The sequence below is a fragment of the Mercenaria mercenaria genome, chromosome 10 (genome assembly GCF_021730395.1).
Source record: "Mercenaria mercenaria strain notata chromosome 10, MADL_Memer_1, whole genome shotgun sequence".
NCBI classification, from domain to species: domain Eukaryota; kingdom Metazoa; phylum Mollusca; class Bivalvia; order Venerida; family Veneridae; genus Mercenaria; species Mercenaria mercenaria.
In genome coordinates, this window is record NC_069370.1 from 8,877,375 (window position 1) to 9,134,955 (window position 257,581).

The 257,581-nt window shown below is 35.3% G+C and overlaps 7 protein-coding genes across 19 annotated transcripts; 2 read left to right on the forward strand and 5 right to left on the reverse strand.

Annotated features, from left to right (window-relative positions):
- Positions 1-19,112: 19,112 nt before the first annotated feature.
- LOC123559800 (kinesin-like protein KIF28P) lies at positions 19,113-63,130 on the forward strand. Of its 4 annotated transcripts, none has more exons than XR_006688010.2 (24): positions 19,113-19,306; positions 26,311-26,517; positions 27,050-27,182; positions 27,418-27,497; positions 30,026-30,137; positions 31,127-31,238; positions 38,923-39,030; positions 39,401-39,602; positions 40,052-40,112; positions 40,729-40,899; positions 41,851-41,972; positions 44,083-44,261; positions 44,608-44,891; positions 45,974-46,122; positions 46,529-46,663; positions 47,820-47,903; positions 48,598-48,660; positions 49,298-49,444; positions 50,281-50,403; positions 50,639-50,779; positions 51,625-51,705; positions 52,446-52,584; positions 55,141-62,001; positions 62,211-63,130. XR_006688010.2 is itself a non-coding variant. In XM_045351909.2 (23 exons), the coding sequence occupies exons 1-23, from the start codon at positions 19,262-19,264 to the stop codon at positions 55,674-55,676; spliced, it is 3,414 nt and encodes a 1,137-aa protein (XP_045207844.2). In that variant the 5' UTR covers positions 19,113-19,261; the 3' UTR covers positions 55,677-63,130. The 4 variants fall into 4 exon arrangements, 2 of the variants coding, with proteins under 2 accessions (XP_045207844.2, XP_045207845.2); XR_008372609.1 differs by having other exon boundaries at positions 55,141-57,431; positions 57,516-63,130; XM_045351909.2 differs by having other exon boundaries at positions 55,141-63,130.
- Positions 63,131-78,254: 15,124 nt separating this feature from the next.
- Positions 78,255-99,595, reverse strand: LOC123559799 (cyclin-dependent kinase 4-like). The gene is made up of 8 exons (XM_045351908.2): positions 99,459-99,595; positions 97,346-97,633; positions 91,427-91,562; positions 88,215-88,382; positions 86,606-86,715; positions 81,984-82,034; positions 80,279-80,414; positions 78,255-79,108 (listed from the first exon to the last, which is right to left on the reverse strand). The coding sequence occupies exons 2-8, from the start codon at positions 97,585-97,587 to the stop codon at positions 78,935-78,937; spliced, it is 1,017 nt and encodes a 338-aa protein (XP_045207843.1). The 5' UTR covers positions 97,588-97,633; positions 99,459-99,595; the 3' UTR covers positions 78,255-78,934.
- Positions 99,596-102,235: 2,640 nt separating this feature from the next.
- On the forward strand, positions 102,236-144,868 carry LOC123559798 (programmed cell death 6-interacting protein-like). 6 transcript variants are annotated; one of them, XM_045351902.2, is made up of 20 exons: positions 102,236-102,461; positions 105,702-105,756; positions 108,012-108,081; positions 110,099-110,226; positions 110,931-111,084; positions 112,401-112,507; positions 113,362-113,478; positions 114,413-114,635; positions 116,745-116,868; positions 117,747-117,924; positions 118,872-119,093; positions 119,495-119,654; positions 121,775-121,923; positions 122,256-122,390; positions 123,031-123,202; positions 126,052-126,147; positions 127,380-127,436; positions 130,132-130,191; positions 135,272-135,388; positions 138,044-144,868. In XM_045351902.2, exons 1-20 carry the CDS (start codon positions 102,259-102,261, stop codon positions 138,232-138,234), a joined length of 2,718 nt encoding a protein of 905 aa, XP_045207837.2. In that variant the 5' UTR covers positions 102,236-102,258; the 3' UTR covers positions 138,235-144,868. The 6 variants fall into 6 exon arrangements, with proteins under 6 accessions (XP_045207837.2, XP_053408217.1, XP_053408219.1 ...); XM_053552242.1 differs by having other exon boundaries at positions 130,135-130,191; XM_053552244.1 differs by lacking the exon at positions 126,052-126,147.
- A 7,112-nt stretch (positions 144,869-151,980) lies between these two features.
- Positions 151,981-161,243, reverse strand: LOC123559796 (protein HEXIM1-like). The gene is made up of 2 exons (XM_045351899.2): positions 160,949-161,243; positions 151,981-159,432 (listed from the first exon to the last, which is right to left on the reverse strand). Exons 1-2 carry the CDS (start codon positions 161,130-161,132, stop codon positions 158,765-158,767), a joined length of 852 nt encoding a protein of 283 aa, XP_045207834.1. The 5' UTR covers positions 161,133-161,243; the 3' UTR covers positions 151,981-158,764.
- Positions 161,244-165,500: 4,257 nt separating this feature from the next.
- LOC123559795 (uncharacterized) lies at positions 165,501-233,232 on the reverse strand. 4 transcript variants are annotated; one of them, XM_045351896.2, is made up of 12 exons: positions 233,045-233,232; positions 232,568-232,598; positions 231,695-231,943; positions 230,450-230,557; positions 229,937-230,115; positions 228,734-229,669; positions 227,269-228,404; positions 226,806-226,980; positions 226,284-226,421; positions 225,878-226,023; positions 225,162-225,292; positions 223,440-224,381 (listed from the first exon to the last, which is right to left on the reverse strand). In XM_045351896.2, exons 3-12 carry the CDS (start codon positions 231,933-231,935, stop codon positions 223,948-223,950), a joined length of 3,624 nt encoding a protein of 1,207 aa, XP_045207831.2. In that variant the 5' UTR covers positions 231,936-231,943; positions 232,568-232,598; positions 233,045-233,232; the 3' UTR covers positions 223,440-223,947. The 4 variants fall into 4 exon arrangements, with proteins under 4 accessions (XP_053408222.1, XP_053408223.1, XP_053408224.1 ...); XM_053552247.1 differs by lacking the exons at positions 223,440-224,381; positions 225,162-225,292; positions 225,878-226,023; ... (7 more) ...; positions 232,568-232,598; positions 233,045-233,232 and adding exons at positions 165,501-166,782; positions 167,421-167,551; positions 169,778-169,923; ... (6 more) ...; positions 179,363-179,688; positions 180,962-181,145; XM_053552248.1 differs by lacking the exons at positions 223,440-224,381; positions 225,162-225,292; positions 225,878-226,023; ... (7 more) ...; positions 232,568-232,598; positions 233,045-233,232 and adding exons at positions 165,501-166,782; positions 167,421-167,551; positions 169,778-169,923; ... (6 more) ...; positions 179,363-179,688; positions 180,189-180,363.
- LOC128559766 (uncharacterized) lies at positions 194,414-204,860 on the reverse strand. 2 transcript variants are annotated; one of them, XM_053552252.1, is made up of 4 exons: positions 202,573-204,860; positions 200,586-202,211; positions 197,311-197,456; positions 194,415-194,584 (listed from the first exon to the last, which is right to left on the reverse strand). In XM_053552252.1, the coding sequence occupies exon 1, from the start codon at positions 204,411-204,413 to the stop codon at positions 203,118-203,120; it is 1,296 nt and encodes a 431-aa protein (XP_053408227.1). In that variant the 5' UTR covers positions 204,414-204,860; the 3' UTR covers positions 194,415-194,584; positions 197,311-197,456; positions 200,586-202,211; positions 202,573-203,117. The 2 variants fall into 2 exon arrangements, with proteins under 2 accessions (XP_053408226.1, XP_053408227.1); XM_053552251.1 differs by having other exon boundaries at positions 194,414-194,584; positions 200,586-204,860.
- Positions 233,233-245,185: 11,953 nt separating the features above from the next.
- On the reverse strand, positions 245,186-249,425 carry LOC123560501 (toll-like receptor 2). Its single transcript, XM_045352686.2, has one exon. It carries the CDS (start codon positions 249,381-249,383, stop codon positions 247,284-247,286), a length of 2,100 nt encoding a protein of 699 aa, XP_045208621.2. The 5' UTR covers positions 249,384-249,425; the 3' UTR covers positions 245,186-247,283.
- Between the last annotated feature and the right edge of the window lie 8,156 nt (positions 249,426-257,581).

Below are 257,581 nucleotides of genomic sequence, written 5' to 3' on the forward strand. Positions count from 1 at the left end.
CTATTCTTTGAAGTCCGTTTGATGAAACACTTGATACATGAAACACTAAAAAACCCTGAGGGTACAAAAAAGGGTCATTTCGCAACATGTTAAAGCCTTAGAAACTCTGGCTACTCTGGCAGAAGTCCGTTTTATGAATCACTTGATACATAAAACACAAAAAACCAACCCTGAGAGAACCCAAATAGTCAACAATCTTCTCACACCTTTCCAATATAGCTTCCGTTCCAAACATAGCTGTGAGGCTCACCTATTATCCTTTAAAGAAGGAACTTTTGACAATATCCAATCTGGAAACAAACAGGTCTCATTGTAATGGATTTCTAGAAAACTTTCGACAAGATTCTCTATAAAATCGTGAAACTTTGTGTCGATAGAATCTCTCTATCCTGGATTCAATTTCCTTAGTAACCGTTCTCAATCTGTAGTAATTGAAGGCTCACACACTTTACCAGTTCTTTCAGGGGATTCCTCAAGGTTCAGTGTTGGGTCCTTGTCTCTTTCTTTATTTTATCAATGACCTTCCTGACTCTGTTAAAGGCAGAATACGCTTATTTGCTGATGACACTATCATATACCTCAACATAGACTCGTTAATAGGCTCTTACAAAGTTCAAGATGATTTGACAAAATTAGAATAATGGGAACGTAACTGGTCTATGGAATTCAATCCTGATAAATGCGAAGTAATAGGAATCTCAAAAAAAAATATCATCTTACCATATATACTACTTAATCAAGACCTAAAAACTACAGAAAATGCTTCATATCTTAGTGATGTCTTAACTTTGAAACACTTACTGAAATATATATCTTCAAAAGCTAGTAACACTCTCAGATTTATACAAAAATGTGTACAATTTTATAACAATAATATTAAAGAAACTGCCTAAAAACATACGTTCGCCCACAATTAGAATACTGTAACACCATATTGCATCCATTGCAGAAAAAACTTAGTATATGAGATTATTATCATTATTATTATTATTATTATTACTAATCCAAATTTGTTGAGCGCCCATTTAATATAAAATATACGTTCAAGGGCGCTTAACAATTAAACATGTGACATATCGCAGATATGTAGGTAAATCATAAAAACATGGCATATGCAATATTAAAACTGAAAGTGAATGATTTGATTAATGGTTATTTGTATAACATTAATCGGGATGCATGTATTCTTCTATATTCTAGTGTCTGCCATTAAGTTTCAAACATTGATGTTACGCTGCTTTGGTATGAGTAGCCAGAACATGTTAAAATCCTAATAAAGTCGTGTTACTCTGGCTGAACTCTGGTTACTCTGGCCAGCCAGAGTAATCAGACTTCTGGCTACTCTGGCTGAACTCTGCCTACTCTTGCCAGCCAGAGTAACCAGAGTTCTGGCTTCTCTGGCTACTATAAATAGCTAACTGAAAATAGTTATTAACCTGAAATTCAGTTTTAAACATGCTATTTAGAAAGAAATAACATACTAAGTTTCAAGATCGAATTCAGCTAAGACTGAAAATGTTTTGGGAACACGGGACCTGATTACTCTGGCTACTCTTGCTGACCAGAGTAGCCAGAACATGTTAAAACCCTAGAAACTCTGGCTAGCCAGAGTAACCAGAGCTACTTTAATTAACCACTTGAAAATAGTTATTAACTTGAAATTCAGTTTTAAATACGCTATTTAGATAGAAATGACATATTAAGTTTCATAATTAAACTTAGCTAAGACTGAAAATACATGGTACCTGGTTACTCTGGCTACACTGGCTAGTCTGGCTGATCAGAGTAGCCAAAACATGTTAAAATCCTAGAAACTCTAGCTTCTCTGGCTGAACTCTGGCTACTCTGTTAGAAACAGCCAGAGTGACCAGAGCAAATGATATCCTGGTGACTCGGGCTACTGTTGCTACTTTGGCTGAACAGAGTAGCCAGAACATGTTAAAAATCTAGAAACTCTGCCTACTCTGGTTGAATTATGGCTACTCTGGCCAGCCAGAGTAAACAGAGTTCTGGATACTGGATGAACTCTTGCTTAACTCTGGCTACTCTGGCCAGCCAGGGTAACTAACCAGAGTTCTGGCTACTCTGACTGAACTCTGACTACTCTGGCCAGCCAGAGTAACCTGAGTTATGACTTCTCTGGCTGAACTCTGGCTGAACTCTGGCTACTCTGGCCAGCCAGAGTAACCAGAGTTCTGGCTTCTCTGGCTACTATAAATAGCTAACTGAAAATAGTTATTAACTTGAAATTCAGTTTTAAACATGCTATTTAGAAAGAAATAACATACTAAGTTTCAAGATCGAATTCAGCTAAGACTGAAAATGTTTTGCGAACACGGGACCTGATTACTCTGGCTACTCTTGCTGACCAGAGTAGCCAGAACATGTTAAAACCCTAGAAACTCTGGCTAGCCAGAGTAACCAGAGCTACTTTAATTAACCACTTGAAAATAGTTATTAACTTGAAATTCAGTTTTAAATACGCTATTTAGATAGAAATGACATGTTAAGTTTCATAATTAAACTTAGCTAAGACTGAAAATACATGGTACCTGGTTACTCTGGCTACACTGGCTAGTCTGGCTGATCAGAGTAGCCAGAACATGTTAAAATCCTAGAAACTCTAGCTTCTCTGGCTGAACTCTGGCTACTCTGTTAGAAACAGCCAGAGTGACCAGAGCAAATGATATCCTGGTGACTCGGGCTACTGTTGCTACTTTGGCTGAACAGAGTAGCCAGAACATGTTAAAAATCTAGAAACTCTGCCTACTCTGGTTGAATTATGGCTACTCTGGACAGCCAGAGTAACCAGAGTTCTGGATACTGGATGAACTCTTGCTTAACTCTGGCTACTCTGGCCAGCCAGAGTAACTAACCAGAGTTCTGGCTACTCCAGCTGACATCTGGCTACTCTGGCTAGCCAGAGTAACCAGAATTATGGCTACTCTGACTGAACTCTGACTACTCTGGCCAGCCAGAGTAACCTGAGTTATGACTTCTCTGGCTACTCTGGCCAGCCAGAGTAACCAGAGTTATGACTTCTCTGGCTGAACTCTGGCTACTCTGGCCAGCCAGAGTAACCAGAGTTTTGACTTCTCTGGCTGAACTCTTGCTACTCTGGCTAGCCAGAGTAACCAGAGTTTTGACTTCTCTGGCTACTCTGGCTAAACTCTGGCTGAACTCTGGCCGAACTCTGGCTGAACTCTGGCTACTCTGGCTGCTCTGGCTAATTTCACGCACATCAGTATCGCGATGTTATAACACGAAATGAATATGCGCTAATGTTCTTTTAGCATAAAACGTGTAAAAAGTAATAAATGAATATATTGTATCTCATCGTCATTAAAATTTCATGAAATGCGCGTGAATGTCTGCGTTGTTTTATCACGTTCACGCTTTGCCACGAACGTGCATTTATAAAACGGCGTTGCGCAAGAATTTCTATTTACACACATTTGCTTTCTTGTAAAAACACCCCCGAAAAATGACAAGAGAAACAGTTTTATGCTAGAATAAAGCATTTCACTGAACCAGGAGTCAGAAGTTGTTGTACTGTTTGGTTTTGATCCTACTGTCGTCATTTCAAGCAAAGCAATAAATGAAAAGCAATATTATAGACAACCAGAATATCAGTTGTAACTCGTTCAAGACGACTGTTCAATGACTTTTCCGATGTTCCGACTCTTTTTTTTTTACTATTACTAACTTTAAACAATAATTTGTTAACGTAGCAAAAAAGTCGATATAACAATAAGAAGAGGGTCAAGATGGCCCTAGGTCGCTCACCTGAGAAACACACCATAATACACCATAACAGTGTAAACATAGACCTAGTGATTGCATGGAAAAAATATTCTGACTAAGTATCATTAAAACTGGAGCAAACACAAGTATTTTTTTATTTGACCTAGTGACCTAGTTTTTAACCCCAGACGACCCATATTCTAACTTGACCTAGATTTTATCAAGGCAATCATTCTGACCAAATTCCATGAAGATCAATTGAAAAATACAGCCTCTATCACATACACAAGGTTTTCCTTTGATTTGACCTAGTGACCTAGTTTTTGACCCCAGATGACCCATATTCAAACTTGACCTAGATTTCATCAAGGCAATCATTCTGACCAAATTTCATGAAGATCAATTGAAAAATACAGCCTCTGTTGCATACACAAGGTTTTTCTTTTATTTGACCTAGTGACCTAGTTTTTGACCACAGATGACCAATAACCAAACGCAACTAGATTTTATCAAGGCAATAATTCTGACCAAATTTCATGAAGATCTATTGAAAAATATAGCCTCTATCGCATACACAAGGTTTTTCTTTGATTTGACCTAGTGACCTAGTTTTTGACCCCAGATGACCCTTTTCGAACTCGGCCTAGATTTCATCAAGGTTATCATTCTGACCAAAATTCATGGAGATTAATTGAAAAATACAGACTCTATCGCATACACAAGGTTTTTCTTTGATGTGACCTAGTTTTTGACCGAAGATGAGCCATTTTCAAACTCGGCCTAGATTTCATCAAGGTAATCATTCTGACCAAAATTCATGAAGATTAATTGAAAAATACAGACTCTATCGCATACACAAGGTTTTTCTTTGATTTGACCTAGTGACCTAGTTTTTGACCCCAGATGATCCATTTTCGAACTCGGCCTAGATTTCATCAAGGTAATCATTCTGATCAAATTCATGAAGATTAATTGAAAAATACAGCCTCTATCGCATACACAAGGTTTTTCTTTGATTTGACCTAGTGACCTAGTTTTTGACCCAAGATAACCCATTTTCGAACTCGGCCTAGATTTCGTCAAGGTCATCATTCTGACCAAATTTCATGAAGATCAGTTGAAAAATACAGCCTCTATCGCATACACAATCTAAATGTTGACGGACAGACAGACGACAGACAGACGCCGGACATCGAGTGATCAGAAAACTCAGGTGTGCTAAAAAGGAGACAATATGAGTATATTTTTATTGAATGGAAATGAATTTTATCATGTAGTTCTAAAAATTACAATTTCACATCCCATGGACGACTATGTGAACATGTTGCAAACAATTAATCATAGGAGCGGCATAAAATGAAAATAAACTTCATGACTGAGGGACACAGAAACGCCCTCTTGAAGCATATAACATCTTCGAAAGGTTTCGATATATTAGAATGTGGTTCTGCTATATATTATTTATATAAATGTGGTATTGTATTATAAATAATAATAATAATAATAATAACAGAAATGGAATACTATTTATAGCTACATTATATGTAAAAAGAGCAGTACAAAATGTGAATGTCAGAAATATATATTTGATAATTCGCCATAGATCTGGTAAAAATTAAATTTGGTTTATATGATAAAATTTGCAGAATTATATAAAAATGCTTCCGAGTCGCCCTTTCTACGATATGCCACTCTGCTAAGACCCGGGATGACCTTGACCTCATAAGAGTCGTCTCTGGCAAAGTACTTTTTCGAAGTTCGCAGGGGACCAGTCTATAAGTGAAGAAAGGAATTCAATAGCCATAAATTTTCCGGCCCATCTGAAACCCTGCTCCCTCCTTTCCCATCCCCACTCTTGATACCACAAACACACAAAACTGTGATATAACATTAAAATGGGGACTTTTCTCGTGAAATATTTATTACACTGATCCAACATCTTATAAACCAAAAGTTTAAAGAACCGGATATGAAAATGATATTACAATGTAAACACTGAAAGATTTCAGTATCATTATTATACGTTTTCTTAAAATTGAAACTGTAAATAATTCATGAATCCGCAAATCTTTCTACTCACACATTTAGCACAAAACGTCAGCTCCAAAGTCCGTCTGTTTGCAGATGACACGGCAATATACCTAACTCTGACATCTGCAGACCAATCTGTCACTCTCCAAAATGACCTCAAACTTCTAGAAAAGTGTGAGTTGAAGTGGGATATGGAGTTCAACCCCTCCAAGTGTCAAGTTATCCACACCACTAGAAGGAAACATCCTATCCCTACACAGTATTACCAACATGGAGTCCAGCTTGAATCGGTCAGCTCAGGTAAATACCTTGGCGTGGATATCTCAGATGATCTATCATGTTACAATCACATAAACAGGTCAACCAAGACAGCTAACCAAACCCTAGGGTTTCTACGAAGAAACATTAAGGTCAAATCCGAACCCATTAAAACCATTGCTTACCAGACTCTAGTCCGACCCCAGCTTGAATATGCCTCCGAGGTATGGTCGCTCCACAAACTCATTGACCAAATTGAAAGCGTCCAAAGGAGAGCCGCCCGTTGGATCAAGACCGACTACGGCCGTACTTCCAGTGTAACAGATATGCTATATTCCCTATTTAACCTTCGTCGACTGGATTTAAGGTGTATAGATTCTAGGTTACCACTCTTCTGTAAGATTCATCATTATCTGGTTGCCATCCCAATCGAAGATTATCTGACCCCAATGACCTATGTTCGCTATGGCCGTTCCCTAAGTTATAGGTTAATTACTGCCGCTACTAACTATTACAAGTTTTCTTATTTTCCGAGAACAGTGTACCATTGGAACTAACTTCACCCCCCCCCCCCCCCCCCCCCCCCACCACCCCCGGTGTCGCCCACCCCCTATCCTAGAGCAGTTCAATGCTGTAGTTTGCAGCATGGAGCATGTCTCGCTCTAGTTATCCTGCAAACTCAAGTTTTAATCTTTTTTTACTAAATTTATTTTTAGTTCCTTCTACTCTGAATTTTTTTTATCACTATATTCTTTCTCTTCTTGATTTTGACGCGCAAAACGTCTACGTTCCCGCAAGGGGTTTGACGTCAACGGCAGATAGATAGATAGCAATTCCAATTTCTCTTTAAAAAAAAAACCTGTAGCACGACTGTGTTTATAAATCTCCGGTTACTATCACATTTTACAATTATCCTTAAGATACTTTCTGAAGGGAGACTCGTGTGCGGACAGAAGAACGCGAGAAACTTGACTCTGAATCACATGTTCGAATCCCCTTTTTGAGATTGAATTCCACCGCGATATTCGCCATTCTTTATCGATTGCAAAACTACTAGGTCCGAGACCAGACTCAAAACTCTAGCATCTGACTGGTTGATTTTGAACCCTAAGACCTTTGTCAAAGTTTAGCCGGTACTCATCGAGCTGAATCAGCGTAATTTCATTTGTTCGAAATTTGTCCAAAAATGTTAAATCAAATCAGTCATTCAGTGGTCTGTCTAAATTTCTATAAAACACAGCAGTGCGGTGCAATGACCCATAACTTCAATGAACTCGTACAAAACGTGCTTTATGCAATCTCACCTTTTGTGAATTTAGTCAAGGCGAAAGCCCAGGGGCATTGTTAATGCTCAGTTTTATAGGCACGTGATTTCCGTGACTACAGGTCAGTGTTAGCGTGGGATTTCAGAAGGAATGGTCACGTCTAAATGGTATGCATATAATTTCTTTATTTTTCCTTCTTTCGTTTATACTTTTTTCCATTACACACAGACGACACAGACCTGTCTTTATCTGACACAGAAAACGCCACAGGATGTTAACGTAAAATATAGCTGTGAACGTAGTAATTGTGCACGCATACTTTTATGTCCCCAATGTCAAAGCGTCCGTCCGTCACACTTGAGTGACTTGCTTGTGTACTCCTCTCTTCCTACAGCTTTTCGGCATGTGGCGTGGTGCGCCTTTGGTTTTACTTGGGATTTCACTCCTACCTACCCCTCCCCCACACACCCTGTCCCCGAAAAATACATACTCTTTCATTTTATTATCTTGTTTCTTGATGATGTTTTGTAGTATCCCACCCACCCCATTGATGACTCATACCCCCATCCACGGTAATATAAAGTTCACTTAGTCTTGCATTGTCGACAAGTGACATGTGATGGTACAGCGGCCGGAACTACGGGGGTGAGACAGAGGCACCAATGTCATGTGGACATACATCTAGTTAAAAGCTGCACGCCTATATATTTATGTCTATGTTTTCTTTTTAAATTCAGAAAATACTTTCCGTAGTTCGTAATTGCAATAGAAAGATGAAGTATTCTGTACGTTTTAGAAATCCGTTATCTTCTATAATATCGTTTTAGGCAATAAAATGTACAGAAAAATCTTAGAAGTGTTATAGTCAAGCTATTGAAATCTTATAAAAAAAATAAAACAATAGACGAAATTTAGCTCTATTTGTTTTAATATTAATTTCGATATCGAGATATCTTTGTAAATAAGATTTTAGTGTCTCGGCTCCAAATTGGTCACGTATGTTTCTTTTGATCGCCAACTGACCTATACATGACGGAATTATCGCCTATACATGTTGCCACTGTAAAGTTATATATTGAGCAATAGAGTGTTTTTCATAATCTCGACGTTTTTTATCTTAATCAGATGACGATGTCATATATTCCGGTACCATTGAAATGTGTTTTGAGCTTGGTATGCCTTTAAAGCGGTCGCCGGTGAAACATTAAATATTGAGACCGTTGAAAATTGACCCCATGGGTCCTTTTTCAACGGATGACTGATCAATTTTCAACGTAGATATTTGCCCGTTATTTAATGGTCTATCCACGCATGAAAATTTGAACCTCGTTAAAAACTGATCAACTATAGTTAGGTCATATTTCAACGTTGAAAATTGATCCCAATAATCTTACGCAATTTGCATGCCTATTACCAAACAGATCAAAGATTAACATTTCTGTATTTTTTCAGGACTGTAAGTAATAAACGTTTAGTTATACATTCGAGCGCGCCACAAGCTAATAATACGTCTAATTATTTGCCAATTCATCGGCCATAACTCTGCAGATACTGGTCAGATACAGAAATTAAAACCCAGCTTCACATCTTTTGATATACTATATCACCCCCTATAAACGACTGTACTCACCCTCTTCCTGTTGCGACCGCTAAATTTTAAAGTTGTTAATGTTCTTTTTTGATGTGTACATGTATATTTATATTTTATTGGAAGCTGAACATGATTTGTTTCTTTATGTAATGTTTTAGTCTGGTTACAGGTAAAGTTACTAGTATAGCAACAAGAAAAAACTCGACTGATCAGAAATTACACATTGTCGGCGTCAAAAGTACATATTTACTTGTCTGAAGAATGATATACATATAAATTCCACTGTTTTATGGATAAAAGAACAATACCAGATTGGTAAAATTAAATAAAATCATTGCTAAAACCTCCAATTTATTTATAACCGTCAATGAAAGAGGATTCGGTGTGATGTTTTGACTATGCTTGCAGTTCTGTACAAATGTTTGCGACTTTCGTAAAAAAGACTGTAGACCCTAGGCAAACACACATTCTGATGGGTTTTCATGAATGTTGGCTGGAGAATGTTGGAGAGAAAAAAACATTGCCTTTGTAGTGTGAGCAGATTGTTGTATTTAGTGACCTAATTATTGACTGATCACGACCCATATGCGGAATTGACCTCTAAGTTTCGGTATATGGAATGAAATGTATTGCATACACAAGGTTGTATTTAAATTCAGACTTACGTAGTTGTTCATCAGAAATGACTGCGTTTCAAACTTAGCTCAGATGTTATCAAGACCATTATTCTGATAAATGTCTAATTCAGGAATGTGGGCTCTATATGATACTTTCAAGTCAAACGATGAGGAAGGACTAAGATGTACAATGAATGAAACACAACAAACATCATTTTATCCCGCCTAGGGGCGTGAACAATAAAAGTATAACCCCAGTGTTATATGTTGACGATTACGTTGGTGTATGTACATAGAGGGTATTGTTGTTGTTGTAATGTTTTCTTCACCTCCTTCCAAGGAGAACAGCTTATGAATACGCAGCAATGAATATTGACTAAACAGTCGATCACTACTATAAACACCTTTACCATTATATACAGTCATATACTGATCAACTGGTACAATTTTGTAAGGATAAACAGTCGATGTTGTGCAATCAACCACCTATCAAGAAAGACCATTGTTCTGATATTGCTAAATGTCAGCCTATAAGAAACCTACATTGAGATAATAGAGCAGGGATACTTTAAAATGCAAATCACCTTGCTTCAAAGGGCGGTTTTTGCCTGATAGTTAGGTGACATTTGTAAAAAGTTTTACTATAATTATGCATATCAAACATTAAACACATAAATACTAAACTTAAGAAAACGAGTGAATGAAGTATTGCCATGCAATACAAAGTCCCCTACTGGAAGGCACCTAATTTTCTCTACTGCAGGATATCTGTCAATGATGTATAAACAATATTGTACCATATATACAGTATGTTATAAACAAGACTTGGATTAAAATTTGTTTATATAAAACCCTATAATTGTTTTCATATAGCATTTTTGGCCGATTATCAAAAGGTAACGTTATTTATAGTAAAAAGAAATCCATATGTCCACACAAAACTCTTTACCAGGTAGAGATAGGTCAAAATACACCTAAAAATCGGATGTTACATGCATGTTGTACCACAGAAAACTGATCTCGATTTTTCCCTACGGCCTGTAATAAGTAAGTTACAATATAAGCTATTTATAGTAAAACAAAGGGACATAATTCTAAAAAACAAGAGTGCCTCATGGTGGTGAACATTTGTGCCAAGTTACATCAAAATCCCTCCATGCATAAAGAAGAAATGCTCCAGACAAAGTCATTCTTGAATTTGGCATTTGACCTCTAAGCGTGACCTTGACCTAAGACCTAGGGACCTGGTTCTTGCGCACAACAATCTGTCTCATGATAGTGAACATTTATACCAAGTTACATCAAAATCCTTCCATGCATGAAGAAGAAGTGTTCGAGACAAAGTCATTCTTGTATCTGACCTTTGGCATCTGTGTGTGACCTTGACCTTCGACCTAGGGACCAGGTTCTTGTGCATGATACTCCCTCTAATAGTGGTGAACATTTATGCCAAGTAATATTCAAATCCTGTTTTGCATGACAAAGTTATACACCGGACAGGAAAAATGTCCCATTAACCTTTGATCTCCAAGTGTGACCTTGACCTTTAAGCTAGGGTTCTGGGTTTTACGTATGACACGTCGTTTCATCATGGGGAACATTTATGCCAAGTAATATTAAAATACCTTCATGGATGGCAGAGTTATGGACCGGACACGAAACAGACCCTGTTCATGCAATGTTAACATTTGACTGCCAAGTGTGACCTTGACCTTTGAGTTAGGGGTCTGAAAGCTGTGCACGACACGTTGACATTTGTGCCAAGTAATATTAAAATCCCTTCGTGGATGACAGAGTTATGGACCGAACAGGAATAAAGCTCTGTTGACCTTTGACCTCAAATTGTGACCTTGACCTTTCAGCTAGGGGTCTGGGTTTTGCGCATGACACGTCGTCTCATCATGGGGAACATTTATGCCAAGTAATATTAAAATCCCTTCATGGATGACAGAGTTATGGACCGGACACGAAATTGCGGACGGACGGAATGACGGACGGACGGAAAAGCGCATTCCTATAGTCCCCGAAACTGGTTTTCAACCAGTAGAGGACTAAAAAAGTATAAAACTAAAAATATAAGACACTGTTTATGGATGTTTGTTCCAGTCGTACGTTTACACATGAGTAAGTTTGGTATTGATTACCGAAAGAGGAATGGACCATGCCTACATTAAGATGACTGAGCATTGTACCTTTAAGGAGTTGCAGAGTGAGTTACAATCTTAATACATAGAAACAACGCCATATTAACAACGTGGTAAACAACATACAACAATCCTTAACAAATGTTTATACAGAAGTAGTAGTATAAATCTTACTTATAGACATACCAACAAAAGTAACGCAATCAAGTGGGTTTAAAAATTAACATAAATTAACTTTACATGCATGTACAATTTAAAGCAGTATCCGGTATTTCGATTGGAATAAAAGGCCTATACCCAGCTATCATATTAAATAAATGTGGTAAATAACGATGCCTGCAAAATAATAAATCAATATCTAAAATAAAATAAAAAAATAAAATTATTACACACGAAAAAGGTAAGCTTTCTGGCGCATTCATCAAACTGAAATTGAAAGGAATTTTCCACGTGATGTCCGACACAAATTGCTTTCTTTTCTGCTCTTTGATTTCTTATTGCTTCTTTTTTTTCTAGTGAAACTTATTTTTCTCGTTTGTTTTGTTAGATCTGATGCCATTATTATGGACCAGATCAGACATTAAAAATAAAAGTTTGAAATTTTGCAAATCGAAAGGAAAAAAATCGTCATTTACGACATACACTGCACTCACAAAAACCCATCACAAATACTCCGCGCCTTAGGGCATGAAGAATCACCGCTGAAAGGAATGTATGATTATTGCATTCGAAACGCACAGGGATTAAAGGTGCCCTATCTCATAATTTCTTCAAATCTGAAGAAGTCATTTTATGTTTCATTTGACTTAACTATGATGAACTAGTCAGCCTTCCCAGTGATCAACCCTATTAAAATAATCAAGTAAAACAACTCTTGCTTGAATATAATTCAAATTATGGCCCTTGTTCGACTTAAAAAAGTCTGGTTGAGGTTTTGCGTGCAAGAACCATCAAGGCCATACCTCAGTAATCACTTGACGTGTTCGATTGAAACATCACACAGGTCTTCCCAGTGATCAAACATATTAAAATAATAAAGTTAGACAACTCGTGCTTGAATATAATACAAATAATGGCCGTTGTTTTATTATAATAGTTAATTCCATTGTGTCAAAGATTCGAATAGTCGAGCGCGCTGTCTTACAGACAGCTCTTGTTTTAAAACAAATTCACAAAATGGTAGTGAAAAACAAGTACTTTCTTCAAGTTTTTCGCGGCAACTGTTACTTGCCACTCTTAAAAAGCAAGATGTTTACAGAAATGCTCAAAACTGTGTTTATGCCATGGATTCTTTCAACAACACTATTAAAGGTCCAATACTAAGGAAAGTGAACATTTTAATTTCTTTTAAAAAGCACAGAAACTATTTCATTTTATTGGAAAATGAAAGTTGGTATGTAGAAATTCGAAATAAATTGCAGCACATGAACAATTATTTTTCTATGAAGTATGAAGAAAGTTAAAAAGACCTGGGGGGTCATTCTGTCGATTCACTGAAATTTCAACATAATACACATACATTTCTTTGAGTTCCATAGACCTTCTGTAAATTTTGACCTGCCAATCTTCATTATTTAGTGTCTTGCAGAAGTCTATCCACTGGTTATAAAAAAAATTGCCAACTCACTTTCCCTTAGTAATGGACCTTTAACATGTATCAAAACAAAAGAATTTGGACAATGCGTGACTATGCTTACACTATTGGCCAGTTGCAGGACAACTATAAGCTAAAGTTAAGTGAGGGTTGCATGAAACGCCTTCTTAGGTAACCGTTACAATTCTTGCCCAAGATATGGCTGGGTTGCACGACGAAATTTTCACGGTAATGATTTCTCAGTGGACTTCTCTTGTACAAACCTGGTTGTTAGTAGGTTTATCGCCAAAGCATATTTCATTTATATACATGGTTTGCTTTCAATTGTACATGAGGTAAATTAAAGTACATGTATACATATCTGTGTTTGATTACCTGGATATGTTTGAGGAACTTGATAGAAATTTAAGGAGAGAGCGCATTGTACGAGATGGAACTCATCCACTCACCTACTTTGATGATGTTGAGGCACTTCTATGATCTTATATATATATGGTTTTCTATAAGCTCTATTAAAACTTCTTTTTTCATAAGGAGAAAATAACCCGCCCTTTTGCCTGGGCATGTTCAATCTGATAATGCTATACCACCTGCTATTCATGTAAATGCTTCAATAAATATGATTCGCCGATCATCCATTACTCAACTGAGACTTTAAATTTTCATGCGCAACCCGTTTGACTCCGGGATAATCTCGAGATTATAGGTAGATAACTCAACCCGCCGCTCAACGTTGGTCCGCGAGCTATCGGTCGATCTGTCCTGCATCCGGCCATCTTGAAATTATACACTGGAATGAGAATATGGCTTACAAAAAGTCATCCAGCAAAAGGACAATAAGCCACTTATTGAGTGACCAGGCATGGAGACCTTTAAAGGTATGAAAATAGCTATTTTAATTGCATGTAAATTGCCTAAGCATTGCAAAAATACAGACGGGCCTCATATTCATTTAGAGTTTCTAACACTCAGTTGTACAGTTATAAGTACACTTGAACAGGTAAAACATTATCACCACTGTGTTTTATGAATAGGCCTTTCCTTTCGCTTTCATCCAGACCCTCCATATCGTGCTTTTAAACCAAAGTGCTAATGAACGTGAAACGTTTCCCCTTTGGCGCTCGTTTTGGTTTCATACGCGGCGTCGGCGTCTCTGATCTTTCCTTGCGGCATCTTTTATGTAGTTCAAACTTGACTTAGCTCTGTCAGTGAAACACAACATCAAAGCCGCCGGTGTATTTTCAAACGCGCCATTTTTACACGCCAAAAATTATTTTGCTGTTTACAAACACTGATCAGGCGTCTTTCCTTTCGTCACGTGTCCCCTATAAGTTCCTCGAGTATAAGTTTACTACTTCTGCCAGGTACACATTTTTCTATGGCAAACCGTCTAAAATAGATACATTATTTATTTATTTATTTATTTATTTATTTATTTCAGTCTCCTCCATTTACAAACATCAAATATATACAAATAAATAAACATCACAGCATTAAAAACACATGTAAATGGCCATTCAATTTTAGAATTATAAGAGACATACCCGTATAAAATAGTAAAAATAACGATACATACATTAAAAGTAACCAGATTACTAAACAAGTACAGATTTATGTGTATAAGCAAGTGTGTGCTTGTGTGTTATGAGTGCTTGAGTGTGTGTCTGTGTGCAGGTGTCTGTGTGTATGTGTTACCATTTGACTTAAAACATACTGGTGTGTGTATGTGTGTAACCAGATTACTTAGAAACGTACAGATATGTGTATATGTATGTATGTATGTGTGTCTGCATTTGTCTGTGTGGTTTGTGTGTGTCTCTGTGTGTGTGTGTGTGTGTGTGTGTGATTGAAACTGGTGAGGGAAAGTTACTAAGTTTTTTTTTAATTCAGTCAGTGTGTGTCTGTGTGCAGGTGTCTGTGTGTATGTGTTACCATTTGACTTAAAACATACTGACCAGTGTGTATGTGTGTAACCAGATTACTTAGAAAAGTACAGACATGTGTATATGTATGTTGTCTGTGTGGTTTGTGTGTGTGTGTGTGTGTGTGTGTGTGTGTGTGTGTGTGTGATTGAAACTGGTTAGGGAAAGTTACCTCAGAGTGTACTGATATGTTAAGTGGAAGTCAAATTCATATTTCAATGAACATATGACTAAGTTATTTAATTCAGTCAGTCACAATCCATTAACAATTATTAAGCATACTAAGTAAAATGAGGAATATGTATGCACTTGTATGAGAAATTTGTAGACATAACTTAAATTTACAATAACTACAAAAATCTACCAGTTTAATGGTGGATTTCATAAGAAAACAAACTATTGTTGATCACAGACACCCAGTGGGGTCTATATTAAAGCAACTGTTTTGTCTTGTCAAGTAATAAAGCCCCTTGTTATCCATTCATGTTCGAATAAGGCAAATCATTCTTATTCTGAAAATGACTCCAACCTATTAAGTTGTTTTTCTAACAATATCGTGTCATAGAAACACTATATGTAAGAAAAGTTAATAATAGTAATAATTGATAAAAAGATTATTTTTACAGTAGTTAACTTTGTACAAATATCACACTACTATGTACATACCCATGGATAAAACTGAGCAACAACTGCCAATCAGACACAGCTTTACTTTTTCAAATGTAACTATAATACTCTGCTTTAAAATGTTGTCGAGGCTGATTTTGTTAGCAGTTGTCCCTCAATACCATCAAAAGGTAATCACTTATAATAGATAGATATTATTTACACAGATAAAACTGTCTTCTTTGTAATATTAAAAAGCAGGTTTTGGCTAATACTCTAGTTAAAACATCTGAAGCAAAAAGAATTTTCATTTTATCAGCATTACTCTTGTCCATAAAATTTGGTGCAGAAACTATGGCCTTACTAAAAAGTGTATCTCTGATATCATTGTACATACTACACTCAAGCAAAACATGGCTCTCATTTTCAATTACACTAACGTTATTGACATTACAAAACGGACATATCCTTCTTTCTATAGGTAAACCTTCGTATCTCCCTGTCTCAATTCGGAGCGGAGCAACTCCACATCTAAATTTACACAGTGCTGATCTATGTGAATTTGGTAGTATCAAAGTGCAATACCTCTCAACACAAAACATGTACCTGTTACACAAGAGAGGTATCGCTTTAATATGGAAGCGTCCTAGTACATGTGCTAGTGCCAGTTTACCACTTCTGCCAGTTACACATTTTTCTATGGCAAACCGTCTAAAATAGATAATTGTTACACTAGAGAGGTATCGCTTTAATATGGAAGCGTCCTAGTGCCAGTGGATTTATAGTTTATTAAAGTCTCATCCACATTTACAATTTATACACACCATATAAAACCGTTAAAACATGTGGTCATTCAAACTTTGTTGTGACAGAATTATAAGTGACTGTATCTAAAAGCCATATCTGTACATTCTATAAACAAATTTAAAAAAGTAGATTATACACATTCGTAAAATGACATATAATAAGTATTTACAAGAATAGTTGGTGCATTTACTTTGATATACAAAAAATAAAACTGATCAAAGGTTAGAAAAATGGTGATATTGTAATATTTTATCTCGTAATTAGATTAGATATTAAGTCCTAATTATTTAAGTCATAATTAGGACATAGTAACTCCTAATTATGAGATAAAAATACTTCAAACATGGCACTAGGACGCTTCCATAATTTAACATAAAGAGATATCTTTATAACGTAAAAATACATCCCTTTGTGTCAAAGAGATATCACTATAGTTGACAGAGATATCCCTTATAAATATCTTGATACTTCCTGTGTGGAGGTCAAGATGTGCCTGTCGAAGTCCGACCCCACCCCATCCACCTGTCGAAAATCATTATGGTAAACTTTCGTTAACTGTTCCCTGTCCAACATATAGATGATCTCGCTACCTCGGGGAAGTTGTCAGTTTGTGCCGTTGTCAGTTTGAGCCCGAGCCTGGCCTTGTGAAATTATTTTTAAAGAAGCTATCCAGCAAGCTTGCGATAGTTTCTGGTTCTTTCCAGTGCGTATTTAATGTTGAAATGTTGGCGGGGTCAATTCTCAACGTTGAAAAAGGACCTATGGGGCAATTTTCAACGGGGCCAATAATTAATGTTACACCTGCCGCCTGCCGCCTGATAAAGTGATAAACTGTTAAATGAGTTTTCAATCACAGCCGCTAGCTTATACTTAACTTAGCTAGTAGGGGCCTACTCAGGTTTGCAGGACAGTATAACAGTGACAAATAGGACACTATTGGCTGCACAGAAATTTCTTCATATCTTCCTGTTTCTAAATGAATCCGGGTAATGCAACATCTGAAGTTTGCCAAAGTCGCTCTATACTTTTTCAGTCTCAAAATTCGGTTTAGAACTGCGAAAACGTGATCAATGTTTGACGTAAGGTTGTTATTTTTTGCAATTACAATTACACTTTTCTACAGTAGAATACTTGAAAATCCAGAAGAACGGTTAAAGTTTGTCCAACCTAGTTTTTTGTTATTTCAAACGTAAAAATATCAAAAACAATATTGATAACATAGGAATGTCAATACCTCTAGACACGTTTATTCATTGTTCTTATTTGAAAAGATAATGTTAAAAATAAAAAAGTGTAAGTCCCCCCCCCCCCCCTCCCCTAGCTTTACGTTGTCAACTTACAAAATTTGTCCAGTATGTATATTTATATTATCTAAAAGTATTATAGATCTATTACATTGAGTGATTTAAAGTTGTTCTTTTAGATTTTAGCCAATACAAATTTGGCACAGTTTCTATAAATTGTGGGAGTGTGACGTCACATTGACGATATTCAGAACCGGTGTGAGGTTCAAGAGGTATCGCGTGAGATGTTTCTCTCACATGTACAGTGTGTAACCATAACTGATCAAAATATATCCAAAGTAGCACAGTCTACGTGCTGTAAGGTGACCGTGTATCCGACCTTAATCTTCTTGTCTTTATATGAGGCTAGATTATTTTTGCTGAGAAATAGAAATCTACATATTCATAGTAATAATGCTGTCCCCTAAACACGCGTTCGTAGAAATCTTTGCATAGGTGGCCTGCTGGTGATCGAAATGTGAAAAATTGAGACTTCTTAAATAAATTTAAAAAAAACGTTCGTCATCGATAATCTGAGCATCTCATTATTTATTATTAAACTTTTATCTTTTATCTTTTATCTTTTTTGACTTTCTAAATATCGAATCTTATAAATAATTGCAGTTCTGGGAATGGGTTATCTTTACATTCAACTTGGGGAGGATTAACATAAATATAATTAATATGGTCTGTCGCATACTGCAGACGTATAGATCTACTCTACGTCTCTGTAATAAATTATATCAGCCACATATTTTACCCTTACAGAAACTATTTAATTTACCTTAAAGTGTTACACTACATTATTTTTTTATTAAAAGTTAAGAAGGGTGACTATTTCGTTCCGCCGTCCCGGAAAGCTCACTAAAATAACAGTCTTTCTATAACAGAAGTGCAGTCAAAACTCTGGAGCATTTAGAGTAAGTGAGGCTTACATAAATTCATTTCTCGTACAAACTGAACATTGCGGCTCGGAAGAACCATCTATATTATGATGCAGGCACAGACAGCCCTTTGACACTCACTTCCAGTAGTGATTGATACCTTGGCCAGCTGACATAATTTTATTATATCAAAACAATGCCTTTTTAATAGCCCTTTATATGACTTATTACTTTCTTTTATATAGATCTACCTTTTACCAGCTTATCGGAGAGCTGTTATATCCGACGTAAACCGTATCAATTAACAGCTATGGTTCATTTACCCGGAGTGATCAAAGCGCGCCTAGCAACCAATCACACTTCGCCAAACAGTTATGTACATGTCTGAAAATATGGCCGCTCCTGAATAGCGGTGTATGTCAGATCGTGGATAAAATTCAGTATTAATCTTCATATTTAGATAAAATAAAGTGAAAAATTTCGGATAAGAGTGCCAAACAGATTCATTTCTCGATATGTCGGAGGAAAATGTAAAAGTAGCGGTCAGAGTGCGACCATTTATATCCTTTTTATTTGTAAATTGATAAAACGGGCACCGGCTAAACTAATTAACGGAAAGAGAGTTCGATTTTTGTAGAATTCCATACTAGCAGACATGTACTGGAATTTATTAAGGATCTGTTATGTTTGTCTGATCAGATTGCAGCTAATTTAAGGCGAAGGATTGGAAAGTAATTGCATTTTCACGATTATTTTTCAAGAGGTAACGCTGGCATGAACCAGCATGTTTTTACTGAGTATAATTGACTTATTGTATGAACTTGGTACATAATTCTTTGAGATTTTCTCTGAGGTATTTTTTTACTCCATTTCATTGTTGTAACTTAACCTCAACTGGATTATGATGGATGTGGTATCTTATTCCAATTAAGGTATATATACTATTAGATAAAAAATCGGAAGGGGCATAAGAGGTCTGGAAACCGAACCTCTAGACCCTGAATTTAGAGGTCAAGTAATCAATATATGCTTTTACTATCTTACCAGTCTGTATGATAATTGATAAGGATAAGCAATAATTAGTGGCCATAGAGTTTCCTTTAATTATTATGTACATTGTTGTTTAAACATTTTTTTTATAAACTTATAAATAGCTCTCATTTCGGTTGGAGAGAAATATTAACAATATTTTCCATCTGTAATCAGTATGTACTTAAAAAGTAAATGAATTCAACTAATTGTGAGAACAATCGCGTTGTAAAATACTAAAGAAAATCATAACTATTCACTCCCTGGACAAAAACATATAATAAGAATATTTCAAATAAGGCGTAAAAAAAAAAAAATGTTCGTTTCTGGTATCCCGACCTACCCTAAATTTTTGGCCTGACCCTAAATGTTTTTATTGCCTTCGAGAAAATTTTTTCAACTTTTTGACAAAAAGTTGCAAAACTGCATTTTTTCTGCTTTAACATGGTCAGTGATGTTAGAAATCAACTTACTGGTGCTCTAAAGGTATAACCCCCTTATTTGTATTCATTTTTTGACACAAAAATAATTTCCGAAAAGTCCCACTTAATTAAAAAAAATTCCAAAAAAAAAAAAAATTTCCGACCTACCTACCCTAATTTTTTTGAGCATGTTACCGGAAACAAAGAATTTTTTTTTAGGCCTAATGTTAAATCACTGTTAATGATTTATCGATTTCGTGATCATGTTTTTCTTCGGATGAAATGATTCTATCTATCTATGGTTACTGCCTCACGCCTCTGGCGAGTATTATGGGCAGGGTGCACGCTGGGTATTAGCGAAAATAAAAGTAAAACTGGAAGAAGTCTTCCAGACATAGTGAGACTATGAGACATAGCATGATTGTTAAAATGTTAAAAACAGTTATAGGGTAAAAGTAGGTTAAAAAAGCTGCTATATTTAATACTGGAACAGGGCCACTGCCTGCTTGAAGGATTCAAGATCAGGCGGAGTCAAAATATGCGGGGGTAACCTATTCCACAGGACTGTGGGGTGATAGAAGAAGGAGAATTTAAAGAAGTCTGAGTTGACATGAATTTAGCAGAGACTGAGGGGGTGCATCTGTCTGGTTAACCTGGTTAGGACTTCTAAGTAAGTTGGAAGCGGGATGGCTACAAGATGGTGATAAATCTTGTAGAACAAGACCAGTTTGGAGACTAGGCGTCTCTTCGCAAGTGTGCTCCAGCCTAAGTTGTTCTGTAGGTCCGTTACGCTAGTGTATCCTGAATAATTGTTTTTAACCCATCTGACTGTGCGTTGCTGGACCATTTCCAGCTTATGTATGTTAACCTGTGTGTGGGGGGACCATACAGGTGAGGCGTATTCTAATTGTTGTCTGACCAGTGTTTTGTATGATAGTGCTTTGACGTTTTCTTGTTTTGTTAGCTCGATTTTTCGAAGAAAATGTAGAGCTATTGCACTTGCTCCGGCGTCGGCGTCTGCGTTGGTTAAAGTTTTTGATAATGTCAAATATCTCTGTTACTATCAAAGCTATTGACTTGAAACTTAAAATAGGTATTTACTATCAAAGTCTACACCAGGAGAAACAATCTCCATAACTCTGGTTTGAATTTTGACAGAATTACGCCCCTTTTTAACTTAGAATTTTTGGTTAAAGTTTTTGATAAAGTCAAATACTCTGTTACTGTCAATGCTATTGACTTGAAACTTAAAATACTTATTTACCATCAAAATCTACACCAGAAGAAACAATTCTCATAACTCTGATTGAATTTTGACAGAATTATGCCCCTTTTTAACTTAGAATTTTTTGTTAAAATTTTTGATAAAGTCAAATATCTCTGTTACTATCAAAGCTTTTGACTTAAAACTTAAAATACTTATTTACCATCAAAGTTTACACCAGGAAAAACAATCCACATAACTCTGATTTGAATTTTGACAGAATTATGCCCCTTTTTAACTTAGAATTTTTTGTTAAAAATTTTGATAAAGTCAAATATCTCTGTTACTATTAAAGATTTTGACTTGAAACTCAAAATAGTTATTTACTATCAAAGTCTACACCAGGGGACACAATTCCCATAACTCTGATTTGAATTTTGACAGAATTACGCCCCTTTTTAACTTAGAATTTTTTTTAAAAAAATTGATAAAGTCAAATATCTCTGTTACTATTAAAGTTTTTGACTTGAAACTCAAAATAGTTATTTTCTATCAAAGTCTACACAAGGAGACACAATTCCCATAACTCTGATTTGAATTTTGACAGACAGAATTACGTCCCTTTTTAACTTTGAATTTTTTTTACTGGCAATGCTCTAATTCAGAGTCAAGCAGTGAGAAAAGTCGAGCGCGCTGTCTTACGGACACCTCTTGTTTTGATGTTGCGTTTAAGGAAACCTGTAGTGTTCTGTTTGCATTTGTTGTTATTCTGTTGATATGTGTGTTCCAGTTGTGTTCTAAATACTTATTTTTCTATTGCTTACAATATATTTAAAACAAAAGCTTATTTTTGAAAAAATCTCCTATTTTTTGAAATCTAACTATATTAATTTTATTATCCTCTCTGCGACTAACATTTTCAGCACCGAACCTCTGGACAAACCATGTATGGGTTGTTTAGAGGCCCAGTGACTATAGACTCCTATAGCTACCGCCTAAAAGATTTCAGCTTCAGAACTGTTTATGTTATACTTCTATGGATTTTGAAATTGAAGTGATTAGTAATGTGGATCTATCGATTAGTAATGTGGATCTATCAGTCAGTAGTGTGGATGTGTCAGCAGTACTGTAGCTCTGTCAATTAGTACTGTGGATCTATCAATCAGTAATGTGGATGTGTCAACAGTACTGTAGCTCTGTCAATCAGTACTGTGGATCTATCAGTCAATACTATGTATCTGTCAATCAGTATTGTACATCTGTTGATCAGTACTTTGGATCTATCTGAATCAGTACTGTAGATCTGTTGATCAGTACTGTAGATCTGTTGATCAGTACCTTGGATCTATCAATCAGTACTTTGGATCTATCAATTAGTACCTTTGATCTATTAATCAGTACTGTAGATCTGTTGATCAATACCTTGGATCTATCAATCAGTACTTTGGATCTATCAATCAGTACTGTAGATCTGTTGATCAATACCTTGGATCTATCAATCAGTACTTTGGATCTATCAATCAGAACCTTTGATCTATAAATCAGTACTGTAGATATGTTGATCAATACCTTGGATCTATCAATCAGTACTTTGAATCTATTAATCAGTACTGTAGATCTGTTGATCAATACCTTGGATCTATCAATCAGTACTTTGGATCTATTAATCAGTACTGTAGATCTGTTGATCAATACCTTGGATCTATCAATCAGTACTTTGGATCAATCAATCAGTACTTTGGATCTATTAATCAGTACTGTAGATCTGTTGATCAATCCCTTGGATCTATCAATCAGTACTTTGGATCTATCAATCAGTACCTTTGATCTATTAATCAGTACTGTAGATCTGTTGATCAATACCTTGGATCTATCAATCAGTACTTTGGATCTATCAATCAGTACTACAGATCTATCAATCAGTACTTTGGATCTATCAGTCAGTACTTTGGATCTATCAATCAATTCTGTATTGCAGTTTTATGTAGCTCAGATTAATTTTTAGAAGACATGATCGATATTTACAAATTTCTGCACGCTAGCTCAGACTCAGTGATCTAGTTATATATTTCTCAATTTTGCACAAGGTGGCTCCCCATTTTGGTATCATTATGTAACACATAGGGAATAACGCTTGATTCAGGTGACATTTATTCTTATAATTTCTTTATAACTTGACAGTTTTGAATAGAATAAAAAGTGCTGAAGGCATGCAGGAAAAATGGGTGCCAGAAATTTTTGATACTTTTCTCAATGCTTTTTCATACATGCCAAATATGTAGGTGTTGATAAACACTGGACATTGGGTGAAGTGTTTGAAGACAGTATTGATTAAGCGTAGCAGACGTAACAGCAGCCGAGAAAAGCATAGTAGCCGAGAAAGGCACTCGTTTTTCTGTCTTAGACGCTTTTTATTCTAATTTGTAAAATCCATCAAGAAACTAGGAAATTACAAACAAAGATGTGTTACATGAATCAAACAATTTTCGCTACAGGTGTGTATGATATCAAAAAGTCACATGGGTGCCGCCACCCTGTAATATATGCAAAATAACTTAATAAAAAATGATATTCTGATTCAACCATGTTCGTGTTACACATTTTACATAAATAATTATACCTTCATGTCTTTGAGTTCTGAGCAATTTTTGAAAATAATTAATTCAGTTTCTGGATTATTAATACAAATAGCTGAACATTTGTTTCTGGGTTCAAATATTTTTCAAGTAAAAAAAAAAGCAATTTACATTTTCTGTAAGCTGATTTTGACATATTCGAAATTGATTAAAGCCACAATTGCAAAAATTGATCATGTACATGTATGCCCTGTTTTGTTATACAGGAAAATAATTAACATCTATCATCCTAAACTGGACTGGTCCGTGTAGGAAGCTTTTCACAATAATACTAAGGTTGGGTATATATTTCATCTTCTGAGGTAATATGATATTGTTTCAGAGCTTTCAGTTTATGATTAAAGGCCTCTAGAAAAAAACATGCTGAGGACAGAATTAGTTTTCTGCTTATAACTTAAACTAATTGCTCACCATAGGGAAACTCTATATACTGGGTTAACTAACTGAAGGTACATAGCTTCTGTCATGAAATACAAGATATAGATACAATACATTTTAACGCTCTAGTGGTCTTTGATTCATTGTACTTCAAGAAGAGGCCTGGCCTCCTTGGCAGAGTGGTTATGGTCGCTGACTTTGAATCCCCTGCCTTTTACCAATGTGGGTTTGGACATGACAATCGGTGTGTTGAATTCTTCATGTGAGAAAGCCATCAAGCTGGCTTACGGAAGATTGGTTGTTTTACACAGCTGCGTGCCCGTGATGAAATAATGCGCTGTCGGGGGCACCTAGGGTCTTTCTCCCACATCAAAGCAGGAAAAGTCGCCATATGACCTCTAATTGTGTCAGTGTGACATACGTTAAACCCAACAAAAACAAGAAAATGAAGTGACATCAGAGCTTTCACAGACTTGTATTTTTGTAAGGTTTAGCCATGATAAAAAGCAATCTGACTAAAGTACATCTCCTATTACGCTACGCATAGGATCTGAAAACGACCTATTCATTGCCTCGTTCTGACGGCCCTTTCACTAGCCAATCAGAGCCTAGCTTACAACATCTTGCAAATCTACCTGTAGCATTGACTTTTGATATTTACAATTCTTATGTCGTGATGTATCAGATAGCCGGTTAGCTCAGTCGGTAGGCCACTTGCTTTGTAAGCGAGGGGTCCCGGGTTCGAGTCCTGGAATAATTGCATATTTTTCTTACTCTTTGGCAATCGAACAAGTCATCTGATTGGATAACATAAAAATAGCAATAATGGAAATCCAAAATATACAGAAGACGAATGTGAGTGGGTCGTTCTCAGATCTTCGTTTAGAAGATCAAATACTTTAGTCAGATTGGATAAAAAGTAAAGTTAGAGAGCTAGGGAGCCAGAAGGTGAAGCAAATACAAACATTTGCCATTCATACGGTCTGACTGAAAATCAACCCAAAACATATAGCTTATACTGGGTGGAGTTGAAAACAGACGCTGATTTAAAACCTATTTGAAAGAATTATATATATATAACAGACTGGTTGAAAAACATGAAGAATCCAACACTTGCAAAATATATTTGAGAGAAGACCAAATATGACTGGAGACTGTCAAGTTGTCAGTTCAAACTAAAAAAAAAAAACAGAACATGAAGAATATTTTTTTTATTAACCAAAACATAAAAAAGAAACAAAACCTTCTATCGGATGACCACCCTTTTGTTGATATTAGCAGAATAGTCCCAGAATATAAAGTTTCATCATTAACCCTTATATCATGCTGGACACGATTGATTCAGCCTTTGCGACCAGTGTAGATCATTATTAGCCGGCACATCCGTGCAGTCTGATCGTGATCTACACTGTTTGCCATTCAGTCAGTATCTTTTTTGGTATTTTAGCACCCCATTTAACAGTTAATTGTACTGTCCAAATTGAAGGATGGAAATTTAGCAGGGTAAGGGTTACAATGTAATTTGACAATGGTATAATATTAAGTGTCATTTTTCATTCATGATGAACCTTACAATTGTCAATTACTGTAGGGCTGAGCCAAAACTATTTTAACTATATATATATATATATATGTATATATATATATATATATATATATATATATTATATATATATATATATATGTAATAAAAGAATAAGATAATAGCTTTGTGCACAGCCCTTGTAAATTGATATCAATTGATTGAATTCTTGTTTATTTACTATAATCTGAAAATGTTCCCATTTTTTATTTAAACTGAAAGATTATGGTTATGTTATTTTTTATTTGTTGTTTCTTTCAAAATGTTTCCTAGCTTCCAATTAGAAGCTGTATATTCCTTAACAGCTGTTTACAATGGTCGTGAGAGAGATCGCAATGCCGTACTTATCATTGAGATGTCTGGGGCTACAACCAAAATAATAGACCCATCTGGAAGTAACGAGGAGAAAAAATTCACATTTGACTACAGTTACTGGTCGCATGATGGTTGCAAGGATAACGGCACAGGATATTTCGCCCCGGACACTTCTAGCCCGAACGGAAAGAAATTTGCTGATCAGGTACAGCCTGATTTTTACGTTATGCTTATGTATTTTTCAAGTTGTTTTTCTTAGGATTGCAGATGAGGTAATTTTTAGTGACGTTTTAATGACACAACACCCTTTTTGCTAGATTAAGATTAGAAGAATTTCCACTTCATAGTTATTTCAACTATAGGAGATATTGTCTGAGGTTTGAATTATGGTATTACATATTGATCTTGAAAATTACTGCATAAATGGAAATATACGTGGGTCAAAAAGTTTGTGGATTGCAAATACCATACATTACTCGAGCGTAAATATTTGCAAATAGCTGAAAACTGAAGTGCAAAAACTAAGTTTGCTTATTTTACTTGACAATAATGATGTGTATTGGTGAACATGGCTGGCTGATATTTTAGTGAAATTATTTATATATTTCTCCTGTTGAGGTTTTCAGTGAGATTGTAAAAAAAGATTAATATAAGGAGAACAAAACTGTGATCTGTCTTCGAAAATTCATTTTTACAATCTTGTTACTATATTGATAATTTGTCACATCATCTTCCAGCAAAAAGTGTTTGACGAATTGGGTGTTGGTGTACTGAATAATGCATGGGAAGGCTATAACTCTACATTGTTTGCATATGGACAGACTGGGTCAGGAAAAAGTTGGTCCATGGTCGGCTATGATGTCAACAAAGGTATTACTTTTTGATACATTTATAGTATTAACAACTTTTATTATGTATCTGAAATGAAATTTGCCTCAGTAACAGCCCTTATTGTATGTTTGAAATGAAATTTGTCCCAGTATTAACAGCCCATGTTTTTTATTTGAAATGAGAAACATGCTAATTTTTTCTAGAACATTACCAAAATGTCAGTTGAGTCTTTTAACCAGTTATTTAGCATAATTATAATCTTGTTTCCTTTCAGGAATTGTGCCACTGTATTGTGAACAGCTTTTCAAAGGCATTGAAAAGAAAGTAGCCGAAGGAGCAAAATCTCAGTATGAGGTAAGGGTAATTTCATCAGGGAAAATTCATGCTTATATTGGAATCAGGGAAATTTCTTGCTTATATTAGCATCAGGGCAATTTCATGCTTATATTGGAATCCGTGCCATTTCATGCTTATATTAGCATCGGGGCAATTTCATGCTTATATTGGAATCAGGGAAATATCATGTTTATATTGAAATAAGGGAAATTTCATGTTTATATTGAAATCAGGGCAATTTCATGTTTGTATTGGAATCAGTGCCATTTCATGCTTATATTAGCATCAGGGCAATTTCATGCTTATATTGGAATCAGGGCAATTTCATGTTTGTATTGGAATCAGGGAAATATCATCTTTATATTGAAATCAGGGCAATTTCTTGTCTATGCTGGGATCAGGACAATTTCATGTTTATATTGGAATCGGGGCAATTTCATCAGGGAAATTTCATGTTTATATTGGAATTGGGGAAATATCATGTTTATATTGGAATCAGGGCAATTTCATGTTTATATTGGAATCCGGGCAATTTAATGCTTATGCTGGGATCAGGGCAATTTCAATTTTATATTGGAATCAAGAAAATTTTATGTTTTTATTGGAATCAGAGCAATTTCATATTTATATTGGAATTGGGGCATTTTCATGTTTATATTGGAATTGGGGCAGTTTTATGTATTTATTGGAATCAGGGCAATTTAGTGTAACGGGATAAGTTTACGCTAATTGATTATGTAATGTTTTTACAAGCTGATTAGAAGCTATTTTCATTACACATAACATTGGAAAATATTCAAATCGGGTTTTTGAAATGCTGATCGAGTGATCGGGTTTTGGCTTGCTAATCGGGATAATCCCGATTGAATCGGGAGGGTTGGGAAGCATGACAATGACCCGGAACAGTTAAACGGTTTCCAGATGATAACTTGAGAACGCTTGGGCCTAGGGTCATGAAAATTGGTAGAGAGGTTGCCATGGTCATGACCAGCAGATGACCCCTATTGATTTTGAGGTTAGTAGGTCAAAGGTCGAGGTCACAGTGACCCAGAACAGTTCAATGGTTTCTGGATGATAACTTGAGAAAGCTTGGGCCAAGGATCATAAATTTAGGTACACAGGTGTAACATATAAAATACAGGTCAAGTTTGACTTTGAGGTCAGTAGGTCAGAGGTCAAGGTCACAATGACCCAGAACAGTTAAACGGTTTCCAGATGATATCTTGAGAATGCTTGGACCTAGGATCATAAATTTTGGTACATAGGTTTAACATCATCAAATATATAGGTCAAATTCGACATTGCCTACAAACCACCATTTTTATGCCCCCGAAGGGAGGCATATAGTTTTTGAACCGTCTGTCGGTCTGTCAGTCTATCGGTGTGTCCACAATTTTCGTGTCCGGTCCATATCTTTGTCATCGATGGATGGATTTTCAAATAACTTGGCATGAATGTGTACCACAGTAAGACGACGTGTCGCGCGAAAGACTCAGGTCCGTAGCTCAAAGGTCAAGGTCACACTTAGACGTTAAAGGTCATTTTTCATGATGTGCATTCGTGTCCGGTCCACATCTTTGTCATCGATGGATGGATTTTCAGATAACTTGGCATGAATGTGTACCACAGTAAGACGACGTGTCACGCGAAAGACCCAGGTCCGTAGCTCAAAGGTCAAGGTCACACTTAGACGTTAAAGGTCATTTTTCATGATGTGCATTCGTGTCCGGTCCATATCTTGTCATCCATGGATGGATTTTCAAATAACTTGGCATGAATGTGTACCACAGTAAGACGACGTGTCGCATGCAAGACCCAGGTCCGTAGCTCAAAGGTCAAGATCACACTTAGACGTTAAACGTCATATTTCATGATAGTGCATTGATGGGCATGTCCGCTCCATATCTTTGTCATTCATGCATGGATTTTAAAATTATTGGGCATGAATGTGTACCACAGTAAGACGACGTGTCGCGCGCAAGACCCAGGTCCGTAGGTCAAAGGTCCTAAACTCTAACATCGGCCATAACTGTTCATTCAAAGTGCCATCGGGGGCATGTGTCATCCTATGGAGACAGCTCTTGTTTTTACGTAGTTAGGCTCTTTCCAACTTAAGATTTGCCAAACTCATGGTTTCCGCACTCATGAAAGGGTTGACAGATTTAAATAATCATCATCAAATATAGGACAAGTTTGACTTTGACATTTGCTTACTTCTGTGACAGGGCTGTATTGTGGGGGTATAATTCGTCTCCTGTAACAGCTCTAGTTGGTGATGTTGTTTCTTTGCATAATTTTTTTGCTTTTGGTGATGCTGTTGCTTCACATGATTTTGTTACCTTGCATGATGTTGTTGCTTTTGGTGATGTTGTTGTTTTTTGGTGATGTTGTTGCTTCACATGATATTGTTGCTTCCTACGATGTTATTGCTTTTGGTGATGGTGTTGCTTGGCATGATATTGTTGGCGTAGCATCATTTGATAAAGAGAAGTTAAATCTGTGTTTTTTTTAGGGAAAAATATATATAGATGTTTATCATATTGCAGGTAACATTCACTATGTTGGAGATTTACAATGAAAATTGTCGAGATCTCCTAGACTCCAGTGGGTCAAAATCAGCGCTCCGGGTGAGACAGCATCCTAAATCAGGATTTTACGGTAAGTAAACTTTTTAATCTTTAGCCTGCTAAATTTCTAAAATGGACTGGTGCATCATTCAATTTAGGCAATACCATTTATTATTTGAAGGGATGTTTACTGAAAATTTACTGACTGAATTTGCGAACAGGGCAGACCATGATCAGCGTGCAGGGATGTGCAGGCTGATCTTGGTCTGCACTGATCGCAAAGGCAAAATCACTTGGCGCAGCCTGCTAAAGGTTAAGACGTGTAATTTGATAGGGCATAGATATAATTAAAAAGGAATACAAATGGAAATAGCTTGTGACTTACATAAACTGTAGCTTTACATATGAGCCGCACCATGAGAAAACCAACATAGTGCATTTGCGACCAGCTGTTCGCTTTCAAAGCCTGTTGCAATTAGAGAAATCGTTAGCGAACAGCATGGATCTTGACCAGACTGCGTGGATGCACAGGCTGGTCTGGATCCATGCTGTTCGCAAATGCACTATGTTGGTTTTCTCATGGCGTGGCTCATATATAAACTGTGAATGAAACATGTCCAGAAAGTCTGTTTAATTGATTTTGATCTTGATTCATGTATTTTGAACAACAATTTAGTATCACTTTTTTTACAGAAATTGTATACATTTGTACACTGTGTAACTGGCATGGAGTAATTGAAAATGTAATGTGTGTAATACACCGTAATGCATTACTTCTTACCAAAAAATTGAGAGTAATTTGTAATGCAGTAAAATGCACTACAGTCATGTATTGGTAATTTAATAGATTACAGAAGTAAATTTATGGGCATGATACAACCAAATAAACTTTTTGTCTGACATACATAGTAATACATTACTTTTTATCAGATAATAAAGAGTAATTTGTAATGCAATAATGGTAATTTAATGGATTACAGAATTAAAAATATGGGTACGAAACAGTTATATTATCATTATATTACCTGTAATATTAGTTTTTATAAACAAAATATTTGAATTATGTGTTTATGTTTACAGCTGATGGCTTAAATGAGACTGCGGTGGGCAGTTACCAGGATATTGAGCAGAAAATGGCTGAAGGAACAAGGAACAGAACTGTCGCTTCTACAAAAATGAACGCTACCAGCAGGTATGCAAAAACATACATGAACCTTTGTTGCTTGAACGTACAAAATTTAATGCTTAGACCTGTGGTTTTCCAGAATTTCTGTTTTATTATCACAGCTCAGCGTTCTTGGTGTCCTGTGGCAACAGTAAAAGGTCATGTCATACTTTAAATCAGAGCTGTTATACTTCTGTCACTTCAGATTGTTCAGCACATTTATATTGTATTACCATAATAATATTTTCAGCCATAAGTCTACTTTGGTCATAAGAGGACCTACTTTGGATAAAAAATCTTAAGATTTTCAGTGTGCTGTTTAATTTTTCAGCTGAACATTTTTGCTAGGGTGGTTCCAATACTCCTGCTTGTAACATGTATAAATGTTGAGTTCTGCTCAACTCAGGGCTAGATGGTATACTGTAAAATCATTTAATTTCATGGGCATAAAATTTCGTGGTTTTGGTCAAAATGGCAATTTCGTGGGGATATGAATTTGTGGATTTCAACTTTTTAACATAAAATGAATGGGAATTTTACTTGTTCGTTGGGATTAAATTTCGTGGATTAACTCAACCACGAAATCCACGAAAATTAATCCCCCACGAATATTAATGATTTCACAGTAGACTGTTGCATGCATTTCCATTACAGTCCATTACAGTCTTTATTTAACGGAGTCTGCAACATTTTGCGGGGTTGTGGCCAGCTAAAAAATATATATAATACATGCGCTTTAAAATTAGCTTTTTCCTTTATTTCTAAGAAAAAAGTTTTTAGGGTCAAAACTTGGCGTGTAGGGAGGGGTCAATTATGCTGGCCAAAGCATGCCTTGACCCCTGCTCCTATGCCTATGCAACATGTACTAATCAAAAGAACAAACCTGCTGGTTATTAATTTGACTGTTGGTGGCAAGTGATTTTGCATTTGCAACCAGTGCAGACAAAGATCAGTCTGCATATCCTGCACTGTTCACTATTCAGTCAGTAAATTTTCAGTGAACTCCCCTTGGAATAATAAATGGTATTGCCCAAATTGACAGAAGGACAAGTTCATTATAGAAAATTAGCAGGGTAAGGGTTAATTTGTATGATCTCATTTATTGTGGAATTACACCTTTTATAAATTTGTTAAAAGTTTTTTTTATAAAATATATTGTTGGTGCTATTGTAAATGTACTTTCTCCATTCAAACTAAATTTCATGAATAAAGGTTTGCTGCTTTTAGGGCAATTAGGCAAAACAATAAATTCTTTTTTTCTGTTGAAAATGATACAAATATTAGAATTTTGGGTCAGCTGTTCAGATCAGTAAGTTTTTATATAAACAGTTAAAAACTGTTTGTGACTTCTGCCTCAGATATGAAATTTGCATAAATTTTGGTACCTAATGTATATACTATGAAACCATTTTTTTTTCATGTGCATAAAAGTTTATAGTTTCAGCCTAAGTGGCTATCTAAATTGTGGATTCATCAGTTTGTGGATTCCTAAAAGATAGAACAAAAAAAGTTTTATCTATAAGTTGGAAATTAATATCTTGGATTGATACAGTCACAGAAAGTAGTCCCTCAGGCAAATAACACTGAATTTGTAATAGTAATAATTACAGAAAAGGGGCGTGTTTATATTTCTAACATGTTTCTGACCTTTGGACAAAACTACTTCATTTGTGTCTGTTAACTGTGCTAGGAATTAACCCTTACCCTGCTAAATTTCTATAATGAACCTGCCCATCTTTCAATTTGGACAGTACCATTAACTGTTCAATGGGGTGCTTGCCAAAAAAGATAATGACTGTATGGCGTATAGTGTAGACCATGATCAGATTGCACGGATGTGCAGGCTGATCATGATCTACACTGGTCGCAAAGTCAGAATCAGTCATTTTTAGCATGATAAGGGTTAATTAAGAGCTAAATGAACCTAGCTAAAAGAATGTGATAATGTCATAAGCACGTTTCATGAAGCCTTTCCACAGGTCATACAGAAACTTTAACATCAAGTTAGTTAAGAACAGGTTCTCAGTTCAAAGACCTTAAAAAACTAGGATGCTAATTCACCAAGGCATCAACAGATCATAAATAAATGGCCAGTAAGGAAACATGATGTTGTTGACAAACTCTGACATCTTAACATTGCCCCTGAAATAAGCCAAGTCTAGTGTTATATTTTTTTTTTGATTGACAGAATTAAGTGCAGTTCTTTTTAAATGTGACTGTAAAGTGACCATTTGAATGTATTAGAGAGAATTTTAGAAAACCCTGCAGTCTGAGACACTGTGTTCAAATTTAGTAAAATATTTTTACTATTTCATTGCCCAGCATAATTTACTTCAGCACCTTTGATTGACGTTAAGGCTTAATAGCAAAAAAAAAAAAAAAAAAAGAAAAATTGCAGGTACTATTCATGATATATATATAGAGTGGTATTTTCACTGTCATCAGTGCCGGCACATTCTTGCAAAATTTTCAGATAACCTGAGCTTACTTCAACATTGACAAAGTGAAAATTTTGTTGCATTCAGAATCTTTTCACGACTACAGACCCAGGGCACCTATTAAACCAATTCTGAAATTTTCCCTTAGATTTCAAACTTCTAATAATTAAAATTACCCTATCTTCTTTTGTAAGAAATTATGACTATATTGCAGAAAGCTTGCTTACTAGCTTTTTATCGCAGTGTTTGCCATATTCAAGCCAAGTTTCATTAACATTCATTCAAGTCTTACACCTTTAGGCAAAAAAGTATTTCAAAGTCAAAACTTAGCTATACATTGAGACAGGTTGGCTGCTTAATAAGAGGTGACTGCTTAAACAGGTTTTACTGTAAACTTTTCTTTTATTGGGATATCTACCATATTTTATCTGTCATTTAATGCTTTTGCAGGTCGTTTTTGGAATATTTGTATACTTATTGTAGACTTTTTGGAATATATGTATACTTATTGTAGACTTTTTGGAATATATGTATTCTTACTGTATTTTTTTTTTGTCAATAATTTTACGTTTCGTATTGTATTGCAACCTAACGGAATTTTTTTATAACTTTTTTTTTTAATCTAGTGTATGATGACGTGTTAACTTGTTAAGGACAGATTATTCTATAATCTTTTTATAATAGATCTTTTGTTTGCGTACAGCCTTTATTGTTCAAATATGCACTTAACGGTAGACAGCACGCAATAAAGTATTATATACCTGCCAGGTGAATGTATTTATAGATTATTTTAACAGCAAAGCATTCGTTTGTAATTCTATAAGGCTGTAGTCCCATGGTGCTAGTAAATATTTTGCCCACACAGTTATACTGTTTTGTGGATACGGTCACGGCTCTATATACATATAGGGTCAAATTATATTGCGAATAGCTTAATATGGCCTCAATGTAAAAGCTTTACGTACTTGAATATTGGCAGGTTTTCTCTTACGTAAAAAAAATTATCTTCATTATGTATAGATAAGTCATGAAAAGATGATTAAGCAAGGCTGCGAAAGGAAAATTCCTTTTATGTATTGTTTGGTCAAAGTGATTTAATTCATATTTATGTCCCACATTTTTATAGTAACCTTTAAAAATCACTGATTACATTTTTATCACTGAATGTTTTTTAAGTGTCTGAAATTAAACATTTCAAAATGTTTCCGAAGTAGATAAAGGGTATGTGTAACAGTTTAGTTTTGACAACATACAAAATGTGTTTTGACAACAGGAAAGAGATATTCACATTGAGCTAATTAATGCCAAACATATAAGACATTTTTACCCGCTGAGACTGACAGGTTTAATAATTATGTCTCCCCCAGGAGACATATTGTTTTTGCCCTGTTCGTCCGTCCGTACGTCACACTTCATTTCCGAGCAATAACTGGAGAACCATTTGACCTAGAACCTTCAAACTTCATAGGGTTGTAGGGCTGCTGGAGTAGACGACCCCTATTGTTTTTGGGGTCACTCCGTCAAAGGTCAAGGTCACAGGGGCCTGAACATTGAAAACCATTTCCGATCAATAACTAGAGAACCACTTGACCCAGAATGTTGAAACTTCATAGGATGATTGGTCATGAAGAGTAGACAACCCCTATAGATTTTGGGGTCACTCCGTCAAAGGTCAAGGTCACAGGGGCCTGAACATTGAAAACCATTTCCGATCAATAACTTGAGAACCACTTGACGGAGAATGTTGAAACTTCATAGGATGATTGGTCATGAAGAGTAGACGACCCCTATTGATTTTGGGGACACTCTGTCAAAGGTCAAGGTCACAGGGGCCTGAACATTGAAAACCATTTCCGATCAATAACTAGAGAACCACTTGACCCAGAATGTTGAAACTTCATAGGATGATTGTACATGCAAAGTAGATGACCTCTGTCGATTTTGGGGTCACTCTGAAAGGTCAAGGTCACAGGGGCCTGAAGATTGAAAACCATTTCCGGTCAGTAACTTGAGAACCACTTGACCCAGAATGATGAAACTTCATAGGATGATTGGTCATGCAGAGTAGATGACCCCTAACGATTTTAGGGTCACTCTGTTAAAGGTCAAGGACACAGGGGCCTGAACATGGAAAACCATTTCCAATCAATAACTTGAGAACCTCTCGACCCAGAATGTTGAAACTTCATAGGATGATTGTTCATGCAGAGTAAATGACCCCTATTGTTTTTGGGGTCAGTCTATTAAAGGTCAAGGTCACAGGAGCCTGAACAGTGACTTGAGAACCACTAGGCCAAGAGTGTTGAAATTTAGCGGGATGACTGGACATGCCAAGTAGATGATCCCTATTGCAGCTAACCATCAGTGTCTCTTTGACTTTCGCTCCTGACCCCTATTGACTTCTTGCCTATAGAACTTTGCATTGGGGGAGACATGCGCTTTTTTACAAAAGCATTTTCTAGTTTATCTGTTACTTTTACTGGGTTATCCCTTGCTTTCAAAGTCATTTTAATAATGCAAACTGTATAATGTTAAACTGTTCTGATTCTTAACAAAAGATGAAATATTGATAAAGTAAGATTGTAAAGAGAATGCATTGATTTTATCCTGAAGAGTATAACAAAAAGTGCACTTAAACTGCATTTTATTGTCGTTGGGTTAATTGCTGAACTTGTGGCTATCTGCTGCAAGAATAGCTCAATAGATACTCTTAGCACAAGACTTGATTAAGGAATAAACTTCGGAAGCATAGAAGCAACATAATACTAAACTCGGTTTGATTGAGTCTGTTCATGAGAGGTAATGAAATGTGCAGCATCCCTCACGCCCCCTAGCACCGCGGTTGAAGCGAAATTCTATGATAGTTAAAATGAATGTACTCCATGGTCCCAGAGGGCCAAGAAATATAACAGCACTGATTAATAGGTTTGTATCATGGATGACACATATGTTCTCTATGGCAACTGACTTAAAACAGTGGGTCAAAGGTCAATAGTCTGGTGCTGGTTCTTGTGGGGAAGTTGTCATTTACTCTAGAGAACAGGTCATACCATCATACTGGTGAGGAATCTATGAACACTGGCTGATTAGGTAAGGTCAGTAGTCCAAATAATAAAACGTTTGAATGATATCATGGAAATGTCCATTTAACAAATTATACTTAAATTAATTTCTACACACATACACACAAAATACCTTTCTTTATATTGAAATTCATGTAAATTCATGTATTTAAAAAAAAAAACAAGTTTATAATCTGTCGGCATTTAAATGTCAAACATGTAAAAGGCTTTAATGGTATTTTAAATATATTTCTAAAGTGGTTTATGTACTTATCTCAAAATTGAAAAGAAATAAAAATCTATATACTAGACAGTAAGCTCATTCAATGCTTTTTATGTTATATAGACAAGTAGCCCTGTAGCAGAAAGAGTTAAATGTAAATTAATGCCGATTTAACATTTCAAATAACTTTCCTAAATCAATATATTGATATATACTATGTATACAATGAATACCATGAAATTTAGTATCAACACCATGTTTTTGTATACATTTGTGATTTGTGAAATAGGGGCATTGAATTGCTAAATATTATTTGGCCAGTGATGACAGACCAAAATAGAAAGCCGTTTTTTTTATATTGATGAATAAAATCATGTACAGTATATCTGTATAAAGCAAAACTTGTTCAAATAGAAAAAATTCTCTGATCCATTGGCACTCTCTTAACGAACCGCAGCACCATGCAATATTGCTATGACCGCTTATGAGAAGAAGAAGAATAAGATAAAATTCTGTATTTTTGAAAGGCGTACGCTAGAATTCCCTGTATATGAGATGGGCGAAAATTTTCCGAATGACAGAATTTCTTTAAACTTTGGATATTGAAGGACAATCATCTAAGAAACAAAAATAGGCAATAAAAATCATAGGTCACTGGTATCGAAAAAGAGTTATCTGCCCTTGAAAACGTCATTTTTGGGGGAAATGCGGTTTTCAAGGGCAGATAACTCTTTTTCGATACCAGTGACCTATGATTTTTATTGTATTTTTTTGTTTCTTAGGTGATTGTCCTTCAATATCCAAAGTTTGAAGAAATTCTGTTATTGGGAAAATTTTCGCACCAAATTCTAGCAAACGTCCTTAATATTATGTCGATTATTGTCAATGTTCATGTTGCCATACTTCTAACTTTTCACAATTCTGTTTGTATATTAAACAACACTTGACATGCAAATTTATGAATCAAAAATGATCCTGTTACTGTAATTGACACAGAAAGCTTGTTTCCAAAAAAAAAAAAAAGTTTGTTTTTTTTTAACTTTGCCTGTAATCTGGTATGTACTGGCTCCACCACTCTAGTCAGACTTTGCCCTGTAATATGGTTGGTAATGGTTCCACCACTCTAGTCAGATCAGACTTTCCCCTGTAGTATGGTTGATACTGGTCCCACCACTGTAGTCAGTTCAGACTTTCCCCTGTAATATGGTTGGTACTGGTTCCACTGCTCCAGTCAGATCAGACTTTCCCCTGTAATCTGGTTGGTACTAGTTCCACCACTCCAGTCAGTTCAGACTTTCCCCTGTAATCTGGTTGGTACTGGTTCCACCACTCCAGTCAGTTCAGACTTTCCCCTGTAATCTGGTTGGTACTGGTTCCACCACTCCAGTCAGTTCAGACTTTCCCCTGTAATATGTTTGGTACTGGTTCCACAACTCTAGTCAGTTCAGACTTTCCCCTGTAATATGGTTGGTACTGGTTCCACCACTCTAGTCAGTTCAGACTTTCCCCTGTAATATGGTTGGTACTGGTTCCACCACTCTAGTCAGTTCAGACTTTCCCCTGTAATATGGTTGGTACTGGTTCCACCACTCTAGTCAGATCAGACTTTCCCCTGTAATATGGTTGGTACTGGTTCCACCACTCTAGTCAGATCAGACTTTCCCCTGTAATATGGTTGGTACTGGTTCCACCACTCTAGTCAGATCAGACTTTCCCCTGTAATATGGTTGGTACTGGTTCCACCACTCTAGTCATCAGACTTTCCCGAATGGTTACGTTTCCACCACTTGTCATCAACTCCCGTAATATGGTTGGTACTTGTTCCACCACTCTAGTCAGTTCAGACTTTCCCCTGTAATATGGTTGGTACTAGTTCCACCACTCTAGTCAGTTCAGACTTTCCCCTGTAATCTGACATGTACCTGTTCCACCACTGTAGTCAGTTCATTCTATGTGTTTTTAGATATTCCTGTATTTATATATTTCAGTCGTGCTCACACCATTGTATGTATAAAGTTTGTCCAGAAATCTGTCAACGATGCAGGAGAAGAAATGGCAAAAACATCAGAGGTCAATTTGGTCGATCTTGCTGGAAGGTAATGCAGTTTGTCAAGTGAAAAGTAACTGAAAAGTAACTGAAACTAAAAAGGACGCACTATTATAATGTTAGAAGATATTATAATTCTATGCTGAATGGTGTATAGTATTATACAAGCTAAAATGAAACTATTACTCAACCAGTATAAAACCTCCCAGTTCTTAGGGGAAATTGTTAAAAATTAGATTTTACAAGAAATGTAAAATTTACAAAAATGTGTCTTTTAAATGAACCTAGTTTATTGTTGTTTTTCTTGGGGGTGGGGGAGGGTGGGGGGGGGGCGATAAACTAGTTTCCTTATGTCTGAAGTCAGTTTTAAGCTGTTTTTCCTTTGAAATGGAATTATGAGATTTTTATTTATATGTTAGTGAGAGAGCTGACAGTACTGGTGCCACGGGAGACCGTCTCAAGGAGGGAGCAGCCATTAACCAGTCATTGTCAAGTCTGGGTAACTGTATCGCTGCCCTCGCTGACCAGGCCAGTGGCAAAAAGACCAGAGTGCCTTACAGAAACTCTGTACTCACCAAGCTATTGAAGAATGCCCTTGGTGGAAACAGCAAAACAATTATGGTGAGACATTGATAATAGCTTGTGCGTAGAAAATTATACAGTCAAACTTTGTTCACTCAAACTTGACAGGACCGGCTGAATTTGTTGTAGTTATTACTGCTTTGCGACATTTTGGTGTTCGAATTAACCAGGTTCAAACAATGTTTGACTGTATTACCGGTACAACCAAAAAGCTTCACTGACAAACATTCTGTTCAAGAATGTATTAAAATTTCATAACTTGCAATACAAATAATTATAGTAAAAGAATGATTCAATTTTCTTGCCGACTACTTGTATATTAACAACTGTTACTAAAAGCATAAGTTCTGTTGTATGTAAATAATGGAAGTCACATTGTTACAGTAAAAAGCCCATTTGAAAAAAAAAACAGTCAGAGTTATAATCAAGCCATATGTTAATTAAATTATTCTGCATTGTTGTGTCAATATGTTTGTACTTTCATTCAGATTGCTGCCCTGAGTCCTGCAGACATCAACTATGACGAAACACTATCTACACTCAGATATGGTATGTCTATCTCTTACTGTTTCAGGGAACATTTCTTTAACCTTTACCCTGCTAAATTTCTAAAATGGACTGGTCTACTAGTATCATTCAGTGTGGGCAGTGCCACTTATGATTAGAAGGGGTTTTCACTGAAAATTTACTGACTGAATAGGGAACAGTGCACACCATGATCAGCCTGCACAGATCTTGGTCTGCACTGGTCGCCAAGGCAAAATCATTTGCCATGAGCAGACTAAAGGTAAATGCTTCATTTTATCATCGAAAATAATGTGAAACATGGCAGGATCGCGAGCTATCTAAAATTTAGCTTTTATTTCTTTAGATTGGTTTGAAATGAATTTGAAAAAAAATATTTACAATTTTAATATGAGAAAACCATGCACTTTTCCATTTAAACAAGGCAATGTCATATATATGTCACGTCGACAATATTTGACGCCATATAGGCACCTAGAAAGAATGCTACCATATTTGATCTATCAATCTTACATAGAAAATGTTTCAGAATCAAAACAATATAACAAATCAGTGTTACACCCTAATTACACACATTGTTTTGATGCGTTATCCTGCTTTTGGATATATGTTCAGTAATTTACACATGTATTGTTTACAGCTGATCGTGCTAAGCAGATTAAATGTTCTGCCAAGGTGAATGAGGATCCAACAGCAGCCTTGATCCGAGAACTTCAGGAGGAGAATGAGAAACTTAAGGCAATGTTGTCCTCCGGGAAAGTTGACATGTCCATCATGGAAGGGGAAGATACCGCTGATATGACTGATGAAGGTAAGCTTTATTTCAAATGAGTGCAGGACGAAATCCTATCTATTGTGCTACAGAATTGTAATCTTTTTTAGTTTTTTCCCCTAACTATTAGGGGTTTTTCCTTCTTAGAATTATAAGCAGGAGGGGTATTTTCCGTCTTTAATTTGAACTGAGAGGCACTTTGTCTTCATCAAAAATCAGTGGAAGGGCTGATCACTCTCAAGAGTGTGGTGCATATAAATTTGTCTCTGTAAATCTATTTGTCTGTACAGTCGTATGTCCCAAAAATCGTGAGTATTTAACTGCTCATTCATTGGTTAAAAGTATGATGTGTAGAAATATTTAAAAATTGAAGTTTTGAAAGAGTAGTAATTTCTGTGTTTTTGCCCTATTTTATTTTTGACAGTCTGTAAGGAGATCCTTTGAATGAAATAAAAACAACCAAACAAAGTAATAGTACACACTGCTAAATTTAGTCTACCGGTATTCTTTATTAGAAATGAAAATTACAAAAATTATTATGCCCCCAGCGTATAACATCCCGTTTATGCACTGCATGCTGTTTAAGGAGGTAGCTGCATTGTAAACTGTTACCTGAGTAACCTGGAAATATATTGAAACTTCATACACTTATTGACTGTGGTGGTCTGACTTGCTGTGTGCGAGTTTCATAGCTCTGTTTTACATTTTTACAAAGTTATGCCCAATTTTTACTCAAGGGTCACATGTACTTACGAGGGTCACATGTACTTACGAGGGTCACATGTGCATATGAGGGTCACATGTACTTACGAGGGTCACATGTGTTTATTAGTATCACAGGTGCATATGAGGGTCACATGTACTAATTGGGTTCACATGTACTTAATAGGGTCACATGTGTTTTATAAGAGTCACATATATTAATGAAACACATGTACCGGTACTTAGAAAGGTCACATGTACTTATTAGACATGATTTGATTTATCTAGAGAGGGCAGAAATGAAGAAGGAACTTGAAGATGAATACAAGAGTATGTTGGAGAAGAACAAGAAAGATATGGAGAATATGGAAGCTGAATTCCAGAAACGTCTGGAAGAAGCAAAGGCCAATGTAAGTTGTGTGATAGTACCTTTTCAATTATTTCTCTAAACAACTGCTTACTCTAATAAATAGGGACTAAGAGTCCCTTTCCAAGTTTGAGAGTAGGTTGCCAACATATGCTTTGGCCCCCCTCACAAAATTGTTATTCTAAAATTTACCTAATGTTTTTGTGGACAGTAGAAGCTGTTATACTAGAATGGTATAAACCCATAATTGATCAGGTATTGCCATTATACTAGAACGATATAAACCCATAATTGATCAGTATGCCATATTATCGATGCCATACTAGAACAATATAAACCCATAATTGATCAGGTATTGCCATTATACTAACAATATAACCATATGATCAGATTGCCATTAACTAGACCTATAAACCCATAATTGATCAGGTATTGCCATTATACTAGAACGACATAAACCCATAATTGATCAGGTATTGCCATTATACTAGAACGATATAAACCCATAATTGATCAGGTATTGCCATAATTGATCAGGTATTGCCATTATACTAGAACAATATAAACCCATAATTGATCAGGTATTGCCATTATACTAGAACAATATAAACCCATAATTGATCAGGTATTGCCATTATACTAGAACGCTATAAACCCATAATTGATCAGGTATTGCCATTATACTAGAACGACATAAACCCATAATTGATCAGGTATTGCCATTATACTAGAACGATATAAACCCATAATTGATCAGGTATTGCCATAATTGATCAGGTATTGCCATTATACTAGAACAATATAAACCCATAATTGATCAGGTATTGCCATTATACTAGAACAATATAAACCCATAATTGATCAGGTATTGCCATTATACTAGAACAATATAAACCCATAATTGATCAGGTATTGCCATTATACTAGAACGCTATAAACCCATAATTGATCAGGTATTGCCATTATACTAGAACGACATAAACCCATAATTGATCAGGTATTGCCATTATACTAGAACGATATAAACCCATAATTGATCAGTATTGCCATAATTATCAGTATTGCCATATGAACATATAAACCCATAATTGATCAGGTATTGCCATTATACTAGAACGACATAAACCCATAATTGATCAGTATTGCCATTATACTAGAACGCATAAACCCAATTGATCAATATTTGCATATACTAGAACGACATAAACCCATAATTGATCAGGTATTGCCATTGTACTAGAACGACATAAACCCATAATTGATCAGGTATTGCCATTGTACTAGAAGGACATAAACCCATAATTGATCAGGTATTGCCATTATACTAGAATGACATAAACCCATAATTGATCAGGTATTGCCATTATACTAGAACGACATAAACCCATAATTGATCAGGTATTGCCATTATACTAGAACGACATAAACCCATAATTGATCAGTTATTGCCATTATACTAGAATGATATAAACCCATAATTGATCAGGTATTGCCATTGTACTAGAATGACATAAACCCGCAATTGATCATGTGTTGCAATTATATTGTAGTGATGTAAACCCACAGTTGATCATAATTATTATATTGAAATTGCATGTTTATCATGAATATAGTGATATCAGTCCACATGTTTATCATGAATATAGTGATATCAGTCCACATGTTTATCATGAATATAGTGATATCAGTCCACATATTTATCATGTATTGTCATACTTTTTAATTGGCGCCAACTTTTCGTATCGAATATTTCACAGTTTTATAAAGTTTTGCAAATTAGGGGTCGTATAATTATTGATAACACGGTCATTAATTGGCACATGATCACTCGCTAATCTCCCGCGGCTTAGATTGCAAATTCGGTAACCATGGTATCGCTGTTTGACACGTGTAGGTTTCACGTGTAAGAATTAAAGTACAAGTAGATCTGTAGACCTGTTGAAATTATGATATTTTTTTTTTTTCAAGAATTGAAAATCCACAAATTTACGTCCCCACAAAACAGCGGTTTTTGACAAAACCACGAAATTTCATGCCATCGAAATTAAATGATTTCACAGTATATGTCACAAAGATATAAAACCACATGTTTTCTCATGTATTGTTATATATGGTACAGTAAAATACATCCACATATATTTTTAATATTTCAGAGTGACTACCAGTCTATCGCCGAAATAAATGAGAGAAAGAAGACGGACCCCCATCTGTACAATTTGAACATGGATCCGATGATGACCGGCAGAATTATACATTTCATGAACGACGATAAAGAAGTCATCATTGGTAACGGAAAGGCTGAAGGAACTGACCTTGTACTGAGAGGTGGCAGGTGAGTATCACTTTCCCCCCAATGTTGTGTTATGTAATATGAATTTATTTCGTGAGCACGAAATTTTATGATTTTGCTCTTGAATGATGGGGATAGGAAATCTTGGATTTCAAATTTTGAACAAAAAAATGGATTGGAATTTTACTTGTTTGCTGAGGTTAGATCCCTTGGATTGACTTAACCACGCAAATTCACAAAAAAAATATTCCCCCTTGAATACTAATGATTTTACATTATTTGACTTTTATAATTTAAGCTTGTATAATTATTCTTGATTTGTTAGTAAATTGGAATGAGAAACTAGGATTTTAGACTTGTCCCTTATGAAAACAAATTTGTATTTCAGTATCATAGATGTTCATTGCAAAATCATGGAAAACAATGGAGTGTACACTCTGGAGACGTTCCCAAATGCAAAAACATTACGCAACGGTAAATCTGTTACAGCTGAGACTAAAACATTGAAGCATCATGATCGTCTTGTGTTCGGTACGACCCAGTTTTTCGTGTTCTGTAATCCCAAAGACAAATCAGGATGTAAAGTAGAGAATCCAGACTTTGAGATGGCACAAGCAGAGATTGCCACAAAATCTGGAGGGTTTGACATGTCAGGACAGAACAAAAGTAGAGGTGAGTCGCAACACAATCATCATGGCTTGGAACATAATACTTAGAATATTAATGTAGCGGACCAGTAATGACACTTGGAAATTTCCAAATGATTACATATTCTAGTTTTGCAATTCGGCATTATCCAGACATAAAGGCAGTGGAACAAGCATATGGCTCTCAGTGAAAAAAAAAATGATAAAAATTACATACGGAAAATACATAATTTGTCATAATGGATACACTACCTTAATGATGTCGCGAATATAAAAACGAACATACTCTCTATTCCAAATTTGACCCAATGAAAGTATGTGCTTAAACAGTAAGCTATAAAGTGTTTTAGCAAAAGTATTCAAACTTTACCTCATGACTTAGCACTACTTGAGGAGGATCTGAGTTGTTTCTGGGTTCTGTAGATCAAAGTTCAAGGTCAATGTAATGTGGAGACTGAAAATGGTTTCTGGACTGTAAGTCGTTAGGCTTTCAAACTTTAGTTAATGACTTAAGAACCCCTAGAGAAAGATCCCTGTTCTATTCAGCTTACGAACGGGCGTATTATGTCCCGGCACATGGAGCTGTTGCTAACATAGCATGCAGTACTGTTTGTTTTGGTTTACACAGACATTGTGTAGCAATTGTTCAACAGTCAAACTTTGCTTTTTTCGAACTCTAATGATTTGGACAGCATGCACCCTTAGCTCGAACTCAACTTCAGATCCCGACAGTAGTCATATGTAATGTATTTTGTTCAATGACTGAAACTGCAAATAACAAATTTTGCTTGCTTGTCAAGTTTAAGCAAATGAAGTTCAGCTGTTTCAGATATGGGATTTGGGCACTGTAAAAGCACATATTTTTGCTGGGTCAAAATTTCGCGAATATAAAATTTTGTGTATGTTTGCGAGGATTAATATTCGCGAAATTGTAAAAAATGATATTCTACTGAAATTATACTAATGGTGAATATTTACGCGAGGATTTACTTTCGCGAGATGAAGAGAGACTCGCTAATATAGGGAAAATTAAACTGTCGCAAAAATATCTGCTTTTACAGTATAAGATCCTTCTAACAAATATCTTATACATGTGTATTATATTAGATGAGGCGATCCTTCAGCAAGACTTACTTGAGATCATGCCGGGCGTAGAGGAGGCTAACAGCATCTCTGAGGCTCTAGAGAAGAGGAAACGTTTTGATCTCGTCATTGTATCCCCCGAGGCACGGGGAGAGTTGACTGGCAGGACTGAGGTCAGTATGGCAGCCCCTGTCCCTCGAGCACGAAAATTAAAATCTGTAGATGAATAATTACATGTGTTTACTCACTAACTTGTAAAAATGTGTTTACACACTTTTTTATCGTGACATAGTGAATGATATTGTTATTTTGCCCTCTTTGGGTCCATCTATTTTTATTTTGTTATCGATGATTCTGTTTTAAATCCATGAGGCTTTAACCTCATAGAAATTAAAGTGAATTAGGACCCATTCTATTGAAATTATTGCAATATGAAAGTTTTGGTATGTTCTGGTTGCTATGGTGAAATCATACTTTTATATCATATAATTTGTAAGGGTAAATTTGGATTCATTCTATTGGAAATGTAACATTCGAAATAGTCTGAATTTTATTATATTTTGGTTGCTATGGTTACAGGTAATGGTGAAGATGACTGATATAGACACCAAACATGAATGGATGTGGAACAGGCAGATATTCCTTGATCGTAAATGTATCATGTCAGAAATGTTTGACAAATATGAGGACGGACTTGAATGGCAGCGTCCACAGGTAAGTGACCCTTGTTAAGTTGAGAGCAAAACATTACTATTTCTGCCTTTCTTGCAGTTAAGTGGTTAAAAATTTCTTTGTATGTTATTTCTTTTCCTTCCAGTTGGTCTAAAATGAGTTTGTATTAATTAAGAGGAGTCCCTGTTGCCAAGTGGTAAACTTTGCTGACATCAAATCACTTGCACCTAACTGGGGATGTAAATTTGTGACATTTGACAAAGCCATCTACATGGCTTTTGGACGGGCTGTAGTACTTTCTGGGTACATGCTTGTATCAAAAATGATGCTTTTTGCAAGGGCGATCAAAATTATCACATGTGAAGGGGTGTTGGTGTGGGAGGGGTGATCCCCTTTTTCCAGTGGTGGTATGGGGAACCTCCCCCAGAAAATGTTTGAAAAATATTGACTTCATTTGGTACAGCCTGGCTGCTTGTTAGAGTTGTAATTTGACAAAAAATTATACGCATGTGCGTATTTTGCGTAACGATAGTTACGCCCTTGCTTTGTGAGTATACCTGGCTTCTTCATCCACCTTAAAGGCTTGAAAGTTGCCATAGGACTTAAAGTGTATTGGTATAAATTAAAGCCAAAAAAAAAAAAAAGGCCTTATCATGCTTGACACAATTGATTGGCCTTTGTGACCAGGTAGATCTTGATCAGCCTGCACATCCATTTGGTCAGTATCTTTTTGTTTAACACCCCTTTTATCAGTAAATGGTATTGTCCAGATTAAAAGACAGACAAGTTCATAATAGAAATTAAGAAGGGTAAGCCTTAAAGGGCCAGCTAAGTCTATAACTGGCAAATATTTCAAAGTATGGAAAAAAACTTCTTCGAAGTCTTTGGTATTTTTGAAATCTTCCATTAACATTTTCCACCTACATAAAGCATTGTGAATTGATTACTTCAATGTTCATACAATATACTGTAAAAGTACATATTTTCAATTGGTCATTATTTCATAGATTTGAAATTTTGAGTATGGTTGCGAGATTTAATATTTGTGAAATTGTAAAAATCGTATCGTGCTTGAATTTTATGAATATTTAGGTGAGAATTAATTTTCGGGATATGTAGAGCCCTGCGAATATAGTGAAACTTAAACCTTCACGAAAATTTTTGTTTTTACAGCATTTCAATGTTTGCTGTATTTCAGGACAAAGATCCATTTTGGGAAGATCCCAAGGCCGATTTCCACATTGGAAGTGTCAAAATGTGGCTCCAGTCTATCTCTTACATGGTAAGCTTAATCGGTTTATAAAGTCACTCATCCTCCACTTCTGATTCATGTGAGGAAGTTGGCAGTTACTTGTAGAGAACAGGTTTGTACTGGTACAGAATCCAGGAACACTGGTTAGGTTAACTGCCCACTGTTATATAACTGAAATACTGTTGAAACCCCAAACAAACCAACAGATTAGTAAATCATAAAGTCACTTGTAAAAACACACAAGAAAAGTCCCAGTCTGAAAAAAAAAACAAATACATGTCCTGTTTCTATAGTGTGATGTGCCCAGAATGTGTAAATTTATTCATTATAATTTGCCACACAGATTATGATAATCATGGTCCCCTTGGCAAAAATAATAGGATGGACAAAATCCCTGACAACAAAAAACGCAAGAATGTTTTGTAACAAGTAGGAAGCATGTATTGAAAAAATAATCAGAATTTGTTATCACATACAACATTGTAAGTTCCTATAAAAACAGCAATAAAAAAAATCTGGTGAAACAAGTTTTGGCTTGCACCATTTTGTTGATTTGAAGGATTTGTGCTTTGATTCAAAAATTAGATGGATGGCATTTTATGTGTATACAGTTTTATTACTATGATAACAAGACGATTTTACAGGTGCGCTTTGTAAAACAAATAAGCATAGAAACCTGGAATAATAGGACAAAATAATACATGTAATACTATGTACATTGCAGATTGAATCCAGTGAGACACTGGACATTACTGACTTCAAAGGATCTCCTGTCGGTAAAATGACTGTAAGTATCTCACCTGTTTATTTGGGACTATATGGGAGTCCGACATTTTGTAGGACATGATTACTCAGGCATTGATCCACTAAAAAAAAGGGCATGCCCTGTCAGATTAGTGGATTATAGTATTATCTTGTCTGCCAGATTGGTGTACATAATGTAATGTTATCATCTCCCCTGTCACATCGGAGGATTATGTTATCTCTTCAGCCAGATTGGTGTACATAATGTAATATTATCATCTCCCCTGTCACATCGGAGGATTATGTTATCTCTTCAGCCAGATTGGTGTACATAATGTTATGTTATCATCTCCCCTGTCACATCGGAGGATTATGTTATCTCTTCAGCCAGATTGGTGTAAATGTAGTATTATTATCTCCCCTTCCAGTTATTACCTCTTCCAGATAAGTAGATTATGTTATTATCTCCTCTTCCAGTGTAATGTTATTACCTCCCCTGTCAGGTCAGTGCGTATTGCTATGTTATTATCTCCCCTGCCAGATTGGTGTATATAATGTAATGTTATTATCTCCCCTGCCAGATCGGTGGATTCTGTTATTATCTCCTCTGCCAGTGTAATGTTATTACCTCCCCTGTCAGATCGGTGTGTATTATGTTCTGTTATTATCTCCCCTGCCAGATTGGAGTATTCCCATGTGACCCTAAAGGAAAAGAATTCACCGACAAGGATGACAAGTTTGTTGAGGACCCAAATACTCTGGTTGGCAAGAATATTGACTTCAAGGTGAAGATTACCAATGCAAGAGGGTTACCCAACAAATATACTGTAAGTTTGAGTTATCTGTTTATAAAATATATATGTAAAGCAGACAAAAGTCATGTATATGTAACTATAGGATTAAAAAATATTTTGGCTTTCACGCTTGTGTAAACTCTGCCAAACGACACACACATTGAGTATTGATATTAGTCCTTACCATGCTTGACAGGATTGATTCTGCTTTTGTGACCAGTGTAGACCAAGATCAGGCTACACATCCATGCAGTCTGATCATGGTGTGCTCTGTTCGCTATTCAGTCCGTAAATTTTCAGTAAACATCCCTTCAAATGATGAATGGTACTGCCCAATTTGGAAGGTGAACCAGTCCATTATAGAAATTTAGCATGGTAAGGGTTAAGACAGAGTTTACACACACATGAACATAAAAAAAACATGATCGTCACATAGAAGATGATCTAAGTAATGAAAGAAGTACTCACACTTATATGTTTCATTTATAAATACGCAAGTTACCGGTAATTTTGTTTTTGTTTTCTGTAATTAACCATAGACACATTCTTCGTAGAAACTGTATGTAACTGTTCGAAAACTGCATAAGCTTGTCCTGATCAGAAACCAGGAATACTTAGTAATCATAATACTGTGAAATCATTAATATTTGTGGGGGACTAATTTTCGTGGATTTCATGGTTGAGTCAAACCCATGAAATTAAATAATCCCAATGAAGAAGTAAAATTCCCATTAATTTTTTGTTCAAAATTTGAAATCCACAAATTCATATACCCACAATTTGCATTACCATGAAATCAAATGACTTTACAGTAATTTTTTTTCAAAACAACAAATCTGACTTATCAACGTTTTATTATTTTTTTTCAGGATGTATACTGTAAGTACAAAGTGTATCTGGAGGATAAATACACACAGACAAAAGCTGTAAAGGACACAACTAACCCTGACTACAATCATGAGAGAGTTATCTCCCTGCCAGGAACTCAGGAGGTACCCAATGGCTGACTTTCCATTTGAAATATCATTTAAAGTAGAGGCGTTAGTAACTTCTTATGATAAACATAGCAATACTGAGCTAAAAAATAAATTAATAAATTCTCTAATTGCTTAAAATATATATAATGGTGTTCCAATATATGCTCCAACAAAGACACAAACTTTATTTTTGTAATGCAGAAGATATATATATATATATAGTATAAAAATAATTATACTTGTATTTCAGACTGTGGACTTTTTGAAGACTGGGGCATTTATTGTACAAATCTGGGGTAAGCAAAAGGATCATAAACCGAAAGGTGGGGCCAAGGTCAAGGCTGGTGGTACTGGAGGAGCTGGCGTCCATGCCGTCAACACTAACCAGCAGGTTTGTCAATGTTTTTAGAATCAGTAAAATTCAAAAGAAACTATGAAGTCAAAGTAAATGGTATTGATTTGGTCATTTTGAATCCTAAACTAATATGATTAGGAAAGTGGTGGGGTAGTGGTTAATGTGTTGGCTGCCGAGTCACAACCATCCCTCATGTGACACCATTACTGGTTTTTCTAGGAAGCGGGCATGAAAGTGGTGCAGGTAAGCTTGAAGCCTTCATCATAGTAAGCTATGAAATTGTTTTTAGTTCATGCAAAATGAACAACAGAATAGGATTGGCAAATCCATAAATCGTGCTAGCTATGAAATGTTTAATTTGCGAACCCTATTATATCATGCATTTTGCATGAACTCAGAAAACATAAATTCTTATCTTATATTAACATTATATTTCCTTTCCATTTGTAATCAAGGTTTTATTATAAATTGCACATATTTTGTTGTATTTAACATTGTAATCAGCTTCCTGGTCATTCTGTTCACTTAACAGAACAACAATGAGGTCATCTAAGGAATGTTCTCCACGACTACTTGCGGATGTCATCAAAACAGCTGCCATTCTCTCTAAGCAGCAGTATCGTAATTTTGGCACCTTTCTTTTTTGTGGTTCATTAAATATGAACATGATAATTTTCAATAGAACAAATGGGGCAAAATGTAAATATATTATTATAAACTAAAATGATGTAATAAAGGAAGAACACCAAGTTCTTCCCTCTGGTTCTTGATTTCTAGTCTTCCTAATTATTCAAAAGTAAGATTCGTTATTCATTATTGTTGACATTTATTTATTCATGACAAAGTGTGGCAACTTGTGTACATAAATTTTCATTCTTCAGAGATTCGATCCAGAAAAAGTGAAATATATGATGGAAGTTGGTGCATTGAAAAAGAGGCAAGAAAAAATGGAGCTAAAACTTGTAAGCAAACATACAGTATTGAATATTAACATTTAACTAGTGGTGTTTTTAACTTGTCATGGAAAGCAGTCTTTTTTTGTAAGATGTGTAATTTATTTTTCATTGTTTGTATAAACTATGATGCTTCGTGTAAACGTGTTGACAACCCTTGTATCTGTCAACACTGTATTAATTCAGGCTCTTTAAGGTAGTTCTGCACGTTCAGATCAATTTTTTTTCTAATATGAATCCAGACTTTATTCTACATTTCCTGGATAAATGACATTATGCCATTACTTCCGGATTATTAAACGTGCACAACTACTTTAACACAGTATAAATTCAGCTTCTGTTCACTTAATGTAAGTTCAGGCTGTCTGTAAGTCTTAACACTGTACAAGTTCCAACTTTGTTCACACTTTGAAAGTTCTGGCCCTACTTACATTGCATGAATTCAGGCTTTGTTCACATGATATATATCCAGGCTGTGTTAACAATGTATAAACTCAGGCTCTGTTCACAGTAGATAAATTCAGGCTGAGATAATGCTGTATAAACTTTTTCACACTATATAAATTCATGCTCTGTTTACACTGTGTAAACTCAGGCTTTTTTCGCACTATATAAATTCAGGCTGTGTTCACACTATATTAATTCAGGCTTTGTTCACTTTGAATAAATTCAGGCTGTGTTAAAACTGTATAAATTCAAGCTCTGTTCACACTTTACAAATTCATGCTCTTTTCACACTATCAATTCAGGTTCACATGAGGAGAATGATAGAAGTTGCTGAAGAGCATCATAAACGTAAAGTATCGACAAAACTGATCAAGGATATCTACCACGCCCCTACCAATGACCAAGCTGAGAAATGCATTGCTCTCATACCCTTGGAGAAAGGTAGGAAACAGTGGTAGGTGTCATACCAGCCCAGTCAGGCTACAACACTAGAATTCCATACATAGAGGATATTTTGTTTCTTTCAGTGTAATATTTAAATATCTTTCACATGTGAACACCAGTTGCAATATTTTCACAAGTGGCATAGCCAAAGTGAAAATGTAAAGCGTGGTGTTCATGAATGAAAAATATTTTGATGCTACATGTAAAACAAACATATTATTTTTATGCCCCCAGCATCTACTGATGCGGGAGGCATATAGTGATTGTCCTGTCCGACCGTCCGTTCGTTCGTTAGTTCGTCCGTCCGTACGAGGTTAACCAAATGGGACTGTTTCGTCTAGCATCAATACCCCTTACTAGAATGACTTGATACTAATGCAGATGTAACCTGTGACCATTCCTCATCTTCAAACATCACCTGACCTCAGTTTGACCTTGACCATGACCTCATTTTGGACTTAGGTTGCTTTATATGGGCCATCTCTTGGTTAACCAAATGGAACTGTTTCGTCTAGCATCAATACCCCTTACAAAAATGAATTGATACTAATACAGATGTAAACTGTGACCATTCCTCATCTTCAAACATCACCTGACCTCAGTTTGACCTTGACCTCGTTTTGGACTTAGGTGCAAAATCTGTCGACAAGGATGCCACTGGGAGCATCAAGCGTTTATTGAACGCAGCTCCTTGTTTGTTTCATGGTTTTACTTAACTTGCCCATTTTATAGTTTCTTACCAGTGAAAAATATAATTGATATTCAAACACATGTAATAAAATTTATTGTCACATGTTTCATGTTATGGGAGAGAAATAAAGCATTTTCGAAATCTTAGTATTACATTGGTGTAATAAAGCTTTCTATTTTATGCTCTTCTGTGAAATACTGAAATTTAGCAGTGAGATAAAATTGATATTTTCACTGTTTGAAACAGTGAAAATATCATATTTATTTTTCACTGGTACAGAACTACATTTGAATGTGAAATGATATGAAATGATAGGAAATTTCTTGCAAAATATTCTTCAATAAAGGTAATGATGTATAGGAATTATAAAAGGATCATAAATATTATATTGTATCATAATAAAATGTAATAGAAATCAGGAAACTTAATAGAACTATTTATAGTTTTTCTACAAAGACATCCTAATGTCACGACATTATGACGTTATGATGCGATGCACGTGACGTTGCACAGACAAACTGAATATAATTTGGTTAAAACCATTTAAAATGCATAAAATAAAAAGAAAATTTGTTTGTTTCAGTGTAAGATCGAAATACATTCATTTGTGAACACTATAATTTACATTTTCACTTGTGGCTGCGACACTCGTGAAAATATTGCATTATAGTGTTCACTCGGTGAAATATATTTCGATTTTACACTGAAGCAAACAAATATCCCCTATAACTTTGACGCCATTTTAAGTGTAGGAGGCATTGGTCAAATTGACTTGGTCTATCATAGGTAAAGAAAGAATAAATTTTGATACTTCAGCAGGAAAACCTAATATATGATAAAATGAATATTACATTTGTGTCTTTCCACATTGAGTTCATTTAACTTGTTGAATAAAATTAATAAAATACTCGGCATAGCCTCGCATGTTATTGTTTTATTCAATTCATCTAATAAATTCAGTATGAAAAAGGCACTTCTGTAAAATCCCCTGTTTTCAATTATTTCTATTTCAAAGGATAACTGAAGTAACTTTAAAATGTAGAATTAAACCCTAACCCTGCTAAATTTCTATAATGAACTTGTCCATCTGACAATTTGGACTGTACCATTAATTGTTAAAAGGGGTGCTTACCAAAAATATACTGACTTAATGGCTAACAGTGCATGGATGTGCAGGCTGATCATGATCTACACTGGTTGCAAAGGCAGAGTCAGTCATGTCTAGCATAAGGGTTAACATGATACAGTTTTTCTCATAGACAGTTTTACCCTTAATTGAAGAAGTTAATCTATATTTAAAGTAATAAACAGTAAAGAGTGTGGGCATGTAAAATCATTCAAAATCTGCAGAAAAATTGTAGAGTCATTATATGTCGATATTAGTACCGTAGATACCCATGTATAATGTGCACCCATGTATAATACACCCCCCCACCACCACCTGATTTTCACCCCAAATCATGGTATCTGCAGTATACAAAAAAGAATTCTGGTTTTGTAGCCTGAATATTTTCCCAGCATGTCCATGGTGAGTTACATGTATGGGAAATTTTTCCTTTCTAAATTTCAATGAAAAACTTCAGCAAGCTTGTAGGCCTTCCTCAAGTCTTCCCAATTTTTAGACTAATTGTTCCTAATTCTCAAGAACTTACTTGTTTCTGTTAAAAATTAGCAATGGATGATGTCAGCAAAATAATGCGTTTTTTTTTAGTTTAAAATGCTAGATTCTGTTCAGAAACATCAATTAGACTTAGTGCCATTAAAGAGTTAATATGATGGCAAATGAAAAAAAAAACTGCTGAAAGCTGTTAGTAGTTTATATTTGACTTTAAGTGGTTGATACTGATTTATTTCTGATGCAGATTCGGATGACGAGGATGGTGGTGGAGATGGAGGCGGAGACGGAGGTAAACCTATTGCTCTCGTTCCTCCACATAGTAAACAAGACACAAAAGGACCTGGTGGCAATGACAGTCAAAAAGATAAAAAAGGTGGTGGCGGCGGTGGTGGTGGTGGCGAAAGTGTTACTATAATTCTAGCAGGAGGAAATAACGGAACAGACAAAGATGGAAAATCTGGCGGCAAGGGTCATGGTGGCGATGGCGGTGGTGGCCGTGGCGGTGGTGGTGGCGATACTACAGTTTTAGTTGGAGGAGACAAAAAAGACAAAGACGGGAAATCTGGCGGTAAGGGTCATCATGGCGGCAAGGGTCATGGCGGCAGCAAGGGAAAACACAAGAGATCAGGGTCAAAGTCGTCAAGGTCGTCACATAGCTCCTCTTCAAGCTCATCATCCGACTCCTCAGATGATGAGAAGAAGAGTAAAGCGAAAGCTAAAGCCAAACCAAACAAGCGTGCAAGCTCTGCGAAGAAGTCAAGTGCTTGTGTCCTTCTATAAGTTAAAAACCCAGATGAGCTTATCCCCTTTGTTTTCTCTTCCCCTAGAAATATAATTTCTGGCAAAAATAAAATAAGTATAGCAAGGTTTTTTTCTGATGTTTTTTGTTTTTTTTTAAGGTACAAAACATTTATAATTTGCCTGTGAAACATATAAGAATTTATATCGCATTACATCGCTACTCAGAGGTGAATACCCTCGTCCCTCGCCAACCTCCAGAGGTTTAAATAGCTACCCTACACAGACACTGCTGCAAATGAAGACTTTATTTTTATACGCCACTCAGTAATTAACAGGTTCTTGTTTATGTCTTGTTGACTATGTTGTTCATTTTGTGTACATATTATTTCTTTTGACAATATACTCTGTACATCAAAGGTTTGCAGTGCCCTTAAAATGAATTTGATTGTTCAATACTGAATAATTCTGTACGTTAAATTTGAAAAACAATAATTTTGTTGTATATGTAAACATTGTATATTTTGTCTTGTACAATGATTTTTTACCATTAGCTGTTTTAGTATAGTTGATTTTTCTGCAGTTGTTTTGTCTGTTAACTTATTTGCTCTTGGAAGTATTCCGTCCAGTGAAAGTATGTGTCAGTATTTTGTTCCTATACAAGGTCTTGATTGTTACGTTGTTACATAATATTATCTTGTGTATTAAATGTGTCATAAATTATCTATGTGTGTGCACAACATTATGTATTATGTATCATTTCATTAGATTTCAGGAATCAATTATTGTGAACTTATTGGTCAAATCCACGTTTTATAGTCCAATAATTGTAATTAAGTAAAATGTTGTGTTTTAAGAAAGTATCATCGGTTCCATTTATTTTTGTTGGCTAGTGTGACAGTTGCTCATATGAAGTACTTGTATTTTTTTCTCAGTACTTCTTTTAACTAATATTATGAGTTATATATCAAGTTTATTTATCTTTTCGACAAATCAGCTCGCTAGTCTACAAAAATATTCAACATTTTGACTTTCATTCATACTAGTAATATAATATCCTCAGAATAAATGTCCTATCATTATGTAATCTCAGTTTAGCTAGATTTTTTTAAAGCTCAAGTTTTTTACAGCATACATTTATGATCCTTGTGTTATATATATATACACAACATACATGATACTTTGTGTAATATGTATACATGGCATACATGGTCTTTGTATTATATGTCCACAACACACATGTTCCACGAGTTATATGTACATCGCATGCGTGATCCTTGTGCATATGTACACAGCATACATGGTCCTTGTGTTGTATATATAATCTTTGTGTTATGTGTACACAGCATAAATGACCCTTTTGTTAATATGTACTCAGAACTTCTGCAATACACCTATGATCTTCACAGATTTATACACGTGTGTGTACTCAAAATGGTAATATACACGTTGCAGTATTGGAACTATTTTATATGAAATGATATATATATACAAGCATAATACTACATGTGCACTTATAGATGTTTAGTATTGACTATTTGTCAAACATTAACTGCTGTGTTATTTTGGAAAGACGGGAACTATTTGTTTCACAGTATTCAGTGTCATCTACGAAATGATACATGTACCTCAAAATAGTTGGCGCGGAGGTGACAGATTGTTAAGAAATGATGTTAGAAAGTGATTTACACTTCACCTTCAGGTAGTTAGTGATCAGATTGTCTACTTAATGTAGTCATGACACTAATTCTAGCTAACAGTCACAGGACTTACTGAATAAGTAACAGTACTTTAGTAGTAATTAAATGACTAAATGAAGTAGTCACATGATTATCTGAGGTAATCACGTGACTAAATGAAGAAGTCACATGATTGTCTGAGGTAATCATGTGACTAAATGAAGTAGTCACATGATTAGCTGATCATGAAGTGATTACCGGTACCTGCATGACCAGTTGCTGGATTCAGGATGGTTTGCATACAAGGCAAGATTTCATAAGTGTTGAAAATACATTATATGAATAGATTTGACAGGAATTGATTTAAGAATTTTTTTTTATGTTGAAAATTAAATACCTTTGTAAACATAAAAACTTTCATAACCACAAATAATTGAAGCTTAATATATGTATCAGGTCATATTATATGTAACTGGTGGATTCCAGCCTCTAAAAGCAAAGTCTGTGATACTAGTAATGTGTAAACTTCTCTAGATTAAATTGCATTCTAATTGGATTAATCAAATCTTTTAAATAATTAGTATAAACCTGTAGCAGGAATCGATATATCCGAGTAGTGTAAGTGATTCAAAATTAATTTATTATTTTATTAACTTATTTATGTTGCTTGGAAGCAAATACTGTGATATTTAGAAAAAAATAATATATTATAATAAAATATTTACCCTTATAGTGCTAGTAAAATAATTTAGCTCTAATTTAAGTTGAAACTTAGGTATTGAAAATTGCTAATTTTGAGTTAGCATTTTCAAGCTCATGAGCGGATTCTGTGATAAAACTTAATATATCAGTTTCTTTTGTTGAAGCACTTGTTAAGACTTTTACTTGTACCCCATAGATTTTTCTCTTGTAGTTGTAACTCAGTTATAGTCTGTTTTGAAAACTGTTATCCTTAGCTAGGTTGAATCAGTTATAGTCTGTTTTGAAAACTGTTAATCTTTGCTACAGGTTGACGTTTTCAAGCTCTTGAGCCGAATCTGTGATATTAAGGTTCTGTGATATGTTGTGGCGGGTAGTTTTCTAAATTTCTATCATTTTACACTTGATTGTTGAACATGCTTTAGATATGGGGGAGTTCCCCGCAGCAGGCAGACGTACAAGAAATTTATGCAATTTGGCAGAACTCTAGAAAACTCCACTGCTTCAACGTCATGTTGTGTATATGTTCTGGCATTCATGTGCTCATAGTTGTAGGAAGTGCTTGGGGGCATTATGGAGAAAAAATGGAATTGTTGTAGGAAGTGGTTGTCAAATTGGGAAATATTTTGGGTGGGTGGGGGAATTCTTGACTAATGGGGTAAAAAGTCTTAAGTGGGAATAGTATAGAGGATAGGATTGTTTGAATGATTGTTTGAATGAGATGAAAGGTGACATTTTTCTCTTTTTTTTTTTTTCATTCTTTTGCTTTTTGTTTCTTCATTTCCATCCCAGATCCTTTTAAGTGTTTGTAAATATTTTATGTTAGTAAGTCATTTATTTGATTTCCCAGATTTCTCACCCATTTAAATACGAACATTTTTTGTTGTAAACGTTCAAGTTTTATTTCATAAAAATGCATGACTTTGTAAATAGTGTGCTTTGTTTAACACAGAAGTAGGTTGCAGTGAGTTTTCATTAACTTTAAACACAGTATAGTGCTATTTTACATAATAAGTTGCTACTATTTTATCCATTATAAGTTCTAAAATGTAACTTTTACCTAAATGAATTGAATGTCATTTTGCAATGTTTTGGATATGTTGAACTTCAGGTCTTGAAGGCATGAAGGAAGAAAAATAAAAAATTGTCTTGCAAGAATTATATAAATACATTGTAGGATTAAAATCATATAAAAATTGTTAGACTTTTTTTTTTTTTAAATAATTTAGATTTAATTTAATTACAGTAAAGTTGTTTTCAGTTTGATTATGAAGCAAGTATGAATTCAGTAATGAAAATTGGGCATATTTTCAATAATTGTCTAAAATAAAATGTTTTAAAAACCCATATGGTTAAAATAGTGTGACAAGTAAAATTATTTTGTAGTGGAATTATAACTATTGTAGAGGACTGTCCTTAATTTTCAACCTTTTTTTTGTAAATTACCTTTTCAAACAAATTCTCTTTTTCTTTATTTTATGAGCAAGGGATAGTAGTAAAGTAAAATTATTTGAGATCAAAATCAGAAGAGAAATCAGGAAGTCAGAATTGCATCACATATGAATTTCTTGGCAAATTTTATTCTTTGACTTTCAGTAGTTATTTAAAATGATTAGAAAAATAATTTCTTTGGAAATTTGCGTTTTTGAACATACTTTTAAACATACATAAGGTTGTAAATTAAGGTCGCTAGACTTGGTTAGGGAGCCGTTTGGAACACTGCCAAAATTTAAATTTTGAAAATTACCCAGAATTCTCTGGGTATAAAGCTTATCAAAGCAAACCTGTGATACTTGTATATAAATTGATTGATTATCATTCCATCAAAGAGATGTTGAAATGACTTACTGCATGCACATCTGTTAAGTATATTATTACTTTAATACCAAGTCCAAATGCAAGGCATTTCTTTGAAATCCAAGGCAATTTTACACATCTGTTTGATTTTTAGTTGGTTAATTACTCGATTATAACTAAGAACTGGTTTGGTTTGAACAGGGTCTGGGTGACAGACTGAAATTTGAGTAACAAAATGTAAAATTATGTTTTTAGAAGAAAATTTTTAAAAAAAGAATATCATTTGAACATTTTGTATGATATAAAAAGAAGAAGAATTTATAAGCCATTCAAATATTGAAAAAAAAAACTGTCGAATTTTGTACTTTCAGTGTAAAATGCAGTATATATTTGTCATTCACATCTCTAAATTCCATGGACATTTTTGTTTCGCCCAATTTTCATTTCATATCATTTCCATAGAGACAAAAAAAAAAGGAAAAAAATAGGGTAAAAAAATGATATTTTTACCTCACCCACTGTGCAATAACTGTAGCCACTTATTAAAGATAAGCACTTATTAGTATGTTTATTACTGTATGAAAGTTTTCATTTCTGTTGAATAAATAAGTTATGTAATAGAAACAGTAGCTCAGGATATATTAGAAAAAAAGATTTAAAGTGAATACAAATCGAATACAGTAACAAAGACTAATGTGATACTCTTGAGTATATATAATAACAGAACATTGTATTCTTGTATGCAAACCATCCTGGAGGGAAGTCATCATGTTGACTGGTTAAACAAAAGCAACTTCCTAATTTGATAAAAAAATAAACAAATCTTGTATTTCAGCAATAAAAGTAATGTTCAATGATTAAAAAAAAAATAGTATCCCTTGTAAAGGTTATGGTTTTACGAATATATACAACAAAATCCTCAGTTCAATGGAGTCCTGTCTCTTGTATTTATAATACAAGGATTTATCAGTATATGAAACAACACAATCCTCATTCCTATCCCTTGTATATATAATATGAGACGTTATGAATATATTATTCAGCAATATTACATTGTGTAAGTACTGTGAATTGAATAGGAACGTTATTCCAAAGTAACACATGTCGGGTTGTACATCACTCATATTTATTTAGCTGCTTTGAAGCGTACTGTTATATCAGACCTATAATGTATATTGGTATTAAATTATAGGGTAATACTACTGTCTGTTCATTAAGGCAGAGATGTTCAGGATTGTGCCTACATAATAACATTATTGTTAAAAAATTTGACTACAGTTAGTCAACATTTGAAAAATGCACACATACTGTTATGTCAATACCATAGTATATGTTATGGGTCTGATAACTACATGTATAAATTATATATACACACAGTCATTGCAGGCAATGATGGATGATATTTTACTGTATAAATTTGAGACATGACAATGAAACTTTACATCTGCTACTTTATTACACTTACATATCAGTACTTGTGTATTTATATCTTGCATGGAATTCTCATGGTTATCTTTAAGGTATTTTACATCTGAATAGTCTGGGCTACAAAATTTGTAAAGAATATGACCTGGAGGCATCCAAAATTGTGTCACAGTCTAAGATTATAACTCTGTTTCTATTTTTAGCAGTTTAAAACTGTTTCTATTTTTAGCAGTTTTAAACTGTTTATAGATAGGTGATGTTGTTTTATCTTGAGTATGTTTCTAATCAGCAGAACACATTCCGTCCATTTTCATTATGTATATACCTTTTCAATTTTACTAAAAATATATATTTTTACTGTTTAACCGTCCACTGTTAGATTATGTTAAATTTCTTTTGAATTTTTTATGATTCTCAATATGTATCTCCTTTCTGTACATTCATAGCATTATAATGCCTGACTAATGTTGAAGTGGTCAAAATGCACAAGGGGTCTGGGATATTTGCCTGACTTTTTAAGCAAATTTATCACAGCTCAACACTTACAGACCTGGCTGAGTTGAAAATGCATCTTTCATGTTTTGTTCTTCTCCTGTCTAAGAGAAACCTTTGCAGTTAGAACTGTTTTGGCTATACAACTTATTTTCAGCCAGGTCTATTAAGTGAGACTGCTTATAAATTATAAGTTAATTATTGCACATTCCTATCTCCATAGTTTTCCTGTAAATGAGGTTGTGAAAGCTAACGACCACGTTAATTTCAACTGTGTTTAACCCTTACCCTGCTAAATATCTAAAATGGACCAGTCCATCATCCAATTTGGGCCATACCACTTATTATTCAAAGGGGTGTTCACTGAAAAATTACTGACTGAATAGCGAACAGTGCAGACCATGATCAGACTGCACGGATGTGCAGGCTGATCTTGGTCTGCACTGGTCGCAAAGGCAGAATCACTTGCCGCCAGCAGGCTAAGGGTTAATAAATATATTCTGGGACTACAGCCATTTTTACAGGAAAAAATATGGAAATGTTTGTCTATTTAATGTATTTATTGGCATCTGAGACACTCACTTCCAATTAATTTATGTGGAGTTTTTGTTGTAGATAGATTTAAGCGGATAATTGGTTTGATAGTGGAGTCCAGGTGCTGGATCTAGAGAAGGACCAGGACCGAATTCATCAATATTCTCAGTCTAAATCTTTGAAATGCTTGAATTATTTTGTCTTAAATTTGTAAATCTAGTACAGACTTTAATGAAACTTGGCTTGAAAATGATATATATTACAACAAAAAGCTGTGTGAAGTTTCAGCAGTATAAATTTATTACAAAGGAAGTTATGACAGTTTGAATTTTCAGAGACTTCAGGCTTCGAATTTTGATGAATTCCAGCCCTCATAGAACTTAATTGGTAATGTACCGGTGGCAAAATCTTAACTGGTGTTAGTATTATACACGAAGGCTTGAAGGAAAAGGTGTTGTTGAAAAGATGTATTATTATCTGGGAGTTTTTTTTTTTCATTTTTGGATCATTACTTTAAAAAATAAGATTGGTTGAAGTTTGTAGGCATTTTTATTTTATATCACTGCATGCAATTTGCACTTTATTTGATGTAAAAAAAGTACAAAGAACATTTTTATTTTTGTAATATATGTTAATTCATTTCTAGTAAAGGCTATTTCAGTATTATAGCAATGTACACACTGATTAATTACCATGGTTTCAGTTTCCATAGTTTCAGTTTCCATGGTTTCAGTGAACATGATCTCTATATGCGAAATCCATAAAATTAAAGCATTATGGGTAAATTGACCGTTGTAGAACAAAGGAAGTGTGAAAAAAGCTCAAAAATCTGTAACAGTAATATGGAATAAACCTTTCTTTTGTAATAAATTGAGTTCCTTTCTCTTTCCGCCCCGACGGTCAGGTGTGAGAGCATCATGTGATAGCAGTTTACCTGGGAAGGCATCACAGTGAATAGTGTGTGAAGTGTCAGCCAGTTCTCATATTTAGTCACTGAGATACCAGCAATACTAAGATACTAAAATATACTAACATACAATGATAACGCAGCCTCCCCAAATGTCCAAGCACACGGACGTGCACACGACTAACATACACAAAGCAAACACACGAACACACACTCTCACACAATATCACTAGGACAAAACAAACAAATAAGAAACACAGTGGGGCACCGCCTTTGAACAGTCAGCGGCAAAACCACCACTGGGGAGTTTAAACTGGTTTATGGTGCACCTAACCTCACTCTTACCCCCACCGTGTTCCAAAGTCAGAGGACAGTGTAAACAAGAGGACCATGATGGTCCTGAATCGCTCACCTCTTCCCACATGATCCAGTTTTGAGTATGACATCGTTTTTTCTATTATTTGACATAGTGACCTAGTTTTTGAGCTCATGTGACCCAGTTTTGAACTTGACCTAGATATTATCAAGATAAAAATTCTGACCAATTTTCATGAAGATCCATTGAAAAATATGGTCTCTAGAGAGGTCACAAGGTTTTTCTATTATTTGACCTATTGACCTAGTTTTTTAAGGCATGTGACCAAGTTTCAAACTTGACCTAGATATCATCAAGGTGAACATTCTGACCAATTTTCATGAAGATCCATTCAAGGGTATGGCCTCTAGAGAGGTCACAAGGTTTTTCTATTTCAAGACCTACTGACCTAGTTTTTGATCGCAGTTGACCCAGTTTCAAACTTGACCTAGATATCACCAAGATAAACATTCAGACCAACTTTCATACAGATCCCATGAAAAATATAGCCTCTAGAGAGGTCACAACGTTTTTTCATTATTTGACCTACTGACCTATTTTTTGAAGGCACGTGACCCAGTTTCGAACCTGACCTAGATATCATCAAGATGAACATTCTGACCAATTTTTATGGAGATCCATTCACAAGTATGGCCTCTAGAGAGGTCACAAGGTTTTTCTATTTTTAGACCTACTGACCTAGTTTTTGACCGCACATGACCCTGTTTCGAACCTGACCTAGATATCATCAAGATGAACATTCAGACCAACTTTCATGAAGATCCATTGAAAAATATGGCCCTTAGAGTGGTCACAAGGTTTTTCTATTATTTGACCTACTGACCTAGTTTTTGACCGCATGTGGCTACTTTCGAACTTGACCTAGATATCATCAAGATGAACATTCAGACCAACTTTCATACAGATCCCATGGAAAATATGGCCTCTAGAGAGGTCACAAGGTTTTTCTATTATTTGACCTACTGACCTAGTTTTTGAAGGCACGTGACCCACTTTCGAACTTGACTTAGATATCATCAAGGTGAACATTCTGACCAATTTTCATGAAGATTTCATGAAATATATGGCCTCTAGAGAGGTCACAAGGTTTTTCTATTTTTAGACCTACTGACCTAGTTTTTGACAGCACATGACCTAGTTTCGAACTTGACCTAGATATCATCAAGATGAACATTCAGACCAACTTTCATACAGTTCCCATGAAAAATATGGCCCTTAGAGAGGTCACAAGGTTTTTCTATTATTTGACCTACTGATCTAGTTTTTGACCACATGTGGCCACTTTCGAACTTGACCTAGATATCATCAAGATGAACATTCAGACCAACTTTCATACAGATCCCATGAAAAATATGGCCTTTAGAGAAGTCACAAGGTTTTTCTATTATTTGACCTACTGACCTAGTTTTTGAAGGCACGTGACCTAGTTTCAAACTTGACCTAGATATCATCAAGGTGAACGTTCTCACCAATTTTCATGAAGATCTTGTGAAATATATGGCCTCTAGAGAGGTCACAAGGTTTTTCTATTTTTAGACCTACTGACCTAGTTTTTGAAGGCACGTGACCCAGTTTCGAACTTGACCTAGATATCATCAAGATGAACATTCTGACCAATTTTCATGAAGATCCATTGAAAACTATGGCCTCTAGAGAGGTCACAAGGTTTTTCTATTTTTAGACCTACTGACCTAGTTTTTGATGGCACGTGACCCAGTTTCGAACTTGACCTAGATATCATCAAGGTGAACATTCTGACCAACTTTCATAAAGATCCCATGAAAAATGTGACCTCTAGAGTGGTCACAAGCAAAAGTTTACGGACGCACACACGGACGGACACCGCGGGATCACAAAAGCTCACCTTGTCACTTTGTGACAGGCGAGCTAATAAAAAGTTATCCCCGCTAGGTGAAACCCTAACATAAATCTTAATCAAATCGGGATGCAAATGCCAACTAATGATGGAGTGTCATAGCTCTACCTGTTCTTTGAATAGTCCAGCTAATAACATGAATGATTACATTTCAAGCATAAGTTCTTATAGTAGATTATGAATCAACATACTCACAAACAAGATATTCAATTATTATTGACGTCAATTTATAGCAGAATCAGGTCAAATACAGTCTTCAGTAAGTTTTCGGTAGCCTGGGTTCCAGTGTGTCAATTTTTCATGTGCTTCTGTTCGGCAAATCTACATTCATAATTTGATACTATCACCTAAACTGATCAGTAACAGCAACGACATGTTCATATATGAGCCGTGCCATGAGAAAACCAACATAGTGGCTTTGCGACCAGCATGGATCCAGACCAGCCTGCGCATCCGCGCAGTCTGGTCAGGCTCCATGCTGTTCGCTTTGAAAGCCTATTGGAATTGGAGAAACTGTTAGCGAACAGCATGGATCCTGACCAGACTGCGCGGATGCGCAGGCTGGTCTGGATCCATGCTGGTCGCATACCCACTATGTTGGTTTTCCCATGGCACGGCTCATATATAAATAAAGCGTATTCATGAAAAAGCAAAAAATATCAACGCCTGAATCCCAGGCTACGTTTTCTGTTAATGAATAATGAATTACCATCATTGATTTTCGTGATAACTGCATTCTCTCTTTGCACTGTCAAAGCATAATATTGAAAGCAGAAGGAAACACAAAAACAATTTCTGGTCTTGAAAAATCATTTAATCGTGAGAAGCATCATTTCATTATGACAAGTGTTCAACAATCAAAGAATTATGTACAAAAATTTCATTATCAAAGGTATTTTGTTAAGCAGTGTCATGTAATAATATTAAACAGAAAAAGCAGGCCGGAATAGATTTTAAAAAAAGAGGCAATAATACACGATTCAGGACAGAAGATGTTTGTCAAAACACCGGTATATAAACAAAGAGACAAAAAGAAACATAATTTTACTTAATGGTCAGTTTTAGGTAAACCTTATGCCAGAGGTAGAAGCTATACATTCTCATTATTCAAATCTGTTACTTTAACCCTTACCCTGCTAAATTTCTATAATGACCTTGTCCATCGTTCAATTTGGACAGTACCATTAACTGTTAAAAGTTATTGACTGAATGGCGAACAGTGCAGACCATGATCAGACTGCATGGATGTCATGCAGGCTGATCTTGGTCTGCACTGGTCACAAAGGCAGAATCACTTGCCGCCAGTAGGCTAAGGGTTAAACATTGTTTCTTCTGGAAAATAGTTAAGCTCAGACATGTGTAGCTCAGAATACACAGTTTAAATGCATTTTTTTTAAAAAGCTAAATGTGTGCCCCTGTCCTGTCACTGCACAGTTTTATGACTCAAAGTGAAATGTCTTTAACACAAACTTTTAAGAACTTTGTGTATTTTTCACTTAGTGAAGGATCATAACTCTGGCCCCCAAAGAGGACACCGGGTGTAAAAACTTCACTGGCTATAAAAATCCTCTGTTTTATGACTCTAGGTCAAGTGCATTTTGACATACAAGCGGCACATAACTCTGGTATTGCAAAGTGAGAAAAAAAAACAAAAAAAAACCTCTGGTGCACAAATTCACATGCTGGATAATATTCCTAAATGGTTTCATGACTGTAGGTGAAACTTTTTTTAGACATATGCAACACAAGCACTTTATTTATTTTTTTTTTTTCACTAAGTCAAGGCTAAGTGAAATCCCAAACAGAACACCAGGTGCGAACTTCACATACTATATAACAATACCCTAATGTTTTATGATTGCAAGTCAAATACCTTTTGAGATATATGTGACACAAACTTGTATCCCATTTATGCATATTTTTGAGAATCAAGGGCCATAACTCGGGTCTGACTGATAAAAATCTAGAACAAAATTCCAGGAGCACAACTTCACATGCTTAATAATTCCTATGATGTTTCATGACCCTAGGTCATAAGATTATACTTTTTATGATATGAGCGACACAACTTTTATGCCTTTTTATGGATATTTTTTTACTAAGTCAAGGGCCAAAACTCTAGTCTGACTGAGTGATATCTCTAACAAAACCCCAGATGCACAACTTCACATGCTGAATAATATTCCTGTAATGTTTAATAACGCTGGGTAAAATACTTTTTGAGATACATGCAATACAAACTTAGGCCCGTTTTATGCATATTTTTGACTAAGTCAAGGGCCATAACTCTGGTCTGACTGTGTAAGATCCAAATTAAAACCCCTGGTGCACTGCTTCTCCTGCTGAATAACAATCCTGCAAGGTTTGATGACTCGGTCAAGTCCTTTTCAAGATACAAATGACACAAATTCTGACGGAAAGACAGACATAAGGATGGACAAAGGCAACTCTCAAAGACCCCCCCCCCCCCCCCCCATAAATTTTGGGGGGCACAAAAAACATCTAGCAGTTGCTGCTGAAAAATATTTATGCTGAGGTAAATACATTTTCATTTATTATATACCTAATAAATTCTGTCAAAAATACGGCTTGAAAGGAACAATCAGAAAAAAATCCATATTGTACCTTTTGTATTGCATGTTGCCTAACTACTTTCATTCAATATGCATGACCTGACACAGTTCTACAAATAGCACACACAACAAGAGGGCCAAGATGGCCCTAGGTCGCTCACCTAAGAAACACTCCGTAACAGTGTAAAACATGTTTGACCTAGTGATTTCATGGAAACAAATATTCTGACCAAATTTCATTAAGATTGGACAAAAAAATTGGTCTCTTGCGATACAACAAGCATTTTCTTAGATATGACCTAGTTTTTGACCCTAGATGACCCATGTTCAATCTCGACCTAGATTTTATCAAGGCAATCATTCTGACCAAAATTCATGAAGATCAACTGAAAAATACAGCCTCTATCACATACATAAGTTTTTTCTTTGATTTGACCAAGTGACCTAGTTTTTGACCTCAGATGACCCATATTCAAATTCGACCTAGATTTCATTAAGGCAATCAACCTGACCGAATTTCATAAAAATCAATTGAAAAAAACAGTCTCTATCGCATACACAAGATTTTTCTTTAATTTGACCTAGTGACCTAGTTTTTGACCTCAGATAACCCATATTCAAAATCGACCTAGATTTCATCAACGCAATCACTCTGACCAAATTTCATGAAGATCAATTGAAAAATACATCCTCTATTGCATACACAATGTTTTTCTTCGATTTGACCTAGTGACCTAGTTTTTGACCCCAGATGACCCATTTTCGAACTAGGACTAGATTTTATCAAGGTAATCATTCTGGCTAAATTTATTGAAGATCAGTTGAAAAATACCGCCTCTATTGCATACACAAGTTTTTCTTTGATTTGACCTAGTGACCTAGTTTTTGACCCCAGATGACCCATTTTCGAACTTGCTCTAAATTTCATCAAGGGTATCATTCTGACCAAAATTCATGAAGATCAATTGAAAAATACAGCCTCTATCGCATACACAAGGTTTTTACGTGATATGACCTAGTGACCTAGTTTTTGAACCCAGATGACCCATTTTCAAACTTGGCCTAGATTTCATCAAGGTTATCATTCTGACCAATATTCATGAAGATAAATTGAAAAATACCGCCTCTATCGCATACACAAGGTTTTTCTTTGATTTGACCTAGTGATCTAGTTTTTGACCCCAGATTACCCATTTTCGAACTCGGCCTAGATTTCATCAAGGCAATCATTCTGACCAAAATTCATGAAGATCAATTGAAAAATACAGCCTCTATCGCATACACAAGGTTTTTCTTTGATTTGACCTAGTGACCTAGTTTTTGACCCGAGATGACCCATTTTCGAACTCGGCCTAGATTTCATCAAGGTTATCATTCTGACCAATATTCATGAAGAAGAATTGAAAAATACAGCCTCTATCGCATACACAAGGTTTTTCTTTGATTTGACCTAGTGACCTAGTTTTTTGACCCGAGATGACCCATTTTCGAACTCGGCTTAGATTTCATCAAGGTTATCATTCTGACCAATATTCATGAAGATTAATTGAAAAATACCGCATCTATCGCATACACAAGGTTTTTCTTTGATTTGACCTAGTGACCTAGTTTTTGACCCGAGATGACCCATTTTCGAACTCTGCCTAGAATCCATCAAAGTTATCATTCTGACCAATATTCATGAAGATTAAATGAAAAATACAGCCTCTATCGCATACACAAGGTTTTTCTTTGATTTGACCTAGTGACCTAGTTTTTGACCCGAGATGACCCATTTTCGAACTCGGCCTAGATTTCATCAAGGTTATCATTCTGACCAATATTCATGAAGATTAATTGAAAAATACAGCCTCTATCGCATACACAAGCTAAATGTTGACAGACGACGGACGACAGACGCCAGACGACTGACGACGGACGCCGGTTATAGAGCGATCAGAAAAACTCACCTGAGCATTGCTCAGGTGAGCTAAAAACTACACTCAGTTCTATTTTAACATCAACAAACTGTTAAAACACTGAAGATTTCGTTCAATAACAAAATGACAAACAGAAAGGTTGAGGTATATAATAAAAGGGTCATTACAATTGTAGCTAGATCTGGACTTCTGTATTCTGCACTTGTGGATTTTTCCAGGTCGGATCACTAACGGTGCTTGCATGCCCCGTGTCATCCGACCTTGTGCTGAATACAGCACTTGAGGTCAATCTACTGTTATAGTAACTCTACTGTATCACTCTCTTGTATGAAACAGGAGTAGCAACTAGTTTATGTGACATTGTCTGCATCAGACATTTAAGAAACATCAGAATGTCACATTTTAATTATCAGTTTATTCCTTTTTTGAGAGACATGGGGGGGGGCTGAGAATCACTTGCCCCTCACTGAAGTGGGTTCGAGCCTGACTCGAGGCACTGAATTCTTCATGTAAAGGAGCCATTCAGGTGGCTTACCGAAGGTTGGTGCCCGCCCCTGATGAAATAATGGACAAAGGGGCAATGGGGTCCATCATCAAAGCTGTGTTAGTGCGATGTTAAACCCAACAAGAACAAAAACTACTGAGAAATGTAACTTCAAAAATTCATCATAATTGTAGGCAAAAATTAGAAATAAGAAATGAAAAGTAAATACTTAAATTGTAAATATATAAGCAGAAAAAAGCCTGCGTACAATTTGCATATACTGATGACAGTAATATATATATTTTTATGAGATAATCTGTTAACAGAGACAAAATCTAAAATGAACACAATCCTGTATCAAATATGGCATATCAAAACAATTTTCTTATATAACAATAAACTTAATGTCTTAAATGAATCTTTTATATAAAATGTGAGGAAAAAAGCCCATATGTGGAATTATGATGAAAAACAACAACTGAAACTTTCTCTGGCAACTGCAATAAATGTAGAAATATTGATGCTGGCGATATATCTTATTTATTCACGTTATTTAATTGATCTAAGGTGATTCATGGAAAAACAAGGTGCAAAATGTGAGATTCTACATTGTACATAGTATATCTTGAGAAAAAATAAGAGATCTGTAATAATAAAATCACTTCATTTCTGCATTTATATAATAATTGATTAAAAGTAAAGCGTAAAAATCCTGTTTGACTTAAACCAATTCAGTCCTGACCTTGGTTGACATGTTATTCATCTAAGTTTACCTTGTACAGTTAGCAGTCAAGTACATGTTATAACTAATAAATGTGATTTTTTTTCTAAATTGACCATGCAAAAATATTGCTATGTACTGTACCAGGCAAGACTTATAGTGAGATAAACAGAAAATTAGTATAGTTTGACAACATGCCCTTCTCACTAGTAAAGCAATAAAGACTTACAAATATACCCCTTTGATTACAGTTAGTCATAAACATAATTCTTAAATAACAGACTTACAAAAATAGCCTTAAATAAGTAGAATATAAAGATATTCATACTTAAGATATAACAACGAATATTAACAAAATGCAGTGAGACCTACAATAACTGGTAAAATCAAACTTAGATATAAAGCATACCAAAATAAAAAGACTTCATCACAATGGTAGTGTGTTCATGCTGCTGCATTCAGTGATATTAAAAACCAAGAGGCTCATGGGCCTAAGTCACTCACCTGATGAGTGACCTTACTTGTGAGTACTTGTAAGTTTGGTGAACATCCATTAAGCAAGTCATTAAAGTTTTTTTAAAAGTTTTTCTATTTTCTGTTGAGGTAGCCCCTAAAAGCAGACAAGAAGAACCATTTGAATAAAAAGTTTTGAGTGAGGACAATACAAGGATGCTACAGATAGTTTGGTGAAGATCCATCAATTGGTTCATAAGCAGAAGTCATTTAATGTTTTTTCTAATTTTTGATTCTAGCATCCCCTTAAAGGGACTAAGCACCGCCTACCTCATCCCCCATCTGAACAGATATAGGAGAGGACCAGAAAATGATGCTACAGACTATGTTCGATGAAGATCCATCAAAAAGTTCTGGAGAAGAAATTGTTTAAAGGTATTACTGTTTTTAAGCTCTAGTGGCCCCTAAAAGAGGCCAAGTACCCCCCATTTGAGATGCTACAGATCAAGTCTAATGAAGTTCCAACAAGTGGGAAAAAACGTTGTTCAACTGTTTTTTCTGTTTTTAGCTCCAGACATTCAGGGGTCAAGTGCCCCCATTTGAACATATTTGGGAGAGGACCTTACAATCGTGTTATAATCAAAATTTGGTGAAGATCCACCAAGTGCTTCATGAGATGAAGTTGCTTAAAAGTATTTTTTTTATTTCTAGCTCTAGCGGCCCCTAACGTGGCTGAATACCCCCATCTGAAAAATTTTGGAGAGGGCCATAGATCAATCAAACAGTTCATGAGAAGAAGTTGCTTCAAAGTATTTCTTCTATTTTAGCCTTGGTGGCCCCTTCAAGTGGCAAAGCAAAAAAACCATTTGAACAAACTTGATTGAGGTCCATGCCAGGATGCTACTTACTAAAATATGTGTAATTCTGGCAGGTAGTTTCAGAGAAGATGTTTCAGTAAAAATGTTACTGCAGGGCTAGATGACGCTAGAACGGACAATTCACCTACCCTACTAGCTCGTTCTGAACGAAGTTCAGGTGATGAGATAAAAGTGCAGAAGAAATATACAGTGTACTAACTAACACATTACACTGCTGTGTATGAAAGATGCATTATTATAGACTATGAAAAATTCAATATATGTACATGTACTTTCAAACAAAATTTGTTGTGCGCAAAGAATTCGAATCTGAGTTCTTCATTTAAAAGTAGCTTAACAGTTATTGGAAGCTCCAACGAATCACAATTAAAATACACCTGAGAACTAAGACTGTCTGTGAACAGAGACCACTGGAGAACAGTGAAGACCTGAGAACAGTTTGTTTGTTTGTTTTGGGTTTAATGCCATTTTTTCAACAGTATTTCAATTTTGTAACGGCCTGGAATTAACCTAACCAGTGTTCTTGGATTCTGTACCAGTACAAACCTGTTCTCTGCAAGTAACTGCCAACTTCCCCACATGAATCAGAGGTGGAAGACGAATGATTTCAGACACATTTTTTTATGAAATCATCACGGGGGACATACGCCCCGCCGGGGATCGAACTGGCGACCCCCCAATCTTTAGATCTGTGCTCTCCCTATTAAGCTAAGCTGGCGAGTTCCTGAGAACAGAGTTCATCTGTAAACAGAGGCCACCTCAGAACACAGGCAGTCTGAGAATGAGACCGTCTTTAAACAAACAGAGACTGTCTGAGAATGGAGACAGTCAGTGAACAGAGACCTTCAGAAAAGAGACTACCTGTTAACAGAGACAGTCTGTGAACTAAGACTGTCTGTGGACAGGAGAAAGTCTGTGCAATGTGACCATCTGTGAACAGAAACAGTCTGTGAAAAGAGACCCATTTGTGAATAGAGATCACCTGGCTCTCCAGACTGCAAATTTCATTTCAAAACTGAAAACTCAACAACATCAAACTATAAATAAATATCAACTGCACTTTATGGCTTTAGCGAGCATGGACTGTGTACCCACAGACACCATACTGCTGCATTGACTGTGTACCCACAGACACCACTGTGTACCCACAGACACAATACTGCTGCATGGACTGTGTACCCACAGACACCATACTGCTGCAGAGTACACATTCAAGCTAATAAAGCCCCAGTACACAACATTTAAGCCTACAAACTTCTAAGCTGACAAATGCAGCAAGCCACATACCTGGTTTATTTACAAGTAAATCAAAGTTTTCTCAAATTACCTGACCAATCACACTATTTAGACAACATGATAAATATAAAGGCAAAGTACAAAAGTGGAAAAAAAATGTTTACATCAGATAATGTACAGATACAAGTATATATAAAAATTGCATAGAAAAATCACTTAAATGCTTACCATCCTGAAGAACAGAATGACATTAAAAATTAAAATAAAACTTTTTGCCCAACTCTATCTTAAACATTGCCAAATACAACATAAACGTCTAACAAAAATGACAGTCAGATCCTCTAGAATTCATAAGTGTACATATGCTATAAATTATTATGTAAAACAGGTCCAAGATGTCCCTCTCCCCAATGTAACACATAAACGGATTTGAACCATAGTCAATTACCATTATTTGCATTAGTTGTTCCCTGAAAAGCCATGTGCACAGGTTAACATCCTCATAATGCTTATGACTTGAAAAATCATAACTCATCCATTCATGCCCCACAATTGCTCATTACAAGCTACAACAAGAGCTGTCCGTAAGACAGCCAAGCTCGACTATTTGAAATACTGTCACAGAAGCAGGAAAATATTACCCAAAATGTTAAATATCAAAAGAGTTTCAAGTTCAAAAGGGGACATAATTTGACCAAAATGCATATCAGAGTTACGGGACTTGATGCTATCAACTAGTTTTATAATCCCGAAGAAACATGTTAAGTTTAAATTCCATATCTGCATTAGTTTTGGAGATAGTAACTTGCATGTAAAACTTTAACCAGAATTTTTAAGTCCAAAAGGGGGAATAATTTGCCAAAAATACATGTTACAGTTATGGGACTCGACCTAGTGAGCTTGGTTATTGATCTAGAAAATGAAAAAATAAGTTTCAAATCTATATGCCTTTAAGTAATACCTGTATGTACTTGCACGCAAAACTTTAACCAGAATTTTCTAAGTCCAAAGGGGGCATAATTTGGCTAAAATGCATGTTGGAGTTATGGAACTTGATGCTATCAACTAGTTTTATAACCCAGAAGAAACATGTTAAGTTTCAATTCAATATCTGCATTAGTTTTGGAGATAGTAACTTGCATGTAAAACTTTAACCAGAATTTTCTAAGTCCAAAAGGGGGCATAATTTGCCCAAAATACATGTCAGAGTTATTGGACTTCTAGAAAAAGAAAAAAGAAGTTTCAAATCTAAATGCCTTTTAATAATAGCTGTATGTACTTGCACGCAAAACTTTAACCAGAATTTTCTAAGTCCAAAAGGGGGCATAATTTGGCTAAAATGAAGGTCAGAGTTATGGGACTTGGTGCTATCAACTAGCTTTATAACCCCGAAGACACATGTGAAGTTTCAATTCAATATCTGCATTAGTTTTGGAGATAGTAACTTGCATGTAAAACTTTAACCAGAATTTTCCAAAAGGGGGCATAATTTGCTCAAAATACATGTCAGAGTTATGGAACTTGACCCAGTGAGGTTGGTAATTGACCTAGAAAAAGAATAAATAAGTTTCAAAGCTATATGCCTTTAAATGATAGCTGTATGTACTTGCATGCAAAAACTTAACCAAGGTGTGACGCCGACGCCAACACCGACACCGACGCCGACACCAGGGTGAGTAGAATACCTAGACTATTCTTCGAATAGTCAAACTAAAAATGTACAGGTTTACATCCCGTAACTCTTGTTACCTGAACTGAATGCATACCTATTTACACCCCAATAACTGTTTATTACCAAAAACCAAAATGTACCAGTTTACATATTCATAACTGCTTTTTACCCAAAACCAAAATGTACCCGTTTACATCCCCAACACTTCTTTTTACCCAAAACCAATGTGTACCAGTTTACATCCCCATCACTGCTTTTTACCCAAAACCAAAGTGTACCTGTTTACATACCCATCACTGGTTTTTATCCAAAACTTTTTACCCAAAAACAAAGTGTACCAGTTTACATCCCCATCACTGCTTTTTACCCAAAACCAAAGTGTACCAGTTTACATCCCCATCACTGCTTTTTACCCAAAACCAAAGTGTACCAGTTTACATCCCCATCACTGGTTTTTATCCAAGACTTTTTACCCAAAAACAAAGTGTACCAGTTTACATCCCTGTCACTGCTTTTTACCCAAAAACAAAGTGTACCAGTTCCCATATTCATAACTGCTTCTTACCTAAAACCAACTTGAACCTTATTACATGAACTGTATAATTGTACAAGTTCCTACCCCAATAACTAGGCCATTACTTAAAACAACTGTGTACCCATTTACATCAACACAATGCATATTATCTAAAATGTATCATCAATGTCCCATAACTGCTTATTTCCTCAAACATGTGACAGTTTTAATACCCCATACCTATGACCTAAGATATATCATTGTACAAGTTTAAATCCCCACAAATGTTATCACCTAAACAATAACAATGTACTGGTGTGTATATCTAAACCCATACAACAACCCTGAAGTCTATCCATTTACCTTCTATATACATCACAGAAAACTTTTACCTTATATGGTAAAAGTATGACAATCACATTTCAATGGAAACACTGTACATACTAAACATGTCTCGTCTGCTGATGACACGTCTGCATTAAGGCTTAACTATGTACACCTGTATTTTATCACAATGAGTATTCTGGTCCCTGAGCAGAACTGCCCTTTCATTTTGAAAATAGCTTAATAATTCAACAATATAGTCCATTTCATTTTCACACTAATTCATTCATCTTTAAAAAAATAACAAAATTGTATATCACAGAAAACAGTTGAGATTAGGAATAAGTTGGTAACTGCCTGTTTTACAGTATGCAATGGTAGAATATATTTTAAAATTTACAAAACAGCTGAGCTAAAATGTACACCTGCCCATCGTTCCCTGGTCCAGTCCATGTACCAAACTAAAGTTCTGGTTAATGAAACATAAGAAAATAATCAATTACATAAAAGTACTAGTAAACAGGTTCATAAACACTGTTCTGAAAAACATGGAGATCTATTAGGACAAGTGCTCAACAATTGACAGAACAGAAAAACATGATTTCATCAATATAACATTTAGATCAAGGTGGTTGTAACATTTATAATATGAAGGTATACAAGAAGAATAGTGTTTAAAGATTTTACTGACAATTAATTTCACTATTATTAGTCAAACACTTTGAATTTTGCATTAACACGGGAAAATACTATGCAAAATGCAAAAAGTACAGTCAAATATGGCAATTATATATTTTTCTCAGTATCAAAACTGATACAGAAATATACTGTATGGTGATGTGTTGCAAACACGTTTTGAATGTTGGGTTAACATGGAAAAACATTAATAAAGTCCAACAGTTACAGTCCAATATGGCAATAATATACAACTGAAACTCGGTATCTCAAATTCCAAGGGATCGAGCGTTGTATTTCGAAATAACTGAAATTTGACTCGAAACTGTATTTTGTGCACGTGTTTTTGAAACAGGACTTGAAAATATTTTCAAGATGAGTGGAATTTTGAGATGAGTTCAAAATATCATATTTCAAAACTGTATTTTCCTACCATCCAAACTGCAACAGAAATACACTGAACAGTAAAGTGTTGCAAACAGCGAATCAATGATTGGAAAGAAATATCAATAATCTGTATTTTACCTTGATCAAGGTGACTGAAATGTTTATAATACAAATGGGAACAGAAAGAAAAACATGCAATAGGCTTATTGGCAATGAATTTCACTTCTATTGACGAAATACTTTTAGCATAGAGTTAACACAGCTAAAATCATACCCAAATTGATCTGTCAAATACGGAAAAAAAAAAAAAATTCAACTTTTCAATTTGATACAGAAATATACTGTGTGTTCAATGCTTCAAATATGAATAATTACTAGTAATTGGTATATACTAAAACATGCCAGTCATTCAGCAAATTTTATAAATTTATTGGCACACTGTTCTTTTCTTATTCAGATTAAAAAAAATCAAAATTCATAAGATCTTCCACAGTTTTGGTTTTTAATTTGAGACCCAGTCAAACCAAATCTGGTATTAGTTTGCTTGGCTGTTTCTATGCTTCCAAAGGATCTATTTATAGATTAGATTCACAAACATTTTCCCAAAAATATACCTATGGTATTTCAAATAACTAGAGAGACAAGAAAAGATAATGCTATGTTATATTTTACATATCCTGATGTTTCTACAGAGATAAAAACTGTTTCTTTTGTGTTATTTTCTTGAATTTTTATATTCCTATTGAGCTAACTCATAACTTCATGAAAGTGAAGTCTTTACACCAATCCTGTTCAGACAGCATATATTTGATGCTCCTTCTAGCACCAACTCTATTGAAGCAGCATTTTTATGCTTCTTACACCAATTGTTTCAAGTCCTTACATCAATTTGTTCAAGCAGCATATATTTGATGTTTATTCTTACACCAATCCTGTTCAAGCAGCATTTCTTCCAAACTCCTTGCACCAATTTTGTTCAAGCAGCATCTCTTAATCTTTTAATGTTTTTTACACCAATTTGTTCAAGTCCTTCTTACACCAATTTGTTCAAGCAGCATTTATTTGATTCTCATCCTTACACTTAATTGTTCAAGTACCTCAACTGGCTTGATGAAGTGAGTGCTTCTTACACCGCCCTGTCGCATTAGCCTTCTTGCAGCATGCTGGTCACATGAGCTCTTCTTCCACCATTTTGCAGCCCCTGCTTCCAACAAATCATACAATTTTCCAGCTTACCCCACATTATTCCAGTGTTCTTTCCTCAATACATCTTACACAATAATCATGAAATAATTTTTTTTGCTATTCCCATCTTACACCATTGTTCCAGAACCTCTTTCAGGATATTCTGGATGTTCCAACCTCAATACTTCTTACACCAAAATAAACATTCTGGATGTTAGTGAGCAACATACAAGGGAATACACACCTTCTTACACTAGGTTTTTTATACCTCTTATCTTCTACCGTTATATTTACATCTTACACTTTCAAAAATGAATCCTCCCGATTTTTAGAATATCTCTAATCTTCATATAAGATTTATAGAGAATAAAGTACAAGTTCAATCTTATAATATAAGAAAATTCTTTCTTATTCGCTCTTATCACATTGTCAAGTAAATGGCATTGTCTTGTAATGTGTAATCCAATCAACTTAACTGCTCAAATTCTGTCCATTCATTTACTAACTGGTGTATCTGACCGTCCGTCTGTGCTATCACTTTCTGAGGTTGAGGTTGGCGATAACGAACTGGTAGTTCGGACACTGTCAATATCACAGTCTTTGAAGTACTTATGCCGTAAAGCATCACTTGCACTTATTCTTCGATGTGGGTTAAACGTGAGCAATTTCTGTAAACAAAAGAAAATGTTTTACAAATAAAATAACTTTTTCTTTAAGATGTTTAATAAATAATTATTCATGTAAAAATGCATCATTAGACAAAAAAATTAATGCAACTAGCTCAACTATTTGTGTCCACTCAAAATTTGTTAACAATTATGACGTGTAAATTTGACCTTTAACGGCTGTAAGCTCACCAGCTCAAAGATTCTTCAGCTATTGATCAGAAACGTTTCTTACCCTTACGCTCACTATGACCACCACCTTTGGCCTACTGCTCCCTAAAACAGGGTCACCTTCATACCACAAGCAATAATCCTAAGCAGTTTGACAGTCCCACACCCAAACAGTCTCTAGCTATTGACCTGAAATCACTTCAAGTCTCAAGGTCAGTCTCTCAAGATCAGTCTCTCAAGGTCACTCTGACCTTGACGTCCATAATACAATATAATACAATATGCCATTTTGGGTCTTTTTCTGACCACAAGCAATCATCCAATTAAGGCCGACAACCCTAAACAAAGGCAATAGCCACTTATCAATAGGAAACTATTTCTAGTATTGAGGTGTGACCTTTGACCTACTGACCCCCCAAAACAAAAAGTGTCATCTGGTAACACACACTGAAGAATTTTTCATCAGGTATTATTAAGAAACCACACTGTGACCTTAACTTTAGACCTACTGACCCTTCCAACAATACTGGCCATACACAATCATCCTATGAAGTTTGGTTACTGTAGGCCAAAGTTTTCTTAAGGTAATTGATCAGATATTAAAGGCTCTAATGACAGAGGGAAAGACTGCCAGATTGATCATCTGTCATAAGCAGTACCATAAATCAAATTTTCTGCTATTAACCCTAACCTTGCTAAATTTCTAAAATGGACTGGTCCATCATTCAATCTGGGCAATACCATTTATTAATCAAAGGGGGGTTCACTGAAAATTTAATAACTGAACAGCGAACAGTACAGGCTGATCTTGGTCTGCACTGATCCCAAAGGCAGGATCACTTGCAGCCAGCAGGCTAAAGGTTAAGGGAGGCATAATAAAAGAATATCTGTAACAGTTAAGTAAATTTTAAAGACCAAATCCAAATTGTAGACTTGGAAATGTTAATAAAAGATTTAGATAAAGTTTTATTTTAAGTTGGCAGTCCCAGGTGTTGTACTTACTTCAAATAAGTCCATACCAACTGGATCCATTTCTGGTATGTAACTGGAGACAGAACGTGGGGGAAATGCTTGAAAAGAGTTCCATGGTAACGAGACATTTTGTGGCCAGTCAGACTCAATAGGTCGCCCTCTCACTCTGTAAACATGACAATGTACATTTCACTACAATTTATAAACATTCATGTAAAGTAGTTTCACAAATAAATCACCAGCTTGGAGATAGAATCAGAAATTTTACCAGCATTATTACTATTCTCTGTGAGACAATTCCATTACAGCAAGTACACAATCCTGTGCCAACTAACTGTAGAAATTCCAGTGTTAACTATTTTAGCTTTAATGGGAAAACTTTATAAAGGTTACATTCTTGAAAAGATCTTTTGTATATTACAAATACAGTCAAATACTGTTACCTAGATATTCAAGGGACTGCAAAGATTGCATTGACGTATCCGAAGTTTGGCGTAATGATATCGCCTATCTGGGACTACATTTTGTTTCTGTGTAGGAGGTCTATATTGTCATTACATCCAATCCTTCTTTTAGAGGGTTAGAAAGGGGAAAGAAATAATATAAAACGTAAATACGTCATTTTGAATGTGTTTCGATAGCGAAAATTTACCAGTTAAATACGCATATTGTTACTCAATCAAAAATGGCAGATTTTTACTCCGTCAAACAGAAAAATATTTTTTCCTTATTAAGTGTTATTGCCTGCTTGCATGCTGTTTTAGACTAATTATTGAGAATTAAATCATAAATGCAAACTTGTTAATATTTAAATTGGATTAAAGATTAAATAACAAACAAAACACAAAAACCAACCTGATTATAATTAATACATCGCCGGACAACCATTGGTTAATTTTCACACCTTACATTATAACACTGACATTTTTTGACAAACTTTGATATCGATGAAACTAGGTGTAAAACAGTACAGGGAAGTTGACGGGACTGAAAAATTCCATCGAGCTAAACAAAATATCGAGGTAACAATATTCAACTGTACTGAATATTAAAAGCTGATTTTGAAGATGATTCAAGGTTTTATGATGTATAAATATACAACATGTAAAAAAAATTTGAATAACAGTCAGTTTGCATTCAATTTTAACCCTTACCATGCTGGACACGATTGGTTCTGCCTTTGCGACCAGTGCAGATCATAATCAGCCCGCACATCCATGCAGTCTGATCATAATCTGCACTGTTTGCTATTCAGCCAGTATCTTTTAGGTAAGCACCCAGATAATGGTACTATCCAAATTGGAAGATGGACAGTCAAGTTCATTATAGAAATTTAGCAGGGTAAGGGTTAAAATGAATGTACTTCTTTCCTTTCATTTCGTCTCTCTAAGATTTTAATCCTTGAATCATGCAAAAGTCTGGAACAGTTTCATACACCAATCAACAGCTATATAATTTATAGCACTCCTTTTCTCTACAGCTCTTTCATACAATTTTGGTATCTTAATGTGTCTATATAGTATATTTTTCAAGTACAAATTGAACGAGACCATCGCTTGGTGGCTATTACAGTAGCAAACTGTGGTGTTGCACATCTTAGATTTGTAAACAAGCACTGCCTTTATAAACTCCAGTAGGTAGTTTATTGCAGGCGCAGTAACACCCCAAATACTGGGGGTGTTCTCAAATAGGTGAACTTTACCTTTATCATCTATTAATAGTACTGTAAACTTACTCAAATATTTTAATCAGCTGGTCAATGTCCGATTCTCCACAAAACAGTGGTCTGAAATAGTTAATACAAATTCTGAAATATCATTACCTACATACTGTAAGGGAAGCAACTGTGTTTGTCACTGATATCTCTTCTACTCAAAATTATGTCCCTCTAGTCAATTATATTGTACTAGAATAACAGTCGAGTTCTGGGGCAGAACACAAAACAAATGTTATCACTTAATTTGATATAAGTAAATGCACAAGATTAATTAATTAGCCAACCATGATCTCAGCCTGGCAACATGGTTTTACAAGCCATATATATTCTGATAAAGTAGAATATTGTGCAAAGTTATCTTGAAATCTCAACACATTATCTTATTCTGAAATCCTACCAGAAAGGACAAGGCTTTATGCATGACATGATTTTTCAGACAGACGTAAGATGCAGTGGATCCCTAATGACAATCGGTAACTTCCATTCAAGTAAGTTCCATTTTCTCTTAAGGAGGTAGGATACCTTGTTACAAGGGTAAATTCAAATTAGTTGAACCGCAGCATGTTTTTGTATTTCGTGTAATATGAAGTTTTAACTGCTACAATCTCAATTTCGTTTGTCTCTCTCCCTTCAAGTTCAATTTTTATCCAGGTTTGAAGAACATGACCCTCCAAAGGTATTTCATATTGAAAGAAGAAGGAAAATACGGATATTTAACACTTTTCAGTGTATTTTAGTTTCATTGATATCCGTAGAAGTCTGCATAATTGATAATTTTACTAGTATGCACGTTATCTTTCTAATATAAGCTTAAAATGTATATGTCGCGGGGCTCGTGTTTCCATGGTAACGCATTTTCTCTCATTTTTTAAACAATTATGTATAAAAAAGGGGTTTTCGACGGCTTCAGTGCCATTCTGTTAATGACCAACATGAAATATTTGGGTAATATTATTAGCAAAATACCAAACTCTTTACATGGTACCCTATTTTTCTTAAATTTTAAAGTAACCATGGCAACAGAGATGTTTAAAATAGCCTATATCTTGCTGTTTGTCGTAATTTCTTTAAAAAATATTGAATAAGATTATCTTTCTAGTTGATGTAGCTTTAAAACATATTATTTCTAACGTAGGTTACATTTTCGTGTTATTTGCATTTATTCAAACAAATTTCACAGCTTAGAATACGTACAGCAGTACCCCTCGTCTGCCATTTTTCATGGAAAAATCGTTCAGCGAACCCTTACAGAAAGCCTCTGTGGCGTACATGCTGCGTATTTGCTGTGTATATGCTGCGAACACAGTAGTACGCCAGAGAAGTACATTTTACATACACCGCATGCTGCGTACATGCCGCGTACTATTTCGACGAGTACACAGCATGTACGCAGGAGGTCACTAGTACACTTCAAGTACGCAGCACAGACTCTGAAAATTTAAGGAGTACACTGCATGTACGCAGGAGGGACTTGTACAAGAAAATAGTACACTGCATGTACACCGCAGATACTTTGAAATTTGTGCAGTACACTTCATATACGCGGGAAAGACTTGAACAATTTCTTTTGGCATTTATACTCAGTTTTTTTTTTATAAGTTAAAGTCTGAAGTAAACTTCATATACGCGGGAGGGACTTGTTCATTTTCTTTTGGTGTTTATACTTTGAATTTTTTTAGGTAAAAGTCTGAAGTACACTTCATGCAGGAAGGATTTGTACATTTTTTTTTTTTTTTTTGGAAGCAAGAACTTGATTTCCGAGTAACTTTTATCTTAATAGCATAGAATAGTTCAGATTACCGGTATTCTGAACAATGAAAATTTGCCATTTACATTTTTTTTTGGTGCGCTACTTTTTACGGATGTAAAAGTGTATAAATGCTTATATAATTCCAGTCCTAGATTGTTCTCAGATGGATTTTAATCAAAATAAATACATACTACGCACACATCGTCTATAATAAATCATAACACTTATATTTAGTTGCATTAAAGTTGTTTCCCCTTGATGCAGTTACGCCATTTTCTTCAAATGTTTACCAAATTACATGCTACAAAAATTGATTTATTTCATTGAAAAGTGGATGAAGAACAGCATAGTAATTTATTTGATAACATCAATCTACATTATTTTAGTAAGGGTAAATACTTATTGATGCATGTCACTTATCTTTTTTCTGTTTTTTTCTGTCCAAATGATCAGCATTTGCATACAAAAGTTGGTGGGGTAAGGAATTTACATTATCACAGCAGTTTCGCACAAGAGTACACAGCATGTATGCAGCAGGAGTACACAGCATGTACGCCGCAGGACTCGGGCCAGGAGTACACAGCATGTACGCCACAGGAGTACACAGCATGTACGCCGCAGGGGTAGTACACCGCAGGCTCATTTGCATGTGAAAAGTGTATGTGCCGCGTATATGCTGCGTACTATTTCCCGCATACTAAATTCCTCCAGCGTACATCCTGTGTACTATGTAGTCCACAGCATGTACGCAGCAAGTAGTACGCGGCAGAGCTCATTTGCATGTCAAAAGTGTACTACAAACGTACTATCGGTGTATGTGCGGTGTATATCCTGCGTACTATTTAAAGCCCTTGATTTCAGTACACATCATGTACGCATCATATACGCTGTATGTACACAGCAAGAGTACGCAGCAGGCCTTTTTCTTCTGTAAGGGAACTGCTATTATTCTCATGGATATTGTTGAAATGAAAATAAAAAGCCGAAGCTGTGTTTCTTAAATAGACCAGTGTCAACGCTTTTGAATTTTACATTTAGATACATAGGTCACGGGCATCGTTTCCATGGTAACATCAATTCAATTCAAGAAACCACAATTTTCTACTGAAATTTGAACAATTTTAGATCTTAGTTTTAGTATGTAAGTAACAAATTATCAATGGAACCTGAAAAATAGGTATTACAAATCAAACTGCTTGACTTTTTATTTGAAAATGGCCGTAACAAGTAACCTTTTACCCAACTATATTCCAAAAAACATTGGTTGCCATCATCCATTTTCTTATATTCCGCATAACATTTCAATATAACTACATAAAAGAAGCAAAATATTGATTATTATTCAGAGCAAAAGACTCATAAAAAATATTTCAGCAAATAATGGTTATTTAAAAATAGTTAAAATAAAGAAAATGTACAGAATAACGTACTTTCGAGATAAAAGCTATTAATTTTGCGCGGTAACTGACACGTAACGTCATGACGTCTATGACGTCATTTTAAGGCAACATTGTTTTGAAGCGTTTCTGCGGCAATGTATTCATTATTTCTGCATTATTAAACCATAAAGCATCAGATCGAAGACAAATTCATGATTTGTTTTCAGAAGAATGAATATACAAACACATTTAGTTTGTCGTAAACGTCGTCGTAAATCGTCACATTAGCTTCCGGTTGGGCATGCGCACATACAAATATGAAGGTAACCTACCTCCTTAATGTGATTTCGCTATTTTCCAGTTGTCATTGAAACCATTAATCATATGAGCTATATTAACAACCAATGAATGCTGAAATAACTGATGAGAATTGGAAATAGCAGGGAAATTGCCAAATACCAATGAGTCCACTATCTTAACCTTTACCCTGCTAAATTTCTAAAACAGATTGGTCTGTCATCCAATTCGGGCAGTACTGCTTACTATTCAAAGGTGCTTTCACTGAAGGCCCAAGCATTCTAGAGTTATCATCCGGAAACCGTTAAACTGTTCCTGGTCACTGTTGACATAACCTTTGACCTACTGACCTCAAAATTGATAGGGGTCATTTGGTGGTAACGAGCAACCTTTCTATCAACTTTCATGATTCTAGGCCCAAGCATGCTTGAGTTATCATCAGGAAACCGTTTAACTGTTCTGGGTCACTGTGACCTTGACCTTTGACCTACTAATCTCAAAATCAATAGGGGTCATCTGCTGGTCATGACCAACAAAACTATTAACTTTCACCATCCTAGGCCCAAGCATTCTTGAGTTACCATCTGGAAACAGTTAAATTGTTCTAAGTCACTGTGATCTTGACCATAGACCTACTAATCTCAAAATCAATAGCAGTCATCTGCTGGTTATGACCAACCATCCTATCAACTTTCATGATCCTAGGCCCAAGCATTCTTGAGTTCTCATCAAGAAACAGATTGGTCTACATACCGACCGACAGACCTTCCAACATCTGCAAAACAATATACCCCTTTTCTTCGAAGGGGGTCATAATAACTGTTCAAGTGTCACAACTGAAAACTACACATATCAACAACAGCAATTTTTTAAATAACATAATGGTTTCAACAACTTCTCCACAACAAGAAACACAGGTAATTAAATTACCAAGACAGCTGTCACAGCAGATTTAACCTTACTGGGAAGTAAATTTATAAACTTCTCCTAAATTGAGAATTCATATTCCTTTAATAATCACCGTCATATTATCTGACTGTTAAAGTTAAACGTCATACATTAGCAAATTTGCAGTTATTTCAGTAATATTATTCAGGTAGAGTTAAACTTTGAAAGATATTATATATTACAATATCTCACTAAGAGGAAGTGGTCTTTCTAGGAATTTTATGTAAAATTAACAAAAAAATTACCATAAACTTGCAACAACTCACCTTCTGTTGAACAGCTCGGCAAATATACACCCACAGCTCCACATGTCTACCGGGGTGGCATACTGGGCTTGCAATATAACTTCTGGTGCCCTGTACCACAGTGTTACAACCTGGAAAATAATGTTTTAAATTCCTCATGGTTACAAAAAAAAGTATGGGTACCAGTCTCACATTGCAGTGCTGCGATTGGTTGATTTCAAAACAATGTTCAGAATGCAGTGCTGTGATTAGTTGATTTCAAAATTATGTTCTGAAACCACCAATCAGATTCTTGAGATTTTAGACTGGTCTCAATACTCAGCTTTACACTTCTTAGTGCATGACCTTTCAAATATTGTGTACAGATCATGTTTTATAAACATTTTACAGAATACTACAAATCATTCTGATTTACTTTTAATATGTAAAAAACACTTTTTTTTCAACTTTAGAAGTTTGACCTTGACCCCTTTAACATATCTAATGCGGAGTATGACATCTGAACTGCACTTTAAGCTGTTTTTGAATCTGTCTTTTTCTAGGGATGAAGCGTGTCTATGTGTATAACTTGAGTAATACATTAGTCAGATCATCTTGACAGTGTTTCACCCTGAATATAACAATCTTTCACTCAGCGGTTATATGCGTGACTTCACGGCAGCTCTTTAACTTTTAGCCTGCTGACGGCAAGTGATTCTGCCTTTGCGACCAGTGCAGACCAAGGCTGATCATGATCTACACTGGCCACAAAGGCAGAATCAATCGTACCCAGCATGATTTATAAGGGTTAACAATTATTTTCACTCACTGTATAATTTTTCAATGTCATATATTTACTCTATGCTACTGGAAATGAACATGTTGAAAATATTCACCTCAACTGTTGGTAAGTAGCTTTAATTCCAACCTAACCTATTATGACTAAACATGCATGTTTCTGAGGAGACTGAACTTTGTAATCTTTTACTACTTAATTGACAGATTAGACTAATCCACAAAATAAGTATATTAAACAACCTACAATAATATAGTCTATTTACCTCACCTGATAACCAGTCCGCTGCCAACAAAAACTAGAGCTATCACTAAAGTTGATTAATACCCCAGTCGCAAATTTGATACAGGGAATGTCAAATATTGTGAATAACTGATCATCACCCTTGACCTTCAAGTGTGACCTTGACCTTTGCCTAAATGACCTCAGTTGTGCACTCTAAATGTTGTCTTGATCAGGTTAAGAATTGATACCAGTTTTATGAAAATCCTTCAAGTGGTTCAGAAGATATGGACACAAATTTAAGCTACCGGTATTTGATCTTGGACCTCAAAGAGAGATTTTGGCCTTTGACCTAGTCACTCATATTTTAAAGTCTTCATGCTATCTGAATGTAGCCTACAGTTATATGAAATTCACCCCAACAGTTCAGAAGATATGCAACGCGCATAACACAAATTACAGATGAACAAGAGACTGACCAACATGCGTAATTCCAATATAACGACCATTATACTTTGTATCATTGGGTATAATAAAATGAATCAGCCCACATAATAAGTGCATTACAAAATTAACAATAGGATGTCTAAATCAGGTATACCATGAAAATGTTTGATTACTTAAAATAATTACCACTTGTGTGAGTGCCATCTGGAACCCATACACTCTAGCCAGACCAAAGTCTGCCAGCTTCAGCTGTCCATCAAACGATATAAGAACATTTTGCGGCTTAAGGTCCCGATGAACTATTCGATTAGAATGCAGGAAATCAACACCACTTAACAACTGGAACATCAAATCCTGCAGAAAGAATAAAATTGCATTTAATCCTGACCCTGCTAAATTTCTATAATGAACTTGTCTATCTCTCATTTTGGACAGTACCATTATCTGTTAAAAGGGGTGCTTACCAAAAAGATGCTGACTGAATGGCAAACAGTGCAGCACTGCGCTGCTGCAGATCATCCGTGCAGTCTGATCATGATCTACACTGGTCGCAAAAGCAGAATCAATCGTGTCCAGCATGGTAAGAGTTAATAGTGTCATTTTTTATAATCATTTTGAATTATGACTTCAACAAGCACACAGAATGTTAAACATTGAAAAAAAAACAGATTGAAGTTCATGCCTATTCTAATGATTGCTTCTAATTTATTGAAAGATATAGCTAAATTCTACATCTCAGAGCACTCCGTCAACTATTTATATACAGAATACTCCCAAACAGAAGATCTCAGGTATAGGAACTGGGCGGGAATTTAATTCTTGCAGCTCATGTGACCGGCATGTCCCGGGCTGAGTGAAACAAATTGGCCCACTATTTTAATTTTGTTTGTATGTTGTTCTTTTTTGGTATTAGCCTAAACAGCTATTTCATGTGGGCATACAAATAATCATTGCTTCCATATTTTCAATAAAATGTCAATTAGGGATTTATTTTCATAGACTTAACACACAACCATAAAATCCACAAAAAAAAAAATGAATTTCCAATGAATACTGATTTTGCAGCATTTCATTCTGGCCATATTAAATGGTTTGAAAACAAACTCATCCAATTTCAACAAACATTTCAAAAAAGAGAGCAAGATATTTAAAGCATTTGAAATGTAAGCAAAACCTTATCATGCGTTACATTGAATTTGAATTAATTACGCTATATCGTCAATTATTGGTAATTCACACTTAAGATATTTCAATTTAAAAGAAATCTATACAAGAATCAATGGGGCACATTATCATCCTATCTCTCGGTGAAGCTATTCAAATGAGCCGTGCCATGGGAAAACCAACATAGTGGGTATGCGACCAGCATGGGTCCAGACCAGCCTGCGCATCCGCGCAGTCTGGTCAGGCTCCATGCTGTTCGCTTTTAAAGTCTATTGGAATTGGAGAAACTGTTAGCGAACAGCATGGATTCTGACCAGACTGCGCGGATGCGCAGGCTGGTCTGGATCCATGCTGGTCGCAAAGCCACTATGTTGGTTTTCTCATGGCACGGCTCATTAATGTTTTCCAAACTATACCCTGTCTACTACAAGGTTGCCTTCAGGTCAGTCAATTCAATACACTCTGAATGCAATCTTTTAACTATGACGTCAAATCTGTACTTACTATCTTAATAAGTCAAACACTTTAATTAATCACACCACAATACCATTATTTGTTGACATACAAAATTCAATCATTACAAATGTATTACTACAAAATCTGTTTGCCTATATATAATTCCTTATTCAGTTGTGTAAAAGAAAAGTACAATTCACTTCTTCTTTGCCTTAGTAATTAGGTACAGTTCTTTCTACGGTACCTGAGAATACAGTTATCAGGTTTGCATCCTGTCAAAGTAAATCAAGTATTCTTCAGATTCCGATTGGTTCAGTTTGCTTATAAATAATAATTCTCATTCATCTTTGAAAGTCCAAACACAATTGAGCCATGCCATGAGAAAACCAACATAGTGGGTGTGCAACCAGCATGGATCCAGACCAGCCTGCGCATCCGCGCAGTCTGGTCAGGATCCATGCTGTTCGCTTTTAAAGCTTACTGCAATTAGAGAAACCATTAGCGAACAGCATGGATCCTGACCAGACTGCGCGGATGCGCAGGCTGGTCTGGATCCATGCTGGTTGCACACCCACTATGTTGGTTTTCTCATGGCACGGCTCAATTAGCGATAAATCTTAAAGTCACTCTTACATTCAGGTTTCACTTAATTTGATTAGGCACAAAGTATGACTTTATGAGCCTTTTGACCCCTACAGATTAGGCAAAAAGTATGACCCTTATGACCCCTAATATTTAAAAATAAAATTGACAGTCATAAAAAAGGTCAAACCGACTTAATCAACATTATCACCATATTTGCACCAAGAAGCTTTTAGAGTTGCCAAGCTTCTATATATCTGGACTTCTTTGCTTATAAGTGGTATTTCAAAGTAGGACATTTAACTTGCCCTAAGACCTGGTCCCAATGTTATAAATCTAAGTTTGAAGGTCAGTCATGGTCAGCTACTTTGCCATTGGTCATTCAAGAATATGCATTAAAATAACAGTTTTCAGACCGGTCCTGCATCTTAGGCCTAAAAAAAAATTCGTTGTTTCTGATAACATGCTCAAAAAAGATAGGTTAGGTAGGTCGGAATTTTTTTTTTTTTTTGGAATTTCTTTTTATTAGGACCTTTAACTTGCCCTAAGACCTGGTCCCAATGTTATAAATCTAAGTTTGAAGGTCAGTCATGGTCAGCTACTTTGCCATTGGTCATTCAAGAATACGCATTCAAATAACAGTTTTCAGACCGGTCCTGCATCTTAGGCCTAAAAAAAAATTCTTTGTTTCTGATAACATGCTCAAAAAAGTTAGGTTAGGTAGGTCGGAATTTTTTTTTTTTTTTTGGAATCTTTTTTTATTAAGGGAGACTTTTCGGAAATTATTTTTGTGTCAAAAAATGAACACAAATAAGGGGGTTATGCCTTTAGAGCATCAGTAAGTTGATTTCTAACATCACTGGCCATGTTTAAAGCATAAAAAGTGCAGTTTTGCAACTTTTTGTTAAAAAGTTGAAAAAAATATTCTCCAAGGCCATAAAAACATTTAGGGTTGGGCCAAACAGTTAGGGTGGGTCGGGATACTGGAAACAAACAATTTTTTTTTTTACGACTTATGATCTAACCATTCTTCTGTGATGGTGCAGGAACATTTCTTAATTAATTCCAAATTCCAATCAAGAAAACTCAACAAGAAAAAATCAATATGTTTCTCCTACTACATGGGGAGACATAATGAAGATAAACCAAATCAGGTGTTTTTACAATATTCTTGCTAGTCACTAAAATATACTCACCTTAATTTTGTCAGGTCCAAGACCTGGGGACGGACATTTCTCGAGATAAGTTGTAAGATCTTGATCAATGAATTCAAATACCAACTTCAGTTGTATCTCGCCTCCCAAAGACTGGGTGTGACGGACATCTAACAGCCTGGAAATATCATACAGACATTTTTTAATAAGCTAAGCTTTAAAAAAGACATAAAACTAGAAGCTGCTTTTGTAGAAAAGCGCATGTCTCCCCCAAATGCATAGTAGTAATCAACAAGAAGTCAATAGGGGACAGGAGCAAAACTCGAAGAGACACTGATGGTTGGCTGCAATTGGGATCATCTACTAGGCATGTCCAATCATCCCAAAAAGTTTCAACATTCTGGGCCTAGTGGTTCTGAAGTTATGTATTGGAAATGGTTTTCCATGTGAACTTGACCTTTGATCAAGTGACCCCAAAATCAATGAATGTTTCTCATTGTAGAGTTGGTGCAGCCATTCTGCGCAAGCGCGGAATTATTATCCATTGGAGCGCACAGCAAAATTACTCATTCTTTTGCATGTCCGCACGCATTTAGTGTATCAAATGCATAATATACTGACTAGAGGTTAGGGTTAGTATCACCATGGTTACAAAATATATACATTTAAGATATTTTCTTTCAAATTAAGTTAATCCGGTATATACCGGAGTCTGTAATATATCACAGGTGCACCAACTCTGTATTTAGTCACAGCCAAAATCAATAGGGGTCATCTGCATGGCCAATCATCCTATGAAGTTTCAACATTCTGGGGTGAGTGGTTCTCAAGTTATTGATCGCAAAGAGTTTTCCATGTTCAGACACCTGTGACCCTGACCTTTGCTCAAGTGACCCCAAAATCAATAGAGGTCATCCGCTCTGTAAGTCCTATCACCCTTAGTATGAAGTTTGAAGGTTCTAGGTCAAATGGTTCTCAAGTTATTGATCAGAAACGGTTTTCCAATTTCTGGCCCCTGTGACCTTGAACTCTGGTCAAGTGACCCCAAAATCAATAGCTGTCATCTACACTACATTTCCAATCATCCTATGAAGTTTCAACATTCTTGGTCAAGTGGTTCTCAAGTTATTCAAAAAGTTATTGATCAGAAACACTTTTCCATGTTCAGGCCCCTGTGACCTTGAACTTTGCTCAAGTGACCCAATAATCAGTAGGGGTCATACATGTACACTCTGTAAGTCCTATCACCCTTAGTATGAAGTTTGAAGGTTCTAGCTCAAATGGTTCTCAAATTACTGGTCAGAAATGGTTTTCCAATTTCTGGCCCCTGTGACCTTGAACTTTGATCAAGTGATCTAAAAATCAATAGGGGCCATCTACTCTACATTTCCAATTCCTATGAAGTTTCAGTATTCTGGGTCATGTGGTTCTCAAGTTATTGATCAGAAACAGTTTTCCATGTTCAGGCCCCTGTGACCTTGACCTTTAATCAAGTAACCCCCAAAATAACAAAGGTCATTTACTTTGTAAGCCCTATCATCCAATGAAGTTTGAAGGTTCTGGGTCAAATGGTTCTCTCAAGTTATTGATCGGAAATGGATTTCCATGTTCTGGTCCCTGTGACCTTGACCTTTAATCGAGTGACCCCAAAATCAATAGGGGTCATCTACCCTGTAAGTCCTATCACCCTATTATTGATCGAAAATGAAGTGTGACAGGCAGATGGCCCCTGTGATCTTGACCTTTGATGGAGTGACCCCAAAATTAATAGGTGTCATCTACTCTGTAAGTCCTATCATCTTATTAAGCTTGAAGGTTCTGGGTCAAATGGTTCTCAAGGAAACAGATTTCCATGTTCTGGTCCCTGTGACCTTGATCTTTATCAAATGACCCCCAAAATCAATACGGGTCATCTACTCCGCAAGTTCAATCATCCCATGATTTTTCAACATTCTGAGTCAAGTGGTTCTCAAGTTAATGATCGAAAATGGGTTTCCATGTTCAGGCTCCTGGGCCGTCTACCCCATAAGCCCTAACATCCTATGAAGTTTGAAGGTTCTAGGTAAAATGGTTCTCAGGTTATTGATCGGAAATGAAGTGTGACAGACGGACAGGGCAAAAACAATATGTCTTCCCCTGCGGGAGAGGGGAGACATAAATCCATGATATTTTTTTTTAGCTCTAGTGGCCCATGAAATGGGTCAACCAAAACAATTTGAGAGGACCTTGCCAGGATGCTTCATTTGTTCATTTAAGATGTAAATTTAAATTGTGGATGATGGACAACAGGCGACTGATGCCGGACCATTACTATTAACTCACCTTAAACCTTCAGTTAAGCTAAGAGTGATGTTCAATGTCAAATGATGGTCGAATCCCAACTCTGGATATCAGGTCTGAATTCAGTTATTAGCAGAATGTGGCGAAAGCTACACTATTTCAGTACTTTTATATTTCATTTCTAGTTCATTCAAAGAAGCACAACAAAAAAGTTCCAGTTTAGTTTTACCATTTTGCAGTGTAATGTTTTTTTCCCCAATAAAATAACTTTTTTTTGTTAAGTCCAGAAATATACTACTAACAAATACTACTAAGGTACCATACCAAGAAAATATAACAAAAATCATCTAAAAATAAATACATGCTTCTTTGAAACAAGAGGACCAAATGGTCCTAGGTCGCTCACCTGAGAACAGCTTGATCAAATTTAATGAATATCCTGCTTAAAATGCGACCCCTTTTGCATAGGCAATGTATTTCTTTGATTTGACCAGGTGATATAGTTTTTGACCCAACATGACCTATATTTGAACTCAACCTAGCTTTCATCAAGACAAACATTCTGATCAAATTTCATGAACATCCACTGAAAAATGCAACCCCTATTGCATACACAAGGTTATTCTTTGATTTGCCCTGGTGACCTAGTTTTTGACCCAACATGACCCATATTTAAACTTGACCTAGATTTCATCAAAGCTTACATTTTCATCAAATTTCATGGACATCCTGCCAAAAATGTAGCCCCTGTTGAATTCACAAGGCTTGTCTTTGCTTTTACTGGGTGTCCTAGTTTTTGACCCCAGATGACCCATATTTGAACTTGACCTAGACTTAATCAAGACAAACATTCTGATCAAATTTCATGAATATCCAGTGTAAAATGCAGCCACTGTTGCATACACAAGGTTTTTCTTTGATTTGGCCGGGTGACTTAGTTTTTGACCCTAGATGACCCATATTCGAATTTGACCTAGATTTCATCCAGACAAACATTGTGATCAAATTTAATGAAGATCCAGTGTAAAATGCAGTCCCTATTGCATACACAAGGTTTTTCTTTGATTTGACCTAGCGACCAAGTTTTTGACCCCAGATAACCCATATCCAAACTTGACCTAGATTTCAGACAAACATTGTGATCAAATTTCATGAAGATCCAGTGTGAAATGCAGTCCCTATTGCATACACAAGGTTTTTCTTTGATTTGACCTGGCAACCTAGTTTTTGATCCCAGTTTACCCATATTCGAATCTGACCTAGATTTCATCCAGATAAACATTCTGATTAAATTTCATGAAGATCTGGTGTAAATGCAGTCCCTATTGCATACACAAGGTTTTTCTTTGATTTGACCTGGCAACCTAGTTTTTGATCCCAGTTTACCCATATTCGAATCTGACCTAGATTTCATCCAGATAAACATTCTGATTAAATTTCATGAAGATCTGGTGTAAACTGCAGTCCCTACTGCATACACAAGGTTTTTCTTTGATTTGACCTAATGACTTAGTTTTTGACCCCAGATGACCCATTTTTGAACTGTGCCTAAATTTCATCAAGTCAATCATTCTGACCAAATTTTATGAAGATCATTTGAAAAATACAGCCTCTATCGCATACACAAACTAAATGTTGACAGATGACAGATGACAGACATCGAGGGATCACAATAACTCACCTGAGCATTCTAAAAACAAGTGCCAGTTGCTTTTGATTGCTTTTAAAATTTAAAAGGAAATAAAAATGTATTTTCAAATTGTTATCTTGTGAGAGACTTTGAAGAGAATTTAAACAGAATGGTGTCAATCAATAAAACCTCTGAATTGTAGGAGCCAATTCTAATGACAATACAATCAATGGTCTATCATATTACATTAAGAAAATCAATACCTGACTCTTGTTAAATTGTGCATTAAGTCTGTATAATTAATTTACTACTTATGTAGTATTTAATCCCAGGTCAATAATTCCTTCTGGCATTGCTCTGATAAACAAAGGTTTTAATTTATGTTTGCGTTATTAAAACAGTTCTTACCACATTGGTTTTGCGTTTAAATGAGTGCCCCTTAACATCTGTGTCAAATTTCTTTCAAATTTAGAGGTAATTTTATTTTTTAGCTGTATTATTAAATAATGATATAGTAAGTTCAGGGCAGTATTATTTTTTAAAAACACTCAAATGTTTTTCTGTCAAGCATTAACGAGGGACCATCTTACTCTTAAATTCTAAATTGCCAACAGAGATGTCCAAAGTTTGGGCTGTATCTAACATACTGTAAACTGGGCTAATAAGTAAAACAAAAGGAAAACTTTGAAAATTCCTTTCTGAAGTCATGTAATAAAACAATTACTGAATGGATTGCCTGTTCTAAATTAATGGCCTCCAGTCCTTCTGACATGTGATCAGGAAATAGTTTTGGCCAGATTGACCAGGAAGCCATTCATTAAGTGTATCCTGCTGACACTAGCATTTGACTAATGACATTCAGTAACTGTTACTGTATAATTTTATATTAAATATTAGAAGTAAAATTGAGAGAGTTATATACCACAAAAGTACACAGACCTTCACTTATCATTTTGTGAAAGTCATCAGCATGGATGGTATACATCAGGAAAACAACTCCATAAATTGTTTAAATTAGGGAAAATTGAAAATTCAAATAATTCAAGTAGCAAAATTTCAGCTGATAACCTTTGATAATAGTTGAAGTTGTTATGTAGATACCCAAAAAAGATAAAAATAAAGAAGCATAACTATTGAAAAGCAATATACAGAACAATTATTTGGGAGTTTTAGGTTTGGTATTGGGATAAAGTCTTTAAGACATACTGTACTTCTTCACACTGCGACTGCCCCTGATCTTTAGAATACCTGATCCTAAACTAAAAGATGTTATCAGACCAGTTGTCCTGTCAGTACTGATGCTATTAGCTGAAGTTTAGAAGATATAGTGAAATTCATCATGTTTCTCCTAAATCTTTCTCCTTATAGCAATGCGAGTTCCAGGGTGTGTATATAACACATTTTTAGACCTACTTATAAATTCTTGCACACCACTCTGCAGTTACGGGTTATGTTACCCATGCCTGCAAAACCGATCTAGCACCCTCCAATGCCAGATAACTCTTACGCTGTTATAATGACATCTAATGATTTATACACTGACTATATAATTATATTTGTTTATTTAAATTCAATAAAAATCTGTTGAAATTCCTTATTGTATATTTCTCGATTCAAAAAAGTATTATTTCATGGGAAAAACATATAATATATCATTACACAACATGATCAAACGTAACTGAATTTTCTTGTTGTGCATGGGAATATCCTGTTCTCAAGCCACTGTTTTAGCTAGAGCCTCCTTACCACCAAAACAGTTGCCCTCATACAAGATTATCAGGCCCCTACATGCCTGTCTGTGCAAGACAGGGTTTTCCCAGACCAGAGGGGAGCATGGTATATGGAAAAGTTTAAACTGGGTGCTAACTACAGATACTGTAAATTAAAAAGATAAGGTGTTCTTCTATCAAGATAACCTTGTCTTTCCCTGCTAGGTAGGCAAGAAATTCCTAACGGAATCTTCGGCCAACCAATGACAGATTATTATATTCTCCTTATAGGTGAGCATAAAAAAATCATTAAAAAAAAGACAAACGAGAATGCGATCACACCTGACTATATTTGGATGTTCATACGCTTCTAGTTGCTTCAATAATGATATTTCTCGGATAGCGCTCATCGGCATTCCTTCCTCCGTGTTCTGTATCCGAATCATCTTCATTGCCACAAACTGACCTTCATTCTTCAGGTCACGACCTTTGTACACTACCCCATATGCTCCTTTCCCAATCAAAGACACTTCCTCATACTGATGTTCCCCAGAATCTTGGCGGCCTCTGTTAGACTGAGCCATAGTTGACTGTGCAGGGTGTCACATTACGACAATGTCATCTTAAAAGCTGTAAAATAAAATAACCTTGAAATTGTTCCAATTTTACTTTATAATCTTTACTATAAAAAGAACCCAGTGGCTAGAGAACCGGAATCGGTTCCCTAGACAGCGGACTTATTCGTCCGGAACCGGTTCTCTAGCCAAAGTACCGTGTATAGGCTAGAGAACCGGATTTTTATTTCTATCCATAAAGCTGCCGAAATTCACTTCGTTTCTTTTGGTAAGTATCATGCATATTATAATCTTAATTAATTTTACCATACCCTTGTATTTACCTGCATTAACTGTGTCTTCAGAAGTTTCTCGCAGCATACCGTGTCCACCATATTGGAATGATATATAACTAAAACAAATGAATGCGTGAAAACTACTTTGCCATTTTTAAATGTTATTTGCTTTAAACATGTATTATATTTAAATTATTTAAATGTAAAATTGTATTGTTTTGTATATGTGTCATTAGAAGTAAAACTAACGGATGTACAAAATAATTAAATTGCCGTGATAGCTTCCAGCGGATTCTTTGCTCGCTTTAAATACTGGTTTATAACACCTTGGTATTTCACATGCATCAGTCTTTATTGGATTAAAGTTTGCAAGTGATTAGCAAATTGGAAAAAACAAAAACATGTAATAAATACTTATTAACAGTAATGACATAATTTGTTTAGCGGCTGGCCACTGTACATCTGCAGTAACTTCCTTCACTATGTTTTTAACTTAGCACTTGTAGTAATTTTTATTCTTTGCACCTAATGAGTTTTCTCATTTTTAACACCGCCCAGACAAGCGCCTTCCAGTCATAATCGTTAATGATTGTTGGAAGTATCATGTAGATGTAGATGTAGATTATTTCTTTTACTCTGTTGTACCTTTGAGTTTAAATTTCAAGTTTAGTTCGGCTTGCTCCATGCCAAAAGATTTCCGCATTTTATATCATTCCAATATGGCGGACAGTATGCGGCAAATAGACACAGTAAACGCAGGTAAATGCAAGGGCTTGGCTTGCTGAAATGGTAAAAATAATTAAGATAATAACATGCATGATACTTACCAAAAGAAACAAAGTGAATTTCGGCAGATTTATTCATAAAAATGAAATTCCAGTTCTTCAGCCTATGCACGGTACTTTGGCTAAAGAACCGGTTCCGGACGAATAAGTCTTCTGTCTAGGGAACCAATTCCGGTTCTCTAGCCTCTGCCTAAAAAGAAAGGACTATTCTTTTTTATAACTTCCTGTTTAAAATTACTGTGAAAGCCTAAACAAGTTAAATATTTAATCATTAAAAATATGTAATCATTAAATAACTGAATGCATAACAGTTTTACCTACTGACCAACTCTATTTCTTTTTGAAAACTGTTACCCAGTTGTTGTTTGTTGTTTTTTTTTGCCTTAATATAATTATACAGTGCTGTCCATGATTTGTCCATTAGCACAAGAGTAATTAAAATTTCAAAGTAAATTGAAGAAATAAATTGTAGGTCTATGGCAGCTAAAATATTGACATCCATTTCCTTTTATATTCATGCAACAGTCATCATGCAATTACTTACTTAATTAAGTTAATTAATTTTATAAAAATAGAGCAATTGCCATGCAGGCATGGCTAACGAAATTTTATAGGTACCAAAGTCACTTCTACTTTAACCTAATACTCTAATTAGACAATCCAGTTCTGCAATAATAGTCTGCAACGGACATTTTAATGAAACGTGGTGCTTTTATGAATGAATGCTATTGTAGTAGGTTGCATTGACAACAAAGGCAGACTGCATGCCCATGTATTTAACGTGATTGCAGCAAAAAGACAGGTTCAATCTTGTACATACCTTCCATATTTATAGAATAATCCACATAGATATATTTGGTAACACTGTCCCCGCTGATTAAATTGTCTTCCTATTTTTAATTATTTTTCTTTATTTTTCTATCATTCGCAAATACCTCCTCGTGAACTTGCCAATATCACATGTACACACAAAACCGGAAAACCCCGCATCTGATTGGCTAAAATTTGCAGATGGCATACCATAGAAGGTCAAAGTTCAAATAGAATAATCCAAATAGATCAAAAGGTAATGTAGCATATTCGAAACTTCAAGAAGGGGTCATACTTCGGTAACTGCACTTGCAGATGCAACTTTAAAATGCATGCTATGTACACTAACAGAACATGTAAACATTAATTAATTAATAATTTATTTACACCTGTCAGCCTTGACCTGCCAATAATCAAAATCACACCATAATGCATTTCCAGGATTTCGCGCGTGCCATGGTAATGGCTTACCCGCCAATATTATTTTAAAAATGTGTGTTGTTTTTTTTGTATGCTTTTTTTTTTTTTTTTTTTTTTTTGTTATTTTAAATTTAGGGTACTGCCACTTTTGCAAATATCAACCTTTAAACAAAAGGGCCAGGTAAGCACTGTATCGCTCACCTGCATTAATACAAGACGAACTTGTTTCGATTCGACGAACTATACACAGATACCATTCTGGCAAACAGTCTCACTATATTTTTCATGTAGATAGGTACAAAGAATGTTAACAAGGTTTCATGACTGCGTTGTCTTCTAATTCATTTTCGCTGAAATATGCAAATATTTTACTTAGATCTAGATACAAACCAAAGTGTGACGCCGTTAAGGTAGTTCTGCACGTTTGAATCGAATTTTTTTTTTCTACAATCAGGAAGGTCTACGTATCAGTTGTTCCAGCTACAATGTAGAATTTGATTAAACTCTGATTTTTCAAAACTTCAGAATATACATAGAAAATTCAGCAAATAAAAAAGATAGGGTCGTGTGTTTGATTTTTTGCTAGACTGATTTGAAAAATTTGGACCTCACGCTATATTTCATAATGTTAGTCTACCGGAAAATCATAACTTAATACCATTTTCGCAGATAGAAATTTTTCTACGATGTAGATTTTCACAGTTGTAAATAAACAGATGGCCTATAATTTGGTGAAATAAAATGTATAGGTCCTTGTGCTTATTTTTGAGACCCAGACATTTCACACTAATTTTAAGACATTAATTTGATTTTTTAAAGTGTCATATGTTTTAATATCGTATTTTGACTTTAGAAATATAGCAACAGTGCCATTGTAATAAATTAACTCGCAGGTTTCGATTAATTCATAAAATGATTTTCATTTCCGTACGCCGAATCCAGGCTTTATTCTACGTTTTCTGGATAAATGACGTTACGCCATCATTTCCGGTTTATCAAACGTGCAGAACTTCCTTAAGTGCATTTCAATAATTTGGTAAAAATTAGAGCTACCGTTTCCAAATTCTGCTTTTGCATTAGACTTACAACGTCTGTTGAGATCAAGTAATCTGTAATAAAGTTTATTTCTTTTTTCATAAGGTGTCCCCCAAACACACACACACACCCAGTGTCGCCCACCTCCTTACCCTAGAGCAGTTCAGTGCTGTAGTTTGCAGCCTTGAACATGTCTCGCCCTAGTTATCGTGCAAGCTCAAGTTTTAACATTTTTATATCACCAAAGTTATTTTTAGTTTTTTCCACTCTAAATTTTTATCACTGTATTCTTTCTCTTTTTGATTTTGACGCGCAAAACGTCTACGTTCCCGCAAGGGGTTTGACGTCAACGGCAGACAGATAGACATGCTCAAAAAAGTTAGGGTAGGTAGGTCGGAAAAATGTTTTGGGGGGATTTTTTTTTTATTAAGGGAGACTTTTCGGAAATTATTTTTGTTTAAAAAAAATGAATACAAATATAGGGTGACATGCCTTTAGAGCATCGGGAAGTTGATTTCTAACATCACTGACCATGTTTAAAGCATAAAAAGTGCAGTTTGGCAACTTTTTGTCAAACAATTGAAAAAAGTATTCTCCAAGGCCATAAAAACATTTAGGGTCGGACTAAAAATTTAGGGTAGGTCGGCATACCGGAAACAATTTTTTTACGCCTAATGACAATGCTAGATCTAATTTCTAAGAAAACCCATTTCTCTCTAGGCTCATCTCAACAGAGCAGCGGTCCTATGTTCAAATGGTAAGACACCGGGGTGCCCGCTACAAAATCTATAATTGCTAAACTTCTTTCAGACACAAGCTGCGTGTATGGATACTATACTGACTTGGCACACTAAGCTACATACATATTTTGATGAACACATACATTTGTGTTGGAGAACTTGGAACCGCCACATCTATGATTACTGAGTATGACATTTTGACCGAAAACGAGATAAAATAGAAAAAGTGGAAACTCCACAGATCGCTCAACACGACAAAAACGAAAATGTTGCAGGCTCGGTTTGACTGAGCCTGTTCATGGACGGTAGTGGAAATGCATGCTACCGTCCACGCCCATTTTTTCAGTAGATCTAGAGCTAGACCAGATTCTACAGATTCTATTTGTGGAAAAGTCTTTTTGTAACTGTATAATTTAAATGGGTAAAAACGAATAAATTAATAGTCTAATGGCAGTTTGGTTATGTCGAAAACAATTTTAGCAATATCATTTTTGACACATAGCTACCCACTCTCAAGTTCACGTGCATGTCAAAATTTCACGCGCGTCTGAATCAGATATGACGTCACCATTATATTAATATCTATGTTGTACCATGTGATCAAATATTTTCAAGATGGCGACGTTCTTAGCAGTTCCGCTAAAACAAACTTACGAAGTTGATGTTGTAAAACCATTCCGTAACTTTATACAGAATACTTTTTCTACTGCTAATCCTGATGACTATAACACAGCGATCAGTGAATTTCATAAACTGAGAAATTTAACCATCACGAAATCAGTTGACAAACACGAATCGGCTCTTGAGGTGTTGTACAGGTAAGAAAAGAAGTGGGTGGGGTATGCAAAATATTTGATTAGTTTCATTTTGGTAGATAAATTACAGGTGACAAGAGATTTAGCTTACTGGAATACCTTTTAAAAACATTATAATATGAATTTAGGCACTGCCAGTTTGTGTCCGCCAGTTTGATAGGAAAACCCTGTCATTTGACCAGGCTGGTAACATTGCCCGATCGGGCTTATGACACAAAAAGTAATATTTCTTGAAAAATAATGAAGATATTTCTTTCAAACTTGGTCCATTTGTTAAGCATAACAAATGATACAAATTAGAATAAAAATAACTTGGTTGCCTTCAGTTTTGGTAGAATTATTTCCCCTTTTCAGATTTTTAAGACGCATAATTTTTGAAGTCCAAGAAAACAATGTTCTAATGCTAAGTTTAAAACAAAAAAGGGTTAAATGGCTTTCTAATGCTCTAAATTATTGCGCTAGTACATGAATGTAAGCATTTTACTCTGCTTTCACCTACAACATTATAGAGAAATGTTAGTCCTAAAAAAATTGCTCATACATCTGCACTAGAAACAAAGTATTTACCCTAAATATATAGAATAAAGGTATTGGCGCACAAGTTTGGAGCACTGGAAAGCCATTGAACCCTTTTCTGTTTTAAACATTGCATTAAAACATAATACTTTTGGACTTCAAAAATTATGCATCATAAAAATCTGAAAAAGGGAAGTAATTCTAACTAAACTGAAGGCAACAAAGTTATTTCTATCTTGATAATCATTATATGTAATGCTTAATAAATGGACCAAGTTTGAAAGAAATATCTTCATTATTTGTCAAGAAATATTACTTTTTGTGTCATAAGCCCGATCGGGCAATGTTACCAGCCTGTTGACGATTTGTAGCAAACTATAGCAACTTTCAAGGAAGTGTTTACGGGTACTGATTCATGCCTCTGGACATTTAGCCAATTAGGGATTGTCTATCAATCTGCCGTTGATGTCAAACCCCTTGCGAGAACGTAGACATTATTGTCTAGGAATAAGGAACTCCTTTATCCAGGATGTCGATTATTTATTTTTATTACATCAAAATTAATGAAATATCAAATGAGAATTAAATTAATCAATATTAACCTGAAGTTTGAATCTAATTGGTACACATATACAGCTTTCATCTGATTGTTTAGTGTCTTAAAAAATGAAGATAACATTCTCAGGAAAAATATGCAGCCTTGATTAGGACTCGAACGTCTGACCTTCGGCTTACTGTGTCAGCGCTCTACCAATTGAGCTACCAAGGCCACCTGATACGAGAACCGCTACACACCTTCCCTCTTATTGCGAGACATTGGCACTCCTGGCAAATGTCTGCCACAGACTGTTAACTGAATTCAGATGCACACAGCATCCAAACTGCTTCACCCTGCATGAGCTCCAAGGGTGAACATCTCGGTAGAACCTCCAAATGTAACAGTCTCAGGAAAAATGTGCAGCTAATTGAGCTAAGGAGGCCACCTGATACGGAACCGCTACAGAGGAATATCAAATAAATCACCTTGATTTCATGAACAGTGAAAGGTGGAAAGTCATGATGTGACCTGAATTTTGTTTTTAATTTGGCTCAAACCTAACAGCACGAACGTGCCAATTTTTATGTACATCAAATGCATATTTTCAGAAAATTTATGCACAGGGTACAAATTTAATATACTGATGATCAAGACCTTTAGAAACAAACTTTGCAACAAGGGACAAATCTACAGAACTAAAGTTTAGCTTTGGCTAAATTTATGAATCTGCATGGAATATATTGGTTAATTGATCTGTAGACACAGGTCTCATACTATACACATACGTCAATAGTCAGAACTATTTGCCAAGGTCCAAAAGAATCGAAAGAACCCGGGGCTAATCAGAGCTGATAGTTCTGACTTTTAAAGTAAGTGCTCTATTACATGTGAAGTGTGTTTTCAGTCATATCTGATTTCTTGTTATAAATTCTGGGGGAACTTATGACAAGGCAATATACCGGTATATAGATATGTATTTTTTGCATTGTGTATGCATTGAATGTTGGCCAAGTAATGCGCGTGTGGAAAGGCCGTACAGCTTACAAGGCCGGCATCTTAATGTTCTATACATGCTGCATCCTTTCCAGCATAAATACTTACCGATAGCTTTATGCCAGTCCAGGTGTACATAGAGACACTTTTACTCCGGGCCAAGTCAGTCCTGCCTGCTACGCATGTGTACAAAGTTTTAACCAAATTGCGAGTATGCTCTTGTAAAGTGAGGCAATTACTTAAGATGATGATGATGATGTATTAGCAGCTAGGCTAAGTGATCAATGTTTATAGCAACAGTACTGGTACTGATGATAAACCCGAACAGAAAATGAGGTTTTTTACCTGTATCTTTTTTATTTCTGCAAATTGAAATCAGTGGTCGGTATCAAAATAAAGCTTAATCTTTGCTGAAAACTTATACATAATTCAAATTTATATTTAGTAAGCAAACTCACACGAAGTGAGGGCCTGAAAGGGATATGTAAAAAGGGGACTTTATGAACATTGACTGATGATAAATTCGAACCCTTTGTCATTTACAAAATTTTCTTGGTATTATTATATTGAAACTTTCCCCAAAAAGCTGCAACAGTCATTCCTGATCAAGTAATGAAAAGTTAACAAATGTCAGGCCTTCATGTTTCGACAGTGAGCATGTGCAAAAAAACACCCTCTTCCCCAGTAATTTTGGATAAATATTTTTTATACAAATTTATGTAAGTCATTTATTTATACAGAATATTTACCAATTTTGTTTTTGTTTACACCCGTTGGTGTTGTAAATGGAAACTATTGCATGGTGTGTTCAATTTTATAAATAACCGATTGCAATCGAATATTTCCAAGGTGTTCGACTTTATCATCTGTCCGGGTTTATCATCAGTACCAGTAATGGTCAGTGTACCCAGAAAAAGTAACGGCATCATTGCAAAAATGAAATTATTTGAAATGTAGACAAGTCTTGGTATTTACTTAACTTAGTGACATGGGTGTCATATTTATAAGAATTTTAGATCCCTATTATTACCTTGTTTGGTATGAAACAAAGTACAAAAAAAACGCTAAATCAAGGGACTGGTGCCTTTATATTAGCAGGGAGTGAATTATTATTTACTTGAGCACTGCTAAGAAACAGTATGATAATTAAAGGTACTTTTATCAACCAGATTCTTTGATTTAGTTTTATTTTACAGGTACTATGACCAGCTTACAGCAATTGAAAACAAGCTTCCCGTTGCAGAGAATCAGGTAGAGTTTCTTCATTGGGTGCACTTATAGTTCCTTACTATTGAGCTAGCTTTTATAGCGATGTGGTAGTGTCCGCCTTAGTTGTGAGAGATCCCGGGTTCGATTCCCAGTCAGGTCTGAAGTATTTTCAGCCTGTTACATATAATGAAGTAACATTATCAGCAGAATTTAATGTTATATTAAATGGTCATGAGGTCTACCAGTATGAAAATTGTCTATTACTGTCAAAAAATAGTTAACTGGACTCCAGTGGCAACTGCTGTGGAAAAAACAGGCTTAGTTTAATATTATATAAAAATTTGTAATGGTACTCCTTAAAATCCATTTAAGTATCTCCTTATTACCAAAAAAACACCCAAACACGCAAGTTTTAATATGACAAGTTGTTCACCAGCGCTATTCTAGCTTTAAATGTTGGCACTTTCATGCATATTCACTGACAAAATTGCTTGATAAATGTTTGACAAGGAATGTCTTGAAAAGCCATCATATTTAAGAGTGTTGTTTTTTAGCTCACCTGTCACGAAGTGACAAGGTGAGCTTTTGTGATCGCGCAGTGTCCGTCGTCCGTGCGTAAACTTTTCCTTGTGACATCTCTAGAGGTCACATTTTTCATGGGATCTTTATGAAAATGGGTCAGAATGTTCATCTTGGTAAATTCTAGGTCAAGTTTGAAACTGGGTCACATGCCTTCAAAAACTAGGTCAGTAGGTCTAAAAATAGGAAAACCTTGTGACCTCTCTAGAGGCCATAATTTTCAATGGATCTTCATGAAAATTGGTCAGAATGTTCACCTTGATGATATCTAGGTCAAGTTCGAAACTGGGTCACATGCCTTCAAAAACTAGGTCAGTAGGTCTAAAAATAGAAAAACCTTGTGACCTTTCTAGAGGCCATATATTTCACAAGATCTTCATGAAAGTTGGTCAGAACGTTCACCTTGATGATATCTAGGACAAGTTCGAAACTGGGTCACGTGCCATCAAAAACTAGGTCAGTAGGTCAAATAATAGAAAAACCTTGTGACCTCTCTAAAGGCCATATTTTTCATGGGATCTGTATGAAAGTTGGTCTGAGTGTTCATCTTGATGTTATCTAGGTCAAGTTCGAAACTGGGTCACGTGTGGTCAAAAACTAGGTCGGTATATCTAAAAATAGAAAAACCTTGTGACCTTTCTAGAGGCCATATATTTCATAAGATCTTCATGAAAATTGGTCAGAATGTTCACCTTGATGATATCTAGGTCAAGTTCGAAACTGGGTCACGTGCCACAAAAACTAGGTCAGTAGGTCAAATAAAAGAAAAACCTTGTGACCTCTCTAGAGGCCATATTTTCCATGGGATCTGTATGGAAGTTGGTCTGAATGTTCATCTTGATGATATCTAGGTCAAGTTTGAAAGTGGGTCACATGCCTTCAAAAACTAAGCCAGTAGGTCAAATAATAGAAAAACCTTGTGACCTCTCTAAAGGCCATATTTTTCAATGGATCTTCATGAAAGTTGGTGTGAATGTTCATCTTGATGATATCTAGGTCAAGTTCGAAACAGGGTCATGTGCGGTCAAAAACTAGGTCAGTAGGTTTAAAAATAGAAAAACCTTGTGACCTCTCTAGAGGCCATACTTGTGAATGGATCTCCATAAAAATTGGTCAAAATGTTCATCTTGATGATATCTAGGTCAAGTTCGAAAGTGGGTCACGTGCCGTCAAAAAGTAGGTCAGTAGGTCAAATAATGAAAAAATGTTGTGACCTCTCTAAAGGCCATATTTTTCATGGGATCTGTATGAAAGTTGGTCTGAATGTTTATCTTGATGATATCTAGGTCAAGTTTGAAACTGGGTCAACTGCGATCAAAAACTAGGTCAGTAGGTCTTGAAATAGAAAAACCTTGTGACTTCTCTAGAGGCCATACCCTTGAATGGATCTTCATGAAAATTGGTCAGAATGTTCACCTTGATGATATCTAGGTCAAGTTTGAAACTGGGTCACGTGCCTTAAAAAACTAGGTCAATAGGTCAAATAGTAGAAAAACCTTGTGACCTCTCTAGAGACCATATTTTTCAATGGATCTTCATGAAAATTGGTCAGAATTTTTATCTTGATAATATCTAGGTCAAGTTCAAAACTGGGTCACATGAGCTCAAAAACTAGGTCACTATGTCAAATAATAGAAAAAACAACGTCATACTCAAAACTGGATCATGTGGGAAGAGGTGAGCGATTCAGGACCATCATGGTCCTCTTGTTGTTTTAGATACGTGTACAGTTCAAGTGGAGAGATGCTTTTGACAAAGACTCACTGTTCTCGGGCAAGAACACACTAGGTATGTACTGCTTGATTCAAAGTCTATTAGATAATAATACATCCTTTTTCTCTGTGTTACCTGTAAGAGTTGTAATTCAACTTGACACAGTCTCATTATATGCATAATTATGATGAGAAAACAGACCTTGTCTAATATAGACACATATTCATACAACTTGCTAAATACTGGGCACTGATAGTTGCTCTAGCTACATGTATACTAAAATGAATTTTATTTATATTCTACTTGATATTTACAGTTACAATTTTGTTATGACTAGTTGTCAGTGGCAGTCACAACATATACCTGCTCTGTTTGGAATTTAACTTTGTTATTGCATTGTTTTACAGATCACTATTTACTAAATGCATGTTTTTCATCTGCGTAATAGTCCCATAATTAGTTTTGCATGTTTCATAATGATTGTTAAATAGGGTAAAGTTCACCTGGGGTTATTTGTCCAAAAGTGATGATCAAGGTGCCCTCACTTAAAGGTCCATAATACTTTAAACTTTTATCTTAAAAACAGATGAAACAGCTTTCCAATTTGATTTTATGCATAATTACATGGTAGAAAAGCACTCCTTTTAATATTGCACGTGCACTGTTATAGTTAGATCCATAAAGGGAGGTAATATAAAACAATAGATTTAATAAATCATTCCAGTATACTCAGCAATATTCAAACCTTTGACAATTATTAAAGTAATTATCAGAAATAGCATTTAACAAGAAATTAATGTATTTTATGTTCATAACGGAAAATGTGGTGTTTTAAACAAAGGCATTATGAGCCTTTAACACTTACATGCATTAACCTTTTGTTATTACCTGTAGGCTAGGCACCTTTATTATAATCCTTAACATTGATGAGTGGGTGTTTTCTTAGAATGTAGCCCTTCCGCTTAACCCGTTATGGAGGGGGCAGATGTACAGATCACAGGGTTGTGAGTTCAGTCCCAGGGAACTATGTTCTCATTGATGATTTGACAAAAGACATTGTATCTGAAGTAATTTTTTCGCACTCTGATTTTTGTGGAGAAGCTGGCGTTTACTTGCCGAGAACAAGTTGGTACTGGTACAGAATCCAGGAACACTGGTAAGGTTAACTGCCTGTCATAACATAACTAAATACTGTTGAAAAATGGTGCCAAACCCAAGAGACAAGCAAATTCTTATACCTTAAGTTTATACTAGTAATTGCCAGTATTTGCGGGTAAATGCCACAGGTATGGCAAATATCAGTGCCAGCTTCATAAAAAGCCCCATAGACCACACAAAGCCTGATGTTGTTAACTGTTCTCCACCCACTGTCTCGGCAGGTAAAATTGAAAGTGAGTCAGCTGACTGCTTAAAATCTGTCGGCCATTCCACACTGTCTCCAAAACTGAAAGTATGTCATAAAATCTAACCACAAAGGGTGCAGAAAATTCTGATGAAGCCAAAAAAAAAAAAAAGTGACTATATTTCAGGAGAGTTGATTTAAAGAGTACCAGTGGTTGGACTACAATAAAGACTTCAATTGTAGTAATGTTACTGATTTATTACAATGACATATGGTCAAAAGTTGTTGTCCCCAAGATTTTAAAATTGTCCCCACATTTTTCATACCAAGGGGTCATGTGTCCCCACCATTTTTGATCCTCGGCAGAACACTGCATTACCATGTTTGAACTCTCAAAGGTTATAGAGCTCATTTCAAGTCTAAGATAAAAAAAAACTATCATCAAAATGGCTATAAAGCAACAGGTATCAGATAAACTGTTTCATGCTGGTCATTTAGAGAAACGTGAGTTTTATTTTGGCTATTTATGTTTGGAGGATCGTCTTTTGCAGGAAATACTGTAACAAAGTTTGGAAGAGAAGAAATACTTAATTCAGCCTTCATTTTGGTTGAGGCAGTCTCTAGATATTGATTGTGTGACTGATGGAATACTGGCTCATTTTTAAGTATTTAAGAATCAGACTGCTGAATAATATAGCCAGCTTTGTGGTGCATAATAATTGATCATATCATATCTGATAATATTTTCAGCGATAGCATCTGGGGCATATGAGAAAGTATGTGTGTTGTTCAACATCGGAGCTTTGATGTCACAGGTAGCAGAAGTTCAGAATCATGAAAGTGACGAGGGCCTCAAAACTTCCGCTAAATATTTACAGGTTAGTTTATAAATGATGAATATTACAGGGCATCATAGTTGTATGATGATATTTTAGTGTTCAATACTGATTGGTTATAAAAGCTTCCCTTTTGTGGATAGAATGAAAAAAGCCCTTAAAATCTGTATTTGTAACGTTGTGTTGTTTCTTAGTCTGTTGCTGGCTGAAGACCAGTTTTGGAGATTGTATTACTTCTGTCAGTTTGACCCATTTTTTTTGTCAATATCTTTGAATTGAAAGGATGGATTTTTTAATAGCCTCTGTTTTTTCGGTTGCTGAGGTGTCGTTGATTAAGCACTCTTTTTACTTGTATTAGAATTGGCTGAAAGTTTTTGCTACATTATGCTTAATATCGTATATTGATGATGTCCAATCTTTGTTAGAAGATGGTGTACGAACACACAGTTTCCATCTACATTGTAAGTTGATTTGAGATCAAAGGTTATTTAGAGCTTGAAAGACCAGTTGTCAATAATTTGTGTCGCTCATAATATGTATATTCTCACCAGGAAATTTCAAGTAACTAGGCAGATTGGAATATCATATGGAGAGGAAGAAATAACTTCTGGAAGAATATTTTTTGCAGTCAATTCTGTTTTACGTCTACAAATTTAAATAGCAGTTGTAAGTACATGTTGGACATACTGGTAGTCCTTACTTAGTGATTGAGTATTAATTATTGAAAATGTGCTCTTTACTTTCAGCAAGCTGCTGGTATATTTGGGCATTTAAAGGACACCTCACTGTCTGTGTGTAGCCAGGATCCAACTCCTGACCTTGCACCAGACACACTGAATGCCCTCACATCTCTCATGCTAGCCCAGGGTCAGGAGGCTGTGTACAGGAAGGCGGCTACAAGTAAGTCCCTTGATTTAACCCTTAGCCTGCTGGCGGCAGATGATTCTGCCTTTGCGACCAGTGCAGACCAAGATCAGCCTGCACATCCGTGCAGTCTGATCATGGTCTGCACTGTTCGCTATTCAGTCAGTAAATTTTCAGTGAAAACCCCTTTGAATAATAAGTGGTACTGTCCCAATTGAAAGATGGACCAGTCCATTATAGAAATTTAGCAGGATAAGGGTTAAAAAGCGACATGCATCTAGCTGAACATCAAAATTTCAAGTTTTTTAAAGCAATTTGTTTTATATATTATTGATTTAATATGATAAACCAGTATTGTATATGAAGATTATTTGAGCTGCACCATAAGAAAACCAACATTATGCATTTGCGGCCAGCATTGATCCAGACCAACCTGCACATCCGCTGTTGGCTTTCAAACCCTATTGCATTTAGAGAAACTGTTAGCGAACAGTATAGATCCTGACCAGACTGCACAGATGCACAGGCTGGTCTTGATCCATGCTAGTCACAAATGCACTATGTTGGTTTTCTCGTGTTGCGGCTCATTTTATTTTATATAAAATTTCAGTAGGTTGTGTAACACTTTTGAGAGATCTGCATATTTTATTGACGTAAAAAGTGTTATTATTTAAAAAGACTTCCTAAAACACACTCTGAAAATTAACTTTTGTTGTAATCACTAATTAATGAAAAGGTTTTGTTAAATTCCGAAAATTTTGACCTAAATCTAGAGATGTGCAGCTTTAAACTATAAATATCGCTTTTTTAACTTCTACAAATAAACTGTATGCATAGTATTACCTAAGAGTTGCAGTGGTTTCTTATTGAAAAATAATGAAAGTAGATAAAACTGAGAAGCTCTTAGCTGATTAATGTTGCATTGATATTGATAACGGGGCAGTGATCTGCTGTGCTAAGTTGAAAAACAATAGTGATGTCACTGGATATGTTCTATTATTGTTCATATAATGTTAGCAAATGTCCATGACCATGCAAGTCACTACAGTGCTGGTTCTGGCATAAATTTTTAAAGAGCCTCAATGTCAGGTCAGCAAAAGTAACAGCTTCGAGTGCTGAAATGCTATGGGTTTTCAACTTGGCTGTGTTGAATATTGGGCTTCTTTTGCACTTGTAGTTGAATTGTGGCACTACTTTCACTGCAAAAAGGTGCCGAAAGTTCTGTTTAAATTGCGTAATAACAAAACTTCAGAACTAATCTATAGTGCTCTTAAGATAAGATCATTTCTCATTAGATCTCTGATTTCTATACTGATACTATAAACCCTATAAAATAAACATTTATTTTACAGGCATGAAGGAGGCAAGTGTTGTGAAGATAGCCTATCAATGTTCTGATCTTTATGCTGATGCGATGAAACTGATGCAGCTTCCCTCCCTGAAAGAACTGTGGCCACGGGTATGATTGTCTAAAAAGTTATTGAAGAGTATATTATATTTCATTTTACAGTCTGCATTATAATTAACTCTATGACCCCCACCCACTTCTAAAATAGTTTTATACTGTCTGTCTGGAGAGAAAGACATGGTGGTCTGTCTCAGGAAGCATACTTCAGACAAAATATGAACAAAGGTGATAATGGACTGTGTTTCCTCATATACGTAAATTAGTTTTCACTTTCAGACAGTTTAGTACCAAAAGAATTTGTCCCCAGATCAGATATAAACTCAAATTCCAAAGACATAACTTGTTAAATTTTGTCAAAATTGAAACTTTAGAATTCTGTAGAACTTGACATAAATAGCTTTGCTGTTTTTCTTTGAACTCCATGAATTTACATCCCGAAGAAGTTAGTTTAGCCAAAATCATGAAATTTTATGTTAACAAAATTAAAGAAATGTACAGTATTAACTTTAAATTGTCAATATCCAGGTTTTAAAGCTGTATTGAAAAGGGATGTTCAATCTTAAAATAATTTAGATTATTGGGATATTTCATTGATACTTTGTGTGCTATTGCATGTTTGATGTCACAGCACTCTTCAGATATTTTAGCAGCAAAAATTTAATGCAAAGAAATTACATGTGATTCATACCTTCATGGTTATTGACAACCTTTTTCCAAACGCCCAATTTAAAAGAATGTAAACAGCGAGTCAAGAATTAACATTCAGCCAAAAACATTAAAAAATTAAAAATCATGCTTTAACAGCATTTATATTGCCTTGTTAATACACGATTTTTCCTCTTTGGTACATGCTGGAATCTAGGGAAAAAAGTAGTTTTAATCAAGAATGTGTAATTATACTTCAGGAGTGGTTACCAACGGTCGCTATGAAACAGGCAGCATTCCATTCCATGGCAGAGTTCTATCAGTCTGTCGTGGCCCAGAAATCCAAAAGTTACGGAGAACAGATTGCAAGATTGAGGGTAAGACTGTAAAGGACAATTTTGTAGAAGAATCATCAGGCATTTAATGAAAATTGAGCCGCGCCATGAGAAAACCAACATAGTGCATTTTCGACCAGCATGGATCCAGACCAGCCTGCACATCCACGCAGTCTGGTCAGGATCAGTGCTGTTCGCAAACAGTTTCTCTAATTGCAATAGGCTTTGAAAGTGAACAGCATGAATCCTGAAATGACTGCGCGGATGCGCAGGCTGGTCTGGATCCATGTGGGTCACAGATGCTATGTTGGTTTTCTCATGGTTCGACTGAAATGGTTATTTAAATTCTAAGACTTTTCACATAATGAACTGGATCTTCATAATATTGAAGATTTATGTAAAAGAGTATTTCAAAGTTAGCTGTTCTTCGAACTTTAACATACTTTTATAAAAACTTATACAAATACATTTCAAAGGTGAATAATATATGAGCCATGCCATGGGAAAACCAACATAGTGGCTTTGCGACCAGCATGGATCCAGACCAGCCTGCGCATCCGCGCAGTCTGATCAGGATCCATGCTGTTCACTAACAGTTTCTCCAATTCCAATAGGCTTTAAAAGCGAACAGCATGGAGCCTGACCAGATTGCGCGGATGCGCAGGCTGGTCTGGATCCATGCTGGTCGCAAACCCACTATGTTGGTTTTCTCATGGCACGGCTCATATAAGCAGAAGTTTTGATGCATAGTAATCAGATTTTAAGTTTATAACCTGTTGTTGTCCTAAATGTATACATGTGTCAAATCATTTTAGAATTGTCTTTTGAATTAAAAAAGTTAATTCCATCCTGTAGAAAAATAGTCCAAATATCCGAATGCCATTAAACTTAGTTTACAGAGCTTCAGCTCCGCTGTCATATATATAATACTGGTCTGATACCTGCAGTAGAAGAAATAAAAATTGTATCGTTTCAGCATGCCAAAGAATTGATGGCGGCCGCAGCAACTAGAGGGGGCTTGTCCTTCAATTTTAAGAATGAGCAGGGTAAAATCCAGCGGGAACTCGATGCTGCCCAGAAAGATAATGATTTTATATATCATGATAAAGTACCTGATGTTAAAACGCTACCTGCTCTAGGGAAGCTAGCAGTGGCCAAGCCTCTGCCAATACAAGAGAAATATTCAACCAGTTTTGTTGGTAAGAAAACTTCTTTGATTGTTGTATGTCAATATGCATACATAAAATTGATAAATGAGCTGCACCATAAGAAAACCAATATAGTGCATTTGCAACCAGCATGGATCAAGACCAGCTGCGCATCCGCACAGTCTGGTCAGGATCCATACTGTTCGCTAACAGTTTCTGTAATTGCAATAGGGTTTGAAAGCAAATAGCATGGATCCTGACCAGACTGTGCAGATGCGCAGGCTGGTCTGGATCCATGCTGGTCGCAGATGCACAATGTTGGTTTTCTCATGGTGCGGCTCAAATACGTTTGAAAGAAATTCAATACTCAATGATATCTGCAGCATACACGTCTGATGTTGACTGTTATGTAAAGAAAATAAAATCTCCGTACTTTTTGTGCTCCCCCCCCCCCCCCCATGAGTGGTGGGGGCATATAAATTTGCTCTTGTCCATCCGTTCCGTGCATCCTTCTGTCCGTGTGTCCGTACGTCCGTCCGAAGTTCGTGACGCATCTAGCTCAAAAAGTATTTGATATAAATTGATGAAACCTTGCCTGAGTCTTTATCATGATATTAACTTATGCATTTTCTATTTTTCGTCTGGCTCTGCCCCCTAGAGTTATGGCCCCTGAAATAGTCAAAAATGCCCATTTTCACCTTGTGACATGCCTAGCTCAAAAAGTATTTGATATAGATTCTTGAAACCTTGCATGAGTCTTAATCATGATATGAACTTGCGCACCTCCTATTATTCATCTGGGTCTGCCCACTATTTCTAGAGTTATGGCCCCTGAAATAGTCAAAAATGCACATTTTCACCTTGCGACATGCCTAGCTCAAAAAGTATTTGATATAGATTCTTGAAACCTTGCATGAGTCTTAATCATGGTATTAACTTATGCACTTTCTATTATTCGTCTGGCTTCGCCCCCTATTTTTAGAGTTATGGCCCCTGAAATAGTCAAAAATGCACATTTTCACCTTGTGACACGCCTAGCTCAAAAAGTATTTGATATAAATTGATGAAACCTTGCATGAGTCTTTATCATGATATGAACTTGCGCACCTACTATTTTTCATCTATTTCCAGAGTTATGGCCCCTGAAATAGTCAAAAACTGCACATTTTCACCTAATTATGTGCCTCACTCAGAAAGTAATTAATTTAATTCACGAAACCTTGCTTGAGTCTTTATCATAATGTGACCTTGCACACTTGGCATTCTTCTTGAGAATTTTAGTGTTTATTACAGAGTTATGGCCCTTGAAATAGCCAAAATAGTGGATTTTTTTGTTTCTCAGGCTCATAGCTCAAAATGTATATGGTATAGAATAATGAATCCTTTTCATAATTTTTTTTTGAGGCTATAAGACTGCAAACATTTGAATTATTTCCACTTATTTTTGACAAAGTACCAGTGGGGGGCACACCCTGTGTCCTACAGACACATTCTAGTTGTAATATCTTTAAAGGTATACTAGACCCAAATCTAATATTTGAAAATATGAACAATTATTACAAATACCGGTACTTTTTCTGTAAACATCAAGTTAACAAGTTTGTGTGTAATAGCAGTAATGCATTATGTTTAAATATTACACACTTAATACATGTGTAATTGTTCTATATAACTATGGAAGAGGGAGATTTCAGGCTTTTGACTGTCAGAATTCTTCTATATATCTGTATGGGATTTCAGCATTTAGAATGCAGATATTCAGGCTTTTTGTTTTTGACTGAATCCCAAGTCTGTATGATTGGTGTAATGCTGACTTGTACACATTATACTCGGCTATCTATGGTAGTTACACATTAACAAGCTATCAATGAGTTGAGTAAAGTTAATCCTTACCTTGCGAAATTTTTATAATGAACTTGTCCATCTTTCAATTTGGATAGTACCATTAACTGTTAAAAGGTGTGCTTACCAAAAAGATATTGGCTGAATAGCGAACAGTGCAGATCATGATCAGACTGCACGGGTGTGCAGGTTGATCATGATCTACACTGGTCGCAAAGGCAGAATCAGTCGTATCCAGCATGGTAAGGGTTAAACTTGCTTTTACTCGCTTTAACATACTGCCAGAGTTATGTGATTTAATTTTATCTCCATTTTCAGACTTGTTTGAGAAGATAGTGCCAATACCAGTGTATGATTCATTGAACATGTTTGAAGGTAGAAAATCACAGATCACCAACATGGAGATCGGGAGGTTACGAGAACAGACCACACTTATGAATGGGTAACTAAGAGTCAATATCCATACATGTTGCTCTTTCCTGTACTGTGTTCTTATAAACCGAAATATACCTGTAATGTAAGACTTATACATGGCAAGATATTAGAGCCAGAATTGCTACTGGTAAGTCATTTTCATTGATGACAGGAAAAATGACATGTGTTCATGAAGAATATGTTTGTTTATTCTTAGACTATACCTTATATTTCGCTTTAGTGATTCGCAGTTGTACCACATGACAATCCATTATATTTCCATTCTGTACACATTATACTGGTAGTCCATATTCAATGTTGCAAAAACCTTGATTCCAATTTCTATATTAACCCAGATCATGCGGGACACGATTGATTCTGCCTTTGCGACCAGTGTAGATCTTGATCAGCCTGCACATCCATGCAGTCTGGTCAAGATCTGCACTGCTCGCCATTCAGTCAGTATCTTTTTGACAGTTAATGGTAGTGTCCAAATTGAAAGATGGACAAGTTCATTATAGAAATTTAGCAGGGTATGGGTTAACGTAATAATGAAAGCATTTGGCTGATAGAAGTATCATCATGCATATCAACATCAATAAAGGCTTGGTGTGATGTTTCCATACACATTTAAAGGATGGAATAATTTCCGTCTTATTGTTTGTCCAGTTTTTACTGAGAAATATAAGCGTAGAATAAAAAAGATTCTTGTACAGCATAATTATATTTAGACTTGTACCAATCTGAGAAACATATTTGACTTGCCTATTGGCTCGTCCAGTGTGTTTCTCTGAATAGGTAATCATCAAAATATATCATGGTTGTGTACAGAACAGTGTTAAGTTACCAAATATTATAGTGATAATGATTGATTTTACGGAAAGTATTCTATTTCCACATTAACAGTGTGTTAGCATCGCTCAATCTGCCGGCGGCTCTGGAAGATGTTGGAGGAGACAAAGTACCTCAGTCATTGCTTGACAAGGGACAGCAGATTAAGGATATGGGAGGACTCCAGTACCTAGATAGATTGACTGCAGACTTGCCAGAACTCCTTGTCAGAAATAGAGAAATTCTTGACGAGGTATGGTTACCTTGATATGAAATTATGTGTTTTATACTTTCATTTTTATGCCCCCGGCATCTACTGATGCTGGAGGCATATAGTGATTGTCCTGTCCGTCTTGACTTGATACTAATGCAGGTGTAACCTGGACCATCTCATCTCAGACATCACCTGACCTCAGTTTGACTTCACTTGACTCTTGGACTTGGTTGATTTATATGGCCATCTCTTGTTAACCAAAAGGACCGTTTCATCTAGATCATACCGCTTACAGAATGAATTGATACTAATACAGATGAACCTTGACCATTCATCTTCAGACATCACCTGACCTCAGTTTGACCTTGACCTCATTTTGGACTTAGGTTGTTTTATATGGGCCATCTCTTGGTTAACCAAATGGGACTGTTTCGTCAAGCATCAATACCGCTTACAAGAATGAATTGATACTTATACAGATGTAACCTGTGACCATTCTTCATCTTCAAACATCACCTGACCTCAGTTTGACCTTGACCTTGTTTTGGACTTAGGTTGCTTTGTATCAACAAGGATGCCACAAGGGGCATCAAGCTTTTATTGAACGCAGCTCCTTGTTCTGTACTGAATAAGTGTGGTGAATCTGTGTTACAGTGTGTCTTTATCTGTATTACAGTGTATCTTTGTCTGTGTTACTATATGTATCTTTATCTGTGTTACAGTGTATCTTTATCAGTGTTACAGTGTATCTTTATCTGTATTATATTGTATCTTTATCTGTGTTACAGTGTGTCTTTATCTGTGTTACAGTGTGTCTTTATCTGTGTTACAGTGTATCTTTATCTGCATTACAATGTATCTTTATCTGAGTTACAATGTATCTTTATATGTGTTACAGTGTATCTTTATCTGTGTTACAATGTATTTTTATCTGTATTATGATGTATCTTTATCTGTGTTACGATGTATCTTTATCTGTGTTACAGTGTATCCGGATGTTGGATGAGGAAGAGAAGTCAGACTCCCAGTTGAAAGAACAATTCAAGGAACGATGGACAAGAACACCGTCAGCTAATCTAACAAAACCTATGCGAGAAGAAAGTGCAAAATATAAAAATATTCTTGACACAGCCATTGGAGCTGATAAAATTGTACAGGAGAAATATAATGCACATAAAAATGCAATGGCATTGCTTTCAAAACCTACAGTATGTATTACTGCTCTTTTACTCTTGTATTGTTTCAGAGGTTATGAAATATTCACAGTTACTTAGTAGTCGAGCGTTTAGATTCAATGAAAGTTGGAGATAAGCCCTTGGTGGTGTACAGTTGGTAGGGTACAGTGACATAGTTCTACAGCAGCAAGTTGCAAGTTAAACTTTAACTGTCTGACAGCAATGACATAAAAGATTTTACCAAAAGGTGTCGTTTTGCTTTATTTGTTAGACAATTCACTGCATTATGGAAATGTATCTTCCTTTACTCATTTTGTGAAGATTTTCTTTAAACTTCCAACAAAAGGATTTCACAATGCCAATTTTTGGCAGCTTTAAGAGGAATTTGAATGTTTTAGTTGCTTTTAATTTCAAAGAGCTGTTCATAATTTCAGCATGAAATAGAGAAAGCATTGCCAAGTGCTGGGAAAAGTGGATCATTGTCTGGAAATCCAGTTGTACAAGATCTAAAGAAAATGATGGAAGAAGTCGAGGCAATCAAAGCTGAACGGGAAGTCATTGAAAATGAGCTGAAAGAATCCAAGTTTGATATGGGTTAGTGTTGTTTTAAAGTTGTCATTGACGTAAAACTTGTTGGTAAAACATGAAGGCTATAAGCGGTGGGTTTCATTAATTATTGAAGTAGAGGGTGGAAGTTGCAATGTAGAAGGGGGTCAGGGGGTCCTCCCATTAATAACTTTTTTTATGCCCCCTGCATCTACTGATGCGGGAGGCATATAGTATTTGTCCTGTCCGTTCGTCCGTCCGCCCGTAAGAGGTTAACCAGATGGGACCGTTTCGTCTAGCATCAATACCCCTTACTAGAATGACTTGATACTAATGCAGTTATAACCTGTGACCATTCCTCATCTTCAGACATCACCTGACCTCAGTTTGACCTTGACCTTGACCTCATTTTGGACTTAGGTTGCTTTATATGGGCCATCTCTTGGTTAACCAAATGGGACCGTTTGGTCTAGCATCAATACCCCTTACAAGAATGAATTGATACTAATGCAGATGTAACTTGTGACCATTCCTCATCTTCAGACATCACAAGACCTCAGTTTGACCTTGACCTTGAACTTGACCTCCTTTTGGACTTATGTTGCTTTGTATCGACACGGATGCCACCGGGGGCATCAGGCGTTTATTGAAAGCAGCTTCTTGTTTGCTTCTGGAAAAGGGGCTGGGTCTTCAGACCACTATAGCAGGGTAAAGTCTCTGGCCTTTGCTCTTAAATGAAACCCCTGATCAGGATCAAATATCTGGTTGTATAGTACAATATTGAGGGGTAAATACGGAATACTAAACTGACCTTTAACATGCCTCTCAGCCGAGTGGTTAAGATAGTCATCTTTGAATCATTTGTTGCCCACTGTTGTTGAGGTAAATCTTACTTGGAGAGAAGAATTCTTTCATGGTATGAAGCAATTCAGTTGCTTATGTAAGGTTGGTGGTTCTGCCAAGGTTCCCATCATGCCTTAGATACAGTTGGAAGGATTACCAGGACTCGTTCTGCACCTGCTATAGCTGGAAACTGGCCATTTGATCTAAATTGTGTCACTGTGACTTTAACACTTATAAATAAAATGAACCCCTGTTCACAGGCTGCAAATGTGTTATGATTTCAATTTTATTAAGATTTCGAGACTTATCCTTGTAAACTTACCCATTTTACATAAGATGCATTGTTTGTTTGTCTCAACAAAGAATGTAACATCAAGATGCCAAATCTTTTGATGTAAATACCAAACATAAATGAAAGGAGAGCATGCTAATTGTTAACTGCTTTTCTGTAGCATAAAAAGGGGATTTTATTTTTTAATTTATACAAATTTATTTCTGAAAAGAAACAACAACAGAATTTATCATATTTTAGCTGCATTGAGACAGAATGTTGGTGAGTTATATACCACTGCTTAAAAACCTTGAACCTGCAACTTTGGAAGAAGGCATTTTAAATATTCTTTCCAGGGCCACTTTAAAAACCTTGTTTAACTTTTTTCATTCAATGGTTGCAATAACTCATCTGTATCATGGGCATTTGTGCCTCTGCAATACACATAAGGACACATGACACCCTATTCCAAGATGGCTTTCCACTGCCAGCAAATTTCATGTGAAATATATAAAAAATAACTGCCAGGAACAACACCTGCTTTACCTGTAATCCACCTTGATCCATGCTTGAAAACCTACCTCTTAGCAAAATTATTGTTTTCATACCTGTTTAAAAACAAAACGAAACAAAAAAAAACATGTTCTACATTTTGAAATGATTTGAACAAAAAGCATGTTACCATTGTATGTTAATTAAGGATTTCTCTTGGTCCTGACTTTATGTAAAACACTCTTCTTTGAATGTACTGGGTGATTTAACTTAGAATGCCAGTTTTTGGTAAAGTTTGGAAACATTTGTTGAAGTCTTTACAAACAGTGTAATAGGTGGAGTATTATGCTTCCTAACAGGTGCCACAGATTCAAATACTGAATGAAATGTATATCATCTTGGGTTTTTTGCCCTCCACCTCTGATTCCTGTGGGAAAATTGTGAGTTACTTGCAGGAAACTGGTCAGTACTGCTAAAAAATCAAGAAATATTGGTTTGTATATTAATGAAATATTGTTGAAAAAGACACAGTGTTAAAGTGCTAAACATATATATATTGTAGCTGGAAAGTTTATGGCAGCACTGGCTGCTGATGGTGTGGTGAACGAGGAGGCAATATCTGGCCAGGAGCTGGATGCGGTGTTTGGTCCACTGAGACAGCAAGTTGTGGACAGTTGTCAGAGACAGGACATGCTTCTTGCTCGAATACAGGTGGTATATTGTAATAACAGTTTTCTTTACATGTTAGTTTTGCTCTCTAACAACTATATGGACTTTTTATCTTCCTGAAAGCTGTTTTTCATGGAGAAAAATCCTTTTTGAGTTATAAACCAACCATATCATGGTCATTCCTACCTCTGCATTTCACATGACAATTTACTAATTTTTGTTTTACAGTTTCCGAAAAAAATGTGTAATTGAATTTTCACTGAGTATGTTCTAAGAAATGATGCCTGTTTTAATGCAATTTTAATAAGTAAAATTTAATTTACTGATCACAACTTGTGTGTCCTTGTATAGAGATGAGCTTATCTTCATTTCAGAATACAAATACACAGTTCTGTCAAAGTAAAGCATCCAATCAGAGTGGAGCACAGAGGGAAACTATGTTAAAGGACCTGGCAGCAGGGTATGATGGTTTTATGGAACTGAAAGGAAATCTAGAAGAGGGAACAAAGGTGAGCCTTGTTTACTAAATTGAAAGCTCAGATTTCAGTGTAAGTTATATAGAGATAACTTTATAAAACCTGTATTTATGTGAAAAATAGCATTGGAAAACTGCTATTAAAGTATGGATTGATTTCACTATTCCTTCATGAAGAAGGATTTAAATTTTTGCAAGTAGAATTTTTTATGCTTTCAGTGTCAATATTTTATGAAAAATTTATATACTGAAATCAATATGGGTGTTAACTTTTAGAAATGTCTTGTAATTAGGAGACAGACAGAGAGACTGTTTGTGTTTCATCACTAGAGGGGACTTGGGGTTGAGTGTAGGGTCGGGGATGGGGATTCCCCCCTTGTATGTCGGCCCATCTGTCACAAAAATAGTTCAAGACATATCTTTACAAGTACAATATGTGTGTTCAAGAAACCTGGTAAATAGTTAACAGTTTGTGTAGAGGAATATACGTGTACATCATTATTTTTTCGGCTAGTCAGAAAAGGATTGACCTGCCGTAACTTTACAGAACAAGACTTTTTCTCTTGAACCTGGGTTTAAATTCTCTGGTTGAAGATGTTTAGTGTTTGGCAGTTGTCTTTACAGAACGTGCACGCTATCCTGTAAAATAATTTTCTTTGCATATTTTATTTCAGTTTTACAATGATTTGACGCCGCTATTGGTGCGGCTACAGAACAAGATATCAGATTTCTGTTTTGCACGTAAGACAGAGAAAGATGAGCTAATGGCTGACCTGCAGAAGTCAATAGCACGACAACCTACTGGTCCCCCACCTACCCAACCCCAGTATCAGCAACCACAAACTAGTAAGTGCACCAGGACCTTGGCTTACAGCTTTGCTCAAACTTGACTTGTATACTGTCTTTGGTTCACTTATACTTTTCTTTTGATATATTCTAGATAGCAAGTTTACATATACGCACACTAAGTTGAGATCAGTTAATGCAAGTTAACTTGGTAATTTAATTACATCTAGTCTTGCTCAACATGAAAATAATAAGGAATGAAGGTACTGAGCCCCAGATATTGAGCATTTAGTTTGAAGAGGAAAACTGCCATATGAAAAATTCTCTTTTTCTTTTAAAACACTTGGCTGTGCAAGGCTTTGTCTTCTCAAAGCCACCATATGATCTTAATTATGTCAGTGTGACTCTCATCCCAACAAGTTTGTTTTCTGCTTTAACCTTTACCCTGCTAAATTTCTAAAATGGACTGGTCCATCGTTCAGTATGGGCAATACCATTTATTTATTTATTTATTGAAGGGGTGTTTGTTGAAAAAATTACTGACTGAATAGCGAGCAGTGCAGACCATGATGAGATGTGCAGGCTGATCTTGGTCTGCACTGGTCGCAAATGCAGAATTATTCGCCGCCAGCAGGCTAAAGGTTAAGTACACATATTCTGTTATAATGTTGCCTTAAACGCAGCAGAAACAGGCTGTCAATATCTGGATGATTTATGTGTATGCTTTAATCTAATTATTTGAGAAAGCATTTTCAGATACTAGTATTTCATTGAGTGGTCTCCCCTGCATTATAAATCTGACTTGCTTAATATAACAACTATCCGGGGGTTTTTCTGCACATTTTGTGTTGATTTGTTGTTGAAGATTTTTCAATATATGTTTAATATGCATTTGTTTTGTTTTGGTATGACATGTTGTGGTGTATGTAACATGACCTGCTTGTATATCATTGTTGCTTCTTCATTGTTTGTTATTTCACTGATCATTTTTGCAACCACAGTAAAACTGCACATGTTTTGCTTTGCTAAGTTATTTTATTTTGTCTGTTAACACAGGGGTGATCCAATGGGGAAGAACTGAAGTGCATCCTAAAGAAAATCTGTCATATATACTTTGACCTTAAAATGAAAATTAAGTCATTTTAGAATATTTTTCAGTTTGTTTCAATTACAAACCATTAATTCTTTCACCAGTAATATTGTTACAGAGCGCAGCATGTCCATTTTTACTGAAATTTTTCCAAATAAAAAAAAATTAGTCTACAGTTGGACAGCTTAGGCACCAAATATTCTTGCTCAGAAATGAGTATATCTGTTTAAAATTTAGAAAAGCGTACCTTGTACCTCTCCAGAAAACGCTTCCCGCTTATCAGAATCCGTGAGCTGGAAATGTGCATTATATATTCTAACAGCAGTGCAGAAAATATAGATTAGTAATTTATTGTCTGCATGAACTGTTGACTTAAAGTGGTTCTAGAATTTTTAGCTCACTGGTCTTTATTTAGGGTGGGCTAAAAGTATTGGTGGATAGTGTGTCGTCCGTTGGCCTGCATCAGCATTATTTCTTAAACATCTCCTCTGAAACCATTTTGTTGGAGTTGATGAATCTTGCCTGGGATGTTACTTGGATGGTCCTCTACCAAATAATTAAAAAAAATTCCTGTCTAAAACCTGAAGGGTTAAAACTAAGATATTTGGCATGTACCATTGTGTTTTGTAGCATTTTCGAGTGGTCCTCAAGTTTGTTCAGATCTTGCTCCTGGGATCAAAATTTGCCTCACCCAGGCATTCACTTGTTTTATGAAGACTTATATAGGATGGAACTACCAAAATTTTCCTGTCTGAAACATCAAGTATTTGGCCAGTAGCATTGGGTAAAGGGTTCTACCAAGAAATCTTGTACCCATTTTGAGTCAGATGAGTGATATAGGGCAATCATGGCCCTCTTGTTTGGATTAACTATCTTCTGGTATTTTGGAATGATAAAAACAATTAATATGCACTTCTGAACATGATAATAAATGAAGAAAAAATGGAAAGAACTACCATCAATCATTTATGTTTTTACTCCCAGTGTTTGCTGCAAAATAACCTGAGTGTTTATTTGAATATTCTGTGCCATTGCTCTTATAATAGATTAATATGTCATATGGTCTGTAATTTGTATTTTGAGTATCATGCATGTTGTAGGTTTGTCTGTATAACAAACTAGAAAATCATTTTCTTTTCTTTTCCTGCGTTTATCTTTCCTGGCATTTCTTTGCCTTACCCTGTGCTTCGAGGATCATCAAGACATACCGGTATGTGATAGTAATTTGAAGAGCCAGAGAGGTTTTCTCTAGTGCTATAAGACATAGGGTCTGAGTGACATAGGGTCTTAGTGACATTGTCAGAATGACATGGTATCTGAATGACATAGAGCCTGAACAACATTGTATCTGAATGATGTAGAGTCTGATTGACTTAAGAGTCTGAATGACATAGGATCTGAATGACATAGTTTCTGAATGACTGAAGGTCTGAACTACATAGGGTCTGAATGACATTGGATCTGAATGACATAGTTTCTGAATGACTGAAGGTCTGAACTACATAGGGTCTGAATGACATTGGATCTGAATGACATAGTTTCTGAAGGTCTGAACTACATAGGGTCTGAATGACATTGGATCTGAATGACATAGTTTCTGAATGACTGAAGGTCTGAACTACATAGGGTCTGAATGACATTGGGTCTGAATATAGACTAGATGTAAGTCATTTTCTTTTTACAACAGAGTTTGTATATAATGACATAATGATAGAAGTAAAAGCAGCAAAGACCAAACATTGAAATGTTCAGTTCAGTTTGTTTTGTTTTGACTGTTTTTCTTTTTTATGTTGCAGTGTTTATGTTGTTATACTTTCAGCAAAACAGGAGCCCCCTGCAAGGCCACCTCCGCCCAATTTTTCATCGGCCCAACCTCAAAACCCCACATCAGTGCCATCTAGTACCCCATACACAGGTACAAAATCATTTCTCTGGTATCTTTACACATTGACAGTAAATGGTATATATTTTACCATGATATTAAACTTTCTTGTTAGTTTATATAGGAGGAAAGAAACTGATTACTTTAGCTTCTGAAACTGTACCAAGAGCCGTTTCTTTTTCTGATGATTTTCTGCTGAACAGTTAGAACACTTAAGGGTGTGTAATTCTGTTTGAAAAAGTATTTTATCTCCTCTCATTGAATATAAATTAATATAGAAAGAAAATGTGCTTATGTAGTTAGAATTAAGAATTTATTCCTGAAAGTTTCAAAACTAGCAAATTGTGGATGTCATATGAATTAGGTTATGGCATACAAATTTAGTTAAGTGTCTTAAAAATGGATTAAATGCTTGATGTATTTTTAGCTTGCTTAAGTAGATGTTCTCAGATGAGGTATTGTGATTGCTGTTTGTCTGTCAAGGTCCTCAACAATTTGCTTTAAACAACATTCATCTCCTTCTAAACCACTTTGCCAGTTTAATGTTCAAATGTCTTCATTCCGTTCAGAAATCTGGATGCTAGGCAAACTTTAAAGAAAACTGCAGGCTGGATTTGGAAGTTATTTCATAAAAATAGTCCTTGAGTCCACTAAATTTTTTTCAAGTCAGTCTGCCAGGAGTTGTGGTCGCTCTTTGTTGTGTGGCAGAAAAAACAACAACCTTTTTGTCAGAAACTGCTAACCAGATTCCAAAAGTATTTCACGCAAATGTATTTTAGGATGTTTCCCTAACCAGTATTGTTTTATTCATGAAAAACACAGTCACTATGGTACACAGTCACTTTTCTATTTGTATGTATTATAACACGTATGTAAGCCAAACTGACTTCATGTTTGGTTGTTTGAGTGTGGTGAACTTCAGTTGGGTCTCAGTGACCTTGATCCTGAACCTGTCATTAAGAGTGTTGATACTTAGGTGAGTGATATATGAACGCTCATGGCCCTCTTGTTGTTAATCATCTCATCTTATAAGTTGACAGTAGGCTGTTTGTTGTTGTTTCTTATGTTGTGGTTTTCACTTGTTCAATATGATTTACTTCATTTTGACATTACACGGTGGTAAATGTTGCAGTTTTAGTTTGATTGCACCACTTTAGTCTTGTACCAATATCATATGCTGCACAACAAATATATCAGTTTCATGTTAGAAAATATTTGTAGATTTTAAGTATATACCTATGTATATATACTGGTATATATTTCAGGTGCACCGAGTGCCCCACCACCTGGAACATCCGGACAACCAGATGCGCAGAATTATGGTAAAAAGAACTATTATGTCTTCTTTTATACAGTCATACTTACTAAACGAAATAGTGAAATTAACCAATTCGTTATAATACTAACCAGCCTGCCTGCTTAGCTGCGTAGGGAAGGGTGCAGATCTACGGATAGCATGGTCATTAGTTGGATCCCCATGCAAGTCGTATGTTCCCATGACGATTTGATAGAAGACATTGTGTCTGGAATAATTTTTAGCTCGACTATTCGAAGAATAAGTAGAGCTATCCTACTCACCACGGCGTCGGTGTCGGCGTCGGCGTCACACCTTGGTTAAGTTTTTCGTACCAGTCCACATTTTGACAAAGTCTTTTGAGATAAAGCTTTGAAACTTTCAACACTTGTTTACCATCATCATGGCCAGTTATAGGCAAGAGCACATAACTCCATCAAGGATTTTGGCTGAATTATGGCCCCTTTTGACTTAGAAATCATGGTTAAGTTTTTCGTACCAGTTCATATTTTGACAAAGTCTTTTAAGATAAAGCTTTGAAACTTTCAACACTTGTTTACCATCACCATGGCCAGTTATAGGCAAGAGTACATAACTCCATCAAGGATTTTGGCTGAATTATGGCCCCTTTTGACTTAGAAATCATGGTTAAGTTTTTTGTACCAGTTCATATTTTGACAAAGTCTTTTAAGATAAAGCTTTGAAACTTTCAACACATGTTTACCATCATCATGGCCAGTTATAGGCAAGAGCACATAACTCCATCAAGGATTTTGGCTGAATTATGGCCCTTTCGACTTAGAAATAATGGTTAAGTTTTTCATACCAGTTCATATTTTGACAAAGTCTTTTAAGATAAAGCTTTGAAACTTTCAACACTTGTTTACCATCACCATGGCCAGTTATAGGCAAGAGTACATAACTCCGTCAGGGATTTTGGCCGGATTATGGCCCCTTTCGACTTAGAAATCTTGGTTAATATTTCGTACCAATTCATATTTTGACAAAGTCTTTTGAGATAAAGCTTTGAAACTTTCAACACCTGTTTACCATCACCATGTCCAGTTATAGGCAAGAGTACATAACTCCATCAAGGATTTTGGCTGAATTATGGCCCCTTTTGACTTAGAAGTCTTGGTTAAGTTTTTCGTACCAGTTCATATTTTTTGTAAAGTGTTTGACATATGGCTTTGAAACTTTTATCACTTGTTAAGTATAATAGTCTCTATCTGTAGGAAAGAGAAAATAACTCTGTCATCTATTTTGGCCAAATTATGGCCCTTTTTGGACTTTGAAATTGGTTCTGTTTTCATACAAGTCCATGTTTTGTCAAAACTATTTGACATATGGCTTTTAAACTTTGAACACTTGTTTATCATTATGATTTCCATCTGTAGGCAAGAGTACATAACTATTTTGACTGAATTTAATATGGCCCTTTTTTGACTTTGAAATTGCCTCATATCTTGCCATTTAGTGCAAGACTTATCGAAATCAAAGTAATATAGGAACATTGTCTAATCTATTTATTTCTTTTGTCTGAATATCCATGGAAATGTTTTGACCCCATTCTTCAATCAATTCTTCGAATAGTCGAGCACGCTGTCATCAGACAGCTCTTGTTCATCCACCTCTGATTCATGTGGAGAAATTGACAGTTACTTGCAGAGAACAGGTCTGTACTGGTACAAAACCCAGGAACACTGGTAAGGTTAACTGCCCGCTGTTACGTTACTGAAATACAGTTGAAAAACAGCATTAAACCCAAAATTAACATACAGGCAAAGTTACACAATTTGCTGTTTGCTTCAAAAAGCTGTAAGTAATAGGTCTGCTTTGTAGTTCATCTTCCTGAAATGTCTATGCACATATTGTAATATTTTTGGAGGTTTTATTTTCACTAATTTCCAGGATCAGAGTGACATGATTTTAAAACATTTGTGATTAATAATGAGAACTTTGTCACGTAATATAAATAACAACAATGTGCCAGATTCTTAAATTTGTAAATGATGCGAAATAGAAGTAACTTGAAAATTACTCAATCTTAGTCTGAACTCCTTATGCAGGCTGTGTTCAGACTCTTCAGCTTGACTGACTTGGTCAGTCGCTTTTTAAGTGTAGGCCAAACTGAAAGAAATGTGTTCTAATTTCTTTGTCTTCAAATAAGTGTTATAAATGACATATTGTGCAAAACTTTGTTTATAGTGGAATTTTCTTTTGCCTTTGCCTTAAAAACACATCCATATATATATATGAATGTGTTTTTAAGGCAAAGGCAAAAGAAAATTCCATTAGTTTCATCTTTTGGCAAAAGAAAGACAACTGAAATATATCAGCTTATCAAACTTTCTGAGGGTTTTGTAGCTTTGTTTAAGCCTATAGTAAAACACTGGTTGATGGAGGTCACACTGGGATAAATTAAGTGTTCGGTGAGTTGTACAGGGTTTTGAGTCATCCAAACAAATTATAAGGGAAAAAGGAGGAGGTGAGGGGAAACCATATTTGCTTGATTGAGCCTAGGTCTTAAAGTCATTAATGATTGCTCAAGCTTTGTTTCTCTGTATGACAATAAAAGGCATAAATCTATTCGGTAAGGTGTATATACTGGTAGTTTGTTAAAATCTATTTTTATCGGGTATGTGACTGTATGCCATGAAGGCAAGGTAAGGTGTTCCATGACAGACTCCACAATCATTTTTCAATTGAATAACAAATTTCAGCAGGTAGTACAGGAAGTAGCAGAACCTCTACTACAACAACAACAACATCAAATAGATCTGGTAAATTCAAAATGTCTCCTCCACTTTTCATCCAGTTATTAGCTCGACTATTTGAAAAATAGGTAAAGCTATTGCACTCAACCATTGTGGGTGTCCATATCTGTGCCGTCATCGGCATCATTATTTGATAAAGTTTTGTATGTAAGCTGGTATCTCAGAATCCACTTGTAGGAAGGGAATGAAATGTTACACACTTATTCACTGCGATAAATGACTTACAATGCACAGATTCCATAACTCCTTATTTTGTTTTTGTACGAAATTATGCCCCTTTATTGACTTAGTAATGATTGGTTATGTTTTTTTTGTAAGCTAATGTCTTAGTACCCACTTATTAGAATGGAATGAAACTTCACACTTGTCCACTGTGATGATCTGACATGCGTTTTACAGTTTCCATAACCGTTTTGGACTTTTGAAAAATTATGCCCCTTTTTCGACTTTTGTATTCATTCAGTTTACTTACTTTGGACAAGACTGTTGAATAGTGTGCATTTCTTTCGTCAGACAACTCTTGTTCGTTTATCCAGATAATTTACTGTATGATACCAGTAAAGTTTGGTAGGAGTTATCTCAGTGACACAGATTTATTCCCTTATAATAAAAACTTGTCTATCCAAACCTACATATTTACTGTGCACAATTTCAAGTATTTGTAAGTGTAATAACTTTCACTTCATCTTTCCTTTGTATATTTGGTAAATGTTACATATACCTTACAACATACTATTAAATTTTGTATAATACTGTAAAAGCACATATTTTTGCTGGGTCAAAATTTCGCGAATTTGAAATTTTGAGTATGTTCGCGAGGTTTAATATTCGTGAAATTGTAAAAATGGTATCCTTCTTTAATTTGAATTATACCAATGGTGCATATTTACGCGAGGATTAATTTTCGCGAGATGTAGGGCCTCGTGAATATAGTGAAAATTAAACCCATCGCGAAAATTTCTGCTTTTACAGTATTTAGTATACAGAACTAAGAACAAATAAGTAGTTATGAGATATCTTATTCTATGAATCATTTTCAGATGACATGTGTCGTAAAATGTTGACATCATTCTTGTTGTATATCTGATGTAATTATATATGTTACATTGTTGTATCATCTTTGTCAGAATGAAACTTGTGTACTATTGTATATTTATGTACTGAAAGAATAAAGCAATGCAGGATGTAATATTGTTACAATTTCACATAAATGAGCCACGCCATGAGAAAACCAACATAGTGCGTTTGTGACCAGCATGGATCCAGACCAGCCTGCGCATCTGCGCAGTCTGGTTAGGATCCATGCTGTTCGCTTTCAAAGCCTATTGCAATTAGAGAAACTGTTAGCGAACAGCATGCATCCTGACCAGACTGCGCAGATGCGCAGGCTGGTCTGGATCCATGCTGGTCACAAACGCACTTTGTTGGTTTTCTCATGGTGCGGCTCATATGTCTCTTAGTTAAAGTGGTTTCTTAGAGATAATAGGCTCTATTGTCATCTAAACTTTTGACAAAGTCTTTAACCTTTAGTCTGCTGGTGGCAAGTGATTTTGCCTTTGCGACCAGTGCAGATCAAGATCAGACTGCACATCTGTGCAGGCTGATCATGGTCTGCACTGTTTGCTATTCAGTCAATAAATTTTTAGTGAATACCCCTTCGAGTAATAAATTGTACTGCTCAAACTGAATGATAGACCAGTCCATTTTTAATCCCCCGCCGTGGCGGAGGGATTATAGGAATGGTTTGCGTCTGTCCGTCCGTCCTTCCGTCCGTAACAAAATCGTGTCTGGTCCATATCTCCTAAACCCCTTGAAGGATTTTCATCAAACTTGGGTCAAATGATCACCTCATCAAGACGATGTGCAGAACCCATGAGTCAGCCTTGTCGGTTCAAGGTCAAGGTCACAACTCAAGGTCAAAGGTTTGAGCCTGCCATTTTGTGTCCGCTCTATATCTCTTAAACCCCTTGAAGGAATTTTGTAAAACTTGGGTCAAATGATCACCTCATCAAGACGATTTGCAGAACCATGAGTCAGTCATGCCGGCTTAAGGTCAAGGTCACAACTTAGGGTCAAAGGTTTGAACCTTCCATTTTGTATCCGCTCTGTATCTCCTAAACCCCTTGAAGGATTTTCATGAAACTTTGGTCAAATGATCACCTCATCAAGACGTTGTGCAGAATTCATGAGTCAGCCATGTCAGTTCAAGGTCAAGGTCACAGCTAAAATCAAAGGTTTTACCCTTTCACTATCCATAGCAGTGGCGGGGGATTTAGCTGTCTTTCAGACTGCCTTGTAAAAATTTAGCAGGGTAATGGTTAAAGTGAATTGAACTATATCTGGTTACTTTAAAGATCAAAGATACACTGGCAAAATTATAACATTTATAACAGAATGTGTGGTTATTCAGATGACTTGTTCTTTGTTGTATGTAAAATAAACTGACTGTTATGCACATCATGTTTGAAAACATGTGTCTATGTTATTAACTTTTTGTAGAAAAACACAATAAGGTTTGAAAAGTATTGTTGGATACATATTGAAGATAACTCGGAAATTTTAGATGCAAATTTGGTTTAATATTTCCATAACGACATTGTAAAAATGACGCATATCATATGAAATATATAACAAAATATTGCTTCCTGCATTCAGTACTTTTTTTATCAACTTGCAAAATATGAGTAGAGCTATTGCACTCGCCCCGGCGTTGCCGTCGCCATTGGTTAAAGTTTTTGATAAGGTCAAATATCTCTGTTACTATCAAAGCTATTGACTTGGAACTTGAAATAGGTATTTACTATCAAAGTCTACACCGGGAGAAACAATCCCATAACTCTGATTTAAATTTTGACAGAGTTATGCCCCTTTTTAACTTAGAACTTTTTGGTTAAAGTTTTTGAGCTCACCTGAGCCAAAGGCACATGGTGAGCTTTTGTGACCGCTCAATGTCAGTCGTCCGCCATGCGTCATGCATCCGTCAACAATTTCTAAAAAAAATCGTCTTCTTGAAAACCACTGGGCAGAATTACACCAAACTTCACAGGAATAATCCTTGGGTGGCCCCCTTTCAAAATTATTCAAAGAATTTAATTCCATGCAGAACTCTGGTTGCCATGGCAACTGAAAGGAAAAACTTTTAAAAATCTTCTTGTCCAAAACTGTAAGGCATAGAGCCTTGATATTTGGCATGTGACATCATCTAATGTCCTCTGTGAAGTTTTACATAGACTTATATAGGAAAAAACTTTAAAGATGTTCTTGTCTAAAACCACAAGACCTAGGCCTTTGATATTTTGTATGTAGTATTGCCTTGTGGTCCTCTACCAAAATTATTTCAATTATAACCCTGGGGTGAAAAGGGGCCCAGCCCCAGGGGATCTCAAGTTTTACATAGACATATAGGAAAAAACTTTAAAAATCTTCTTGCCTTAAACTGCAAGGCGTAGGTCTTTGATATTTGGTATGTTGCATTGCTTTGTGGTCCTCTACCATAACTGTTCAAATTGTGCCCCTGATGTAATTGTTATAAGAGATTTTCGTGTTTCCATAAAGAAAATCAATCGGTTGCCATGGCAACAGCACAATTTCAAATGAATTAAAATATGAGATTTTGCATTCTGAGTTGTTGATCATTCATTATAATAATATTTCAACAACATTTGATGTTGTGCCATTTTAACCTTTAAGTGAACCAAGCCCTTTAACAAAGACTTATATAGGGAGAAAAAAAATCTTCTTGTCTGAAAGTTCAAGGTCTAGGCCTTTGATATTTGATATGTAGCATTGCCTAGTGGATTTCTAACAAGATTGTTCAAATTATGCCCCTGGGGTGAAAAGAGGCCCCACCCTGGGGGTCACTTGTTATGTGAGTTATATAGGAATAAATACTTAAAAAATTATCAGATCATATTTCCTAGAATGTTAAATTGTAATTACCTGATGACCACAAGCGATTAGGGGTCACTTGACTGTGACCTTGACCTACTGACCTACTTTCTTGTTTTTTAAGATACAGCCTTGAAATTTGGATGACGTATACAGTTTATACAGTTTTGCACACTGAACTTAAAACTGACTTTCAGTGACCATGAATGTGACCTACTGACCTACTTTCTAATATTTTAGCATCTGTGTGCCATTGTAAACATGTGGCTCATATTGCTCAGGTGAGCAATTCAAGGTCATCATGACCCTCTTGTTTATAAAGTCAAATATCTCTGTTACTATCAAAGCTTTTGACTTGAAACTGAAATTAATTTTTCTTTATCAAAATCTACACCAGCAGAAACAATCTCCATAACTCTGATTGAATTTTGACAGAGTTATGTCCCTTTTAAACTTAGAATTTATTGGTTAAAATTTTTGATAAAGTCAAATATCTCTGTTACTATCAAAGCTTTTGACTTGAAACTTAAAATAATTACTTACTATCAAAGTCTTCACCAGGAGAAACAATCCCATAACTCTGATTGAATTTTGACAGAGTTATGCCCCTTTTTAACTTTTGAATTTTTGGTTAAGTTTTATAAAGTTTTTACTGGCAAAGCTCTAATTCAGAGTCAAGCACTGTGAAAAGTCGAGCGTGCTATCTTACGGACAGCTCTTGTTGATTGATGTTTTTGTATAAAATGTTAAAACAACATTTAACCTGGGGTTATGATTTAATTCTGCTCAAAAATAAGTATCAATATAGAGAGATATTTGAAAAACTTCAATAATTGAAAGAACATTTACATATGTTGTAATTAAAAATACTACATTTATATCAAAGCATTAGGCAGTTAAATGGGGGTCTCCGTGGCTGAGTGGTTACGGTCGCTGACTTCGAATCACCTTGCCCTTCAGCGATGTGGGTTTGAGCCTCACTTGGGGCCTTGAATTGTTCATGTGAGGAAGCCATCCAGCTGGCTTATGGAAGGTTCTACCCAGGTGCCAACTTGTGACAAAATAATGCACCGAGAGGAACGTGGGGTCTTCCTCCACCATCAAAGTCACCATATGACCTATAATTTTGTTGGAGTGACGTTAAACCCAACAAAAAAAACCAACAAATAACCATTGAAATGCTTGTTTTATTTTACAGGAGCTGGTCAAGCGTGGTCTCAGCCATATGGACAGCAAGGGTTCTCAATGCCTGCCATGCCATCTGCAGGTTATAGTTCTTACAACCCTTACATGGGTGGATATCCACAGGCACCAGGTAATAGTTTGTAGCATACCGTAAATGTCATAGCTTAATTGTAACAAAAATCATAAGCTTAATTTGCTGTTTTAGAGGAATTTGAAATCTAAGTTTCCAACTGTGTTTCAGATTATGTAGTGTTGGTTAAACCTCCGCTTTCAAATGTGTTTCAGTTACGTAGTTTTGGGTAAACCTCGGTTTCCAACTGTTTCAGTAATGTAGTGTTGGTTAAACCTCAGTTTCCAACAGTGTTTCAGTTATGTAGTGTTGGTTAAACCTCAGTTTCCAACAGTATTTCAGTTATGTAGTGTTAACCTGTAGTGTTGATTAAACCTCGGTTTCCTATAGTGTTTCATTTATGAAGTGACATTAAACCTGGATTCCAGTAGTGTTCCAGTTAATAGGCAGTTATGTAGTGTTGGTCTGGTAAGTTCAGTGTTCCTAGATTTTTACTTGTCCCCGCTTAAATAACGGACATGATGACTCACAGAGGAGGAGAGACATTCTGTCATTTATCACCAAGATCATTACCTTGTGATGGGATTGTACCCATAACCTTTTTCTTTAGCTTAACTGATGGCTAGGTGCATAATCTAATGTTAAACAGCCTATACTTGTCTTTTGAAAAGTTATGAATACTAGTAATCCAACTGTTATCCCAGACATTATAGATGATTTTGAGTAGTTATGATTATGAATCAGTGAACAAAACTTTTTGTGTTAAATTTATAAATCTTGAACAGATTTTAATGAAATAGAGCATGCTTATTGTATGTACTAAAACAAATGCCAGTGCAGAGTTACAGCAATGAAGATTTCTTACAAAGGAAGTTGCGGCAATTTGAACTTTAACCTTTAGCCTGCTGGTGGCAAGTGATTTTGCCTTTGCGACCAGTGCAGGCAGGCTGATTATGGTCTGCCCTATTCATTATTCAGTTAGTAAATTTTCAGTGAACACGCCTTCGAAATAATAAATGGTACTGCCCAAATTGAATGATAGACCAGTCCATTTTAAAAATTTAACAAGGTAAAGGTTAAGAGATTTCAAGTCTAAGTCTAAATTTTACACTTAAAATGTTGATGAATATGAGCCCTGTGCTGTATCATTAGACTTCAATACATCTTACATTGAAGGCATTTTATCAGGAGATTATTTATGCCAAAGATTATATCCTTTTGTTTTCTCCTTTCCTCAACAATTATATATCTCTATGTTCGAGATAAAAGATTGTCAAAAACAATACTACAGTAGTAATTATTATCAGATTATTTGGCTTGGTCATGAAGTAACCTGTAAAGTTTTAACCTTTACCCTGCTAAATTTCTAAAATGGACTGGTCCATCTTTCAATTTGGACAGTACCATTAACTGTTAAAAGGGGTGTTTACCAAAAATATACTGATTGAATGGCAAACAGTGCAGATCATGATCAGACTGCATGGATGTGCAGGCTGATCATGATCTACACTGGTCGCAAAGGCAGAATAAATCATGTTCAGCATGATAAGGGTTAGATAGATAATAAATACTTCATAAGAAGAGGAAGAAATGACGATCAATTGTCCCAGTATACAGGAAGTGTAGATTTCAGTTGCACGATACCTTGTAACTAAGTTTAGGCTAAGAGACACTATATATTGTGTATACTTCCTTGTCAAGTGCGTGTTAAGTAATTATCATGTAAATAGGTCAAATTCATGCTAGATTGTTCTCCAATTTTAGATGCTAGAACTATTTTCGTTACATGCTACACTACAGTAAAAATACCATTGAATCATTAAATTGGTGTTGTATGTAAGAGTTTTCCACCATTAAAGACATTTTAGTTATTTATGCACCACTTGCGCATTATTGGTCAGTAGACAATTTGGTTTCTGGTCAGTAACGAGAGAATGCTTGGTCTCACAATGGTCAAACTTCATAGAGTACTTTCCTGTGGTCAATAGATGAATCTTGTTGTCACAATGACCTAGAGACTGAAAACTGTTTCCACTCAATAATTTAACACTTTGACCTACAGTTGTCAGACTTCATAGGGTGATTGCTTTTGGTCAGTAGATGACCCCTATTGTTTTGGGGGTCAGTAGATCAAAGGTCAAGGTAACAGTGACCTCAAGACTGAAAACAGTATACATGTATAATTAAAGAATGCTTTGGCCTTCAGTTATCTGACTTCACAGGATGATTGCCAGTAATCATTAGATGAACCTAGTCTTTTAGTAGGCCAAGGTCACATTGACTGAGAAACTGAAAACAGTTTCTGCTCAATAACTTAGGAACTCTTTGGCCTACTGCTTTTAAATTTCATAGGAGGATTGCCTGTGGTCAGTAGATGAGACCCTTGATGTTTAGAGGGTCACAGGATTAAAGTTCAAGGTCACGGTGACATTGAGACGGAAAACAGTTTCTGCTTGGTAACTACAGAATGCTTTGACCTACAGTCTTCAAACTTCATAGGATGATTTGCCTGTGGTTATTAAATTGCCTCTTTCATGTTTTGGTCTGTAGGCCAAAGGGCAAGGTCACAGTGATCTTTGGGTTGAAAATGACATAGGCCATCAGTGGGGACATAGTAATATGTGTTTTGCAAACAGCTCTTGTTTATACTTACTGGTATATCTACAATTGAGTTAATTTCAGTTTATTAATACTTTCTAGTTATGAATATTTCAGGCTACCCAGGACCAGGAGCCCCAGGCCAACCACCGTACCCTAGCGCAGGTGGTCAGCCACCATACCCTAGCGCAGGAGGCCAGCCACCATACCCAGGACAGGCACCCCCACCCCAAGGATATCCCTACCCCCAGCAGCAACAATATCCCTACCCACAACAGCAAGGCTACCCACAACAACAATGGAGATAATTAACATTCAAGATGAGGATTTAATCTAGTGATTTCAATGTTTTAACATAACTGTAAAAATCTGTATATTACAGTATACTTCAATCTGCTGGATAATTGATGTGAAATATACATGTATATGATTGACAGCTCCTGCACACTCTACATGAGTTCTTATAAATTAGCATGATTACGGTAATGAGAAGCAATTAAAGCTTATTAGATCGTTAACTACTGCATGTCTTTGTGATTGTATAGTTGTATCCAGTGTAACAGAAAAATTTTGAAGTACTGATGTTATTTGTTAATGTACTTTAAAAAACCTGCCATAAAGTGTGATACTGAATGTAGTTGTAATCTCCAGACCTGCAAAACACGACTGTAATGCGGAGGATGTAAATGCAATTTCAAGTAAACAAAACAGTTGACAAGAAGTGGTGTGTTGATATGGTCAATGTTTTTACATCTCGGTCATAGTTGAATGTAGGCATAACGCTGACTTTGCAGTGCAAGTAATTAAGCTTTCAAGGAGACTGATTGAAATGAAATTTGTTATTGAATTTGCTAGATTTGGCTGTAATTTTTTCATGCTTTTTTATGAAACAGATTTTTTTCTCACTCATTGTTTTCTGTTTGTTTCGGTGAAATGAGTTTTCTGGTTGCTTCTATATACAAGTGAAAAATAGTACCTGTAACCTATAAACTACATGGTCTGGTCTTATTTACTTGACAAATGCTGGAAGCAAGATTCAGAATTTATAATTTTGCATTGACATTCACATCAGGGAAAGGTTAATTGATGGCGTCTGCTAGAGAACACAGTGAATTGCAGAATATATAGCTCAATCTGGATGAACAGTGATGTTAATGATTTTTTTTTACTATCATTTTAACATATTTTGAATATAGTAGCTAAGTTTAAAGATACAGAAATCTTGTGTTTTTAGCTCACCTGTCACATAGTGACAAGGTGAGCTTTTGTGATCATGCAGCGTCCGTCGTCCGTTGTCCGTCCGTGCGTGCGTGCGTCCGTGCGTAAACTTTTGCTTGTGACCACTCTAGAGGTCACATTTTTTGTGGGATCTTTATGAAAGTTGGTAAGAATGTTCATCTTGATGATATCTAGGTCAAGTTCAAACTGGGTCACGTGCCATCAAAAACTAGGTCAGTAGGTCTAAAAATAGAAAAACCTTGTGACCTCTCTAGAGGCCATATATTTCACAAGATCTTCATGCAAATTGGTCAGAATGTTCACCTTGATGAAATCTAGGTCAAGTTTGAAACTGGGTCACGTGCCTTCAAAAACTAGGTCAGTAGGTCTAAAAATAGAAAAACCTTGTGACCTCTCTAGGGGCCATATATTTCACAAGATCTTCATGAAAATTGGTCAGAATGTTCACCTTGATGATATCTAGGTCAAGTTCGAAACTGGGTCACGTGCCATCAAAAACTAGGTCAGTAGGTCAGATAATAGAAAAACCTTGTGACCTCTTTAAAGGCCATATTTTTCATGGGATCTGTATGAAAGTTGGTCTGAATATTCATCTTGATAATATCTAGGTCAAGTTCGAAACTGGGTCATGTGCGGTCAAAAACTAGGTCAGTAGGTCTGAAAATAGAAAAACCTTGTGACCTCTCTAGAGGCCATATATTTCATGAGATCTTCATGGAAATTCGTCAGAATGTTCACCTTGATGATATCTAGGTCAAGATCGAAAGTGGGTCACGTGCCATCAAAAACTAGGTCAGTAGGTCAAATAATAGAAAAACCTTGTGACCTCTCTAGAGGCCATATTTTTCATGGGATCTGTATGAAAATTGGTCAGAATGTTCATCTTGATGATATATAGGTCAAGTTCGAAAGTGGGTCACGTGCCATCAAAAACTAGGTCAGTAGGTCAAATAATAGAAAAACCTTGTGACCTCTCTAAAGGCCATATTTTTCATGGGATCTGTATGAAAATTGGCCTGAATGTTCATGTTGATGATATCTAGGTCAGTTTTAAAACAGGGTCATGTGCGGTCAAAAACTAGGTCAGTAGGTCTAAAAATAGAGAAACCTTGTGACCTCTCTAGAGGCCATATTTTTCATGGGATCTGTATGAAAATTGGTCAGAATGTTCATCTTGATGATATCTAGGTCAAGTTCGAAAGTGGGTCACGTGCCATCAAAAACTAGGTCAGTAGGTCAAATAATAGAAAAACCTTGTGACCTCTCTAAAGGCCATATTTTTCATGGGATCTGTATGAAAATTGGCCTGAATGTTCATGTTGATGATATCTAGGTCAGTTTTAAAACAGGGTCATGTGCGGTCAAAAACTAGGTCAGTAGGTCTAAAAATAGAGAAACCTTGTGACCTCTCTAGAGGCCATACTTATGAATGGATCTCCATAAAAATTGGTCAGAATGTTCATCTTGATGATATCTAGGTCAACTTCAAAGTGGGTCACGTGCCATCAAAAAGTAGGTCAGTAGGTCAAATGATGAAAAAACGTTGTGACCTCTCTAGAGGCCATATTTTTCAATGGATCTTCATGAAAATTGATCTGAATGTTCACCTTGATGATATCTAGGTCAGTTTCGAAACTGGGTCACGTGCGGTCAAAAACTAGGCCAGTAAATATAAAAATAGAAAAACCTTGTGACCTCTCTAGAGGCCATATTTTTCATGAGATCTTCATGAAAATTAGTGAGAATGTTCACCTTGATGATATCTAGATAAAGTTCAAACAGGGTCACGTACCTTTGAAAACTAGGTCAATAGGTCAAATAATAGAAAACCCTTGTGACCTCTAGAGACCATATTTTTCAATGGATCTTCATAAAAGTTGGTCAGAATTTTTATCTTGATAATATCTAGGTCAAGTTCAAAACTGGGTCACATAACCTCAAGAACTAGGTCACTATGTCAAATAATAGAAAAAACGACGTCATACTCAAAACTGGGTCATGTGGGAAGAGGTGAGCGATTCAGGACCATCATGGTCCTCTTGTATGTTTATACATAAATGTACTTAAAAAAATTAAAACTCTGCATAAAATAACTTGAAGTCAGTTTGTTTACAATATGAAAAACCTGGAATTTGTTTTTGATTTAAATGTACTGGTACGTTAAAATGGAAGTGACAATCAAACTGTTGGTCCTCAAAGAATTATCAAAATTAGGAAGATGAACATGTTGGGTTTTGTTTTGTTTTTTTTTTGTCCGAATGATGTCATTTGTTACTTCTATATGTCATAAAGCTGGAAGAAATAGAGTAGAATTTTAAGGCAGAAAAAAATTTATGAGAGTGTGTTTTTCGATTTTGATGTTTGCTGTCATTTTTCATAATTGTGAATATTACTGAAGGAGACTACAGGACTTTATGTGTAATGTATAGGGATGGTGTTTTTACGTCTTATTGTAATTCTTGTATTTAGGGAGTAATATTTATATAAAACTGTGATAGTCTTTCAAACTTTATTCCAGAATATTCTCAGTGTTCCTCCTATAAACAATTATATATTAGTGATTTTTTTCTCTTCACTTTCGTTACTTTGTCCTCTGCTGTTCATTTATTCAGTGCCAAGTGAATGATTTCCTAAAAAATAGAACGTGGGTTATTTGCATCTGTAAGAAAACAGTTATTTCATAGTTCATTAGTCGTACCTGATTGATAATACAAATTCATCATTGGTCATTTTCTGTAGGAAATGTGGGAGACATGATTTTAAGCCATGCAAGAGGAATGACAAAACTAGCATAACTATGGTTTGTAAGGGGATTGGAAAAGGATTGGCCATAGTGTGTATTGCAATTTTGGATGTGTCCTTTTTGGTGATTATTACAACTTTGTATTATTGTGTAAGATTTGGACCAAAGGTTTTTTGAGATGGAATATTTAGGTGTTATGTCAACTATTCAGTTACAATTGAGGGATAATCAACACAGGGACTAGCTACACAATAAGTGTTTGAGAAACCAGCTTGTCATATGCAATCTTTGTACCAATTGCGAGACTTAAACAAATTTAATTGAGGTATTACACCTTCAAAGTTGTGTCAATGTTTCAAACTAAAAGAAGAATATTTTTAAATATGAAGTAAAAATGAAGTGAATTTGTTATTTATTTCTTTGCAGTATTTACTGAAAAAAATCTATCGTGTTACTAACACATTAAAATTTGATGTAAAATAAAAGAGTTCAGGTTTTATTGTATTGCATGCTTATGAGAAATCAATGTAAATATTGGTTTAGATCTAATTTTGACACTTAATAGACATAATGACATGCTTTAAGAAACTGAAATTGTGATGTACATTGAAGCTATGCCTGATTAATAAAACAAAACGTGCATCTTGACTGCAAAATCTTGCTGATCTGTTACTGTATATTCTTGAACTAGATCTATACCTTTATAGTCATCAGAACAGGTTTTAGTTTTATTTCTTACTTCAGTGAAGAACATGTTCATTTTATATGATTGTATGACACTCCAAGTTATCAATATCTAATTCTTTAATTCATTACTTCATTACATCATCCAGAATGCTTCATTAATTGATTTAAGTGTGTGTAACAGTGATTACTTCCCCTTAATAGGTAAAAGTAAATTGCTTTCATTCTTGTTTTAAAGAATGTATTCTTAATTCTATGTTAAAATAGTTTTGTAATTTTTGCAACAAGTTTAGTTTTGTTTGTTTACCAGAAAGTCTGTTTTATTGTATTATCTTCTGTTATAAATAGTGCAATTTCTAGTTAAGTTCTTTTTGAAAGAAAAAACTGCAGCTATATACAAAATTTTGTCATCTTGTAATATTATTGACCTTTAGCCTGCTGGCGGCAAGTGATTCTGCCTGTGTGACCAGTGCAGACCAAGATCAGCCTGCACATCGTGCAGTCTGATCTTGGTATGCACTGTTCGCTATTCAGTTAGTAAATTTTTCAGTGAACACCCCTTCAAATATTAAATGGTACTGCCTGTATTGAATGATGGACCAGTCCATTTTCGAAATTTAGCAGGGTAAAGGTTAAGGCTAAAAGCTGTATGATATCAATTTTTGAAATTAAAATTATGTCTTTAAACTCTAATTGCCTCCTTCTGCTGATGATTTTTTTAAACATTTGAGCCGTGCCATGAGAAAACCAACATAGTGGGTTTGCGACCAGCATGGATCCAGACCAGCCTGCGCATCCGCGCAGTCTGGTCAGGATCCGTGCTGTTCGCTAACAGTTGCTCTAATTGCAATAGGATCTGAAAGCGAACAGCATGGATCCTGACCAGACTGCGCGGATGCGCAGGCTGGTCTGGATCCATGCTGGTCGCATACCCACTATGTTGGTTTTCTCATGGCACGGCTCATTTAAGTAAGTTCAGTGAAATACATGGTCCAGTTATGTTGTATGAAATGCTTCATTAGTAGTTATATTTTTGTATGCTAGTGTTCAGAAAATTTGAAGTAATCGTTATTTTTCCTCATTTTTTACCATTTCTTTCCTTCACAGTGTAAGTTTTTATTTAGTTATATTACATTATTAAATTGTTTCAGTTTTCATACCCATTGAAGATGATGAATGTAAATTCATTGGATATTTGTCATTTTAATTTCTGTTGTATTTGAAACATAAGGAAATAGAATGATGTGTCTGAGGGTTTTTTTTCTTTCATTTCTTAAGTGTTAAGTTTCAAATATTGCATGAGATAATGATTAAATTGTTTATAAGGCATTGATTTGTTGATTAAGATCACATTATTTCTTTAAACTAACAGAATTTTCTATACCAGAATCAGATGATGTTATTTCTGAAATTAACTTTTTTTTTTTACCTCGTGTTTTTATTTCGATGTAAATGAGATGTGGAACCAAAATTTGTAGTCCTGTTTGGCGCCATATAACCTATACTGTGTTGGTGCGCCGTAAAACCCAAATAAATAAATAACTTTTGTTTTTCATACCTAAATTACTAGTACTTTTTGAATCACTAAACTTCTTTTACATTTTGTAATACATTGAAAACTTTGCCCATTGCCTAAAGCAAGTTACATTGAAGTAGAGGAAAATATACATCTGCAAACAAACCTGTATTAAGCGGCCAGTCCAAGAAGTGACATAATTTGGCTGCTTAAGACAGGTAGCTGTTAAAGACATGTAGAAATAAAAGAAAATGTCAGTTTTGGGAAATAAGCTTACTGGCTGCTTGAAAGAAAATGGCTGTTTAGTTCATTTGGCTGCTAAGAAATTTCAAGAATGACAAACAGTAAGTCTTTATTATTTTAACCCTTAGCCTGCTGCAGGCGAATTTAACAGCCTTTGCAAACAGCTTGGAATCGGCGTCTGATCAGGTTCCAAGCTGTTTGCTACTCTGACAATATTTTTTCCAATTTTGGAGCAAATTGAATGAACTTTACAATTTTAGCAGACGACATTTCCAGCAGACGACAATTTATCTAGCATGCTAAAGGTTAATTGTAACTGTATATAGATAGAGAACAAGATACAATAGTTTCGCGCTCATCCCACAAACTGTACCAAGTAAATTTATACTGATCTTACTTGCAAAATAAATGCATAAATCTAGTATGTTTATTGTGTATCTATTTTTTTTCTTCTCATTTTTATTGTAGACTTCTGTTTTGTGTCAATTTTGCAATATAAATAAAATCGTTAAAACTCGTTATTTGTTGTGTTTTTTATCCAACCTCATCACTTTTTCCCCTTCAGTTTGATTTCTATCAAAGTTTTAACAGACTTGCAACAGCCCCACAGAAAGGGACATAAAATTATTGTGTGTAAGTTAAGACAGGGGAAAAACGTTTCATACTGTGTCATACTGGTTTATTTAGTTGAATTTGTAAGGGGAAAGTACCTGTTATACCTGAAATAACTGGAAGCTTAGGGGCAAATATTTGACATGGACGATTTTTTTTTCATTGGTGAACTACTCCATATTTGCCACTCCCTCAAAGTCAAGTACTGAAAATGTTGCAGTTTTTAACAAACCTATGGTAAGCCACATGAATCGTATGAATAAACTAGAATAACTGGACTACACTTAGACTCGCACTTGGACTTAGCTCACAATAACTGAAATGCGATATAAATTTTGGTTATCTCCACTCCTACACGTCCGTTCAAGAAAAGTATGAGTTGCCTCCCTGTTGAAGTAACTTTTTTTAGACCCGAAGTAACAAAAATTCTTTTGAAACAGATACCCAGGATAAGTTTTATTTGATCTCAAAACGTCTTACTTGAAATAACCTCTGTACCAGTGAACTATCCCTAGTACTTTGCCACGCATTTATTATTTATGTACTAGTTCTAGTCTAGTATATAGTCTAAGGGAGGTTCAATACTTTCAACAATTACAAGAGGTTTATTTAAGAAAAGAATAATTATAGTTTCTGCAATCCGGGCACAAAGAATTTAGTGTTGAAAACAAAAAAAAAATAATGTTTTGTTCTCTGATAACGTCCATTCATACTTTCACGTTTTAACTAAGTTATAGTATTTCCCCGCTCAAAGGGACTGCCAGAGTAATTTAAATAAAGAACTTGTACTGAAACTGTTTTTCATGGGTTTAATTATGGCAACATTTTAAGAGATATTTTTAGAACACTTGTACTAAAAATAATTTTCTAACTGGTTTAGCTATCGCACATGACTTAAGGTGTATATAACTACGCTACGTGATAGTTTCCAAATACATGTATCTTATTTTCATGTCCTGGTATTTTAAACTTGTTTGCCAATTTTCAATATAATTATTTAAATTAGTTTATGAATAACCATATGTAACTGTCCATACACGGTTAACTTCATTCAGTCAACATTTTACACCGGTTTAACTAATGGTATCAGGTAAATTTTGATGTAATATACGCTCTATAATACGGTCATGTATTTGGCAATACCGTCATGTATTTGGCCTAAAGGGCACTTTCGTATTTTGCTTACTTCAGACATAATTTTATACATACATAATAATAATTAGTCCAACCTATTTTGCCAGAATGGCCGCATTAGAGGTGAACGATCCTACAATCAGCTTGCGTAAAAAAAGGCTTTGAATATATTGATGTACCAGTCGCATGTTTATACATGTACCTCATTTTAAATGTCTGCGTAAAACTTACATGTAATAAAATATAGATATTCGTAAGTTGCTTCGTTCAGTCTATACTTTGGCGTAAAAAGTGTTTGTTTCCGATATCCCGGTTAATTTGGCCCGACCCTAAATGTTTTTATGGCCTTGGAGGTTTGTTTCAACTTTTTATGCTTTAAACATGATATCAACTTACTGATACTCTAAAGGCTTAACCCCCTTATTTGTATTCATTTTAACACAAAAATATTTTCCGAAAAGTCCCACTTCATAAAACAAAATCATAAAAAAAAGATATTTACCGACCTACATACCCTTATTTTTTTTAGCATGTTACTGGATACAAACATTTTTACGCCTTAGCAAAGTCTATTGTCAATACTTCGATTTTTTTCACAATTTTCATATATAATGTATGCCGGCAAATGCTCTCGATCGTTTCCCTTTTCTTAAAATCAGAAGTCCTTTTTAGATAGTGTAAAACCAGTATATCAAGACAGTAATATTTTCAACATTCTGAGAAATACTAGTAATTCAACCTAGGCGGATATTGACAATAAAATTAATATATTGCATACATGTATGAAATATACATAGAATAAGTAAGTCAAAATTGAAAATTTCAGGAGTCGCGGACCAGTTTTTCTATACTGTTTGACCACCATATTTCTATTTTCTTAACTTGAATTGTTTTCTTCAAATACTCTTTAATATGTTTATGAACGTGAACGTTAACTGATTCGTGAGGCACTATTTAGAATACGACTCCACGTGTCAGTTTTTTCTCCACATGGGCCAGTAAGCTGCTACTTATATGGGCATAACACATGTCTATAGTAGACCAAGGGGACGAAATGACCTGGTCGTCTCCATAGGGTTAGCTGTGGCAGTATGACTACACTTATGACACTCCAGGCGTGCCCCCGGTCCCGGGTCCCTTCATTAAGCACCCATATTAAACGTCAAAGATTTGCAGGCCCGGTGGTCGGGCTTTAGAGCAGGCATTTCTTCATATACAGCTGTCCATCGGGGTGTCAAACAAGTGGTACAAGCGGCCTGACTGAACTGCAACAACTCAAGGAGTTTCACTCTGTTTAACATGTATGTTATTAAACTCTGGAAGTTACACAAATTCACTCATTTGGCTTTAAAGTTTAATATCGGGATGACTTATTTTACGATCTTGTCATCACTCTACTTAAGGATTAGGGTTGGGGTTATTATTATTTGTACTATATTTAGACCACCAGTACTTTAATTTAGTGGGAAATTCCAGAAGAGGCGTAAAACCGCTTCTCCCGATGTTGGTAGTGAGGAGGATCGAACTCACGAGCATGCACGCTGCACAGGTGGGAGTAACGTACCTAGGATACAGTATGGGTCCACGAGCCATATGCCCTTAAATTTACTAAAATTATAATGTTTTCTTAGGAAAAAAATGACAAAAAGCCATTTTGAAAAAAAAATTGCTCCATTGTCACAGGAGCAATTTTTTTTTCAAAATGGCTTTTTGTCATTTTTTTCCTAAGAAAACATTATAATTGTAGTAAATTTAAGGGCATATGGCTCATGGGCCCATACTGTATCCTATCTGTTACTGCCACCTGTGGCACGCTGCACCAAGAACGACGTCACAAGTACATCTGTATATCTATTGCCGTCAAATAAACACGGCTAATTTGTTCACCAATGTATCAAAGATATCTTTTATTTCAGTATTCTCAAGAATATTGACAAATGTCAGCTATGGAAGCCGAGTCCACTACAATTTTCCGTACAGCTTGCAGTATGTTAAGGGTCCGGATTTGACGTGACACGACTGCAAAATATTTTCATGTACATGTACCATAATATGAGGGCGGAGTTAAACGCTATAGTCTGTTTCATGAGTAACGAGCGCGGATGTTTGGATTAGTCCATTATCGCATGAAAAACACACAGACCATAACTTTGACCGAAATAATCACAAACCGTGCTGGTAGTCAACAATATTTGCAAGATTTTGGGTCAGAACAGCTTAATTCATGTAGAATTTTGACGTCAGCTTTGTACATGTTGGTATATATTTACATATCAACATATATTTATAGTGTTAACGACAGCTGATGCGAGGGTGCGGATATAGTTCCGAATCAATATTTCTCGGTTTATAGTGACGAAATAATCAAAACTGTGTGCCCTTCACCCGCTTATTATTAAACTGTTTTTGTCCTGTTCGTTGACCTCTACTGGGTATCCGTAACGTGCAGATAACTTCTTTGCTATTTTCCATGCACTGACACTTATTTTACCCCGCAGCAGAGCGGCCGACCTACGTACGTGCAGAAATTTTATCTAGTATTTGGACCTCCAACCCATCATATTTACATATGTTTTAACTTCTTTAATCATGTTCTGTCTTTATTGATTTGGGGTTTCTAAGGGCTGGGGTTAGGGTAAGGAAAATGTGAAAACGACCATGCATCTTGACGAAATATGTAGCTTTTGGTAAGATTCTGTGAACTCGCTTCAAGTTCTCTCCTTAGTTTTCACTACAGAGAACGTTGTTACTGCCAGAAGTGTTTAGATATCGTTTTAGTAACATAGTTACAACCATCATAGCACATAGTAGATCTAGTATTGAATCAATTCATTTTGATTACCTCCCTTTATGGGCTTTATTCTTACCAAATATCATAATATGATAATTATGCAAATTATCTATTTGGACAGCTAGTTATTCTGTTTTCAACGTAAAATTAATAGCATTATGGTAATTACTATGAAACTGAGCCAAGTTACCTAAAATGCAATAAAATCTTTTTCTCTATGCAAGCTACCTATGTACCAAGTTTGGTCCATAGATCTACTGTTTTGGGAATAATGACAGAAAACAGTGCCAGAGTGCAGTGGGCAACTCAAATATTTGTATGTTTGATTAAGTGTATTTTCGTTATTACTCTCAACAGAGTATATTCCTATTTCTCACAAAAGTTACGGAGCAAAACCATTTTTCAGGTATGGGTGACTGACCTAAGCAATCCAAAATGCAACTGAACCTTGTTCTCTGAGCAAGATACCTAGGTACTTAGTTTGAAACTACATTGAGTAATCATATTTAATAACAAGAGCTCCGCCAAGCGGGGCATTATACGCCCGAAGGGTTACATCAGAGGATGGAAACAAAATTTAAAGAACTTGGAGTGTGAAGCCCAAAGGACAGGAACAACAAAGGGAAGAAATTCCAAAAAAATCTAAGTCCACAATAAAACCTTACAAGGTACAGACATGTCAAAATACACCTAAAAATTGGAGGTACCATCCATGTTGTACTATAGAAAAGTGGTCTCGGTTTTTCCCTACGGCCAATAATAAAAAAGTTTCAAAATAAGCTATTTATAGTCGCATAAAAGGGAAGTAATTCAATTTTTATTTTTATTTTAAGTGAACAAAAGGGGATCTGCCAAATAAAAACAAGAGCACTGTAATGCAGAGCAATAAACACAAAGCAAAGTCATATATGACCTTTGACCCCCAAGTGTGACCTTAACCTTGAGGCGAGTCATCCGGAACACGCCCTCTGCACGTCATCTCGGTGTGGTGAACATTTGTGTCAAGTTTCTTTGAAATCCTTCAATCAGTTCAAGAGTTACAGAGCGAACACAAGGCAAACTGATATGACCTTTGACTCCTAAGTGTGACCTTGACCTTGAGGCGAGTCATCCGGAACACGCCCTCTGCACGTCGTCTCGGTGTGGTGAACATTTGTGTCAAGTTTCTTTGAAATCCTTCAAGCAGTTCAAGAGTTACAGAGCGGACACGAAACAAACTGATATGACCTTTGACTCCTAAGTGTGACCTTGACCTTGAAGCGAGACATCCAAAACATGCGCTCTGCAAGTCGTCTCGGTGTGGTGAACATTTGTGTCAAGTTTCTTTGAAATCCTTCAAGCAGTTCAAGAGTTACAGAGCGGACACGAAACAAACTGATATGACTTGACTCCTAGTCGAGGTCACGATAGGCACTACATATATATATGTGATACGCTTTGCGTGACCTCGAGTGGACCTTGACTTGAGCGAGACATCCAAAACATGCGCTCTGCAAGTCGTCTCGGTGTGGTGAACATTTGTGTCAAGTTTCTTTGAAATCCTTCAAGCAGTTCAAGAGTTACAGAGCGGACACGAAATTGCTAACGGACGGACAGACGGACACCAGCGTCATAACATAATACGTCCCTTCGGGCGTATAACAAGGACACTGACCTTGCTCCCAGTGACAAGAATACATGTCCTGGTCGCCAAGAAAGATACACAGATTGTACCAAGTTTGATTTCAATATCTCGTTACAGACTGAAATTATATCAAACAGGAACCAACTATTGTGGCTTGCAAAATAATACCCTATGTGACAAACAATAAGTATTAAGAGCCATAACTCCTTCATTCTTCAAGCAGTGTGACTAAATTTGCAGGGCCAATGTTAACAATTCTACCAAGTTCTATTCAAATACTCTGAACCTCATTTTTGATAAGGCCCTTAACAACCCAGAAGGTTAAAGAACCTTGGTCTCTGTGCAAGCTACCTCACTACTTACAAACCATACTTCAATTTTTAGTAACTCCAAAACTTTTGTACAAAGTTAACTTCAATATATTTGGCCTGTGCGATATACATATAGTTTTTAATTAATGGCCAGCAAGCCAACAAAACGTTTTATCATATGAAATCACTTTTCTTTTCCAAGTTGTGACCCACAAATCATGTGCTTAATATGACTGGTTACATAGAACATTTATTACATAAAAACAAAACTTTGCATCTAAACTTGGGGTATACTCTTGAATTCCACAGGTAAACCTATAAGAACTTGCAGGACAGCATGTCCGTATAATATGTAATATTTCTACCAAGTTTTATTCCAGTTGGAGCAGTTAATACTCTTTAAGATGCTGCTTTGATAAGGTAAAGTAAGAAGCTGCTGACCTTGACCCTAGTCACCTTGACTGTGTGCTCTGCATGTCCTCTTCACGAGGTTAATAATTGATGGTACTTTTATGAAAATTTTTCCAGTTGTTAAGATATGGAGCAAACCAACTATCTGACCTTTGACCTACAAGTGCGACTTTGACCTTAGACAAAATGACCTGGCTTAAGCGCTCGGCATGTCATCTTCGTGAGGTACAATTGATGTTAGTTTTATGATAATCTTTCAAGCTGTTCAGAAGATACGGGATGGACACAACCAAAGGACAGATGGACATGTGTGACTCCACTATAGCCCCCTTACACTTTGTATCTGGGGTTATAACAATTCTAATCAGGTCTAAGAAAAGGCTCAGAATGGATAGACAGCCCAAAAACATTGACTGGAGATAATAAAGTAGCCTTTCACTTTTTGAAAGAAGGCTATGAAATTCTGACAATTATTTTCTTGCTGTAGCCAATAGTCATATTGCCTTGCTGAATCAACCTGTCATTATCTGTTTTTCAACAAAATGGTTATCTAGTGATCTACATAGCGAAGTTGTATCGAATTTGAACTTTTAAGCATGAATGGCAACTGACACATGTATATGATGGATAAATGGACAAAGACTAATCATATTTGCTTATATCAGTCTCACACTCTGGTCTAAATGTAAGGCAATAGATGGTCTGCGTATAGAAGCAATACTATTTCAATACATGAAAAACAATCATCAATTATAATTAAACATTTTATTTCAAATAACATTGATGAAATTGTAATGGTCATGAACAATGTATTTGGCAGTATCATTTCATGCAAGTAAAATCTGAGTAATTCATTTCTTCCAGTAAAACATTCAAAATGTAGGAAAGCTAAAAAGAAAAATTGCACATTTTGTAGACAACCAACATTCACCAAGTCTACAGAAAATTATCCATGTAGATGTATATAATTATATATTTTGAAAAAATACATAATAAATATATCTAATTAACTTCAAAATTCTCAGTGCGAGGCAGATTTTTTTTTGTCTCGGTAAAACTGACATGGTTTGCAAAGTATCTTCCCACAACCAACTGGACACAAAGTTGCTATTTCATGCCTAACCTTGAGAATTCCAAAGCACACAGGCAAGTTTTGGAAAGTTTTATGAACCACATGTTTCTTAGTCTGTAAGCTTATGATTTGAAGAGCTTTCAACTTTTCTGTTTGCGGTAACATTTCAAATGTCTACAATTCTTCACCCCGCGCTTTTCAATGGTTCCGCCCAAAAATGCACATTAAACAACTTTAACCCATTTTAAGCTGTTGCTGAAAATCTCCAGTCCAAGCACATTTTTATTTATTATTACCTAGTAACTAAACACTACAAACATAGAAAGATTCCTCAAACTTTACTTGCATTTGACCAATTATATAAATGACCTACAAAATGACTACACTAACATACCACATCGTCAGAGATAACAAACTCCTGCTTTTACTTGTAAATGGGCAATTTTAGTATCGGATTTGTATCATGTAAATCACAAACTGCTGCAAAACCACACATGTTTTTTTTATTATTAGCATGGTTATTTTATTTCATTTGTAGTTAACTTGAAATATACGAGACAATTATAGAAAATTCTCAAGCATCAAACACGATTCTAAAGTTCATTATTGGTAAAATACACCAGACAGGATAAAACATTGAAATACAGTTGAAAATCGTTATCTTAAACTCGCTTAATATCTCCAAATTCTGGCTATCTTGAAGACAATTTTCAAGCCCCGTGCCGAAAACAAGTGCACAAAATATCACTTTTATTCAAATTTCAGTTAACTCAAAAGTAAAATGCTTGATCCCTTGGAATCTGGGATACCAAGTTTCAAGTTTATTTGAGCCATGCCATGAGAAAACCAACATAATGGGTTTGCGACCAGCATGGATCCAGACCACCCTGCGCATCCGCGCAGTTTGGTCAGGATCCATGCTGTTCGCTTACAGTTTCTCCAATTCCAGTAGGCGAACAGCATGGATCCTGGCCAGACTGCGCGGATCACTATGTTGGTTTTCTCATGGCATGGCTCAATTTTAATCAACAGCTCCGTGTTTAATAAACTATTCAACTTTCAAGTAACAACAAAAACTCCTTGAAACTGCAGCCAGCAAAATTATCCCATATACAATTTCAGTCAGTGCATGCTGTAAATTGTAGGGCAAGTTAATTACATATAAAATGTATAGCACATTTATACAGCACAAGTTTATCACCAATCATCATAATATTGTAAAACAAGCAACACACATTATCTAACAGAACAATTGGAAAAGATTTGGATTTCGGCAGTAAGACTTATGATTCTGAAATCTGTTGTACAAAAATACTTCACTTTTCTCATTTTTGCACACATACTGTATAATTTATGCAAATTAAATGGCCATGTGTCACATATCATTTTTGTTTAATTTCATTCAAACAAACTGGTTGTCTTAACATACAGATCAATAAAGTTAATGACGATTTCCAAATTGCACTGACAATAGCGAGTAAATAAGCACACTTGGACCCACTAATCAATACCATTTTAAAACGGTATTAGTGCTGCTGAAGCCTTTACTGTTAACCCTTATCATGCTGGACACGATTGATTCTACCTTTGCGACCAGTGTAGATCATGATCAGCCTGCACATCCATGCAGTCTGATCAAGATCTGCACTGTTCGCCATTCAGTCAGTATCTTTTTTGTAAGCACCCTTTTAACAGTTAATGGTACTGTCGAAATTGAAAGATGGACAAGTGCATTATAGAAATTTAGCAGGGTACAGTTTTAAACACCATCATGGAAATAAAACTCTTCATGGATGATATACCTGAAGTTATGTACAACTGATTCACACTGAGAATAGATGGAGGATGTAATACTGCTATGAAAACATTCCAGGAATAAATTTGCTACTCGGGAATAAATTTTACTATATAAACATTATTAGCCCATGTCGTTAACCTGTAACAGCTATTCAGCAGCAGGTACATCTTGGACGAGACCTTGGAACCTGTGTGGCAGAGAGATTTAGATCATCAACATCTTATCAGTCGGCCATTACCACTTACGTTTTATATGAAATGTTTTTTCAGCTGAACTGAGCTATCCAATCTTTGCTTGCTTTTAGCTCCATTCCTAAACATTTTTTCAGTTATGCAACAGTGGGCAGTTAACCTAACCAGTGTTCCTGGATTCTGTACCAGTACTAACCTGTTCTCAACAATTACCTCTGTCACTGCCCATTGTGTGAACAGTAGTGAGTTTATACAACCGTTTATGTCATTTGGCCCAAAACACAAATAGTTCATCCTTCAGATGAGAAAAGCTCGTTTTAGACAGGGCATTATTATGATCAAATTCATTTTAAAAGCAATCATTAAATTTTATACAGCACAAGCTAGAATTTGGCCAAATATTCATACATCCCAGGCCATGGCCCAGCAATCAAAGCTATGGTTGAATACATCCCAAACTGTGGCTGCATACTCTTATGTCAAAGGTTTTAGTCTCATATTCACATGTCTCAGCTAGTGTCCAACATTCTGCCCAAAATACATCCATCCAAGGCTATAGCCCAACATTCATCCATCCAAAGCTATGGTCAAACATTTATCCATCCAAATCAACGACCAGACATTCATCGCCCCAACTTTCATAAATTCAAGGCTATGACCCACCATTCATGCATCCAAGGCTTTGGCCCAACATTCGTAAACCCCAAGCTATAGCCCAACATTCCTTCAACCCAGGCTATTGCTGAACATTTATATGCCCAAGGCTATGGCCCAGCATTTATACATGCCTGGCTATCAACAAACATTCATACATCTCGGGCTACGGCTGAAAATTCTTAGGTAAATTCATGCATCCAAAATATCAAACTACACAATCACGTATACCATTCTGTCACATACAAACTGTCAAATGAAATTTGATGAATATGCATTGTTTAATGAAATGATTTATATTGAAAGACAGTGGTAAAATGCTTAACAAATAATATTTTGTGCACTTAAAGTACATTTTATTGCGAGAAGAAAAAAACAACTCGCTATGACAAGAGATAATGACAATAAAATGTACATGACAAAGAAAAATACTTTGTGCTTTAAATCTTAGCAAACATAAATAAGGAAGTAGAATTTCGAAATGGCCTAAATGACAACAAAAGCATGAGGGTATATGATTCCACTTTGATTTCATTTTTTTATGTTTTTTTTTTTAATTTTTATAATTTAAGGAGGTTGTGTCAAAAGGCAACACTGGTGACCTCCGCTGGCACATTATTTGTCTCACATTTCCACTTTAAAGAAGCCATGTATTCCATCATTTCAGTATTGACCCCTTTCTTTCTGAGAAAAATAACCCACCCACCCATTCTTTCACATAAATATAAACTGCTGACATATCTCAATTACTTAAATGCTGGACAACGTTTGATCCCTGTCATGACCTATGTAACTTTACTTTGTACAATGTTTTAGGGTTTAAAAGGAACGGCACTTCCAACTTTCTATAAATATATATATATGCCTTGTAAATGTTTTCTTTTTATCCCTCTAAAATGTCTAACTTAATGTCTGCAGATGAGATATCCTAATGATAAATATAGAACAATTCAAGTATACAATATATTGACAGACAGGCTGGTCTATTCTCACAAATCTCTCCCTCTACCTGGCTCCTTTAAAATCAAAATCAAGTTGCATTTAAAATCTATAATAACCATGCAAAATATCTATGTACAAAAATGACTCCTGGATTTTTCAAACATAATGTTAAATAACATTCATGCATACGATTTCCAGTAAATCCAGATTTTCTTATTCCAAAACATTACCTTTCTTTCTCAACATTTTGGTTTGGCTGTCAGAGAAGAAATCAATAATGCATCCCACATCTGACATTTAATTTCCCTATACCCGACACAAATATAGCACGTAAATATCTTAGCCAGGCCTTTGCCGGCAGCGTAAGTAGTCAATAACCTGGATTACTAGAAGTCATGAAGCACTCGAGCAATTCAATCCATGACAGGACACAATTTATTTACCCGATTCAGAATCATCCAGTCCAATAGTAGTAGCGAACTGCTTGAAATTTTCTATTATCTTAATGTCTTGCAAAGTAGGAAATAATTCCCTCAATTTCTGGTATTTTTTAGTATGAACACAGTATCCAGGAATCATTTTTATTAACATTACATATCAAGTTCAGTATTCATAATAAAAACATGGTAAAAAGTGCAAGAACACATTACAAACTACTTAGACCAAAATAAAGGTGTTGATTAACCTGAAAACAAGAAACACCATTTTTTCATGTTTAAATTAGATCTATTTAAAACAAGAACTGTCAAGAGGACAGCAAAGCTTAACTATTCAAAAGCCTTGTCAACAGAAAGTTAAAACACTGAAAAACAAAAGCATCACCTTGCTGGTGCAGACGGTCATCTGCTTTTTTGTCTCTGTATAATAGAAACATTGTCTTACCAACATGTTTTTATGATATTTTCTAAGTCAAAAAGGGGCCATAATTCTTGCAAAAAGCAAGATGGAGTTACGTTTCTTGCTGTACAGGATCAGCTTTTGATGGTGAACAAGTGTTGCAAGTTTTAAAGCAATAGCATTGATAGTTTAGAAGAAAAGCTGACCTAAACATAAAACTTAATCAGACAACGTCGATCAAGTGATGACTGTTATTTTTTCTCAAAAAATCAGCTGAGCTAAAAAGACATAAGAGGAATCACCATGCCGCTTGATAAGGTAACATATCATGTCAAAAATGGCTATGTGAAGAAAGGGGCAGAACTGTGAAATAGCAAAGCAGAGTTACTGAACCTGTGTATGCATGTCATAACATCACAGTAAAAAGAAATGTTTTAAGTTTCAACCCATTCCCACAAGTGGCTACTGAGATACCAACTTTACCAAAAATTGCCAAGTCGAAAAAAAAAGCAAAATAGAGTTTTGGACCACAGGCAGAGCAGGCCAGATCATCACTAAACGGAAGTGTTCAGTTTCAAACCATTTCCTCTAGCGGTTACCAAGAGATCAGTTTCCATATGAAACTTCAACCAGATTAAAACCAAGGTGCCAACGAATGTTTAAGTGCAATAGCTCTACTATTCTTCAAATAATTAAGCTAAATATGGTTTTCTTGACTTAAGTTACAAATATTATCATAATGAAACATATTTTGTACAAAACTACAAACTTTATTATTAACATGTCTTACTGAAAGCTGTGATAAAAATTTGCATTTCATCTCATGGGATACATTCATGTCATTCTGTTTGAAGAATCTACAAGGGCTTGGAAAATATATGGTCAAGAAAAACTACTTGTTTGTTGATCTTGCAACATGACCTTGACCCTATATCACTTAGTTACATTCTGCAGTACGGTTAACATCAAGGCAAAGTTAGTAAAAAATTACACCTATCTGAAAATCCTTCAAACTGGTAAAAAATAATGAGAGGCAACATGAAAGACTGCCTACAGTATCTAACCTTTGACCTCATTGTACATTGTACAACCTTTACACCACATGCATGAAAATTTTGTCCTTTTTGGGCAAATATCAATCTCCAAATGCTTAGAAAATCTTTTAACAAGGTAAAAAAGACAGAGTCAACAAAACTTTGTGATGAAGGGACAACTGAACAAAAAAGAATGATTCCCAAATTGTTAGAAAGTTTCGAAATAAACTGAAATATACAAAGTTCACAGAATGTTTTGCTTTCTAAGTTTCTTTCCAAACCTTAATCTCATTTCACTTGATCTCAGATTAATCTTTTCATGATACAGACAGACAAACAGTAAAAATAATAATTAATATATAAATTAAAGAAACAAAAATCAATTTTGACCAAGGTAAGATTCAAAACAATGAAACATCTGGTAGGATGCATAGGGTACAAACAGTTGCACTGATAACTTGTTACAACATAACAACTTGCTAACTAGTTAAAGGTAAGGTGACATTATATATATATAATTATTTAGTCACGTAATAGGTTAAAACTTTTTGTAAAATATTCAGTTAATCGACAAAACTTGAAAGAAAAGTCCCCCACCCCCTTCTAGATTTTTAAGTGGGCATGCAGCATTGGGTGCATTAACTGCAAATTTTTAATACCAGCAACCAATTCATCACTATCAAATAATGAAGATACACTGACAATTGCTACCATGTGGCTGCTTAAATAAAAATTTTGAGCATAATTATAAAGGAATAGTTTTCCAAGTTTTCAAAAATGTAAGTACAGTACTATTGCAACTTATATATAAACATATATTTTTGCAGACAGGCCTATCATGCCCTTAAATGCCCGGGGAAAATCAAGGTTAATTAATCAATACAACATATCTGAAACTGTTAAAAAGTAAAATGCCATTTTTGTACACCGTAACAAAAACAATAATAACTGCATATTGTACGAAACATTAACACAGACTTTAGACACAAGTCGGTTAGAGAACTACTTTTTAGAGCTGTCCAACTTTGCTAACAAAGCCTGGTTCTCCTTCTTCAATTTTTCATTTTCTTCCTTGAGACGTAAATAGTCTTTATAATAAATATCTTTTTCGCCACTGCTACCTGAGGAATTATGGTCCGAGCTCGAAGCTTCATGCTTTCGTTTTTCCTCCACTCGTTCTAACCTCACCTCTATTTCTACATAGTCATGCACTAAATCTTCTTTGCTTTTATTCAGGAGTTCCTGCATTCGGATATCATTGAAAGTGTCCATGAAATTCTTCTCTTGAAATCCGTCATTTTCTTCATCATCGTAAAATTCAGAAGACGAGTCAGAATCGTTTGACTGATTCGAGTCTTTCGAATTGTGTCTATGGAGATCTGGTGAAATAGCTTCATTTTTAAAGTGATCGTCCATCAGGAACTGAGTCGTGTTGTAAGGTGCCACTGGATGCCCTGATGCAAAAGCTTCTTCCCGTTTTTGTGTTGCCCGCCTGGTTTCCTTTTCTTCCAATTCCTGTTTCTCTGTCCAGCTCATTTTATCATACGGTTTCCATCGCCTGTGGTTTTTTCCTCCTTTATGGCGACGACGATGTTTCCGCTTTCTCCGGATATCTTGATTGCTCCCCGAATCACTTGGACTGTCTCCATTTGTGTCCGCCAAATTTTTCTCTGAAAATACAAAAAAGACATGTCACATTGTGGAATCTGCAAAATACTGCAGTAATTCAAAACACATTTATAGCCATTTTAATATTAGCAGACTGCCTATGTAAATGAATGGCACCCAGAAACAGCATGTACATGTAGACAGTTATATTATACCAGATTTATATTTATAGCTGTAAAACTATAAATCTGCTAAAACTGGATGTCAAATAATTATTCATGCTAGGAAATAGGACTACATGTATAATGCTGGAAATAACTTACAAAATGTTTTTTTTTTAAATTACCTCCCCTGTTCTGTCACTTTCAGCTCAAAGTCTAGAAATGTGCCCCAACAAATATTCAAATTCGCTAACTTTACTCCTGTGTAACTGTATCAGAATGTTGATGGAGATAAATTCAACATACTAAATAACAAAACTGGACAGGGAGTGTTGTCTCCCCTAAATAACCCCTTTGATATATCGCTAATTACTATACAAGCTAGGATTCCAGATGTGGCTAAACACTTCATTTTAGTTTATAATGTATATAATAAATACATAATTTATTTTAGGTTGTTTGTGAAGGAAGTTCTACAACTTATATTAATCACTCTCGACACCTCGTTCCTGATGAAATCCATTGCCAAGAGGGTATGACAGAAGAAGCCAGTTTCCCTTTCACTTCATTTTAGTATGCTAATTTGATGTAATAATAGCATGCATACTCATTTATGTTCAACAGATACCTTTTTATGGATAACATATCTATCAGTATCATAATGCCATTGTTGTAACATCCCTCTTGCCATGATTAGTGACAGGAAAATATTAATCAACTATTGGGAAAGTTCCTACAGATAGTACAATAATGTAGAAATATGAGAAAGTAAAACATCCCTTGCTGATAGAATTATTAAATTCCATAACTGTCCAATTGAAACTCAAAGAATCCAAGCTTGGCATGTCAGCAACCTGTCCTGGGTAAATTTATTCATAGTATTGTGGCATTAGCTAAAAACATTCAGCTCAGTGATGTTTATATGCCGTTACGGATCTCTGACCATCAGTTAAGTTACTGTATGGTCGCTAGCTAAATAAATTCAGCTCACAAGATGTTTAAATGTTTTTACAGATCTCTGACGCGACCATCAGAAATTAAAAACAGCGCCAGTTAAGTTATGGTAGCCAGAACTATTGACTATAGTATCCGCTAAGTATTGTAGCAATTTGATTGGGGAAAAAAAAAAAACAAAAAAAAAGAGCATAAATTTGAATGAACACCAGTTACAGAAACTGTCGAAATTACATTCGAAACAGACATTCTTTCCTGCTCAAGATTCTGTTTAAACTGAAAATGAGATCAAAAATGCTCATTGGATTGCACGGGCGGCGGGGACAGCTCCCCCACCCCCGTCGCTCCGCCTATGTCATGCCCATAAACAAAGTTCAGACATTTGTTTTAAAAAATGCACAAATTCAGATGATGTATGCATGTATAAATATTGCAAATTTCAATATAGTTTAGACTGACATACCGTTATCGGCGTCACGCAAAGCTTTTTTGTTGTCATCATCTTGTTTACATTCTTCCTTCGTCTTCAAATTGGACTCTTCCAGGATAGGGGTGTCAGCCCTATTGTTTTCCTTGTCATTGAATCTCATTTTGTGGTCATCCTGTGAATAATCCGCTACCATCATCGCTTCCTCCATGTTTTTCATCAATTTTCGAAACTACTGTCAATTTTAAAATCTTTTGAATAAAGCTATTTTGCATGATAATTAACATGTACCTACTGTGCTGCCGAAATGACAACTAACGCGGACAAAGTGCGACCGCGTCAATTTATACGATTTGTTGCAATTTCATACGCGATAGAAAGGAATCCCTACTGTTACAATATCCCGAAATCGGGAAGTATTCCAGTGTTGATCAAACATTTGATTATTGTATCCCCAACGTTTGAATGTTTGTCCATCATTTGACATAAAAATAAGATAAAATAACAACGGAGATTTCTTCGCTTCTTCATTAAGCTTATCTTGCGGATTAATACAGGATATACTAAAAAATTAGAACTTTTTGCAAGGGAAGCAACGCAATTAATCCGACCTCTGACCATAACATCAGTGGTTATCTCACTTGTTTCATGTTTTATTAGCGAACAGTGGGTACTTACAGTACTTACTTACTTATCAGAGTTTGTTCGTCCGTCCGTCCGTCTCTCCCTCCCTCTCTCCTTTTTGCGCGCCAAAGCTACATATAATATAACGGTAAAATGCATTTTGTAAATTTAAAGACTATACATTGGCCAAATATGTGGGAAGAAAAATATTTAAAGCAGAGGCGGATCAAGGATTTTTTTCCCCGCACCGACGTTTCTCATTACAGAGCTGATGCAGGCGTTCTGCGCATGTCCGGAATTATTTTCCATTGGAGCGCACGGCAAAATTACGCAATTTTTTGCATGTCTGCGCGCATTTAGTGTATAATATGCATAATATACTGACAAAAGGTTAGGGTTAGTATCACCATGGTTACAAAATATATACATTTAAGATATTTTTCGTTCAAATTTAGTTAATCCGGTATACACTGGAGTCTGTAATATATTGCAGGCGCACCAGCTCTGTTTTTACTGTTTTTAGTCACAGCCATTCCTTTTTAGTAAAAGTTTAGTTTCTCGGGGTCAGCTGAGAGCGAATTTCAAGCGTTTTAAAGTAAAAAAAAACACTAAAAACCCCACAAGAATCTGAATTCCATCACTTTTGAAAATCACTTCGAAAATAAGAAATCCAATATTGTTTTACAAATCTTTCCATGATATGAAAACGAGCATAGTGGAGGTACGGATGGACTAAGATGAAAAAATCATTATTGGCCTCAACTAAGTTTAAGCCCCCTGCATGCCAATGAGTTTGCCGACTTCTAAAGGGTTATTGTTTGGATTCACGGTGTCCGCAGCGCGGCAGTACGTTATAATATGATTTTTGTACTGTTTGTTCAACTGTGAAGAATGCAGATTTAAAAGTTTTCACCATTACACCATTAACTTTGAAAACAGATATATATGTGAAATTGTGACTTTTTGGGGAGGGCTGTCGCTTATGTTGTTAACACTTGTAGCCCGACCCATTGCACTATATATATATATATTGTTACCATTCATGTTATTGTAATAGTTGCAATAAAACATTATTAAACTAAATTTTGAAAATTCTGGGAGTGGGTGGCGGGGGTGGGATCCGCCCATGTAAAGCGTTCTTAAAAAGTTAGACACAATGGAGAAAAACCTGGCTGTGTCACGTTTAATGCTGAACTGGAACGAGGCCTCATTCCACACTGAGCTATCTGCCTGGTACTATACGGGCCTATATATACACCTAGCCCTCATACATATATCTAATAGAGAAGGGATACGGTTTATCTAAGCTGTGACTTTTTAAAGATCACACTATATATATGATTTAAAATATGCATGCATGATTAGTTGAGATACATTGTAAAATCATGAAATTAAAATAAAGAAAATTATAAAACTGCCAGTACTATTATATTTACCAACAACAAAATAATTCTTTACCAATAGCCTACGTTAAGCGATTGGGTTTTTTTTTAAACCTGATGTTTGAATTATTCTATTTCAAAACATTATTTATAGGGTTAGGGTTTGCAGAACACATGTATCTATGGGTAACTGCCTTCAACAGAGTCTTTACATACTTTGAATACGAAGGCAGTTTCAAACTGCTGAGCAAATTTAACCTATAAAATCCAGAAATGCAAATATAGTGTACAAAATTGCTCAACTGAAAATTGATTGTGACAGTTTACTAAATGCCTAGAATCCATATTCTATTCAATACCTTTAAAACTTTACAGAATTAAATGATATTTTAAGATAAAAAAAATCCAGAAAAATGTTTTAGTTTTTTTTTATCGATACAAAGGCTCTGTTGATTTCATTTTTATTATCGTTTCTTCCCCCGGCGGTAACTTTTGAAAAAACTCTGGCTTAACCTATCAAAAGCAAGCAATTGATTGCATTTAAATCTAATTGTGCATTCAGTGTTCCTGATGTTCAAAGTTTTAGATATATTCAGCAATTTTTTAATAATCACTTAGCAATAAGTATTTAGCATCTATTATTTCTTATTTCTCAAATAACAGTTAGCATTTATCGTTTAACAATTACCGTTTGGTAGTCAATATTTGAATTTCAGAAGTTGGCAAATAGCATTCCGCATTAACCATTTGTCATTTAGCATTCTGGAACTAGCATGGCGCACCGGCCTTCCATAACAAAACAAAGCAAAATAAGCATGTGTTTCTATGGAAAGTCATTTTGGCATTCAACATTTGGCAATCAGCATGGCGCACCATGCTAATTGCCAAATATATAATGCTAAATGCTAATTACATAATGCAGAATGCTAATTATATGTTATGATAAATGTCAATTACTGAATGCTAAAGTCTACATACCAAATGTTTTATGCATATGGGAGGCCGGTGTGCCATGCTTATTGCCAAATGCGAAATGACAAATAGTTAATGGAAAATGCTATATACCAAATGCTGAATGTCAAACATTGACTGTCAAACGATAATTGTCAAACGTTAAATGCTAAATGCGAAACAAGAAATGCCAAATGCTTATTGCTAAGTGCTTATTGAAAAAGAACTGCATATATCAGAGTATGGATGCTGCCTTTGTTACACATCTTTGTCTCATGATTAAAAAGGTTTTTTTCTAAACATTTTACGAGTTAACAGTTTCTGCCCAATGTTCTTATGGCCGTTAGAACATGTTATTGTTTCAATTCAGACTGTTAGAATATAAGTATGTCTTCAAATATTTAAAAGTTATAATCATAATTTAACAGATAAAAACTTGCGCATCAATTCATAAATCTAAAAGGTTGACGATTATCATTTGTCATTTATATGGCATAAAGCATTTGGTGTGTAGCATTTAGCATTAAATAATCGGCATTTAGCATAAAATAATTGGCATTGAGCATTAACTAATTGAAATTTAACAAGATTTTCTTTTCGTTCACAAAATGACCTACTTTTGGCTATTCCGCTAAAAAAAGAATTCCAGATTAGTATTCCTTCCTGGTGTAATTCGAACGTGTAGAATGGAAATAGATGTAAGTTTTGCGTGCTTTTTTGGCAAATAAAACATGTTTTATGGTTCAGATGCGTCGTAATTAATCAGTCAGGCCTTCGGCCTTCGCATCTGAACTCAACGTCAAAATTATCACGTCATAGCGTCAAACTTCATTGTAGTGCCCAACAAAAGAATCCCACACAAAACAGGCGAATATTTGGTGGATGTCGTCAAGGGTTTAGACAATAACCTTTGATACCATGTGAGAATCGAAATAATATATATGAAACATTGATTTTCTTTTGAATAAAATCATTTTTTATCGGTCAGATGTGTATTATTAGCATTCCTTCGCATCTGACCTCTAAACAATGATTTTATTTATCACTCTTTGGGATGTATTATTTCTTAAATACGTATTGTTAATATCAGTAATATTTAAAACTATAATCTCTATTCTGATATTCAGTTGGACAGAAAATGTTTTGAGTATTGATCGATGTTTGTTCTTTTATCCAGTTTTAAGAGCCTTGGCGTACATCTGCAGTCCGACTCCAGAGATATTGCATCTTTAAAATACGCCATTAAAATATTTTTGAATTACGATTATTTTATTGAATACCGACGGCAAAAGCAATTTTTCATTTGGGTCATTGGGCAGACTTAATGGGTATTTAACAACAGACCAAAATACAGTGCAACAGTATGGTTTTACCTGTGTGGAGGGTAAATAAACTCAACGCTTGCACACACACACGCACGCACACACACTGCGACAATTATTAATATTCATTGGACAACGTAGATTGACGGTCACTGTATAAACATATGACAACAATTTGGTAAAAATATATTTTTAAAACACAAGACGGGTACTAAACAGTAAGTTTATACACGCACGCATGCACGCACAGTGCGACAATTATTGATAGTCAGCGTAAATTAGAGTCACAGTATAAACAAATAACAACAATTTGGTAAAAATATATTTCTTTAATACACAAGACGGGTACTAAACAATAAGTTCATACATACAATACAAACAAGGATTTCTTAACATATCATGCTTATAAAAACAATGGCAAAAACGTTATGTAAGTATAACTACAATCATGTTAAAAATAAAATGAGTATTCAAGTTGATAAGAATATTGTGAAAACATAGACACATTCATAAATCACTGGGTATAACTACAGGTATGTTTCAATGAATGTGCATAGAAATATTGCAAAAGTAAAGAGCCCTTTTTATTCCGTAAAAACGAAATATTATATTGAAAAAACGAAATACCATTTCGTATTTTCAAAGTCTATGGCATCCCATATGACATACAATTTTTCAACGCCAACCGTTTTTGACCATAACGACATATAACCAAATCAGACCCATATCTTGTAAGAACATGCTAACAGCTAACCGTCGCACGCATCAATACAGTCAGTACTTTGATTTTATTTCGAAGCAAACAGTTATACAATATGTTCATCTTAATCCATTAAGGGAGAGACTGGCAATGAAGTTTGCTCAATTTATACACCAATGTGGACACATTTTTTGAAACACACATGCACATAAAATTAGTTCAGCCTCAAAATCATTTGCTTTCACTAGCACTTACTGCAGTTCATCACAGAAGTATTTTCTTTTAAAACACCCTATACTCGGTTATCTTCATTAACTTGCACGCTTCTTAGATAACCAAGACTCCGATCACTACTTTTGCTGGTTCGGTCGACATCAGTCTGTGTACCCGCGGCTGAACCTCCGCTAATTTTAGCTTCCGAATTTGTGGAAGCAGTTATATAACTACCGTCTGCTTGGTAAACAACCCCCGCCCCGCGTGCAGGTGGCGCTGGAGCTGGAGCTGGAGCCGGCTTGGTAAAATGGTGAGGTGTTGGGCCTATAGAACTATTCCCACGTACACTGGACCCTACACCACTGCTACTTCCTACTTGTTGGCTACTAGATAGACTATCGTTCTCAAACGCTACATTGTCTCTCCCCATAATAATTTGGGAAGTATTTATGCCTGCTCCACTATCTCCCTGACTTCCGCCGCTGATGGTTTTTCCTGTACCAGAGGAGCCGCCGTCAGACGTTGGCGGTCTGCTATATGAAATTCCGCCTGAGATTGGTATGCTGTCATAATTCTCCTCTTGATGCGGAGAATCTTGGCCGTCAACCCCATGTGCTCTCCTTTCGCGAGCATATATTGGGGTGAGATATGTTCCAGTGAATTTTGGTCGTCCGTTTTCTGAAATTGATTTATATGTGTTTTGAAAACTTCTAGAAAAGAGTTTTAAAACAACGGACAGAAACGGAAAAGGAAAAACAGAGAGATAACCTTTGTATTAACTATATCATTGAATCATCAAAAAAAGGCAGAAAAATGCTAAGTCATCTGATCTTATCGTCAGAATAGTTTTGTTACTTTCAAGTGTATTTATTGACGTATTTTATTTAAATGCTGTAGAAATGTCTTGGAAGATGGGCAAGAAATTTATTGTTATGCTGTATGATCCGCGTCTGTAGTAAAAGATATGATTTCTGCCTATTTTTTTTTAGACATTTCCATAAATTCGAAACTAATTTTATCTTCTACTCTTTTTGCTAAACATTAGTTTCGAAGTTATGGAAATGATGTGAGACTGTATATATATGTAAATAATTTTGTTCAATACAGAGCTATTTACGCCTTTTCCCAGGATTTCTATCTGAAGTAACAGTAATATGTATAAAGTCACTATAAAACGATAGCATTCTGCAAGAACCACGCCGCTGATGATTCGAAACCACGGCATATATATATTTGTCTTATATTCATTTACTCTACCATCTCTCCGATAAATTCTAAGACTAATACCGATGGAATATGCAGTAAAACAAAATTACCAATTCTTAGGCAACATCCATGTCTGTTACAAATAAACAGTAAGATTCCCGCCAAAACACAGCAGATGATGCCTAGTAGAACTATGACAACAATAACACCCGCCGACAAATCATTGGCGGCTTCAGCTCCTCTGAAATATTCATATATAAGTACATAAAACAACACATACTTCTCAGTTTAAATCATGTGTTCTCAACCGTCATTTAAAAAAAAATTGTTTGTTTCCAGCAATGGTCAAAATTTTGTTAAATCCATAAAAAAAGACATTAAATAAAACAAAACAAACATTTGTCGATTTGCACCCCGGTACCGTGAGTATATACTTGGTTCAAGCAACACTCCTTTTTATTTTTACAAAATTCAGTAGAAACAGATAGCTTTACAACTATGTTATACAATCCTTATTTGTCATATGAAATTAGTTATCACTAGCCATGATTCCTGACAATGTGGTATTTGATGATTTATAGTTATTTAATATATGGAGAGGAATTTATATAAGTTTTAAATAACTTGTTTTCCGATCCATTAATTTCATGCATTTATTGTTGTATACCATGTATGTCAAACTTGCTGAAATAAAGTTTAAACCAAAACAAAAATAAATTATATTTTAGCTCGACTATTCGAAGAATAAGTAGAGCTATCCTACTCACCACGGCGTCGGCGTCGGCGTCACACCTTGGTTAAGTTTTTCGTACCAGTCCACAAAGTCTTTTGAGATAAAGCTTTGAAACTTTCAACACTTGTTTACCATCATCATGGCCAGTTATAGGCAACAGCACATAACTCCATCAAGGATTTTGGCTGAATTATGGCCCCTTTTGTCTTAGAAATCATGGTTAAGTTTTTCGTACCAGTTCATATTTTGACAAAGTCTTTTGAGATAAAGCTTTGAAACTTTCAACACTTTTTTACCATCACCAAGGCCAGTTATAGGCAAGAGTACATAACTCCATCAGGGATTTTGGCTGAATTATGGCCCCTTTCGACTTAGAAATCTTGGTTAAGTTTTTCGTACCAGTTCATATTTAGACAAAGTCTTTTGAGATAAAGCTTTGAAACTTTCAACACTTGTTTACCATCACCATGTCCAGTTATAGGCAAGAGCACATAACTCCACCAAGGATTTTAGCTGAATTATTGCCCTTTTTGACTTAGAAATCTGGGTTAATGTTTCGTACCAGTTCATATTTTGACAAAGTCTTTTGAGATAAAGCTTTGAAACTTTCAACACTTGTTTACCATCACCATGGCCAGTTATAGGCAAGAGTACATAACTCCATCAGGGATTTTGGCTGAATTATGGCCACTTTCGACTTGGAAATCATGGTTAAGTTTTTCGTACCAGTTCATATTTACACAAAGTCTTTTGAGATAAAGCTTTGAAACTTTCATCACTTGTTTACCATCACCATGGCCAGTTATAGGCAAGAGTACATAACTCCATCAAGGATTTTGGCTGAATTATGGCCCTTTTTGACTTAGAAATCTGGGTTAATATTTCGTACCAGTTCATATTTTGACAAAGTCTTTTGAGATTAAGCTTTGAAACTTTCAACACCTGTTTACCATCACCATGTCCAGCTATAGGCAAGAGTACATAACTCCCATCAAGGATTTTGGCTGAATTATGGCCCCTTTTGACTTAGAAATCTGGGTTAAGTTTTTCGTACCAGTTCATATTTTTTGAGAAGTGTTTGACATATGACTTTAAAACTTTTATCTCTTGTTTAGTATAATAGTCTCTATCTGTAGGAAAGAGAACATAACTCTATCATCTATTTTGGCTGAATTATGGCCCTTTATGGACTTTGAAATTGGTTCTGTTTTCATACAAGTCCATGTTTTGTCAAAACTATTTGACATATGGCTTTTAAATTTTAAAAACTTGTTTATCATTATGATTTCCATCTGTAGGCAAGAGTGCATAACTATTTTGACTGAATTATGGCCCTTTTTGGACTCTGATATTTGCTCATATATTGCCATTTAGTGCAAGTCTTATCGAAATTAAAGTAATACAGGAACATTGTTTGTCTAATCTATTTATTTCTTTTGTCTGAATATCCGTGGAAATATTTTGACCCCATTCTTCAATCAATTCTTCGAATAGTCGAGCACGCTGTCATCAGACAGCTCTTGTTCTAAATGTAAGGACAGCGATCACCAGGTATTAAATTTTCAGTGAAATATATTTCGATCTAACACTATGAAAACTAATATCATCTATATAAAGACATACTCTTCTACGATTTTACAAGCGTACATGTAATACAAAAAGACCCCCAGTATCAAATCGTTCTCACAGATCATTCATCAAATTTTGAAAGGAACTGTTACGTATCGTACTTACACTGGTACTGCAAAGCATTGGTTGCACACGTCTATGTTACTAGAGCATGTCGAGTTGATGATTTCACCACGCACACTGTTATAAAGAGATGACTGGAAGGTCAAGTCCACCGAATTTTTGTCAACAATCAATGAGCTGTCACCGATCTGAAATCAAGCAAAATTCATACAGTACGGTACGGTACGGTACGGTACAGTACAGTACAGTACAAGTGCAAGTGCAAGTGCAAGTGCAAGTACAAGTACAAGTACAAGTACAGTACAGTACAAGTACAAGTACAAGTACAAGTACAAGTACAAGTACAAGTACAGTACAGTACAGTACAGTACAGTACAGATAAACAAATTTATGGTTTGGTCCAATATTTAACATTTGTTTTAGGTCATATGGCGACATTCCATATTCTCATGGTTGAGGAAAAGCTCATACACTCATCGTAACATCATTTGAGGCACGGGCGGGCACCTGGGTCGAACCATTTCAATCTTCCGCAAATGAGCTGGACGGCTTCCTCACATAAAATTCTTCTATATCCAAAGCGAGGACTCGAACCCACAACGGTGAGAAGCAAGTAATTCAAAGTCAGCGACGTTAACCACTCAACCACCCGGCTCGTGATTAAGGTGGAATGCGCCTAATTTGAAGTTATTGGGTTTCGTTTCGACATTTTGATTAATATAAAAAAAACTGTATTTTAAATAATATTATAGTATTAAAATCTTTTAACACTTCATATCTAGAAGACAATCTGAAATACCTTTTTATATTCTGCTTTTCCCGTTGTATCCTTACTAACAACATATATCTGATAACCCGCTGTGCCATCCCCGTTATCATCGAACACCCTGGTTCTGAATCCACTGCTACCAAGCCGCTCATAATTCTTTATTTCTTCATACACCTGTGAAAAGTCGTTTAGGTACACATTACGCGGACTACTTTAAAACAAACCTTTATAAAACTACTTCTTTAAAAGAAAAGGAAAATGATCCAAGAGAAAATTTTGAGACTGTCAAAAAAATTATATAGAAAAAATGTATTTACGAATACTGTTTAAATCAGTCCCCCAAAATATTCTACCCTAACAGAAAAACACCTTTCCATCCGAGCTATCCTGGACCTGAAAGCCGCAGAGTAGTCTGCCCTTTGCATTATATGCTGACACTGATACACTGCGCTACCACGGACGCTTCTGGAACTTGTAGCGCGTCCAGCAAGCATTTTTTCAGCAAAGGAAAGAGAAAAAAGTCACATGGACTTAAGTCGGGCTAATATTGAGGGTGCGGCAATTGCTTGACCTGCTGGTCGTGTAAATACTGCTGTACAATACTGTAAAATCATTTAATTTCGTGGGCATGAAATTTCGCGGTTTTGGTCAAAACGGCAATTTCGTGGGGATATGAATTCGTGGATTTCAACTTTTGAACATAAATTGAATGGGAATTTTACATGTTCGTGGGGATTAAACTTCGTGGATTGACTCAACCACAAAATCCACGAAAATTAGTCCCCCGCGAATATTAATGATTTCACATTATTTCTCTTGTGTGCAAATGGGTCGTTACTATTAAAGGTAAACGCCTCGTAAACCAGTTTGTGGGCGACGTTTAACGTAATGTTTTAAACTGATTTTAGAACGATGTTCCTGTAAAACTCTGCCGGATGAACTGAGTATTTGCACAAAAGGCCCTTGGAATTGAAGAAAACTGTATAAAGAGCCCGTTTGCAACTTTTTAGTTCTTTTTGTGACAACTTGTTGTTTTGCCGTTTTCTAACCCACTGTTTGCTGTTAATCCGCCTTTGAGATTCGAAATAATATACGCATGTCTCATCCTCTGTTAAAAGTTCATTAAGCCCCCTTTCATCAGCATTTCACATTTTTCAACATTGCACCCTTTGGGCTTTTTGTTCCTTGGTCAAAAGATATCCACCGTTCACACACCTTCGATGATTTAATAAGTGTTAAGTCAGAATTTCATGAACACTGACCTATGAAATGCCCACTGTTGCAGCTATTTGGGAAATTGTACATCTCGAGTCTTCTGCTATAATGGCTGCTACAGCAGCAATATTATGAGAGGATGCTGACGTCTTGGACTATAAATTCTCCCTTATTAAATACCCTTACCCACTTATAGACAGTGGTTTTGGATGGGGAAAATCACCGTAACAGTTTTTTTTAATTCTTGCAGAATCTGCCGGTATATATTTAGAGAACAACACAACTTTGTGATGAACTTACTTTCCTCCCTACATGGAGCCTCTACGCTTATAATAAAATTATACCAGTGTATACAAAACCAAATGTGTTGGAATTGTCAATGTACATGGCTATTAAAACCCCAGAAGTTCATGCAAAAATCTTGCTGTGTACCAGTAATAGTTTTTATGGCAGTTATGGCAGCGTATTAGCCTAAACATTTCCTGAATTTCCCCTCGTAGCAGCGTTTAAGAACGCTGTCTCCCAAATACGAAATCATGCCTATAGCAGTGCCAACTTTATATGGCTTACATGAAAAGATCGCTTTTTATTACTTTAAACAAATGGCAAACTGAATGAAAAACGTTGTTTTATAATTTTTAGGGACTGAATTTAGCTCTTACTAGATCAGTGCTGTTTCTGTAATTACTACAGAGTACCGCTGTATTTCCACTACACGTAGCTCTGAGTGCCTTTTCAACGCCTTCTAACAACGCTGTGACGGCACGTTCTGCAAATGATGTCCAAGCATCTAACCGGAACTCTGTCTTGTAAACGTCCAACGACTCGTTTCCTCTGATAAAAAAATCATATATGTATAATATAAGATGGACTACCACTCGAAACATTGTTTATATGCACAACTGATACAACATTAGTGTTTGGTTTTAGGCATACAGACACTAAATAGAAAAATGGCGCGAAACAAATGGTAGTCGCATAATGGCGGATTCAAATAGTCCTAAGGTTTTCTTTTTATTTTTTGCTCTGCAGAGCTATTTTCCTTATTTTCTTTGCATTTTTTACAGATCTATGCTGGCCATGTAGATAGCATTTTCATCATGAAATAACAACATGACATAATTTTTCATGGCTACTTAGATCATACACCACCGCTACAATTTAGGACCTCATTTTTTAGCTGAGTTTGCAGTTTGTGTGTTTGACTGAAAATATTTTTCTTGCATGAAACACGACCTTCACTTTTTTATTTTTATTCATCACAGATGATATTCTTCTAGGAAATGTAAGCTACAGACATTTAAAATGTGTCCTGATGTGGGATGCAGCCATTGGAAACATGTCAATTTTATATAGAATAAAGAAGAACAGCTATTTAAGTGTGCTCTAACCTTTAAAGAATCGTTGGGAAGTTGGCATTGCAGCAGTAGCAACAGTAGGTGTAGCAGTTAACTGCACGTACTGCTGCTACTACTGTACTGCCAACTTCCTACCGATGGTCCGTACTGACAATCGGCAATTTTCGCCCGTTTACGTATTTTCCGTATGCGACTTCGGCATTCTCCGCTTGTTAAGAAAAATAAGTTTCTGTTACGGCCGAAGAAAGTCGAAATCGAATTCGGAGAATATGCAATCGCGCAGAAATTGAGCCGCACCATGAGAAAACCAACATTGTGCGTTTGCGACCAGCATGGATCCAGACCACCCTGTGCATCCGCACAGTCTGGTCAGGATCCATGCTGTTCGCTAACAGTTTCTCTAATTGCAATAGGCTTTGAAAGCGAACAGCATGGATCCTGACCAGACTGCGCGGATGCGCAGGCTGGTCTGGATCCATGCCGCTCGCAAACGCACTATGTTGGTTTTCTCATGGTGCGGCTCAATTGTCTATTTTTATTATGGGTCAATTACCTAAATAAGTAAAAAATAAGCAAGGAAGAAATAGATTTAACTTACGAGCATGGTTTGCCAGACGTTTTGTTATAGCTCCACTGGAAGTAGCATTGGAACTCATTCTCCATGTACGGACGGATCCATGAATCTACGTTGGAACCATCAGGTTTCAGTTGTTTAACATGATCTGTCAGTTTCTCATTTATAGTCAGCTGTGAAGTTATGGTCAGGGAACCAGCCATGTTTCTGTATTCAGATACATTTATTCTTGTTCCCCAACCCTCGGAACTTATGAAGAGAAATTCATTTTTGTTAATGGTATTGAATGTACCTATCATATATTCAATTTCAAATGAACCAAGAAACAGAACCACACTTTTTGCCTGAGGAAACTTCCTAAGATCAGCAAGAACCTTGTCTTTGTTACTATTTCTAGAGACAGGCAGTGTTTGCGCAACACAGAGATCAAATTCAGATGTGCCGATCAAGTCTAGCAATATATCTCGTCCGCTCTCGCCGTATACTGACTGACTGTACAGAATCTGAATGAAATTACCATTAAGCCGTTTTACCAACTCAAGAATAGTCTCGGCCTGTTTTTCATCAGGACTTGGCACACGTAGGAGGTACGGATATAATAATCTTTTACTTAAAACCGGTGCTGTTGACGCATAAGTTATTTGCGGATATTGCAAACGTGACGTTATCTCCGCTACCGCTATGCTGACGTCACTCGACCATCCACCAATATAGCCAATAATTTTATCACCAACAGGTCTATACTGGCCATCTATGTACACACCAAGCCGATGCAATGTCAATATCTTTTCCTGTATAATTTGCGGGTCATTGCAGCTATCAATTATGATGATGCCGATATTTGCCGCAGGTTTTGTTTTAGCCTCTGCCACTGCAAACCGAATAGTTTCAACAAAATCTAATCCACCTTTCTTTATACTTCCACACTGCAGTGGTGTTGTTCCTTTATTGTGTACGGGTACGATCCCAATTAAATACATGTCACCAGGAATGTACAAGACAAAATCTTCAATCTTTTCCGTATAACAGCTTAGGCAAAGGGAGTCATCCGGGCACTGCGCTTTACGAATATTCGGCCACTCAACTTCCTCTCCGTTTACGTCATAATCTTTGATGTCTGACCGCGTTATTTCTAATTCTTTTGAATTCTTATACTCTGCTACCTGTAAAAAGAAGGCAAATACGTATAAGCCATATACTTTTAAAGGTTCATCAGATGAAAATCTGTTACAATGAACAAATACATTTCTTGTTTGGTTAATGGAATAGAGCGAGTAAATTAAGACAGAATTCCATGAAAGCATCCCTGTTGGTTCTTCTTAATTTAATGATATCCTATGTCCAGCTTACATTGAACTATTTTATCTTAAGATATTTACTTTGTATAAAGAAATTTTAACTCAATGCTTCCTTTTTTTTATTGGATTTAACGTCGCACGGCGACATTCCAGCTTTTAATGGTGGAGGAAGACCCCAGGTGCCCCTCCGTGCATTATTTCATCACGAGCGGGCACCTGGGTAGAACCACCGACTTTCCGTAAGCCAGCTTGATGGCTTCCTCACATGAAGAATTCGACGCCTCGAGAGAGGCTCGAACCCACATCGATGAGGAGCAAGTGTTTTGAAGTCAGCGACCTTAACCACTCGGCCACGGAGGCCCCTCTCACTTAGCTTCACTAAATATATAAATAAGAATGTATGTATGTATGAATGCATTCACTATTTAAGTGTCATGCAAAAACAGTGTTTGTTAAAAACACTTTCAGTTCATAGTGGTAGTGCACATTTATACTGTGTTTAGCTACACACGTATTAAATGTGTATTATTTTAAACTTCATTGCATATTAACGTTCATACACATAAATTTGTCAATGTTATGTTTACAAAACTATATGTACATGTATATGTAAGAATTGTTCATATTTTCAAATATGAAACTTGGGACAAGTGTACCTTTAAGCGCTAAACTTAGAAAGATGCAAGATGCAAGGATAGTTAACAGCACAAAAGACTGGATATTGCAGTAAATAGCGCGACCAATTTTATAACAAATAACTATGGCATAACTTACTTTAACGAGGCAATACGGGCCAGTATTACATAATATCTGGTGGTTGTAGACTTCATATACGGGGAAGACATCGGGAAACCTGATCTCACAAGAGTCACCAAAGCTGACAGTTAAGTCTGGACTCTGGAACTCTTTCAGTCTAAAACTGCTGAAATCGTCAAAATTGATTTGAGATATTTGAGAAAGTTCTTTTACAAACTCGTATCTTGGTGTTTCATAAGTATCCGTAAAAGAATCACAGGCAGCAAGCTGATTAGGACATTTTTTCTTGTAGATGTTTTTCACAACTGCTGAAATAACCATTGCGGCTTGTATCGCGTACTGGTTGTAGACCGAGTCTGGAACAGCACTTTTAAATTCAGATTCGGAAAGTGGACTACAGTTATTATCATCTTTCCTGTCAGCTAGTTTGCAATTGAAACTTGAGTTATATACGTCTCTAATCCATGTATTCGATTCAATTTCTTGATATAACCGTGTAGTATCGGTAAAAATAGTTGTCCATTCATCTTGAAAACTTTCAATGATTCGTCTAGGTGGACTCAATACAAATGCTCCTTTAGAAACGTTGGTATGGTGTCCCTGAATATAACCCCCTGCTTCCGAAAACAGAAATACCGGACGAGATGCATTTGGTGTCTCTTCAAGAACAGTTTCCGTTGCGACTAAGACAAGGTCAGCTAAAACTGAGCTCCCAAATACAAGTATGCCATTAATGGGCACTTCAGCGGCTATAACTTTATCTTTTATGTCTGTTTCAAGTTTTAATCTGTTATAATGTAACGCATCAACTGGAATCATCGCAGGGAAACAGACGTCAAGACCTCTACTTCTGTTCAAAAGTTCATCTTTTCCACCCTGTCCGTATGCATCATCGTCATAAATGATCGCCATGTATGTCCAGTTCAGGGCTTCGATATATTTTATCATCACCTGAAATATTTTCAAGAGTACACAATTAATTACCGTGAGTTAGGGTTATAACATTATGAGAAAGTGCGTGATGGATTAGTGAGTTCTGACGTAGCGTCTTTTTCAACATTCTTTAGATCTCTACTTGTAGAAGTGAGCACAATGCCTAACTTTATAGTCTTGCCACACTGGGTTATAACATCGTAGACAACTGACATGCTGCCTAAACCCAGTCACCGGGCTGACCAGTCCTATAGAATTATCATTATAATGCTGAGCACACATAGCAAGGTAGCCTGGCTCCCTGGCTGCATGGTTATTTTTTATATAAATACTGCAAGCAAAATTAGAAAATCTTAAGCCTCTAAAATAGCACATTTTATCTGATGGCTGAACCTATGTTCGGAGCCAGGGGCAATAAAAAATGTCGATGTAGAAATAACATGCTGGAGTTAATTCCCTCTTAATGAATGAACTTGTATATATGTAAATAAGAACAAACATAGGGACGGGAGCCAGTCTAAAAGTAAGGTAGCTACAAGTATACCATTTTTCTTTGGTATGACGCGGCCCGGGAACGAATCTACGACCCCTCTACACTCTAACCGGACGCTCTGCCACTAGCGATGGATGTACCTTTTCCTGTATGAGTTGTTTTATATACCGTAATAAGTTTTCTATTTATTCCCATAAGACTAAGAAGTCAGGTAATGCACAGGAGTCTGAAATGCTATCAATAAGACTACCTAAGTATTTTCTTTAAAAAATAGCCGCTCCCTTTGTGTTTATTATATATAAAATATATATAAAAATCCTGTTACCTCGACTTGTATATCGTCAGGTGGAATTGTTCTAAAGAAATTTTTATAGTTGTCTCTGTTTCTTAGGGATGCAGAAGTAGAGGAAAAGCCAACTTGCAGCAGACGATACTCTTCCGGAAGTGAACTCAGCAGACGAGATATCGCTTCCGTCTCCGAACTATAGTCGGACCCGATTACACCTGTAGCAAAAATAACATAACTTGTTTGTAGGGTTAGTTTTCTTTTGAAGAACATTTTTCCTGGTCTAAAGAAGGCGGTGGCGATATTTATAAGAAAACACCAGTCATTGTACTATTGAGGCCAAACACGTGTTTTACTGTAAACATTCTGGTACAAGAAAACATCGATAAGGGTTTTTTTTTAAAACTTGACCAAATTTTGAACAAGATGCACCGCCGCGTTAAATAACATACATAATTTTGGTAATTTTCAAATAGATAATTACTGAAACATTTATATAATTCCTCGCCAGATTTTTTTTATCTTTTATACTAAACCTATATTTATGAACAGAATAATTATTTCGTTCACAATATTTAACTAAATATGGATGAAATGTTAGTTTTATAAAAGCAAACTCGCCATATCCTCATATTTTGTACATTTTTGATTTAATAGTGATCACAGCAACAGACAAAGAATTATTTTCAGCATCTACCTGTAACAATGCTCGAAGGGAAACCCGAGGTATTCTTCCATGATCAAAAGCTGTTGAAGTCGTTATAATACCAAAAATATTTTAGCCTGACTTTCAACAAAATAAAGCAGAATAATTCAATGTGTTTTATATAAAAATCAAGGAAAATAAGTGATATTTTACCTGCATTATGTTTCTTAAATAAGAGAGAAGGCATATACGAAATAGTTTTGCTATTGATGTTTTATACAAAAGCACGACTTGTGTTATAAGGTCCAAACGTGTGCATGACGTTCACGAGTTGGAAGCACGGAAACGAAGAATTGTATTTAGTAAAAACAATTACCGACAACGTTGGCTTCTTTAACGTTATATAACTCTGCCGATAGTTTGAGCGCAAGTCTCTCAGCTTCTCCCTCCTTTTTACATGTTTGACTAACACGCAAACCTGAAATTTTAAGAAAACACGCATGAATAAAGATTTGTAAATGTTGTCAGTTTAAAAAGGAAACATGGCACATTTGTACTGGACTATTTCCAGTTAGATATTCTGACGCAAACTGTATAAAGGAGTAATATCATTTATTTGAAGTGTCATGATGAATTTTACAAATTGTTTGCACCCTCTCTCCGTTGCACCGTCTCCAATAAAAGGTTAAAAATATGGCACAGGTAAACTTTACAATGTTTCTGACACGGTATAAATCTTTTTTTTTCACAAAGACAAAACATTGTGAGACATTATTATGCATATCGTAGACACGAGATTTTTATCTGCTACATATTCTATACATACTGACTACAATGATAGCGAAGAAAAACACAACTACCAGCCAGCGATTGTATCAATATTAAGTGGGCTATCTCGATCATGAGATAGGTACACTAAAATGTCCCGTGATTGGTGGGCTCGATTGCTTACCCCGTTTTTCAGTCTATATGTACTCGTTTCAGTCGGGTTTGATGCGCGTACACATGTGGGAGGTGCATTTCAGTAAACCGATCACGTGATCAAGTTAATCCAGGTCTATATCAATCGAGCACGACTGCTGTTTCGATCAGGCTATCTGGCGTGTCCCGCAGTGCACGCACAGCTGAAACGAGTACAAATCGGACGAAATCGGTGTACCAGTCGAAACTGGGGTACACAATCGAGCCCACAAGTCACATATTCTTACACTTCGCAAAGGCCATGTTATTGGCTATTCCAAATGCACCAGAGACAACGTTCATTTTCTATGAGAAAAACACAACAAAACAATTGTTTACCTATTTTCAAATTTGGAATGTAGTTTGCTTCATTTAGATTTGATAATGTCCATTTTATTGCTTGAATATTTTGCACAGTTTCTGCTTCAATTTTACTGCAGGAAGAATTGGAGTCGTTCCCGGATTCCACGTAAATGGCTGCTATGAATTCAATGAAAACATCTCCGTCAAGTATAGTCCTTCCCAGTCCTTGTACATGCACACCGGCATACAGTAATATACAGGCGAACGACAGCATCATCTTAAAGCTCGGTCACAGTCTGGGTGAAATTTGTCGACATATTCATTTCCATCAAGTTTGGCATAGAATGTACATAATTATGAAACTGCAAAATGATAAAGTGGGTGAAAATAAAAGTTAGATATTGGTAATTGGAATAAGAATGTAAATTTTCTGCATTATTTCAAAAGCGTGGCAACGGTTTACTTCTGTACAATATTTTAGTTATTTATAAGAACGCCTTGCAAAAATTTTATGTCAATAAGTTTGCACCACTAGTCAAAAAAACACCTTTTTCGCTTAAAATGTGCGGGTTAGTCCCTATAATATCCAGATCTATCTGAAGCATATCTGATCATATTTATTAAATAGACACAAAAATAAGATAGCGGTAATGTGATATGTATCATTACAGGTAAAATACAATAGCTAGAACTTTGCCATTCTTTACTACTTTTATTTAAATAAACCTTTGGAATTTAACAATAACATTTAGCATAAATTTAACTTCCCTGTCTATGTACTTTTAATCCATTAAACCATAACGATAAGCCAAATTAGCAAAAAATAAATACTTAAATATCAAAGCATTTGTTTAGCCCTTACCCTGCTAACTTTCTGTAATGAACTTGTCCATCTTTCAATTTGGACAGACCATTAACTGTTAAAAGGGGTGCATACCAAAAAGATACTGACTGAATGCCGAAGAGTGCATATCACGACCAGACTGCACGGATAATGTGATTATTACATGTAGTAGTAGTACTACTTTTTAAAAGGAAGTTACAGCATGAAAACAAAAAAGAAAACTATTTAATCGAGGCTGTTAAAAGTGTCAAATAACTGAAGTGATATATAAACGGATTATGAAATTTAGTTAAACAACAACAGCAACTAAAACCCAAATACCCTGAATAACAGGCTACACTACCTTGTTGACACACCTTGTTTTAACTATTCATCTGCTGTATATAAATGCATGCGTAAATAAAATACTTTTTAAAGGTAAGAAGCTCATATCGCTTTAGTCATAACAGAGAAACTACGGTAAACAATCATGGAAATCTTTTGTAAAATAACGGAAATTTTTTATAGACTTAGAAAATTGTAATTACGTTCAAAATGTTTATGTTTGTACAAGGGAATATTTTGTCAAACCATTGTTCATTTATTCGCCATATTATTATCAGGTCGGTCTTCAGATACTTATTTATGGATCAAAAATAAATAAAATGATCTTAATTCAAGGTTAACATATTCTGCAAGATTTATTTTTAGCAGTTGAAAATTTGCTTTATACGTTCTCAATTACTTCCCCTATCAACAAGTCTGAACATAATTTGTAAAGAAGCATTAATATTCTAAATATCAACACATACCGTTTAAGTTTTTTTGTAATCCTTTTAATTATTCATAAATAATTTGTACCGATACATATCCGAAATTTGTTACACTATAGATCTGTTAATGTGTAAAATTAATACATGTTATGAAGAATTTTATATATTGTAACGTTTTGCTTGAATGCGTTTTCAACATTTACATCCTGAATGCAGTACAATCCCCGTTTACAAATATTATGTTACTAATACGGTCGGTTTTTTGGTAGATGTATGAATCGAACTGTAAACAAACTTGCTAGCTGTCTTTCACATATTGAATATTCCCCAAATATGTCATGTTTTGATGTATAAGGGTACGTATGATGATAGCGACTATTCAATGTATTGTTTTTAAATCATTGACATGGCACTCCTGAACATTCCGTATATTTCCGAACCTAAATAGCCATAACTATTGGATATATATTTCTTAATTGACCTTAATGTCGCGTGCGGACAAAAGTTCGAATCTGACGTCTAACCCATGTAGTTTTTAAAAATTAGAAATGTTACGTATAAAATATAAGAATAAAAGCAATCTCGATAACACTACATTACATTGAATTAAAAGATGGTCTGAGGTGATTTCGAAGTAGTGTTAACGTGCGTTGAAGTCAAACACCTTACCAATGTAGTCACTTACTATGTTGGTTATTTTAGTAATATAGAGGATACAAATATTGCGTAAACAAACGAAAACCCCCGAAAATATTGGCGAAGATTAATGAGTGCTAGGTCAATATTAAAAACCTACTCCAGTCCTACTTTTTAACCTTAAATTGTCACTGAAAAGGCATGAAAATCCTTACTATGAGCAGTGACGCCTGTCAAAACAGAGTCTTTATATAAAATTCTATATAAAATATCTGTGGTTTTGCGTGCTATAGTGTGGCGCGTGGCCGTTAACTGTTACCTATTGTAGTCATAGGTTGCACACACACACGCACGCACGCACACACACACAATAGAATTTAAATAGCCGCGGAGCAGGCCTTTAAGGACAATAAAAAGTAGATGTAGCCGATATAGAAAAGGTACAAAGCAGTTACTCCGTCTTAGAGTGATATATTTTCATATACATTTTACTCTTTTCATATGCACACAAATATTTTCTTGTTCATTAGAATCATGAAGTCTGTTCAAGGTATCTGTATATATAAGAATTTCACTTACGCCGGTGCTTGGGGAAGTGAGAGATATTGCCCATTGCATTACCTCTCACGAACAGACTCTTACAATCTGGTCTGCTATTATTTTGATTTGTGGCGTTCTTTGCTTCCAAAGGACCCTCTATAGAATTCATTGAAATAATATTACAGTTCATTAATTGAATCGAACATTCTACTTCTCTAAGACATTGATATGTTTCATTTTTCTTGATGATAATCTCCTCTGGGTCGATCACATGTTTGAACTGGTTCATTAACACGTCTGTTTAAAATTTTACACCTTGTTATACAGACCAGCCTGCTGTTCGCTAACATTTTCTCTAATTGCAATAGGCTTTGAAAGCGAACAGCATGGATCCTGACCAGACTGCACGGGGTTCACTGATTTTGCATGTATGCATCCGCGCAGTCTTGTCAGGGCCCATGCTGTTCGCTAATGTTTTCTCTAATTGCAATAGGCTTTGACAGCGAACAGCATTGATCCTGACCAGACTGCGCGGATGCGCAGGCTGGTCTGGATCCATTCATGGTCGCAAAGCCACTATGTTGGTTTTCTCATGGCGCGGCTCATATGTTAAAGTCTACTGAGGAGGATCGATTTACAACAGGTATTTGTATCAGAAGCTGAAGTTGTGTTACGTTCGTCTGTTTAAACAAGAGGTCCTTGAATGCCGATATCGCTCACCTGACCTATTTCTTATCCCCAGATAACCTAGATTTTAATGTGGCCTAAATTTTATAGAAACATTTTTTATGTAAATCCGGACACAGGACGATCACAATAGCTAACTTCAACACAAAGTAGTGCTCAGGTTAGCTAAAATGAATAGCGACTACACTACACTTATTTAAATTTCTTTATGGTACTCCATTATGGGTCTTTAACTGGTTTTCTAATTTTGATTATCGGGTCTTTAAAATTAAAAGGAATTTATAAACACGAATAAAACGCGTGGCGCGAAATTATCCAGGCGTGTGTAAAGTATTGTTGTTTCAAATCAGTCGACGGGCGTTACTGATAGAAGAAAGTCGTTTGTGCGCTAAATTTTTCTGGAATAAATCTGTAAAAGTGAGGCCGGATATATAATATATAATCTATAAATATACTAATGATGTCTTATTTTAAATATATATATATATATTATTATTTTTTTTTTTTTTTTTTGGCTCGCATATATTTTATTATTTAGAAATTCATATTTTTGAAAGATAAATAGCTCTTTTATTAAATTCCAAACATGTGGTTATTCTAAGTAACTTACAATATCTATTTGATGTCATTTCATGCACATAATCTAGTAGTTGTTTAATACTATGTTAATCATATATTAATTAATACAATTGTATGAATCATTAACAATAATTGTTATAAAATAAAGATCAGTAACGCACCGCATTCTTTGAAACCGTCATCAGTGTTGTTTTCTTTACTTATCACAGTATAATCAAGAAATGTTTTATTTTTGGACGAGCGTAGCAAGGGAGAAAATAAGTACAGATATAAAAGTTTTGTATGACGTTTCAGTAAATAATTTTACCATACCCAACTTTTTTCTTCTTAGGCGTCTTATCAAGCCGTCCGCAGCGGGGTGCGAGAACAGCCGCCGCAGATATTTTCCGATATCAGACAGACCTAAGATTTACATTGAAATATAGAAGGATTAAATTTTGTTTCGACCATTCTTATTTCCTGTTCTGATATTTAAATTTATCACTGTTCCTACCATAAAATTCATTTTCTTATCTTTCCACTGGTGTATTTTTTATTAATGTAACACTATTTCTTCTTGCTTCCAATTTCATTTGAAACCAACCATAGTATTTCCCTATATAACCTATATAAAATGCAACCAAAACACGTTTTTCGCTTACCTTAAAGGACATTTAATACTGTTTCTCCTCTGAAACAAATTTTATCACTGTTATGACGTGAAAGTATAACAAACAAAGAAAATGATGATATAAAAATATTTAAAGTAATTCAATAGCATCTTGCTTCCATTTGCATTTAAAAACAGCTAAAATTGCACTTTAGCCACTCTGCCCAAAATGTCCGAGTTATGTTCGGTTCGCTGATAAGATTCTCTGTCTTGCTTGAAGTATTCCGTAGTAGAGGCAAAGATATTAAAACTATTATAGCTGGAATACCATTGTAAAGCTTAAGTTTTTTGGCTGATTGTTTTAAAAATAAAAGATAAAATATTGCCTTTATCCCATTTTGCGTTACATATCGTTTATTTTATGTAAAAAAAAAAAAGAAAATGGTGTAAAAAGTTACTGTGTATTTCGGTAAAAGTCAGTCATGTGTCATTGTTACAGTCAAAAACTGTAAATTGTTTCAACCACGTGTAATTGAAATATTCGATCTTAGAACATAACAGATTTAAAATGTCAAAAATTACAGTTTATAGCTTTGTAAATTGTACATCCACGCTTCACTGTGACTGACAGAATATATCGGTTGCATTTGTGTAAAAGTGAAATTAGTGCGTGCGAAATAAAATTAGTATAACGTGCAGATTCAGTATAAAAATTAAACAAAATCAGAATTCTAAACTGTTTCTACAGGGTTTTCGCTTCCATTACTTTTTTATCAGAATCGGATCAGTGCATAACAGAATAAATCACAGCTATATCAACATACGACTGTATTAATTTTACTGTTATTATATGTATTACCAGATTGCTATATGATATAATGGTCTAATATATAAATTTAGCACTACTGGAAGTATATAAAATATTCTATTGATTCGAGTGTTTAATTGTAATTATCATGTTTACAGTCGAACAAATAGTTGTCAAAACTATTCTAAGTTTAAATGTGAACAATGGCCTGACATGATATATCTTTTAACTTGATATCTTTTTATTTAAAATAGATTTTAATATTTAATACAGTAACTTTGATTTTCAAGTAAAATATCATATACATGTTGGCTGTTTTGCTTATTATATATAAGCGTGTAATGTGTTTCTGATTAATAGCAAAGTGTTATAACAGCTGTCAGCATGATCATACAATAAAACTTATGTAAACACAGCAGGTACCCGCGCCTGTATAAGGGTCAGCTACAATTAAAAAGAAAAACTTCTTGATGAAAAGAAATGAAAGAAAATGAACTGGATGCTTAATTAAATCATCATATTTCTATCCTAAAAATATATCCTAAAACGTTGACTTTTTCGAAAATTATTGAATACTTCTGATCACAGAATTGCGAGTTTACACAACTGCATGCAGTGTGCGCTATCCATACGGATATATACAACCAGATGTTCTGTTGCGCAACATTATCATACTTGATTAACTAAGCAAATGCAAATGCGATAGTGGTCTGATAAAGCTAAAATTTTAGTACTTAAAATTATGTGACCGGTGTCTTATATTTTTATTTCTTTCTGTACTGTTACATATTGTAAATACATGAATTTTAATTGCTGCAAGTTACAGCTTCCACAATGCCAGACTGCCTTAGTCCATTTCATAGCCTGTACTCAAAAATGAACTTTCATTTAATAAAATCGAAAGAAAGCTTTGAAGCAAAATGTTATTTTAACACTAAATGTTACAAATCGAGTTTTAAAAGCTTTTGATGAATCAAAATTTTCTTATCCGGATACCTTTATAATTTAAATGTTTTTAATTAAAATTTCAATCTCATATCACTGATGAAATGATTTTTTTATCATTACAATTCATATGATCATAATTACATCATAGCTATCTTTTCATTAGGTTGGTTATTATTTGAGGTGATCATGAAAATATTTTATCCTGTAAAATTCTTGCATTAATTATACGGACTCCCATTTCGTCTTTCCTTTTCTTTTATAGATGATAATAACAACACTGTTTATTATTGAAAAATAGCCCGGGTTCCAGTCTGTAGATTTTTCATGTGTTTCTATTCTACTGTTAGAAACTAAACGGGCCAGTAACAGCAACTTTCTCATACACATAAGATAGCGCGTATGTTATGACAAAGCAAAAAATATCACTGACTGAATCTCAGGCTAGGTGATAAGATACGTTATGTTACCAAACGGGTAGTTAAGGGGAGAAACTCGCATATCTAATTCTTCTTATCAACGGTAAATACAGGGTATTGTCCCTTGATGAAAGAAGACTTTAGTTTGACATGATTGTAGCCTCCCTTGAATATCTGGATTGTTTCCCTTAGGCAAGACCGCAGGATTAACGTATTTTGGTAAGCCTGGCGAAAATCGATATTCGGTCAATGTTGGGAAGTGTATATTTATATCAGCTGCTTTACCAAGTTTCACTACCATCTTATCATTGAGCTTCTTAACTCATAACTCGGATATAATTTACGGATACAATTGCAAAGGCACGAGTCAAGCACCAATAGTTGCTCGAATTAGATGTAATTCCGAAGAGACAAGTTTATAACTCATTACTCTACTGAACTACAGACCTGAGCCCAGTTTCACATTCATTTCAACTGAATTTCTAAAGTTGATGCCAGCTGTTGGCCGCTACCAAACGGTGTATATTAATGGCGAGTTATCAATGCCTGTCCTGAAGAAATGCAGCGTACCACCGAGGCTGGTCCCTATTCCTGAGAGTTAAATAATGTACAACATTTCTGTACTGATGACTCTCTATTGTACCTGTCCTTCTAACCAACAGAAGCTCAAAAAGCAACAAACTGTGTCATGAATCTCGGGGCAATGTTAGACTTTAATATGAATATGGAACATTGGGAGGTCTGAATTTGTAATTAATTAACCAGTTATACTACCAAAGCATATTGAAAATTTCCCGGTTGCTACACGATTGGGCTACTACAACGTGTTGTTTAGTGGCATACCGAACACCATAATACTTTCAGAACACGTGCGGAAGGTCGTGAGTTCCCTCCGCTGCCGAGTCCTACCAAATACGCAAAATGATATTAGTACATTGCTCGTTTGGCGCCCATCTTTATAAATGGTTAGCTCGTTGTCAGTATAACATGACTGGTTGGGGTATGATTTCATGTGTCTACGCGTGATTTTCCTGTGAGGCAGCTTCAAGTATGAAGATGGACATGGTGCTCACTGCTACAAGAAGACGTTTATATAGCTGAAAAAGACGCTAAAACCGAACAGACACACACATAAAAGCTAGAACGTCCCGTCATGTTTATATTACATATAATGATATAATATATTGAACCGGCTCCACTGGCTACCGATTAAATACAGAGTAAAGTATCAATTCTGACCCACACCTACAAAGTTCTAAGCGGTCATTACATTACCTATATAAAATATGTTTGATAGAACTATACACTTCGGCCAGGAACCAAAGATTCAAAGTCACCATGTTTTAAATTACTTCGAAGACTCGGACCTATGACAACCGGAAATAAGTCTACACTGCTCCGAGACGCTGTAACACTCTCCCAGTCAAGGTTCAATATGCCGAAACACTGACTACTATTTTAGATGTCTGCTAAAGACCCATTACAAAATGATAGATCAGTCTTGTAGTTTTAGTCCACCTGAGTACACAGTGCTCAAGATGAATTCTTGTGATCACCCTGTGTCCATCGTCCGTCGTTGTGCGTCGTCGATAATTTTACTGTTGGCACTCTAGAGGTAGCAGTATTGGCTCAGTCTTCACGAAAGTTTATTAGGATGTTACTCTTAACAAAATACCGGACGCTTCTGAAACTCGTTTTATCAGGGGTCGAAAACAAGGTCTCTTTTTCAATTGATAGGAAACATTGTGAAAACTCGAGTGGCCATGTTTCCTAGAAAATGTAAAAAATAACGTTACTGCGTAAGTGGACTTTATATGAAATACTAGTAAAGAACAACCGGGTTTAATGGTGTTAGCCAATGTATACAATATACAGTCTTTACGATAATAGTTTTCATCTGTTTAGCTCACCTGAGCATAAAGTTCTAAAGACGAGCTATTGCGATCGCCCTATGTCCGTCGAAGAAATGCTTAACGTTTATGTGCCAGTTAACATGGTAAGAAAATGTGAACAGTTGAGGTAAAACGATCACGTTTGGTAAAAGACTTATGTACAAGGATAGACGCGCCTTACTTTTTAGTGATAAAAGCGTAAAAATAAGTCATAACTCAAGACCTTCATTTGTAAACATTGCACCCGAACCCAAAACCTGGTACAAAACTTGTTTTTGACTATAAGGAAAATGTTACTAGAGAAAAGGCTTTATGCAAATACAGACACATTTATTTCATGAAAGTTAATGTAATGCAGAAACCAATTTTTAATCTTTACAGCATGCCATCATACGTACCTCTATTTTTTTGTGACAAAATCACAACGAAATCACAATAAAATAAGAGAAATTATTATCATAAAGAGGCTCAATTTTGGCAATGTCAAGTAAAATAAGATAAATGTTATCATAAACAAGTTCTGTTTCGGTGCTGCCAATTAAGATAAGACAAATGTTTTCATAAACCAGTTCTATTTCGGTGCTGCCAATTAAGATAAGACAAATGTTATCATAAACAAGTTCTGTTCCGGTGCTGCCAATTAAGATAAGACAAATGTTTTCATAAACAAGTTCTGTTTCGGTGCTGCCAATTAAGATAAGACAAATGTTATCATAAACAAGTTCTGTTTCGGTGCTGCCAATTAAGATAAGATAAATGTTATCATAAACAAGTTCTATTTCGGTGCTGCCAATTAAGATAAGATAAATGTTATCATAAACAAGTTCAATTTCGGTACTGCTAATTAAGATAAGAGTTCTATTTCGGTGCTGCCAATTAAGATAAGATAAATGTTATCATAAACAAGTTCTATTTCGGTGCTGCCAATTAAGATAAGATAAATGTTATCATAAACAAGTTCTGTTTCGGTGCTGCCAATTAAGATAAGACAAATGTTATCATAAACAAGTTCTGTTTCGGTGCTGCCAATTAAGATAAGACAAATGTTATCATAAACAAGTTCTGTTTCGGTACTGCCAATTAAGATAAGACAAATGTTATCATAAACAAGTTCTGTTTCGGTGCTGCCAATTAAGATAAGATAAATGTTATCATAAACAAGTTCTGTTTCGGTGCTGCCAATTAAGATAAGATAAATGTTATCATAAACAAGTTCTGTTTCGGTGCTGCCAATTAAGATAAGATAAATGTTATCATAAACAAGTTCTGTTTCGGTGCTGCCAATTAAGATAAGATAAATGTTATCATAAACAAGTTCTGTTTCGGTGCTTGCTGCCAATTAAGATAAGATAAATGTTATCATAAACAAGTTCTGTTTCGGTGCTGCCAATTAAGATAAGATAAATGTTATCATAAACAAGTTCTGTTTCGGTGCTGCCAATTAAGATAAGATAAATGTTATCATAAACAAGTTCTGTTTCGGTGCTGCCAATTAAGATAAGATAAATGTTATCATAAACAAGTTCTGTTTCGGTGCTGCCAATTAAGATAAGATAAATGTTATCATAAACAAGTTCAATTTCTGTACTGCTAATTAAGATAAGAGTTCTATTTCGGTGCTGCCAATTAAGATAAGATAAATGTTATCATAAACAAGTTCTATTTCGGTGCTGCCAATTAAGAAAAGACAAATGTTATCATAAACAAGTTCTATTTCGGTGCTGCCAATTAAGATAAGACAAATGTTATCATAAACAAGTTCTATTTCGGTGCTGCCAATTAAGATAAGACAAATGTTTTCATAAACAAGTTCTGTTTCGGTGCTGCCAATTAAGATAAGACAAATGTTATCATAAACAAGTTCTGTTTCGGTACTGCCAATTGAGATAAGATAAATTTTATAATAAACAAGTTCTATTTCGGTGCTACCAATTAGAATAAGATAAATGTTATCATAAACAAGTTCTATTTCGGTGCTGCCAATTAAGATAAGATAAATGTTATAAAAATCAAGTTCTATTTCGGTACTGCCAATTAAGATAAGACAAATGTTATCATAAACAAGTTCTATTTCGGTGCTGCCAATTAAGATAAGATAAATGTTATAAAAACAAGTTCTATTTCGGTGCTGCCAATTAAGATAAGATAAATGTTATCATAATCAAGTTCTGTTTCGGTGCTGCCAATTAGAATAACGTAAATGTTATCATAAAGAAGTTCTATTTCGGTGCTGCCAATTAAAATAAGATAAATATTATGATAAACAAGTTCTATTTCGGTGCTGCCAATTAGAAAAAGATAGATGTAGTTCTATTTCGGTGCTGCCAATTAAGATAAGATAAATGTTATCATAAACAAGTTCTATTTCAGCCAAGCTTCAAAGGCTTAATAATCAACTCACAAAACGTTTTGCTTTAAGATAGTTTCGCATGTTCTGATAAAAAAAAATCTACAATGTAAAATTTAATTAAACACTGAATTTTCAAAACTTCAGAAGAAGTTATCTACTTAGATAAGTCGCAAATGAAAAGGAGGGTCATGTGGTTAATTTTTGCTAGACTGATTTGTAAACTTCGGACACACAAATTTTGATAATGGAAGTGCATGGGAAAATGACAATAATTGTGATTACATTTCTGCGAATAGAAATTTTTCCAAAATGTAGGTTTAAATGAAACTTCTCACAGTCGTAAATAAACAAAAAAAAATTATTATTAAATAAAATGCATAGTCTGTATGCTTGTTTCTGAGATATTTGAACATGACTAAAGTCATCTGCACATTTCAAGCTTATTGTAAGACATTTGAGCCGCGCCATGAGAAAACCAACATAGTGGGTTGGCGACCAGCATGGATCCAGACCAGCCTGCGCATCCGCGCAGTCTGGTCAGGATCCATGCTGTTCGCTAACAGTTATTCTAATTGCTATAGGCTCTGAAAGCGAACAGCATGGATCCCGACCAGACTGCGCGGATGCGCAGGCTGGTCTGGATCCATGCTGGTCGCAAAGCCACTATGTTGGTTTTCTTTTGGCACGTGTCAAACGTTTTTATATCATATTTTATCTTTAATCTTTAAAGAAAGAAAGAAATATTGCCGTTTTAATACATTTACGTTACCCTTAAATAATACAATGACTTTCATTTTTCACATGCCGAGTCCAGGATAAAATTTACGCCATAACCTACGATTTATTAAACGTACAGAAACGGTAGTCAAAAGAACTTCGACTCAAATAAATCTAGAAAATATTTACGCGAATCATGTTCAAAATAGCTATCTTCACGCGAGTCGAGTTGTAAATAGTTATCTTCACGTTAGGCGACTTTAAGAAAGCTATCCGTTGACGTGAAACGAAATCGATTCCATTTGTTCACATGTCCACTGACTGTATATTTTGCCTCTCTATCACACTTGCAGACGAGCTGTCGCTAAATGCTCCATTCTCTGTACCAGTTATACTTGAAGAAGAATTTTCAACAATTCCAATTTCCTGCATTCTGGTGTCCTTGCTATCAAAACACGATGTACTGCCATCAGAAGTTTGAGGTGTATGTGCTGTTTTTTGAGAAACCGATATATTGTCATAGTTATCTTCTGTATAGTCCGAATCGTGCACATTCGCTCTGTAGTGCTTCTTTCTCGCGTATATTGGTGTTATATAAGTTTCATTCAGTTTAAGATGACCTTTGTCTGAAATATCAAGTTCATTTGAAAAGCAATTATATATTTGAAAAGACGTTATACAAATGTTAAATGGATATTAATATCTTCTTTTACTAAAGCAGAAAGAGAATTCCTATAGTTGTTTTCCTTTCATAGAACTTTTTCAAGTTGACATATATGATAGGAAAATTTGTGCTGAAAACAATGAACAAATAAAAACAATGGATCACCAGGCTTGTTTTTGTGAAAATTTGTTTTGAACACACCACGGTTGCTGAAACTGCCAGCGATTTTTCAACATTTTCATAATTTTCTGCTTTTTTATAAATACCAACCAAAATATACATCAAGACAGCACAATAAGTAATAGTTATAGTATGTGTGGGAGTGTGTTACCAGGATATATCAAAGCTAGGGGTACATCGAGGGTATTTTTCTCTGCACATATCGTCGAGGCCGGTAGGCCGAGACAGATATGTGCAGAGAAAAATACCGAGATATACCCCTAGCTCTGATATATCTTCGTAACACACGAGCATTACATATTATAACTGTTTTATCGCATAGTTTTATCATTAAAATTTATATATTATTTTCATTTAAATTTGTTTATTATTATTTTTACTCTTTTGATTCTCATTCTGCGCCTCGCTGACTGAAACACTAAAACTTCTGTTTTAGAAAATGTGTTCCCCAGATAAAAGTATCCAACAGATTTCTGCATTGGTTTTAAATCTTTGCATTTCATTTGCCAAACATATTGTAAAACTTGTTGTTTTGTTTGTAAAAAAAATCAAAGAAAAAGAAACATTTGAGAAATCTCAAAATTTCATGTATTTCTGAATTTGGCGATAACTATCCATTTTTTGAAATATTCTAGTTTATTTATTCTTTTACTTTATAAGGTGTTTGTGAAAATTATTTCTCTGTGAACTGTAAATTGGAGCTAAAATCATCTTTTCTTTGAAAGGAAAAAAATTATACTCCCTCAACAGGACCTCGATAGAGAAAGTGTTGCGATATATATCGGAACAGTTTTACTGTGCTGATATATATCGCAACACCTTTTTTCTAATGAAACTCTATAGAGATTTCTGTGTTGATATATATCGGAACAGTTTTGTGAAATATCAGCACAGATTTTGTAGTATTAATCAGTGTTACCATGTTTAACATACTGCAAAGATCAAAGGAAAATTGCCGCACTATGCGATAAAGTTTATTCTTTTTACAGACTTTATTATATACTTATTTGATATCATAGTCATATTTGTAATACTATATCTTTACAATAATGGGTACAAATGAAAAAAAAAAAAAAACAGATTGTTTCATATTCACTTTTGTGAACTTTTTTCAATGAGAAATACCCATAGTGAAGAATTTTTTTTTTAAATTTTGAAAAAACTGTTTCATGGATTTTTCCCTGTTTTTCTTGTGTATAAATAATTGTATCGTGAGCATAAAAAAGGCTAAAAATGTATGGGTCACCAGGCTAAATCTTATGTTAAGACCGCTTGAATACAACACCTGTTCGGATGAAAAATGGCGCGAACCTGGCCAAATTGATTACATGTATATCTGCTAGAAGTTAAAAAAAAGTTTTAAAATTCTTAATTCTTTCTATAACTGAATAATAAATAATCTGAAAGGTGATATTGCCTTATCAGTACTAAGTCAATTGTCTTACATTATATGAACAACACTGTCTTTGTACTAAAATGCGATGTGAAAACACAACCGGCACAAAAATGGCAAGATACCTGTCAGGCATGCTACTTGTCAATACAACATAAATTGATTACTGATAAAACTTATCAAAAATGTTATTTCATTCAAGATTCCTCATATTTAAGATTGTCTGTTCACATGTTTCAACAAATATTGACTTCACTTCAGTTTTCCATAGAAAGTGTCGGCTGCGCAGATAGATGCGCATAAAAAACTATAGGAATTCCCTTTAAGCAACACGATGCTATCTCAGCTACAGCAACTCTTCAACGCGTTTATACTATAAGGCTGTATTGCTAGACAGATCGGGAGAAGAGACTATATGAGCCGTGCCATGAGAAAACCAACATAGTGGGTTTGCGACCAGCATGGATCCAGACCAGCCTGAGCATCCGCGCAGTCTGGTCAGGATCCATGCTGTTCGCTTTTTAAGCCTATTGGAATTGGAGATACCATTAGCGAACAGCATGGATCCTGACCAGACTGCGCGGATGCGCGGCTGGTCTGGATCCATGCTGGTCGCAAACCCACTAAGTTGGTTTTCTCATGGCACGGCTCATATACATTTGGATTAATTTCTATGCTTTTATACCTCTTAAGTTCTTAATAATACATACACGTAAACTGTCATATTTTATTAATTAGATTCAATGTAATCGCTTAGATGTCTTTTTCAAATTGTGCAATAGTTAAGGTAAATTATTTACGTGAACAAATCAAAACGATGAATATTTAAATAATAAAATTCAGTCTTTTAATTACATGTTTATGTGTTTGTTTGTTTTGTTGAGTTTTAATTCATATCTACAAAATTCAAGTTTTATTCGTCTTTCCAGATTTTCTGGAAGGGGAAGACCCCAGGCGCTCATTCGTTCATTATTTCAATCATTAATGGATACTTGAGTAGAACCTACGACCGTCTTGCAAGCCATTCGGATGGCTTTTTCACATTGCGGCCCGAGTGGGGCAAAAACCCTCGTAAGTTAATTTTTTTAAGGCAGTAGTTGTTTGCTTTTGGTCGTTATATATGACTAAAGTTTAACAACCTATTGCAAGGCAGAATCCAAGTCTGCAGTAGATGAACAGGAAGATTCCCGCCAAAACAAAGCAGACGACACCAAGAACAACAACATCATGCCAGGCGATAGGCTACTGCTGTCGTCCTTCACTCTGAAATATTAATAACCATTTTGCGATATCAATTTTTAGAGCAAACTAATGTCAGTATTTATTGCACATAAAAAAACAAAACAATTGAATTTACATTGAATCGTTACACCACTTTAACATGCCAATTATAAGCTGCCATTTTTTACTTTCTTTGCAGAAAACACGTTCCATGAAGGTGTATTCCGCCAACCTCCTGGGCAGTGATCTCCCCTTACGGTAAAAAAGATAATGACGTGCTAGGCGAGATTACTGCTTCTCCGGTCCGGTCTGGTACGGGTATCAATGTCCTTTACTAGGATGTTTGTATAACGATTGTCACTACAAATGAAACAAAAAAACTGTACAAATGGCCTGTCTGGATAACATGAACATTACACAATAAATAATTATTGCCTGATTTTTTTTACAGTTTTTTAATTGGGATTATCATCTGTTTCTTTAACAGCTTGTGTCAACTTATTTGCTTTCACTGAAGACAATACCTTATCTTAATAAAACACAAATTTTGGATACTGAGAAACAATCATCTAAGGAACAAAATATGCAATAAAAATCATAGGTCATCGGTATCGAAATAAGAGTTATTTGCCCTTGAAACCGGCATTTTTGGGGGATAACTCCTGTTCTATACCGGTGACCTATGATTTTTATTGCATATTTTTGTTTCCTACATAATTGTCCTTCAATATCCAAAGTTTGAGGAAATTCTGTTATTGGGAAAATTTTCGCCTCAAATTCTAGCATACGTCCTTAAAAGAAGGTCTTAAATGCATGCAAACGTCCATATATTTCCCCAAAATAATTATATATACATGTAATTGATAACATTTTAACCGAAACTGCTTAGTTATGAAACTTGATATTTTCTCATCTTGGACATGTAGACCTGAAACAACAAACCTTTTCGGGGGCTATGGAACCCATGGTATGATATGGCTGGTTTAAGAAAGGAACCGAGATCTTATGGTGATACAAGTTGTGTGCAAGTTCGGATACAATCCAATCATAAATAAAACCGTTCTTGAGCAGAGAAGACCAAAATAGCCAAATTATATCCCTTTCAGGGGTCGTCACTCTAGAACCCATGGCAGAATTTGATTAGTTCAAGAAAGAAATCGAGATCTTATGGTGATACAAGTTGTGTGCAAGTTTAGTAAAAATCCAAACATAAATGAAACTGCTATTGAGCAGACAAGACTAAACTAGCAAACTTCTGGCACTTTTAGCCCTGGCCTTAACTCTAGAATCATGGGCGTAGGAGCGAGTTTGACTTTCGGGGGGGGGGGGGGGCAAACCCTTTCGACCGGCAGCGGGGGGGCGGGGGGGGGGCGGCAAGGTATCCCCGGTGCATTATTCATGACAAAGCCTTGTACAGGGGCCAAATGGGCCACAGGCCCCCTCAAGCCTCTATGTTTTAGCAATCATTGAGTTATTCTGATGATACACATACGACTAGGCACTGAACTGTCTTAATCAGTCATATTATGTATTGTTCTAATTAAGTGTGCTATTTTTTTACATTCTTCTGTTGAAGCCCTGGACATACAATCAATTAGCGCTGCATTTGTCTAATTGTGATATAAAGTTGTGGAAATATCATTTCCCTAGAATGGAAAATGAAAAACAAAAAAAATACATAACGTTTACATGCGTAAACAGGCTTAATAGTTACATAGATTTTGCAGACGATCAAACCGGAACTGTAGTGATTGCGCTGCATGATATAATATTTTATAAAATGTAATCAAACAATCCTTGGCATGGCGCGTACAGATTTCAGTACTCACACTACGGAAAGGGACAAGTCAGAATACAAGGGAAGGCCAAATGCAAATCAGAAATCAGGTTGAAAAGAATTATATGATGCTAACTAAGTAAGTAAATGTTATATTAGACTGCAAGTTATATCTCTTTTCCAAAATATTGGGGGGGGGGGGGGGGGGGCAAACTATAGTTGGGCCCCCCACCCTCTCCTAGCTTTGGTGGGGGCTGGCCCCCGCTGCCCCCCCCCCCTGCTCCTACGCCTATCTAAGAAGCCATGATGAAATATGACTGGTTCAAGATAGAAACCGAGATCTTATATGGTGATACTATGCTTCCGAGAAATCCACCTATACCTACTATCTTTGGTAAAAATCCAAACATAAATGAAATTGCTATTGAGCAGACAAAACCAATATAGCCAATTTCTGGCACTTTCAGGGCCGTAACGCCAGAGCCCATTATGAAATATGACTGGTTCAACATAAGAAGAACCGAGATCTTATAGTGATACAAGTTGTGTGCAAGTTTTGTTAAAATCAAATTATAATTGAAACCAATATCGTGCAGACAAGACCAAATCAGCTAATTTTTGCCCTTTCAAGGCCTGTAACACTGGATCCCACAGTGGGATATGGCTGGTTCAAGAAAGGACCCAAAATCCTATGGTGATACAAGTTGTGTGCAAGTTTGGTTCATATCAAATCATAAATAAAACCACTATCGTGCAGACAAGAAATTGATGACAGATGCATGACGGAGGACGGACAACCTGCATCAAGTGGTCACAAAGCACACATTGAGCCTTTTTCTCAGGTGAGCTAAAAACAACAGCTAGCAGTGTAAGTTCATCTATATACTCAATAACACATAATACATGCACGTAAACTTTTATTTAATCCTTCAATTTATGTAAATAAACTATCTAAAAGACAACAGATTGCATATACTGAAGAAAAACGTACGGTGGCGGAGGAAGACAATGGTAACACTCGTCTATATATCTAGCACACTTTGAGCTAACGACTTCTCCTCGAATACTACTGAACATAGATGTTTGGAATGTTAAAGCTACCTGCTCATTATCAACACCAAAAGAGCTGTCGCCGACCTATTTATGAAAAATAAAGCATGGCTTCAATGTTGTTTAGGAACTTTATTACAAATATGGCATTAACCATATAGTTGCATATTGTTTAAAAATAGGTAGACAGGAACACAATTCCAAGAGTTATATTTTTGTATAAATTTTTTCCGAGTACGAACTGTTATTTTGAGTAGATCTATAAGCTGAATGGCTCCCAAGATTATATGCATTTTGTAAGAAGTTATGAATAAAACCAGTTAATGCTTCAAAGCACTCGCTAAATTGACAACAACAACAACAACAACAACAACAAATCCAACAAAAAGCAAAACAAAAACAAAACAACAAAAGACATGCATTAGGAGCATGTGAATTAAACATGATTTTCCTCCCGTTAATACATACTTGGATCAAGTGAAAAAACTAAAGTAAACAGATTTAAAGGTATTGTCATATTTACATAAATTCATCTGTTATTCACACCAAGTGAATCTCCTATGCATTCATTACAGACATCGATATGTAGATTCTAAATGTGCAAAACAATAAATTTATAGCAAAGCAAATGGAATATAAAAGAAAATCATTTAAATACTATCTCAACCATCAACACAATGACGTAGCAACACGCTCTACGAACGCAGACTCCATGAAACGCAACCCGGCTACAGCAGTGTACGTGGGTGTGTAAATGAGTGACGTTTACACATAAATGAGTGACGTTAACACGTACATGAGTGACGTTAACACGTAAATGAGTGATGTTTACACAAAAACATATGACAAAGTAAAACAACTTGTCTGGATTACCTGCCACTTAAGGTAGTTCTGCACGTTAGGATCGAAATTTTTTCTACAGTGTAGAATTTGATTAAACTCTGATTTTTCAAAATTTCGGAATATACTAAGAAAATTCAGCAGAGAAAAAAAATAGGGTCGTGTGCTTGATTTTTTGCTAGACTGATTTGAAAAATTTCGACCTCACGCAATTTTTCATGATGGGAGTCTATGGGAAAAACGCAGTTTTCATAACATTTTCCCGAATAGAAATTTTTCTACAATGTAGAATTTTATGAAACTTCTCACAATCGTAAAAATACATATGGCCTATAATATGGTGAAATAAAATGTATAGGTCCATGTGCTTACTTTTGAGATATTTGCCTATGATTAAAGTGAACCATCCATTTCAGGCTAATTTTAAGACATTATTTTGAATTATTTAGCGTGTAATTTGTTTTAAGATCATATTTTAACTTTAAAAAGATAGTAACAGTGACATTTTAATACATTTACTCACAGGCTGTTCTTGATTCACAAACTGATTTTCGTTTCCGTACGCCGAATCCAGGCATTATTCTACGTTTTCCGAATAAATGACGTTCCGCCATCACTTCCGGTTTATCAAAAGTGCAGAATTACCTTAACTGCTGCGCAGTGGTACTGTAAGTACACACCGGAAACGAGGCTATTAAACAACAAACAAACAAAACACAACAACAACAAAAAACAACAACAGAGGAACATAGTGGATTACCGCCATGAACAGTCACCTGGAACTTTAAACCGGGTTATGGCGCGCACCAAACTTTACTTTTAACACACATGAAGTTTTAAAAGATAATAGGTAAGGGTAGATTTCTCGGAAGCACAGAGTATAACAAACACAGACCAAGAACCACGCATATGCAAAAGAAGGCCACTACAAAAAGGAGCTGTAACGGAAAAATGTTAGACGCGATTGCTTCAAAACCCAACAATTACATTTTAATTTTATGCAAAATATAGATAGAACGGGGAGGAAGGGGTAAGGAGTAGATAGGGTGGTGTGTGTGTGTTTGTGTGTGGGGGGTTGGGGGAGTGGGGCGCGTTATGGGGTGGAAGGGGAAGTGGAACAAGGATGAATATTCAAAAGGGAATGCCACGTTCCTTAATCACAGTTACCCTACAACGTAAACCACAGCAGCTCATACACTCATGTAAAAAAGACACACACACATGCACGTACGCACGCACGCACGCACGCACGCACGCACGCACGCACGCACGCACGCACGCACACACACACACACACACACAACTAACTTATCTACATAATCAGACAAGCAAGATACAACAACATTGTACGGCACCGCCTAAGACACACAGACACACAAGCACACAAACGCACACATATAAACAGGAAAAAAACAAGAATCGGGCACCGCCTTAGGATTCCGGCTGCCAAAATTATGGTGGGCACAACAACTTACTCATAGTAAAAGGGGAGGGGATGTCAAAGCAATTGCCAGGGGAAAGGACGGGCGATAGGAGGAGTGAGGAGAAAGAGGAAAGAAACGCTAACAATAAACAAGACAACATATGCAACACAAAATACAAGACAGACAGAAAACAAGTTGAAAATAGGGGCAGTAACGGTCAGCAACCTATATAAAGGAAACTGGGAGGTTTAAACGCGTGCATGCCAAATCGCACTCACCCTATTTTCAATAAGTTAGACAACACAATGTAAATAAAATTATTCCCCGCCGAGAACGGCTCTGACACTAGTGAAAAAATACTAGTAAAATATAAAATTACGGTAAATCTAAGGTATAATTAATTACACCAATGTATTCAACAACTTGTCGGAAGTCAGAACACCAAGAGCCTTACTTTTAAGGGCACGACTAAGAAAACTTACACTCCCTCCGTCCATTTTATATAGGTATTAGAAGAAAGTCGTGGAGTCTTACACTTTGTCATCGCACTATCAAATAGGAAAGCGTAGCGATTTACTGCAGAGGGTCAATCACCAAACATGCATTGTGCTTCACAATTTTCACATCGTATCCTCTTTTGATAAACTTTTTAATACATTTTACAAATGTCTGATCAAAATAAGGACTATATTCAAATTTCCGAATTTTCTAACTACATGTACCTCTCCATAGTATTACTGAAAGATATTCGTAGCTTACTAGTATGATAACGGTAACCCTGTTGTAATAATTTTTTGGTGATATGAAGTCACGGGATAGTGTACAGTACATACGCAATGGTCACAAAAGGCAACGATATATAAATGTATAAATCTAAAATCCACAAGTGTTTGTACTTTATGAATCTGCAGAGGGAAATACCTGTATGAAATACGATAAAGTATATTTTTACATCAAGTGTACTATTCCTGTATGTATCACAGATTGTTGTTGAATTTCCACTACACTTCTCTCTGAGAACTGTTTCTACACCCTCTAAAAGTGCAGTGACAGCGCCTTCTGCAAATGGCGTCCAAGCGCCCAATCGAAAATCAATCAGTAGTATATACATTAAAGGAACTCTTTTCTCTGAGTAAAAGAAAAACATAATCATTAAAATGGCGAATGAAAAATACTTTGCATTTCAAGTATTCATGAATAAAATCTGTAAAGAACAAATCCTTTGGAAGCAAAGAATGCAACCGAGAAGAATAATAGAAGACTCGGTTTGATTTAGTCTGTTCATGAAAAGTAATGCAGTGTGCAACACCTCTCGCACCCCCTAGCACCGGCTTAAGCAAAAAGATAAGTTACTTACACCATGGAATGGAGTCCGATTATTTGCCGTTATATTTTTCATATCCTTTCAGGCAACAACATTTGGAAACGAAACAATCAATAGTCGTAATTACCTAAGTGTATAAATGGTAAAAGTGCAAAACAGTCATGATTATTTCTTTGTAATATGAAACCTATTTGTCACTTTGCATGTTAAAACAAAATAAATATGTAGACTGAAAAAATATTCACGTACTGGCATTTCTTTCGAGAAGTTTTGTCGTAACTCCATTCAAAGTAACAGTCGAATTCCTTTTCTCTTTATGGTCGAATCTGGTTCCCCAGCCCTCAGAACTTATGAAAAGAAATTCATTTTTAGCAATTGTATTGAATGCTTCCAACTAATGTGGGACATCAAATGATGCAAGAAATAAAACAACAATTTTAACTTCGGCAAATCTTCTCAGATTAGACAGTACAACAGATCCATCACTATCGGCAGCAACAGGCATTGTTGTGCAACACAAATATCAAGGTTCGACACACTTAACAGGTCCAACAAAATATCCTTACCGCCTTCCCCGTATGCACCTGCGCTATAAACTATTTGGATAAAATCTCCCCCGACTGTCTGCACAATCTCAATGATTGTTTTAGCCTGTTTATCATCCGGACTTGGCACACGTAGGAAGTACGGATACAGTTAACTTTTACTTAAAACCGGTGCTGTTGACGCATAACTTATTTGCGGATATCGCAAGCGAGACGTTAACTCCGCAACTGCTATACTAACGTCACTAGATCAGCCACCAATATAACCCAGAATTCTGTCACCAACGGGCCTATACTGCTTATCTATGTATACACCAAATCTATACAATGTCAATATCTTTTCCTGTATAACTTGCGGGTCATTGCAGCTATCAATTATGATGATGCCGATATTTGCCACCGGTTTTCTTTTAGCCGCTGTCACTGCAAACCGAATAGTTTCAGCAATGTCCAGCCCACCTTTCTTTATATCTTCGCATTGCAGTGGTGTTGGTCCTTTATTTGTACAGGCACGATTCCAACAATATACATGTCACCAGGGATAAATAAGATTTCATCTTCGTTTTGCAAAGCAGTGCGAACAAAACCTCCCATCAGGGCACTGCGCTTTACGAATTTTTGGCCACAACAGTTCCTCTCCGTTGACACCGTAGTCCTTGATGTTTCTGGAGATTACCTGCAATTCCTTTGATTTCTTGTACTCGGCTATCTGTAATAAGGCAATCAATGAATGAAAGCAATACTTTCAATACCTGACAGACTGATTATTATGATGGTGACTGGAATCATGCTAAGATTTATCCACCTTTAAAAGCAATGAGAGTATCCGATCATCCTTCATCAGCTACTCTTTTTGGCAGGCCATGATGATTTCGTAAGGAAAAAAAAACGTTAATAGAATACTGTTTAGATATCTTGCAATACGTAATGTCTAGAAAAAACCCCATCTATTTCAGCAATTCTGTACCTTTAAAATTTATTTTTCGACTTTTGAAAACGAAAAATAATCAAACCGTAATTTATCAAGAAACAAACGTCTTCTTCTCAGGTGGTTCATATAATCAAAATACCTTGACAAGACAGGCCCTGTCAGTTTCAGCTTTGCACAGTTGATGACTGTACACTTCATACGCTGGAAAATCGCCAAGTAGGTTGATGTCTACAGATTCGGTAAAATTAACAACCAAGTCAAGATCCCGAAACTCTTTTATTTCTCTAAAACTCCCGAAATCGTCAAAATCTATTGCTTGCATCATTAACAATTCTTTTATGAACTCTTCTCTATGTGTTTTGCGTGTGTCTAGAAATCTCGCTCATAATTCATTGCTTGGACATGCTCTCCCAAAGACATTCTTAGCAACTTTTGCAATGACCATAGCCGCCTGGATAGCGTACTGATTGTATACGGAGTCTGGAATAGCCTCCTCGAATTCAAGTAATGAATTTTGACGACAGGTGTTTTTGCACTCAGTTTCAGCTAATGTACAATTAAAATTTTCTTTGTATACATCTCGAACCCAAGTATTTTATTCTATTTCTTGATACAATTTTGTAGTATCCGTAAAAGTACCTTTCCATTCTTCCCGAAACCTGCTGATTATTCGTTTTGGTAGACTTAAAGGGCACCCTTCGAAATATTAATAGTGTGTTGTCCTTGGATATATCCACCAGCTTCGGAAAATAAAAATACTGGACGCGTAACATTTGGATTCTTTTTAATAACATTTTCAGTAGCACCGAGTACAAGGTCAGCTAAAAATGAACTCCCGAAGACAAGAATCCCAGTAATAGGTATATCTGCACCGATGATCTTATCACTGATGTCTGTTTCAAGCTTCGTCACATGACTTTGTGTTGGATCTACTGGTATAAACACCGGAAAGCAAACATCGAGACCTTGACTTCTTGCCAGAATTTCTTCTTTTCCATCTCTTCCGTATTCATCATCGTCATAGACAATTGCCATATATATGTGTAGGTTGATGTCTACAGATTCGGTAAAATTAACAACCAAGTCAGGATCCCGAAACTCTTTTATTTCTCTAGAACTCCCGAAATCGTCAAAATTTATTGCTTGCATCATTGACAATTCTTTTATGAACTCTTCTCTATGTGTTTTCCATGTGTCTAGAAATCTCGCACATAATTCATTGCTTGGACATGCTCTCCCAAAGACATTTTTAGCAACTTTTGCAATGACCATAGCCGCCTGGATAGCGTACTGATTGTATACGGAGACTGGAATAGCCTCCTCGAATTCAAGTAATGAAATTTGACGACAGATGTTTTTGCCCTCAGTTTCAGCTAATGTACAATTAAAATTTTCTTTGTATACATCTCGAATCCAAGTATTTGATTCTATTTTTTGATACAATTTTGTAGTATCCGTAAAAGTACCTTTCCATTCTTCCCGAAACCTGCTGATTATTCGTTTTGGTGGACTTAAAACAAAGGCACCCTTCGAAATATTAGTGTGTTGTCCTTGGATATATCCACCAGCTTCGGAAAATAAAAATACCGGACGCGTAACATTTGGATTCTTTTTAATAACATTTTCAGTAGCACCGAGTACAAGGTCAGCTAAAAATGAACTCCCGAAGACAAGAATCCCAGTAATAGGTATATCTGCAACGATGATCTTATCACTGATGTCTGTTTCAAGCTTCGTCACATGACTTTGTGTTGGATCTACTGGTATAAACACCGGAAAGCAAACATCGAAACCTTGACTTCTTGCCAGAATTTCTTCTTTTCCATCTCTTCCGTATTCATCATCGTCATAGACAATTGCCATATATATGTGTAGGTTGATGTCTACAGATTCGGTAAAATTAACAACCAAGTCAGGATCCCGAAACTCTTTTATTTCTCTAAAACTCCCGAAATCGTCAAAATTTATTGCTTGCATCATTGACAATTCTTTTATGAACTTTTCTCTATATGTTTTCCGTGTGTCTAGAAATCTCGTACATAATTAATTGCTTGGACATGCTCTCCCAAAGACATTCTTAGCAACTTTTGCAATGACCATAGCCGCCTGGATAGCGTACTGATTGTATACGGAGTCTGGAACAGCCTCCTCGAATTCAAGTAATGAAATTTGACGACAGATGTTTTTGCCCTCAGTTTCAGCTAATGTACAATTAAAATTTTCTTTGTATACATCTCGAATCCAAGTATTTGATTCTATTTCTTGATACAATTTTGTAGTATCCGTAAAAGTACCTTTCCATTCTTCCCGAAACTTGCTGATTATTCGTTTTGGTGGACTTAAAGCAAAGGCACCCTTCGAAATATTAGTGTGTTGTCCTTGGATATATCCACCAGCTTCGGAAAATAAAAATACCGGACGCGTAACATTTGGATTCTTTTATAATAAACATTTTCAGTAGCACCGATGACAAGGTCAGCTAAAAGAACTCCCAAGACTTAGGTGAATCCCTGTATCAAATCGGTATATTGCAATCGATGATCTTATACTGATGTCTGTTTCCATAGCTTCGTCACATGACTTTGTTTGGATCATACTTGGTAATAAAACACCGAAAGCAAACTCAAATTGATTTTGCCAGAATTTTTCTTTAACTCTCTCGTTTCATAATCTCAAGACAATTGCATTATATGTGTAGGTTGATTCTACAATTGGGAAAATTAAAACCAAGTCAATGAAACTCTTTTTTTCTCTAAAATCCCGAAACGTCAAAATTAATGCTTTGTATCATGTGACAATTTTTTATGAACTTTTCTCTAATGTTAATTCCGTGTGTCTAGAAATCTCGTACATATTGCTTGGACATGCTCTCCCAAAGACATTCTTAGCAACTTTTGCAATGACCATAGCCGCCTGGATAGCGTACTGATTGTATACGGAGTCTGGAACAGCCTCCTCGAATTCAAGTAATGAAATTTGACGACAGATGTTTTTGCCCTCAGTTTCAGCTAATGTACAATTAAAATTTTCTTTGTATACATCTCGAATCCAAGTAATTATTCGTAATTTTGTAGATAAAATATTGATATCCGAAAAGTATTATCATATGACATGCGAATCCCCGAAAAAAATTGCTCATTGATTCGTTTTTTGACTTAAAGCAAGCCTTCGAAATCTCCCCTCTTATGAGTGATCTTGGTATAACCACAGCTTCAACAGGAAAAAAATAAGACTTTTATTGCAGGTTACTGTCAACATGGTGAAATATTGTATGTACATGATCTGTTTCAGTTTACACCGAGTTGTATCAATGTTTAAACTAACTCAGACTGAATCCAGTGAATATAGCTATTACACTGATTGATACTCTATCATTGCTAATGTCAGTTTCAAAGCTTCTTCACATACTTCTTAGAATAGTTTGGATCTAACTGATTAAAGCTTAACACTGATGAAAGCAAACATTTCTTTTTAAGCCTTGATTTCATGAAAACCTTTGAAGTTAAAAACATATCTTTCGCTAAAATCTCCGTAGAATACAATGCAAGTTGAAAATCTGCATTGTTTGTAGCTCAAGTCTTGATTATATTGTTTACAACATTAGAAATAACTACGAAATTTCAGCATTAGCTCAATAACTTCTAATTAAGAAGTAATAACACAATACGATCAAAATGCAATCATCTAATATATAATTAAATCTCATCATTTAATTAAAAAATCCTGTGTAAATTTGGTTGGTAGAATAAAATATGTAAAAAGTCCTTGAAGAGATATTAGAAAGACAGACTGACAACCCCCGAACTCACCGACAATTCTAACATCTTGTCCTCGGCTATTATACAGCTCCACTTCCAGCTGTAAAGCAAGTCTTTCAGCTTCTCCCTCTTCTTTACAAGTCTGACTAACGCGTAAACCTACAACAGAAGAAAAAAAGTGAAAGTCTGTTTGTTAGGCTTAACTGCTCAAGCCAGTGAGGTAAATATTTGCAGTACATGAGTCCTTTCCCTATATATAACAGTACATTGTATCAGCATTTTCTTCTACTAGACTAGAAGCTGGATAAAGCTATTAAACTTTAATTGATCACTCTTCTTGCTTAAGTCATTCTTCTTCTTTAACACATATAACACATATCACATCTTCATGGCGAGTTTAGCGATCTACTGGACTCGTATTTTAAAGTCTGAACATCTGAATTTGAAAGGCTACATTTTCTTTTGGCTCTATCATTGCTAAATTTTCACTTGTTATCATGAAACTTTGTTTGAATGTACAAACAGACAGAGCATTTACATTTCGCCAGTATAAATTTGCCGTAAACAACAATAAGGCAAGTTGAATATCTGCAGTTGTTTTAGTCTAACTTGTTGCAGTTGTTTTAGTCTAACTTGTAGTCTTTAACCGTTAATGCTTTCAGGCCCAGGCCTTTTGGATGAGACTTTCTAGTAGTAAAAGACGAAGCTATCCTACGTGCAAATGGCAATTCAACTAAATTTAATATAAGGTTATATCCTCCACATTTCTGATTTTTGAAGACGTCGCGTGAAACTGTTCGGCTGTTAAAGCTAAAAACCAAGTATTTAAAATGAAGGTCATAAAATCATTTAACAAGCTGAAGAAGTCATTATGTGTGTTTATAGTACTGTTTAGAAATAAACTTTCTTTCATCAGTAGAAAAAGTGTTTGTAACAGAACAATATAAATTTGTTTACCGATTTTCACATTTGGAATGTAGTTTGCTTCATTTAGCTTTGATAATGTCCATTTTATTGCTTGAATATTTTGCACAGTTTCTGCCTCAATGTTACTGCAGGAGGAATTGGAATCATTCCCGCATTCCACATAAATGGTTCCTATAAATTCAATGAAGACATCCCCTTCTAGTATAGTCCTTCCCAGTCCTTGTACATGCACACTGGCATATAGTAATATACAGGCGAAAGACAGCAGCATCCTCACATCTACATAAAATCACACTTTGAAATTTTGAAGTAGGCTGTCTGTCTAGGCACAAATATCAGCTGACATCTAACACTAGTATGCATCAATTCACAATTCACAAGGTATAATGGAGAGTCGTGTTTCAAGTTTGATGTTTATTTTATTATTCAGGGCCCATAAGGGCATGTGACATGTATGACAAATAACATAATGTAACATATATCAGATGGCAAGACAACTATTATATAACCAAAAACATTTGCATTTCACTAAACCTTTTGAATTTAATGTGACTCTTTGAAAAAAAGATATTATAAAGTTTTACTTCCCTATCAATACTTACGATTAATCCGCTAAACCATACACTCAGATACACCTAAGTGATACCGGTAAAGCAATTATTGAAATAGTTTTAAAATCTAAATTGCCTTTCCTTGTCCTTGCAAGTGCATAAACAGCTTACAGTAGTAATATGCATGTGGTAGAGAATGGCATATAGCCATCTTGAATTAAAAACTGCCAAGACATTTATAATCTTTAGAAAACAAGTAAAAAAGCTAAAAACATATTCATGATATGCAAAAAGTAAATAATAGTTACAAATACATAAATCCTCCGAAGATAAAAGAAAATTCTAAGCAATACATTTATTATCCTAAGAATATTTAAACAAACGCTACAAACCATATTAATGATCTTCAAAAAAAAAATAAAAAAATAAATAAACAAACGCTACACAACACAAAAACTTACACACCTATGACCATCAAAATACAGACAAACGCTACACATTATGTTAACGATCTTTAAAAATTAAACAAACGCCTTAAAACACAAAACTTACATGTCCGTAAGTATTGACCTGGCACTCATGAATATTCCGTATGTTTCCGTAAGTCAATTTTCGGTGTCCGAACCTAAACAACGATATAACTATTGAAAAGCCAATTATATACCATCATGTATCATGTGCAGATATAGTTGTACGGACAAAGCGTTTTGCCATTAATCTCAGGGTTGAGTGTTCGAGTTTTCTGTCTGACCATATTGTTTTTTTTATTTTATCTGTAACAGACGGAAACTTGTCACACTTATCATGATTTATCAACGAACTACTCTACTATCGATTACCATTCTTCTACGTACATAAAACCGTTCTACAAAATGTCGTTTAAAATCTTCAGGACCGGACAAGCATTCATTCATTCTTCAACGGACAATTCAAAGAACTGTTGTTAGCGACACAAAATGCAATGTTTCATAAAAAATATATAATCATAGATACAAATACAAACACAAGAAATTATATTTTAAAAAATGGTTAGAAAAGAATTCGAATCCATGGTAACGTGTTTTCAAGTCGGAGAGCTTACCACTACACCACTATGCCGTTGGTCTTCTAAATTGATTATTTTGATAAATCTAGATATTTTCAGGACACAAATATCACGTAAAATAACGAAAACGCCCGAAAATATTGGCGAAGATTAATGAGTGCCAGGTCAATGCTTACAGACAATACTTATGATCATACAAAAAAAAAAACAACTACACAACAAATTAATGATCCTCAGCAGATAAATGCAAAGTGGCATATAGTAATATACATGCGGTAGATGATGTCATGTTATCCATTTGAAAAATACAGCCAGATAATAAAACGTTCAACAAAGTAAATACGTATGAATAAAATGAGCCGTGCCATGAGAAAACCAACATAGTGGGTGTGCGACCAGCATGGATCCAGACCAGCCTGCGCATCCGCGCAGTCTGGTCAGGATCCATGCTGTTCGCTAACAGTTTCTCCAATTCCAATAGGCTTTAAAAGCGAACAGCATGGAGCCTGACCAGACTGCGCGGATGCGCAGGCTGGTCTGGATCCATGCTGGTCGCAAACCCACTATGTTGGTTTTCCCATGGCGCGGCTCAAATGTACAAGGAAGTTTACCTGAAAAAAGAAAAAACAACAACAACAACAACAAAAACACTACTGAAAATGTTGACATTTATATTCAACTTTATTTTACATTGTGTATTTAGCATTTAGGTAGAAAAGATGCAAACTGTTTCCTATTTTGTCAATTTAGTGGTCACTGTATAAAAACTGATTGAGGCATGCAATTATCATAACCGAGTCAGCATCATAAACCCTGTGCTACAAAGGAAGACCACAGTAGTAATCAAAACCTGTCTTTGCGACCAGTGCAGATCATGGTAAGACTGCAGATCCGTGTAGTCTGACCATGATCTGCACTGTTCGCCATTCAGTCAGTATCGTTTTGGTAAGCATCCCTTTAACAATTAATGGTATTGTCCAAATTGAAAGATGGACAAGTTAATTATAGAAATTTAGCAGGTTAAGGGTTACTTTTGCTTTTAGTAGGGTGACAACCGAGTCAACAGGGCTCTATTTTTAAAGTTACCCGGACCCCCCGTACAACAAGATAAGTTATATACCAAAATGTTCGTAATAGACTGAAGTTTTCGAAACCACCGGCATAAATTGGCATAAATCGTGGCATTCTGAGAAATCCAAGATGGCGTTCAAGATGGCCGCCAAAAATTAAAAATATCGTTTTTTTTGTAATTTTGTGGACCCCTTTATTGCACATAATGATTTTGATTAATTTTTATGTGTTAAATATGCAGGAATACATACTAATATGACCATTTATTGATAAATTTTGTGAATTTTCTATCCATATTGCCAAAAAATTGACAAAATTTTGCCAAAAAAAAAAAATGGTTTAATTTAAGGTATGGGTGGCGTTTTTAACACCAAAACAAAGGGGTATACGAAATTTGAACAGATTTTTGCTTGGAAGTCAACTGTAACCTTCAGGTAATAAAAATAGTTACAATACATAAGAAAAGAGGTTAAATACTTGAATCCATAAGCTTTCATAAGTGGGTGGGGTAATTTTGCATGCGTTTTAGAAATAAATGCATACACTGGTACATTTTATAGGCATAGGAAATAGAGATCAATATAATTGCACCTTTACTAATCCTACCAGGTGTTCTGTATTACAAAAGTGATTCTATTGTGACATTTTGATACAAACAAAACTGTATTATCTGCACTATTAGTTACTTACTAGTACTTCATTTTATTATTTGCTTGTTAAAAGTTAATTTTTTACCATGTGCAAGTTGACAGAATCATAGGAACCATGTTTTGAGGGGTAAATCAAACACAAATGAATAAATCCTTAATGTTTTTGTTGTGCAAAAATGTATGATATTGTGTCTAAAACAGTTTTCATTTTCCATTCAATTGTGTAATTGCAAGGGAAGTAAACTAATAGATATCTCTGCCTATAAGTACTAGCCCAAGGCAAGAGTTGTCATTCTTTGTGGATCACAACTTTAAATTAAAAATTAAAACTTCTGTTATTGATATTAACAAAACTATCATAAACTTCACATTTATTTTTGTGAAATCATTTTTGGTTATTTCAAGGACTTGGAAATCAATTTCTAGATTTTATTTAATGTATTACTATCATTGAAAATTTTAGGGTCTATCTTTACATGTTATATTTTTAAACTATTTAATATACTTTACCTGTTAGCTTTGGTTGCTCTGTGTGCATAGTATATATATATATGCAACATTTAGGCAAAAAGGAATGATCTATTTGAAAGCGAAAATCAAATATGGCTTCCAAAATGGCCGCCACTTACACTGAAAATGGTCCAATATATGGCTAAATTTCATTCATATGAGTGGAAAATGGACTTAATGACTAACAACAACGGCCTTCTTGGTGCCAAGACTGGATGCATATGCAAAGTGTAATATCATTCTACCATCACCTTCTTCCTGACGTGATTCCATTTGATAAACAAAAGAAACAGCACTACAACAGACTCGTAGGGCTTTATCATCCATACCGCCTGAAACAAAAATAACTTTACCTGTCTCAAGCAGATTATGACAATTTTACTGTCAAATACCTTGTATACAGCTTAATTAACTCATTCTTGCTTTTGTTGCTAGTAAAGACTCTCTTCCAGTCAGGAATCAACATGTTCTTCTGCATAGCAACTGGCGCAGTGGTACTAGTGTTACCACGTTTCTGGCGTGTCTGGCTATATCTGTCAAATATCGGTCAAAGACAACATGAACCTGTTTACAATGCAAACTGCTTTTAATGATATAGCTCCAAAACCCATCTGAATGTATGTCTGTTTTTGATCTTTAGAAGGTTGGAGCATTTGAACAATAGCCATAGCATCAAAAACAATACAGTCAGGATCAGAAACACTTGAGGCAATCAAATCATAACCAGCAAGTTTCTCTAGCTTCTCACCAAAATAAGACTTCTTCGTTGACATCATGTCTCCATCATCAGAAATCAAATTAAATGGTACAGGAGCATTTTTAAATGAAAGTATTCGTTCAAGTGGTACTTTCTTGCGGGCATTGATGGCCAACAGTCTTAAATACATTTCCTCCCCATTTATACTGACAACCTTTGAATAAACATTAACAGCATGATTTGATCTCCTAATTGTTTTAAGTTTTGACCTTGGCAGTGGGTCAAAAAACTCTTTTGAAGGCTTGCAAGTTTCATAATGAATAAGCCTTTCGCTCACTAAGTCATTCAGCATCTTTCTATCCGGGTCGTGACATGACAGTAAACTACTCTCAACAGCGTCAGGGATTTCAATACCTGTCGCAAAATTAAGCAACTTTGAGGTCGGACTGGACACAGAAAATGGGTCAATAAAGTTCTCGTCAAACATTATAAGCATTTTATTCACAGCCTCGTTGTATGCATTCTTGTGGAAAGGTGTATCAGTGTGATGCTTGTTGTGCAAGTTACTTCGGTCATCATCAGAACTACAAGAGTATGAAACAGCATATTTTGCCGTCAATGGTCGAGACAGAAACCAGCGAACCAAAGCACTGTCAGTATGTGTGATGCCAATAATTCCGCCGGATGGTTTCAAAGCTTTGTTTTCCGTTACCTCTAAAACATAGTCAAACCAAACAGCATTGAATGAACCACTTGTTAGTTTAGTTACGAACGAACCTTTCTCAAAACTCTCTGCTAACTCAATAGGGAGTCGATTAATTTGAAGGACTAGATAAGGCATGAACCTGGAGTACACTGTACGATTTGCAGCAAATAAGAATAGCAAAAGTTTTGCTTGAGAAAACTTGTGAACCTCCCAGTGTCCATGCCTTGATGACGCAAGGTAAAGTTTTAGTGGAAGGGAGACTTCTTGAATATAATCGTCCCAAAATCTAAATAAAGGAGATACAGCTCTTCCTTCCAATCTAAATTGCTCAACAAGAGGGAGAAGTTAAGAATCAATTGCTTCTAATATTTCTAGAACAGTTTCGTCCTGAACCCTAGAAGAGACATTTGAAGCTTTTAGCTTATCAAATAAGACAGCGGGCAAAGGCTTTGAATTTGCTTCAGCCCATATTTGAAACTGATGAAAAAACCTACGATTTAGAACCTCATCAATAACTAACATTGAACGCATGGCTCTGTCAAAATCTTTTCCTGATAGAATATGTTCTGCTGTCAACCTTGCAAAAACTTCAGACTCCACCATGAGGTTTTTCAAGCCAGCATCACCATATAAGTAACCAATGCCAGCAAAAACAGACATCACGAAATGCATGCCGCCTTCAAGTGGGATAACCCCTTTCAATTCAGTTGGTCGGGCCCACACAATTTCAAGGGCTTTTGTAAGTAACCCCATACTAAAAATAATTGGGCAAACAGATCGACCTAATGCATTGATTTGTTCTTTGGTTCGTTTTAGAATAGTGTACACAGTGTTGTAATCATTAGGTGTTGCCATTATAATGGGATTAAAAACTATTTCAGCAGTTTCACTGAAGCTGTCATTTTGTACATAAGATTGGAACACAGTCCACGGAGGTATAGTTTCTGCTCTGTCATCACAGGGACTTGCCAAAGTGGCTCTACTCATGTGGTACATTATTTCCTTCAGTCTAAGGACTTTTGCACTGTGTGGTTCCGGGCAGGCGAGCTCGTCTAGTGTTACAGGCGGCTGCAATGGACTAGGTCTAGTAGTAGGTTAACTGTATAATAGTGTCTGTGACAGTCCAGAACCTAAATAAAATAAACATGAGATGTAAGTAATAGAACAAGCATTGGACACATGAGGCTATCTGATTTGTAAGAGAGCTTTATACTCCAGTATCACATACGGCACGGATAGCTATGTCTAGCCACGGATAGAAACGTAGTAATCTGTATTGATCCGTACCTGAGCTGTACAGACTGGTACGGACTGATACAGATTACTACTTTAAGGTACGGCTAAGGTACGGATCGAAGCGGATTACTACGTTTCTATCCGTGGCAAGGCGTAGCTATCCGCGCCAAATGTGTGACTGGGGTATTAGTTACCCTGCATGGCCACGCTTAGATGTACATGTACATTTTATACAGAACAAAGCTTTATTGAAAAAAAGCAACATGTGATACAGCGTTATAACATATACTATTGGAAATGGGCAGAATTGTCATCAATGAAAACTTTATAGAAAAAAAGGAAGGCTCTCATCAAACTCGGACAGTGTGCATTATCTCATTATTTTGCAAGTTAAGCTACAATATGAGATTCTAAAGAAGCACAAAAATAATAATATTAAATATACCTGGAAGCAATGAAGTATCAACTGAACGATTTTGAACTCGTGGGATTCTGACCGCTGTCTGTGGTTGTGTAGGAGTTGTTGAAACCAAGATACTAGTCATAGCGTGTGTCGATCTTTTACCGCTCAGTGTGTTTTCGTTATGATCCCAGTTGTCTGCTGAGGCTACTAGAAGTTCTCTTGGACCACGTGTTTCAATACTGTGTACACTCAGATCAGACGGTACGATTCCTCCTGAATAAAAATATTTAGCTATATCAGTCTTGTTTAAATGTACATAACGTATACATTTGTACTTACCTGTCAGTAAACTGAATCTTAATCATCACCTTTTTATTATCATTGTAAAGTGTTTAAATTGAAACTGTTTCTTGAATATATTACTGGTATGTGTACACGTTTTGTACCTGTTTCATAACATAAAACAACTTTGGGAGGACATGACGTTCATAATTAGAACGAAACATCTTGATTTAAACATGAAGTGCGTAAAACAAACCTCAATAATAGGTGGAGCTGTATTACATATGTACTTATCATAAAACGAATAGAAAACAATATTATACCTGATAGGGTCTGCTGTTGGTTACCTGACAAATATATAGCTGCAGAAGTCAGGAAGTGTCGGACCTCAGTATAGGGCAGTGTATAACCATGAGAATTTAAATCCTCTATGAGTTTCTTGCTCCCATACGAGTGATGTAAATACATTGTTAGTCCAAGATGCTTTGGTATAATAACTGGCTTGACAAGTGTTGTTAAATCAGAACAAACAGCAATGGTCTTCTTATCAATTTCCTCATTTGCGCTATTTGTTTTACCTAACCAGGCCACAAATTTCAAAAGCAGGGGATCCAAGAAGTCTTTTTGATGTTCAATGCTTAGTTCCCGAGACGAGTAGTATTCTCCCTTAAGACCCTCAGTCTTTAATAATCTGTTTCGGAGAATCATAGCAGCTTGGTGGATGACCGAAATTTCATCCTTATCTGGGTCAGTAAAAGTATCGAGTAATTCTGTGGAACACTCATCCTGCTCATTTAATTCAGTGAGAGATCTTTCAAGATCAACATTCTTTGACAGGGCTTCAGATGTTGTATGTTGGTTTGAGCACAATAAATCGGTCAAACCAGGTGTACTAATGAACTTGACTTCTGGCCATATACGTTCTAGAGCTTTCTTTATGAATTTAGCATTGACTTTGCTTGAACCAATTCTGTCGCCAGATGATTCACAAATTTCACTTATACGGCTTTTTAAATATGACATTTCATATACAGTTTTGTCCTCTTCAACTTGAGATTTAATTTCTGCTTTCAAAACTTCACAAGCCTTTATTAACTTACCCTTGTCTGGTTGACTTTTAAATGTGATATTGTTCTTATCAGATATATAGCTAGCTAGACACCCTTTCTTCCTGTGATACCGGGCTTCATCTGCCACCAGATCGCCATTTGTAGTTAGTAACATTGCATAGAACTCTTTATCTCCTTTCACTTCAGCTGTTTCGATTAATTTTGAGTACAATTTTGAATTTTCATTGACTGACCCCTCAACAGTTGACCACTTAGCTCTGTGCTTTAAGTTACATTTTTTGGCCACAAATTAAACAGTTTTCCTTCCAACTAAAATCAGGAACGTTGACTTTTGATCTGGTATATGCACTTTCTTCTTCAAAAAGTTTAGATTCAGTCGGGAATCCATTATCTCCCACTTTGTTATAAAATGGATGGACAGTTTTTGCACGACAAGCTTTATGATAGTAGATACATGTTTCTCCTGAACGTATTTTAGATTCAAAAGCAATGATACTAGCAGAAAATGCATCGTTTCTGTCTCTGCATATTGACAGTAGAGTCACATTTTTCTGGGTCAAGTACTGTTTTATTGCTATTGAAACGTTTATTACAAAAACAACATTTGTTAGAATCAAAACACAGTCTTCTTTTCTTGGGTTCAGATGTAGATGTATCCATTTTACTTATTCACAAAACCTGGAAAAGAAGGAAAACAATATAGGAAGAAATAGTGACAACCAAGCATGTACTCCTGTCATTATACAACAATTTACAGAATACTTAGACGTAATGAAGAATTAAAAAAAAAGGTATGAAATGCTTTTCTCTGGCCACTGGAGTGCATTAAACATACACGTGCACAGAGTCATCTCTGCACTCTGGTACATGCTCTCAGTGCTTTGATTTTCTATCAGGCCTAAATATTAAAAGATTGCTTGCTGTGCAAAATTATTAGGGCGATGCATTTGCAAATAGCATCAGTAGGCCGTTATTTTTGGTAAAATATTTTTTAAAATATAAGTATAAGTGATACGGGATAGGCTAATTTACACGGGGAAATATTTATATATGCACCGCATGTATTAAAATTTAATTTTATGAACAAAAACCAATAAAATCTATGTCTGAACAAATTATTCATTTGAACAAATAATTCATGAAAGTATTTTGATATTGTCTGCTTGTTTTAATCCCATTTTTGATTCTTGTTTCTTTATCAAATTTGACAAGGTCATGCACTGTTTACATTCTGGGTTTCAATATTCTATCACATTGACATTGTGTATCATTGTAAAATCTATCAGGAACAATAATTGTAAAATATTTTCTTCTCAATTTACATTGTTTACATTTATTCATTTGAACTTTCCCACTTCCAAACTTTTACCGGTGATGTGGCTATTTGTACCTCAACAATTTGGTTCTACCCCAAAATACTATATGTAGCCAACAAAAAATGTTGCAGAAACACAATAAGTGTTAAAATGATAGTAAATGAAACAGAGGCGGACATATAAGATCAATAATACTTACCAGTGTTTTCCATTCCCAATAATCGGCTATTCTTCGTCTTATTTCATAGGACAACATCCAAATGAGTTAATCTTGATCAAACAAGGCACAGCCCAGTTTGTTCCATAAATACTGGTAGGTAATTTCTTATTAAATGCTTCATGTGTTTATAACAATAAAATCATGTGTAGGTTAAGAATAGGTGACTTAAGTCAGAACAGATAACACAACATATGCTCAGTGCTCGTAACTCTGGCTATTTTCACTGAAAAATGTGGCCATTTTGAAAGCAAGCATGGATTCTACATAATAGTTTATACATTCTTCTTACCCAAATATAGCATGTTTTCAACATTATATATACATATGATTGGAGCTGATAGGAAATTACATCTTCTTGTCATATTAACCATTTACATTTACTTCTAAAATTCATGCCAAATTACCCCACCCACTTATAAAAGCTTATGAATTAAAAAAAAGAACAATTTTTTTCTAACTTTGTGTATTTATTTTCATTACCTGAATGTTACATTTCATATCTGAGCATAAACACTTACACTTTTTGTCATATCCTTTTACCTGCTGTTAAAAATAGCACCCTATACCCTAAATTTAACCAATTCTGAGGGGACAAATTTCTACTTTTTTGCGAAATTTACAGAAATGTATATAAAAACAACTAAATAATGTAGTTCTAATGTTTAATCGTGCATATAAAGACATAATACATAATTAAAATCATAAAGTGCAACATTGGGGTCAACAAAGCTGAAAAAATGATATTTCTAATTTTTTGGCGACCATCTTGGACCATCTTGGATTTCTCAAAATGCCACCATTTATGCCGATTTATGCCAGTAGTTTCATAAACTTCAAACTTTTACGAACATTTTGGTATGTAAGTTATATTGTTGTACGGGGGGGGGGGGGTCAAGGTTAATATTTTTTAAGTCAGAAAGTCACTACTATTTCTTCAAACAGTCATATTGGTTTTTTGGTTTTTCACTTTATCCATGAATGTTCCACCTCCACCTCTGATTCATGTGGGGAAGTTGGCAGTAACTTGCAGAGAACAGGTTTGTACTGGTACAGAATCAGAATCCAGGAACACTGGTTAGGTTAACTGCCCGCCGTTACTTAATTGAAACACTGTTGAAAAACGGCGTTCAGCCCATTACAAACAAACACACAAATGTGAATATTCTTTACACGACTACCGCACTCAGTATCTAAATCTGATGATATAAATAGATTTTTTTTCTCTTAAAAGTACTTCTATTTAAATGAATTGAATTAAATTAAAAAATGTAAACTTACCAAATTTTAATTTAGACAATTTTCACATACAATATTTTTTTATTCTGTTCTATCCTGTTTATTGATAGACCTAGTTCAATCTGATCACCTCTGATCACCTCGGCCTTTATGCTACCGGAGAATACGGAAATGCCCGATGTTGCACGATTGAGACCTAGTTATTATTATACCGCAAAACTTGCAAAAGAAGTAATGATATATGCCAGATAATAAAGAATTTTCTCTTCGGAAGAAAGCATATGCGTATGAATCAAATGAATAAGGAAGTTTAGCTTCATTTTACATTGTGTCTTTAGCATTTAGGTGGAAAAGATGCAAATTGTTTGCTATTTTGTCAATTTAATGGTTTCTGTATAAAAACTGTATGAGACATGCAATTATCATAACCGACAGTCAGTATCATAAACCCTGTGTTACAAAAAAGAATACCAGAATAGGAATCAAAACCTGCACCCCTTTTAACAATTAATGGTATTGTTCAAACTAAAAGATGGACAAATTAATCATAGAAATTTAGCAGGGTACGGGATAAACTGTACTTACGTATATGAGCCGTGCCATGAGAAAATCAACATAGTGGGTTTGCGACCAGCATAGATCAAGACCAGCCTGCACATCCGCGCAGTCTGGTCAGGATCCGTTCGCTAACAGTTTCTCTAATTGCAACAGACTTTGAAAGCGAACAGCATGGATCCTGACCAGACTTCGCGGATGCGCAGGCTGGTCTGGATCCATGCTGGTCGCAAACCCACTATGTTGGTTTTCTCATGGCACGGCTCATATGCTGTGTTTCCTGTATCACTTTACACTTAAACCTTTAGCCTGTTGGCGGCGAGTGAGTCTGCCTTTGCGACCAGTGCAGACCAAGATCAGCCCAAATTGGATCAGTCCATTGTAGAAATATAGCAGGCTAAATGCTAATCAAATTGATTTTGCTTTCTTCAAACAATCATATAGGTTTTACTACTTTATCCATGAATAGTCCTCCTCTACATTTGATTTAAGTTGGCAGTTACTTGCTGAGAACATGTTTGTACTGGTACAGAATCAGAATCCATGGAAACTGGTTAGATTAACTGCCCGCCGTTACATAACTGAAATACTGTTGAAAAACGGCGTTAAACCCAAAATAAACAAACAGACAAACATGACTATTTCTTACATGACTACAGCACGCAGTATCTTAATCTGATGATATAAATAGCTATATAGTATTTTTAGAATAAATGTTAGCGAACAGTATGGATCCTGACAGGAAGTACATAAAACTTAAATTACAGTACAGTAATCTTGATTTGATAATTAAGAACTATGATCCATGTAATTTAAGTTTTATGACTTCCTGTTGCTATTACTCTTAGGCCATTGAAAATATGTAATCACCAATCATAATGAAAGAACATTATAATAATTATTCTATTGTAAAATGAGACGTGCCATGAGAAAACCAACATAGTGCGTTTGCGACCAGCATGGATCCAGACCAGCCTGCGCATCCGCGCAGTCTGGTCATGATCCATACTGTTCGCTAACAGTTATTCTAATTGCAATAGGCTTTGAAAGCGAACAGCATGGATCCATACCAGACTGCGCGGAATCGCAGGCTGGTCTGGATCCATGCTGGTCGCAAACGCACTATGTTGGTTTTCTCATGGTGTGGCTCAAATGGTCCTCAGACATAGACTTGCATATCGTATGACATTGCATTTTACTTGCTACAACCTTGTGGCCGTGGAATAATTTATAATTCTATATTCATTTAAGTACAATCATCATATTCATGATATATGATACTAACACATTATATCTAATCATTATGCGAGACAAAATTCTACTGCAGTGTAATAATACATATCTTCAAAAGCTTTTAGGTGTGCTTAGTTTACAAACTTTTTCAAATGTCAAATTTATCAAATTCTGACATTGAATTGTGAGTTTTTAGAGAATTTCAATAGTAAATATGAAGGCGTATGATTTCAATTTTTCACATTTTCAGGATTATTTAAGTAATTATTTATAGCAAAAGAGTGTTTTAACACTTATTTATGCACGATGGGCGGTTATACGTCGGGCGTAATAATTTCAAGAGGGCGCAGCCCGAGTGGAATTATTTGTACGACGTATTACCGTCCGAGTGTATAAATAGTGTTAAAATGCGATTTTGGTATAAACTACATGTATTTCGATTCTAATATGCCCTTAATCTAAAACAGTAGATAAAATATAGTAGTGCTCTTTCTTGGTCGCAACAAAAACATTGACCTCACCGCACGTTAACGTGACGTCATTCTAGCGTAAGCGTGTTTTAAGAGAGAAAATCATATTAGAATTAAGAAATAATCTATAGCAAAAGAGTGCTTTAACACTATTTATGCACGATGCGTGATTATACGTCGCGCGTAATAATGTCACGAGGGCGCAGCCCGGGTGAGATTATTTGAACGACGTATTACCACCCGAGTGCATAAATAGTTTTAAAACATGCTTGTGCTATAAATTATTTTGATTTTAATATGCCCTTAATATAAAACAGTAGATAATATATGGAAGCGCTCTTTCATGGTCGCATCAAACAATGACGTCACCGCGCGATAACGTGACGTCATTATAGCGTAAGAGTGTTTTAACAGAGACAAGCATATTAGAATAAGTAACTGATCCCTTTTAAACACCGACAATTGGTTAGGGGAGCGGGCCGGGACCAGCAAAGTGTGTTCGTTAAAGCCATGTAGCGGACAAGCTCATTATAAACATTATATGTACAGCAAACTGATATACATTGTATATATAATTACTGCTTAAACGTACGTGTATAAAAGGTACATGTTCGCAATTTATTAGATTACCCTACTTTACTATTGTTTATTTTGTATTTATTTGTTAGGTTGGCGTGGCCCTTATAGACAGGGACCCTCACCCTGTATTCATGAATCTTGTAATTTCAAGCCGTAATAATGAAATGAAAACTGGCACGCAGAAAAGTGCCATTCAAATATTCCAAATTTAAATGTAAACACAAAGTCACCACATCCGAATGTTCAAATGAAGCAAGTATAATAGTTTAGCACTACCACTCTAAAGCATCAAGTACCACAACAATCCGATAATGTTATAATACAAAATTAATTCAGAATTAACAGTTCTATCAATTCAGTATTCACTATAATATTCAAGAATTTTAAAGGTGGCAGTTTACAGACAGCGATCTGCATACATTTTAAGTATTGAAATTAATATTTAAAGTAGCAGTCCTAAGATAGTGAGTTTTATATATTTTTAAGGTATTAATTTAATAGGAAACGAAAATGAAGTAAAATAAGGTGTCATGCATCCTTAGCCAGCACTACAGACACTATCTTTCGGTTCAGCCTGTGCTGGAAAAAAACCAAGAATATATGACATTATACATTCCTTGTGAAAATGTAGTGGTGCCTTAAACATGTTTTACTCAGCTGAAACACTCGGCACTCTAATGTCACACATTCAAAATGCAATCAGCACAACAGACATTACTGACTAAGGAGAAGACACAAACAAAGGATAATGGAATATTTTAATAAAGTAAAGATTCTATCTATATTGTTTAGTTTCTTTTAGTGAAGACTGTGCTTATCTTTAATTTAATTTATGATGTTTATAATGAGCTTGTCCGCTACATGGCTTTAACGAACACATTTTGCTGGTCCCGGCCCGCTCCCCTAACCAATTGTCGGTGTTTAGAAGGGATCAGTTACTTACTCTAATATGCTTGTCTCTGTTAAAACACTCTTACGCTATAATGACGTCACGTTAACGCGCGGTGACGTCATTGTTTGTTGCGACCATGAAAGAGCGCTTCCATAATATTATCTACTGTTTTATATTAAGGGCATATTAAAATCAAAATAATTTACAGCACAAGCATGTTTTAACACTATTTATGCACTCGGGTGGTAATACGTCGTTCAAATAATTTCACCCGGGCTGCGCCCTCGTGACATTATTACGCGCGACGTATAATCACGCATCGTGCATAAATAGTGTTAAAGCACTCTTTTGCTATAGATTATTTCTTAAACAAAACGAATTGTGCGCGGACTGCTGTGTAAACACGCATCTATTTATAATAAGTAAAAATAATGATTCAATGACTGCAGTATAAATATACATAGTTAGAACATATCTAGTAGATCAATTAATCTCTAGGGTCTAGGCTACCTAAATGACAAAGCAAATGCTATGATTTATGGATTAGCATACCATTTGTTGGTTAAGATCTCAGTGTGTTGATACCTTTATAAAAGTAATTGATAATGTTTGCTTTTTTGGTGTTAATTTCGGATATACTAATAGCATGAAAAGTTGAGCCTGCAACATTTTCGTTTTTGTCGTGTTGAGCGACCTGTGAAGTTTCTACTTTTCTCTATTTTGGTCATGGTCTTTCTCTGACCAGTGGGATCTACAAAGCATAGGACACAACCAAGCAAAAATAAAGTACAATGGTTTGACTGAGTATGTTCATGAGAGGTAATGAAATGTGCAACGTCTTTCAATCCCCCTTAGCATCGGTTTAACCCTTAGCCTGCTGGCGGCAAGTGATTCTGCCTTTGCGACCAGTGCAGACCAAGATCAGCCTGCACATCCGTGCAGTCTGATCATGGTCTGCACTGTTCGCTATTCAGTCAGTAAATTTTTAGTAAACACCCCTTCAAATGATAAATGGTACTGCCCAAATTGGAAGATGGACCAGTCCATTATAGAAATTTAGCATGGTAAGGGTTAAGCGGAATCCTATTACGTTTGTTTTGTTTGTTTTGGGTTTAACGCCGTTTTTTCAACGGTATTTCAGTCATTGTTTTGTTTGTTTTGGGTTTTAACGCCGTTTTTCAACAGTATTTCAGTCATGTACCGGAGGGCAGTTAACCTAACCAGTGTTCCTGGATTCTGTACCAGTACAAACCTGTTCTCCGCAAGTAACTGCCAACTTCCCCACATGATTTATCAGAGGTGGAGGACGAATGATTTTAGACACAATGTTTTTTATCAAATCGTCACGGAGAACATACGCCAATCCGTACATTAATAGATGTTACGTTATGTTATGTGGAACATGCACATTGAAACTGCCTTCAATGTACGCGCGTCATAGTCACAGTAAACAAAGTACTGGTAACAGAACTATTAACAATCTAACAGCAATAAGACACACCTGCGCTGACGTCAGCAATGACCAACTGAGTAATAAAACATTTCTATAAAATCTGTTACATTGTATTTACAAAGAAACAGTACACACTCACACACCAATGAACGTTTAAAAGTTTTATTTTTTGCAACAAAAAGAACATTTAATGCTGTTTTGAACACACTTATCGGAAGAGGTAACACGTCAGTTACTACTTTGATTGACATTGTGATCTCATTGATTACCAAATAACACATATTAATTGTCAGGTTTTGTCCTAAATGTTTTGTTGGTGTTATTGTATCTGTTCATTCTCAATACAGTCCACATTTCAAGAAAATTGGTCAGATAGTTTGTGTGATAATGCAGAACAATATATTCTACTTTTGGCTAAAATGATGCAAATATCAAAATATGGCGGGTTAGCTGTTTGACATGTGTTAACTCATAGTTACAGAAATACATTGTAATATGATTCAAGGGATGCAATAGAAGATGATCCGTATTTAAATTCAAACTGTTGTCACTTTCAAACAATATACTAGCATACATTTACTGTTTTTAACCTTTATCACCGTAGCACATTACTTTGTGTGCTTGAACCAACTTTAAGTGTTTCTGAACGTTGGATCACACACTGTCTGAAGGAATAGCCGGTAAAGGTTCATTTTTAGTAAACATATGTTCTCTAAGATTCAAGTCCGAGTTTAGATAGCTATCTTTACGTGAGCCGAGTTCAAGATAGCTATCTTTACGTGCACTCAGATCTTGTCTATCTACTCCTTTTGCAGATGATCTGTCGCTGAATGCTTCATTGTCAATACCCATTGTGCTTAATGAAGTACTTCCTGCACTTCCAACCTCTTGTGTTCTTGTATCCCGGCTATCAAAACTCGATGTGCTGCTCTCGGATGTTTGTAATATCGGTGATCTGCTATATGAAATTGTCTGAGTAGGTATATTGTCATAGTTATCGTCTGGAAAGCTACTCGCTCTGTATTCCTCCTTCTTTTTACCGTATACAGGTGTAATATAAGTTTCATTAACTTGTAGGCGACCATTATCTGAATTGAAAAGACGATATACAAATACACGAAAGGCAGTTTCTTTTATTAACTTTTATGAATACCAGTAATAAATCGATTCGTACATTTATTCACAATATGTATGAAAAGCTATATTTTATATGCGACAAAAACTGTCTTTCAAATTGATGATAGTTAACAGAGTACTATTTGGTTTGTGTTCATTACAAGATTCAATGTGTGAATGATTGGAATACAATGTCATTGCAAAATAAATAACATTCATGTCACTCTTTTTCTTTACCGGGTCAGTAACCGCAAAGAAATTATCTTTAAGTGGTGTCAGTTTAAAGCACGAACAAGACTAGTATAATTTCGGGTTAAGATATTTTACTAGTCGTTAGGATATTTTTCTGCTTTTATGAAATACATATTCTCCATTATTAACGTGAAAACTTTCTTAATTTTCGCAGAAGTTTTCATATCTTATACCACTAATGGGAACAAATAAAAAATATGAATATTTTTAATGACAAGGTTTATCCTGAAGTTATGTATTTATTTGTTTCTTCTGTAATACCGACTCAATTTTAGTTTTATACAGCGTTTTCCGGTTCCAGTGGAAGAGGAAGACATCGGCTTCTCCTCCGTATACTATTCCAGGTAGTGATGAACAAATAGGTAGTACCACCGATAATCTACGAATCAACTTGACGGCCTTTGTTTTACAAAGTGACTCAAGTGGTGCTCAAGCGGTAGTGTGTTTCAAGTTTAGAAGCAGTTGTTTGCTAAATTTGGTTTTCATAATAGTTGAACGACCTATCGTAAGACAGAATCCTAGTCTACAGCAGACGAACAGTAGAATTCCAACCAAGACAAAGCAGACGACACCAAGAACAATTAAGATAACCATTGTAGCAGTCGATGAACTTTTCCCATCGTCCTTCTCTCTGAAATATTTATAACGATTTTTGTATCAAAATTCCTTCATCAGGAGTAACGATTTCTTATTTTTACATCTTGTGCATTTTTTTTTACTTACACCACACTAACTGTAACTTACAAAAAACGTTGATTTACAATTTCATAGTTTTACATCTTGTGCAAAAGGTTTTATTTACTTTCACTACGTTACTATAACATACAATATACTTTGAAATAATGCAGAAATTAATTCTACAGTGCCTAAATTGAGACCTGGTCATTTAACGTATTCTTTCCACAATAAGTTTCTGACAGATTGTATCTAACTTTCCATTGATGGCAAATACTACATCAGAATTGAAACCTGCACGACACCGAGACTTTCTTTTACTAAAATAACAGATTGTATCTAGCTTCATCTAATTGGCCAATATTGTTTCAGAATTTAATACTGCACGACACCGGGATTTATTCTTACCCAAACTAACCAGCTGCCATATTCCATTTAGCTTCTCCAACATAATAATACATACATGTGCTTTAATGTTTGCTTAATTATAAATGTATATAAATAAAGAACTACCTGAAACTAAAGCTGAAGAAATACTTACGGTAACTGAGGGAAACATTGATTACACTTCTCTATATTTCTCGAACACAATGAGTTGACAAGTTCACCACGAACACTACTGAACACGGATGTTTGAAATGTTAAAACTACTTGTTCATTATCAGCACCAAATGAGCTGTCACCGACCTATTTATGAAACATTAAACTTGAAACAGTAAAATATTCCTACAACATGAAAGCAAGAACAGTACTCTAAGCCGACATGGTAATTTATCTTATTAGTTTATACTTAATTATTTTATGTAAATAGAGAAACAATTTACATAACTTATATCCATCACTCTCGATACCTCATCCAAGATGGTATTCCCCTCCAGTGTAGAAGAGAAGTCGGTCTCCATTTAATGGCTATGTATCATAACTGCGCACAAACAAAGTTGTCATACCTTTTTATACTGACTACCTTCTTCTAACGAAACAACATAGATTTGAAAGTCTGCAATACCGTCGCCATTATCATCAAATATTCTTGTATCGAAGCCGTTAGTTCCTCGGAATCGGACCTTTTTAATAGCTTCAAACACCTATGTAAAACGTTTCCAAATATTATACATGCGCTTCTTTGTAAATAATGTCTGAGTAATAATCTTATAAATTAATTATTAAAAACTATGTTGCTCATTGCAGATCTGGAGCATGTCCGGAAGTGGTTATCAATTGGCACGGCAAAAATATGCAAATTATTGCATGTCCACACGCATTTAGTGTATAATATGTATAATATACTGACTAAAGGAGTGAGTCACAGTCAATTAATATGTAGCCTATGTTGCGTTTATTTATCATCTTTCGGAGGTATTTCACAAACATTCTGTATCAAACATCAAAAGCCAAGTCAAGTTTCACAGAATTTCTATTCCTGTACACGTTAAAAAGCCTCTATGTCAAGATTCAAAATAGATTCTTACATCATGAGGACTATTCCTGTACATATCACAGAGTGTAGTTGTATCTCCATCACACTTATCTCTCAGAACTGTTTCTGCGCCTGCTAACAACGCAGTGACTGCGCGTTCTGCAAATGGCGTCCAAGCGTCAAGCCGGAAATCAGTAGTATACACGTTAAGAGAACTCTTTTCTTCTCTGTGAAATAGAAAACATTTAAAAGTGCGAAAGAAAAATACCCTACATTTGAAATAAATATACAGAAACAACTAAATCTTGGAATTGTTCCAAATTAGTAATGTTTATGCACTTTGAAACTACGACATTTGAAATAAAAACCAGAATATTTTATCAATTAACCCTCTTCAGTACCTGATGATATTAAAAACATTTCAGATATTTTATAATATGAAAAAATAGTGCAAGGATAAAAAAATAGTATAAATTGTTAAAGAAAACTGTATAAAAGACATAATCGTTACATACTGACATGGCTTTCGCGACGTTTTGTCATAACTCCATTCAAAGTAACAGCCGAATTCCTTCTCTATGTACGACCTAACCCAATGGTCAACGTTTGAACGATGTGGTGTTAGTAACTCCATGTGGTCTTTCAGTTTCTCATTTATTGTCAGTTGGGATGTGACAGTAATTGAGCCAATCAGATTTTTGTATTCTTTTACGTCGAATCTGGTTCCCCAACCTTCTGAGCTTATGTAAAGAAATTCATTTTTAACAATCGCATTGAATGTTCCCAACATGTGTGCAAATTCAAATGACCCAAGAAACAGAACCACAGTTTTAGCTTGGGGGAATCGCCTCAGTTCAGTAAGTACAACAGCTCCGTCAGTTGTTGTAGAAACAGACAATGTCTGGGCTACACAGATATCAAGGTCTGAAACGCTTATCAGGTCCAACAAAAGGTCCCGACCGCCTTCCCCGTATGCACCTGCACTGAATATTATTTGGATGAAATCTCCTCCAACTGTCTTCACAATCTCAAAGATAGTTTTAGCCTGTTTTTCATCCGGACTTGGTACACGTAGGAAGTATGGATATAGTGATCTTTTACTTAAAACTGGTGCTGTTGACGCATAACTTATTTGCGGATACTGCAAGCGTGATGTTAACTCCGCAACTGCTATACTAACGTCACTCGTCCAGGAACCAATATAGCCAATAATTTTATCACCAACAAATAGGAATTTGTCGTCTATGTACACACCAAGTTTATGCAATGTCAATATTTTTTCCTGTATAATTTGCGGGTCATAGCAGCTATCAATTATGATGATACCGATTTTTGCCGCTGGTTTTGTTTTAGCCTCTGCCACTGCAAAACGAATAGTTTCAGCAATATCCAGCCCGCCTTTCTTAATATCTCCGCATTGCAATGGTGTTGGTCCTTTACTGTGAATAGGCACGATTCCAACAATGTACATGTCACCAGGGATGAATAAGATTTCATCTGCGAGTTCTGTGAAGCAGAGCGAACAAAAGCTTCCATCTGGGCATTGCGCTTTACGAATATTCGGCCACAATAGTTCTTCTCCGTTGTCGCCGTAGTCCTTGACGTTTCTGGAGAGGACATGCAATTCCTTTGATTTCTTGTACTCGGCTACCTTATGATAATGAAATCAAGGAAAAACAACGGCATGAATATTTATTTAGACAGTTGCCAGGACGATGGCAGGTGCCTATCTAACTTTTGAAACAATGAGTGTTTCCGGTTACTGTTATTGGCGGGTCATGATGATTTTATTAAAAACACCATTAACAGCATTTGTTTAAAATATCTGGGAATATCTAATACAGGGAAACCATCTTTTTCAGCTATTGTGTATTTTGATGCCAATTCTGAACATACTGAAACAGAAAGTGTCCTAACCGAAATTTATAGAAAAAAGTTTGCTTTTTTCAGTTTGGATAATTCATGATACAATCAACATACCTTGATCAGACACGTTCTCTCGGTTTCAGCTTGGCATAGTTGATGGCTGTAGACTTCATATTCTGGAAAGTCACCAAGAAGGTTAATCTCAGCAGACTCGGTGAAATTAACTACCAAGTCAGGATCTCGAAACTCCTCTATTTCTCTTAAGTTCCCAAAATTGTCAAAATTTATAGCTGATATGGTTGTCAATTCCTTTATGAACTCATCTCTGGGAGTTTTCCTTGTGTCAAGAAATTCCGCACAGAGATCATTGTCAGGACATGACCTTTCAAAGACATTTTTCACAACTTTTGCAAAGATCATTGCTGCCTGGATAGCATACTGATTGTATACAGAGTCCGGGACAGCCTCCTCGAATTCTGATACTGAAATTTGGCGACAGGTATTTTCGTCCTTAGTTTCAGCTAGCGTGCAATTAAACTTTTCTTCGTATACATCTCTAATCCAGGTATTTGATTGCGTTGCTTGATACAGTGTTGTTATATCCGTAAAGATATTTGTCCATTCCTCCTGAAACTTGCTGATTAGTCTTCTTGGTGGACTTAAAACAAAGGCACCTTTCGAAATGTCAGTGTGTGCTCCTTGGATATATCCACCAGCTTCGGAAAATAAAAATACTGGACGCGTAACATTTGGATTATTTTTAATAACATTTTCAGTAGCACTAAGGACATGGTCAGCTAACACTGAACTTCCGAAAACAAGAATCCCAGTAATAGGTATATCTGCACCGATGATCTTATCCCTGATGTCTGTTTCAATCTTCGTCACGTGACTATGTGTATTGGCTACTGGAATCAACACCGGAAAACAAACATCGAGACCTTTACTTTTTGCCAGAAGTTCGTCTTTTCCACCTCTTCCATATGAATCATCGTCGTAGACGATTGCTATGTACGTCCAGTTTAGGGCTTCCAAAAGTTCAAGCATCACCTTCAAACGAAATAAATTGATTCAAGCGTCACGTTCAAATGAAATTATTTATACAATCATATATATATTGTTTTTCGTTGAACCAGAAAGAAACGGAATTTGTTCTATATCAAGTAAATATTTTGATAGCATTGTACTATAGTAAGCTAAGACATAGTGTTGAGAAAAGTTTTCTTTACATTTTAAGTATCGCCTATACAAAATTCAGAGACAATTATTTATTTTATTTAGTCTCCTAATGTCGTAAGAAACAGTTTTCAATATTACCTCAACCTGCAAATTATCGGGTGGAATTGTTCTAAAGAAATTTTTATAAATGTCGCTGTTTCTTAACGATGCCAACGTAGAGGAATAGCCAAATTGCAGCAGACGATGCTCTTCAGGTAAAGCACTCAGCAGCCGAGATATCGCCTCGGTCTCTGAACTGTAGTCCGACCCAATTACACCTACAAAATTATTTAAAAAGAAAGAAATACAATTTGATACAGAAAAGTGACAGCAAACCAGTCTAGCAGATATTCAATGACAGAAGTGGACCTGTATTGAAAACTGGCAATTTCCTTTCAATTACATATCATCCGTATGCGATTTCAGCATCCATCGGTTTTTATGAACAGTCATCGGCCTGCTGAGCTAGAGTAACAGCCTAATAAAGCCGAAACTGAAAACGAGAATATCTGATAGGACGTAAACTAAATTTTGTATATTTAGCATAAATGGTAGATAAAGAAATTGAACACCAGACAGATGAAATGACAAACTGATAGCATCCGAACTTACCAACAATTCTAACATCTTGTTCTCGGCTATAGCACAGCTCTGCTGCCAGCTGTTGAGCTAGTCTTTCAGATTCTCCATCTGCTTTACAAGTCTGACTAACGCGTAAACCTACAACAGAAGAAAAAAGAAAGCGCCATACATAGCTAATTATTTGTTAGACTTAAATGAAGCTAATGCTGATTGTAGGTGCAGAGATATCCGACTGGAACTGGCTAGTAACTATACAGGTTCTGCAGCTAGAACTTGTGAACGCTTCCAAAAATAAAAGATGAAACATGTAAAAGCAATGACTTTCTTTATAGCAAGTTTTATATAGAAGCGCATTGTTACGAAGTGCCGGAAAAGAAATGTCGTCATCACATCATTTTATTTTTTTTTGCGAAATGGCTTTTTCGATCGAGAACTATGCTGTAAACAAAGAGCAACGACTTCTATCCAGTAACTGTTGTTAACAACAATATATATTAATGCATAACATTTTATGTAGTTCATGGTTTGTTCTTAATTGCAAGTATTGGCTAGGCTTGCTTCGGCACTTATTCATTAATATTGGACTGGCGTTTCTGGTGATTTCACCCTTGTTTTGAAAAGCCATCTAACATCCCACACTATATATGGACGTCGTCAAAACAGCGGCACATTATCACAAAACAACGTTATAGTGACTTTATCGTCTTTCTTTTTACGGTCGTACAAAATGAAAATCTTAATTTTCAATGAAACGAAAATGGAGGATGTAAATATGTCATTTTAACCAAATTATGTGTAGATGGTACGATTCTAGTATTTATATCAACCCTAAATTTAATTTGATATTCTTTTATAACATCCACAACATTTTCATTGCAATTTTACATCTGTATCTTCTTTTGCTACACTAGTCTGAAAAAATTAAACCAATGGTATATACGAGGGTGTCGCTTTGAATCTGTTCTCAATCAAATTTGGACGCCGTCGCGCGACATTGATTAACTCTAACGAAAAAAACAAAACAAAACAAAACAATTAGCTCGATTGTGATGAAAGCTTAAAGCTTCGAGTCCGCTTCATGGAAAAAACAGTACTGGTGTCACAAGATAAGGTGTGGTCGTGACCCCAGTGGGTCTCGACTCCAAGACCTCCGGGATGAGCGGAAAACACTCTAACCATTAGACCAGCGTTTCCCTATGCGTTTTATGGTTTTATGTTATATAATGCTTACTTTTTATCGGAAGTGTTTCTACAGAACAAAATAAATTTGTTTACCTATTTTTACATTTGGAATGTAGTTTGCTTCATTTAGCTTTGATAATGTCCATTTTATTGCTTGAATATTTTGCACAGTTTCTGCTTCAATGTTACTGCAGGAGGAATTGGAATCGTTCCCGGATTCCACGTAAATGGCTCCTATAAATTCAATGAAGACATCCCCATCTAGTATAGTCCTTCCCAGTCCTTGTACATGCACACTAGCATATAGTAATATATAGGCAAACGACAGCATCATCTTTAAATCTATATGGAAAACACATTTGATAGTTTTATCTTTTAAATAGACTGTCTAACTCAACAAAAAGTCAGCGTAAGTCTGACATGCAACCATTCAAATGTGTACATATCGTATAATTGAAAAAATGTGCCCGGTTCTTTAGATGCTTTATATTTTAATAAACCTTTCGAATTTAACGAGAGGCTTTGAAAAAGCAGTTAACACAGATTTGTACTTCCCGATCAATACGTGCGTTTTAATAGTCCGCTAAACCATAAAATATAAGTTAAGTGTGTGGAAAATTGATACTTAAATAGCAATCATTTTGAAATAGTCTTTAAATAAGTATTGTCCTTCCTAATCTTTGTAAATGTAAAACAGTTTAGAGTAATATACATATGGTAGAGAATGGCATTAAGGCATGTGAAAATGAACACTACCAATACACTACCAATACATTTCTTCAAAAGATAAGATAACGCTAGAAACATATTCCTGATTTTTCAAAAAATTAAACAATAGCTACAGGTACATTTATGATCATCCCCATAATAATCAACCGCTACAGGCACGTACACCCTCAAAAAGAAAAAGAAAACTCTAAGCAGCACATTTTTGATCCTAAGAAAATATAAACAAACTTTACATACCTTATTGATGATCTTCAATAGTAAACAAGCGCTTCACAACATAAAAAAAAACATGACTGCATGAGAACAATGCTTGCGACATGATCAGACACTCGCATCGCGCAGTTGTCAGATCATCTGTCGCAAATTTCTCCAATTCCCATAGCTTTAAAGGAACGTGAGCTGACAATGCGCGGAGGCATCGGTCTGGATCATCTGTCCAAACCACTATGCTGTTTCCATGCAGGCTCTATTTCTGAATCAATAAATTCACATCATTATCTTGAATTGATACATGCCAACTTTAATCTTAAAAAAACAACAACACAAGTTAGAGAACACATTTACGATCCTAATAAAGTAACAGAGATTAAGCTTAATGACGAAGAGAACAGTAACGTGTTTGAGGGTATAGGTCACGAGATGAAGCGTAAAGATAAAGGTCAAATACTAGTGGTAAAGAAATGAGCACTCCCGTAACAAAACATAAATGTTTACCTATGTATTAGAAAGTTATAACTCTGTATTCCATTACACAATTATTACTGAAATATATATTATTTTAATCCAAAAATGAATTAAGATATTTAGTTTTGAAATTAGATTGCATTATTTTATTCAAACATTTACTTCAGGGTCACAATATTATAATAAACTGTCTGCATTTCAATGTATCATGCATGAAATTATCTGTACCAACAATCATTAGCTTTTAACGGTGCGTGACTAATGTGCATACTCGGGTGGAAGGACGGTAAAAATAAGTGCCTACATACACATTAATAGATGGCGTGCTTACATTCTTTATGTTAAATATACTCATGTATATTTTGCATGTTTTGCAACGTTCATAATGTAACAACATATTTATCTTTACCCTTAAAGTAATGTCTACAATAAACTGTTAGCCGAAGAACTATTTTTTTCTGTTCGAAGTATTTTAAATAGAAATATTTACATTGATCATACATTTTGGGAAGAAAAATGCGTTTGTTTTCGTAGAAACAACAATGGTGTAAAAATATCAAAGATGGCCATTTCCGCGAGATTGCACACGCAACCTGACGTCATTCACAAAAAAAAAATGGCTTCGATTGAAAAATTCCTTCCAAGATCAACGCCAACATTTGAAAAAAAAGAACATTAAATTATAGCTTGAATTATGTTTGCTGTTGGTAAAGATAAAAATTTAATCAACACGACTGTATGACATTTTCACTGAATTTAACGGTATTTTTTGATAATAACCAGGAACTGAGTCTTCGACGCAATCAACTAAAGGGGTTTTGGCTGTTTACTAGAGTATGAAAAGTCGATTCCTGACACTTTTTGATTTCTGATTAATTTTGTGATGAAATGAAGAGTCAGTACCCCAGTAATTTTTTCCCAGTAATCTGTATTTTTTCCATTTTTATGCAAATATTGATTAAACATACTTATTTGAATATATTTCAGCTATTGATATTTTTATTTACTATATTCTGGAACAACTGAGGGATACGTATTAGACCTTCCTGCTATATTGTTACAGAAACTGCGTTGCTACCCTACTTGCGGTTTTGCCATTTGTACTGCACGTAGCATGATCTTAAATCAAAATGAAGAACAGTGGTAATAAACATATCATCCGATCATATGCTAATACTTATTATAGAGAAAACAATTTTAATTTTTGACTGAAGTAATTTTATTCATGTTAAAGCGCAATCGCATTTTAAGTAGTTGTTAGAACATCGCAATTAGACAAAAGACCCTCAGTTTTTACACATCAAACTTTCAAATGTTTTTACTGAAAGCAAAAATGGTTTTCAGTTTTTTTTTGACACCGTAAATTAATGTGCTTAAACATTTCATGACTTTTGCAGGTTGTACACATACATTATTGGCATGATTATATTGAACCATGGTAGACGATGTGACATATATGATACAAAATCATGCACCATAGTTCTATAAATCCTTACTTACAAAATGCCACTTTTGGAAAGTCATTTTGATGTAAACATAGGTTGAATACTTTGAAATATAATACCTCATTAAATGATTTAATCATTATATTATTCGGATCAATAAACTTTCGAGATACAATATATGACAATTGCGTGTTTGGGGAAACAAAATCTTATTCCTGCCTTTTTGTGCTTTAATTTTTCCGCCGCATACTTTTAATCAACCTTTCGGTATATTCATGCTTTTATACAAATCGTTAATATTTCTGTAGATGTAATCATGTGTGTATATAATTAGTTGACATTTAAATTAATTATGATTTAAAGATGTAGATGTCGTGGTCTATATTCTCCAATCATACAACATACGTCATTCAACTGTTGCAAATCTAATTAGCATAAATTAGCTAATTTGATTAAATATTCTGTTTAGCATACATGAAGACACTAACGCATTACGAAAGTACTAACAGAATGACAAAATTTGTTAATATTACTCTGTCGACATTACTAAAGGTCCGTCAAAATCAACATAAAAAGAACTCAACATGAAATCAATTCAAGGATGCACCTCCGTAGCTCCAATCAGATCTAAGCACTTTTTATGTCTAGCGTAATATTGGACAATTTGTTAAATACAAGGACATAACAGTGCTCAGAAACTTTAAGGAAAACAAATAATGATAACAAAGAAGACTACAAACTTTTTGGGCATTCAAGATGATATTAGAAATCATCAACTTTTTCATAACATGTTAGTTCTAGTCAGTGAAATCAAGATGGTTGCTCCAGTTGTCATATATTAAGGCTCAAGTCTTTGGCATTACTAATGGCACTGAGGTTTCTTTTAATTTTTGGTCCCTGTTTTGACTTAAGCTTCTATCATGTTGTTGATATATGCTAAGGAATGATAAAGTAGAACATTTTAGATGCGAGTAAAAATTTTGAACAGTACTCTCTATCTCAAAGGTACCCCAATTTGATAGACAACTTCCGGCCATACCTGCTTTGTTTGTGACTTGAATATGGCGCTCAGTGTAACAATGTCTGATGGTATATGGTGTCAAAAGCCGCAGACGGTTTCCTTAATATATATGTAGTGATTCGGTCAACAGCTTGAATGAAAAATAAAAGGTAAAGGGTAGATTTCCCGGAAGCACAGAGAACCCCAAACACAACCATGAAGCCATTCGGGAATTTCGTTATTTCATAAGAGCCGGCGCAGCTGAATGAAACTTTCTATATGCAGAGTACAGGCCTTCATGAAGTTATTTTTACATCAAGATGCTGCTCTTACGGGATATCAACTACCATTTCCAAAACCTTTGAAATGAGTTGGACACGGGAAACTGGGTTCCATACTAGGTTAATTAAAATCGGGCCCTCTCCGCATGTTTAGTGTTCAACCCATTTACAGTTAGACGCCACGCTTTCCTTTTTGATTGTATTGAGGACTGTATGATAGGTTCTTCTTAAATCCCACAGGAACTGAGCTACTTTCATTTTTGTCTTCTGAACTGTTTCGTCGGGCCTTTAAGGGTGTTTCCCTTGTTGCTTTGTCTTCTACAAAGGTGTTAAGGTATATGGTATGAGTAGGGTTAGATGCACCATACACCTGTTTAAACTCCCCATTGGTGGTGTCCCACTGTGTTCCTTTATTTGTTCATTTGTCCAAGTGTGTTTTGCTTTGTGTAAGTGTGTGTGTTGGTCGTGTGCACGTCCGCGTGCTTGGTTGCGGTGTGTAGTGTGCGTTTTTGGAAAATGGCTGTCCCTGTTGCATATTTATCCTTGTTTTTAAACACCTTTGGTAAATACCCTAAACTCATGGAATGTATTTATAAATTTTGTTAAAGATAAATATGGTGTGATGTTTGAAGGCCTTTATATTTTGATTTAAGCCCTGAAGACTAAAAGTATATGAGAATTGCATTTTGGCACAAGCAAATATTGCTTCATTTGCAACAGCTCACTATTGTTGTGTATAGCTCTTTGCCAATGTGGACTTTATTGTGACAAAGTTTGATTAACTTGACTACTTGGATAATAAACAGTACTTCTTTGCATTTTCAAGGTATATGTATAAACATTAATTTGAAAGGAATCAAATATATTCAACTAAATTAACTTAGAATTCGGCTTTACTTACAAATTACATAAAACATAGATTGTGTCTGTTACTGAAATAGGCCGAGTAAAATAGTTTGTTTTCTTAAAAATCGTTTTCGTATACATTATTACAGCGTTTTTAAATTATTGCACTGTACATTTCATATTCATGATCAATATGTTCTTATTTTACAGTATAATGATGTTTCGATTGAGGAAATACATTGCTACATCATATTCATAGTTTCACGAAACCATTTCAGTTTCGGCAGCCATAATAATAGCACATTTATAAACAATATATGTCAAGGAATAAACAAAAAAAATGTAGTACATGTATATGGATTTTGTGCAATTTTTGAACTGGCGGACAAGTCGGCCATCTTGCATATTACAGCAACTTCCTTTCGTTTTCACATTAACATTTGTACATTTGATTTTTCCCCGCAAATGACAAGATTTTATCAATTAAGCTACTATGTGGCTGCACTATGAACAGAATAAATCAAATTAAGCCTGCAACATTTTCATTTTTGTCGTGTCGGGCGACCTTTTTTCTACCTTATTATCACAATAGCATTGTTTGCCGTAAAAAAACTCTCACATTCAACCAAAGCTGTTATGTTTCGATCTTTTCAGATCGTTCAGCACGACATTAATGTTTTCTTAGTGGTACTGTTTAGTACTTCGGCTTGAACCTTTCGGCTTGGGTGGTTCAAATACTCCCGCTTTCGCACGCAGTTTTGGGTATTGTTATATCACCCATGCTTTTTAAATTTGTCGGTTGACAGTTTTTATGAAATACAGACTCCATAACCTCGGAACCCCTCTCTTAATTTTAATTTGTTTAGATCTGCCTATTGTTTTTACGTTTAGTGCTACTCCATTATTTCAACTGGGGACCATATGCCGCTTTTCATGGAATAACACCAGAGTGTATCATTGAAAGTTCCATGTACACAATCGTATAAACACATTTGCGAATGTCTTATAATTGTACGTTGGTACTTGTAACATGTGCAAACGTGGAGTTCTGCTCAACTCGGCGCTAGAGGTCGTGGGCTGTAGTTTGCATTTTCCACTATTAATGAACAGGTTCATGTAAACCGAATCCTGCACCATTTTTCTTTTGTCGTGTTGGTCGACCTATGGAGTTTTCACATTTTCTATTTCATTTATACTTTTACCGCTTCTTAAACTTCAACGACTAAGTATAAATCCAAACCTTTAGCCAAAAAAAAATAAACCAAAGAAACGATCCCAAAAGAACGCAGCTCCCTTCGATCCCCATTGAAAATAAATAAACGAGGTTGTACAGCAGTGTACGTATGTATGTGAACATAATTGATAGGTACACAAAAATACGGATAGCAAACAAAAATACGGATAGGTACACATAAGTTGTAAAAAAAACGGATGGGTACAGAAAATACGGATAGGTACAAAAAATATGAATAGGTACACATAAATTCGGATAGGTACACAAAAATATGAATAGGTACACATAAATACAGATAGGTACACATAAATATGGATAAGTACACAAAAATAAACAGACATAGTAAAAGAAGCAGACAACAATAATGTAACAAGGTGGTACACCGCTTTGAAAACTTTCTAGTTTGCATGTACTTTCAACCATTTTCAGAAATAAATATCAACTAAAGGTTTGTTATCGATTTGAAATGTTATTCTGTATTCGTTCTCACCACTGGGGATTGACTGTGTATATGCATAAGGTGTGCCTAGCCGACACAGCGGATGTGTGTCTATACGACAACTGTGAAGTTTCTAGCCCAAATCACAATGTATATGTCATGTGAATGCAATGTTTGTTTTCTAGCGGTCGTTAGTGGTCGCCGGCGTTACATCTTGGTTGAAGTTTTGTGTGCAAAATCAAATTGCAGTAGCCATACATTATATAAAACTTTGCACAAGGCTTCGTAGTCATCAAATCTACTGAAATAACTAAGTAAGATAACTTTTTGTGGAATCTGATACACATTATTCTCTTTTCCATCTTAGAAAATTTGGTTGAAGTTTTGAGTGCCACTAACTGTCAAGCCTTATCTCAGTGATAAGTCTTTTTTTGGATTGCAAAATCACACAAAGCTGCCTAGTCACCAAACCTAAGATATACACAAGTAAGATATTTAAGTCAAATTATGTTCCTTAAAACTTGCCGCGACGAAAGGAACTAATGGGCGTCATAGACTTGTCATCAGACAAATTTAAAATTGACTTGCTGTCTTGTATGTGTAATTATTTTCATTACTTTTCTGACTGGACTTTCTGTATTTGTTGATATGTTCGGTATTTGTATTCGATAAATGTGATGTACATAATATATTCATGGATATCAATACCTTTCACTTTGAAAGTACGACGTTGATATTTTAACTGAGCGCTGTATTGTTCTTGCAACATAAAATACATTTCTTTTTTCTGTGTGCGCTTCAGCAAAATGTACATCAGTTTCATTTGCAGACTCAAACAAACCTCTACAGTAACAGCATAACCCGTGAGATTCCTAAATTTGAATGTTATACATCGTAACATAACCCATACATTAAATGTGAAATTCGTGAATGCACCAATACACATCTCGCTAGCAAACAATATATGCACATGCAATACATAAATATGTAGCGTACTTCAGTCTGGGGGTCAGGATGCTTTAATGAAATACGCTACAATATGCGGGACTACTGGATAGGGTTGTTTCAATACACCAGCAGTAGTAAGGAATAGAAGACGACAACAATATGAGTTGTAATACTCTGTATTAAATGCAGTAATGCATTATAACTGAAATAACATACGAAATAGTAATCCTAAATAATGTTAATTCATGAAGTGCACCAGTACTTAAATTGAGACAGTTGCCTTTGTAAATAGTAGACCGTATTCCTAAAAACTATAAAATCATAAGTTGAGGATTTTAGATTTATTTCCTAAAATTCGCACTATCACGGTTTCATATATACGTTATACCTATAGTTGTATTTAAATAATGCTAATACATTGATTCTAAAGTTTGTAGTCCGACATTTAGGAAAGATTCCTAAATTACTTACTAGGAAAGATTTAGGATTGTATAATAATTGTGTTCACAAATTAAAATAACGGCGCCTTTGCAACTCTCCTAATCAAAGCGAGGCTCATCGCTCTATTTATAAGCTTTGGTCCGTTTAGGAGTTTTGGAGAGAGGACTCAACCAATCAGATTGCACTTAGGAATTTTCTAAGCCAATCAGAGTTGAGTAGGAAATCTCTTCCTAAAATACGCTAAGCGGAATTACCAAGTAAAATTACGAATAACATACGACATACAACAAAATGTGAGCAATAATACATAAAGACAACATATCTCTTATGGTAGCAAATTTAAAGATGAAGAACATGTAATTGATGCAATAAAACGGGGAATTTCCCTGATTGAAAATTCTAAATTTACACCGCCACTGACCTAACGAATAGTGCGAATTTTCTTTCACAAAAATGTACAATAATGTAAAGTTTTAGTGACAGTTAATGTTTAAAATATGTTTCTAACTTCCTATCAATGCACATTACACAAAATGATAAAAGTAATATGAAAATTGATGTATGTCTACACGTTGCAGTAAACAACACGGCAGCCTCCATAAATTTCAGGAATAGTTCAGTCAGGAAATTGACATTTACACAAAATACAGATGAATGGATGAAATCAAGTTAATAAATCATGACAATTTAGTTAAAGTACAATGTATTCCTTGGAAATACGAAATAAGAAATAGATACATGCATGAGCATTGGAGAAGACGTGCAAGATAGTACTGACTGACATTGCAGAATAAACAAGAAGTATCTTTAAACAAGAAATATCTTTAAAAATGATGGTCGGCGAATTGTTATAAGGGAAGAAGTTTATGAATTTTTCATCTAACATTCATCTTTCATCTAACATTTTTCAAATTGCAAAACTAAACACCGCACTTTAACAATTTAAATGGTTCTCTTTTAATTTTTCGCAAAGGTTTCGTAGGGTTGCAATTTTGTTTCGTTTATCCTTAGACGAATAATTACAGCAGTAGTTTGATGAAGATTCATGAAGCGGTTCATGAGAAGAGGTCATTAAACGTGCTTATATTTTTAGCTAAATTGGTCCCTATCCCTATTTGTAACAAAATAGCAGGAGACCTTACGATATTGTTACACATCGAGTTTGATAAAAAAAAATCCATTACATTTTAGTAGTTAATGCGAAGAAAGGCATATCTACTTTTAGCTATAGTGGTCCCTAATAGGGTCCAATTTCCTATATAAATAAATTTGGAAGAGGACCTTATAATGATGCTCTTGACCAAGTATGACAAAGATCCACCAAGCTGTTCATGAGACGCTGTATAAAGGCATTTCTAGTTTTAGCTCTAGCAGCCCCTAAAAGGGGTCAAATGTTCCAGCTGAACAAAGTTGGCTGCGGGCCTAATAAAGATGCTACAAATCAAGTTTGATTAGAATACATGAGAAAAAAAATCAATTAAAGGGGTTTTTTTATTTATTATTTTTATTTATTTCTAAAATAGGCCAACTGATCCCGCTTTAACAAATGCATATTCGCTATTCATGAATATTTGGACAATGACGTCACACCTATAAAAAAATGAAGGTCAAGCAAAACATACAATTGTTATTATTTTAATATTTCTGTTTCATAAGCAAAGTTTGACCGTTATAATATCACATACTTTAGATAAACTGTATGCAGCGTACCTTCATTTCAGTGTAATGAGATTCTGTCATTATATATCATATATATAATGAAACAGATTTCAACTGAGTTCAATATTTGCATACCATGCTAAAGAAAAATCATATATAATAAATCAGTTAAATAATTTATAACAAATATATCAAAGCAAACAAGTACTCATTTTAATATGCAATCTGAATAAGTCACAAAAGCAAGAAACCTTTTCATATACAGACGACAATTGTAACAAGGAAAATCTTTTAAAAAGCACTTCTCTACATAAAAGACTCTTATCACACCCTTATTCATGTGATACGCAGACCGTATTCAGCTCTTTCTTTAATTTGATATATTTTGGTATTTGAACAGGTTTTTATCATATTTATTAAACTTACTTATCATTTTGAGATATATCAATATTCTTGCTAAATATACTGAGCCAAAGTTAGCTTTAAAACTGTGAACAGCGTCGTTTAGGATAAACGCTTTGCTACATTTCACTCAGCGTAGCACAATCAACAGAGTGAAAGAAATTGACACTCTCGTCCAATCAGGCAGAGCGTTGCATAAATCTTCCATTTTGATAAATTATCTATAATGCGTTATCAAGTAGTTTGATTTGCCAACTGAAGTCACGTGGCATAGGAAACGAAAACGAATTTAGACGGCGTCGCCGAAAAAGATACACGGCCGCATAAGTCAATGCGAAACGCGCAGGCACTCTGCAATTTTACATACGGTTTGGGTATTTATAAAGCAAAACAAAATGTAGTTTTTAAAGTAAAATTTTCATGATTTTTTATGTAGAACATATTTTACAGAACACAGATTTTACATCATAATTATATTAATCATAATCTAGGAAACTTTGACAAAAACTGACTAAAAAGTGACCTGTGGAATTTTTCATCCATCAATCAAAATGTACAGTTTTAATCAGCTGTTAAACGACCTTTACCCAAGATACAAACGGGAAGTAAAGACCAAATGAATACCGGCCTCTGGCCGGAAAAAAAAAAGGTAACTGTCTTCTTCATAAATATAAACATTATCATCATTAAACGTTAGATGAAATAAATCATTATAGCATTTAGAGAATACATAGACATAAAGCACATATATCCTATACATGTTTACATATCGAACTTTCTGTACTAAACGCGACTGCTGGTAAGCCTTGCTGAAAAAAATCGATAATCTTGTAACTTTGATCGTTATCTTCCGTACATTTACGTCCATCTCCGAAATTTAGCGAGGGTCCATAAACCATGTTTTCAATAAAATCGATATTTCTAATTAATGGCTCAATGGACACTTGTTTTTACTGGTGGTAGAAAAACGTCAGTAAATATGTAGGCAAAGCCACGTTTTTTTCCTGTCTGTCTGTCTGTCTGTCTCTCTCTTTTGCTATAACTAAAATAACTATAGATATTAAATTGTTAAAAACACGTTATCTACCTCCTTCTTTTTCGTTATTTGTATAAAACGCATTCTATTCTATGAAAACTTAACTTGAATAATTCTTCTTTTTCTCTTTTTAATTGATAGAAGTACATGCATAAACAGTCTGCGTTGAAAAATGAAGATTTATCAGGTTCTAGCTTTTGCGTACAATAAAATCAGTTTCATCATTTATTGATAATACTGTTGGTTTAAACGCTTTCTTTTTCAAGGGGCATGTTTTAATTAAAGGGTCCTAACTCTTATTAAAAAAAAAAGAAAAAAAAAACTATAAAAAGCAATATTTATATATAGGAGAATCTTTTCATATGTATCAGAAAATTACTACTTTTTTTCATAAGTTATGGAAACATATAAGAATAAGTTGCATTTAGAATTGAAAGGCGTTTGTAACGGGATACCGGAGGTAAACTGCCTTATAATCGTAATACTATTTTTTTGACATTTTTAAGAAACAAAAACTCGTGTTTATATGTTCATCATATATTCACTTTTAAAGAAAGATCATTTTTTAGTCTAAATCTGGAAGCCAGTGCTTTAGATTTGACATAATTATGTCATTTACTCCTTTGCAGTAGGATTATGTTACTTCGCATTATATAATTTAACATGAGCATATTATTTAAGAATCTTTATTTGTTGCGAAGTATAACTCTAAAATTGAAGTAGCCGGCGAAAAGCATAATTTGTTTAATTAAAGAATAAAACATTACTATTACTATTTTATGGATTTTTATTTTATTGCTGCAATTAAATGTTTCCTTTCTTTCAACGAAACATGTTTATTGTGTACAGTGTCATAAAGGTGCAAAATACCCGCTATCAGTCCCCATCATTACAATTTATTACCCCCTAATATGGTTTCTAGATTATTTCCGCAAAAGGTAATAAAAGTAACAAGCAATGGATCACTAATTAAGTAACAGTGCGTACGCAAAATTGTGTTTGATTTATTGTACCTGTTTGGAATATCTAAATATTTCAACAATTTTGACAAAACATTAAATTGAAAATGAAAAATTACTAATTTGTCAGCTATGTTGTTTGAAAGGTGGATAATTTACGCAACATCTTAAAATTCATCAGATACATAATTATACGCCCGATTCGGAAAGTAAGAATAGTTTGTTTAAACAAAGAACTATAAAATACAGTTTTGTATTACATTGTTATATTATATCATTTTATTGCTCTTTGGTTTAAAATTGATAATTTAAATAGATGTCTGCTATACACATTTTCATTTTTCGATCTCTCTAGTTGTGGAGATTCTAATGTACATGTGAACATGCTAATGATACGGTTCAAATATAATTATATATCCATGGGTGATATTTTGACGGTCTAAAGAAAACAAATAAAAAAATCAAGGTGACACTTTCTTTTAAGAACACACAACTTCATCCTTGTGGGTGTAATATAATTTTTTCACTAAAAACCTGTGTATATATTGTTCCTTCTTTCAGCCGAAATATGTGATGATAAGACGTTACACGTGTAACGAGCTAAAAACTGATAAATAATGATGATCTAAAACATTAATTGACTCGGACATAGACATTTATCTTTAGATCACAAAGTGTACAGGTTAAAAGTAAACGTCTGCTTAGATATTACCTCTTGCATTCGGGAAACTTCGGAAATTTCCGAGCCGGTCCGAGTCTCAATTTTAAAAGTAATAGTGATTGTATAAAAAGCACAAAAGGTAAGCGAAATAATGAAAATATTAATTTTATTTATACACAGTTGAGTCGAGCACTAATTTTTCTTTGCAACATCGCCGAAGCAAAAACGTTATTTTTCGTTTTCCTTATTTTGAGCGATATATTAATAAAAATGACCCTAAATTTTGTCCAAAATTAGATTTTACTATTGACTTCAATGGAAAATAAGGGTGGTAACATAAATGGTTCAAAAGGTAAGTGAAATAATAAACTTACAATTTTTAAAATTATATCATCATTTAGAGGAAAGATTAAATCGACGATTGTCGCCGAAGCAAATTCGTTATTTTAAACCATTTAAAAGATATAGCGAATAAATCGAATTTATCCTTCTTTATTTAATGTGTCAAAAATCGATAATACGGATTATTGGAAAAATTGAAAGTTCAATATGAAATTTAGTATATTCTTCCGTATTATGATACAAATTCTATATACTACATTCAATAATTGTATAATAACATACCGAACTTGAATAAGCAGTTTCAACAAAAAATAATAGAGTAACGTCTTTCCACTACCGTCCATGAACAGGCTCAATCAAACCGAGCCTGCAACATTTTCGTTTTTGTCGTGTTGAGCGACCTTTAAGTTTCCACTTTTTCTATTACGTAATGTTGTTTTAGGTTAGAAATAGTCAAGTTATATAGATAAATGTTTTAGTACTAATTTTTCTCTGAAAAACTTGACAAATTAAAAAAAGAAGTAATTTAAAAACAGTCATATTGGACAACATATGGAGGCACCGATACATATTTCCTAGAAACTTCTCAAGTGTCGTACAGACACACATACGTAGCCAACATGTGCGAAATTAACCGCTGATGAGCACGGTTAGCAAATCAACATTTACATGTAAATTTTGTGTTAACAACTGTATTTCAATAAGGCTGAAAGTATATAAGAACGATTCAGGTAAAATTTCATGTTGATGAAATGACACAAAAGACTTAGTTAATAGTTTTTGACAAAAGTTGACGGACGCAGTCATAATTCAAAGCGGTTCAAACGTTTAAAACACAAACGAAAGATTGAAAGCATACCTGATGAGGTGGATTTATAAATAGGCTGACTTGTTATATGCCTGCATCACCCTTAAAGCAAATTAACGCACTTTAGTCACTTAACAAACTTAAGTATTTTCGTGAAATCGGGGACAGGTGTATATCTCCACACACACGCACGCACGCACGCACAAACATCTTACATCATATAAAATCAATATTTAAATTACTTTCGGTTAATAGTTAGAAAATATATAAAGTTGTTGTTTGTTCAAATCATGTATACGAGGAAAATATTATTCTGTCTTTATTGTATATACATCATACTAAAAGAACAACGAACAATGAAGGTCAAAGAATCAGAACACGAGAATGTCCAACATTTGATGCAGCATGAACTGACCGTGGATAGAGATATTACCTTAAAGTTTCTACTCATACTTTATTATGCAGATTTTCGTAGAAAACCGGTGGGATATGTCGTTGGATGTGCGGGCGGGTGGACGGCCGGGCGTCAAACTTGGTTTCCGCACGATAACTTTAGTTTGGAACAAGCTATTGACACCAAACTTGGCCTGTAGATAAATGGTAAGAAGACAAAGGTTGGGATTTCATTTTAAGTTATTTTGGGCAAGGTCAAGGTCGCTGTTGCTAAAATAGAAAAATTGGGTACCGCGGTTTTCATTGATGTATTGAAATTAAGCTTGGTCTATAGGTAGCTTATAGAAAAACCAAGGTTGGGATCGAATATGGGGTCACTGAGATCAAGTTCAAGGTCAGGCTTCATAATTAGAAAATTCCACGGTGGCGTTGAGCCAAAGCTACTTCTTAGTCAGTGGGACGAAAGGTCGTCGATTCAAATCCTACTGAGATCCAAAAAAAATGTTTTATTTCTTTTTTTCTTTTTTTGTGATAAAAAGGGTCATTTTAATGCCATTTGGTCAAGGTCAAGGTCAGTGTTACTAAAATAGATTTTTTCTCTCTAAAAATAGATTTTTTTTCTCAATGTTATCATCAAAAAGGTGGTTTCCGCTTTATAATTTTAGTTTGGATTTACTTACTGCAATCAAACTTTGTGTACAGCAAGCTTATCTGAAAATTAGCTTAAAATTATATTTGCGATCACTGTTACTAAAAATAGAAAAAAGGCTTCCACTCAATATCTTTAGTTTGGGTACACTTATTTTCAGTATACTTGGTGTGTAGATAGCTTTTATTTGAGGTCACTTGGATCAGGGTCAAGGTCAATGTAGCTAAAAATAGAAAAATGGGACCATATTTGAAATAGAAAATAGACTTTTGTGCTGTGGAATGGAAGAGTGTCTGTTCAAATCTCATTGAGATCCAAATTGTTTTTTCATTTCCTTTTTTGTGACAAAAAGGTCATTTTAATGCCATTGGGTGACTAAAAAAAAAAAAATATGGTCATAGTTATAAAAAAATAATATTTTTTTTTTCAGTTTAATCATCAAACAGCTGGTTTCGAGTTTATAACTTTAAATATAAGAACTGGCTTTGGATTGTATTTTGGGTCACTGTTACTGAAAATAGAAAAATGGTTTATGCTAAGAATCTGTTGGTGTGATGCAATTGAAAACCTGGTTTTCGTGGAATTTCCAATGTCTTAGTTGCGAAAACAAGCTAACATGGCATTTAAAGCGGTTTTCATTTTGAAAATATGGTCAACGTAAATGACACAGACTATACTATGACTGCTGACCATTCGCTGCGGAAAATAACATTTTAAGCACATTTGTCATTTTACAGCATCTTTGAGTTTATTCCAAAACAGTTCTTGTCCAACACAGTCTTCTGTCCATTCAATGTAGGTTGTTGTCTTCAAGAGAACTTTCATTGATTCATTCATGTTTCTACTCCAGATTTCCTCCAGTAAAATGACAACAAGTTTTGTCCCGTCTTCAATGTGTTTTGAGTGAGCAACTTTCATTTCAAACATGCACCAGGCGCTTTTTGAGAATGAATTCGACAATATAAGTATGATTTGCTTACTTTCTTCAATGCTATAAACAATGTTATCATTGATGAAGACACCTGCTTGAAAGTCTCTCTCGTGAATACACATCTTCAAGTTGTGTTGGTCCTCCAAAACTGGAATCAAATGTTCTCGTACCCACGAAGAGTTATCTTGGTTATAGGCAATGAAAGCGTCATAAAGACAATTTTCTCCTTTTATTTGCATATAGTTCCGTCTTTTCCTCATCAAGTATATGTAATGTTTGATATTCCACCTATTACGATATAGGATGATCAAGAGTACAAGTATTGCAAAAACACAAGGCCCGCAAATCATACCTGCCCATTCCCAAAGGGTAAAAGGGTGACATTGCCTGTATGAAAAATACACTTCCGACAATTTTTTCCCGGCAACATTGTTAGGATAGGTACATTCATATTCTTCCGGATAAAATTGAACATTTGTCTTCTTTGGCGACTTTAGCCATGTTATGAACCATTCAAGATCGCAATCGCAGATAAATGGATTTCTTGATAAATCTATACTGTCTAATGTATTTAGAAACTCAGTCGAGATTTCGTCTTGTTTTATGTGTCCAATTTTATTCTTTGTTAAAGAAATGTGTTTCAGCCATGGCTTTGCTTTGAAAGTATCACTACTTAAATTTTGAATGTAATTTCTATCCAGTATAACTTTTTCCAAACGGGTTTTGTTAGAAAGGATAACTCGTGGGTCGTGCGGCATTTCACAGTTGTAGAACTTGAAGTACTTTAACTTTGTTAGGGGAGAAAATAGAGCATGTAACGATTCTTTTGACATGTCAATCGTATTTATAAAACCTATTTCAAGCGTAATTAATCTAGGCACATACTTGAATGTCTCTGTTGTTGAACTGAATACAGATTTTCCAGATTTATGACTACCGATCTTGAGTTCAGCAAGTGACTTTGACCTAAATGCGTATGGTTCTATAAGCGGATATTGACCTGTATTTATCTGAGCATTGAATGACAAAATGTTAGGAAGGTGTCGGAGAAAATCATTGGGAAATACAGAAATTACATTTCCCTTTACTTCAAGCCATTTCAGATTATCAAGACATTTGAAGTTGTCTCTCTGTATTTCAAACAAATTATTATAGCTAAGACAGAGCTTTTGTAAATTTGGCACCAGACTATTGTTGTGGCCGTTCTTGCAAAACTTTGGAACTTTACTAATTTCATTGTTATCCAACCGAAGAATATTTAAATGAACTAGATATAATAGGTCAACTTGTGTTATAAGGTTATGGCTGACGACAAGATTTTTCAAAAATTCAAAACACCACAGAAACGACTCGGAAATATGTGTTAAAGTGTTGCGTTGCAGATGTAACATCTCTACCCGTGAACCTTTCATTAAGGAAAAAATATCATCTTTTATTGTATCCACACCGATATCATTAAGAAGCAAAGTCCGAAGGTGATGGTTTTCAGATATTTCCCTTAAAAGATGTTTCAAATCTTCAGCGATTATGTGATTTCCAGATAAATCCAGCAGTTTCAACCTATAAAATATGTCTAATGCATCCGCACTTATGCGCACTATTTTATTAAATCCAAGTTTTAAATCAAACATTTTTTCTGGATTGCTAATGTTTCTAAATATCTGTTGAGTAACATTTGGAAGATTGTTGTCTTCAAATATAAGATACGTAATGTCGTCCTTCAGCTTTGGAATATACGTTAAATTTTGGTGACTGCAGTTAGCTGCCCTTCCAATAAACATGCACTGATAGTCGACGATCTCGTTTTCGGTGGGCACGGCAGTTGTCATAGAAGTAAACAACAACAAAAATAAAAGTTTCAGCATCGTCGATCTGTTTTCGCTCCTATCAATCATGACTGTTAATCCGTAGGCATAAAGAATATATGGAAAACAAATGCGAAAGTGAATAAATGTTAAGCATTTTACTCATTCAGTGTCGTTTACACGCATTTCCGTTGATTCTTTTTATTGATGAAACAATGTCATATACTATATCACTAATTTCCTCTTGACCTGTACATACGAGGTTAAAGCGTACAGCTCGTTTAACTGGGTCAGCAGTGTTGTTGTACTTATAAAATAGACTTGCCCGGTTTATAGGTTGGTCAGAGCTACAGATATGTATTGTATTTTGCCATCGAAATATCTCTATAAAATGCTTCTTCCCCTTCCGTTTGAATCCGTCCATGTTGATAAACACGTTTGTTTATTTTACGGACTGTAACGCCAGTGAGCACAAGTAACACCAGTTTACGTAAATGTTATTGTTGTATACTAAATCTTACCATTGTAAGAAATTTATATCAGTAAGCTCAATTTGCTTGCAGAAAATCGAAACAGTGCAGTTAGTCATTAATATACCCAACGCAGACATATAACATATTCAAATTAAAAACGTGTATGGCTTACTGCCTTGGTAAGTGAACTCACAAACTCACAAAACTGAGGCAAAGTAATATAAAAGAAAAAGAAACATCGACGGGATATAGTTTATTAGCAGAGCTACCGGCGCCCCGAAGCGGTGCCGACAGCGTCGCATTACGGTTAGACGTATGAAAAAGAAAATGTATAGAGAGATCTAACTGTGTATACGATCGAGTTGAAAATCCGTGGTACTTTTTGGAATCGGTGTTGTTCAGATTTTTTCGAGTACACTATGCACATAGTAATTAATCAGTAAAGACGTCAGTAGACGCTTACTGTTTACGGTTGACAAAAGCGTCTCGCTTACTGCTTTGAATATTGAATAAAAATGTAAATTAGCGTTTGATAATAAGAAATTAGTGCTAAATACATTTTCTACGAAGAAAAAAGAAATAAAATACAATATTTTCATTTCGAAGCGACTTCCGTCACACTGCCATTACTGAACTTTATTATATATACTTATGTTTGCGTGGATGACGTCATAACTCCACAGTGGTGTAGTGGTTAGCGAGTTCGCATTGAAATCCAGAGGTCGTGAGTTCGAACCTCACCTGGACCAGATTTTTTTTTTAAATTCCTTTTTTATTTCAGTTTTTTGTTGTTGTATTATTATGAGTTTTGAAAATATTGTATAACTAAAGTCATGCATGTGAAATTTAACAAGTGTTTATAGTTTTGATGTCAGGTTCCAATGTAGTGTCTGTGCAGTAGTCAGTAGACATAACTTTTTTTTTTTTTTTTTAAAAGAGCTTTAGGATCAAAATATACAGGCATTGAACTGTGAAAAGTAAATAATGCTCTTCTCCCCGTTCACATATATTTCATCCGTTAGCTTTAAAATCACTGACCAGAGTTTATCAAAAATGAATTATCAATAAACATTAAAAAGGTTCTTACTGCCATCCCTATTCTCTAGTGCTAAAAGATTAACCATAAAAAAGCCATAGATTGTTAACTTAGAAGTTCAGTAAATAAACAGGGGTTTTCGAGAATTTTGGCAAACATTGTTTTTCTCTAGGTAAAATTCTGATCATTAACTTTTAACAATTGCTAGTCTTTTTGGTTTAAAACAAGCTTGTACAGTCATGTAAATGATTGTAATTTTCCCATACCAGGCGTCTATTATAGCAGTATTTTTGACTGAAAGTTTGACACATTCTTCCTTCCAAAAAGAACCGAAATTTGACAATAATGACATTTAAAAGAATTACAATAGTCATTTCCAGGATTACGTAAATTCCAATTTCTATTAACTTTGGAATTGGAACATTAACTTTTTACATTAAGTCCTCATTGTCAACATTCACACGCAAAGAGACAGAATTCCTTTGGCTATTGGCCTAATGAGATTCTGTTAGGTTTGAAATTTTCAAGGTTCAAGCTTTTCAGTTTGAAGGAGTTATCATTTGTGACTGGTTTCCAGTATGATAATAATTTATGTAAAAAAATTTATGCAGTACGTTTTAATAAGAATAACAGAAATTATTCAAATACGTTTTTTCTTTATCTTGGTGCCGATTTTAATCTATATCGAACTTTCATTTGATTATATATAGAATATCTTTCGAGTTTTCACATGTCAAGAATTAATATTGATGGAGTCTAAAACATGCATTCAGAAATCATGAATTATCATTAATACTTATAATTTTAATAGATCTAATAAAACATAAACTTCCTAAACGAATCCATAATTCCAGATAATTCCAACACCACTCCTTTAATTTCTAAGGGCACTGGTGATTTTTCAAGGGAGCTCTGCTTTTAGGTAGCGCCTAATTTCATATTATAATTTTAGTTTAAAAAATAATACTATATAATTCAAGTTGAAAAATTCTTTAAAAGTTATCTTTATCTAAAATTCCCAGTAACTGGTATTATTTCACGTCTTTTGCAAAGGAAACTCAATAGTTTATGCTTTTCTTAATATAACTACTGTCATATCATCATTAGTTTGTTATTTAACATCGTTTTTAACACATCTGTGGTACTCAAATTATCGTTATTCCAGGAGTTCATTTTTTTTGTATTCCATATAGAAATCATCATGCTAAATTACAAAATACAAATCTTCATATAATTGTCTAGAGGAACTTCAACAAATAGTATGCATATCCGATGTGGATTGTTTCTTGGTGGTAATGGGTTACTAAAATGCAATGTACTGAGCGCCGGCCTATACGAGTTATCGCGCTTTTCATAGGCGTAATGTTGTTAAAGCCTTCTTGAAATTACATTTTACCGGTGTTGTCAACAGAAATATTTTGAATGGTCTTAAGACTAGTCTTGTTTGAGTAGGACCATGCGCTTTTTGTCTCTACTCCGAGTACTGTTGTCTTTACGTTAATTTCGAGGAAACCTCAAAGTGTTCAAACCACGCGGTTATACATGCATATTCGTTCTAATTTACTTATTTTCATTTAGTTTATCAGTATATATTTTCACTTGAAATCATTTTGAGATCAGTATCAGAAGTACAAGCCTAAATGTTGTTTGTTTAAAGGTCAAATGTTGTTATTATTTGCCGGCTTCGGATTGGTTGAAAAATGTGTAGGGGAACCCGTAGCATACAATGAGACTTCAGCTGATTGGTTAAAAATGTGCTGCCTTGAATCATGAAAATATCCTTAAAATCTTGAAATGTAATATTTTTCTGTGCATTTTTAAGTATTTTATAGCTGCCTGGCTATATATTTAACTATGAAATTAGCAATTAGGCGAAGTAAGTACTTGTTAGAATTCACCACTAAATTCCATGCACTGTTGAGGGTGTCTGGAAGGCTATTTGACAGGGTAAATGGCAGCTCTGGAGTCTGCAAAAGTTTTGACGGGGTCCTACAGAGTCATTTGTTACAATGTAAGCCTATGGAAAAATTAATAGCTGTGTCTGACCCAAAGTTCTATCAGCGCAGAATAAGTTTCTAGTTCGGATTCTGATATGATAAAATGATCATTATGTTTATTCACTTTATTTCTGATGCCGTTTACCGTTTTATCAAGACGCTTGATATATTATCTTGAAAATAAATTTACTTTTATTTCAAGTATCATTTAGTGATGCCCTTCAATTTTTGTACCATAAAAACTTGCATAAGATTGATCTTTAACTGCAGTGTTGAAATCATTTCTAATATTTTGTTAGATTTTACTGTAGGTTTGGTTTCGTAACAGCTTATATAATTCTTGTTCTTTAGATTGCTTGTACAACATTATTTGGCCTTCAGAAGAAAACATTCGTTATTTCCGTACAATACAAGCCAGGATGAATTTCAAATTTAATTGGTTTAATTTTCAACGGTACATATTGCATCTAAATGTTGTTTCTAACATTAGAAATACATCAATTACTTCAATGCGATCACTTTTCATCTCTATAAAGGCGAAAAATTCTTTATTATTGTTCATATGATAGGTATTGTTGCTTTTTCTACATATGAAATGTATACTTACAACCTTTTAAGTTATAAAATACAGAATTGTGCTGTACAATAAGTAAATTTATGTTCTCTTATGAATGTTTTAATTTTGGTGGGTATCGTCTTGTGTAACATAACGCCTCACTGCTAATCCGCACCTGTATTTGTATTTATAGTCGTATCAGTTCAAATACTAGTCTGACAAGTTTTAATCCCACGGGATTTTCATGGGCAAATTTAGTGCAGAGACAAGTACATTCTTTATCGGAAATCCGTAGAGGACAGATCGTTTACAAAAAATTGAAGAAGATTACGACGGAAAACTGCAGCGCTACTGTTTTGAGAATTCACAATTGAGATGAGTATACATTATATATTTTCTTTAGATGTCTGCGCTTATAATCTCGATTGCTGAACTTTCTGTTTATATGGCATTTGAATATGTCCTCTGGAAAGTAATGGAGACACGTGTTCATCGTACAATCAGCAAGATATTGGTTATTTGGTTTTATTCAATCACTGACTGAATCAGTCTGAAGTGAATTTTAGTTATAAAAAAATAAATAAAATTAACAGTGAGCTGACAAACACTCACAGGTAAAACATGGGTGTGGTCGAGCGTTTTTTTGTTTGTTTGCATGAACATGCGCAAAAATGCAGTACGTTAGTTCCTGTACATTTTTCTCGGTCATTATTATCTATGGACTTTAATCATATGTACAATATGCATGTACTGGTTTTACCCGAGGTGTATTGAGGTTTATGCATTTCTAACGTACATTGTTGCGGAAATATTTTGTAACATGATTTAGTATCGCTGGGATTAATCAAAGAATTTTGCTTTGTAGCCTAATATAATTTCAAAAAAAAAATAAAATAAAAAAAAATTACAAACTATTATGTCATTAAATTAAATAGAAATATACATTTGGTTGTTTCTTACCAATTGTCAAAATTATATTTTAAATATCTTGCTTAAAATGATAAAAGCATGCTGCATAGTCTAGTTACAGCTTAACAGATCCGATGAGAAAGGAGCGACATACAATTAATTGGTTCCATGCCGTTTTCAACAGTATTTCAGTCAGATGGTTGAAGTGTTCGTAGAGACTGCACATAGGAAAATTGACGCAGTTATAGCCCGTAAGCTTTGATGCGGATAATCCATTACGTCAGCAACTGTAACACCAGCATTAACACGGTCAATCTCTGGTATAAGGGGCTGCAGAAAACTAATGTCGTCAACCGGCTATTCTCCTAATGTCTTTAAACAGTTTAGCTATAGGAGCGGCGTGGCATGGTCGATATCGGCAGCTATTGGGGCACCTTGTGTTGAAAGGTAACTGCTGTACCTGGTTAATTTTATTAGATCCGATTTATCTAGGTCCGTTGCATGCATTACTTAACTGTCTGCATGTAAAATAATAAGTTATAAAAATGCATTGATATGGAAAACGAAATAATCAAGAAATATCGAAAATAGGTGTAAAACAGAATTAAATCAATTATGAGAATAATGTTAATAATATTAATAATAATTATAATAACAATAATGATATGAATAATAATTTCAATAATATGAATGCAAAGAAGACGTCACAGGAAACTGTTTAAGCATATCCTGTTTATGACGTAACAAGTCAGTGGCAGTAATACTCTTCTAATTGAAAGTCTTATGGCTATTGGTTTCCTATTCGTCCGCCCGTCCGTCCGTTCGTCTGATGTTCGTTTAAAATAAATAGATAATACATTTTGACTGAGACCTCGGCAAAAGGTTTCATGATGACCCTGGCTTATAGTAATCGAACTATTGGATAATATGTACATGTACCTGAATGACATTGTAACATTTAAAGATATACAATATGTAAAATATGCAGCGAGTTTCATAGATTTTGATACATCTTAAAAATTAAGGTACATAGCAAAAGGTAATTTCTAGCTCTAGACTTTAACTGTTTGTCAATGGCCTGCTGTACCTATTGAGTAAACGTTTACTGCATACCTCGTTTTGGCGAATTTTATTTTCATAAAATGTTGAGTGGCCCTCAATACACGTAATGTGCATTTCGGTATGGCATATTGTAAATCTTAATATGAACTTATGTGCTACCTAGAAGGCAGAGCTCCCTTGAAAAATCACCAGTGCCCCTTGAAAATTAAAGGAGTGCTGCTGGAATTATCTGGAATTATGGATCTGTTTTAGGAAGTTTATGTTCTTTTAGATCTATTAAAATTTTAAGATTTAATGATAATTCATGATTTCTGACTGAATGTTAGCCATCTTTAAAAGTTAATGATGAGAATTTTACCTAGAGAAATGTGCCGAAATTCTCGAAAACCCCTGTTTTATTTACTGAACTGCTAAGTAAGCTGTCTATGGTTAATCTTTTAGCACTAAAGAATAGGGATGGTAGTAGGAACCCTTTTTATGTTTACTGATAATTCATAATCAGTAGTTTTTTTCCTAGTGATAAACTTTGGTCAGTGATTTTTAAGCTTGTGGATGATATATATGTGAACGGGGAGAAGAGCATTATATGCTTTTCACAGTTCAATGCATGTATATTTTGATCCCAAAACATTTTTGTTTTGTTTTGTTTTTTGAAAAAATAAGGTTTTTCTAAGACTATTTTACAATACTTCCAAAACTAAAAAAGAAAACTGAAAAAAAAAAAAAAAAAAATGCTTCTTGTGAGGATCGAACTCCCGACCTTTGGTTTTCAATGCGAACTCGCTAACCACTGCACCAATGTGGAAGTATGACGTCATCAACACAAATATAAGTATATATAATGAATTTCGGTTATGACAGCGTGACGAACATCGTTTTGCACTGAAAATATTGTATTTTATTTTCTTGTCTTCGTAGAAAATGTATTTAGCACTAAATTCTTATTATCAGACGCTCATTTACATTTTAATTCAACGTTCAAAGCAGTAAGCGAAACGCTTTTGTCAACCGTAAACAGCAAGCGTCTACTGACGTCTTACTGATTAATTACTATGAGCATTGTGTACTGGAAGAAACCCGAACAACACCGATTCCAAAAACTTACCACGAATTTTCAACTCGATAGTAATTCTATACACAGTTTTATTCATTTTCTTTTTCACACGTCTAACCGTAATGCGACGCTGTCGGCGCCGCTTTGCGGCGCCTGTAGCTCTGCTATTAGTACTAAAATCTAAAATGCATTACATTCGTTGAAATCTATAGTTATCATCTTATATCATAGAGATCGGTGAGAGCATCTTTGCCTCGTTTCTCATTAGTGCGAAGTACTAGAACCTACAATTTCCTATTAGGTCTGGTATGTTCTGCGCTTATTTTCATAGTTTTCTGCACCTTCGCGCTGCTATGTTGCTTCCAGGCATTTTAGCTGGAGCTTTGTCTTTCATATTTTCTCATCATTTTCATATATACCATGCTATATATTTACAATATGCCATAATTTTCATTTGAAAATTTACAATAAAGTCTCGGCCTTATCCCACATAATTTTGTTTTGTTTTTGCTATATTACTTGGTACATTCACCTTTGTCTTAGAACCGATGAACTCCCTTATGCAGTCAGACCCGTACAATAGACAGCCTCCAAAAAATATAACCTGCTTACTATGGTCACACGTCACCTGTCTTGAGAAAATATATGTTTTCACAAATACTGGCATTTTTCAGTCCCCAAGGGAGGTTCTGCAGCCGGGTTTGACTGTATATATATATAAATACCCTAGCACCCACCAATAAATTAAATGGTTTGATATCCCTTTATATGATACGTTATAATGTTTGATAGTTATCTTTTTATACCCGACCAACAACTCCTTGAAACTTCCTGTACATTTGCGGTATTACTTTACTCAACATCACTAGACTTCTTAGTTTGTATTCAGACCTGATGGTTGGTTCACAGGAGATAACTCTTGAGGCTATACAAATGTTATTTAATTATATCCCTTTTATTATCAAAACATCGTCAAAGGTTAGAAGGGATTTGCAAAGATGTTAAGAGTGAAAAAGAAGAGCTAAAAATGTATGTTTGAACAAATGATTAAAAGAGAAAAAATATCTAGTTGGTAGCCAGGTAAATTGCTTCTTTATATGAGTTTTTTTCTGTGTATTCACTACAAGTTACAAAGACACAGGAACATCATTTTGTCATTTATTTTAGATGAAATTGAGTCTATCTGTGGTACGAAAAGGGT

What these genes read in the sequence shown, in the direction of transcription:
- LOC123559800 (XM_045351909.2), top strand. Translation starts at nt 19,262, where the DNA reads ATGTCGGAGGAAAATGTAAAAGTAGCGGTCAGAGTGCGACCATTT. An exon ending in AAAATGAACGCTACCAGCAG is followed by an intron (nt 31,239 to 38,922) that starts GTATGCAAAAAC and finishes TATATATTTCAG; the next exon opens with TCGTGCTCACACCATTGTAT. An exon ending in GAAACAGCAAAACAATTATG is followed by an intron (nt 39,603 to 40,051) that starts GTGAGACATTGA and finishes ACTTTCATTCAG; the next exon opens with ATTGCTGCCCTGAGTCCTGC.
- LOC123559799 (XM_045351908.2), bottom strand. Translation starts at nt 97,587, where the DNA reads ATGGCTCAGTCTAACAGAGGCCGCCAAGATTCTGGGGAACATCAGTAT. An exon ending in GAACATCCAAATATAGTCAG is followed by an intron (nt 91,563 to 97,345) that starts GTGTGATCGCAT and finishes TGATATTTCCAG; the next exon opens with GCTGTTAGATGTCCGTCACA. An exon ending in AGATGGCACTCACACAAGTG is followed by an intron (nt 86,716 to 88,214) that starts GTAATTATTTTA and finishes ATTATTTTCCAG; the next exon opens with GTTGTAACACTGTGGTACAG.
- LOC123559798 (XM_045351902.2), top strand. Translation starts at nt 102,259, where the DNA reads ATGGCGACGTTCTTAGCAGTTCCGCTAAAACAAACTTACGAAGTTGAT. An exon ending in CTTCCGCTAAATATTTACAG is followed by an intron (nt 110,227 to 110,930) that starts GTTAGTTTATAA and finishes CTTTACTTTCAG; the next exon opens with CAAGCTGCTGGTATATTTGG. An exon ending in AGAATCCAAGTTTGATATGG is followed by an intron (nt 119,655 to 121,774) that starts GTTAGTGTTGTT and finishes TATATATTGTAG; the next exon opens with CTGGAAAGTTTATGGCAGCA.
- LOC123559796 (XM_045351899.2), bottom strand. Translation starts at nt 161,132, where the DNA reads ATGAAAAACATGGAGGAAGCGATGATGGTAGCGGATTATTCACAGGAT. An exon ending in TTTGCGTGACGCCGATAACG is followed by an intron (nt 159,433 to 160,948) that starts GTATGTCAGTCT and finishes TTGTATTTTCAG; the next exon opens with AGAAAAATTTGGCGGACACA.
- LOC128559766 (XM_053552251.1), bottom strand. Translation starts at nt 204,413, where the DNA reads ATGATGCAAGCAATAAATTTTGACGATTTCGGGAGTTTTAGAGAAATA.
- LOC123559795 (XM_053552249.1), bottom strand. Translation starts at nt 231,935, where the DNA reads ATGATGCTGTCGTTTGCCTATATATTACTATATGCTAGTGTGCATGTA. An exon ending in GCCCGTATTGCCTCGTTAAA is followed by an intron (nt 174,815 to 175,723) that starts GTAAGTTATGCC and finishes TTCTTTTTACAG; the next exon opens with GTAGCAGAGTATAAGAATTC. An exon ending in TGGATGTTGCCTAAGAATTG is followed by an intron (nt 166,783 to 167,420) that starts GTAATTTTGTTT and finishes AATCAATTTCAG; the next exon opens with AAAACGGACGACCAAAATTC.
- LOC123560501 (XM_045352686.2), bottom strand. Translation starts at nt 249,383, where the DNA reads ATGATTGATAGGAGCGAAAACAGATCGACGATGCTGAAACTTTTATTT.